Genomic DNA, 283,947 nt, shown 5'->3' with positions numbered 1-283,947 from the left:
CCTTATATTCTTAACAGTTCAATTTTAAGACCTTCTTCATCTTATTACAAGTGACTTTTAAAAGTTCTACTAATGTCAAAATCTATACACAAAGCTTAAAAAAAATTGCATTAAACATTTCCCTTTTTTAAAAATAAATAAATTAGAGTCCTCTTTCTTTCTTGGGTTAACCGATTATCTAATTTGTCCTGCATAGTTAGCTAATTTGTTTTGCCAATTTTCTTTATCTTCTATGGTGGTGGCTTTTTCCTTCTGTAGGTGTGGGCTGGTCTCTGTGGGAATGTTCAGGGAGGCAGGAGAGGATATATTGTTGAATTATATCCTTCCCAACTCGTGTTAACAAGTTCTACAATTTAGCAAAGTAACATTCCCTTTTTCAAACTTGTACAGCAGATAGGTTTGCCAGGCTTGTTTAAGCCTCTAAAATAAGTCTTCTGGTAATTTCCCCTTTAGTCCCTCATAAAAAGATAGACATGACACACTCTTGTATAAAAGTATATAAAATAGTTTACTCACATTCTGTTCACAAATGGATCCCAGAAGGCAGACTTAAGTTACAAAGTATATACACCTGGAATCCATCCCATAAGGAGATAGTTCAAAGAGAGATAGTCAAAGAGAGATATGGCTGCCTCCTCTGTGCTATTTTGTTACCTGCACAGGTGAGGCCATGCCCACCTCTGGTCACATGCAAAGGAAGTCTGTCCCAGCCCAGGAGGAAATAGGAAGTTACGACTGGCTGGTCCAGACACCCCCTTTTTATGTCCACTCTAGGAATGTTGTAATTTGACTGCTCTGTGTTTCACACCCCACAGTCTTGACCTGGCATCCCTTCTCAAATACAGGGACAAAGTCTTTCTCTCTATAAGAGCAGGCAACATTCTGAACTGTCAGCTGCTGATTCAGAGTGAGCCAGAGACTTTCTGGAGAAAGTGTGTGTGTGTGTATGTTTGCTTGTGTGTGTGCAAGAAACTCAAACCTGTCACTCAAGAGAGAGGAGCATACCTCCCTGTGTGAAATGCTCTCTCAAGAACCGTTAAGTCCCAGAGTCCTGCTGATATTTCCTGTGAACAGGCAGAAAGAACCAGCAAGGTATGGCAACAGGTGGAGGCAACACAAGCACCCCAAGAACCAAGGACTGTGCAACTTAACAGCTGGTACCTCTGATAGGTTACACAAGCCTGTGAATATATGAGTGTAGCCGCTGATATCCCGAGTACCAAATAATTTACTGTAGGGACAGTGTCTAATGGACATTTGTCATTTGTGTACAGTTAAAATGCAGCCAGGCCACACTGGCCTATCAACATAAATCAATCGACCAGAAACACAAGGAGGTTAAGCAAAGGGAGAAGAAGGAAGCTAAAGGATGCTAGTCCATCCTCCAGCTTTCAAAACATCCAAGGAAGGCTCAGGGTAATGATACCAGGGCACTGCTTTGGGGATGTGTTTTCAAGGAGGCATGGGCTAGAGACCTTGGAAAGAGAGAATGGGGTTTCACAGCTAAAAGGGAGGCATGGAAGCCAGGGCTTTCCCTCTTTCTCTGGAAGGCAGGTCAAACATGGCAGGAGCAGCCCAAGAGATTTGGGTGCCTGGCGTGCCTCACCCAAATGAGTAGAGTGTGACTACATAACTTTATGACCACTGCTCCATAGCAAATGTTGTTATACAATTCCATTCACCATATAGATGGGTTTATGAAGCATTTCTGTATCCTTCTGCTGTGCTGCTGAAGAATTCTACGAAACAGTGGGTATATCCGGAATCACTGTTCACAACGTCTATTTGTGAACTACTTCGGCAGCGTTGGACGTCATAAACAAAGCTTTACAGCCTGTTTTCACCAGATAAGAATCTGATACATTGCTTCTTTCAGAGACTTGCATAGTCTTCAAAGACTTCCAGAGACTTATAAGACTTATGTTCATTTGGTTTTATGTTTTCAAGATAATCCATTAAGAGTGCATATTTTGTGACTTTCAGAGATTCATAAGTTTTCTGTTTATGTGATTTTCTGTTTATGTGATATATTTCATATTATATAAAGAGTGTATATTGATATCGTATCATTGCATTTGGTCATCGTGTTGCCTTGGATATTACTGACTATTGTTTGCAACACAGGGGTTAAATTGTTTGGTTACCTGCCCTCTACCTGCCCCATCCCCAGTGCTGAAGTAACATTGACCTGAGAGTCCAGTCAAATTCTGGATGGAATGAAGGGGAATCATCTTGTTCTTTACCTCAGGCATGGGATAGCTTCAGTTGGTGGAGCATGACTCTCAGGTTCGTGGGTTTGAACCCCATGCTGGGCAAAAGATTCCTGTGTTACAGGTGGTTGTGCTAGATGACTCTTGGGGTTCTTCCAACTCTACAATTCTATGATTCTATAAAAATATCTGGGGCAAACCTTGATCCAAATGGTACGCTCCTCATGGCTGAAAAGTGTAATAATGAAACAACAGCATCCCAAATAACCACCTGAGATGTCAGCCTCTTTTTGCCTTTTCTAAGGGCCGACAATGGAATTATGTGGGTTAAAATAAAAATCTGCCATTTTCTTCCCCATTTGGGTGACAGGTTTCCTTCCCAGCCACCGTATAAAATCATTCTTTAAAGTGCTCGAAAAAAAGCACACCGGGACACTCCCTGTGTTGCAAAATCCTCTGCTGCTGAACCAGGCAACAAACAAATCAAAACAAAATCCATTAACTAAGTGGAGAAAGTAGCTTTACTTGAGGACATGATCACGTTTTGTACTGACCAGAAGGGGCAAAGGGAAGAAGATCAGAAAAAGGAGGGAGGAGCATCTCAGTCTCTTGTTTAGAAGGGAAAACTCAACCTCCTCAAAGTGGTGCATTTTAAAGCAATGTAACCACAGAGCCTAGGGCTTGCCGATTGGAAAGTCAGCGGTTCGAATCCCCGCAACGGGGTGAGCTCCCGTTGTTTGGTCCCAGCTCCTGCCCACCTAGCAGTTCGAAAGCACGTCAAGTGCAAGTAGATAAATAGGTACCGCTCCGGCGGGAAGGTAAACGGCATTTCCATGCGCTGCTCTGGTTCGCCAGAAGCAGCTTAGTCATGCTGGCCACATGACCCAGAAGCTGTCTGCGGACAAACACCAGCTCTCTCGGCCTATAGAGCGAGATGAGTGCTGCAACCCCAGAGTCGTTCGAGACTGGACCTAACGTTCAGGGGTACCTTTAACTTTACCTAACACAACATCCTATGGCACTCATGTTGATTCCTGGGTCTTTCCCAGGAAAGACAGTGCAGGTGCTACCGGTCAGTTTGCTGGCAGGTAAGTCATCTTCAAATCTCCACTAACCTGCTAGAGAACCCTGGAGTTCCTTAGTTGCTTATCAGAGTACCTAGATGAGAAAACCACTAATGGCTAGCTGTGTGCCCACTGCTACCAATCTCCATGCCAATGTGTGCCTGCAGTTTCAGGTGTACCCCCAATACATATGCAGTGATGGCAGCCCTGGTGTCAGAGGTCAGCACCACTGGGCTGGTTGCCCAGGCCTACGAGAGGGCCCACAATCCCATCTTCTCCACAGGGTCTCCTTTTCTGTTATCAGGAAGCAGGAGTGCACCAGCCGCCACCAAAAGACTCACTGTAGACACATCAGAACACAGTGCATTTGAGGCCTCAGAGGCAATGCAGGGAATTGCTGGCTAAGGAGACCTTCTGTTGCTGCTGCCGCCAGGGCAAACTACCTTCATGGTAAGGGGATTCATGGTGTGCAGAGCTAGTGCTTGCCAGGAAAGGGGGTTTCGTGCTTCCACTGTCCAGGAAGGAGAGCAGAGTCATTGCCACTGTCCAGGAAGACACAAGCCAAGAGGAGCCCATGGAATCGTGGAGTCGGAAGGGATCACGAGGGCAGTCTAGTCCAACTCTTTGCAATGCAAGAACCTTTTGCCCAATGTGGGGATTGAACCCACAACCTTGAGATTAAGAGGCTCTTGCCAAACTGGATCTTGGCACATCGGGCACCAGCCTGAGTGTTTGTGTGGCCTAACCAGCTTAGCCAAGTGCTCACATGAACTGTGTGCATTCTAGAACAAGGCTGGTCAACATGTTGCTGGCTTGGAGTGCTGGGAGTTGCAGTCCAAAAAGTCTGGAGAGCACCAGGTTGGCTATCACTGCACATGGTCCAGAACCCTCTGCAATGTGCAGGTATTGTTCGGCATTCCTCATCAGGCAAGATAATGTGAACAAAATGTGATATTTAACTAAGTTGTTTTGTGCATAGAACGAGGTCCCAACACACAACAGGACTTCTCCTCCCCCCCCCAAATCCTGCTCTGGAGGGTTTGGATGATGAGGTGACCGTAATAGGTTTGGCAGGCATATGGGTTAGCAGGAGAGAAGAGTCTTGTTGTGCAAGTAGACTTTGTTCCTTGCACACATAACCCCACTAAGCACAACATTGAACCAACAGCGTTTGCTGAAATCTGAATGTTTGGGAATCACTCCTCTAGGGAAGGCAGGAATTTAGGATCAAATATTAATTGTAATGTTGGGGGCACACAAATACCACAATTCTACTTCCAGACTTACCATTTACATCCGGAGAGCATGTGGATAATACATCCATCAGTCTCACACTGCCTCAGTTTCCCTCCACTTTAATGGGGAGATAATCATATTTCCCAGCCTCATTAATGCTGGCGGGAATCACCTTAACATCGTTCCATGGAAGAAGCTGGAGGATTAGTCTTATAGTGGAATTCTCCCTCCTTGCTCTCTGCATAGTCATAATCCTGTATGACATCCCGGTGGGTTATGGCGGGAAATGGCTGTGATGGGACGCAGGATTATGTCTGGTGAACCCACAAAGGAAGCCGGCACTGGGAGGAGATGGCGTGTCAGGGGAAATCGTCTTAGTGACAGAAACAAACCTCTGAGAAGGGGAAGTGTGGGAAGCGATTGCCACAAACATGGAATCTATGCTGATTTGTATACAGCACGGCATGTTGAATACGTGGTCCCCGCACCCCAAGCAGCACTCTGTACGAAGCACACACACCACGGTGGTCCATGTAGCCAGTCAGACTTATATCCCCTCATTCCATTTATGACACTGAGCTCACACAGATGACAGGCTTTATCACACATTTCACCACAACTGAGGTATGGACAGGTAAAATCCTCTACAGCAGGATGATAGCAGCAACCTAGCTGTGCTGGGCCCAGGGGTAAACCCAAACAATGTGGTCCAGGTCCAGTCCCGCATCCAAGGGTTCTGCAAAGAGTCATTCTGGCAGGGTTAAGGCAGTGGCGTAGCGTGGGTTGTCAGCACCCGGGGCAAGGCAAGTAATTTGCGCCCCCTAACCCGTGGATTTGCGCCCCCTAACCCATGGATTTGCCCTAACCCCAGATGTTGCGCCCGGTGCAGCCCGCCCCCCCCTGCACCCCCCACGCTACGCCACTGGGTTAAGGCAGGAAACCAGGCTATGTCAGGCACCGGGTCACAGGCAGGTTCTAGCAAACAGCAATGTTGCTCCCGCAACCTGGGGCAGGGTCCAGCAGCCTTTTATCTCTATCGGGGTAATGGCCAGTCCTGATCCCCCAGTGACTCACCTCCCTGTCTCACCCGAAGGCGAACACTCCTGCGAGTACTCAGGTCTCTCCTTCTCTCAGACCTTAGTCTCTGCAGCTCGGGAGATGTCGGTGGGTTACTAGACCCAGAGGCCACCTCAGCCTCTCCTGACCCAACTGGTAGTGGAGCAGCTGTGATTGCCCAGCTGGAGGCAACAAGGTAATCCCCGCATCTGGAGCCAGGGCAGGCTCAGGCCTCTGACTCAGCCCAGTTGGTGCTTGTTGCAGGGGAACCTGTGCAGACTGGGGCTCTTCAGAATCAGGCCCTAGACTTGGTTCTGATGCCACCTGAGGCAGAGGATCTGGTGCGGACTGAGACTCCTCTGGTTCCGAGTCCGAGCCCGAGTCCCAGGCCATCACACTAGCCCACCCTAAGGGGAGGGAGCTCATCCTGGAATGAATGGCTGGATGGTCTGTTTGGTCTGGCTCATTATTCTCTAATCCTAGATATACACCCTCCATCACTTTTGGCTCCTGTCAGGTTGGAAGGCAAGGAGCAGCAGTTTTCGCTTGACTGGTGACCTGCTCTCCATGTAGTTTCATCTTTGGCGAAGGGTAACACTCAAGCTTGATTGATGCTTTTGAATTATGGTGCTGGAGGAGACTCTTGAGAGTCCCATGGACTGCAAGAAGATCAAACCTATCCATTCTGAAGGAAATCAGCCCTGAATGCTCACTGGAAGGACAGATCCTGAAGCTGAGGCTCCAATACTTTGGCCACCTCATGAGAAGAGAAGACTCCCTGGAAAAGATCCTGATGTTGGGAAAGATGGAGGGCACAAGGAGAAGGGGACGACAGAGGACGAGATGGTGGGACAGTGTTCTCGAAGCTACAAACATGAGTCTGACCAAACTGCGGGAGGCAGTGGAAGACAGAAGTGCCTGGCGTGCTCTGGTCCATGGGGTCACGAAGAGTCAGACACAACTAAATGACTAAACAACAACAACACACAAGCTGCATCCCCAGTCCTAAGTTCAGGTAAAAGGTAAAGGTAAGGGACCCCGGATGGTTAAGCACAGTCAAAGGTGACTGTGGGGTTGAAGCACGCATCTTGCTTTCAGGCTGAGTCACCTTTCATCCACAGACAGCTTTCCGGGTCACGTGGCCAGCAGGACTAAATCGCTTCTGGTGCAACGAGACACTGTGACGGAAAACGGAGCGCATAGAAATGCTGTTTATCTTCCTGCTGCAGTGGTACCTATTTATCTACTTGCACTGGCGTGCTTTCAAAACGCTAGGTTGGCAGGAGCTGGGACAGAGCAACAGGAGCTCGCTCCAGCGCTGGGATTTGAACCACCGACCTTTTGACCGGCAAGCCCAAGAGGCTCAGTGGTTTAGACCACAGCGCCACCCGTGTCCCTTTCTAGGTTCAGGACCTGCTGCAAATCACCCGTTGCTGGGAACCACAGAAGAGAGAGTGATGTTGCGCTCAGGTCCTGCTAGCAGGCTCCATGGAGGTTTCTGGAAGGCCAGCTGGGAGAACAGGATGCAGCAGGTCTGATCCAGCAGGACTCTTCTTAATTCAAGTCCTAACAGCCTTGCGGCACTGAACCACAGACCTTGTTAAAGCAGTAGGCCTTGTTGAACAATAGGCTTGTTTGCCCAGTGAGAGCCAGTGTGGAACAATGGTTAGAGTATCCGACCAGGAGACCAGGGTTCAAATCCCTACTCAGGCACACAGCTCGCTGGAGAAAAAGTGGGATAAAATGCAATCCACAAATAAACCCGTATCTCCCTGAGCAAGACTAAGAGAGCAGCCTACTGAGAGAGGCTGTCCTCACCGTCACGATCGATTCAAGCCAAAATGGCTGCCTAAGCTGGCCTTTGTCACTTGTGTCTCCTCACATCAGCCTGACAGGCCCTTCCAAGCACTTCGTACCTCAGTTAATACATCTGTCCCAAGAGAGCAAAGAGATGAAGTCCGTTCACAGAGAACGGAAGGTAAAACAGATATTTTTGCAGCTTTTAGCCGAATATTTGTTTTTTTGGTTTTTAATAAGGAATAATGGATGCTGCAATTAGGCCTGTGATTGGGATGTGTCTGTGTGGATAATGTCCCCTCCTCTCCCACACAACCCCATCAAGTCTAATTCCAGGCTCTCTCTTTTTAATCCAGCCCGTCCGCCCCCCCCCCAGCCCTTGTATCAGTAAGCGAGACAGCTGTCTCTTCCCCTGCTAATACAGCCAAATCCCTTCCCAAACTGCACGGCTGCTGGCAAAGCCAAGCTCGCAAGCCTGGTCGCAGCAAATATTAATTATGTCGAGCTGGGTAAACAGTTGGCCTTTTATTGTAATTAAGCGGGATGATTTAATTGGGAAAAAAGGTGAAAGGAGGGAAGAGAAGAAGCTTCGGACAGGCGAGGGTGACCCAAGGTCTCCTGAGGGCCTTGCCATCAGTACAAAGGTGGGCGGTGGGATATCAAAATCAACACAGCCCTATGAAATCTGCTTCATTCATTTGCTTAAGAATGCATTCATTCCTCCATACACCTCCACACACCCTGATGTTCTTATTCTGGAATCAACCACGAGGCAGTTCAACATACCCCTGTCTACCTTTATTATTATAAGACCCTCTTTGGACACAGTAGCTGAAGGAAAATGTTCAGAAACCCCTTTTTTGTGAGAGGGGTGGCATCTCTGTCACACAGGGGATTCTAGCCACTCCTTCCTTGGTGGCATTCACAGTGTTGTGTACTGCGCTCAACCAAAAAAATTACGGACATGGAGATTTAGCTTAGCAGAGAAAGTGCTGAATGTTCAAAGCTGCCTCATGAAGCGTCAGTCTCATGTTCTATCTTAGGGTTGCCATACATGTGGATTTCCCCAGACATTACTGGGTACAGGGATTTCAATGGCGGAAGTGACATCCTAAATGGTGGAAGTGACGTTCCTAAAATCGTGGGTTTTTTGCATTTTTTCCAACCCCCCCCCCCCGAAAAAGGTCAACAATTCGTTTGTGTCCAGATTTTCACTTCTTGAAAAAGGGAAAGCCTGGTCTATCTAGTCCAGTACTGTCTGCTCGGACTGGCAGCAGCAGTCCATGATCTCCTGATGTGGCCTTTTATATCACCTGCTACCCAGGATTCTTTTAACCACAAATGCCAGGGACTGAATTCGAGAATTTCTGCTTGCACAGCTGGTGCTCTGCCTCCCAAGCACTGATGGTTCCCTGATTGGTAAATATCCCGTCTGATGTCATAAGGGCCCTACTTGATAAAAGGAAAAGAAGACTGAACTGGCCTAGAAAGCTTTGCAGCAGTTGGGATTGGCATTCTTGGCACAATGACACCTTTGAGGTCTTCTCCTGGCAGAGAAGGAGGAGGAGGGGGAGGAGGAGGAGGAGGAGGTTTTTATATCCTGGCCAGGCAGCAAACAAGCAAAATAATAATACAGTGGTACCTCGGGTTAAGTACTTAATTCGTTCTGGAGGTCCGTTCTTAACCTGAAACTGTTCTTAATCTGAAGCACCACTTTAGCTAATGGGGCCTCCCGCTGCCACCGCACCGCCGGAGCACGATTTCTGTTCTCTCTTTTTTTTTTTTATAAATAATATTTATTACTTTTAAAACTTACAAGAAAAAAAGAGAAGAAAAAAGACGAAAAGAAGAAACAAAAGAGAGAAAAAAACAATACAATACAATATATAAACAATACAAAGCACAACCTTAACACATTAAACTAAACAAAACAAAACAACAACAATTTAAAAACATACATCATACGATTTCAATACTCTATCTTTCATTCCCTTGTTTCATCGACCTCCTCTCACCTCCCTTTTTGTATTCCACTTCTGTTAATTGTTTCAGCAATTCCTTTCCATCTTTCTCTATTTTTTGTCATATAGATATCTTAACATATTTTTAACCTTATTTTCCCTTAATGCTAAAGTACTTATTTATGCTTAACTCCTTATAACATTTCTACTAAAGCCGTAAAATTTCATTCCAACATTTTTCTAACACTCATTAATTTTACAGTATTTCTATATATAAACTTCCAATCTTCTTCCACCATCTCTTCTCCCTGGTCTCGGATTCTGCCAGTCATTTCCGTCCATTCCCTATAGTTCATCAACCTGGTGATCTTCTGTCCGAAGCTCTTAACTCTTTTCCAAGTCCCTTCTGCAGGTCTTCTTCATATTCTTTGATGCTGAAGAGCAGATCTCGGGGAGACTCCAACCTAACAATGCTTTTATTCCTTCTCGACAGGTCAGCCAACTTTCCATAGTTAAAACTAAGGTCCATATAATATTTCAGGACGTGTTTCAAAATTCCTCCAAATCCAAAGGCCCCCACAACTCCAATCACCTCCTGACCCAACTCCAGGTCCCAACGGTCAGTAAATCCCTGCATGAAGGGATCTATCCAACTTTCCTTCTCCAGTCCAAGCAGGGCTCTGATCCTCAAAATCTGACTTTTTCTATATTCAATCATAAAAGGCCTCAACTTATAATCCTCAATTTGCCTCTGTAAGGCTGGGGCTCCCACTTGTATTACTTTAGGTTCAACAACAACAACTTTCTCCTTCGTCTTCTCCCCAATTTGTCCTGTCGGAGTAGATTCCTGTGTCAAATCCTGAATAATTTCTGTATTGATGTTCACTTTTTGTCCCAAGTTAATCGCTTTTTGTCCCAAGTTGTCAATTTTAGTAGTCATAACATCCGTCTTCTTGTGGAGCTGTTCCAGCGAATAGCTTATCTTACATAGTACAGTCACTAAGGCTTCTTCTGTCAACATTCTTAAATGGTCCAAGGTCAATCTCTGATTCTCACAGTTTCTTATCTTGCAGCTGGAGATTCCCCAGCTCCACTCTTGTAACAGTTTCAAAAGCTCCCTCTAGAGGGAAACAGTCTCCACTTGTATCAATCCTTTCAAGCACAGTTTAAGCAGTAAAATTAGTTTCAATTTTCAGTTACTTTTCCTCCTTTTTAAAACGCAGAAGAGGACAATGGAAACAATATTTTTCTCTCATTTAGCTAGCTGTCAACATACGTTCTGCTCACAGTCAATGAACTCTCCCAAGACGTCAGTCTTACTGGCAGCCCGTTTCCAGGTTCAGAGCGGTGGTAATTTGATTTTCATCACTCTCTCCTGCAGGCTTACTAGGTCCAAAATTTCCCCCCTCTTCCCCTGCTTCCAAGGGGGGTTTATTGATTTTAACCGATGCAAATTTAATCCTTTACGGAAGACTTTCCAAGGCTTTAGCTTGCAGCGTCTTTGCTTCAATCTATTTACAAAAGAGGAAGGCGGACTTCCTGTTTGAAACCTTCCCGTTTCGGTGCCAAATTAAAATGTTTAAAGATCCAATTTTCCGTTCTACTCACGGGTAGTTGTTTAAAGTCCAATTGTCCACAGGAAAAAGTCAGCGCTCTCCGGCAACAGCAATGCGGCTTCACTCCGTGAAAGAAGCAGTCGATTCAAAGCACCGCACCACTCACCCCACGTCGCTCTGGATCCCCGAAAACTGGGTTTCCCCGCGAGTAGGGGAGGCGCAAAAGGTGCCAGCCAAATCCCACGTCCACAGGCTTCTCCCGCCTGTGGTTTTTAGTGGGTCTCCGCCTTCGCCATGGCGGCCGGACCCTGATTTCCACGGAGCGGATTCCTCCCAATCAGAGGAATTCCGCCATTGCCGGAGGCGCTAACCCGGAAGTCCCCACGATTTCTGTTCTCATCCTGAAGCAAAGTTCTTAACCCGAGGTACTATTTCTGGGTTAGTGGAGTCTGTAACCTGAAGCGTATGTAACCTGAGGTACCACTGTAATTAAAGCATCTTAAAAACAATTCCATTACAGATGCAGACTACATAAGATCTCCACTTGAAAGAGAAAGGTCCTCAGCAGGCACTGGTAAGAGCACAGAGTTGGTGCCTGTCTAATGGGAAGGAATTCCAGGGGACCCGATTCCCATATTGTGAGGAGCAGATCTCCTGATAAGATGGTGGCTGCAGGAGGCCCTCTCCTAAAGAGCACTGTGATCCGTTGGGTATCTAGGGGGATTTAATGGAAGTGGTCCATAACGGCAACGGAGCAATGTGACACTTTGGATTATATTCATTTCTACTCATACCGTGTGCATTCCATATGCATCTGAAACTGTACAATCCACCTGCAAGAGGGAGAGAGCAGCAGGCTCAGGGGAAACTCCGAGATTTGCAGAAGTCCAAAAAGCATTAGAGGGAAGGAAAATCCTAAGAGGGGACAACCCCCAATCCCCACCCCATGCAAGCAGCTCAGTGAGGACTGAACACACTCAGCGAACCCTGATTGCTAACTGGTTGTTGCAGGAGGGGGAGATGGAATGGAATGGAGCACCCTAAAGCAGGCTGGCTGAGGATGGAATGGTGTATCCCAGAAGAGGCTGGCTGGAGCCCTGAGCAGAGGTACAAGGCTCTGCAGTACGTTTTGCTGCAGGTCCCACCTGTCTGCAGTCCTGTGCACACACCCTTGAGAGCAAGACCCATTCAAAGCAGTAGGATATTGCTTCCGAGTAAACTTTGAGAGGAGTGGTCTGCATGTACATCATACAATAATAATAGGCAAGGAAGGAGATATAAATGGATGAATAGATAGTGGTGTGTGTGTGTGTGTGTGTGTGTGTGTGTGTGTGTGTGTGTGTCAGGCAGATTCCAGCTCTGGAACAGATCTCTTTCAGACCCTGTTTTTAGTGATGAATTAATGCAATTGCTTCTCCCTCATCCCTCCCTCCATGAGTGAAATGGCATCAGAAACAGTTGGCATTTGTGCCGAGTAATTCATAAATTGCGAGAGGAGAGCAGCTGAGCTGGGGCAGTAAAACCTCATCCAGCAGCATGGAGAAATGCTGTACCAAGCTCTGAAAAAGAAGAGCCACCCCTGCTCATCTAGATCATGTCTCTGTGGTTTTATTAAGGTTGAACCTGATCCTTCCCACAATCCGCCTGCTGGTGCCCCAGAACAGCCTCCTTGTGCTTCCCTTTCAGACTTTCCCCTTCCTTCCTTCCTTCCTTCCTTCCTTCCTTCCTTCCTTCCTTCCTTCCTTTCCTCCCCATTAGATCCCTGCCCTGCATGACCCCTGGCCTTTCCACCCATGGCCTGCGATCCCGTGCCACAGTGGGGCTTAAAAAGGTAAAGGTAGGTCCATTAGGTCCAGTCATGGCCGACTCTGGGGTTGCGGCGCTCATCTCGCTTTATTGGTCGAGGGAGCCGGCATACAGCTTCCGGGTCATGTGGCCAGCATGACTAAGCCGCTTCTGGCGAACCAGAGCAGCGCATGGAAACACCGTTCACCTTCCCGCCGGAGCGGTACCTATTTATCTACTTGCACTTTGACGTGCTTTCGAACTGCTAAGTTGGCAGGAGCAGGGACCGAGCAATGGGAGCTCACCCCATTGCGGGGATTCGAACCACCGACCTTCTGATCGGCAAGTCCTAGGCTCTGTGGGTTAACCCACAGCGCCACCCGCATCCAAGTAAACATGCAGCAAGAGCAGCAAGCATGCAGAACCTGGTGCCCTCTAGATACTGCAGGACTACAACTCCCAGAATCCTTGGCCATTGGCTATGCTGGCTCAGAGGCTGATGGGAGTTGGAGTCCATCAACATCTGGAGGAAGACACCCTGATGTACAGGATTGTTCTGACAGCTACCCTCAGATCTGCTATAATTCTTCCTGCCCATTATTTATTGGACTCCTTCACAGGACATCTGTGGAGCCTTTAAGTGCAGTTCCCAAATTCCCCCCAATAAACCACTGTTGTTTAGGGTCTTGGCAGACCACTTAATGATTTTTCTGCTTGTTGTGGCAATTGTAATTCACGCTGCCAAGCGTGCTCTATGAGTTCATCGGAATTCAAACTGCAATGCAATAAAATACAATATAAGAAAGAAAAGAAGCCATAAAAATACAAATAAAAATCAGTATGAATGGGTGATGGGTGTACTGACTCCTGTCTTCACCTACAAAGCCACAGACACACCAAGGACCACCTGAATGAAACTCATGGTCCACAGTCTGGAAATGCCGCTTGAAATCCCTCCACAGCTTCTGCCTTTGGAAAGACCCTTAACCCAAGACTGCCCTTCACCAACTGAAAGAGCTGAGCAAAAGATGGCCTCCCAAAATTATCCACCTTATTTGTGAGCACTGATATTGGAGGAGCCATTTTGCTGAATTGTTTTTGGTGTGGATGGGTTCCCCAACAATGCAGAGAAGAGTTGTTCCCCCAAAAATAAAATTATGGGGAAATTCTCTTCTTCTGATTTCCCCCCAGCCCTGTTAATACTTGATAGAACTAGCTTGTGGGTTAATACAGGTGGATAAAGGAAGCAAAGGGCAAGAAGAGGAAGACAAGAAGGAGTAGGCACCAAAACCTTCCTTCAATGATGGGTAGGAAAGCCTTCTTGGCCCAAGGCCACTTTCCTTTCTGGGACTGCATGGTGAGGATGGGAGAGGCTACAGGGAAAAATGAGCTGGGCAACAAATGTAAATTTTACCTTTGTACGTATCCCTCTCTTGCCTCTCAAGGGAGAAAGTGCAAAGCAGGGCAGGTGTGAAGAGTTTATCTCAGGAGGGTGTGTCTCTTAGGGGAAGTCCCAAGAGTCGAACAGAGGCCCAGGGGTGGGGTGGGATGCATCTGGACCTCAGTTCCTGTTCTACGATATTAAAATATATTGAGTGGCATCTGTAATCCACAGATTTAGTCTGCATACACATTGTACATTTAAAGCACATTCAACACACATTTCCCACTCTCCAAAAAATGGTTGGAATTGCAGTTCACCTCTCACAGAGCTACAATTCTCAGCACCCTTAACAAAGCACAGTCCCCAGGACTCTTTCCAGGGAGGTGTGCTTTAAATTGTACGACGTGTCCCAAGTGCCCAAAGCTGTACCCTAAATTGGGGAGAAGTTGGGGACAGGGCATTTCATCCAATAGTGTGTGTGTGTGTGTGTGTGTGTGTGCCTGTGTGCTTTCAGACTCTCCAACCATTTGCAAGGGCTTGAAATGCTGATAAATTTCAGCCCAGTTCTTCAGAAGCCATTGTTGTGGTATTCATCCCCTCCACCTCCTGTCTCTTCCTTTCCGCACTGCCTCCCCACATTGTTCCTCCTACATCGCCACACTGCACATGACAACAGACACATTGCTGCAACTTCCACAGATTCCTCTTTTTCACTCAAACTATCTGGCACAGGGAGACCTCGTCAGCATCGGGTCTGCAGTGATTTATTCCCCTGCTCTGATCTCAAATAATATCTCCTCTGAAGCAATGATCCAGGCCTCAACCAGGATCATCTTTGACTCTTTAAAGCAGGGGAGAAGAGCCTCAGGTCTGGAAGACAAATGAAGCAGTCCCAGGTGTCTCTATCCACCCCTCTGGTCTCTTCCCAAGCCATGCTCCTCACTCACCTTGCTCTGTGCCCTCCTTGAGGGCTTTTTATCAAGCTGCAATGTCTCCTTGTTGTAGTTGTTTAGTCGTGTCCAACTCTTCGTGACCCCATGGACCAGAGCACACCAGGCACTCCTGTCTTCCACTGCCTCCTGCAGTTTGGTCAAACTCATGTTAGTAGCTTCGAGAACACTGTCCAACCATCTCGTCCTCTGTCATCCCCTTCTCCTTGTGCCCTCCATCTTTCCCAACATCAGGGTCCTTTCCAGGGAGTCTTCTCTTCTCATGAGGTGGCCAAAGTATTGGAGCCTCAGCTTCAGGATCTGTCCTTCCAGTGAGCACTCAGGGCTGATTTCCTTAAGAATGGATAGGTTTGATCTTCTTGCAGTCCATGGCACTCTCAAGAGTCTCCTCCAGCACCAGAATTCAAACGTCTCTTAGAACTGGACTAATGCCTTTTGGATGCCTGGATGAAGAGATGTGTCATGGGGTTGGGTTGTGTCTGGCTGGAATATAACCTACCTACACACAAAGAATTGCACCTGCGGATCCATCCACTTTGACCTCTGGCCCTGCACACGTTGGCGTGCTGCGCCAGAAAGTTGTCTAGTGAGGGAATGCAGCTTTAAAGCATCATTTACATCAGGGGGAAAGTAATTCAGCCCAATCTTAAGAGAGCTTTCAGGTGCTGCTTGCTTGCAGTCAGCCCAGAGATAAATGTGGGCGGAGCACCAGGTGTGTCTCTTACCTTTGTAAGGTAGGCTGCAGTAAAAGTGTCACCTGCTGAATTCTGGACATCAGTGGTGGAGACACAAGTCAAGCCAATTTCCCCACCTTCCTGCAAGATGAAGCGGACCAGTTCAGGACCAGTTTGACCCCTATTTATGTTTCTCCCACTCCCGTTCATACCGATGGTGGATCCCTGTCACCTTTCCTGTTTCTCCTTTCATAAAAACAGGCCAGCCTGTTGGTCTCCAACAGGCAACCTTCGTCATCTCACAGCAGAGAGCAAAACTCAAAGGCCGCGGGCCAGAGAGTGAGAAAGCAAGTGAGCCAAAGAACAGTTTCTAAAGCTATCAGCCGCATCCATCCTTAATCATCTCTCCCTTGCCCAGGGCAGCTCAAGTGAGAGCACTCAGGAGCAGAGAGAGAAAAAGGCAAGGGGAAGAGAAATGGACCAAAACAGTAATCAGAGGCTCAGAGGAACAGGGGCTGGGCAGGCACAGTCTGGAAAGCACAAGAGCCAAGGAGCAATCTCTCTCTCGTCCACCACTTCACATTTCAGCGTTGGATAGGTGAACCTGACCATTTCAGCTTCTCTCAGTTGTCTCATTTTTCAAATCTTAAGTTCAGTTCTCCCCATTTCTATATCAGTTTTTGGATTTCTTTTTCATGCCTTCATGAAAATTCAGCAGCATTTCTCCTAAATATGCACATCATTGTTTGCATTTTTCTCCTGGAAAGCTGCACTGCAAAATTTGGAGAAGCGCATATTTGTTTTGAGAAATCTGTAAAACGGGTGGGTTTTTCTTTAAATGTGAACTCAGTTGATTCCCACCCACCCCCATCCTTAATGTTTGAGTAAACAACTTATTCCATTTACCTTTCATGCCTTCCAAGGATGTCTTATTCTTATCTAGCAGAATTAAGAAAGTATTTTCAGCTGCACCGCAGGATTCCTTGCAAATGTCACAGAAAATGTATTGCGAGGAACACCAGGCTAGACCTCACAGGCTCTGCAACGCTTCATAAGTTCCTCCCCACGACCATCACTCCCAAAGATTAGCATCCCATTTTAAGAGTTAGTCTCGTGTCTCCTTCTCCTGCATCTCATGTCCCCCAGTCTGAGGTCCAGGATGTGGCCCACTCTCCCTGCCATATCACAGGTGCGGCCAAGTGGTCCCAAAAGTCCTTTTGGGGAAGGGGCCAGAGCTGAGTGGATAGATCTTTTCATGCATATGGTTCCAGGTTTAATCCCTGACATCATTTCAGCTCAAGAGTAGCTCAAGTAGCAGGCAGCCAGTCAGAAGGCACAGAACTGACTTGGTTTATGGAAACATCAGCAGCCAAAGTGGAGGGGGATGTCCTTCCATTACCTTTCAGGCAGATGTAATGTCTGGGGTCACATCCATACCATACATTTGAAACACTCTCACACCACTTTAACAGTCATGGCTTCCTGGGAATTGTGCAAAGTTGTGTCACATGATGAGCCGGAGCCCTGAGCCTTTAAACAAGCTTGTCAATCAGAAGGAAAGCAATTGCCATTTCTATTTATTGATTTAATGTTTATGGTGGTTTTCAGTCCTTCTCTCTTTTAATCTTCATTTCACCACCTGTGAGGAAGGCTATGGTATTCTCAGCTTAGATAGAGAAGCTGTGGCTGGCAAAAAAATGTACTTAGTCAAGGTCACTCAGGGAGTCCCAGTGGGGAAGTGATGGTCAGCAATCCTAGATTTCTTTCACCTGGAAGGGGCTGGCGCAAGACATTTTGCTGCCTGAGGCAAAGGGCAAGATTGTGCCTACCCACCTCCATCCCAGGGTACAGAAGCTGACAGAACTGGCAGATGAATCTCATTTCAGCACTGGAGATGGGACAGCATTTTCCACTGCAGTGCCCTTCAGACTTGGGTCCCCCAATGTTGTTGGACTACAGCTCCCATCATCCCCATCCAGTATGATGGGAATTGTAGTTCAGCAACATAGAATAATAGAATTAAAGAACATCTGGAGATCACACATTGAACAACACGCCTGTAGTGAACCTGAAGCCAGCATGCTAGTTGAATGTGTGATGGGCCCATGTCACACACAGATCTTATCTCAAACATGGGGGGGGGGACTTGCAAGATATGACAGTGCCCTCCCCCCAGCATATGCCACCTGAGAAGAATGGCTCACTCTGCCTAATGGTAGAGCCAGTCCTGTCACGGGACTCCACTGGGTCAGGCAGAGATCTCTTCAAATATTGCTGCCCCTGGGAGGATTATGGGATGAAGGCATTCCTGAAGGCATCATTTACCTGGAGCATTTGGCCAATGGAGCAAGTTCACTTCATTTCCTGCCCCGGCTTTTTGTGGTGTAACAAGACAGCCCAGGGAATGATTTTCCAGGAGCCCAGCAGGAGACAGAATGCTATGCCTGACTTCAGTAGCGGTAAAAATAGCTTCAGAACATGGCAGAGATGAGAGAGGAGAGAGGCAAAGTAGACAAGAGGGATTCGTGGGCAGATTTAGATCTTGGTTCAACCACGTCCTAGTTCTCCTGAATTTGGTATGCTGCAGAGCCAGAGCTAACATCAGCCAGAATGACCTGCCAGCCTCAGGCACTTGATTTTGGGGTGTCGTGAAAGGATAGCCAATTGTTATTTATTTACTTTATGATTATTGAAATTTTGCTCCGAAGGAGAGGCACTTGTGGGATTTTCTGCCTAATGTTCCGAAACAAATTGACTGGGTCTAAGCTGGTGTTGAGAGGCCAGGAAAGAGATCCTGGGGTCATGATGGAGAACTTGATGAAGATGTTGGAAGGTTTGGGGGGGGAAAGCAAATTCCAGGGGTGTTTAGGAAAGGGGCTGGAAATTGGCACTGCCAATATTGTAATGCCTTCTTAACAGTTGAGGTTTCCTAGTTTCAAGAAAATGGTTTCAAAAATAGGGGGACGGTCAGAGGTTAATAAAACAGTGCAGGGTGGATAAAGCGGATAGGGAGCTTTTTCGCCCTCCGTCATCATAATGCTAGAACTCAGAGTCATCCAATGAAGATGATTGGTGGAAGATTCAGGACAGAAAAAATAATAAGTTCTGCTTCACACCACACATTGTGGACTTTGCTTCCACATGATGTGGTGAAGATAGCCATCAACTTAGGACATTTCTAGACTATTGTTATTTTTCGGTGGGCTTCCATGGCACCCTGGCAGACAGTGGCGTAGCGTGGGGGGTGCAGGGGGGGCGGGCCGCACCGGGCGCAACATCTGGGGTTAGGGCAAATCCATGGGTTAGGGGGCGCAAATCCACGGGTTAGGGGGCGCAAATGCACGGGTTAGGGGGCGCAAATTACTTGCCTTGCCCCGGGTGCTGACAACCCACGCTACGCCACTGCTGGCAGATTCAGATTTTGGGCAATTGAAAGTTATTTTGGCACTGTTGTGCAACTCACCCACTTCCTTCCCCCAAAAGCAGACAAGGGGATGGGAAAATGTGTCAGATAACATGGGACAACGCTTGCTTGATGCACCGTAGTATAACCTGGCTGCCAACAAATTGGAAGGAATGCTTAGTACGCAGCTGCCGCTGTCTAACCTCCCCACAAACTGAATGTAACCAATCAGGATGAATGCTCAATATGCATGTTGTCTCAAAATGACCTTAGGTGGCTCTAAAAAGTCTACTCTTGGGGTGGGGGGCAGAGGAAGAGGACTACTGCCCCCATGTCCTGCTTGCAGATTTCCTAGAGGCAGCTCTGGTTGACCACTGTCCAGAACAATGCTCCTGCTTCAAAACTGTCATGCAAAACCTGTGTTGGCAGCTGCTGTCCAGCACGCTCTTCTCTGGTTTTCACCTAGGTCCTGCCAGCCGTATTCAGTAGCCAGATGCGCTCTGCTGTGTAAGGCTGCAAGGCACAAGGCACAAAGGGTGTTGCTCTGCCTGGCCTGCTGCCCACACTGAGCCTCCGAGCAAGCTACTTTCTAGATTCCAGTCAAGCGTCTTGAAATTGTTGTTGTTTAGTCGTTTAGTCGTGTCCGTCTCTTCGTGACCCCATGGAACAGAGCACACCAGGCACTTCTGTCTTCCACTGCCTCCCGCAGTTTGGTCAAACTCATGCTGGTAGCTTCGAGAACACTGTCCAACCATCTCGTCCTCTGCCGTCCCCTTCTCCTTGTGCCCTCCTCTTTCCCAACATCAGGGTCTTTTCCAGGGAGTCTTCTCATGAGGTGGCCAAAGTCTTGGAGCCTCAGCTTCAGGATCTGTCCTTCCAGTGAGCACTCAGGGCTGATTTCCTCCAGAATGAAGAGGTTTGATCTTCTTGCAGTCCATGGGACTCTCAAGAGTCTCCTCCAACACCAGTCTTGAAATTACCCTTCCTTATTATGTACTGGAGGGACGCGGATGGCGCTGTGGGTTAAACCACAGAACCTAGGACTCGCCAATCAGAAGGTCGGCGGTTCGAATCCCCGCGACGGGGTGAGCTCCCGTTGTTCGGTCCCTGCTCCTGCCCACCTAGCAATTCGAAAGCACGTCAAAGTGCAAGTAGATAAATAGGTACCACTCCGGCGGGAAGGTAAACGGCGTTTCCGTGCACTGCTCTGGTTCGCCAGAAGCAGCTTAGTCATGCTGTCTGCGGACAAACGCCAGCTACCTCGGCCTATAGAGCAAGATGAGCGTGCAACCCCAGAGTCGGTCACGACTGGACCTAGTAGTCAGGGGTCCCTTTACCTTTATTATGTACTGGAGGCAGTTGGGGAAGAGCCGGGGATGCGCGCTGGCGCACCTGTCTCCCGCACTCCTGCCTACCTGAGAGCATCCCTTGCGCAGCAAAAAGGAAGGCAGGAAAAGCGGGAGAGGCGATGCAGAAAGGCAGAAAGACACCAGGAAAGGGGTGTGCGACGAGAAAGAGAGGGGTGGGGACTCGGAAAGGCTAGAATGGAAGGAACGGAGCCGATCTCTCCCTCTCCCTCTCATACTTAATGCATGGGGAGCGCGGGGGGGGGGGAGGCGGAATTCGCCGTCCTGGGTTCCCCCCTCCCATTTGCACTCCAATCCTCTCCAAAGCCGGGTGCATTAAAGCGCGAGGATTTTCCGAGCGGATTTCCCTGCCCGCCGCTTCGCTGCCATCTCTAATTCCAGCGGGCGCCCAGCGGCTGGGCAGACGGGGCGTCAAGGCGCCACCCGCCGCCGCCTGGGGACGCAGGCGAGCCCGGGGGAGCCCGAGATGCCGCGCGGAGACGGCGGCGAGAGCCAGGGACCCCGAGGACAGGCGACACCGGCGGGGGACCCCGGGGTCAGGTAGGAGGAAGAGGGCGGCGGGGGCGCAGAGGAGCGGGGGGGGGCGCTTCAGCTCCGGGGACCCCCAGTGCAAAAGAAGGGGCGCGATCAATAGAAAGGCAGTGCCTCTGAGCGTGTGCAGAAGGCTTTCCTCTCGCCGCTGCCTTCTGCGGGATGCATCCAATGTTAGCCCGGATCAGAATGGACCCGTCGCGATCAAGGGACGTGACTCCCTCAGGTCCGTTGGTGTCAATGGGTCTACTCTCAGCGCAACATAATGGTATATATACAGCAATAATAATAATGTAAAGCCGGTTCCCACCAGATGCAAAAGAGGACTCCAAGCCTGTTTAATTTCTACATGACAAAGAGGCGCGGCGGGTTCAGATGCGATTGGAATTGCTGCCCTCTCTGATCTGAAACCCCCCGTTGAATCACTTCGGGATGAAGGAAATGCACTCTGTACCTGCTCAGAGGCACTTTCGTTTGTTTAATTTTCTAAACTGGACTGTGGGCTGGGGCTGAGCCCTCGGAACAAGTCAACGCCGCCTCCCTCCAGGACAAGGCTCCTTTCCTTAAACAATTGCAATGAGAGGTGAGGTTTGTTTGGGGTGAGGGGTTGTAGAAACAGCTTGGGGCGGGGGAGAGAGAAGAAACTGCCGTGGCTGTTGGGAGTTCCTTCTTCTACACAACTGTTGTTCTTAGTGCAAGGCAACAAATTACAAAGAAATGAGATTCCGACTAAACATCGGGGGGGGGGGACTTTCTGACAGTAAGAGCTGCTTGACAGTCTCCCTTTGGAGGTTGTGAAGTCTCCTTCCTTGGAGATTTTTAAGCAGAGGTTGGATGGCCATCTGTCATGAATGCTTTAGCTGAGCTTCCTGCATTGCAGGGGGTTGGACTAGATGACCCTTGGGGTCCCTTCCAATTCTACAATTCTGTGATTCTATACCTTCTATGAACATAGAATATATGAAACAGACCCCCCCCCCAAAAAAAGCATGAACCAAAAAACCAACAACAACACCCCACCCTCCCTTCAACTAACCACAACCCCATTTTACAATTAATTACCCTGTTAAAGAGGCACAGAGATGGCAGGAAAATGGGTCTTTGCTTTTGCTAACTTGGACAACAAAACCTGCAGGATTATTATTCTTGGGCCTTACAGGTCAGGGCAGAAGTGGCTTTTCCAAAGGACGAGGTGAGGATTGGGGGAAAGCATTAAAGACCACAGCAGTGGCATGTGGTGCGATTTTTCATAGGGGAACAGTTAGGGCCAGAGATGCGCGTGAGCATCGTGCCTCCCTCCCTAAGCTGGGCAGAAGCTTCCCGGGCTTTGGGAAGGAGGCACCAGGCTGTAATACTTTAATACTCTAATTTACCAGGAACATTTCAGCACACTCTCGCTAAGGGAAGCAACCTGCAGGGTCTCTTGCGATGACACAGAAAACACACAGAAGTTGCCTTATACGGAGTCAGACCATTGGTCCACCCAACTCAAAACCGGCCCATCAGAAGCTCTCCAGGGTTCCAGGCAGTGAAAAGTCCCAGCCTTTACCTGGAGCTGTCAGGAATCGAACCCGGAATGTTTGCATGCCAAAACAGAATTCTACGCCTGGAGGGCTGCAGCCCTTCCTCTTAAAGGTTTCTGATCATGTCCAAACTGTGCATGATCTCCCAACTTTTGAAATTCTTAAGGGATCCTCTGGGTCAAATCTCTGGCATCCATTGTTTCATTCTGTTCTTATAGGAAGAGTCGTGAGATACTCCTATAAACACATGATCAGTCAATCGCTGCTGCCGCTGCTGTGGTGCAAGAGAGCACACTCAGAGTGGGTGACTTTGCTAGAGTGAAGTCTACAGGCCTGCCGTTCAAGGATTAAAAACTGGGTGAGTTTTGCAGGGCAGCTGTGCACCCAGGGATCTGAGCTAGCAGCTCTATGAGGTGAAGCAAAAATGAGAAGGTAGAACGTGCTAAAAGAAGTCAAAGATTCCTCTTCGTTGCCCAACTGTGCCAGCCCTGTTGGCTGTCATGTGGAGAAGACCAAGGGAGGCTCTTTGGAAGTATAGATAGAAGGGCATGTTTGGGTAGTGGCGCCATCCCCTGACCATCAGAGACATCGAATCATAGAACTGTAGAGTTGGACGGGACCCCATGGGGCATCTAGTCCAACCCTCTGCAATGCAATGCTTTTAAAGCAAGGGTGGGGACCCGTGGCCCTCCAGATAGTGTGGGGCTCCAGTTTCCCCACAGATAGTGTGGGGCTTAGTCAGCAGAGCCAATGGCCAGGGAGGGTGGGAGCTCTGGAGGGACACGTGCTCCCCAGCTCTGCCCTAAAGCAGCTGGTCCTTGCTCTGGACTGGATCTCTTCCTTCCGACACCAGGGCCTAGTTCTCAGGCTAGTATACTTACATTCCGCCTTTCCTCCAAAGAGCTCAAGGTGGCACACAGGGTTCTCCCACCTCCCATTTTATCTTCACAACAATCCTGTAAGGTAGGGTTGAGTGATTGGCCAAGGATAACCCTCTACAGTTCTAGGGTTTTAGGATTGCCTGGTGAGTTTCATGGCTGGAGTGGAGATTTGAACCCAGCTCTCCCAGGCCTTAGTCTGCCACTTGAACCATCACACCGCAATGGTTCTCTGAAGCTTTAGGGTTTCGGCCTCCTTTCCAGGACCTATAGGGGAAGAAGGAAAATCTCAGGGTGACAGCTCAGAGCCAAAGGGGCCAGGTGTATCCTGTGAAGCTTGAACACTTTTGTTAGTCACTCTACCTTGTTTAACCTAACAGCCCTGTCCCTTACTTGCTAGTCACAGTCAGGCTCTGTCCTCAACCTGCCAAGCGATGTTCTTTGCCCCCTACACTTCTGTTAGCCTCTCCTGCTGCTGCTCTAGCAGATGTCATCCTTAAGTTGGTCAGATTCTGCCCCTTCTTAGGAGCTGAACCTGAGGAGAACTGGCAACACGGCCTCATCCAGGGGTGAGGAGGCCTCAGACCCAGGAAACGAATGCCTGGCTTTAGGAAGTCTCCCGAGGCCTCATCCTATACCAGTCCTGATTCACACACTCCTTGAGGGTTTTTGCCTGGCTGGAAAGTGTCCAATTTTATCTTCATCTGCCTCTGCCAGACAATCATCTGACATCTTGATGATGTCAGGTGACGGACAGGTGGGACGGACAGGTGGGCGGTCCTGCCCAGCTGTCAAAGTTGACCTGCAGGGGGTGGGTTGGGGGTGTCTGCTTTGCCAAGGTGCTCCCCACAGGGGAAGCAGCACCCAGCAGGATTGAACCCCAGTCCTGCAAGCCCATCAGCTGAAGCCACCCAGTGACATCAGTTGATTGATGGGCGGGTGTGGTTTGGGGGACATGGCCAAGCTGGACCCTTCTGGCAGAACCAGATTGACCCATGAGGCAGAGGTTTCCCACCCCATGTTACAGGCTGCCTCAAAGTTCTGCCTGCACTGGCTGAACAGCAGGTCTGTTGGCCTCTCTCCTGGCTTGTTGCCCCAGCCTCAGTCCTGGACATATCCGTGCAATGCCATGCAAGGCGGCAGTTGCAGTCGATCCAGGTGATCCAAGGCGGCCATCTCTGGACCAAACGGGGCAGGCATTGAGCCAATGCAAATCAGTTGCTCTGAATCAGCCCAATAGAAGGGGCCCAGAAAGGAGAGGTTCAGTGGAAGAGTCCATGCTTGGCTTGCAAACGGTTCAGCCCTTGGCATCCACAGATAGGACTCGGAAAGACTCTTGTCCAAACCTCGGGAGAGTCACTGCCAATCACTGTAGACCAGGAGAGGGGAAGCTGGATCCAGCCAGATTGACAGTGGCGGCCAATCCACTGTGAGTCCACTTTCCAGCTGGGCAAAGAAAACCACTTGTCAATCACCTAACATCATATGGCGTCCAGTAATTGTAACGTCAAGCTGCAGCTGCCAAGGAGGAGTTGGGAGCACACACTGTCAATGTGGACCATACAGAGTTTGATGGTCCAACTTGGATGGCGTGAGGCCTGCTTCCTGTATCCCAAAGTAGGCAAGGCTAGGCAGACAGTTGCTCTTGCCCAGGCTAGGAGTGTGGGAGGTTGGGGTTGGAAGAGACCATTGATCCAACGCAAAAGGCAAGGGGAAAGGTTTGCTGTGGTTTTTGGGGAGGTGCTTGTGCATGAGAGCAGGTCCCCAAATCCTGCTTCCCTCTTCCCATCTGCCCCCTAACGTGCTTGCCCTGGGGCAAGCTCTCCCCCACCCACCCCTTGCCTGGCCAGTCGTCCTCTTTCCTTTTTAATCCTATTTGGAAAGAAGAGACCCTCCATTTTCATCCCCTGGCCCCAGCCTGATCTCCGCAGATGCATTCCCTTCTCTCTGCCTAATGTACTGTGCTATTATCCCAGCCGTCCAGGCTTTGGCACCAATCCCCTTTCCCCGGAGAGAGGGAGAGAGAGAGAGAGACCACTTTCAGCTTTAATCGGCTGCATTTCAGTCACAGAGGGAAGTAAATAAATAACACACACAAACAGCGCTCAGAAATCGCAATTCCATATTGAGGGTCTTTAGCCCTGGGTGGCTACCGGTGTCTTTCCTCCCATGCAAAGCCACCTCCACCCTCCTCAGTTCTCAGCCTCTACCAATTCCCCCCCTCCTCTTCAGACAGATTCCAGTCCTTGTTTCTGGATTCAGATCTGATCTGACTTGTTCATTTGGGGGGTTTTCATAGCGGTGGTGGTGGTAGTAGAAGTAGTAAATAATAATGCTTGTAGTCCTTAAGACTTCAGAGAAATCGCAAAATTATATAAGTAGATCCTGATGGCCGCTGGGCTCAGCCAGACTTTGGATGAGACTCAGCACTTTGCCCAGCTTTTTGCCATTCCACCTTCCTTTCCCCTGTCCCTGCATCCCCTTCCCCAATTCCTATTTCCCCAATTCTCAGTCCTTCTCATACTATTCCGAATTCTTGGGAAACCTGACTCTTCTACACAAATCAAAAACAATGTTTTTTAAGTATGTAGTTCTGCTCAATGTGTGCACTATATTCAGAATGGTGAAGTTTCTTTTGAAGCACTGGGGGCGGGGAGGAACTGAACAGCCAGGATCCAGCCCTCTTCTATTCTGTGCTCAATTGGTAAGAGCATGAAACTCTTAAAGCTCAGATTTGTGGGTTCGAGCCCCACATTGGGCAAAAAGATTCCCGCTTGCGGGGGTTGGACTAGATGACCCGATGGGGTCCTTTTCAACTCCACAATCATTCTATAATTCTATTCCAGCCTTGGATTCTCTGGCACTGACTGCCTCTTCTCTCTTTGGTAAACACACAAGATGTAACCGGCTGTACGTTTGAAAAATTAATATATACTATTCATTATATTGAATTGTAGATTTCGATGAAAGTAGCTCATAAAGTTCAAGGAACAAAGTAGAAGACTCAGTGGATCAGTTCATTCTCTAACCAGTTTATGCATAAGGTCCATATATGTGAAAGTGTCTATTCCACTTGTCTCTTCATAGAGTCCAACAGTCTACACGAAAGGTTGTTGCAGTTCCGCAGAATCCTTTCACAGAGTCTAAGACAAGGATTTTTGGAATATTAGCCTTGTTTCGCCGTCTTGGGCTTCATCAGTGGTACAAACGCATATATGATATCACAGGACAGTGGATCTTATAGCATAGTAGTAGCTGCTGACTTTTGTTGAAATCTACAATTCAATACAATGAATAGTGTATATTATTTTTTTCAAACGTACAGCCGGTTATGTCTTATGTGTTTACAGAATAGGTTTCACGTAACCAGAGGTTTGTTGTTGTTTTGCGCATCTCTCTTTGGGGCAGGAGAAAGCATTCCTAACCCAACCATCACTGAGAGCAGTTGCAAGCGGAGAGTCAGGCAGATTTCTGGGGGAGAGTCATATTGTGTCCAAGGACACTCAAGCCCCAGACATGCCTTCTGTAGGAACCACCAATAACCAGGCCGTCCAACCTCTCAGGCCAAGTGGGCCGCAATAATACTTAGACACAGGGGCCACACGCTGAATTAAATTCCTGCAGCAATAATTTAAAGTGTTTGCAATAGAGTTAATACAAGACAATTTGTTGTTTGTTGTTGTTGTTTAGTCATTTAGTCATGTCCGACTCTTCGTGACCCCCTGGACCAGAGCACGCCAGGCACTCCTGTCTTCCACTGCCTCCCACAGTTTGGTCAAACTCATGCTGGTAGCTTCAAGAACACTGTCCAACCATCTTGTCCTCTGTCATCCCCTTCTCCTTGTGCCCTCAATCTTTCCCAACATCAGGGTCTTTTCCAGGGAGTCTTCTCTTCTCATGAGGTGGCCAAAGTATTGGAGCCTCAGCTTCAGGAGCCTCAGCTTCCAGTGAGCACTCAGGGCTGATTTCCTTCAGAATGGAGAGGTTTGATCTTCTTGCAGTCCATGGCACTCTCAAGAGTCTCCTCCAGCACCATAATTCAAAAGCATCAATTCTTCGGCGATCAGCCTTCTTTATGGTCCAGCCCAGCCTTTCACATGATGAATTCTGCATATAAGTTAAATAAGCAGGGAGACAATATACAGCCTTGTCGTACTCCTTTCCCAATTTTGAACCAATCAGTTGTTCCATATCCAGTTATAACTGAACCTTCTTGTCCCACATAGAGATTTCTCAGGAGACAGATGAGGTGATCAGGCACTCCCATTTCTTTAAGAACTTGCCATAGTTTGCTGTGGTTGACACAGTCAAAGGCTTTTGCATAGTCAATGAAGCAGAAGTACGGTAGATGTCTTTCTGGAACTCTCTAGCTTTCTCCATAATCCAGCGCATGTTTGCAATTTGGTCTCTGGTTCCTCTGCCCCTTCGAAATCCAGCTTGCACTTCAAGACAATATTCACAATTAATCCATATAATCAAGCACACAAGTAATAGAATTGATATATTTATTTTTTAAACAGACCAGAGGCTGCCACGTGTGATGGGGGTTGCTGGATGCAGGCAGGACTCTGGTCAGGAAAGAAGGGGGAGGGAGAAAGCAAGAAAGCTCTTGCTAGCTCACGGGGCGGGGCGGGGGGAGGCAAAATTTATAGTAAAATTATAAGCTGTAACCAAGATGCTTACAGTGATGGCAAGGTGGACCAGCAAACGTACACCCCATACATGTAAAGCCCACTTAAAGCACATGGCTTCCTCCAAATATTCACAGGAATTGTAGTTTACCCCTCACAGAGCCACAATTTCCAGCACCCTTAAGAAACTATAGTTCCCAGTAATCTTGGGGGGAAGTTGTGTGCTTTAAATGTTTGGTGTTTCTGCATATTCCTAACTGATTCTTCCCCATGTGAATGAGTGGAAATCCCCATTGGGATTTTCCATCCCAGGCAATCAAATGTCTTGGCCTCACCCTTGGCGTGATTCTCCCATGAGTGATTTTTCAATGCCATCTGAGTGCAACATCCCATTCATGTGTAACAGATGGAGAAGGTGTTTTCATTTCCACTAGGAACAACAGCCTTGCTGTGGGGTACATGTAAACAATCATGTTGCTGTCAAGCACTTTGCAAAAAAAATAACAGCAGCTAAATGAGTATTCATGAGCATGGGTTTTACTGGAGAGGAATGCAGAAAGTTCAGATGATCATGATGATGACGATAATTATTATTATTATTATTTATTTATTTATTTATTTATTTGTTTGTTTGTTTATACCCTGCCCATCTGGCTGGGCTTCCCCAGCCACTCTAGGTGGCTTCCAACAAAATATTAAAATACAGTAATGCATCAAACATTAAAAGGTTCCCTAAACAGGGCTGCCTGTTTAGAATAAGGCAGAAATGAAAGAATGTTGTTGTTGATGATGTTGTTGTTGTTTTAAAAATGAGATTGGATGTGGGGACAGCAAGACAAAAGCATCTGATGGATGCACCTATGAAAATAACCTGGCTGTAGCCAATGCTAGTCCTACTCAGAGTAAACCCATTGGAATTAATGGACACAAGTAAGTTAGGATTATTAATTTCAGCAGGTGTACGTTGAGTAGGGCTAGCATTGGAGACAACCCCCTGGAACTGTCCTAGCAATGAATGGGCTGTTTGTGAAAGAAGCTTTGCATTTCCCCTGCAAGCAGAACAGAATGAATGCACGACAAATAGCCATCATTGTTTAACCTCCCTGCAAGCTTTGTGCAAACAAATCAGGATGGATGCACAATAAACAGGGTCTCTGGAAGCAGCCACAGTCCACAGGGAAACCGCAGAATAAAAGCAGCAGAACCAACAGCTGAAACCTATTTAAAAGAGACTAAATATCATTAAGGAACACAGGTGGTGCTGTGGGTTAAACCACAGAGCCTAGGGCTTGTCAATCAGAAGGTCGGCGGTTCAAATCCCCGCAATGGGGTGAGCTCCTGTTGCTCGGTCCCTGCTGCTGCCAACCTAGCAGTTCGAAAGCACTAAGCACAAGTAGATAAATAGGTACTGCTCCAGCGGGAAGGTAAACGCTGCTCTGGTTCACCAGAAGCGGCTTAGTCATGCTGGCCAGAAGCTGTACGCCGGCTCCCTCGGCCAATAAAGCAAGATGAGCACCGCAACCCCAGAATCGTCTGCAACTGGACCTAACGGTCAGGGGTCCCTTTACCTTTTAAATATCATTAAAAGTGTGTAATAACTTTCCACTTTCCCCAAGAGAACTTACAGTTAATTCATTACCCTTCCTACATGTCCAGTCCAAGGGATCTGTCCACCCTCCAAAGTCACTTTTCACTTCCCAAAACTTGTACCCTGAGTATTCTTGTATTGCAAGGAACAGAAACCTGTATCCTTCCAGATGTTGCTGAACTTCCATCAGTCCCAGCCAGCATAGTCAAGGATCAGGAATACGGGAGCTGTAGCCCAACCACATCTGCAGGGCCAGAGATTCACCCTCTGCCCCCCACTACCTTACTGAATACTTCTCATGTGGAATCCTTGATCTGGGCAAGCAACCACACTCATCCCCTGCTGGTGCACAGGGCTGTCGACAGGAATGGTGGCACAGTCTGTGTGGCAACAAAGACCAAACACCTCACTCAGAAGCTGGGCCAGCCAAGACATTTTGGCACAAAATGGCAACACCCTCCCTGCCAGGGCAGAAGGGCCGAATGAACATTCCCTCACTGCAAGAAGTGAAGTTACAGGGAACCAGGCAGAGGGCATTTTTGGTAGTGGCTCCCTCCCTGTGGAACGCCCTCCCATCAGATGTCAAGGAAATGAGCAACTACAGTATCTGACTTTTAGACAACAACCCTGTATTGGGAGGTTTCTAATGTTTGAGGTCAGGGGTGCCATCTCACCCTCAGGATTGTGGGTGCCCGCTACGGACGTGCGATGTCACACACACTACATGCAGGTGTGTGCATGTGACGTCGCACATCTGTGTTGCAGCAGCTGGCGGCATCACCTCCTCTTCTCCGCAGCCAGCGAGGCACCCTTTTCGGTGGCAAGGGGTTCGTACTCAGAGTCTGCCTTCACGTCCGAGCCACACACACACACACCCCCGGTCGGGAAAGGGTACTTTGCTTGCTTGCTGCAGAGGACGGAGGTGAACAATTACAGTGGTACCTCAGGTTACATATGCTTCAGGTTACAGAAGCTTCAGGTTACAGACTCCGCTAACCCAGAAATAGTACCTTGGGTTAAGAACTTTGCTTCAGGATGAGAACAGAAATTGTGCTCCGGCAGCGCGGCAGCAGCAGGAGGCCCCATTAGCTAAAGTGGTGCTTCAGGTTAAGAACAGTTTCAGCTTAAGAACGGACCTCCAGAACGAATTAAGTTCTTAACCCGAGGTACCACTATGTAGTCATACCTCGGGTTGAAGTAGCTTCAAGTTAGGTATTTACGGGTTGCGTTCCGTGGCGACCCAGAAGTAACAGAGCGTGTTACTTCCGGGTTAACCGCTTGCACATGCGCAGACGCTCAAAATGATGTGAAACGCGACCCGCGCACACGCAGACGCGTGTTACATTTACTTCAGGATGCGAACAGGGCTCCAGAACGGATCCCGTTCGTATCCAGAGGTACCACTGTATATTATTATGGGTGCCCAAGCACCCATGACCCCCTGGAGTTGGTTCCTATGTTTGAGGTTTTACTATGTTTAGAGTTGCTGGGGAAACCCAGCCAGATGGGTAAAGTATAAATATTGTTATTATTATTAGCAGGAACAAGGGGGAGGGAGAAAGATGAACATCAGGGTCTGCTGCCCCTGTGGATCCTGCTGCCTGAAGCAGTCGGCTCAGCTTGCCTCATGGGTGGGTCGGCCCCGCTCCAAAGAGTACCTTTTTCTGATTGCTCCACTGCTGCTCATGTGCACCGAAACAGAACTATGGGAAGTGCACATAAGGAGACAATAACTGGCAGGGCTGAAGAAGGCATGTTTAGCACTTTAGGGCTGCCTTGGTCTCCTGCGGTGCAGAAGCTTAGACTCAGTGGTGGAGCCAAAATGCAAGGGGCAGTGCTGTAAGATAGACAGTAGCAGCTTTTGCCTTCTTTTAAATTCTCCTTTCAACCCCAGCGCAGAATTACCCACTGCAGAATCAGAACCCTCTTTCCTTTGTGCTTTCAGAAAGGTTTGTTACTTGCAGTCATACAATGGGGGAACAGCTATAGCTTCGTGGCAGAGCGTCTGCTTTGCGTGCAGAAGGGCGCAGGTTCAATCCCTGGCTTCTCCTGGGAATTGTATGACTGTAAGTACCGGTAACAAGCCTGCTTTTTAAAACACAGTAAGAGAGAGATACTGTATTGGCCCTAATATAAGCCGCATCCAAATATAAGCCGCACCTTTAAAATTGGAGGGACAGAAAGAAAAAATACCCAAATATAAGCCGTTCCGTTCCTCGCTGCTCCTGGCTGCATACTGGAAACTGAATATAAGCCACACTTTAACTTTTCACGGTCAGAATTTTGGGGGAAAGTGAAGCTTATATTCAGGCCAATACGGTAAGTGTCTCTAATGGCCTTCTTTAAGATGGTCAAAAGCTTCCTTTTTAGGGTCATAAATGGTTCCTCCTTTTCAAAGTGGTTTTAATTGCTGCCATTATATTATTTTTGATGGTGGTTGCGTTTTTAAATAAATATTTTTCTTGTACCTTAGTGTTGTATGACTCCCTTGCTATATTTATTGCTGTGGTCAAATTGTTTAAAAAATGGTTGCACTGCTGTTAAAAGTCTTTTGTGAGCCACTCTGGGCTCTTTGGCATAAGTGTTTCAGGCAGCAATCTTACGTGGGGCTTACTCTGCAGCAAACGACACCATCGAGTGTTCCCCCTCCAATTTCCATGGACTGAAGCCGGCCAGCCAGCCAGCTAAATTTAGTCCCGGCACTGGCAATGGGATGGCATTCTCCACCATGGCTTTCCTTCACCCCTGAGGCCTCAGGTGTTGTTGGACTACAACGCCCATCTTCCTCAGCCATCTCACCCAGTGGTCAGGGATGGGAGTTGTTGTCCAACCCCCCCAAAAAAGAATATTTGGAATAGTAGTTTAAGGGTGCTGGGAATTGTAGCTTTGTGAGAAGCAAGCTATAGTTCCCATAATTCTTCAGGTGGAAGCCGTCCATGAATAATAATAGCTTAAAGGTCCCGGGCCCTAAAGCAGCCAGACTACCCTCCACCAGGGCCAGGGCTTTTTCAGTGACGGCTCCAACCTGGTGGAATGCTCTGTCCCACAAGACCAGGGCCCTGCATCTCCTTCCGCAAAGCCTGTAAGACAGAGCTATTCCGCCTGGCCTTCAGTTTGAATTAGCCTGATCCTCTGTTCCCTTTTCCCTTTCCCTTTCTATGAAGAAACCCTTCTGGGACCCCACATTTAAACTCTTCCCTGGTCTCCTCACTGGCCCTAGTAGGACCACCTTGGCCAGTTAGCCCTGGTGATCATTTGATGTTTACTGATTGGGGTTCCCCCCCAAAAGAACCCTGAATTTTTGTATTTTATTGTCACTGATGCTGCATTTATGTTGTATTTTATGCTGTTTTTAAGCCACATTTTTAATCAATGTTTTATATCTGCTGTTAGCTGCCCTGAGCCCGGTTTTTAAACCAGGAAGGGTGGGGTATAAATAAAAATTATTATTATTATTATTATTATTATTATTATTATTATTATTATTACTATTAAATGTATGCTGTGTGTGCAGTCAATGGGACAGGGGTTTTCCAAGAACGCTGTGCCACCCCACCAGAGGGCAGCAAACTAGTTTAAGGGGCCAACCCCTCACTGCCGCTCCTCCTGCACCCCAGCACCGGTCACCTGAGGCAGCTGCCTTACTCTGCCCCAGGGTAGGGCCAGCCCCGCCTCCCACAGGAAGAGGGGAGGGGAGATGGGTAGGCAAACAGAGGCAGATTTGTCTGGGATTGCTAGAAAACAGAGAGCCCCTCCCTCCCCAGTGGCCTCATTTCATCCCAAAGCGGAGCTGTATCTCTTGTTTCAGAGCTGAAGCAGCTGAGAAAGAGTGCCCTTGTGTGTCTTGGGTCAGGTACTAGGAAAAGCTTTTAGAGAGCCGTTCCTTGCAGCTTTCCCTCTCTGCCTTTTCCTCGCTCCCTCCTTTCCCTCCCCTCCCTTTTAAGCGTCTTCCTTTCTCACTGGTTTTCTTAGCTTTGGCTGCAAGTCGGGTAGGGACAACTCTTTCAGGCTGCGGGGGCCACATTGCCTTCCAAGCAGCCTTCCAGGGGCCACCAAAGAGTGATGGCAGGTGGGACAAGAAGAAGTGCGCAGAGCAAGGAATAGAAACTTTTGCCATATGTGGTGGGGGTGTAAGATGGTAGGACAATTTTGGAACGAGCTCAACATCTCTGCCCCAACCCCAAAAGCTTGTGTCCGGATTTTTTACTTTTTGAAATTGGCAACCCTAGCAGAGTGGGGCTGGTGATGAATTGCCTGAGGAGAAGGGCTGTGGCTGCGGAGGAGGAGGAAGAGGTGAGCCTGGGAATAATCTTGAGGGTCAGAGAGAGGGAAAGGCCTGGAGGGATACATTTGGCCCTGGGGGGTGAGCTTCCCCACCCCTGTGTTACTGCAGTGAAGGCGAAATGTGAACTCAACCAAGGGATTTTATTTTTTAAAAATAATCTTTATTAATTTAAATTACACACTTATACAAAGAATTTACAATCTCATACTACAAAAAGAAAATTAAAGAAAAAACAATTAAGAAAAAAGAAAAGAAAATACAGAAAAAAGAAAGAAGAAAAAGCAAATTTACGTACATAAAAAAAATCTTCCTATTTAATACTTAATTAAACACTTAAATAAAAAAGACTTCTGACAAAATGAGTCTTCCCATCATTCTCATTGTACTGTTTATACTGTCGTTTCCCCCCCCCCCCACAGTTTTATATTCTTTAATATTGTTCCAGTCTACTCCACAAACAGTATTTGTTGTGTTTACAAGTATCACTCAAGTTCTGCCAATATGGTGTGATTGGTACAATACGATCTTATATAATCCTTAAATATTCTCCATTCTCCAAATATTTTCTGGTTCAATGCTCCTCTAACTCTTCCCGTCAGTTTTGCTAGTTGTAAATATTCTAACACGAGTATCTGCCAATCTGTAATTGTCGATATGGTTTCGTTTTTCCATTTCCTCGCCACAAGAATTCTTGCTGCTGTGGTGGCATACATGAACAGCGGTCTTATGTCTTTTTAAATTTCTAATAGTAAAATGCCTAAAAGAAAGATCTCTGGGGTTTTTTTTAAAGGTAAGTGAATAATTTCTTAAATTCATTATAGATATTATCCCAGAATTTTTTTATTGTTGGGGTAAACATTCAAATGGCACCTTCCCAGTGCTGGCTTCAAGTCTGAGGGTTCCATGGCCAAAAGTGCCCTCTGATGGACTACCCTACCCTGATCCCTCTCCTAACTCTTCTTTCTTCCCAACCCAGACCGTAATCCTCCCAGCATCCCAGCAAGACAACCCAACATGGACCCAGCCGGCTTCCTGCTGCTCTGTCTATGGTCACTGTGGACCTTGAGATGCAGCCAAGCAGCTACGCAAGCAGACTCGATCAAGATAGAAGGGGACATCACGCTGGGAGGGCTGTTCCCCGTCCACTCTCGTGGCCCCGCTGGAGTGCCGTGTGGGGACGTGAAGAAAGAGAAGGGGATCCATCGGATGGAGGCCATGCTGTACGCCCTGGACCAGATCAACAGTGACCCCGACCTGCTTCCCAACATGACGCTGGGCGCTCGCATCCTGGACACCTGCTCCCGCGACACCTACGCCTTGGAGCAGTCGCTGACATTTGTCCAGGCCCTGATCCAGAAGGACACTTCCGGCGTGCGCTGCTCCAACGGGGAGCCACCCATCATCGCCAAGCCCGAGCGTGTGGTGGCTGTCATTGGAGCCTCTGCCAGCTCTGTGTCCATCATGGTGGCCAATGTGCTTCGCCTCTTTGCCGTGAGTAGAGGGGCAGGACTTAAAAATGGCATTTCCCCAGAAAAGGCAGAACAGCTATGGGGTGGGGGGCAGGGTAGGAATGGGGGGAAATCATAGAATTGCAGAGTTGGAATGGACCACAAGGGTCATTAGTCCAACCCCCGCAGTATAGGAATCTTTTGCCCAACATGGAGCCAAACTCACATAATTCACAGCTTCTGAAGCAAAAGAAGAAAGCACCTAATTGTCAACACAACCTACAACCTTTGAGTGGTTGTAATAGTTCTCTGGCTTCAGTATATTGAAATGAGGTCTTCTTAGCCATTGTTGTTGTTGTTTAGTCGTGTCCAACTCTTCGTGACCCATGGACCAGAGCACACCAGACACTCCTGTCTTCCACTGTCTCCCGCAGTTTGGTCAAACTTTCATGCTGGTAGCTTCGAGAACACTGTCCAACCTTCTCATCCTCTGTCGTCCCCTTCTCCTTGTGCCCTCCATCTTTCCCAGCATCAGGGTCTTTTCCAGGGAGTCTTCTCTTCTCATGAGGTGGCCAAAGTCTTGGAGCCTCATCTTCAGGATCTGTCCTTCCAGTGAGCACCCAGGGCTGATTTCCTTCAGAATGGATGCATTTGATCTTCTTGCAGTCCATGGGACTTTCAAGAGTCTCCTCCAGCACCAGAATTCAAAAGCATCAATTCTTCGGCGATCAGCTTAGCTCATACCCTCCAACATTTGTCCAATGAAAATAGGGACGTCCCATTCCATACTGATAATTTTACTGTTTATACCCCACACATCTTACTGGGTTGCCTCAGCCACTCTGGGCAGCTTCCAACATATATAAAACATAACAAAACTTTAAACAGAAAAAAACCTTCCCTTTACAGAATTGTCTTCAGACGGTCAGGGGTCAGATAACTCCATACCCTCTAGCATTTCTCTAATGGAAATAGGGACATTCTAAGGAAAAGCAGGATTAAATCAGAAACCGTGACGGCTTCTCTGAATCAGGGATGTCCCTGGAAAATAGGGACACTTGGAGGGTCTGTTAGGTGATGTGTGTTACTGGGTGTTCAGAAACATTCCAACTGCTCAGAAGTCGGCACACTCAGGTTAAGAACCAGATGGCACTGTTCAGGTCCTAAGAAGGGAGAAACTTCTCTATCAAAGTGACAGTCAAGTGCTACTAGACCAAGAATGGGGAATCTGTGGCCTTTCAGATGTTGTGGAGCACCAACTCCCATTAGCTCCAGCCAGCATGGCCAATGGTCATCATGAATAGTGGAAGTTGAAGTTCAACAACATCTAGAACAAGGCTGAGAGAGCTTTTCTGAATGAAGGAGAAAGAGAGAGAGAGCGTGCACGCTAAAAACTGATGTCTTGTGTACACATATCTGATGCTGCCCGAAATGTGGGTGCCTGAGAATTTTGGCATTCATATTTTTAAAAAGTTCCTAGTCCTCATGTTTGTGGAGATGTGTTTGAATAACAGGACTGAAACTTCTAAATTTATTTGGGAACTTCTCCCTTTCTCATGGCTTCTTCCTTTTTACCCTTACTGCTCTTGCACTTCATAGCCACATAGTTATGGTAGCTAAAGAGGTTTAAAAGTACAGAACTTTTATATTTGCAAATACATCGGAGAGGAGAGTTTGCATAGGTTGGGGACTGAACGTTCATTTTCTCCAGCAAAGATGGGGAGAAAAGCAATGGTACCGAGCATTTGATACCAGACCTTAAAGACTACCATCCCTTTTTAACTCAACTCCTGTGCCTTTAACCCATGAGGCAGAAACCCAGCAGCCAAAGTACTTCCTGGCATGAAATGTGATGATGGGAGAGATTCACCTGTGGAATTTGTGCCTGTCACGCTGCACCTAAAAGCACAGCAGGAGCCCTGCAAGTAGAGAGAAATTGAGGCAAGCCTCCCTGAGCACTTGATCATGGATGAGTAGCCCAGTCACACATAAACACACGCCTGACCTTTTAACTATACTCAGCTGGGAGTCTCTGGGGTGGTGGGGGGTAGCAGGGTCAGTTCAAGCTGTAGGACAGATGGCTTTTCCCTGACATGCCAGATTTGGCAGAGGTGCTTAGCAGCTGCCTAGGGAGGGAAGCTAGAACTGGCAGGGCTGGTAAAAGGGGCAAGGGAGGTGGGCTTGGGCGGAAGGGTGGGCAATAGTTGCAAGGCAGATAAGTGAGTGTGGCAGGGAGCCAGGCACCACCAGAACACCACCTTAAAACCATTACAAACTGCAGGAGTTTGGGGCATCTGCACCACACACATCTCCACACACACCCCTTGTTTCCCTTAACCTCCAGCCCAATGAAGCGTTCTGCGGAACCTGGAAGCTTGCTCATTATTTTGTGGCATTTTGCACAACGTCAAAGGAAGGTGTTGCCCTGTTGCAACTTTGGGATCATGGGGCTCGTAGCCAGACACATGAACGCAATGCGATGGACCTGCATGTTTATCCATGGGGGCCTTTCCCCACACCCCACACCAGGGGTCAGCAAACTTTTTCAGCAGGGGGCCGGTCCACTGTCCCTCAGACCTTGTGGGGGGCCGGACTATATTTTGGGGAAAAAATATGAACGAATTCCTATGCCCCACAAATAACCCAGAGATGCATTTTAAAGAAAAGCACACATTCTATTCATGTAAAAACACGCTATAATAATAATAATTTATTATTTATACCCCGCCCATCTGGCTGAGTATCCCCAGCCACTCTGGACGGCTTCCAATCAAGTGTTAAAAACAATACAGCATTAAATATTAAAAACTTCCCTAAACAGGGCTGCCTTCAGATGTCTTTTAAAAAGAAAATAGCTGCTTATTTGCTTCACATCTGAAGGGAGGGCATTCCACAGGGCAGGTGCCACTACCGAGAAAGCCCTCTGCCTGGTTCCCTGTAACCTCACTTCTTGCAATGAGGGAACCGCCAGAAGGCCCTCGGTGCTGGATCTCAGTGTCCGGGCTGGACGATGGGGGTGGAGACGCTCCTTCAGGTATACAGGACCGAGGCCGTTTAGGGCTTTAAAGGTCAGCACCAACACTTTGAATTGTGCTCGGAAACGTACTGGGAGCCTAGAATGTCCCTATTTCCATTAGAGAAATGCTGGTGGGTATGGAGTTATCTGACCCCTGACCATCTGAAGGCAATCCTGTAAATGGATTTTTTTATGTTTAATGTTTTATTATGTTTTATATATGTTGGAAGCTGCCCAGAGTGGCTGGGGCAGCCCAGTAAGATGTGTGGGGTATAAACAGTAAAATTATCAGTATGGAATGGGACGTCCCTATTTTCATACGCTGATTCCCAGACCGTCCGCAGGCTGGATTTAGAAGGCGATTGGGCCAAATCTGGCCCCCGGGCCTTAGTTTGCCTACCCATGCCCCAACTACATTGGGGCTGCAGGAGGTGGGGAGAGACAGTGCAAAGCTTTCCTGCCTGCTGTGCTCGCCTCATCCTTGTACTTTGGGGTTTTTGGGTTTTTTTAAGCATGCACATTCATTGCCTCCATGCCATTAACACCATATCTTGTTTGATCCTTCAATGGACACAGAGAAATGGAGGCAGACACAGAGAATGAACTTTCAATGGTTAATGGTTGAGCAACCTTTTTTTACTATTAGCCAACACCCCAAGCCTTTCTAGAAACAGCTGATTCATCAGGGCCAGCCCTACCATTAGGTAGATTCCTTAAGTGGCAGGTGGGAGGAAGGGGAGGTAGAGTCATACATGCCACACGGTCTACCCAGTGCCCCCAACGTCTGCTGAAATGGGTGGCGATGGGTGCCATCTTGTTGTTCCCCTCAAGCAGCAGAATGCCTAGGAGCGAGGGTGGGGAAAGTTTTTCAGCCTGGGGCCATACTCCCCCAGAAGCAACCTTCTAGGGGCCGCATGCCAGGGACAGGCAGGGAAAGAGTTGGCCAGGCAACAGATAGTTAGATGGTTAGAGCTAATAACTGATAACTAGTACCAGCCCCAAGGAGCAACCAATTTGTATCAAGTGTTCTTGAGTTTGCAGGAGCTGAGAACCGCAAAGGAGGGCCCAGGGGCTATAGGGACCTGCTGCTCCCTCCATGTGACTTGACAAGACACACCCAAAAATCATGAGCACAAGGGAGTCCTGAAGGATGCTCACAGGGGAAAGAGCCTGAGATGCAAACCTAACAATTAAACCCCTGTGTTGCAAGCAAATATCAGTAATATCCAAAGGCAACACGATGACCAAGTACAACAATGTGATGTCAATATAAACTCTTTATATAATCTATACAGAACATTGAACAATATGAAATACAGGAAATATGCACTCTCTGCAAAACCAAATAAACAGTGCTGCCGAAGTGGTCCTCAAACAGACGTAGTGAACAGTGATTCCAGATATACCCACTGTTTCATGGAATTCTTCTTCAGCACAGCAGAAGGATACAGAAATGCTTCAAAAACTGCAATTGAATTATTGAAATGATGACCTTTGGCAGTGTTGGACGTGATAAAACAAAGCATTACGGCTTGTTTCCTCCAAATAAGAATCTGACCCAGTGCTTCTTTCAGAGACTTGCATAGCCCACAAGGACTTTCAGAGACCTATAAGATTTATGTTTATTTGGTTCTATGTTTTCAAGAGAATCCATCAAGAGTGCATATTCTGTGACTTTCGGAGATTTAGAAGAATTCTGTTTATTTGGTTTTGCAGAGAGTGCATATTTCATGTATTTCATATTGTTCAATGTTCTGTATAGATTATATAAAGAGTTTATATTGACATTGCATTGTTGTACTTGGGCATGTGTTGCCTTTGATTATTACTGAGATGCAGACCTGCCTGCCTTGTCCACATTCTTGCTATGCAGATCTAGGTAAATGTGCTGTTCCGCACATGGGTCCTGCTGAGCAGCCGCAGCCTTGCAAACTCCCCCCCCTCCTTCCCCAGCCTCAGCTGTCCCTGACTGGAGCTGCTGCTGCTCATTTTGCTAAAACCCCTCTAATCCCCATCACTAATCGCTTTAATGGGGCTTCTCACAGACCCAGCGAGGGCGGGAAGCGGAGACATGCTGTGGAAAGGGAAATGGGACAATTTGGTGCAGCTAGGAGAGGAGGGTGGGGGTGGGTGGGGGGCAGGATAATGGAAGCCAGCATTCTCACTGGGAAACTGGATTTTGGTGAGGGGAACCAGGAGTCCTGGGATCCATCTGCCTCAAAGATTGGGAGACGATCCAGGAGACGTGGGTTGGAATTGGGAAAGAGCCAGGATGATCAGCTCAGTTCTGTTGGGTGCCCTCTGCCCTCAGTTTCCTCACACTGCCCCCAAAATCTGGTATAAAACACCACTCTAATCTCTGCCTTCCATTTCCCATTTAGCATTTCTGTAATAATTATCCACAGACAAGCACAACAGCGCTATGATATATGCCAGCTGTCCCCACCCTGGTGCTCTCCAAATGGTTTGGGCTACATCTCGCAGCATCGCTGACCATTAGCCATTGAGCTTCATCATGGACCTGGGTTTTGAACTGCAGCCTCCTGCATCTTCTAAACCCAACACTCAGTTCTCTTCTATCAGGGTAGCTCCGGCAGCTATTTTTCCGCTGCCTGTCCTGGTACACAGCCTCTCAGGTTGCTTCCATGCTACAGGCCCTTTAACTTCTGCAATCAGCTGGAAGAGGGATTGTGCACTATGTCCACATGGCACTATGTTAAATGGCAATCTCCTTCCCCATGGTCAAAATCTTTCTCAAACATTTACTTGCAATTGAGTGATAGCCACCAATGTCCCCTGTAATGTTAATCGGTAGCTTCTTGTTTTCAGGTTCTGCTCATTTTATTCCTTCCTGTTCTACACAGCTGGAGGTTTTGTGATGCACTGCCCCTCAATAAGTCAGTTTCTTTTCACTATTATGCAGAGAGAGCTTTAATCACAGGCTTCCTTTCACTATTATTTTTCTTTTATAGCGAAATAACTATTTTTCTTTAAAAGAAAAGAAACTGGTTTATTAACTGCACCACCACTAGGCAGGAAACAGAAGCTACCTAATTAAGGGTCTCTTAAGGAGCAACTGATCTCTAACCACCTGGCAGCACTGAACAGGAAGTGATAAAAAGCACAGATCCTGCAAAGAGGAGGCTTTTAAACAGAGGCACAGTAGTTAAAAGCCTCAATAGCATTTTGACTGCCTACAGTTGGCAGGCAGGTGCTGCAATTAGGCTTTATTGCAAGCCTGCCCCTGAAAACCCCCTCAAAGTGTGTGTGGGGGGGGGATGCAGAAAACACTGGATTGGAAGAGGGGGATCATGATGTAATCTTCATTCTCTTAAGGCGGGGGGGGGGAGGCAATATGAAAGAAAGGGGCTAATCTGGAAGCTTTCCTGATCTCACCTGCTGGCAGCTAGGGAATGCAATGCATATGAAAAAGAAAGCATATTCCAGAACCTAGAACTGAGCCTCACATACCTCATTGCCCTGTCACAGCATCTTTGGGTTTGAATGGTTTCCTCCACTAGTCTGGAATTGTGTTGACAATACATATTTATAGGCTGGTACTTGGTTTCCTGTTTCAAGTGAATCATCCTTTTCAATTCTATGATAACAAAGCTTGGGTATTAAGTGCGCACACTGGGGCCAGACTAGAAACACTGTGTTTCCCATGTGACATATAGATGCTTCAATCTGCTCTGGAATTTGGCATGGCAATGATAGTACCCCATAGAATTGTTGTTGCTACTCTTACTATTATATAGGTTTCTTACTCACCCTTCATAATGAGGTCCCAGGGTGAGTAGCAACCATTTTAAAATACAGTATTAAAATACTGATTGGCTAACCTTTGGTTAGAGGGACACAGGTGGCGCTGTGGGTTAAACCACAGAGCCTAGGACTTGCTGATCAGAAGGTTGGTGGTTCTAATCCCCGCGACGGGGTAAACTCCCGTTGCTCTGTCTCTGCTCCTGCCAACTTAGCAGTTCAAAAGCACGTCAAAGTGCAAGTAGATAAATAGGTACCGCTCCGGCGGGAAGGTAAACGGCATTTCCGTGCGCTGCTCTGGTTCTCCAGAAGCGGCTTAGTCATGCTGGCCACATAACCCGGAAGCTGTACGCCGGCTCCCTCGGCCAATAAAGCGAGATGAGCACCACAACCCCAGAGTCGGTCACGACTGGACCTAATGGTCAGGGGTCCCTTTACTTTACCTTTACCTTTACCTTAACCTTTGGTTAGCATATTTGTGAAATGCTGCGTTCAGCTCCTGGAAAGTACAGCAGCCCATTATCTGTAAGGGTCAATTCATATGTTATAATTTACATATTTTTATATTTTATTATGTTTATGTTACATGCACTCAGTGCTTTTTTCTAAAAAAAAATGTTTAGGGGTACTCTCATCTTCAAATATCTCAAGGGCTGTCACATGGAAGAGGGAAGAAGCTTGTTTTCTCCTGCTCTTGGGGTTGGGGTAGGACATGAACCAATAAATTTAAGTTACCAGAAGGGAGATTCCAACTAAACATCAGGAATAACTTTCTGACAGTAAGAGCTGTTTGACAGCGAAATATTGGGAGCTTGTGAACCCTCCTTCCTTGGAGGTTTTTAAGCAGAGGTTGGATGGCCACCTGTCCTGGGTGCTTTAGTTGAGATTCCCATATTGCGGGGTTCAGACTAGATGACTCTTAGGGATCCCTTCCAATTCTAATAGAGAAGGGAAGATATTCCAGGCCTAGAGAGGCCTGGGAGCAGGTCTGTAGCATAATTAGGGTAGGACAATGTACCAGCAGCTACCGATTCCCAGTGTGGTGTAGTGGTTCAGAGCGGTGGACTCGTAATCTGGTGAACCGGGTTCGCTTCCCCGCTCCTCCACATGCAGCTGCTGGGTGACCTTGGGCTAGTCACCCTTCTCCGAAGTCTCTCAGCCCCACTCACCTCACAGAGTTTTTGTTGTGGGGGAGGAAGGGAAAGGAGATTGTTAGCCACTTTGAGACTCCTTAAGGATCCCTGACCATTAGGTCCAGTCGTGGCTGACTGTGGGGTTGCGGCGCTCATCTCGCTTTATTGGCTGAGGGAGCCAGTGTACAGCTTCCGGGTCATGTGGCCAGCATGACTAAGCCGCTTCTGGAGAACCAGAGCAGCGCACGGAAACGCCGTTTACCTTCCCGCCGGAGCGGTACCTATTTATCTACTTGTACTTTGACGTGCTTTAGAACTGCTAGGTTGGCAGGAGCAGGGACCGAGCAACGGGAGCTCACCCCATCGTGGGGATTCGAACCGCCGACCTTCTGATCGGCAAGTCCTAGGCTCTGCGGTTTATCCCACAGCGCCACCCACGTCCCACTTTGAGACTCCTTAGGATATTGATAAAACAGGATATCAAATCCAAACTCTTCTTCTTCTCTCCACCCCTCCAGATACCCCAGATCAGCTACGCCTCCACGGCGCCTGAGCTCAGTGACAGCAATCGCTACGATTATTTCTCCCGTGTGGTTCCTCCGGACTCCTACCAGGCCCAGGCCATGCTGGACATTGTCAAAGCAATGGGCTGGAATTACGTCTCCACGCTGGCCTCCGAGGGCAACTACGGCGAAAGCGGTGTCGATGCCTTCATGCAAATCTCCCGCGAGGCTGGTGAGCCAGAGGATACCTGACGGGTGAGGTGGAGGGGGGGCAGCAGAGCCAGGAGGAGGAGAACCCAGAGAGACCTTTCAGCTTGAGCCGCCACTTTCCTCCGGGAGAAACTGCAGTTTGGCGCTGAATCAGAACAAACGGCAATCAGGTTTTCTGCAGCTTGCCGTCTGTTCCGATTGAGCACCAAAGAGGGTTTTCCAGGAGGAAGCAGTGGGGCAAAGGCAAAAGTGCTCAGAAAGCACAGGGCAAGCAGAAGGGACAAGCAGAAACAGCACTTTCAATGAAGGTGTCCAACGGTTGTAAAACGGTCCAGGAAGTGGCAGTGGCAGAGGAGGACAGAGCAGGAGGGGGGGAAGGTGAGGGGGGAGTTAGTAGGTGGGTGGGGAAGCTGTGGCGGTGGCAGCAGGATGGTGGTGATGGGGAAGAGGTGGCAGAGTGGCATCCCAGCGTGTACTGTCACAAGAAAAGCACTGAGCAAAAGTGTTGACGGGCTCTTGGCCAAACCCCCATGAGTGCAGTAACTATGCCTGACATTCTGGAGTGTTTGTGGGGAGAAGACACATGCCAGTCATGGGCATAAAAGCAGGAGTCTAGTTCCCCATACCCACCTGTCTTTATATAGTTAGAGAATATCTATCTAAGAAAAGATGTCATCATGCTGCTGTTTGTGCCCAACGGAAGCTTAGGGACAGAACAGGGTGCAGCACAGGCAGGTGAGATTGCAAATGGGGCAAGCTGCCTAGGATAGCAGCCACAGGGGAGTGCCACCAGGATGGGCCAGGCAGGGGTGTAGGAAGGGGGGTGGGGGGCGGCCCGCCCCGGGTTCCATCATGGAGGGGGGTGTCAAAAAGGAACAACTACTGCCCTACTAGGGTGGTTCATAAAAAACTTTTTTTTTTGAAAATGCCTGCTCCAAAGGTCTTATCTTACTACACCAGGGATTATATAGCTGTATCTGAAATTTCACACATATCAGTTAATATATTGACCCTCCTCCACGAAAATAACTGTTTACTTTGCCGTTTTCATATGTTGTGAAGGCTGAAATTTCAATTCAGTGGAGCCAAAACACAATCCATCCTGTAGATTTAAGTATCTGTCCACAGTCCCCTCCTTGTTATCAGAGGCCCATAATCCACATTCCTTTGCAAGAAAATATGAAAGAACATAAAACTATTTTTGCAGGCAAAAAAAAAAAAATCAATGGGGGGGGGTCACAAGAAATTTTCCGCACCGGGTACCACCTGACCTTCCTACGCCTCTGGGACCAGGGCAGCTCCAGCAACCTCACCCTGATGAGAAAAAAGCACTGGGGAGGGGGACATTTTAAAGAGGGAAATGTGCTGAAGAGAAAGGCTCACGAGTCCTTTCCTCCCACAGTTCCACTTTGCAGGAGTGTCTCTAGCCTGTGGCTCTCCAGCTGCAGAGGTTTAAGTGCTGGACTAGGACCTGGGAGACCAGGGTTCAAATGCCCTCTCAGCCATGAATCCCATTAGGTGACCATGGGCTGGTCTCTCAGCCCAACCTACCTCACAGGGTTGTTGCGAGTATAACAATGGAGAGGGGGGGATGCGGGTCCGAAACCTTGAGCTCCTTGGAGAAAAGGTGGGGTAGAAATTAAATTAAATGAATAATAAACTCCCGTAAGGCCGAGCAAACATGGCCAGTGGTCATGGGAGTTGTAGTCCAGCAATTTCTGGAGGTCCTTGCCTGCTCTGAGCAGTGGCAGCTGCCTAGGAGTCCAAGCAAGGCTCTGTCATATCCCCTGGCACCTCGTCCTTTCTGAAATGGAGGTGCTAAAGACTGAATCTCTAGCACCGTTGGGCTCCTCCCGGTCACTTCCTGAAGCTTTCTTACACCTGTCAGGTGGAGTCTGTATCGCCCAATCCATCAAGATCCCACGAGAACCCAAGCCGGGAGAGTTTGACAAAATGATCAAGAGGCTGATGGAGACCCCCAACGCTCGCGGCATCATCATCTTCGCCAATGAGGACGACATCAAGTGAGTGTGCCGTTAGCGGCAATGCACAACGCGTCCTCCAGGGGGAGCGTTGGGTGAGGTATTACCGTACTTTTCCGTGTACAATACTAGGTTTTTTTTACCTTAAAATTGTGTGGAAAACTGTCTTATACACAGGGCAATCTCCCCCCTATTTTCTTAAATTGGAGTCCTAAAAATAGGGGGCGTCTTATACATGTGGGCGTCTTATACATGGAAAAATATGGTAGTAATAATAATACTATAATAATTTATTATTTATACCCCGCCCATCTGGCTGGGTTTCCCCAGCCACTCTGGGCGGCTTCCAACAAAATATTAAAATACCGTATTACATCAAACATTAAAAGCTTCCCCAAACAGGGCTGCCTTCAGATGTCTTCTAAAAGTCTGGTAGTTGTTCTCTTTGACATCCGGCGGAAGGACGTTCCACAGGGCGGGTGCCACTACTGAGAAGGCCCTCTGCCTGGTTCCCTGAAGCTTTGCTTCTCACAGTAAGGGAACCGCCAGAAAGCCCTCAGAGCTGGACCTCAGTGTCCGGGTAGAACGATGTGGGTGGAGACGCTCCTTCAGATATAACTCTCGCTTCCCCCCATGCGCCCCCTGCAGGCGAGTGCTGGAGGCTGCACGCCGGGCCAACCTGACCGGCCAGTTCCTGTGGGTCGGATCCGACAGCTGGGGCTCCAAGATCTCTCCTATTCTGAAGCAAGAAGAGGTGGCTGAAGGAGCCGTCACCATCCTACCCAAGCGAGCTTCTGTGGAAGGTAGGTGACAAGACGGCATTGGGGCCAATCATAGTGGGAGAGAGGACGACAGGCAGATGTAGACCCCACACCTTTTTGAACGGGATGTTTTGGGACATGGGACCTCAGCTGACCCTCATTCTTCCCATTGCTTTATTTCTCACCCGAACACACTTGGTTTCTAAATTTAATCTGCTCTTAAGCACCACACCATAATTGCCCTGGTTGAGAATACGAGAAGGCGCTAAAGGACATTAAGTGGTAGCTAATCCATTTTAAGGGGATCCCGGGTCTGTGACTTAGCACACTTGCAAACCAGCCATTCATAGCTATGAGGAAAGACTCTCCATTCACTTTTGCTGCCTGCTTGAGGGTTTTAATCTGCGAGTGCCTTTGAGTACGGGGCCATGGCTGGCAGTCATTCTGTATTGATTCCTCTGGAACCAAAATAGAGGAATGGAAAGATCAGGGAGCCTGAACAAATATTTGCTTGGAGGGTAGACTGACTATTTCTGTAGAAATAGGATCTTATGACTTGGGCTGCCATTTTTATTCACTTGACAGCAGCCTATGATGCAGGCAGAAATCAACAGGTGCAACTTTTCCCTATCGCACCAGCTCTAGGCTGAGCAAAGCTGATTGATTTCTGCCTGTTCTGGGCTGGGGAACTGTAGTCCTCCAGATGTTGTTGGACTACAACTCCCATGATCCCTGATCGTTGGCCATTACATCTACAGCTGATTGGATCCAGAGGTCAACAACCTCAGGGACACACACACACACACATTTCCCATCCCTGCCTTAGATAAGATAGAAGGACTTATAACACAGAGGGCCTTATTTCCTGGGAACCTTCACCCCCCTACAGGATCACACAGCATTTTAAAAATAAAGTACTGTAAAGGTGGGACGCGGGTGGCGTTGTGGGTTAAACCACAGAGCCTAGGACTTGCTGATCAGAAGGTCGGCAGTTCGAATCCCTGCAACGGAGTGAGCTCCTGTTGCTCAGTCCCTGCTCCTGCCAACCTAGCAGTTTGAAAGCACGTCAAAGTGCAAGTAGATAAATAGGTACCATTCCGGCGGGAAGGTAAACGGCGTTTCCGTGCGCTGCTCTGGTTCGCCAGAAGCGGCTTAGTCATGCTGGCCACATGACCCGGAAGCTGTACGCCAGCTCCCTCGGCCAATAAAGCAAGATGAGCACCACAACCCCAGAGTCAGCCACAACTGGACCTAATGGTCAGGGGTCCCTTTACCTTTACCTTAATGTCTACAGAGGTCAAGCTCCTATTATACAGAGGCTGGTGAAAAAGTTGACAATGCAGTAGAAGGATGCCTACAAAGGCCATGACCTCCCTGTTTTCTCCCCCAAGGTTTTGACCAGTACTTCACCACACGCTCCTTGGAGAACAATCGGCGCAACATCTGGTTTGCTGAGTACTGGGAGGAAGATTTCCGATGTAAACTGACTCGTCCAGGGTTGCAGCCTGATGAAGGGGCACGGAAATGTACTGGTATGGAGGCTTTGGGAGAGAGCTTAAAACAAGGCGGGGTGGTACCAGGGGTGGGGGAGGAATTCAAGTAAGTTCTCATTTGAAGATGAACCTACCATGGAATCATAGAATCATATAGTTAAGGGACCCTGAGGGTCATCTAGTCCAACCCCCTGCAATTCAGGAATCTCAGCTAAAGCATCTGTGACAGATGACCATCCAACCTCTGCTTAAAAACCGCCAATGAAGGAGAGTCCATTCCACCCTCAAACAGCTCTTCCTGTCACAAAGTTCTTCCTGGTGTTTAGTTGGAATTGCCCTTCTTGTAACTTGACGTCACTGGTTTGAATCCTACCCTCCAGAGCAGTAAAAAACAAACTTGTTCCTTCTTCCATGTGACAGTCCTTGAGATAGTTGATGATGACTATCACACCTCTTCTCAGTTGCCGCTTTTTCAGGCTAAACATGCCCAGCTCCTTCAACCATTCCTCATGTGGTTTGGTTTCCAAATTTGCACTTTCAGAAGCCATATGCGTACCAAAACACGGGCATCCTTCAAAATTTGCAGTGCAGCTGTTCAGCCAAGTCATATGTACAAAATGCATATGCTAGGCAAAAGTCTGCATAAAAATGCATGTATTTGTGAAAACAACATACAAACATGCATTATATTAGGAAATTTTGCTTTGCAAAAATGTGTGTGGTAGGCAAAATTGTGCTTGTTGGGAGAAGTATGCAGTTGAAATGCCAACACATTCTTATGAGGATTTTTCTTTTAAAATCATAAATTGCTGCAGAAATGTGGGGAGTTGAAGTTAGAATGCAGAAATGCGAACAACTTCAGGGTTAGAAAAAGGAGAAAGTGAGAGAACCAAAAGTGACAGATCCATCTGTTCCTTCGAAGATACATAGAACAGCTGTTGCCAAGTGCTCCCCATTCACCTGGTTCACAGCTGTTTCCTCCCAGCCTGGCTGTGCACTAATCCCTATTTTTGAGAGACAGTGGTGTTAGAAAGGGAATATTATCGGGGAGCTGCAGGGCCTGGGTTTATTTCACCACTCTGCAGGGAATGGAGGGGATTAGATTTCCAAGTAGTGCCATCCCAACCCCTTCCCCTCCACAGAATGTCAAAGTACTGGTTTTCCCTGCCTGGAGCCCCCAAATCCAGCCTCCCCTAGCTGAGATAGACTCGGGTTGAATCTGGCTTTTTTCTGAGGGTTCTGTTATTGCCATTATCACAAAGGTTCCCAATTCTTCTCACATTCTCTCCTGAGCTTCTGCCTGGACCCAAACCGCTCCATGTTGCCTGACAAAACTGACAGTGTTTGGGGGTTTGTTTGTTTTCCTTCTCAGCTGACACCCCGCTGTAGCTGAAATTATCAGTATGGTGCTGAATTCTTTGATCAAAGGATGTGCATCGTAAAATAATGAGATGTCTGAGTTATTACAGGAAATAAATTTTTATTATTACAGGAAATAAATTATTACTTGGAAATAAAACTGGCAAAAGTATGTAGCCAACAAAAAAAAATTACTGGTCCACTTGCCCTCCATATACAGTCATACCTCAGGTTGAATATGCTTCATGTTGAGTGTGTTCAAGTTGCGCTCCGCGGCAACCTGGAAGTAACAGAGCGCGTTACTTCTGGGTTTTGCCGCTCGCGCATGCACAGACGCTCAAAATGACATCACGCGCATGCGTGGTGAAAAGCGACGTGCGCGTGCGCAGACGTGCCATCGCTAGTTACGTTTGCTTCTGGATGCGAACAGAGCTCCGGAACAGATCCCGTTCGCATCCCGAGGTACCACTGTACATAAGTTGGCTAATGGGGAACTTTTTCTAAAGTTTCCTTCTTTGCCCACCTGGAGGCAATTCATACCACAAGGGGCAAACAAGAGTCTCCTGCCCCTTTCCCATCTCGCTTATTCAGCTTAATTAAAAGTTGAAAGTACATAATCCTAGTGAGCAATGACTAAAGTGGTTATCCTGGTTTTGTTTCCTGCCTTAAAGTTAATCTTGCTATTTGTCTGTGTGGCAACTATAGTTTCACAGGAGGTGCTGATTAGATTTTACTGGTAACTAGATTACATGTGCTGATCTTTACACAAAGTATTAGGAGCTCAGGATAACTTCCAAGACCCAGACTGCTTCCGAGGTCAAGAAAGATCATAAAGGAGATCTCTGTCATATTAAGTTATGCCAGCATTTCCCCATGCCATAATCCACACTACAGCAATAGACCATGGCAAAAGTTTCAGAGTAACACTCACCTATTCGCAGTTGCGCTCCAGCTCCCACCCTCTTCCTAGGCCGTTGGCTGGTTGGAGCTGATGGAAGCTGGGAGTCCAGAGAGCCACAGCTTCCCTTCCCATTGTCATACTCTAAGTAGACTCATCATTGGCTCTCACCCCTCTGTGCATGGTTCTGATCCACATTTTACCCTTCCCCCGCCACAGGTGAAGAGCGGATTGGAAGAGACGCAACGTACGAACAAGAAGGGAAGGTGCAGTTTGTCATTGACGCCGTCTATGCCATGGCTCATGCCTTGCACAACATGCACCTGGACCTCTGCCCAGGCCACATCGGGGTGTGTGAAAAGATGGACCCCATCCATGGCCAGACTCTGCTGCGCTACATCCTTGCCGTCAACTTCAATGGTGAGATGGGCAGAGTCCCTTTGACTGCAGTAGTGTTGGGTTGCTTCACCTGGCCTCAAATACAAAGGGCCCTTTTAAAGATTTGCATGCATTTAAGACTGAGAATTGTCTAGTGCTGGGCCAACTCAAGAGTAGGTCAACTGAAATGAAGGAACGTAAGTGAGCCAGGTGTGTCAGGTTAGGAGCATCCTAGACCCTAAGATTTCAGGGCCAAAGCTTGAGATCTGGGGACGGCCCCCAGTGATGTCACAGGAGCAGCCCAAATCAAAGACATCCCCACCCACCTGGAGACTCAAGGCCACCATCTGCCAACAGGCAAGGAAACCTGAAGCCTTCAGGTCAGATCTGGAAGTCTGGAAACCCAAGCATTGAGCTAACAACAGAGGCTGGTTTGGCCAATTCAGTAGATCTCTTCTACAGCAAACTCCCATCTTACAGATACTAGATACAGGTTTGGTTGGGACCTGCAGGCCTCATCCAAACCAACCCCCAATCCTATAACAGTCTGAAGAGCCCTGCTGGCATCCATCCCATCTAACTCAGGACCCAGTAACTCACAGTGGACAGTCAGACACCACAATGAAGTCTCCCACTGCTCTTCCCCAGCAACTGGTAATTTAGAACTGTGTTGCCGTGTTGCCCTTGAAGGTATCATAAGCCATTGTGTTGATAGCCCCGCCCTCCTTGAATTTGTCTAACCCCCTTGGAGAACCATCTCCTTCAAGAGAGGCAGTGAGCATCCTGCTTGCAGTAACTCTCCCCTTCCTACAGGCAGCGCTGGGACACCTGTGATGTTCAATGAGAACGGAGATGCGCCCGGCCGCTATGACATCTTCCAGTACCAGCTGACAAACACCACAACCCCCGGGTACAAGGCGATCGGGCAGTGGACAGAATACCTACGTCTGAACGTGAGTGACCCAAGCACAGCACTAGAGGTTGCTGTGGGGCCTGGAACACAGTGGGGATTTGGCCAGGAATCTGTGTTCTCATTGGCAGCCACATCATGTTGCATTCTGACACCATCAGACCAGGATATGTGAGGTGCAGAAAAAGGCCAGAGTGCAACACAGTCCTGCATATGCAGGGCAGAAACGCAGCATGGTCTCTAGGACAAACCACTCTGCCCTCTATATCTCTATGGTGTCTAGATCTATTTGCCTTTCATTGGTTGCCTCACAGGTCATTCAGTCAGTGGTCTGACTTTGCCTTCTCACCTGCTTATCCCCGCCCCTCTTTTTCTGAATGAGGAGAACCCATACTCTTTTCTGCTAAGTTCCCATTCAAAGCCCAGGCCCACAACTCACAACTCACCTTCCAGCCCAGAACCCATCACATTGTTCTCCATGGAAGTTGTCCTTCAAGCTTGTGCTTGAAGGCTGCACAAGTCCTATAGATACTTCTACTTCTTCTTCTTCTTCTTCTTCTTCTTCTTCTTCTTCTTCTTCTTCTTCTTCTTTAAATGCACCACATTGGTTCAGCACTGTTATATGCGGTCCATGACAGCCACGGTTTGCAAGAGCCATATACAGTGGTACTTCAGGTTAAGAACTTAATTCGTTCTGGAGGTCTGTTCTTAACCTGAGGTACCACTTTAGCTAATGGGGCCTCCCGCTGCCACCGCACCGCTGCTGTGCGATTTCTGTTCTTATCCTAGGGCAAAGTTCTTAACCCAAAGTACTATTTCTGGGTTAGCAGAGTCTGTAACCTGAAGCATCTGTAACCTGAAGTGTCTGTAACCCAAGGTACCTTTGTACCTGGAAAGCCCATAACCATGTTTCCAATTTGTTGTACATTTGGGCAGTGTGTTCATGGCAATTTCCTCTGTCAGGCTGGTATTCTTTGCAGATGGTGCACCTTTGTCTCATGGTCATTGAAGAAACATTTTAGTAGAAGAGGCGTTTCCACCTAAAACATAATAAAGATACAAAAAACATACAAATAAAAATACAGCAACAACCCCCAGCCAACAAACCCCCCTAAGCAATACCCCCTATGCTGTTCAGCACCTCATCTTTTGTAGCTGGAGTCAGTGATGGCCCTGCCCTCTCAGGCCAGGTGGGAACAAGCTAGCAGGTTTCCCAGGACTCACAGCCACATGAATAATTTTTCTCTGCAGAGGTGTTTTAAAAGTGTTCTGCTTTTAAGAAATACTTTCCACAATGGCCTTTAGGTGCTCAGGAAGCCCTGAGAGTCTACTATGGAACCCCCTGTTTCTTACAAAGGATTCTGGGGCATGCTCTGTGATACACTTGGTTCACAGGAAGGCCTCCACAGGTTGGGCCTCTCTGGCCTGGATGACATTGTAGAAGATGGCCAGTAAACTCTGTCAGGGAAGCTTCTCCACAATTACTGGTCCTCTCACTGGTTTATCCAGGGATGGGGAACCTTTGACCGTCCAGAGAAGTTGCTGGACTTCCATAATCCCTAGTCACTGGTTGAGCTGGCTGGGGTTGATGGTAGCTGGAGTCCAACATCTGGAGAGCCAACATCTGGAGAGATTAATCCTTGATACGCTTCCTGGAAATGCTCAGGTTCCTTGGAACAGTTTGGAAACCACTGCTCTGTGGCTCCCATCTTGTTTATGTATCTCCCTCTATAGATTGATGAAATGCAGTGGTCAGGAGGCCAGAAGGAGATCCCGTCCTCCGTGTGCAGCCTTCCCTGCAATCCCGGCGAGAGGAAGAAGATGGTGAAGGGCGTGCCCTGCTGCTGGCACTGCGAACTGTGTGACGGCTACCAGTACCAGCTAGACGAGTTCAACTGCGAGATGTGCCCCTTTGACATGCGGCCCAACCGTAACCGCACGGCTTGTCGCCCAACCCCCATCGTCAAGCTGGAGTGGAGCTCCCCCTGGGCCATTCTGCCCATCTTCTTGGCCATGCTGGGCATCCTTGGCACCGTCTTCATCATCATCACCTTCATCCGCTTCAACGACACACCCATCGTCCGAGCCTCCGGCCGTGAGCTGAGCTACGTGCTGCTCACAGGGATCTTTCTGATCTACACCATCACTTTCCTGATGATTGCAGAGCCCGGCATTGGCGTCTGTGCCTTACGGCGCCTCTTCCTGGGCTTGGGCATGGCCATCAGCTACTCTGCTCTGTTGACCAAAACCAACCGCATCTACCGCATCTTTGAGCAAGGCAAGAAGTCGGTGACGCCCCCCAAATTCATCAGTCCCACCTCCCAGCTGGTCATCACCTTCAGCCTCATTTCAGTCCAGATAGTGGCTGTGGTCATCTGGCTGGGGGTCGCACCTCCCCACAGCATCATTGACTATGAAGAGCAGCGCACACCCAACCCGGAGTTTGCCCAGGGGGTGCTCAAATGTGACATGTCAGACTTGTCCATCATCTCCTGCCTCAGCTACAGTATCATCTTGATGGTCACCTGCACAGTCTATGCCATCAAGGCCCGTGGCGTGCCAGAGAACTTCAATGAGGCCAAGCCCATTGGCTTCACCATGTACACGACCTGCATCGTCTGGCTAGCCTTTGTGCCCATCTTCTTTGGCACAGCGCAGTCAGCAGAGAAGGTGGGAACAACCAGGCCAAGAAGTGGGTTGTAGAGGAAAGGAAACCGGGCAGGGGTCAGGTTAAGCAGCGCACAAGGACCAAGCTATTTATTTACTTATTTATTACATCTAGAGGCCACCTTTATCTTCCAATGATCTCAAGGTGGGGTACATAGTTCTCCTCCCCATTTGATCCTCACAACAACCCTGTGAGGTGGGTTAGCCTAGGAGATGGTGAGTGGCCGATGGTCACCCAGTGAGTTTCATGGCTGAGTGGGGATTTGAACCCTGCTCGCCCACATCATAGTCCAACACTCTAACCATTACACCACACTGGCTAGAGGAGAACATGTGAGAAGTTATTGATAACAGCAGCAGAAAGGGAAGGGATGTTTTTCCCTTCTGCCTTTTGTCCAGTCAGAATTGCCCTCTCCAGGCTCCCTTTCCCTCCTCAGGGAAAGGATGCAGGAACCCTCTGTCTTTTCAGTTAAAAGCAAACTCAGAACGCCCAGTTTCAGGAGACTGTTCACACGTCTGCTATATATTGTATGGTTTGGCCCTAGGAGCTCAAACAGGCAGGCAGAAACTCTATGAAATGTTTCTTGCTGGGCTGTACCAATTCAGATTGCAGGTGGGAAGTGGGGTGGGCACTTTGTGAAACAATATGAGAACTGAAACACAAGCACCTTTCAAAATTTGCATTTCTCCGAATTTTGCAATGCAGTTATCTAGCCAAATAATGGTTACAAAAATGCATATAATTAGGGGAAAGTGCACATAAAAGTGCATGTTAGTGAAGACGACATTCTATTAGGCAAAACTGCTTTGCAAAAATCTGTCTATTAGGGGAAATTGCATGCAAAACTGTTCATATTAGGAGAAATATACACTTAAAGTGCTGGTGAATTTTCATGAGGTCTTAAAACTAAGAGAAACCAAAATTGACAGAGTGGCCAATTTCTGGTCAAGACTTTATTACCCACATTTGCATATGTAATACCTACTGGTTTGTCCCTTGTTGAGTTAACCCTGAGCTGGTCACTATTTCTCAGCCTAGCCAACCTTACAGGGTTGTTGTGAGGATATTGGCGGGATAACCCCACATCTGCTGCCCTGAGCTGTCTGGAGAGAGGAATACCATTGCAATAAAGCAAGCAGGACGGGAACTTAGAGCGATGACCCACCCCCAAGCCTTCCTCCAGTTCTGTGCTCCTGGGATTTAAATGTCACAACATTTCCTGAACTATCGAGTCTGTCATTCTCAGAGGGTGTGCAGCGAGAGAGCTGCTAGGGGTGCCATGATAAGTCACATTCATTCAGTAATTAACGGTTGCCTAGGAGCGCAATGTGCCTGCCTGGCGCATCTCTGCACAAGGCGGTCCTCTTGCCTTTTTGCCTCCAACCCAGTTCAGCAACTCATGTCGTGAGTGAGGCAGACTTCGCTCCAGGTGGGTAAATCCTAACTCTGCCCCATTTCCGAAGTGAACCTTCCCTGGTATAAAGGTGAGGCATACCTCTGATTTCAATCCAGGGCAGAGGTGGGGGAACAAGGTTTAGCTCTCGAAAGGTTGGAGTGTGATGGACTTCAGTAGTTCAGGCAGACTCATATGAGCTGACATGGGACACCCAAGACAGCCTGATCCAGTCCTGAGTTATATAATAATAATAATAATTTATTATTTATACCCCGCCCATCTGGCTGGGCTTTCCCAGCCACTCTGGGTGGCTTCCAACAAAATATTAAAATACCATAATACATCAAACATTAAAAACTTCCCTAAACAGGGCTGCCTTCAGATGTCTTTTAAAGATAAGATAGCTGCTTATTTCCTTCACATCTGAAGGGAGGGCGTTCCACAGGGCAGGCGCCACTACCGAGAAGGCCCTCTGTCTGGTTCCCTGTAACCTGACTTCTCGCAATGAGGGAACTGCCAGAAGGCCCTCGGCGCTGGATCTCAGTGTCCGGGCTGAACGATGGGGGTGGAGACGCTCCTTCAGTTGGGTGTCTCTTAGGGCCCCTTCCGGGCAAGGGTGCCAGTTCCTGGGGGCTGAAGCACTATGGGCCTCCAACCCTTTTTAAGGAGGCCAGGGGCCCTCTCCATATTCAGAGGGCCCCATGTGCAATGTCAGGACATTGTGTCAGGCCCCTTCAATCATTTGGAGAAGCTTCCATATCAGGGATGATTTGTGCCTACTGGGGCAGTCAGACACAATCCTGCTTTAAATGCTGTGCCTGCCTGCAAAAGTTTTGGGATTGTTACACAGCTTCATTTCCTATTTGTGCATATCCGGTCACTTCCTGCTAAAATCCTGCAACTTTTCAAACCATTAATGTTTGAGGCTGGGGGTGGGGGGGGGGAGCTTCTGCTACAGCCCCTTCAGACAGCAATAATGTGTTAGCATTGAGAAAGCAGCTAGTTAAGCGGAATAAATCTGCCACTAATACACTATTATTGCATCAAGAAGGTGTTGAAGAATGGGCCCACAATAAAGCACTATTCTGGAAGGGCCTTAAGTCCACTGACATCAACAGTCTTAGGCATGCAAACGCCAATTAAACGCATGCAGGGCACGTTAAAATCCATCACGGTCCACCTGTCTATCGCAAGTTGTTTCCCTGTCTGTGCTCAGGTTGGACAATTGACAGAATCAGGCAGTGAAGCGCTCCTTGGGCTGGCTTGCAGGTTTGAAAAACATCCCAGGTTCTCAACAAATAAGAGATCAGGAGAGAAGGCTGGGTTGAACCCTGCTGTGCTAGTTTTCTGCAGGCAGAGGTTTTGGAAGCTCCAGGAAACACTCAAAACCTGGAATGATACAGGCTGGGATTAGGATTGTCCCCTGCAATTGTATGATGATAATAAGAATCAGAATATATTACTTATACCCTACCCTTCTGGCCGGGCCTCCCCAGCCACTCTGGGCAGCTTCCAACAGAATATTAAAAACATGATAAAACATCAAACATTAAAAACTTCCCTAAACAAGATGGCCTTCAGATGTCTTCTATAAGTCAGATAGTTGTTTATTTCCTTGACATCTGGTGGGAGGGCATTCCACAGGGCGGGCGCCACTACCGAGAAGGCCCTGTGCCTGGTTCCCTGTAACCACACTTCTCGCAGTGAGGGAGCCGCCAGAAGGCCCTCAGACTGGACCTCAGTGTCTGAGCTGAATGAAGTGGCCCCAATCCAGTAGAGGGAGAAAAGATAGCCCTCCTACTTTCTTGGCCAGCCTCCCATTCTTCTCCCTGCCAGATCTACATTCAGACGACGACGCTGACCATCTCGATGAGCCTGAGCGCCTATGTGTCGCTGGGGATGCTCTACGTGCCCAAGGTGTACGTCATCATCTTCCACCCAGAGCAGAACGTGCAGAAGCGGAAGCGCAGCTTCAAGGCAGCAGCCACGGCCGTCAACGCCTCCACGAGGCTCTCACAGAAAGGGGCGCAGAACGGCGAAAGCAAAGACGAGAAGCCGGACAGTAAGTAGCCAGAAAGTAGGTATCGCTGTCTTATTTTCTTTTTCGATGGCCCCTTCCTGCCGTGCCTCAACTGACCTCCGTCTGCCCTGTAAGTACCACCCCCTTCCTTCTGCCACCCCCAAGGTGTTCCCACTCCTCCCAGTACCACCACCGCTGTGCCTTTGGGCCTGACAGAAATGGGGGCTTTCTGCCCCCCGTTGTTTGGAAGAAAGGCCAACTTTGATCTTTCTCTCTCTCTCTCTCTCGTTCCTCATTGCAGTAACACACCAGAACCAAAATAGCCTCGACGTGAAAGGAAGTGTGTTCTTAAACTTCAGCCCCACTGGTTCAAAAAAATTCCATCACTAAAAATGGGCTTTACCAATTAATCAACTGACATTTTCCTTGATTAATCTATCAGTTTAAGTTTTCAGACCTAACAGGAAATCCTGAAGAGCTGGGGAGAGTTTCAGGGCCTTCACCTAATCGCCCTTTGTTTCTCCTGTTGGAAAGGCCTGGTACAATAGTAGGTGATAGGTAGTCAGGGCTACTTGCAAGTTGGGAATTTGCAGCAGAAATGGGGGGGGGCAAGAAAGGATGGGGCGGGCTTTGAGAGCCTCATTCTCTCTCTCAAGCAAGCTGAACCTCACTGTCTTCCTGATGGTTTGTGGGGATCTCAAACCTCCTCGAGAAGTTTACAGTAAGCCTGATGAAGTCCAAACATAATGTGACTTCAACATGCTTGAGTTAATAGTGCTACCCTGGAGTTATTGCCATCATTCTTTGCAAACCTGGAATAGACATGCCACCTTGTCCTTTTCAAAGACCAGGGAAAACCAGGAAGTTGTGTTGCTTCAAATTTTGTTGGACTGCTGTTCCCACTACCCCTCGCCTTTGGCTGTGCTGGCTGACGCTGACAGGAGTTGGAATCCCTTTTATTTAGAATAATTTATGCACTGCTTAATCAAAGGAGCCCTATGCAGTACACGTAAAATGTAAAGCAAGTATAACTTAAAACAATTATCAACATACAAATAAAATCAGCATAAATTAAAGATGAGTACAGTGGTACCTTGCAGGGACGCGGGTGGCGCTGTGGGTTAAACCACAGAGCCTAGGACTTGCCAATCAGAAGGTCGGTGGTTCGAATCCCCGCGACGGGGTGAGCTCCCGTTGCTCGGTCCCTGCTCCTGCCAACCTAGCAGTTCGAAAGCACGTCAAAGTGCAAGTAGATAAATAGGTACCGCTCTGGCGGGAAGGTATATGGCGTTTCCGTGCACTGCTCTGGTTCGCCAGAAGCGGCTTAGTCCTGCTGGCCACATGACCCAGAAGCTGTACGCCGGCTTCCTCGGCCAATAAAGCGAGATGAGCGCCACAACCCCAAAGTCGTCCGCGACTGGACCTAATGGTCAGGGGTCCCTTTACCTTTACCCTTTACCTTGGTTTACGAACTTAATCTGTTCCAGAAGTCCATTCTTAAACCGAAACTATTCTTAAACCGAGGTATTCTTTCCCTAATGAGGCCTCCTACCACCACTGCCCTTCCACCATTCGGATTCCGTTCTTAGACTGAGGTAAAGTTTGCAAACCAGGACACAACTTCCAGTTTTGCAGAGTTCATAAACCGAATCGTTCGTAAACAGGACTGTTCTTAAACCGAGGTACTACTGTACACACAACTTCTTTATGTGCCGGGGCAGACTGCTGCAATGGAATTTATTTTGAGCAGGCATCTGAAACTGCACGACAGCTGGAAACTAGTCATCTTTATTTGCTGCTCTGCCTACGTCTGCCTTTGGCTTAGCCCACCTCTGACATATGGATCCCAGAAGGGGAAACTGGCCCTTGGGCTGGAAAAGTCACCCACCCCCACTTTAACAGGAGAAGGGCAAGGCTTGACCCTGCCCACACATACATCCCAGCATGCATGCACCCCTATGGGTCGCCCATTCAGACAAGCAAGAGGCATGACCAGAGTTCAAGGGCAAATTCCAGCCAGGCAAAAACTCCCAAGAAGAGTGTGAAGCAGGAATAGTGGGTGTGTGGGCTAGGGCCAGGACCCTGGAGCCCAACAGTGAGCCTTTGAGGTCTGCATTTGGCCCATAGGCTCAAAGCTTCCCACCCTTGTGTTCGGAAGTTCAGGCACCAAAGATGAACAGGACCTCACAGAAGCCTGGAAGCTTCCCCAAGGGCTCCTGTGTGGCGTTCCCAAGCGCAAGCGAAGAAGACGGCAGATTCGCTCCTGTCGCATTTTCTGCAGCTGCAAGCAGGCCTGGAGCCCCTTTGCACACTGGCCTTCGAGGGGAAAGCTGGGCGGGGGTGGCTCTGGAATATTAATAGCCACCCTCTGGGTGAGGATGTCCCAGAGCAGATGGCAAGCGCTCACAGCCAAGAGCGCACGCCTGACCAAGCAATGCGCAGAAACAAGGCGAGACGCAGGAACCTTGCCTGTTCACGCTGCCTCTGCCCTCTCACTCTGCCCCAGGAGATGCCACTTTGCCCACGTTCTCAGGATCACATCCTTTACTTAAAGCAACAACAAACCAACAAAACAATAGCTGAATGAACATGAAAGAAAAGCCACCCCCAATTTTGTCTCTGCTCAAGCCAGTGGGGATTCAAATCCCCATTCCGTTCATCTGCATGCATTGAAAGAGGGGCAGGAATCCAACTTTCTGCCATCCCAATTTAATATTCATTGCTCTATATATACCTGGCCCAACTGTAAGAACATGGGGATCCCTTGCTGATTTAGACCAAGGGAAATTTAATCCAGACTCTGCTTCCAAATGCAGCCAGCCCCAAGTGCTTGGCTGCCCATGAGCAGGACATGAGCAGACAGGACACCCCGCCCCCCCCCGGTGTTAGTTCCCACTGCCTGCCATTCAGGGGTATACTACAGTACTGCCTTTGAACATGGAGGTTCTGTTTAGTTGTGATCTTGAGAAACGTGTAGCGATGACTTACCTAATGGCTTTTTTGAAAAGCAAGCCGAGCTTTCACCAATTCCCCTGCCCAAGAACCTCACCCTCTCTACTGTGTTTTAGATCAGGAGTGGGGAAGTTCTGCCCCCACACCAAGACGTGGCTAAACCACAACTCCCATCTGCCCTAGCAAGCATGGCCAAGTGCCAGGGATTATGGGAGTTGTAGTTCAGCAACATCTGGTGAGCCAAAGGGTCCCTGCACTTGTTTTGAGTTATCGTGGCAGCTTGAAAGTGTTGGGAATGTTCAAGGTGGCAGGAGAGGATACATTGTTTATTAATATCCTTCCTAACTTATGCTAGCAAGTTCCTTTATGTAGCAGAGTTACATTCTCCCTTTTATATGCACAGCAGATAGCTGGTTGCAGGCTCGTGTGAGCCTCTCACTATTATACAATTCAATTTGTCTCAGATTGAATTGTACATTCCTGGTAAGTTCCCTTGAATCCCTCTTAAAAGAATAAAGACGCAACCATCTTATTCAAAGTCAATAAAAGAAGTTTACTCACATCAGTCGACAGTTGGATTCCTGAAGGCAGACTTAGTTACAAATATGTACATGTGGATCTGCCCCATATGGGGGAATAATCCCAGTGCTTCTGCTAGCTGAGAGCTAGCAAAGCAGTCCCAGCTAGAAGCTGGTCAAACGAAGAAGGAAGTCAAAAAGAGGGAGGTGTGCTGCGTGATTTGTCCTGTTGTTACCTGGACAAGTTAGGTCATGCCCACCTTCTATCACATGCAAAAGGAAGGATGCTCCAGCCAGGAGGAACAGGAAGTTTCGACTGGCTGGACCAAACATTCCCTCGCATGTCTTCTCTAGCAATACAAGGAATGTTGTACTTGACTGCCTCTCATGGATCACGTCCCACAGAAAGCACGGTGGCAGCAGAGTGTATATGTGCAAGGGCCCATTAGTCTAGAGCAGGGGTCAGCAAGGCTTACCGGGCATGGGCCGGATCACTCCCGTGGAGATCCTCCATGGGCCGGGCCGGCGCAGCGTGACACAGGAAATCACTTCTGCACATCCCCAGACGCCGGAAATCACGCCTGCACAGAAGCAATTTTCAGCATCTGGGCATGCACAGAAGCAATTTCCAGTGCCACAAACATGTGCAGATGCGATTTTCAGTGCCTGAGCATGCACAGAAGCAATTTCTGGTGCCACGGAAGAGAGTCCCCATGCCATGCTGTGCCGGTTCAGCACAGCGCATGGGGACTTGCTGAACAGGCAGCTCAGTTCGGGGGCGGCTTGTGGGCCAGTTAAATGGCCTCCGTGGGCTGCTTTTGGCCCAAGGGCCTTAGGTTGCCTACCCCTGGTCTAGAGCCAGGGTTGACGTAGGTAGGAGAAACTACTGGCCCTTCAGATCTTGTTGGGACTCCACTTCCCATCGGCCCCAGCAAGCACAGCCAATGGTCAGGGATGATGACAGAGGCAGTCCAACATGAGGGAGACTGAAGTGTCTCCATCTCTGATATAAACAGCTGGACTGCAAGTCTGTTGAGGGCTTTTCACGTTCGCCCGGGCGACTGTGTGGAAGCCCCCAGATTATGAACCAGGTTCTTGGCTTAAAGCCCTTCCCCCAGAAACTGAACAGCTCCCCTCCCCCCGCAGGCAGGTTTTCCCATTCGGGGTCCCAGCGTGGCCCATCCCTCCCCGCACCCACCCCTCTCTAACAACTCCCCATTTTGTGTCTTTTGCAGGCCTCCCTAAGGTGATGTACATCAGCTACACAGAACTGACCATGGGGCCCACATGACCGAAGAAAAGGATGGGCACAACCATTGTGGGGAATGGGAGGGGGGAGGGTTTTTTGTGGGGTGAAGCTCAACAGAAGGGGCTGGGGTGGGCATGTGTTGGGGAATAAACCTGTATTTTTACAACACCACTTTGCTTTTTTTCCCCCAGCTGCAGCCTAAGGGCATTCAGAGGGCCCTAACTGAGGCCCAAGTGCAACCGGGCACCCCTTCCCTACTTCTTCTTGGCAGGGGCAGAGAACCCATAGCACTGCAGATGTTGGCTGGGCCACAACTCCCATCATCCATGCCCATTGGCCATGCCAGTTAGGGTGACTGATGGGAGTTGGAGTCCAATGACACCTGGAGGGCAACACAGGCTCTCAAACCCAGCTCTAGAATGGAACTGCCCACGTCAGAAAGGCATTGTATTTTCGGTGTGCAGCCCCTCTCCCAGTCCTCCTGTTACAACAATGAAGGCACCTGGAGGCTCATTGCCTAGTCCAGATCTGGGCTGCAGAAAGTGCCCCCTCTAACCCGAACACCAAGCACTGGCGATTGGGGGGGGGTGTTATTTACAAGGAGCAAAGGAATTCAACTGGAACAGACAACTTGGTCATACTTCTGTAACTGGAGGGATGAGTGAATTCAACTGGGGGTGACTGGCAGGGGGATAATTATGCCCTCAATTATGCGATGTGGTATCTTCTGAAGCAGCCAGTTCCCTCTCCTCTGTCTCCCCCCGCCTTGTGCCAGACATTTTGCTACCTGATGCAGAGCCCAAGTGAGTCCCACCCCCCTGCCAGAGAGACAGCGTTTGATTGGACTGGACACTTGTCATGCTGTGTCCTCCCCACATACTGAATGTGCACATATCCTGGCATTCAGTGATGAAGTCCTAGCAGCTGAGAAACTTGGCTTATTTTTTAAACATATTATTATTATTATTATTATTATTATTATTATTATTATTAATTCAGTTTGTATACCGCTCTTCTTTCAAAGATCTCAGGGCAGTTCAGTGCATAAAAATACAGAATAAAATGACAAAGTACATAATAAAAACAAGAACAGAAACAAAATGATACAAATACAGTGGTACCTCCGGTTATGAACTTAATTTGTTCCGGCGGTTCTTATCCTGAAACTGTTCTTAACATGAGGTGCCATGAGTGAAAGCGTGCCTCCAGCTTGCTATTTCCGCTTGCATCCCGGGGCAAAGTTTGCATCCGGGAGCAACTACTTCCAGGTTAGCGCAGCTCGTAACCCGACACGTGCACAACCAGAAGCGTTCATATCCAGAGGTACCACTGTACACTTAAAAGGACATACAGTGGTACATTGGTTCTCAAACTTAATCCGTTCCGGGAGTCCATTCAACTCCCGAAACCATTCAGAAACCAAGGCGTGGCTTCCGATTAGCTACAGGAGCTTCCTGCACTCAAGCGGAAGCTGCATTGGACATTCGGCTTCCAAAAAACATTCGCAAACCAGAACACTTACTTCGGGAGCCAATTTTTTAGGAGGCCAAGCTGTTCAAGAACCAAGGTACCACTGTAGACTGTTCATCAGCAGAAGGCTTGGCTGAAGAGGAATGTTTTTGCCTGGCACTTCAAGATGTATAATGAAGAATATATGCTAAAGTTTTTTGGTTTTTTTAAAGCTAAAACTCACATTTAAACATTTCATCTGTTAACATTTAATACCCTTTACCAGGGACAGGGAAACTGCAGCCACCCAGATGTTGCTCGATTTCAAGTCCCATCATCCCTGACTATTGTCCTCGATGGCTGGGGATGATGAGATCTGGAGTCCAACAAGACTGGGAGGGCGTCCAGTTGAGGAAGCATGGCTTAAGGGAAAGACCATCACTCAGTGGCAGAGCATTTGCTTTGAACGCAGGAGGTCCCAGGTTCAGTCCCCAGCATTTCCTGGAAGAACTGAGAGAAAAACGCATCTGAAATCCTGGAGAGCCATTGCCAGTTAAGTGTAGCCAAGACTGAACTAAATATACCAACAGTCTGACTCTGTATAAGTCAGCTTCCTGTGTTTTTATGTCCAGAGCCAGCCCATTTTTGCTGCTTGAGGACATTTGAAGGGTATCTAAAGAGGATATCTCAAAGGGACATGGGTGGCACTGTGGGTTAAACCTCAGAGCCTAGGACTTGCCAATCAGAAGGTCGGTGGTTCGAATCCCCGTGACAGGGTGAGCTCCCATTGCTTGGTCCCAGCTCCTGCTAACCTAGCAGTTCGAAAGCATATCAAAGTGCAAGTAGATAAATAGGTACTGCTCTGGCAGGAAAGTAAACGGCGTTTCCGTGCGCTGCTCTGGTTCGCCAGAAGCGGCTTAGTCATGCTGGCCACATGACCCGGAAGCTGTACACCAGCTCCCTTGGCCAGTAAAGTGAGATGAGTGCCATAACCCCAGAGTCGGCCACGACTGGCCTAATGGTCAGGGGTCCCTTTACCTTAAGGAGGATATCTACAGGGCTATGACGTGGAGGATGGAGCAAGCTTGTTTTCTCCTGCTCCGGAGCTGAACCAATGACTTCAAGTTGCAAGAAAGGAGATTCTGACTAAACACCTGGAAGAACTTTCTGGCAGTAAGAGCTCTTCAACAGTGGGACGGACTCCCTCCAGAGGTGGTGGACTCTCCTTCCTTTGAGGTTTTTAAGCAGAGGCTGGGTGACCACCTGTCCTGTATGATCTAGTTGAGCTTCCTGCACTGCAGAGGGTTGGACTAGACGACCCTAATGGTCCATCTAAAATTCACTCCCTCTAAGTGCTCCACTCCAATTTCATGTACAGTACAAGCAACCAGACTTCATTTCAGCACTAGGACAGCACCCTCCACCACAGTTGAAGACAGCAAGCTAGCTGGAGGGGGGGATAGCATTCAGCTCTGTCCTAATACAGTGGACGCTCAGGTTGCGAACGTGATCCGTGCGGGATCCACATTAGCAACCCGCAGTGGTGTGTCTGCGCACGCACGGGTTGCAATTCATCGCTTCTGCGCATGTGCGACCCCCAAAACCCAGAGGTCACCCGTTCCAGTACTTTCGGGTTTCAGCGGGTCCGTAACCCAAAAAAACGCAACCTGAAGTACCTGTAACCCAAGGTATGACTGTACTTTGCCAATACTCCCCCCCCCCATATCCACCATGATATGCTGCCTGATGGCAGGGCTGCCTCTGTGTATAACCACCCATGCTGTAGCACTGAGCAGCAGCCTCCTATGAACAACCACATCCCATCATTTCCCTCCACAAACACACTTCTTTGGCTCCTCCTTTTTGGCTCAGCACTTGCTGTTGATACAGGACAGGCATCCACTTTGGCTGCCCACACTGCTCCCTTTGGCACCATCCCCTGGGAGGGGAAGAGAGCGCAGAAGCTGCTTTGGCAACAGCCCTTTCCCAGAGGCTTCCAAGCGCCGCCATGGCAGCGCTGCCAAGAGCCGCAGCGCATCCGCTGCCTGGAGCTTCGTTTTCCCCCCACACCCCACCCACCCTGACTACTTTGACAGCCACCTCTCTGCCTAGGCTGTTGGCCAGCAAGACCTGGAAGCATGCTTGGTCACCCAAAGCCCAGCACCATCTCTCCTCTCATGTTAAATCTCTCTCTCACACCACCACACAAAAAAACCCCACAAAAACCCACAGGGAACTGACAAAACTGAGCAGGGAAACAAGAACAGATGGCTCTGAATTGGGGCACAATTGGGGTGCCTGAATGGAACAAGAAGAGGGGTGGGAGGCAGAGGGGCATAACCCTCCATATTTTGTTGGATTCCCATCAGCCAGCATGGCCAACTGTCAAGGGTGATGGAGGGTCCCAGGCTCTTCCTCACCTCTGAACTAGAAGCTCGATTCTACCCCCTGCCCACCGCTGACTAGCCAGCTTCTTTGGGTTGCCAGATGACCAGAAAAAGACTAGCCTGTTTTGTGCCTTTTAGCAGCAACTTTATTTTATATATATATATATATATAATTTTATTAATTTTCCAACATATATTAAGACACAATACAACTGACAATACATAAACAAACAAACATATAAACACGTATAATTTCATAACCTCTTTTTCTTAAACCTTATTTCAACGACTTCCCCATACCTCCCTTTTCTGCATCCCTGTTTTAAAATTTTCCAGCAACCCCTAATTTCAATTACTTATAATTCACTTTCTTTAATCCTTTTTCTCTTTCCCAATTATTTGTCACTGCAATTCTGTTTTCCATTACCCATGACATTTTAGCACTCATTAATTTTACAACAGTTCTTAAGATAAACTTTAAATTTCTTCCAATCTTCTTCCACCGTCTCTTTTCCTTGGTCGCGGATTCTGCCAGTCATCTCGGCTAGTCCCATATAGTCTATCACCTTCGTCTGCCTTTAGCAGCAACTTTAGCAGCAGAGGCCAATAGCTGGTTTCCTCTCTTCTGCCCCCCACCAGCAGAAGTAAATTGCAGATCACATCCCAATGTCTTGCAGATCACACTGCACAACTACAGTACAGCTGTTTGAGAAGCTGGCGAGCATGCAACTGCCTGCTTGGTGTTTTCTCCCTGTTGTCTTGGGGTGGGTGGGAAAGGGAGGAGTAAAAGGGCATGCAGATGAAGTGTGGAGCTCTGATGGAGTGGTACTGTCCGCTCCAGCAGCAGAGAACAAGAGCAGCAGGCAGGGTGGGGCTGTGGGGCAGAGCATCTGCTTTGCATGCAGAAGGTCCCAGGTTCTAGTCCTGACATCTCCACTTAGCGCTTGGACTGTCCTGTCCAGGAAGCCCTGGAGAGCCAGTTCCACTTAACGTAGGCAGACGACACAGACCACTCCGTATAAGGCAGCTTCCTATAACCATTTAGACCAGCCTTTCTCAACCTGTGGGTCCCCAGATGTTGTTGAACTATAACTCCCATCACCCCTAGTTAGCAAGGCCAGAGCTCAGGGATGATGGGAGCTGTAGTCCAACAACATCTGGGGACCCACAGGTTGAGAACCACAGATTTAGACTCTACCTGAAGCAGCTGGCCTGTCCTTCAGAAGTCAATAGAAACCATTGCCTTCTATGGGTGGAGGGAGGGGGGCGTGTGGTGTGTTTTTGCAGAATGACTTGTCACCTCCTGTGGGATACTTGCCATGCTTTGGGGTCAATCCAGGTTCCACTCCTTACATCAGATAGGGAAGTTGGGTTTCCTCCAGATGTTGGGGTACTCCACTCCCATCATCCCTGACCAATGGCGCTGCTGCTTGGCACTGATGGGAGCTGAAGTCTAATGGCATATCGGGGTGCCACAAATACCCTATCTATAGGCAATCCAAGCCGTCTCCCACCAACTCATCTTCCTCTTAGTCCTGTCAGCTGGAAGCACTGGAGTTGGGGCCTGCTGACAGTTTTGCATTCACTCATTTGGATATCTGTTGCCTTGCTAGCGCTGACAAGCAGGTCCACCGAATCTTACATTTTGGTTCCAAGTGATCAGCTACATGATGCTGTTGGTCTCCAACTCCCATCTGCCCAAGCTAGCACGGCCAATGCAGGGCATCCCTGTCCAGTGTTGACTACCGCTGCTCTGGGTACTTGACAAGCCTGCCATGAAGCTGATGGTCTTGGCTTGGTGGTTTCCCCCCAGCTGGTATTCAAGGTATACTGCCCCCATCCATGGAGGTTAGCTTTTAATACTGCCACTAAATAAAAAATGCCCAGCAGTACAGGCTTTCCATGTTTAGGGATATGATATACAACTCCTTCAGCTGAATATTTTTATTTTTTAAACAGTTCATATTCAAAACATGCAATGCAACAGAGCAGAAATGTAAGCTATGTTGACGGTTACGAAAGGTATTGTATACACCACCCACCCACCCCCTTTAAAATGTGCTAAAATTAGCTCTAAAATGGACTAGGATGTTCCAACAGAGAGCATTGCCTTGTTGAACAAGTACAAAAGAATGGTTTAAAGAACAGGATGTAGAAAGCCCAAGGACATGGCGTAAGCCTAGAGAAGACTCAAAAATTAATGTCCTGAGCATGTTCCAGAAGGCAGTTAACAGAGTCTTAAAGAAAGAGTTAGTGTACAGAGGCTGCATTTAAGCCCCTTCTGGGCTGAGGAAAGTGTAAAAAAAAATAAAACATCAGAGTAACTCTGGCAAAAAAGTGGACTGCCTCTGTCCAGACAGGAATTCTTACAGCAGGTGTCACCAAGCTTGTGGGTACATTTCAAATTTCGAGAGCGCTGGAGGTGACAGTCACAAAATGGCTGCCACGGATGGGGCATGGCATAAAGCAAAATGGCTGCCATGGGGAGCATGGCTCAACACAAAATTAGAGGGACAACCACCCCCACCAATTTATGCTTACCATATGAAGTAAGCTATGGTTTGCTGGTTCTGAGCATAGCAATCTCTCTCTCAGACACATATAAACAGCATTCCTCAGTACCAGGGGAAATATACAAGGTATTGACAACGCTTGTATTTCAGAGAAATCGGTTAGCAGCCCTTTACTTTCTGGGAGGACCAGAGATCTTTTTTAAAAAAATAAAAGAAAATGAAAGCTCAGAGTTTTTCTAAGGCACTTGGCCCAGAGGCACCACTAGAGGCTTTCGCAGGTGCCATGGTTCCTGTGGGCGCTGGGTTGACAATTCCCTTTATCAAGGAATGGATTTGATGAGGGACCTTACAGTCAACGGATTCAGCTGGTTATTTAAATTCCATGAGATTTCTCACCTGCTTGAGAACCAGGCCTTGCGTATACCCTGTGCTTAAATGAAAGATCGTAAAAATGGCAACATAACACACATTCTGCATCAAGAATTGGGGGGGGGGCATGTTTCAGAATGCATTCATGCAAATCATGCAGGTTCACACTGTACAGTAAGCACTTTCATATCCCGCCTTTTTCCATCATGGAACCAAAAGTGGTACCTTGGGTTACAGTGGTATCTTGGGTTACAGACGCTTCAGGTTACAGACTCCGCTAACCCAGAAATATTACCTTGGGTTAAGAACTTTGCTTCAGGATGAGAACAGAAATCGTGCTCCGGCTGCGCGGCGGCAGCAGAAGGCCCCATTAGCTAAAGTGGCACTTCAGGTTAAGTTTCAGGTTAAGAACGGACCTCTGGAACGAATTAAGTACTTAACCTGAGGTACCACTGTACATGAAAGTTTGCCAGTGGCCTCCCATCCAGAAATGGACCAGACTCAAGACACGCTTCGCTTCAGCCAGGCCAGGTTCTCCTTCTGAGCATCCTTTTCTCCAGAACATCCCTCCCTTCCCACCTCAGCCTGAACTCTCTACTCACACAATATTTCCTTCGCCTTGACCCATTTTTTTGCCTTCCCCATCCCACTCTGTTCCTCCAAACAGTGGCATAGCATGAGACAGCAAGGGGAGCAAAATTCTGACACTGGCTTCCACAGGGATCCCTGCTCCACCTTGGCCAAGGCAGCAGAGTAGTCCATCAGGGGGTTGCCACCGCTGCCACCCAGGCCCATCTTGTGGACCCCATCCCCAGATGCCTGTCCTTTTCTGCCTGCCTGGCACTGAGGGTCTCTGGGCCCCAGAGTGCAGCCTGGCCTCTCTGGCACGTCCCCAGCAGAAGCCAGCAACCATGCACAGCACAGCCAGAGGGCTCAGGGTTAAGGCTGCCATTCAAACAAAGTTTGGAGAGGAGGGTGGAGGGAGATCAAAACACAGCATGAGAACAGGTGTCCTCTGCTCCCTCGTGTTCACGGGTATCCCTCTCTCCCATCTAGGCTGGCTCCTGTTATGTGCCAAAGTGTTTTCATGCATCCAAGACTGCGATATCTCATTCCATGGCTTCCTTCATTGCGCGCCCCATTCTGCCCCATGACCCTGAAGCTGCCAACCTCTTCCCAGCCAACCTTATCCAAGCGCCACTTTTCCGGAACAAATGCTGCCCAGTTCTCAGACATTGTTTAAATATTTCATCGTGCAAGACCAAGCAGAAAACGCTCACTTAAGGCTTTTCCCGACTCCCACTTCAGATGGGTAAATATTTCATGGGCAGCAGCCTCACCAACCCCAGACTGCTTTGCATCCAAGGGCAAAAAATGGAGGTTGGTGCGCAGGCCAGATACAGGGGCAGCTTTCAATCTTGAGCAACAGGTTGATGACCCAGGACCTGCCAAATCATGTGGAAGATCTGCAGGTTTCAATTCTCCCCTCTTAATAAAAAGAAAATAAATGGTGAGGAAGATAGATCTTTAAAGGGGGCTCCTGTTTCTCGAGACACACTTTTCCATTCCCACCTCTGACTAGTGGAAAAGCTCCCTAAACCAGGTCCTAATCCAACCTATCCCAGGAGCTTTGGTAAGTAGCTGCAGGCTGACAAAAAATCTCACATTCTGGGACTGCAATTCTATCTTCTACCTAGGAAGGAGTCCCACTGAACTCAGTGGTACTTACTTCTGAAGAGATATGGATGGAATTGCACTGAAAACAAGCAAGATGACAGCCTGGAAGTGGAAGGGGACACACACAGAATTTAAAGATCACAGCTTAAAAATATTGCAAGGCCCAAAAGCTGGCCCTCCCTTGCTTTGTCCCTAAATCACATTGCTTTGTCCCTAAATCAGCTAGCCAAGAACATTGCACTGGCCCCCATTATCTCCTGGCAGTTTAGCTTTCCACCTCCCAGACCAGGGCCCTGAAACCAGCCATAGACAGCCCCTCAGGGCTCCCTCTATTTACGTCATCCATTATGCCTTGATCCTCTCAGAAAGAAGCCAGGCAGCCACATTTATCCCTTATGCGGCAAGCAAAGCCCCCTCAGCCCCCTCCCCACGACTCTGGCCTCCCTGGAAACCCAGACCCTCTTAACCTAAGCCAAGCTGATCTGCAGCAACATCTCCCCCACCCCCAATATTTTAGGTAGGCAAGGAAGGGAAGGAGGAGCATTTAAGAGCTGCAACAAGAAAGGAGGCAGCGAGCAAAGGCAGATGCCTCAATTCTTGACATCATACACGGTTTCACCCTCAGCAAATGTAAATGAGCATACCTGTGTGCACATACAGTGGTACCTCTGGTTATGAACTTAACTCGTTTCAGAGGTTCGTTCTTAAGCTGAAACTGTTCTTAACCTGAGGTACCACTTTAGCTAATGGAGGGTCTCCTGCTGCCGCCCCGCCGCCACCACACAATTTCTGTTCTCATCCTGAGGTAAAGTTCTTAACATGAGGTACTACTTCCGGCTTAGCGGAATCTGTAACTCGAAGTGTTTGTAAGCCGAGGTGTTTGTAACCCGAGGTACCACCGTATAGGGAGGGAGAGATTGGTCTAAGACAGGGGTCAGCAAACTTACCACGCCTTGGGCCGGTGTCTCCAGGGCTGATCGCACGGCAGGTCGGAGGGAAGGGGAGAGCGTGCCCATATGCTATTTCTGGCACACTTCTGGGTTGGAGGAGCACCAGAAATAGCTTGTGCGCATGTGCATGGGGCTCCTCCGACCCGGATGTGCATTGGAAATAATTGCGCATGCGCACAAGTGGGCAGCAGCGCAGCACCGCTAAGAGCGGGCGGCGGTGGTCGCTGCGGGCCGGATAAACGAGTACCTTGGGCCTTATCTGGCCTGCGGGCCTTAGTTTGAGGACCCCTGGTCTAAGAGTTCTACCCTTGCTTGTAGAACTCCAAAAATGAAGTAGTAGCCATTAGGCTGGTACCCAATGCTCCACTTCAAATTCAGCATTCATGGTGGGAGGGTATAAACCTTGTGTGTGTGACTCAGTACAATTTCTATGGGGGGGGACCACCTGGAGTGTATACACTGGCCTAGAATCAAAAACAAGCGGGGGGGGGGGAGTAATCCCAGGTGAAGGGGGGTCCGAAAGATCACGCTCTAGAGTTGCATCTGTCGTTCCAGGTAAGGCTCTCTCTTCGCAAGAAGCATGGTGAAACAGCAGCACCCAGTGGCAAGATGCAGAACTCCGCCGACCAACAGGTGCCTGCTTTAAGCACATAGAAAGTTGCCAAATGCTGGGTCCGAGCATCGATCCATCTGGCCTAGTACTGTCCACACTGACTGGGACAGGCTCTCCAGGATTTCAGACACAATTCTCTTCCAGCCCAACCTAGAGATGCCCAGGACTGGATGCAAAGCAGCTGCTCTGCCACGGAGCTACAGCTCTTCTGCACACATTGAGTTCTCATCACCAAATTAATAGTATTTTTGGTTCACATAATGCATGGCTACATATTTTTTTTTCCTACCTCTAATGTTTGGAGTTCTGCATTTTTCTGTTTCAATTTACCTTATTACCTTCAGTCTGTTTGTGTTCTTGTTGTAATTCAGTTATAGCTCCAATAGTGAATCCTTCATTCCGCTTCTTTCCTTTTAAAAATGATTATTTGCACTGATTCTTGTATGACAGCCTTCAAAGTGTCTCGTAATAAGGCTTCCGAGTACTGTGATGAATCATTATGTACCGTATTTTTCACTCTGTAAGACGCACCAGACCACAAGACGCACCTAGTTTTTGGAGGAAGAAAACAAGAAAAAAAAATTCTGAATCTCAGAAGCCAGAACAGCAAGAGGGATCGCTGCGCAGTGAAAGCAGCGATCCCTCTTGCTGTTCTGGCTTCTGGGATAGCTGCGCAGCCTGCATTCGCTCCATAAGACGCACACACATTTCCCCTTACTTTTTAGGAGGGAAAAAGTGAGTCTTATAGAGCAAAAAATACGGTATATAGAATTCCTCAATTTTTAATTTGATGCTGGGTTTTATTGAACAGAAAACAGCAAAGTTTCAGACTGTTTAGAAGAAAAGTCAGACACAAACACATGTAAGGACGAGAGGGGCTTGAAATGTACAAGAGAAAGTTCCACTCAAGACAAAGAAATCAAAACTGACCAGGGGTTGAGGAGGGAGGAACTGAAATGGGCCAGCGCAAGAAAGGAGAATGCAGCTGTCCCTAGTAAAGTCTCTTCTCCTTCCCCAGGATAGAGGCAAGGAGAGCAGCTCCTTAGCAAGGTTCTAGTCCCAAACCTTTCTTCACCCTGCATGGGTAGAGGGAGCAGCAGCTGCTCAGGCAAGGAAAGGAGCGTTGAAGTCCACGGCACTGAGATATTCCAGCCAGTCCCGCAGCGAAGGTCTCTCCTGAGGGGGCTGCCAGAAAGAAAGAAGATTAGTGCATCATGGCCAGGACTCAGAAGAAGAAGAAGAAGACGAAGAAGACGAAGAAGAAGAAGAAGAAGAAGAAGAAGAAGAAGAAGAAGAAGAAGAAGAAGTGGTGGTGGCTATAGGACTTGTGCTTGAAGGACAACTTGAAGGATCTGTTGAAGAACTTGAAGAAGAAGAAGAAGAGTTTGGATTTGATATCCCATTTTATCACTACCCTAAGGAGTCTTAAAGCAGCTAACATTCTCCTTTCCCTTCCTCCCCCACAACAAACACTCTGTGAGGTGAGTGGGGCTGAGAGACTTCGGAGAAGTGTGACTAGCCCAAGGTCACCCAGCAGCTGCACGTGGAGGAGCGGGGAAGCGAACCCGGTTCCCCAGATTACGAGTCCACCGCTCTTAACCACTACACCACACTGCCTCAGGAAACCACAAGGAGCTCCTAGGAAATGGACGCCCAAGAATCTGAGCATCTCGTCTAACTGGTGCAAGGCAGGCTACTGAGAGTTTTATGCCACTGCTTAAAACAAAGAGAAGGGCACGGCCCCTCAGATATCTTCCATAAAAGCATCTCGTGCCTCTGTGACCACACCGCAGTGTCCTTTTGAGTCACTTTTAACATGCGATGGAGGGTTACGGCCAGAAAACAGAGAAGGAAGAAAGCAAAAGCCTATAGATGAGGGACCTTTAGCTTTTCACCCAGAAAGAGGCCCCTCTCCCCCCAAAAACCATGATTCCCCTAGGAATTGCATAGGAGCACTCCATTCCTTTGGGACATCAGCAGCCATTTTACAAATCCCACCCTCATTTCTATTTGCATGCCTAACAACCTAGGGAGCAAGTGCAGCTATGCTTAATGGGGCTGGAAGCAAAGGGTCAAGAATGAGCATGGGCAGAAGCACTGACCCCTCTTTACAGCTGCACTTCCATGCACATCCACAGTGTTTGGTGCCCATTTTTCTACCCCAAATAGATTTCTAGCCAGAAGGCAGGAGAACAGAGAAAAGCGGGACAGATGGGCACGAGAGGATCAAAGATTTTAACAGCCTCCTCTCCCCAGAGCCTTAATTCTTGCTGTTTCATTTACCCCCATTCAAGATCACCCCCCACCCAGTGCTAACCTTATAGGAAGTTGCGTCAACTGTGCCATGCTGAACCTTCACTGAGCAGAGGGAGATGCCACCGCTGGCTGGGTATCCTGGCTCCACATAGAGGTTACATGTGGAGCTGGGCTTCAGGTAACTCAGAATCCTTTTCTCTTGCTGCCAATCAATAGCAAAACTGCAGAGGGAAGAGCAGAGGGAGGGTTAAGGCATCAGCAATGGCTGGCATGGAGACAGTCAATGGGGAAGGAAACACAACCTCCCTCCAAAATGGCAGGGCATTCATTCCCTTGAACACAGCAATCCCCACTGCACATAGAGGCCAGGCAGTTCTCCAAGAACAGGGCAGGTCGATGCCTAAGTGACGGCTAGCAAGCACAAGAGAGCCAGGTCTCATTTATGCCAGGGGTTGGCCCCAGCCCCAAGGCTGCCAGCTGCCAATCCCTACTAAGAGCCCACTGGACAGATACCTTGGCATGACTCTATTCTGTACAGTGCCTAAATAAGTATGAAAAGGGATTAAAAGGGAACAGAATCTTCTAGGTTCACGGATGTTTTGGGCAGTGGAGGGCATCTCACAGCCTTCGTTCCATTCTCTTCCAGCCTTGCTTTCATCCAAATGGCTTGAAACACACTCTCTGTGCTCCAAGCGTTCTCAGCTGTCTTTAGAACCAGCCAGAGGAGCAGTGAAAAGGTGAGAGTGTGGCTTGGTTAAGAAGACCATCTGAGTTTCGGACAAAGGTAAGATCCCAATTGGGGTCTGAAGACACATCAAAACAGATATCTCTTAACAGCTGCATCAGTGCAGGCGAACTAATATCAGTGTACTGGAAGAAGCAAAGATCACCAGTGTCGAAGCAATGACCCTTCAACATCAACTTCGTTGGACTGGTTATGCTGTGCGGGTGCCTGATGATTGTCTTCCAAAGCAACTACTCTATTCTGAACTTAAAAATGGAAAGCGTAATGCTGGTGGTCAATAAAAGAGGTTTAAAACTCTCTCAAGGCAAATCTTAAAAACTGTAGTACAGTGGTACTTCGGTTACAGATGCTTCGGGTTACAAACTCCGCTAACCAGGAAGTGGTTGCTCCAGGTTAAGAACTTTGCCCCAGGATAAGAATGGAAATCGTGCGCCAGCGGCGCAGCGGCAGCAAGAGGCCCCATTAGCAAAAGGACGTCTCAGATTAAGAACTGTTTCAGGTTAAGAACAGACCTCTGAAACGAATTAAGTTCTTAACCCGAGGTACCACTGTATAAACACCAACAACTGGGAAACACTGGCCTGCGAATGCTCCAATTAGAGAACAGCCTTTACCAAAGGTGTCGTGGCCTTTGAAGATGCTTGAACTCAGGACAAAAGGGAGAAACGTGCTAAGAGGAAGGCATGCTTGGCAAATCCACACCGTGATCAACTCCCTCCCAGAAACCTATGTCCCCACTGTGGAAGGACGTGTGGATCCAGAACTGGCCTCCACAGTCACTTACGGACTCGCTGTTAAAACCGTGTTCATGGAAGACAATCTTACTCGGCTATGAGCGATTGCCAAAGAAAGAAGAAGCTATCAAGTGATCAGAGGAGTGTCGATTTCACATCACTGTGAAGGGACGTATTCACAAAAAACTGGAAGCTGGCCAAGAAACAGAGCAATGTGCACTTTAGTCTTAGCAACGTCAACCTTTCTCTCTGCAGCACTCATGCTGTTAACTCCCCTCCTGGAAAAGGTTAAGACAGCCCCTCTCTCTCTCAAGCTTCAGGCAGGCAATTAAAACTTTCCTATTTTGCCAACCTTGCAGTGTGGGTGAAAAGTTACATCTCCCTGCTTTTATATTGAATTATATTATCCTGCTATTTTGAGTATTTCAATTTTACTTATTTATGAACTGCTTCCTCTGAAGTATGAGTATCTCAAAGCAATTTCACAATACAGCTCAGTTGCACCCAACTAAATTTTACTCAGAGCAGAGCCGCTGAAATTAGTCATGTCCATTCCTTTCAATGGACCAATTCTGAGTAGGAACCAACATTGGACACAAGCCAGTATTATCATCATATATAAATTTTACAAAGTTCAGTATACCCAAAGATGTACTGCCAACAATAAAGCATAAATCTCTGATTGCAAAACAATAAATTCCTCACTGCACATTATAATATTTTCTATAAAGACACAGAAAGATAAACATCACTATTCCTAGTTACAGGTAGGTAGCCGTGTTGGTCTGCCGTAGTCGAAACAAAATAAAAAATTCCTTCCAGTAGCACCTTAGAGACCAACTAAGACCAACTAAGTTTGTTACTGGCACATGAAAGCTCATACCAATAACAAACTTAGTTGGTCTCTAAGGTGCTACTGGAAGGAATTGTTTTATCACTGTTCCTAGTTCTCATCTTAATAGTTCTTCCTCATAAATTCAGAAACTCAGTCCTAGTATTGACAGCTATTTGGTTATGCTTTTGAATTCAACACGCAAAATTGATTTGAGTGAAGTGAGCTGCTTTTATTGTGTTTTATATGTATTATCTATATTTTTTATAAACTGCTTTGCATTTATTCTTGACAAAAGATGAGGGCATATATTTCTAAACAAAACAAAAAAAATTCAATTTGAGCAGATAAACTAGCAGGCTTGCCAAGGCGGTTTCGGAGCCCCTGTGATCCAACCCCACTTCATTTGGTCTGCTTCATTTGGCAATGGGTCTCTGCACCGCTCCCCTACATGCTCCAAACTGGAGACGCCAGGAAATAAATCAAAGCAAGGTCTCTGGTGCTGAGCTACACCTGCCCCTGCAACTTCCTCTCTGTGTAAAGACAGAAAAACTTCCAACTCAACCGTGAACTCCAGAGGCCCAAAACGGCTCTACAAAAGCTATACAAAAGCAAGGAAGCTCACCAGCTGTGCAGCAACTCAATCTCAGCCAGTAGTTGTGCTTGCTGGAAGTAGCTATTCTGCAACTCCAGGACGATGGCTCTGATGTTGCCGCAAGTGCCTTCGGGAAGCACCAAAGAGGGAGGGAAGAAAGGGCTGTCGCTCTGCACGGGAGAAGGAGATCCAGTCATCGGTTTGAGCACTCTCTGATCCAGGCCAGAACCCGATTCTCGCTCTGACTCACCTGCAGCATGACACTGCCATCATCCCTCCAGTGCAAGTGCAGCTTCAGGGCGTGGGGAGTGGCAGCCCCCGGCTGGGCCGGGGAGATCAGCTCAAACTCCAGGTCACCCTTGGACTCAGAAAGCAGTCTGACCCCTTGCAAAGTCTCCAGAAGGGACCGGAAGTCAGAGATCCTGCAGACAATGAACAAGTCCAGAGCAGGGCAACAAAAAGGAGGAAATCTGGAGGCATATCTCCAACAAGACTCATGGTGGAGCAGTCAGGGTGGTGGCTGGAGTAGTGAAGGGCTGGATTCCTCCCACCCCAACCTTTTAAAGGCAGCCTTAAGACTGAAGATTTTAACCCATGCTATAAAATAAGGCAGTGAGTACTCCAGACAGACAAAATCTGAACTCTGCACCAAGTAACCTGCAGTCTCTTGTGGATTATAGAAATTATCGTATTTTTCGCTCTATAAGACACACTTTTCCCCTCCTAAAAAGTAAGGGGAAATGTGTGCGCCTCTTATGGAGTGAATGCAGGAGGGAGGCTCTGCCCAGCGCTCCCTTTAAAGAGCCACGTGGAGCGTGTGTGCGGCTCTTGGGGGCTTTTCCCCGAGGAGGAAGAAGGGCTGCCCTTCTCCCTCCTCAGGGAAAAGCCCCCAAGAGCCGCACACACGCTCCACGCGCTCTTTAAAGGGAGCGCGGCTCTTGGGGGAGCCTTCCTCCCCCTACCTGGAAGAGGCTGTGCGCGGCTAAGGCAGAAGCCAGGACAGCAAGTGGGATCGCTGCACAGCGATCCCGCTTGCTGTCCTGGCTTATGGCTATCCCAGAAGCCAGATTCCTCTTGCTGTTCTAGCTTCTGGGATTCAGAATATTTTTTTTCTTGTTTTCCTCCTCCAAAAACTAGGTTCGTCTTATGGTCTGGTGCGTCTTATAGAGCGAAAACTATGGTGGCGTGATTCCCTTATTATGCATAGTTTGATTCAACCACCATTAGTTACAGGGAGCTGCACACATCTACAAAGGACACCCCAGAATTTCTCAGCCACCCCTCTGGCTGCCCAGCTGAAAAGAGGCAAGGCCCACACGCTTGCAAGCATGCATCTTTCCCCGCATAAGCAAAACGTTAAGTTTCAATGACGGGGTAGCTGTGCATATCCTGCCCCAACTGCAGATATGGAATCAGGGGTGGCCGTTATTCCTTATTCCAAGTCCCAGGTGCATTCTTGGGCACATTTCAGATTCCATTCCCCGCAGCCGGAACCAGCGCCCTCACCTCTGGACCTCTTCCTGCCAAGCGCAGGCCTGGCGCTCTTCTTCCTCCAGCTCCCTCCGCAGTTGCTGCAGCTCCTCGCGCTGCGCCTGCAGACTGCCTTGCAGCTCCGCCATGCGCTCCTCCAGCTGCTGCTGCTGCTCACACAAGGCGTCCTGCCGGGGTAGAGGCAACCAGGATCAAGCCAAGGGACTCAACCAGCTGCTATCCCCACTCCAGACCAGCTCAGATCTAGTTCACTTGCCCTGTTAGCCCCACCTGCTCCTTCTGCTGCCTCTTCTGAGCGCTCCTCACCTTCTCCTCCACCTCCAGTTTCTACAAGGGAAGCGCAAAGTAAGTAAGTGCAGGAATCCCAAATGGCTGGGTCACAACCTACGCCTTACCAATCTACACTGTTGGCTGGGCTTACAGACACACGTTACCCCTGATGGGACATATAAACAAAGGCAAGGTGTACTCCATCCCACCCTCCATTATAATACTTTGGCTACTAAGGGGCTTCTTGAATTTGAACCCAATGAACACAGCATGTGGTTAAACTACAGAATTTGCCATCAGGTACAGTGGTACCTCGGGTGGTGCTGCGGTCTAAACCACTGAGCCTAGGGCTTGCCGATCGGAACGTCGGTAGTTCAAATCCCTGCGACGGGGTGACCTCCCGTTGTTCAGTCCCAGCTCCTACCAAGCTAGCAGTTCAAAAGCACGTCAAAGTGCAAGTAGATAAATAGGTACCGCTCTGGCGGGAAGGTAAACGGCGTTTCCGTGTGCTGCTCTGGTTTGCCAGAAGCGGCTTAGTCATGCTGGCCACATGACCTGGAAGCTGTCTGCGGACAAATGCCGGCTCCCTTGGCCAATAAAGCGAGATGAGCGCCGCAACCCCAGAGTCGGTCACGACTGAACCTAATGGTCAGGGGTCCCTTTACCTTTACCTTACAGTGGTACCTCTGGTTGCGAACGGGATCCATTCCGGAGCCCCGTTTGCAACCTGAGCAGAACACAACCCGCGTCTGCAGGTCGCGATTCACCGCTTCTGTGCATGTGTGTGACATCATTTTGAGCGTCTGCATATGCGCGAGCAGCAAAACCCGGAAGTAACCCGTTCTGTTACTTCCGGATCACCACGGGACGTATCCTGAAAAGATTTAACCCGAAGCGTCTTTAACCCGAGGTATGACTGTATCGTCAACTTGGATGGCTTTAAAGGAGGACCAGACAAACCCATGGAGGATAAAGGCTATCAATGCTGACTAGCCATGAAGACCATGTTATTTAATTTCTCAGGTTGCAAGAAAGGAAATCCTAACTAAACATCAGGAAGAACTTTCTGACAGTAAGAGTTGTTCAACAGTGGAACCTCAGGAGGTTGTGGACCCTCCTTCCTTGGAGGTTTTTAAGGAGAGACTGGATGGCCATCTATCATGGATGCTTTAGTTGAGATTCTTGCATTGCAGGTGGTTGGACTAGAGCAGGGGTAGGCAACCTAAGGCCCACGGGCCACAAGCGGCCCACGGGGGTCGTTTAACCGACTCACAAGCCGCCCCCGAACTGAGCAGCCTGCTCGGCAAGTCCCCGCGCACTGCGCCAAACCGCCACAGTGTGGCGCAGAGACTTGCTTCTACAGCACCAGAAATCGCATCTCCACAGACGCCGGAAATTGCAGGCATGCGTGCAACGCGGCCCACAAAGGGATCTCTGCTGGAGTGAAGCTTTTCAAAACATTTAGAGCGCCTAAAAACATGTAAGCACAGTCATTCAGCTAATGGGTCCTGCAAATACCTCCCTTGTACCTTCCAAAGGTCATTTAGACTGCGGACACACCATACAAAGTACGTGGCTTCCAAAAAAATCCTGGGAACTGTGGTTGATTCGTTTTTGATATGTTTTATCCACTAACCTCGCAACCTTGTAAGAGAAATCTGGTGCCCTTTTAAATGTGTTGTGGGTTTTAGTATTTCATGCCTCTGCTCCTGCAGATGAGATTGGTGTAACTCACATGCCTGTCTGAGAAGAGTGTGGGAACGGAAGACAGTCTTATCTCTTCCACTGTATGTACTATTTGTACTGTACTTTTGCTTTTACTTGTGACCTGTTCGTCTCTCGGAGCTGGAGAGAGAAGATGCCATGAATCCTTTGTCTGTACATAGTGTGTAAATAAATATGTACATTAGCTCTACGATGTCTTCTTGCTGTGTTATGCTAGAAGATTAGTGTGCATATATCATTTGATACATGTCGCTGTAGCGCACTGGAGAAGAAGGGTAATGCCTTTTCTAGAGCTGCGCATGCCGGAGGACGCTCAGAGTTCAGGGGCTGCAGGGGCACCCCAGGGCGTTTTCCAACAGTGGGAGGGGGGATTATTGGTTTATTTTTGTTCTCATTTATATTATGCACTTTTGGGGGAGCTATATTATACTTTTATGTTGTGAACCACCCTGAGATCCATGGATGAAGGGTGGAATACAAATTTAGAAGAGAAGAAGAGTTTGGATTTGATATCCCGCTTTATCACTACCCTAAGGAGTCTCAAAGCGGCTAACATTCTCCTTGCCCTTCCTCCCCCACAACAAACACTCTGTGAGGTGAGTGGGGCTGAGAGACTTCAAAGAAGTGTGACTGGCCCAAGGTCACCCAGCAGCTGCATGTGGAGGAGCGGAGACGCGAACCCGGTTCACCAGATTATGAGACTACCGCTCTTAACCACCACACCACACTGGCTCTCCTACTAATACTAATAATTACTTTTTAAGCTTCCCTCCACCAAATGTGCTGCCTGAATCTTTGTAAGGGTTTTTGCCTTCCCCTCCTTCAACCTCCAAAATTCTGCTGGGTGAGATGTCTAGGCCACCCTGGCTTTAGCATCTTGTCTATGGGCAGCTTGCTTTAATCCAAGGGCAGGAAATCTCTGGGCCTCTAGGTCCGGTTGCGCTAGAGCTCCCACCATTCCTGAGCCATGGGAGCTGACGCCTGGAAACATCTCAAGAGCCACAGGTTCACCACTCTTGCTATAATCAGAAAATAGAAGGACAACTCCATCCCAGGCTCCCCATCGCCACCCCCAAATCAGCAAAACACCTTGTCTTGGTATCGTTGCAGAGCTTCTTCCAAGAGCTGAGCTCGGTTCCGCGCCTGCTCCAGCTTGAGCAGCAGTTGTGGCACATCCTTCTTGATGCTCTCCACTTGTTGTTGGTACTCAGCTTTGAGCTTCTTCCACTCCTGCTTCGCTTCAGCTACCTCCTGTCCTGCAAGAGAAGGGGGCGGCGGTGGGAAGCCCAAGATCAGCCTTGGAGATAGAAGAGGCGGTACATGTGCCCCCACCCTCAGTTGTTTCACCGAGTTTCTCAAAGTACCAGAAGTAGAAGCAGGAGTTTCCAACCCACACTATGACCAGCCACAATAAAAAAATAAACTCTCCAGGGAACAAGGCTGATGTTCATTAAACCAGCTTGCCCAATACACCCACCAGTCACCGGCTGAAGAAATGTAGCTCCACAGAGCACACTTCAGCACTGCTCAGCTTGGACTCTTGGACTGAAAGCACAGAATGTGTTCTGGGGAGTTTAAAAAAGCCATTTCCTGCTTTCCATTTATTTTTATTTTGTGGGAAATAAATGCAAGGCAGTTTATAAAAATATAGATACAGATTTTAAAAAATAAATTTAAAAATTTAAATTAATAAATGAAATAATAAAAACCCCATTTCCTAATTCAGGGGTGGCCAACGTGGCATGCTCTGGATGCTTTGGACTACAACTCCCATCAGCACCTGCCAGCATGGACTGGTGATAATGATGGGAGTTGTAGTCCAGCAACATCTGGAGGGTCACAGGTAAGTTGCCCCCCTATTTTGGCCCTGGAAACAGTTTAAGGTTGTATATGGCAAGGAGGGAAGCAGTGGTGCAACGCTATGGCACAATTCCATGGGAGTTGATCCAAAAACAGGTTTAACTACACTAAGCAATCCACAATGCAGGGCTATTTTTCAAAATTAATATGCAAACTAGAGATACTTTGATTCACGCTACACCCTCATTAGTTTGGACACATAGAAAACCGTGACTTGTGCAGCACGCATACTCACGAACAGAAGATTTGGAGGCGTTCTCAACGCAAAGTCCAGAATCAAGGAAATCCAGACAGAACTTCAACACTTGCAGCTGCATCAACATAAACTTGTGGGCGTGCCTGGTGCTCTGGAAAACACGCACCAAAAGCAGGGTTCAAGTCAGCACCCTGGGAACTCTCCACCCGTTGAGCCAGCCAGGACTAAAGCCAGCATCCCCTCCAAGGGGAAAAGGGCTACTACTCACCACGGCATGCTCAGCCAAAACTTGAGGTGGTAGGTCAGCCTCCACCCCATATTGGGCTTGGCTCTCAAAGGCAAGTGCGTCCTTCACCCGAGCAAGAAGCCTAAGGAGGACATGAAGAAACCACAACATCAAGAAACTAAAAGAACGCTAAAAGAAGAAAGGAAACTAAAAGAAGAAAGGAAACATTTCAGCTGCCACGGCCACCCTCCATACTGGTGAAAGATTCAAGGTCATATTCTTACCTAGTCCAGGGTGGGCAAATGTGGGCCCTGCAGATGTTGTTGCATTACAAACTCCCATTGTTCCTGACCACTGGCTACACTGAGGCTAATGGGAGTTGTAGTTCAACATCTGGAAGTCACAAGATGCCCACGCCAAGGGCATACATCCAGCTCAGCTGGGATACTTGCCAGGCTAACCAGGGTTCAGAGTTGCTCTATGCAAACAGGGAGCAACACCTTGAGCACACCTAACACCAATTTGGTATAATGGTTAAAGCATTGGACTAGGATCTGGGAGACAAGGGTTCAAATCTTCACAATCATGAAACTCGACCCACCTCAAAGGGTTGTTATGGGGATAAACGGGATGGAGAACCACATACACAGCACTGAGGTCCTTGCAGAAAAAAATGTGGGATATAAAAGCAATTAAATAAATATAGCTGTTCTGGTAGTCAGAAGTGATGGGAAAGTTGTTCTATACAGGGAATCTTACCTGTTCTTTCACTGCCTCACTGAGGAACCAGTCAAGCCTATGCTGCTGTTTAAGATGTTCTTGATTAATGATTATTTTGTACTGGTTTTTAAATGGTGTTTTATGTTTTACTTGTTATATGTATTGTTATGAGCTCTTCTATGAGATGGAGGCATATACTTTTATAAGCAAACAACCCCCTGATGAACCTTCAAGGAACACCCAAGTGCCTGTGGAAAATTAATAGAATCGTAGAGTTGGAAAGGACCTGCAAATCACCTAGTCCAACCCCCTGCAATTAGAATGTTTTCAAGCAAATGCAGCAGCAGAAACTAGGGAAATGCAGAATTATGTTTTTAGCAGGCACTGAAAAGTGTACAGTGAAGGCACCTGCTTGATCTCAATAGGCAGGGAGTTTCAAAGTGTAGGCACTGCCAAACTAAAGGATCGAGTTCAAGTGCATAAAATGGGTATTATGTGGCACCTGCTGCAGTGCCAGTAGCCCCAATTCAGAGTGGCTGAGTGGGCACAGGGAGGGCCAGGTAACCTTGCAAGCAAGCTGGTCCAAAGATACATACATGCGCGTATTTAGATATATATATTGTATATACAAATGAAAACCATTCTTCCTTCAATGCCCAACGAAATAGTTAAGTGCAAAGGGGGGGGGGAGTACCGCAGCTCTCCTAAACGAGTCTGCTTGATGTATAAATTACAGATAGGTAGCCGTGTTGGTCTGCCATAGTCAAAACAAAAAAAAATTTTTCCTTCCAGTAGCACCTTAAAGACCAACTAAGTTAGTTCTTGGTATGAGCTTTCGTGTGCATAAACACTTCTTCAGATACACTGAACACTGTTTTGATGTATAAATGGTGGTTTTAGGCGACCTCGTAGGTAAACCGGTCCCGAGCTGTTAACCTTCTCGAGATTATATGGATTTTTAAAATTTAGTGCGTTAACGAGACAAAGAAGCAAAGTCCTGTCGCTCCCAGAAGCCCTTTAACCACTGGAAGCCAAATACATCCGTCGCCCGGTGAACTAGCACAAGAGCATTTTCCCCCATCTTGTTTTAATGCATTAATTTGTTTAATAAAATGGATACACCGCTTCGTTGTTCCAAAAATAAAAAAGTCCCTGAGCTGTTCACAAAAAGGCAAGACTATAACACCAGGAAAAGTTTGCCACATATATATGTTACGCGTGCAATAAACTAAAACAAGACTAAAATACCCTAAGATTTATACCAGCTGAACAGAAACCAGAGCATGTATACATATGTATTTTTAAAAATATATATCCCTATTTCTTGGGAATAAGTGGCAAATAAACAGCACTCACTCCGCAGCCTCCGAGGCCGACATAGCCGCTCAATATCGCTGCGCTCCTCGCGCCTTTTCATTTGAGTCCACATCGCTCCACTTCCGCCCGCCAAGCGCACCAATCGATGCTCGGAGACCAAGCAATGCCCCGCCCAGTGGCTTGGATTCCGCAGCGCCATTGGACGGAAGAGGGGTGGAGGCGGGAAGATGGGCGGCGACCGAAATGAACGTTCGCCTCCATTTTGAGAAAGGCGTCTGGCAGGGATTGTGGGGAGGAGCAAAGCGGCGCTGAGGAGCTGGAGGGGATCGGGGCGCCACAACAACAACAATAATAAAACAATAACAGCAGACGCTCAATGCCTAAAAGAGACAAATTGGCCGTTTCCGAGGCTGGGGGAGGGGTCCATCTCAAAAGAATGCGATTAAATAGAAAATGGGCATGTTTCACACACCCCCAGCCCCACTTCCTCGTCTGCATTTGAACACGTTGCTGAAGTTGGTTCCCAGTTGATTATTTGCTCGAGATTTCGAAAGTACTGTACGCAGTTCCCTCAACATGAAAAGCAAAGTTTATATGGCCCTCAGCCCCAGAAGTAAAGCTTGGGTTAACTCATGCTATGTATCTGCGTGGTCATGGGACTCCCCTCCTCAAGCACAGCAATAAGTTTATTCATTCCGAAGTCGACTGCTTGTAAAATGTTCCTAAATGCGTGATGACCCCCATAAACATCATAAATGGGTAACGGAGGGGATCCCCATCTCAAAAACTGCTTTGGGCCAGGGTGAAGAATAACAGCCAAGCAGATGGCAGAGCATCCTCTGCGATGTGGTGTATCCTGCCTTCCCACCGGTGTATGGAATGGTCAAGGGCATCCTTGAACAGCATAAATAGCCAAAATATTTAGAAATAATTGGGGTTTCCCCCTCCCCACCCCCCGCCAAGATGTGCTTCTGGCCAGAACAAATAATACACTCAAGCAAATGGACAGTGCCCTCCACAAGATGTTGATGCATTCTGCCTGGCCCAGAGCATCCTTTGGGTGCTTGTCACAATTAAGGACATAAAAAAATAGGTAACGTGTGTCTACTCCATCCCTCCATCCATTCCTTTTATTTGCACGCCGTTTTCTCACCCCCCAAAAAATCATGCTCAAAGCGGCTTACAACAAAGAAAACAATAATGCATTTTAAACAAACACTACAAAAACAATTTCATGATAACATATCAAAACAATATGAAATATAATAATGTTTTTAAAAGACATTTCAGTTTTATAAATATAACAAGATTACTTAAACAACATGCAGCGTCCGACAGCAAAAATAACAAGAGAGCTTCACAGTTTCACCTTAGTCCTAGAAAGACCCTGCTTTCCCTGTTATTGCTCACAGTCCCTTCCCTGGATGTCAATGACAGCAGGATACCACCCACAGTGAGTATGCCCAATATGCCCACTACTCCATTGCCCCGCACCTCTCCAGCAACAGCTTCCTATAAGGCTTCCAAAAGTATGCTCTGGGCCACCATGAATCATGCACCCACTTCTTCTTCTTCTTCTTCTTCTTCTTCTTCTTCTTCTTCTTCTTCTTCTTCTTCTTCTTTCAACTTCTACACTGCCCTATACCTGGAGGTGTCAGGGTGGTTCACAAGAGATGATGGTGTGATATTGAATGATATGGAATACCACTTCTCCCAGAGGGTCCTCCTGGCGCAGGGCACCATCAAGGAACATCTAAGCACACCAGCTTTAGTGAAGTGTTTGTTTGTTTTTTTTAACTTAAAGTAACTTTGGGAGATGTTTTGGTGTCATTAATTGGAAAGAAATTAGACAGCAATACTGACAGGCATTTGTACAGCATGAGCCTAGGCATGTTTATTCAAAAGTAGGTTTCACAGCACGAAGAGTCGGACACGACTAAACGACTAAATAACAACAAGGTTTCATAGAGTTGAATAAGGCCTGTTCCCAGGTGAACGTGCATTGTATTGTTGCATTATCATAGCTGTCAACTTTTCCCTTTTATTGCGAGGAATCCTATTCGGAATAAGGGAATATCCCTTTAAAAAAGGGAAACGCTGACAGCTATGCGTATTATGTATATTTTTAAGTTACTCTGGATGGTATAGTCACAATGAAGCTGTAGCAAGAAACTAAAGAATTTGGCAGATTTTTTCTTCTGTGCCTCTCACCCAGCATTCCTCAGTAAGAGCTTAGGATAAAATCCAGGGTTGTGGTTCATTTGTGCATAGGCATAATTGTGAGACATTTGTCTTTCAGCTTCTTTATGAATAAGCCTAGTTCTTTCCTGCATTTTATTCTGGTCCTACAAACTTCTGCTTTATATTCAACTTACAGCTCCCATGGATGTTTAGTCAGAAAGAAGTCCCACAGAGCTTAGGGAGTCTTACTTCTATGTAATATTGCATCAGGGTACTGTCTTTTAAGACTGCCACTTTTTCTTCTAACTTCTCCTGTAGTTAAGCTTCTTATTCCCACATTTCTCCGTGTTAGGAAAATCATCTTGCTTTACTTCTGTGAGTCTGGCTAGTTAAAACACCTTCTGTTCTTGCCTTACTTCTCTAGTAAATAAATTATGTTTGGGGCTATAAATACATTGTAAACTTAGCTGTAGCTTTGTATGAAGGCTGCAGTTCTTGTAAGCGCTTAGTGGAGCATCTCACTGGAAGCAGCGGGGCTGTACTTGTGAGAAAATGAACATAAAGCTCAGGCTGTAATTGTAAAATCTCATAGTCCACTCTAGGTGGCCTATAGATGCCTCTCTGAGGCACCTAGGCTTATACCAGGCTCTCCAGGAATTTGAACTACTTACTTTTTTTTACTTACGTGCACACGCGCGCGCACACACACACACACACACACACACAGATAGAACTGGCCTTCCTTATCACCAGTTCCTTTCCCAAGCAGCCCCACCCTCTCTACAAAGGCCCAGATTGCAGCCTAGCAGGTGCATCTGGCTTCCCTGGGAAAGCCATGGAGTGGTATCCGGAGAGGAGGAAAAGAAGCTCCGTGAGTGGCAGCAGCTGGGGCAACTCCAGCTGGATGAGATTCCAGTAAGTTTCCTTGCTTTGTTTTCCCTTGAGCTTCCTGGTGTGGCCTCTGGCTGGGTGGCTTGCAAAACTTTGTACAGACATTTTACAGGAAATGCAATGCTGGCATACTGTTCAACTCCTGCTTGAACTCCCCAGCTTCTTTCCTTGATATTTAACTAGTCCATCCTTTTTTGCTCTCCTTGCTCTGGATCGCTTTGGTACCGTAAACAAGAGATTCTGCAAGGGCTGCAGAGCTCTTCATTCAGTAGAATGGCACGAGAGTGGTTTGTAAAATGACGAGCGCAGAGGCAGGCAGGGTTAACAGGCGCAACTTGCTATACAAGGGTTTGGCATCGCCCAAATTCCTTCCACCCTGTTCTCTTGAATTGGAGACTGGTATTTCTCGGTTGCCTTTGCACCTCCCTCCCTCTGGTCTCTTCCTCCCCACTCCCTAGCCGTAATGAAGACTGCAAGCCCTTCTAGGCACGAACCTCTTAGGATGAGATGCAAGGGTACTCAGTGCTATATAGTTAATATTATTATGCAACTTATTGTACTGTACTATGTTTTTATACGTGTTGTAAGCTGCCCAGATGGGCATTATTATTATTATTATTATTATTACTACTACTACTACTGTTACTATTATTATTAACTATATTGGAGCCTGGAGTTTAAGGGTTAAGACCTCCAACTACCCCTTCAGACCTCCAACTACCCCTCCTCCGTCCAGTTCTACGAGTCACTTTTGCGCAACGCAGTTTCAGCAAAAGCTTCCCCAAGTATATGCAAAACAACAAAATGCCCCCCCTCTCCAAACATATATTGGGACTTTGTGATGACTACGGACAGGGGTGCCAACTTGAATAAAACATTGGGGGTGGGGCAAGATGAGCCCCGCCCCACATAATCGATCCCACGCACACTATCTGAATGGCAATGCCCATCAACTTGGGGGCGTCTCCCTCCCTCCAATATTTTAATGGAGGTGGGGGGAGGGACCTGGGTCCCTAGGAGTTGGCTCCTATGACAGCGGAAGTGGCTTCGACGTCGAGGCTAGATTAAGCCCCTTTTGATGAACTTTGCAAGGAGCAGAGACGGGGGGAGCAGTGGAGAAAGGAGAAGCGGCGCGGGGGAGGGGAGTGGAGTAGTTCTTGGTTATTGTTTTACAAACGCGCCCGCTTTGAAAATCTCACCAGTTACCCGCCCCCGCCCCGCCCCCGAAGCTCCTCATCCCCGATGGGGAGATTGCACTCTGCACGTGCTCTGGAGCGCGCGCGCCGCAGCAGCTGAGCAGCCAGGCCGGCGAGCAACTTCTGGGCGGCTGACAGCGGCCTGCCACTCGCGTCCCCTAAGCGGCGCCCGGCCACCTCCGCCTCGGAAGGGCCGGGCGCCGCCGGGCCCGCATGCGCCGCCGCCGCCGCGCCTTGTGGGCTGGAGGCGCCTGTGCTCCTCCTCCCGCCTTCCTCGTCGTCTCCGCCCTTTTATTCCGCTGCTCTTGCTGCTGCCGCTGCCGGCCATCGCCGCGGCTGAGGACCCGGGAGCCGCTGCTGCAGGTACCGCCCGCGTCCCCAGCGCCCCTTCCACCCGCGGGACCCCGATCCGACCCTCCGGCCGGCTGCCCTCGCAGGATGAGCCCCCCCCCTCTCCCGGGTCCGGTTGCCGTGGAAACGAGCCCGCCCCTTGCAAGGTTGGCCTCGCCTGCCTCTCCCGGCGAGGTGGTCGCCATGGAGACCCCGTGGTCTCCCTGCCTTCGGGGCATCCCGCCGACACAGGCCCTTTCTCAGCGCATCCCTCTGCCTTCCTTCATCCCCCCCCCCTTCTCATCACCATAGTAACGAACCCATGCCATCACCCCCAAAACGTAGCTTCTCCCTTCGCATCTCTCCCCACCCCCCACGTAATAGGGAATTAATTCTCTTCCCATCAAAAATGCTTACGGGATTATTCCACTCCTCCAGCAAATCAGGCTGGCATTGCTTCTCATCCCCGTGATATCATACCGCATCCTGAGCCCGTTCTTCCCTTTTTCGTCACCCCCTCCCCCAAATCAGAAATTAGGCCCCTTTTGAGGAAAGTGCCAGCAAAAATTGTCCACTGCAAAGTCCAGTTGTCGCAGATGATGCTGGTGCATACCCCCCTCTGACCTTCCTCTTTTCGGGGGAGCGTGTGGTGGGATATTAGAGACCAGATGGCACCGTGCAAAAGGCTGGATTTGGCTTAGGGTTCACTCATATCTATCTTGTATGGATGCTCTAATGCAGGCACGGCCAATTTCTTAAGCTATGGGGACTGGGCCCCTTTTGCAAAGCCGCTGTAGGGGAGGGGCACTCCTCCCTGGGAAGAACAGCCAAGAATTATTAAGGTAATAATCTGCAGAGGGGGCAGATGAGAGTCATGCTGCAGGTCTCCTGACTGGACGGTTTGCAATCCCTGCTCTAGTACCTTTTGCAATCCTGTGGCTCATATCCATTCCCTGTATTAGTGCTGTCTGTTATGTGGAGGGAACATCAGTGTCAAACCGAAACCTTTCTTTCCTCCCAGTAAAGCAAGTCAGCAGACTACACAGTGGCTCCCGTATGTGGGACGCACAATTCATGCTCTCCCTTATGCTGCAGGAAACAAAATACTACCACCACACCCATTGGTGACTGAGTCCCATCATCTGCTTCAATTGGCTCTTCCTTAGCATGTCAGAAGCACTGTCACAGAGCTGTTTTTCCTGTGGGAGGGGAGTGTGCCTTCCCTGTCCATTGCCTATGGCCAGTTTCACAGCTAAGGCTTCTTTTGTCATAGCCATCTGTGCGCCTCTTGGCCTGGAAGTTGCATGCTAATGGATGGGCCATCACGTTGCGCAAGCCTTTAATCCCTCTCTGCGCCCATCTCTGAAGCTGATTTCTCTGTGACCTCTCAATTGCAGACGCCCACTTACAAGCTCCCCTGAGCGGCCAGTGGCAGTGTGGGGCATGGCAGCAGTGTGGCAGCAAGTGTTGGCTGTAGACGCACGGTAAGTGTAAAGGAGTAGGGCCAGCAGGGGTCTTGGGCAGTGCTTTGTGCTGCTGGGGTCTACCTGTGCTGGCGGAAGTAGTATGCTTCTGCATATCAATTGCTGGGAATCACAAATGAGGAGAGTGCTACTGCTCCCAGGTCCTGCTAGTGGACTTCCCACAGCCATCTGGCTGGCCGTTGTAAGAAAAGGATGCTGGGCCTTTGGTCTGATCCTGCAGGGTTCCCCATGTTATTATGGGAAGAGCAAGTCCAGAGAAGGAGCTAAATCAGTCTTGTCTAATTGTTCAGGGAGATGGGTGTCTTGTGTGAGAATTCTAGATCCATGTTTGGTGGGAACATCAACAATAGTTATGAATATGCTTTCACAATTACCCTTGGTAGTTTCTCCAGGTGAGTCAATCATTTTTGATGCTGTACTTCCACTTAGTGCAGGAATTACCGTATTGGTCTGAATATAGGCTGCATTCCGCTCTTCCCCAAACCAGGCCTGTATAAAGTCATGCTCTTATAGGTAGAAAAGCTGTGATTTAAAAAATCTCATTTTAGGGGTGCTTTCTATATTGGGGGAGGCTTGTATCCAGACCAATAGGATCAAACCTCCACTAAAGACATGTCCTGAGAAAGGGTCAGTTTCTTGTGTCTTTGGACAACTAAGTTTTAGAAGCAAAATATCAATATTTTAGAGGTAGATGGCGGGTGGGTGGGTTCTTCAAATTTGACATTCTGCCAAAGGGATTTTATTTCCAGTTGTTGAATGTTTTTCATTTGGTGGCCTCAAATATATTGTATAATGCCATTATAGTGTTATCAGCTGGAATACTGACCACAGCGTGGCAATGCAAGATACTGTGCTGCAGGGGAATCTTGAAGGAGATTCTCTCCGTTCAGTTGGTGCTAACCCCAGCACAATTGCTAAAGAGCAAGAGAGAGCAGGGTGAGCTGAATTAGAATGCGGCAGGCTCAGGCTTCCAGCAGCTGATGCACCAACCCCTATTTCAGGTACAACGCATACCGCACCCCAACCTTCCCGCAATTCCGCACACAGTACATCCGCCGGCGCAGCCAGCTGCTGCGGGACAACGCCAAGGCCGGCTACGACCCCTCGCTCCGCAAGCAGTACCTGCGGCTGCGCAGTCAGCTCCTGGCCCAGCGCTACGGCCCCCTCTCAGAGCAGAGCAGCTTCCGTGCCTACAGCAACAGCATTGTCCGAAGCAGTCGTACCACACTTGACCGCATGGAGGTAACCAAGGGCAGCCGGGGGGACGACAAGAGTAACACCAGCCCTGTGCATTTGGCCTGGGACATCATGTATTTAAATGAAGCCTATTCCATTGGTGGGAAGAGGGCTGTAGGTGTTTTGCCGAGGTCAGCACTTGCTCAGAGGAGAGAATGATTCCTTGCAACACAGGAGCATTTGAGCTCCCACTCCGTGCAGCACAGTATTCTTGTCCAGTAGGATCAGGGCTGTGTGTAATCTGTCCCCCAGGGAAGCCAAAGCTAAACTATGCATGTGCCATGGGCATAGCCGGGGGGGCAAGGAGAAGCAGCTCCCCCCTCCAGATCAAGTAAAACAATAGAAATACTTAACTGACCAACCACATTGGTTCTGCTCCCCCTAACAAAAAACTTGGCTACGCCCATGGCATGTGCAGTAGACATACGCAGAGTAAGTTTATTTGTTTAGAGCCGCTCACGTAATTCCAATCCCAATATTCAGATTTTAAGAAAATTTGGCAGATTTGGGAAAACAGACAAGAAAAATGGGAATGTAGAGAGCAGAACAAGGTAAGGGCACAGTTAAAGAGGTATTCCTCCCTCCGCAAAGGTTCCAGAGCCTTCATTAAAAGCCTCCTGACACATTTTTAGTCGTCAGGATTAGAAAATAGACAAACAAAACAGAGGGAACAGAAGCACAGGTTAGAAATCAGTCTTTTATAAAGACACTCTGCAACTTAAGTGCTGGCGTCCGTTTCCTCATCTTCTCATTGCTTCCTCTCTGGAATCCCTGACCTTGCAGATACGCCTGCCTCTGCTTCCTTCAGTAATGCACCCAGCATAGCATGTCATCTAGCTCCAATGTAACTATTTTATGCATTGTGCCACAGGATTTTGATGACGACCCAAGGGCACTGGGTGCCCGAGGCCACCGCCGCTCTGTCAGCCGAGGGTCCTACCAGCTTCAGGCACAAATGAACCGAGCTGTCTACGATGAGAGGTATAAGGCTGACAGATCTAATCTGGGGCTAAAAGCGGGCATGGCATTCATCTGCTCACTTGGCGCATGCCAATTCTTTGACTTCCAAGTTTTTGTCAGAACCCTGGATGCTGTTCTGACTCCAGTACAGGTGAAGCAGCCAGGACAAAAGCTCTCTGCTCCCATACTGGTCTCCCCACCCCACCCCAGCACCCATTCCATTGGAAACAAAGTTCGAGGTGTGTGCTTATTTCATAACAATGCCTTGTGTCTTCCTTTAGACCCCCTGGCAGTGTTGTCCCCACTTCGGTGGCAGAGGCCAGCCGTGCAATGGCCGGGGATACCACCCTAAGTGAGAACTACGCCTTTGCTGGCATGTACCATATATTTGACCAGCACGTGGATGAGGCTGGTGAGTAGAGCGGTAGCTAAGGTGTCATGGGGTAACTACTAACTGTCTCCATGTTGTCTTTTGATGTCACATTGGTCATATGAACCAGGGTGACAATGAAGATTGCGTTTTGGAGAGAACTATATAGATGTGACACACCACACACCCTTGCAAAAAAACCAAAACAGATGGCTCCAGAACAAGTAGTGAGATTATTATTCCTGCCTTCTTGAGGTGGAAGCAAGCAAGGGAAAGTGGAGGGTTGGGAAAGCCTTTACAGGCTGGTGTTGCTTCTTTTGCTGATAAGCGTGCTTAAGTGCAGCTGTTAACTATTAAGTAGCCTAACACAAAGCCTCCCTTCCCCCACAGCCTTCCTCAAAGGCTCCTTAGAGAGCTCTGTAATTGTGTTGATGCAAGAAGGGAATCATGTTCTGAGTGGTATCTGGCAGAGAGATATTTGTAGCTGGAGTGCATGGAAATAATTAAGAATCCCTTAAAACTGTCAGCCTCTTAGAGGGTGGGTGCTGGTGCTGCTCTTGCCTTTGCTGTCAACATCCGGCTAGCAACCATTTCCCCTTTTCTTCCCCAGTGCCCAAGGTTCAGTTTGCCAATGATGACAAACACCTATTAGCCTGCTGTTCTCTGGACGGTACCATTTCTGTGTGCCAGCTAGTGCCAACTCCCCCTGTGGTGCTGCGGGTGCTGAAGGGACATAGCCGTGGCGTGTCGGATTTTGCCTGGTCCCTCTCCAACGACATCATTGTTTCCACTTCACTTGACGCCACTATGCGCATATGGGCTACAGAGGATGGCAAGTGCATCCGGGAAATTCCAGATCCAGATGCCTCTGAGCTGCTCTGCTGCACTTTCCAGCCCATGAACAATAATCTCACAGTGGTGAGTGAAGGCCTAGGATATAGTGCCCCTGCCCACTTCCACCTGAGCTAATAAACAAAGCCCTGGGCCTTTCCCCTACAAGGGACATGTGCTTGCATATTCTTCCTTTCTCCCCACCCCCCCAAATGATGTAAGTACGGAATAAGTGGGCTGAATCAAAAGAAATGGGGACTGGAATCAGTACTGCTGGGGGTGAAGCAAAGGAGGTCTGGTCACAAGTCAAAGGGACTTGGCACAGATAAAAACAAAAACTTTCTCCTCTAGGTGTTTCAGGTCCATAATTAACCAAGATGGTGGCAAGGGGAGAGTCTCTTGGGGGGTAAGAGGAAAGGAAGAGTGTGTGCCTGTTGCTCATTCTTCTGCTCTGTATGAAACTGACATCTTTGTTTGTCCATAAGGTGGGGAATGGAAAGCACAACCTCCATGTGGTGAACATCTCGACAGGGAAAAAAGTGAAGGGTGGCTCAAGCAAGCTAACTGGCCGAGTGCTGTCTCTCTCCTTTGATTCCCCGGGCCGTATCCTCTGGGCAGGAGATGACAAAGGCAGCATATTTTCTTTCCTCTTTGATATGGCAACAGGTGAGTGGAGTGGGATGGGGAGCATAGTAAGGACAAGGAATAGCACAGATTGGCTTCAAGCCCTCTGCTTCCTTCTTCCCCCCTGCAGGAAAACTGACCAAGGCAAAACGGCTGGTAGTTAACGAGGGCAGTTCTATCACCAGTATCTCGGCCCGCTCTTGGATCAGCAGAGAAGCACGGGACCCCTCCCTCCTCATCAACGCATGTATTAACAAGCTGCTGCTATATAGGTGAGGGGCTTTCCATGGCATTGCCGTGCTAGAAGACAGACACTTGCTCTACTCATATGTGCAGAGTGCCAATGAGCCCCATATTAGAGGATAGAATATGTGATATATGTTTGTGTAATGCAGGCACCGAGAAGCAGTTTGCTATGATTAAGCTATTTATCCATTGTCTGTTCTTGGCTACTTTTTCCTGACAGGGTAGTGGACAACGAAGGGACACTCCAGCTTAAGAGAAGTTTCCAGATACAGCAGAGCTCGCATCCTGTCCGCAGCATCTTCTGCCCCCTCATGTCCTTCCGCCAGGGAGCTTGCATTGGTATGATGCCCATGAGAGTTCACTCTCATTGTAAAGGGGATGCTGGACAAGACATTCTCACTTGGAATTTCTTGCAGGTTGCCACTTCCTTGCCTGCAACTCTGCTCCTGCATGCAGCTAATCTGTATGACACATAATTATTGCAGAGCCTAGTCCCCTCACCCCACAAAAAACAAACAAACAGGGAAGCTTTTGTCCCCTCTAATTACTTCTCTTTGTGCATTTCAGTGACCGGCAGTGAGGATATGTGTGTCTACTTCTTTGACGTGGAGCGAGCTACCAAGGCTATAGTCAACAAACTACAAGGTCATAGTGCTGCTGTGCTGGATGTCAGCTTTAACTGTGATGAGAGCCTGTTGGCGTCCAGTGATGCCAAAGGCATGGTTATTGTCTGGAAAAGAGAACAGAAGTAGCATTTCTTCCCTGATGAGTGGAAAGAAGTACACTCACTCAGCATTGTTGAAGGAGACAGCCTGGGTGAAAGTCAGGAACCCTAAACACCATTTGTGCTCCTCTTGCTGGTAGTTTTATTTATATCTTCTGCAGCTGTGAAAGTACTGAGAACATCTTTACAGTGAACCAGCATCCATTTCTTCCCAGGTTTTCAATTAGTGGGATTTTGTATAGCAGACAAAGGATGCAGGTTATCCTGTGAGAAGTTTGGCTTACTTCTGTTGTGGTTTATGTGTTAGATGTCCAGGTTGCTGTTGGCTGTAATCAACAGGACACAATGTATGCCAAAAGGGAAGGTGGTAAACAATGCTGCAGAGCCTCTCTGCCAACTGGCAGCATAGGATTTGGGACTACATGGATTCTTTGGCTTACGAGCATGAAATTTAGCGGTCCTAGCTCCCATTTAGTAGTAGCTTTCTCCTTGCTGCTGCATAACTACTTTGCTGTTGCAATGGTCCATTCCTTCCTGGAAATACCAAGGACATCAAACTCCAGAAAGCTGCATCTTCTCTTTGCCTCCTTCAAGTGCCAGACTGAGCCATCAACTTGGAAGGATCAGCCTGCTTTATTAGTGTGCCTGTTGGACATGTGAACTTCTGCAGCTACAACTTTGTGGACAGATTCCCCTCCAACATGAAAAATCTTGCAGCTCATGTCTACATTGGGCTCTTAGTTCTGGCATGTGTTTCAGGAGCAGCTACCAGTGATGAAATGTTTTCCGATTACCGGAAAGAGGAAACTGCAGGTGCTGAATAGATTTGCTTGCACACCAACACAGCTTGCTTGAAATATTACTAGGAATGTATTTGGAATATCAAGAAACTCAATCTGGAACATTCCTGACAACTGTATTCAAAAGCAGGTGGTGGAGTAGAGTCTGCTAAATTGAACTTTGCAGCTACTTAATGCAGTTGCTTTTTGCCACTTATCTTCCACAGCATGTGTGGCATTGTAACAGGGAAGGGGGTTAGTTGTATTGAAACTCTTCTGTATTGTGGCTGTGATAGTTGCTTTTTCCTCAAATTTGTTCTTTCTGTGGACTAGGAGAAAAGATTTCTAAATTCACTTTTACTTGAAAAAAATAAGTGGTAGGATTTTCAGGCAGGTATGTGGAAGGTAAGAGCTGATGGGATGGTGCTTCAAATTTCCTCATAGGTACCACATCAGTCACCTTATGAAGAACATGAGTTGAGCTAAGGGGACCCTGTACATGGGGTGGCAAGCCAGCCACATCTTTGCATCAAACAGATTGCACAGCCTATTGCAGGGTTGAGAGAATTGTGACACTCAGAACTGGACACAGCATTCCAGGTGTGATTTGACTAAGACAGTATAGAGCAGTAGTATAACTTCCCTTGGTCTGAACACTATACTTCTGTTGATGCAGCCTAGAATAGCATTCATTTTTTGACCTGCCAAATGCCTTTGGAAAACCCACAAGCAAGACAGGAGAAGAATAGCCTTGTTGCTAAAGATCAATAATAGATTCAGAGACATACTTCCTCCAATCTTGAGGTAATAGTGCTTTCAAAACTAGTAGCCCAATAGCCTTGTCCTCTATGAATCTGGCAAATCCCCTTTCAAAGACATTTAAGCTTGTGACCATCATTACAACTTGTGGTAGCAAACTTTTAAAGAAAAAGTGCTGTTTGAAGAACCTCCTTTTGTCATTCCAAAATATCCTGCCAAACAACTTTATTGAATGACTGGGTTCCAGTGTAATGAGGATGAAAATTTGTATTTCTACCCACTTTTACCACACTACGCAATTTTATAAGTTCCTGTCATACCCTCATACTTGCTTTCCCACCCTAACTTAAAAGCCCCAAGCACCATAGCCTTTTCCTTATTATAAGAAGTATTCTAAACCTCAGTTTATTTAGTTCAGCCTTTCTGCATCCTCTCAAACTAAACCACCTTTTTGAGATGTGGCAACCAGCAGTGTACACAGCACTCCAAGTGTAGTCACTACACTACATGTTTATAACGGCATTGGAATCTCTTGGGCACATGAACGGCGATACAAAAAATATAACACACTGGCAACCTGGACAACAACGCAATAAACTAAACAATGGCCCAGTTTGGTCTCACTATGCTTTAGTGAGAAGGAGCAAGCTTTGCTCCTCCCCTGGCCTTGCTGTTTTCAGACTACCCAGAGCTCACCATTTGTCTTCCCCAAAGAAACTACCAGTGGCAAACCAATAACAAACGTCAGTTGTAACTCACGGTTCATTAGGAATAAATGAACAACACTATTAATCTTAAATATGTGCACAGACCTATCTCCTTTGCATTGGGCCAATGATGGAGTGCCCTTTTCTTCTGGCAAGAATTGCATGGCACCTGAGCTTGGATGCTACCAGCATTCTCCTTTTTTGAGAGAGGTGGAAGTGGACTGCTTTTCCACACCACATTGTAATAGTTGCATGACATACAGAAATTCAGCTCGTGGAAATGAAAATGATGGGGAAAAGATCACCTATTACATATTTGCCTGGCATGCAACTATTAAAAACAGATAACCTCAGTCAGCAAAAAAGCATAGCATCGTACTAAGCAGCTCCTTGAGTTTCTACACTGTGAAAGTTCAAATACGTTGCATTTCACTAAAATGAAAGCAGGATTGATGGCGCTAAAAGCTTTTTTCAGTTTTAAGCAATGAAGAATGAACAAGTGTGTGAATAGACTTCTGATATTTCTTATAGAGATTTACAAGGATGTAGGGCCAGGGACTCTCCCCTGAAATGGACAGAGCAAAGCAGGATCAAGCTCCACCTTGCACACTGAATGAAAATGCAGAAACACTTAACTTCCTCTCCACACATGACATGCTAGTTTCTTTTTCATTTAACATGGCATCCAAACCTAGTATCCTTATTCTTCGTGAACTCTCAGTTTAGAGGGGCTGCCCCTAGAGATGTTCCATTTAATTATCTACAGAAGTAGGATAGAGGGGCCTGGCCCCTAGACTCGAGGTTCCCTACCACAGATTTATACAGCTGATTACTTGTGTGAATGATGGCTACATGGAAAATGGATGCTAAATAAAATTACCTGAAATTAGTAAAGCCTCAGTTCTGTATTCCAAACCTTAGTGTATACCCCCTTTTGTAGTTCTTAGGGCTGATGCAGGTAGCACAAAACAAGTGAATGAGCTGAAGAACTGGAATGACTTTCTGGAATATGTTAGGCTAACACTGGTTTCTAGTTCCCACTTGCCACACACACTGAAGTTATCTGAGTTTTTGCTTCAAAGAAAGAAATACAAAATGATATGTCACAAGCAAAATAAGGAACCCAACCATCTAATTCATTTCGTCAGTCATAATTAAAAAGCTTCATCACAGCTTCCAGTGGTTTCCAGAAGCTAGATTCTTTGCCCCAACCCATTTCCAATATATATATATATATATTTAAAAACATACTCTCTTCAAAACAAATGCATTAGTTACAAGAGGCAACATTGTGGCTTTTCACTTTGCATAGGGCTTTATGATGGTTATTAAGTGCGACTTCAAGTACAAATTACATGGGCCTCTCCCATCCTCAATGAAAGCAAGTTCTATGGATGTGGAAAGGTAGGGAACAGTCATACGGCACACTGAGGTAATACAGAGTCTTTGTGCAGATAAACCCATTTTTTAAATGGCTTGTGTTTTACCACTTACTCATAAATGTGGCTAGAAAGCAGTTCTGCTGTAAAACCAAGACTTGTATCCCTTAGAAAACCACACTGAAGATAAGAAACTTGTCAAGTGTTCTCTGCCACGTTGCACTCACAATCAAGCCTTCAAAATAGTAAAAAGCTATAACAGGTTCTAATAAGACATCCAGAGACTTATGAGATACTATGCTGTGTTTTTCCAACCAGTACATCAACAGCAAGTTTGACAAGTCGAACCAATCTCCTGCCTGCTGAATAATCTCTCAGCTGCTGTAAGAATATTTCAGTCTGGCAGTAAGAAGCAGCCAGTCATGGCTGGGTAGCATAAGAAATGTCAGTTATTGCTCTCTCTGCAATTCAAAGTACTGGGTGTTTTTTGTTTTAAGCAGGTAAGTTCCTGACTCTTACCCTCTGCCTTCAAACTTTCAGCAACTGCCACTTCTGTATTGAATTCTAGTCCAAGTCTATCCAGACAACTGTAAAGCAAAACTGGCAAGGAACTAGAAGAGGTATTTCCGGCAAGACTCTGTGCCACATTTACACTCAATGCGCATCCGCTTCTTTGGAGAGCCAGCCAGGCCTCCAACTAGGCCAAAATTAGAGTCCATCCTTGTGCTTTCTGCATTTACTGGGTCCACTGTGGGAGAGATAGGGAAGGTGGGAAATCAGCACTGGAACCAGAATATCTTCCATCATAGCAGACCTGACATTGAATTTTATCTAGCGAATGCACCCTATCCACAACAAGGCTATATACTGGCCAAAAGACTGAACTCATAAATGTTCCCTGTTCCTTTAAGCTCCTACCTATCACACTATTAAAAAGAAAAGATAGCAGAATTATCTTAGAATACTGTTGCTATGCTTTATTTGAAATTCGAGGAAATCTAACCAGAATTTTTTAATGGTTCAAAGCATGATCTTCATTCTTAATCCCTGCCTCCCAAAATGAACAGGTCTCAATGCCCACCTAAATTTCTCAAGCACTCCCCTTCTTACCTTGCATGTTGTAGTCAAAGGTGAGTTCCTCACCAACACGAATAGGTCGAGTAGCAAAGAAGGCAATGCGTGGCAGCCGCTCATCCAAATTTTCAATGAAGACATTGTAAACCTGTAGGTTAGGGTTACACTGGAAGCAGAAAACAGGAGTAAGAGGGAAGTAAGACAAGCTCTACATTAAAAGTTATGTTAAAGATATGGCTCCCTCCCCACTGTGATCTACCCCACTCACACTGTGGTTGACAAAATGTGAAATGTTGCCATAGTATGCGGCATCCACTGTGTATACATCTTCTACGTAATCAAGGTCAAAGAGGTATGTGGCACCCTGTCGATCATAGATCTGACCCCGTCGTTCAGCCTCCTCTGATGTGATTATCTGGGAGAGATGCAAAAAACAGTAAGCACTGCAAAAATGGGGCTACTGCATCTTTCTTAGCAATCTATTGAAAATATTCATCCAGATCTCATTTGTTCCCTAATTTCTGCTATCTCTATGATGGGTAACCTTTCTACACATGCTTCTACACAGGCTTTTGGTTATGAGTTTAAATCAAAGTTCTAAATTCTCAGAGAAGATACGATCATGGATAGAAAACCTTCTAAAGTCATTCCCATCATGGTACATTAATTTGCCAAAATGTTTTTCTTCCATGAATCTTTGATGTTCAAGATTACAGTACTGAAAGTTGACTGCCTAATTATTTCAGTAAGGACCTAAAATCTTGACCATCCTTTATGGTAACTTCACCCATCTAAGCCTCTCTGTGACACAGGTATCCAGTAGGTGGCTCCAAAATGCCTCACTTCTGCAGCAAAACTCATTCTACAGGTTCTACTACCCACATGTTTAAGAGTATCAGGTAGGAATCATACAATTATGGCCTTCTTGCTATTCAGCTGCATTCAGTGCTGTTTGTGTGCAAGTAGAATAGACTTCCACTCATGCAACAAGGCTCCCACTGGCCTCACAATCCTCAAAATCTGCTCCTGAGAGTTCCTCAGTCCTCTGGAGCATATTTGAGGGCATGCAGGGCAGAGAAGAGAAGATCATAGAAGTCTGGTCACACAATATCAGACATTTTATAAATAAACACTGGGCAGAATCTATTTCCCAGTTTGATCAAATAAACCTTGAGGGGACTTATATGTAATTGCAATGATATACACACATGCATATTCACAAACCCAATATAGCAGCCCATAGTCCCCTGGTTGATGAATCACTAAATCTGTGGTGTCAATATGTCATAGGATGATTTACTGAGCAAAATAATGTTGATGTTCTTAGCTTTTGGCACTATTCCCCAAAACTATTTAAATTGTATAAAAGATCTCTCACTTTAAAATGAGATACAGTGGTACCTTGGGTTAAGTACTTAATTTGTTCTGGAGGTCTGTTCTTAACCTGAAACTGTTCTTAACCTGAAGCACCACTTAAGCTAATGGGGCCTCCTGCTGCCGCTGTGCCGCCAGAGCACGATTTCTGTTCTCATCCTGAAGCAAAGTTCTTAACCCGAGGTACTATTTCTGGGTTAGCAGAGTCTGTAACCTGAAGCGTATGTAACCCGAGGTACCACTGTACAGTTTATGACAAGGGCAGGGCTAGCAGGGACACAACTAAGATTTTAAGAAAATTTACTGGTTACATCAGATGAATGTTCAAGTTTGAGTGTCAACCACAATATCTATACAGTAAATGTTCCTTTCTTCCTGAATTTGTCCATCTACTTGTCCCACTTGAATTAGCAAGACCTACAGAAACCACCCACAGCCTTCCAGAGGCCAGTAATGTAGAGATGGACATTGCACAACTTTCCCAGAGCCCAGGGATCTTCCTGATTTCATGCAAAGTTGCCTTTTGTGAGCGGACCTCAGGAATGTAACTCCTGTGTAAGTTTTGGGCCTACTGCATTTAAACTCCACAACTTTCATGTTTGAGAACCCCTCAGAATTCAGGGGTCAGCAAACTTTTTCATCAGGGGGCTGGTCCACTGTCCCTCAGACCTTGTGGTGGGCCAGACTATATTTGGGGGGGGGGGGATGAACGAATTCCTATGCCCCACAAACAACTCAGAGGTGCATTTTAAATAAAAGGACACGTTCTACTCATGTAAAAACACGCTGATTCCCAAACCGTCCGCAGGCCGGATTTAGAAGGCAATTGGGCCAGATCCGGCCCCCGGGCCTTAGTTTGCCTACCCATGCCTCAGATGGATCAGTCACAAAGAGCCTCACTATCCTTGTAATGTAACTGATACCCCCCTGTTCCCTGATCAAAGCAAATCTTGTGAACTGACCATATAAAGATAAATTTTATCACTTTGGAAAGTAAGTGCAAATATAACCCCTCCATCTTAGACTGGAGCCCATGCAGTATAGCCATCTATTTAATAATGCCCGGTTTGACTGGAATATTTCAAGTTCCTATCCTTGTCGTGTGTAAATATGCATAATACCTAGCCCTTTTAGAATTTTGGTGAAGAGTTGCTTCTGACTGACTGGAGCATTTCAGAAAATCAGAAAACATTACAGGCAGTTAAAATAAGTGATACCAGAGCAGAAAGAGAAAGAAAGAGAGAAAGAGAGAAGTAAGAGATATTTCCATTCTTTATAGTTTCAGGGTTTTTTGTTTGGTGTTAGCAACAAGTGATATGGATTATATTTTGATAAAATGAAATGTTTGTTGTTTATTCCCAATATACTGTTATGTTTTATGTGTATTGTTTTTAATGTATTAACTGATTTATTATTATTATTATTATTAGACACTAGTAAATCTGACTGAGTTTAATAGGGTTTACTCCTAGGTAAGTGGTTACCTTACGCTTCGGGAACATATCCTTTTCTCCTCTAAAAACTACGGTAGGTGCGTTTTTAAAAGCTCGGGCTTCCCCCGCGGCTGGGGAGGGGGAATAAAAAATGTTTTCTTTATTTCCCCCCCCCCCCAAAAAAAATTAGGTGCGTCCTATGGGCCGGTGTGTCCTATAGGGTGAAAAATACGGTAAATATTTCTACCTGAAGCTCACTGCTGGAGCATGTCACGTACAAACATGGTGTTACTGCTTCACATGTTAAAGAATGGAACAGGCCAACCCAGCTTCAATTTTTCTTTCCTCCTGTACCCTGGATAACAACTAAACTTCTGGTCCATGCCTGCTCATCCTACCTCTCCTACATACTCCATGACAAAGCTGTTCTTGCGGATCTTCTCCAGTGTGCGCACACCCCAGCCACGTCCATTATCTGTCCGGAAAATGCAAAGATCGTAACGAATGCCTTTCTGCACCACACGGTTAGAGCAGTCAATCCCACAGCTGCAGCGAGAATTGCACTCATAGATGGGCATGCCAGCCTTGATCTTCACTTGGCCAAACTCATTATACGCAAATTTATGGTGTGAAGCACCAGGACAACAACCTCCTGCTGCTTCTGAAAAACAGTCCAAGCACTCACAACCCACAGCCACCTGGTTGAGAGTGATGCCCTCCCCAACCTTGTACTCATTAATGTAGACAAAGTCCCGGGGAGGCCCTTCCAAGTCCACCTCATTCTCTACCACAATGCATCCCTTGTGGTTGCGCTTGGCATTGAGTTCATATTCCCAATGCTGCAAAGCCCGCCGCTGTTTGGCCTTCTGCACTAGGTAGTTGGAGATGCCTTGGTCAAGCAAGCGTGTATTCTTTCTGAGCTTGCTTCCTCGTCGAATCAATGCCTGCTCTAGGTCCCGGTGGAACTGTTTGAGTATACTGATACAGCGCAGGTTCTTTCTGGGCTCCCAAGTGTTCTGTGACTCAGGGTAGCCCCGCCACTTCACCAGGTAGTATTCCTCATCCTGAGTAAAAGGTAACCATGCACAGTGTCAGCTTAAAACATGACAATTCTCTTCCCAGAACTGAAAACAAACCCCAGAAAATAATCTCTCCCAATAACCCCTTCTCCTCTAACCTACTAAAACCCAGAGTAAAGGACAAAACCCAGGTATCTCATGCAAAATTAAGCAACTCTGCAACATTCTCTCTTAACAGCTTCAGTCCTGTAAACTATGGGCCACCAATCAAAGGAAAGGGAGATTTTCTGGATCAGTAATGCCTGGCTAAAAGTATAAAGAGCAGAAAGAGGGGTGAAGGAGTGCCAACTAACACCAAATCTCAATGTACAAACACTTAACTGAGAGCTAGGGAAAACAGAGGCAAGGTTGAATAAAAGGTGTTGCTAAAGTTGCAAGAGGGCCCAAGTAACTCACCCGAGCTTTCTTGTAGTCACAGAGATATTCTACTTCAAAATCACAGAGGTTTTTTCGGGTAATACCCAAACCAGGGCAGCAAACTTTCTGCAAACGGCAGAGATCCTGGAGGTGGGACCAGGTTGATTTGCAACAAACAGTGCAGGCTATGGGAGATAAGGCAGATATACATTAGAATAACTGTATATTTTCCTTTAACAAAAAGTGGTAATATACTTTTCTGGCTAGCTCTATCATTGTTTTTAGGATCATAAGGAAAAGGGAAATCTCAGAATGTTAAGTCTTACACACATTTCTGATGTTTGCTGCCACAGAGGGCAAGAACTCTAAAATTTGTGCAATGCATCCTAGAAGGTACAGATTTAATTTCCCACCTCTGTTCCCATTCCAGTACTAAACATACCACATCCCAACCATAATTCCTTGCCTGTGTTTCACTTTCACATCTGAGGTTTGCTTGTTCTTTTGCAAACCTATTTGCATATAGTGATGAATCTTAAAACAGGTCGAAAGTTATCACATCATGTGACTACTCAATGTATTTAATTCAACTAAATGCCCTGAATACCAACCCACAGCAAAACGTGGCAATGTAGCACAAGATTTGTGCTGCAAGGCCTCATACATTTTTGTGATAGCTCTGTCATAATTCTTGCTCTCATCCCTATTTTCTAACAACCCCTGAACAGACCTGTATCCTAGTTGCTTATCCTTAGATAGCTAAGCAACATACTTACATAAAACTATGTCAAATGTTATGACCCAAGCAAAACATTTTCTGTTTGGCAGCATTTCTAACCAGTTCAGGTCCCACAGAGTAGGATTACTTCCCTATTTTACACAGAGGACTAAACATACAGCTTTTCTAGGGAAATTACTAAAACACTTCACTGTTCTAAGAGTTAAAAACCTTCTTCTAGTCTCCAGCTTCTATTTGTTGATGGTCCATTTGCTGTCATTATTATTATAATTTATAAAGCACCAAAATTGCTAGGTGCTGTACAGAAATTAGAAATAACACAGCCCTTGCCTTCAAACTTACAATCTATTAATAAACTTGACACACTGGAGGTGGGGGAATTATTTTTTTCTAATGAACAGTGGCATACCTGATTCTCCTCTACCTCCTCATTTAATCCCTACAACCCTGTGAAGTAGGTTAGGCTGACAGACAGTGACTGGCCCAGGGTCACCAAGTGAACTTCAGGGCCAAGTGAGGATTCAAACTCTGGTCTCCCAGAGTCCTACTCTGACACTTTAGCCATTACACCACACTGACTCTGAAAGGAGAATCAAGCCAAGGTGAATAGGTATTAAAACATGCAAATGAGAGTTTTCAACCCACTTTCCCATGCAGTGTCTAGCTGATGGAAGAGTTCAAGAAGGTAGTAAAGTCAGAGAACCTTTTCCATGCAAAACAGATGCTCTACCATTAAACTACAGCCCTTCCCTCAAGTCCTCATTGTTTCTCTCTTCTTATTAGACCCAAGGTATCTTTAAATGGTGTTTCCATGCGCTGCTCTGGTTCGCCAGAAGCGGCTTAGTCATGCTGGCCACATGACCCGGAAGCTGTACGCCGGCTCCCTTGGCCAATAAAGCGAGATGAGCGCCGCAACCCCAGAGTCAGCCACGACTGGACCTAATGGTCAGGGGTCCCTTTATCTTTACTATCTTTAACATAAATAAGCAATTCTCCCTTCTGTTCAAAATATGTTAACAAACTCCTGGAAGGCACCATAGCTCAATGGCACAGCACCAGCTTTACATGCAGAAGATTCCATATTCAGTCCTTGCCTGGCATTTCCAGGTACAGCTGAACAAGTTCTCTGTGTGAGACCCTGAAGAGCTACTGTCAATCTATATATAGATAACACTAAGTTAGGGTAACCAGTGGCTGAATTCATAAGGCATCTTTGTATATTCACACAATCATTTCGGTGGATTTTCTTGGGGGCATTTGAGTATAAATTCCCCATTCTGGGGCTTTGATCAACAAAATCCTAAGTGAACAGAAATTAAGATGCTTTGTAAAGTCTCTAGGAAACTAGTTTGTTCAAACAGCTTGCCTTTCACCTGCAGGATCCTTGTTCTTTTCAAGCCTATAAAGCTGATAGCACTAGATGCAAGGTGAACACCAAATGGGTCAAAGATCCGGAGTCTTGTGATTAGCACACTGTCATCAGCCTTAAACCTTTGGCATCAGACAGACTATAAAATATGGTGCAACAAAAATAGATTGCAAGGACAATCACAGTTGCATGTTGAAGAGCTAATTGGTAGGTGGAGGTTATCATAAACTTGCCATAAAATCCATTTATTTATTATACGATCTTAGAGTGGTTCACAGGATAAAAACATGTAAAAAACTAAAACAAAACAGCAAAACAATTACCCCCCTTCCCTACTGTACTCTGAAGGCAAGATTAACATAAGCATACTGAAGTGGAAGCGCCATGAAGATCATTTCTTTCAGTAATCTCTCATTATGATGAGAGATCCCCACTCACTATTCTGAACAACTAAAAAAAAAATGCAAGAGTGCACTGCACTAAGAACACATGTACAGTTTTACATAAACAGGTTACAGGGATTGCCAAATCAGAATTGTACTGTCATCTTAAATTTATGAGGAAGACCTACTTAGGGAACTAAAGTTCTTGTGAGCGTTTTAATCAAAGTGGGTTTTTACTTTTCCACCAAAAAGTGGGAGTATATAAATACAATCATTGCTGCAAATATTAAGAAAACTAGAATAACCAATGCCTTTTCTCTGGCTTCTGGCCCATGTAAACTCTCTGAAGTTTCTCCACCAGGTATCAAGCTCACTGCCTCCTCCTGCTCCATGACAGGAAGGTATCGGGATTTGAAGGGGGGGCTTCAAAACTGCACGCCCAGGGTAATGTCCCCCCGAGACAGGGCCGGTCACTCTTAGCCCAGGGGTTTCACAGCTGCTTCCCCGTCTCCACCTGCTGCCAATCTCCCGACTTCCGCACACAAAGTTCGTCTAAGTGGCTGTCTCTCTCAGGAGTCTGACAGGCCAAGGGTCCGAAAGCAAGGCAGCCTTTTGTCAGGAGCCCAACCTTGTGCCATTTCCCACCCCAAAACCGAGAGGCCTAAAGGAAACCTAAGCCTAAATGTTTAAAGGCGTTCAAAGGCGGCAAGAGTTTTTCAGGGGCGGCAGAAGGAAGGAAGCACATGGCGAAAACACAAGGCGGGGAGCGGGACACCGACACCCACAGAGACACCCACATATAGGGGGAGGACGGTTGGCAGAAACAAATGACGGGGGGACGGACGACCACAACGGGGGCAAAGCTCCTTCGCCCAAGAAAGAGAAGTCGGAAGGGCAGGCCGGCGTTTCGGTCCTGGGGGGCGGGGAGAGGGGCGCTTCTGCCTCTCAGCAAGCGAGACCCCCCACATTCCCCTCACGGCTCCCGTTCTTTCTCTCCCCGCGCGCGCCGCCGCCGCCGCCTCCTTCCTCCTCCTTTCCCGCCCTCAGCGCGAGGCGGCCGCCCTACGGCCCCCGAGCCGCTTACGCCGCCTCTCGCGCGCTCTCCCGGCCCCCGTAACGGTCGCCCGCCGCCGCCTCAGAGGGGTGGGGGGGGGGTGTGCCGGGGGCTCCCGTCCTCGCGCCGCCCCCTCGCCCCCCACCTCCGCGACCGAACGCCCGGCTGCCGAGCGCCGCTTCTGCCCGCGCGGTTCTCTCCATCGCCGGCGCCGCCTCACGCGCCCAGCCCGAAGGCGCGCCTCCTCCTATCTCGCTCGCTCTCGCCCGTTTTCCCTCTCACCTTTTAAATTTTCCGCCATCTTGCGCTTTTTCTTTTTTTTCCCCCTTCCAACTCCGCTCCAGCCACTGAGGCCGCCGGAAACTTTTTTCGTCTCTCGCGGGGAGCGCGAGAGGGTCGGAGCGGCGGAGGCGGCGCCAGAGAGTCGCAGGAGGCTCCTCGGAGCCATCCGCGCGCGGCCCAATGGCGAGCCCCGCTCAGCGCTGCGGGTCCCGCCCGGCGCCGCCCGCGACCAATGGCCGCTCGCCTCTCCGGCAGCCTCAGTCGGCCTCGGAGTTAGTGGCCGCCTTGAGCCCCGTCAGGGAAAAGGCGGCGCGTCAGTAGGTACCGTCACTTGGGAAGACAGGCGGACCGATGCCCGTGTAAGCAAAGGTCACCAGTGTCGAAGCAATGATTCTTCAACATCAACTTCGTTGGACTGGTCATGTTGTCTAATTGTCTTCCAAAACAACTACTCTATTCCGAACTTAAAAATGGAAAGTGTAATGCTGGTGGTCAACAAAATAAGTTTAAAGACTTTCTCAAGCATAGCTGTCAACTTTCAGATTTGAAAATAAGGGATCAGCAGCCTCGAAAATAAGGGATCAGCAGCATAGCTGTCAACTTTTGGATTTGAAAATAAGGGATCAGCAGCCTCACCTGTCCCTGAGACAGTCTACGGGGTATCTAACAATCTAACAATCCGGGATAGCAGCGGGAAACGGCGCTGGAATAAGCGAATTTCCCGCCAAAAAAAGGGAAGCTTGACAGCTATGGTCTCAAGGCAAATCTAAAAAAATGTTGTATAAACACCAACAATTCGGAAACACTGTGAGCGCTCCAATTGGAGAACAGCCTTTACTAAAGGTGTCATGGGCATTGAAGACACTCGAACTCAGGACGCAAGGGAGAAATGTGCTAAGAGGAAGGCACGCTTGGCAAATCCACACCGTGATCAACTCCCGCCCAGAAACCAATGTCCCCACTGTGGAAGGATGTGTGGATCCAGAATTGGCCTCCACAGTCACTTACGGACTCATTGTTAAAACTGTGTTTATGGAAGACAATCTTACTCAGCTAAGAGTGATCGCCAAAGAAGAAGAAGAAGACAGAATGACCACTTAGGAATTAGTACCATGTTCTTCCTCCTCACCTCCCTGAACAGAGCACAACAACACACACCACACACACCTGCTCATCTAACTAAGGTCTTATTTTATGTAAACATAAAAAAAACGTTTCTGCAACATCCCAATCAAACTGACTTCTATGGAATTCCTGCATCTTCTCCACCACAGGTAAAATACAGAGGGTAAAATGTGCCTCATTTCTGCCCTTGCCTAACAACCAGACACAAGATTTTCTCTGGGGCAGAGAAAGTGGGAAAGGGCAGCGTTATTTATTTCTCGGCACCTAGCAACTTGCGCATTTTAATCCACACTCCCAATACATATATTTTTTATATATAAATGAATCCGGGTCATATGGTGCCGAGTCCAGGCAATGGCCATGCTCCTAAGTAATCCAACAATGCTCTTATTTACTTACTTAACACACATAACTGGCTTTTTGTTGGAATACTACTGCCTCTTCACAAACGAAGGACGAAGCTATTTCCTATAGAGAACACTGTTCTACCTAAAAACAGGATTTATAGAAACCATGGTTATTGATTCCCTCGGCAGCTTTAGGTCAGGAGATGTTGGCAGGATCTCATAGGTACATTACAGCTAAGAATCTAGAGAATCCAGTCCTTGGCCATTTGGGGTGTGGGAAGAAGCCACAGTTGCTCAACTATCTGTAATGCAATCCCATGCAGGTTTCCTCACATCTAAGTGCCACTGTGTTCAGTGAGTGTTTATGCCTAGTACCTGTATTGCAACCACAAGAGGCTTGCGAAACATTGCAGTTTGATTTCACAATTCTTTCCCATCTCTTCGGGCATTTCTAAAAATCTGAGTTCTCCCGTCTCGGTCTCATGATTGCCCAGGGCCTGTATATAAATGCCTGGCAGTGAACCATTCTGCCATTAAACTTTTTGCTCTTGAACTGCTGTCAGTACTCTTCAGGGCCATACTGTCCTCTTTGCCCTAATTTTCCAGTGCCTACCTTTATCTGCTCTCTGTTCTGCCCCTACTGGCTGCTATCTGCAATATTGTGTGGCTATCTTTAGTATTCAGTCTGAGAGCTGCACATTCTCCTATCCTGAACTGCATGAGTGTGTACTTAATGCTCACCAGGGTTTATCTAGATCAAGGGTGGCCAACTCCCAACATACTGCGATCTACTCACAAAGTTAAAAACTGGCAGTGATCTACTCCCTTTTAGGGAGGGGGAAAGCCATGTTTTTGGGGAGTGCAAGGCAAAGATGTTGAGCTTTTTTTAGGGGAGCCAAACTTGTTGAGCTTCTTTTGGAGGAGCCAGTGATCTACCACAGACGTCCAGTAATCTACCAGTAACTCACAATATACCTGTTGGACGTGCCTGATCTAGATTCTAGAATCTAGAACCTGCCACCAGATAGACCAAAATGGAAGTCTTGTAGTAAATTAGCCTTCTATAAGACTGAGGCAAGCATCTTCAAAAGATTCTAATATAACGACCTTAAAAGATAATTGTGCTTGACAATCTGAAATGCACAACCTATGTCTTCAAAAATAGTGCAAAGGAAAAACCAGTGATAGTGAAAACAAGGGCTACATTTGTACATTTGTCACAATGCAGTAATATGTTTTGAATGCGTTATAAACATGCAACACCAGATGGCGCCAGAGAGCAAAAAGGAATTTTTATTGATTTTTACATAGGCTATTCGTTGTTGTTATGATTTAATTCCTGACTTATTTATAGCGTTTTTGACCTGTGTCTAGATCCACCCCAGCTCAGAGTCCGGCAACCATTTGGTTTCTTTAACAGGCTTGTTGCTGCAGAAGATACAGTTGCGTCTTCTGCAAAAGATCTGCTTTTCCCTGCTGTGGTATAATTAGGGTATGTTTTTTTAGCCGGAACTCAGTTCCAGTATCTCTCAGGTGGGTGCCATTGCCATTATAAGAGAACAAGAGAGGTGTTCGTGGTGAGTTCTAGCACCTATTTTTCTAGAAAAATAGCACTGGGAATAATAATAATAATAATAATAATAATAATAATAATAATAATGGTGTCCTGCTTGCATCCAGGAAGGTGCTGCTGTTGCACCCTCAGTAATGTAGTAAGATTCAGGATGTCAAGATTCTTGGCCACATGGCGTTCAACAATTATCCCCTCTCCCTGTGCAAATAGGATTGTGGATTCCACATACTTGGGGGATATCCTGGGTTGTATCCAGTAATCCACAAACAGAACTCCACTTGCACAGCAGGGCTTCCTCTTCCTTCCCTCCGTGTGCCCCCAAAATCTGTTCCAGACGGCTCTCCAAGTCTCTGGAGCTGATTTTGTGAATGCACAGGAGGCTGCAGGGGAGAAGAAGAGAAAGTCTAGTGGAAAATGAACAGTACTTACTACCCCAGGGAATACAGAAGTAACTAAGTTTCTGAAATGAAATAAAATTACATTTAAAAAACTTTAATGGAAACCTTTGACTTTACTTAGTTACTCTGTTCATAGCTGTTGAGCCTGTAGAAAGAAAAAAGGATCTAAAGAAACAAGAAAGACTGTGGGCCAAACTAGACATAACACAATGTGCCACTTTAAAATATGTTACAGTTTTTAAATATATATATATATTATAGGCACATAGGTGGGTGTCAGTTTTAATAGGAACTGCAGCTCGGGGAGTGGAAGGAGATTTAACCCTTCTTTCGCTAGTTATAATCCTGACCAAATTTCCTCTTCATGATGCTATTAGCCCTAAAAGAATAAAGCTCACGTTGGCACCAAATTTATAATGTTCATATACTACCAGACAGCATTTTCCCACCCTGTTGCCACCACAGCACAATGTACTACTTTTATGTTTCACTAGCAACCCTCTAAATATGAGAATAATGAATCAGGAATAGAAAAAAAGTGTGTCCGACCTCAGAAGGTGAAAAGTACAGGAGGCTGAGAAGGCTCAGTGCCCCTTCAGACAACCTGTTTATTGAACATTTATCTGTATTTACTTGCATAAAGCTTGATTATATCCTATCATTATTGAGCATTCATCTGGATTCATTTACAGAAAGTTTATACATCTGCCCATTAGTCATATGTTCATCCCACATGTTTCTATGCATTTCACTATCACTTTCTGAACCACAAAAAGACTGATTCCCCCCCCCCCAGTGGATTTGTTGGACTATGGTGACAGAGCTGTTTAATCCACTTTAATTATGCAAACTCAAAGTTCTGGTATGTGCTTGAATCCGTGGCCTCCGGAAGGCACCCTCAAAGGAAAGGATCCTGTGTCCAAGCTGCCCAGTTTCTTCTGCACAATGTCAAAACACCAAAGGTGAAGCTAAGATTTCCTGTGTAGAGCTACTCACTTGAAAAGTCTCTAGTTACTACAATATTAATTCCATTCAAAGGTAAGTGGCATAAGCTATTTATCTGTGGTCTTCCAGACATTTTTTTGTTTTCGTTTTGTTCTGTCCAACAGGCACATTAAGATCCAAGCCAATTTTCCTTCCCTGGAATAGAACAGAGTTCATGGAACTGGACTTTCCCACCTCCCCTTTCTTTCACAACCTTCTGCGTCCAGTGGGGGACCACTGGGAATGGTGTAAGATATGATGTGGGGCGTTGCAGACCATTTGGCAGAAATCACGCCCCCCCCTTGTGCGGAGAGAAGACCAAATTAGGATCCAAGCCACTGAAAATACTTTAGTTTCCAGTATATATCTATAATACCGTAAATAAAATAATAAGGATTCATTGAAGTCAAATCTGGATTTGTGTCCCCTCTATCACACTGCAATCAAAACAACCAAATTTGAAAGTAAATAGGTACAGTATACCTGTCTTAAAGTTTGGAGACTGCATCCCGGCCACCCCTACCCAAAGGTAAAACTAAAGCAAGGGAAAACATTCCTCCGAAAGGCGTGCAAATAATTCAGTCAACTAGGATTTTTATGTGTGTATAAAATAACACTGGTTATTTTATAAGACAGAGGTTTTGCTTACATTCCTGTAATCTTCATACCTGCACATTGGCCTCAAAGGGGGAACCACTTCTTAAAGACACACAAGATTATACATCGAGGAGAAAGAAAGGAGGATGAAGGGGCTGGATGAAAGATAATATGGCTCTTAGAAAGTTAGAGGAGATTAGAAGTTGTATTGTCAAGACTGAGGGTTTGAAAGAGGGAGGATTACAGCCGAACTTTCTAAGACTGTCAAAGGCTTGCAGGTGCACAGAATGGGAATTATTCTTTAGCCTAAGTGATGCTGGAGAGGAGGAATGGGAAAACAATGACCTGTCACTGCAGGGACTAAAGCGGAGCTGCCCTTGCACCTACTGGATTTCTGCACAGATTGTGAGGGGGACCATAACAGAGGAGCAGTCTGATTAAATGCCCACAGCAATTCAGACAGCAACAGATTGTCAGAAGGATCAGGCTTTGCGTCCTTCTGGACTCAGTCATCCCACTCGTCATCTTCTTCATCATCACCATTGTCTTCATCGTCATCTGTGGGTACAATAGAACAAAGCAACAATGTGAGAGGAGGCTTTCCCGAATAGCACTTCTAAAGTGCACCTACACCTCTTTTTCCATACAGGAATGAATGGTCATCCCATTCATTCACCCAAACCACCTCCCCATACTTACAAGTTATTCCAGCCTACCCTTCTCCCTTGGAGTTGTATTCAGTGCTAGTCCTACTCAGAGTAGACCCATTTTTTAAAATAATAAATGAGTGGACTAAAGTTAGCAGTCTCTATTGATTTCAATGGTTCTCCTCTGAGTAACAGTGGCATTGGACAGAACCCTTTGCATTTACAGTCATACCTCATGTTGCGTTTGCTTCAGGTTGAGCTTTTTCAGGTTGTGTCCCGCAGCGACCCGGAAGTACTGGAAAGGGTTACTTCCAGGTTTCGCCGCATGCGTGGGTGCTCAAAATGACATCACGCGCATGCGCAGAAGCAGCGATTGCGGCACGCGCAGATGCGGGTTGCGTTCTGCTCATGTTGCGAACAGGGCTCCAGAACGGATCCCGTTCACAACCAAAGGTACCACTGTTACCTGTTTAATACTAGATACAATACCAGTGCAGGAATCAAGATTTCACCCCTTGCAAAATAATAATAATAATAATAATAAATTTTATTTATATCCCGCCCTCCCCAGCCGAAGCCGGGCTCAGGGCGGCTAACAACAATCAAATAATCAAACAATCAAATAATCCAACATTCTAAAAATATTTCATTATAAAAATTAATTAAAATCAAGTTGATGGCAACCATTAAGCAAAATTCTGTGCGGGTTGCCAGAGGAGGGAGTCAGGCTGCGCCCTGACCAAAGGCCTGGTGGAACAACTCTGTCTTGCAGGCCCTGCGGAAAGATGTCAGGTCCCGCAGGGCCCTAGTCTCTTGTGACAGAGCGTTCCACCAGATTGGAGCCGCAGCCGAGAAGGCCCTGGCTCTAGTTGAGGCCAGCCTAACCTCTCTGAGGCCTGGGACCTTCAGGATGTTTTTATTTGCAGACCGTAGGTTTCTCTGTGGGGCATACCAGGAGAGGCGGTCCCGTAGGTACGAGGGTCCTAGGCCGTATAGGGCTTTAAAGGTTAAAACCAGCACCTTAAACCTGATCCTGTACTCCACCGGGAGCCAGTGCAGCTGGTATAGTACCGGGTGATTGTGGTCTCGCAGCGAAGACCCCATAAGGAGTCTCGCCGCGGCATTCTGCACCCGCTGGAGTTTCTGGGTCAGTCTCAAGGGCAGCCCCACGTAGAGCGAGTTACAATAATCCAGTCTGGAGGTGACCGTCGCATGGATCACAGTGGCTAGGTCAGGGCGAGAGAGATAAGGGGCCAACTGCTTAGCTTGGCGGAGATGAAAAAATGCCGCCTTTGTTATAGCTGTAATCTGCGCCTCCATAGAGAGGGAGGTATCGAAAATGCCACTGGCTCTGCCTCAGATCTTAGCTTTGTCCTTTCCAGTCAAGCACAAAACTTTAGACAGTTTGTTAAGTTGTTGTTTGTAAGCACGCAGTTCAAAGGATGAGATGTATCAGATGCAACAAAATTCACCTGAGGAATGAATGACCTTGCTCCTCTTCTGCATCACATGCATAAGAGCTCCTACCAGGCCTTCAGAGCTCTGTGCAGGTGATGGCGGTTCCAGCACATCAGGGGTCTAAAAGGTAAAAGGATTGCAGGTGGTGTCATTAAGGCTTCGAATGTTGACGGCCCTTAGAACCCACACGAACCTTTCAACCACACAAAGCTGTCTTTGTTCACGCTGCTCTTCCTCAAAACAGATACAACTGTCACAATCCAGTGGACAGTGGTAGCAGGCAAATATTTAAGACTAGTTTGCACAAACGCAATTGACCATGTCCGGGCTATACCACTTTGAATTACAGGGGGGTTTATACCACTGAATGTTCTTCTAGAGATAACGCTTCCTTCCACATAAAATCCTAAGTAATAGAGAGAAGGGTTCTGGCCTAGTTTTCTCCCTGTCACACTAGTAGGAAATATTTATTTTTAGTTTTATTTGCCTTAAATTTTCTATTGAGATGTTTAAAAGGGGAAAGCAAAGCAAAAACAAAAGCAAAGAGAGAGAGAGAGTATAATGCCGTCACAATATTACATATATGTGTACATAAGCATAAAAACAATTAAGGCAAATTGTCAGTAAGTGAAAAATAGGTGCCTAGCAAAATGAAAACACATTGTCTCAGAATTTAGCACAGCAGCACTTCTTAAAAATACATATATTAGTCCATTTCTCTTTTCCCTCCTTTTAGGTGCATAAAAATATCAAAAAGTAGCAAAAAATATAATGTCCAAAAGGAAACATTTGATGATGGCAGTTGGCAACCGTGTTCTACTACACTAGCAAAGTTAATTGTTTCAAAAGGGCCCTTCTATTTCTGGCCAGGGGCAACCCTAAACTTTTCTAAACTTTTTTTTTCTAAACTTCTAATTTTTTCTAAAGCAGCCGTCTGCTATACTCTCTAATTGTTGTTGTTGTTGTTTAGTCGTTTAGTCGTGTCTGACTCTTCTTGACCCCATGGACCAGAGCACGCCAGGCACTCCTGTCTTCATACTCTCTAATACCACAGGTCAAATATCACTCCATTAAAATCCCTAGTTGCAAGCTATGATGGTCCTTGCTGCTTCCAGTAAATGACCCAGCAATCCTTTGTGTTTCAATTCTAAATCTAAACCTATATATAGGTTTAACAGTGATAACTGCAAGGCAGGTTGAGCCCACTGTTCAATGTTGGAGTTAATTTCCTTAAACATCACCCCACCCAGAATGTTGATGCACAAAGACATTCCCACCACATGTGTACATATGTACCAACAAGTTGGAACCCTCTCTAATATATAGATGTCCCCCCCTCCCAATTGGGGAGTATTCCATCATGTGATTCCCCACCTGCAGTCTAAAGTGGCAGAGAACTGGAGAACTAGGCCTTAATGTAATGAGAACAGTTAAGTCTGACATCATATTTCTTTCCTCCATTATCACACATTGCCATAACTTTGCTATCCTCCTGCCACATCTGGTTCTTAAGTAATTCTCTAGCCCAGGGGTGGCCAACTCCCAAGAGACTGTGATCTACTCACAGAGTTAAAAACTGGCAGTGATCTACCTCCATTTTGGGGGTGCAGGGCAAAGATGTTGAGTTTTTTTTGGAAGGAAAGTCCTGTTTTGGGGGGTTCAGGTCAAAGTTGTTGAGCTTCTTCGGGGATCTACTGGTGATCTACCACAGACGTCCAGTGATCTACCAGTGGATCATGAGCTACCTGTTGGACATGCCTGCTCTAGCCAATCCAACCAGGGAAATCATATATGAGAAATCATACTTAACACACTAAGCACGAACCACCCTTTGATGCTCTCCACCGTGTCTTACCTTATTGAGTTGTATTCCTTGGCGTATCTGATCCAGTAATGCACCACGTCCGGTGGAGGCAACAGCAGGTGAGCTAAGCCCTCCAGAGGGGGGAGGGGGAGGGGGACATGGAGAAGAACTTGGGAATGCAGGAGGGGGTGGCGGGGGTGGTGGCGGTGGGGGTGGCGGTGGGGCTGACCCAGCTGGGGGTGGTGGGGGACGAGCTGCTCCCGGCCGAGAGACTGGTGGAGGAGGTCCCCACTGAGGGCTGGGCTGTCCTCGAGAGGGCTGTGGAGGCAAAGGGACAGCTCCCCTGTTTGATACAGGCGGGATGGGTGGTAGAGGACCACTTCGGCTATGTCCAGGGCCAGAACGATTTGGGGGTGGGGGTGGAGGGTGACTTGGACCTGAAATGAGACAAATATCAACACTAAAATCCCAGTGGGCAGCTTTAGTAGAGAACTATCCATGTATTCTAGAACGAGCAAAAATACTTTGATAGATGGCTTATTGTGCAGATCACAATTAGATCAGTAAGAACAGTAAGGATTATTGTCTCTCTCTGAATACCAGTTGCTGGGAGGTTACCGGAGCATAGCTCTAGTAGAGCATAGCCTACGGAAGCTAGGTTACCCCTGGCAAATAGTGGTATACTCGTAGAAAGCACTCCATGTGACTGTGGCCCTCACATGACAGAAAAAGATCCAGGAGAATCACAAAACTACAGACTTCTTCCTTCAGAGAGACTGCAGCCCCATCAAGAACATGCAGTCATCCAGTCAGAAGAGCCGCCCACTAACAATAGCTCCATCTTGTCTGGATTGAGTTTCCCTTTATTGGCCTTCATTCAGTCCATAATTGCACCCAGGCTCTGATTCAGAACATGCACCACCCCACCTGCTGAAGATGAAAAGGAGAGATAGATGTGAAGGTCATCAGCATACCGATGAACACACAGACCAAAATTCCACCGCTCAATGGTGAAAGATAAATGTATACGCATGGACACACCCCTGCATGCCAATGCCAATTGTGGATTACAATCCACACATCTCGTAAGTGGACTCTAAAAGGTAAAGGTAAAGGGACCCCTGACTGTTAGGTCCAGTCGCGGATGATTCTGGGGTTGCGGCACTCATCTCATTTTACTGGCTGAGGGAGCCGACATACAGCTTCCGGGTCATGTGGCCAGCATGACGAAGCCGCTTCTGGCGAACCAGAGCAGTGCACGGAAGCGTCGTTTACCTTCCTGCTGGAGCGGTACCTATTTATCTACTTGCTCTTTGACGTGCTTTCAGACTGCTAGGTTGAACTAAGCAAGGGGAGCTCACCCCATCGCGGGGATTCGAACCGCCGACCTTCTGATCGGCAAGCCCACAGCGCCACCCGCTACTACTCCACAAAAATTTATGCTGTCATAAATCGGTAACCATTTGAGGTGACACAAGGATCTTTGTTGTTCTTACTGCAACAGACTAACATGGCTACTGCTCCAGAAGTTATTACTCCGATCAGTACATCCAAGCTCAAACAAAGTGTTCAGCATGGATAGGCCTTCTAATAGTTGGTGTAGTATTAGTTAGAGACCAGGATCTGGAGCCATTCACTGGTCCAGTCTCAGAGAGGCTGCCAATGACACCTGAGGTCTGAGACCCTCCCATTCCAGCAGCTCACCCTGTCGTCTCAGCTCTTCCTTCACAGCCTCCAGCCCCCCTTGGCCTTCAATGAAGTCATAGATAATCTTTGAAGTCTCAACATCAGTCAGTTGAGCCTCACTGATTCCCGCCTGGGAGAAGAATGTCTTCAAATCGGGATCTAAATTATTCACCTGAAATAAAAACATAGACAAGTGTGTGTGTGTGTGAGAGAGAGAGAGAGAGAGAGAGAAAGAGAGAGAGAGAGAGAAAGAGAGAGAGAGAGAGAGAGAGAAAGAAAGAAAGAAAGAAAGAAAGAAAGAAAGAAAGAAAGAAAGAGAAAGAGAAAGAATGTGTTGCCATGTCTGTTCAGTGCCCATCTTCTTGAGCCAATGCTCAAGTCACGATGGTCATCGGGTTACAACTGATAGGACCTGACTTCCAGCATAGAATGAGGTAGCTGGTGTGGTTAAAACGATTATACAGTCCTAACCTCTGCCTAACCTACCATCACCTTAAACCTTCTTCATAGTCAAATCAATCTTAAAACTTCAACTATCTTTAAGCATTACAGTGGTACCTCTAGTTACAAACTTAATTCGTTCTGGAGGTGCGTTCTTAACCTGAAACTGTTCTTAACTAGAGGCGTTCTCATCCTGGGGCAAACTTCTCAACTTGAGGTAACTCTTCCAGATTAGCAGAGTTTGCAACCTGAAGCGTTTGTAATCTGAGGCGTTTGTAACTCGAGGTACCACTGTAATTCTGACCACTGGCCCTGCGGGATAGGGCTGAAGGGAGTTAGAGTCCAGCAACAACTGGAGGGTCCCCCATCCTTCTTGTAGCTATTTAGGCTGTGCCTTATCACCCAGCTCCAGCCAAATGCAGGAAGAAGACTAGCCGTACCAGCTGAGAGGCGAGAGCAGGCCAGGTGATATCCCTACAGAAGCTTCTGAATCAAAGCTGTTCAATGAAAAGAGTAACTAGGAGACCACCAGTCTAAACTTTTTGGCACAGCAACTAGCTCTGACAACACCTTATAATTGGAATATACAAGCAAACCTTGAGAGAAAGGGTCTCATGTTTTCAGTCAGGTATGATGTAAATAAGCAGGTCATGCATTGCAGAGTCCCTTCCAACGCTACAATTCTATGATTCTATGTATAAACACAGAGTTTGCTGGACTTCAGTAACTCCAAAGTCTCATCTCATACGCATGTGAGACCTCAGGATAATTTCCCCCCACTGAGACTCTCTCTTTCAAGTCTATTGATGAATCACCGTGGCTACGTACGTCAAATCCACTGCTGGGATCCCATCCAATGTGCTGGATATGCCTGGAAAGGAATCAGAGAAGACATTCAATGAGTGAAGGCCTTGAATCACAATGCATCCACATGAAGGCTTCCAGACCTCTTTGACTTCCCCTCTCCTCCTTTCATCTGCAGCATATTGTGACTTGCTTACATCCTAGTTATGTTTCCACCACATTTCCGTATGAGGCAGCACCTGCGCATGTGCAAAGCACAGCATGGCAGTCCTCTGCTGTGGGTTAGGGTTACACACACTATGCTACGGAAGTAGTTCTCAAGTAGTTCTCAAGCTGTGTTTCATAGAAAATTTCCATATGCAAGTAAAGAAACAAGAGTTTCAAGGGCAAAACAAAAAAAGCCTGATATGAAAACTTCAGAAAAAGAAACTGAAGTCAAGGAATCCTTTCTGTTATGTCGTTTGAAATTTGAAGATTTCCTACTTTCCCCAAATCCCAGTCTTTGAGAGGTCTGCATAACTTCCACAAGCACTCACTTGAAACCACTTGGAGCGCCAATGTCAGCCTTTGAAATCTTTTTCTTCCCCTTCTTTTTCTCCACTGCAGTAGGAACAGGAAGTCCACGGTAGCGGGAAAATGTGATGTCTGGATTCTGGATGTCAACAGTTGCCAGAGGCAGAGATGCTGGAGGAGAGTTTGGCTGCATGCCACGTCCTTTGGGGAATGTAAGATGGGGTGAGGAAGCAAAAACCTATCAATCAGACCTCCCTCTACAACACTCCCTGTGTTGCCTGCCATCTCATACACTGTTTTCCTTTCTATGTTTCATCTCTTTATTCACTAGCATTGTTTGACTGTATGTGTGTGTTTATTTTACCCAAGTCACTGGGAACTTTTTCAGCTAAAGAGCTGGATAAATATTGCCCTGCTGTGAGTGCTGAAGACTGCTCCCTGCAAGACCCTTCCCACCTGGCCAGGGGGACAGGGCCCAGACTCACCCTGCTCAGCGTAAGAGACTCCTGGGAGGCTGGAGGGACATTGCCCTGCTGTGAGTGCTGGAGCCCAAACTCACGGGAACAAAGTCTGGGGTTGGGGCAACTGTTGAAAATGCTTTTAAATGTTTTAAAATAGTTTTTAATCTATGGCATTTTAAATTTTGGTTCTTGTTGGGTCTGTTTGTTTTTTGCTCTGTTGGGGGTGGGATAAATGTTTAGTTGGGTCTGGGGATTAGTTTAATTTTAGTATAACTGCATTTTTTTATTATTAGTTTCTACTGTTTTATTGGTTTATTGTATAGTTTGTATAACACATCCCAGGACTACCTGGGAGTGGGTCCCAGTCAACAGAATGGCTGTGGCAGGTTCCAAGGGCACTGGGACACCTGATCTCAGTGATCACGGGTACGAGGAGGAGTTATGGGACCAGACTATGTCATTACCGAGGAGGCAGGCTTAGTCGTTGTTTGAAGACTATCCCTGCCTCCAGGTTTGGTCTTGACCAGAAGGATGCTGGAATCAACAAGGGAGACCCACGTGACCTTAATGTGCTGCTGTGCAATGCCAGGTCAATGATTCACAAGACCTCTGTCATCCACAACTTGATTGTGGATGAAGGACTAAACCTGGCATGTGTAACAAAGACTTGGTTGGATGAAGCAGATAGGCCTGTTCTTGGCTCTGCTTGTCCACCAGGTTTCTCTTAAGCACAGCAACCCAGGTCATATGGGGGGGGGGTTGCAGTGATTTTTAGGAAATCATTAGTTTGCACCAGACATCCTTTTTGGAAGACCCAGTTTTCTGAGTGCAGATTTGGAAAGAGGTAGACCCCACCACGGGAGCAGGGCTGGGGCAGAAGAGTGCTAGAGTCCTGTCTAGTCGAGTTGCATGGGATCAATTCCAATCTGTTACCTCCGAGGATGTGGACAGGCTGCTTGGATGAGTGAAACTGACCACCTGTCTCCTTGATCCTTCCCACCCTGGCTCATAAAAGTGAGCCAGGAAGGGCTGGGCAATGGGCTCCGCGGGGTGGTGAATGCTTCCCTCTGTGGGGGAGCCTTTCCAGACCCACTGAAAGATATGGTTCTTAAACCACTTCTTAAAAAAAATCATTGGACCCGGCCAATATGGCCAAATGTCACCCAGTCTCAAATCTTCCATTCTTGGGCAAGGTGGTTGAGCAGGTGGTCACTGAACAACTCCAGGCACGCCTAGAGGATGCAGACTATTTGGATCTCTTCCAATTGGGATTCAGACCTCACCATGGGACTGAAACTGCCTTGGTTACGCTGAGGGCAACCCTGTATCAGGAAATTTTTAATGTCTAATGTTTTGCAATTTTTTATGTGTTGTAAGCCACCCAGAGTGGCTGGGGAAACTCATCCAGATGGGCACGGTATAAATAATAATATTATTATTATAAATATACTTTAAACAAATAGATAAGGCGGGCTGCCCCTATTTTGCTTGTGCAAAAGCACACATCTTCCCCTTTAAAGAAAACTGACCAAGCCCATCCTCTCCTCCCCAGACCAACATAATGTCAGTATATGGAGTTGCTGGTACTGGAACAAGCAGCTAAAGAAGAAAATTCTACCTTATTTTATCTTGGTCACCTTGAAAAGTATAGTGGGTGGGCTCCCATAAGCCCAAGGATGTGATGGAGAGATGTACTCTTCAGCAAGTGGTACAGCACCATGGACAGGGGTGTCCAGTAAGGATGCTCTGATTTGGCAATGATAGGTGACCTTTTAGTTTTAAATCCAATGCACTACTGCCACCTGCAACCCTACAACTGGTTAATAATAATAATAATACCCATAGTTTTATTATTTATACCCCACCCATCCGGCTGGGTTTCCCCAGCTACTCTGGGCAGCTTACAGCATATATAAAAAATTGTAAAACATCAGACATTTAAAAACTTTCTGATACAGGGCTGCCTTCAGATGTCTTCTAAAAGTCAGATAGTTGTTTATTTCCTTCACATCTGATGGTTGCAGTGAGTAGTGAAACTTCAAGTGGCCCAGCAGAGGATGTTGCCTCTATTATAAAAGATCATTTTAGTGATCTTGTATATCTTTTGGAATTTTTTAAAAAGGATTGAAATTATTTTTTATGGCTCTTGTACTGAGAGCTCTTTTGCCGTGGTTCATTTTGGATGCTTCTTTTACTGAAAGTTTCTGATTTTATTGCTGTATTCTCTGTTTTCATGTTGCATTTGTTAGCTGACCTGTGAACTTGTAGTTGTGGATATGGGTACACATTAAATAAATGAACAAATAGCACACAAACAGAGTTTCTGCAAGCTGCTTACCATTTGAGTCAATCCCAGAAGATGGCGGCTGGGGGAGAGCTGGTCTTCTGTCTAACAGATGCAAAAAAAGTAGTGATCAGGATGTAAAGAGGCAGCAATTTCCACCCTGTCCTGTGTTTGTCACAATCAACACTGTTTCTATTCTGCTGCAGTTCAGCTTGTGATAGAACCTACATTGTTGGTCTTGCTATCGGCTATGGACAAAACTGATGGAATTATATAATTACCTGATTATTTAAATGAAAAGGAAACATCAAAACAATGCAGAAAATACTGTAATTATTTAGGCAGCATTTGAAGATTTCCTTTCCTCACCTCAGACAAGCATGTGGATTTTGGCAATTTTCACTCCCGCTTGTGTTTCCAATGGATTTCTCTGACATCCCTAGTGATAGCTCACCATCAGCAGCTGCAGGAGAATTCCCTGTGGAAGCTGCTGATAACTTCTTGAAGACAGCACTGCTATCCACAGGCTCTAAAGCAGGATTGCCATATGTCCAGAATGCCATAAGTGGGATATGGCAGTCGGTAACCATGTCCAGGCAGAAATGCAAATGTCTAGATGCAAAACTTTAAAAAGCTTTTCTGTCCGGATTTTCACTTTTTGAAATATGGCAATGCAACTCTAAAGCAACTGGGGTGAGCCCTCAACCAGCACAGTTTACTGACAAATTATGATTATCTATCTATATCTATATATCTAGCTATATCTATCTATCATCTATCTATCTATCTATCTATCATCTATCTATCTATCTAATCTATCTATCTATCTATCTATCATCTATCTATAATTTTTTTAACATATACGTTCCAACCATCATTTAACATAACTTCTTATCTTATACAGTATTTTAGACTTCCGTCAACAACCTCTAAAGATTTTCCGTTCTTTATCACTTGTTCTGCATTTCTTAATTTCTCTATTGCTTTTAATTGTCCTTAACTAATAATTCTTTTCAAAGTCTTCCTTGCAATATTTCACAAAGTCCTCCTTACAGAACTTCTTGCAGTCCTACTAGCGTAATCTGTTTATCACAATTGCTTTTCAAATAATTCAAATAATTACTCCAGTCCTCTAAGAATCTCTGATCCCGCAGGTTTTGAATCCTTCCTGACAAATTATGATTATCAAGGGCTTTCCCACTGCACTTAATAGTTCAGCTCAGGTGCGAGTAACTTGTGGCCCCCAGTCTTATTTTAAAAGCTCCCTGTAAGTGTTAAGTGAGGCTTCTGGTAAGAGCAATCTACCCGTCCTCTGGCAAACCTACAGGGCAGGGAAAAATAGGGGGAAGAGAGAAAAGGAGGTATGATAAAGAGAGGGAGAAAAGTGTGTGGTAGAAAGAGATAAAGAATGAGAAAGGGGGTGGGCGTGTCTGCTTCTGGCTCTGGTTTTGGACCCAACCCACAGCTGGCATGCGCCCACTGACAGATTATTCTGAAAGGAATGTAATCCTTGGCAGAAAAAGCACCATCGCCCCTGCTCCGACCATACACAAAATAGCATAGGGATATGTGAGCAGGGCAGATACATACCTTCATTGACTGCAGGTGGAGGTGGCGGCGGCTGTCTATCTATAAAACAGGAAGAGATTTATGAAGAGGAGACAAGGGTTTCTGCCATGCTTCAGTGGAAGAATCTGGCCCCTCTTAGATGGAGTCTTGGTCAGCAGAGGGGTTCATTGTGCTGTAGGAACCACTCACTCATATCAGTATATATATACACAGTGGTATGATGCGGGTGGCGCTGTGGGTTAAACCACAGAGCCTAGGACTTGCCGATCAGAAGGTCGGCGGTTCGAATCCCCGCAACGGAGTGAGCTCCCGTTGCTCAGTCCCTGCTCCTGCCAACCTAGCAGTTCGAAAGCACATCAAAGTACAAGTAGATAAATAGGTACCGCTCCGGCGGGAAGGTAAATGGTGTTTCTGTGCGCTGCTCTGGTTCGCCAGAAGCGGCTTCATCATGCTTGCCACATGACCCGGAAGCTGTATGCCGGCTCCCTCGGCCAGTAAAGCGAGATGAGTGCCGCAACCCCAGAGTTGGCCACAATTGGACCTAATGGTCAGGGGTCCCTTTACCTTTAAAGGTAAAGGTAAAGGTACCCCTGCCCATACGGGCCAGTCTTGACAGACTCTAGGGTTGTGCGCCCATCTCACTCTATAGGCCGGGGGCCAGCGCTGTCCGGAGACACTTCCGGGTCACATGGCCAGCGTGACAAGCTGCATCTGGCGAGCCAGCGCAGCACACGGAACGCCGTTTACCTTCCCGCTAGTAAGCGGTCCCTATTTATCTACTTGCACTTTGACGTGCTTTCGAACTGCTAGGTTGGCAGGCGCTGGGACTGAGCAGTGGGAGCGCACCCCGCTGCGGGGATTCGAACCGCCGACCTTCTGATCGGCAAGTCCTAGGCGCTGAGGCTTTAACCCACAGCGCGACCCGCGTCCCTTTACTTTTACCTCGGTTTAAAAACAGTCCGGTTTAAGAACAATTTGGTTTACAAACTCTGCAAAACCAGAAATAGTGTCCTGGTTTGAGAACTTTACCTTGGCCTAAGAACAGAATCTGAACAGTGGAAGGGCACTGGTGGCAGGAGGCCTCATTAGGGAAAGCGCACCTCGGTTTAAGAATGGTTTCAGTTTCAGAATGAACTTCCGGAACAGATTAAGTTTGTAAACCGAGGTACCACTGTAGAGAGAGAGTTGCTCACTCTTCAGCTCCACGTGGGTGGAATTTGTTACTTTGTGAAAATGTTGAATTATTGATAAATTAATTGAGTTTCTATTCCTAGCCCTCATGGTTGGGGAAACAAGTTTGCATTCCATGTCTAGACTAGAGTTCAGGGGATGAAACGCCTAAACGCTGCATGCTAGCATGTCTCTTATTCATGTCCCCCACCTGTTTAGCTCAGTCGTACACCAGCCTGAAGAAGAGTTTAGATTTGATATCCCGCTTTATCACTCCCCTTAAGGAGTCTCAAAGCGGCTAACATTCTCCTTTCCCTTCCTCCCCCACAACAAACACTCTGTGAGGTGAGTGGGGCTGAGAGACTTCAGAGAAGTGTGACTAGCCCAAGGTCACCCAGCAGCCGCATGTGGGGGAGCGGAGACACGAACCCAGTTCACCAGATTACGAGACTACCGCTCTTAACCACTACACCACACTGGCTCTCAATGCATTCTCTCTTCTTCACCCATGACCCCGCGGCTCCTGCCAACAAATCCCAAATCCTATAAAAAGTTGGCATCCCTCTTGGTATATACACACTGACACAACTTTGTTAACATATTCAGAAACATTTATCTGAATGTTTATTGTTGTTTTACATGTAATTTTATGGGGGATTTGGTGTCAATTTAGCATGGGAAAATGGCTGGCAGGGAAAGGGTTAAGCCACTACTTTTTTTGCTCAAAGAAGCGCCCTTCCCCAAACTGCTTCGCATCAGAAAAAGCAGCCAGTTTTTCTCCATTTGTTTGTAGTGTATGATTTGTCCCTGAGTTGCAAACCCTGCAGACATATTTTCTTACAGCCGCCATTTTGAAAGAGGCATGACACCTACCCATTCTCTGGTTCCTCTTCTGAATCTTCTCTTCCACCATTTGCTGAAAATTGTATGCCTCATTCTCATCGGCAAAGTTGAGCCCCACGTTGCACTCCTGAAAGCAATCCCAAGTCAAAACCTCCGGGGTGTGGGACCATGGCCGTTCCCATGGCAACAACCCTAGATGACTCCAGCTCCTTCAACAAAACTGTCACACAGCTCAAATGCACATCCGAAAAAGGGAGCTGGAGTTTCCCCAAGTTTACATTTATTTATCTATTGAAATATAATTGAATAACTTTTATATTTTGAAGGCTTAGTTAAAAAACAACAACAATAGATGTACATTTGAAATTATATTGTGACTTTAATGAAAAGCAACAAAGCGGAAAATGCTTTCATCTCCACATGCTAACTTTTCTTGCATACAACACAGTAGAATGTGTGAATAAAAATGCTTGCTTTATTTTTTCTGATGTGCTTGTGCTTCTTCTCTGCAGCCTTTGGCCTTTCCCTCCAACAGAGTCACACAACATTTTAGGAATCCTACACACAGTGCTTTTTTACTGGGGGTACGCATACCCAAATCATTTTGTGAATCTTTGTACTTTTGTCCATTTACTGTATTTATTTTCCCCGATTTGAACTATAGATTGGGGATTTCCTTGAGTCAAAATGAGAGTACCCCTAAACATTTTTGAAGAAAAAAAGGACTGTCTACACATATATGCACATATTCACATACCCACATTTTCAACAATCTAAAGAGCTCTCACATGCTTTCTCCTGCTCTGGAGGTTAGGACCTGAGCCAATGGCCTCAAGAAAGGAGATTCTGACTAAACATCAGGAAGAACTTTCTGACAGCAAGAGCTGTTGGATGGTGGAACAGACTCACACGAGAAGAGGGTGGTCTCTCCTTCCTTGGAGGCTTTTAAACAGAGATTGGATGGTCACCTGTCATATATGATCTAGTTGAGATTCCTGTGTTGCAGGGGGTTGGACTGGATGACCCTCAGGGTCCCTTCCGACTCTACAATTCTATGATTCTATGAGTCAGTACTCACATCTCCCGAAAAGGTGTGGAAATAAGAGGTGGGAGCCAAGTAGACCAGCTGGCTGCACAATTCCTGCTCCCAGGTCATCTTCCTATCCTGAAACAAAGGAGGGACAGAGAAAGCAATTCCCCTTAATATGATGCATTTTTGTACATTATTTCCACCAATATATGCATTTTTATGCCTCCTTGACCCCAGTATGTGCATTTTTGTATACATTACCGGGCTGGAGAACTGCATTGACAAATTCAAATAAGTGTGAATTTGGAAGGCTAGCTATAGTTTGTTTGGCGTCTTGTTCCAGAAGGTGTGAATTAGGTACAGTAGGTTGGCCTTTAAATAAAAACTGAATCAAATGTGTCCCCTGGTCTTCTTTCACTCCTGTGCTGGTGCCATTCAGACCTGGGCTTGTGGCTAAACCTTCTCTCCTCACTAGCATTTGTTGTGAGTTGAGGCCCCGCCCCCGCTTGGAGATAAAATAAGACACATGGACACAAGTATTTTAGGTTAATAGGCTAAAAAAAGGCCATAACTTTATTAATTACAGGATGTGAGTGGTATTGGCTTAGTCATTGGATCGAACAGACTATACTTGACTCCTGCACATTCTGCAAGGAGTCACACAAGGGTTAACAACCTGTAGGGGGAGCTTGTTGACTGGAGGGTCATGCCATGGCCCTAGCCACCACCTGGGCATCAGACAGGAACCATGACCACTGGATTCCTTTAACAGAATACCCTTCAAGGGGAGGGGTAGGTGATGGCCACAACCTCCCCTCCGACACACAACACATTTTCCAATGCCTAACAAAGTTGTGACGATTTGCTACGAGGTAGGCGAAGAACCAAGTGGTTGGTGCCAATCTCCCAAGTGGAAAAAAATTCCTTCCCAAAACACAGACGTGCCTTCACATTGGCCAGATTGGATGTGATGCCCTCTGCCATGCTTGAGGGCAGATACCAAAAGATTCCAACTGAGAAACGACTCTGCCCCTGTGGAGATGGCAATCTGGAAACAGTGGCTCATGTTCTCCTGTCCTGTCCCCTTTATAAAGATCTGAGGAATGAGATCATCACCCCACTTTTACTTACCATCCCATGCCACCCATCTGAGGCCACATTGTTCTTTCTTTTATCAGATCAAAATGATCAGCCAACAGCAAAGGTTGATAGGTTTATTGAGGGTGCAATGAGATTAAGGGCCACTATCTGAACAATAATCTTGGTCATCTGATTGTTGTTTTTACCCATTGTTGTCTTTTTAATTGTATATATTGCTTGTTTTATGTTGCTATGCTCATTGGCTAATACAAATAAAGTTTATCTATCTATCTATCTATCTATCTATCATCTATCTATCTATCTATCTATCTATCTATCTATCTATCTCTATCATCTATCTATCTATCTATCATCTATCTATCCTACCAGGCCCCTTGGACAACCAAGGCGACCAACCAAAGTCCATAGCAAGGTCAAGAAACCAAGCAAAAACCTAAAGGGAGGAAGGGCGGGTGATCCGAGGAAGCCAGGAACAAGAAGGGAGTCTGTGTGCCCGCAGTCATTCAAATACAGCTAAACCATGCCCCCACCCAGCCATATTGGCTGGGTGGTGGGCATGATGCGGGCACAGGACTCAGTGATGCAGGGGGCTTGATTACATCCCCTGTGAATGCGGGCAGCGGTTCCCGCTCACGACACCTCCCCTCCAGGAAGAGGAGAGGCTCTGCGGACTTGACATCATTTTATTCTCATGAATGAGCTCACACCTGGAAGGGTGACAGGATGAAAGGCAAGGTCACAATGGAGCCAGGGAATTGGTACCTTCAAATCATAGAAGCGCATGAAATAGGAACGTCTGGGGTTATCCTTCACGAAGCACAGGACCCCACAGCCTTGCTTGGACCAGCTTCTGCTGCCTTGAGGCAAGGCCAGGAGGAGTTGGGCCACAGTTGTGACCATGGTCTAGCGGGAAAGAGTAAACGCATGTTAATGATCTACCTGTGCCAAGGATGCCATGCCCAGCCACTGTCAGAATCTCACGCCTCTTGCAATTTCCTACAAACCACACCAAATCCCTAACCCAAAGATGGAGAACCATAGACCAGGGGGTAAAACCAGGAGCAGATTTAGGGCACTATGAGCAGCGCAGTTACAGGGCTTTGAAAAGGAGTGGGACAACAAACTGTCATTCCGGTAACTTATTAAAATTAACTTCTCCCAGGATCCAAGTCGTGTTTTGTGGAAGTATTCTATTTTGGAATCAAGGAGGCCAGGACCCCCGTTTCAATATAAGGGCAGGTCTCAGCTGGATTCAAACCACGGAGGAGCCATGAAATGGGGGTCTGTGAACAGAGGCAGAGCCAGGATTTTTTTGGGGGGGGGGGGTAAACATTGTTTAGCTTTTTTTTTTTTTTTTTGTGAGATCATGAGTAGAAATCCCCCCAAAAAAGAGGATGTTACAGGGGGAAGACTTGTGGAGGGGGCAGGGCAGAACCTCAGTGAATTGAATATTTTTAATGCTTTTCAAAGATTTTTTTAGGATTCAGGGGGAGGCAGCTGCCCCCACTTGCCCACGCCCATGCCTGTGAAACTTTCCTTGGGACTCTACTTCCCATCGGCCTCATCCAGGGACGTACCTTGAAGGTTGTTCCCTGCCAAGGGTGCAGGCCCAAGGAGGAGCAAAAATCACGCCTCTCCCCGCCCCCCAGCTTGGAGTGGCTAGGAGGAGCGTGTTGTATGATGCATATCTCAAATTAAGTGATATTTTATCTTGTCATTACAGGCCATGAAATATACTCAGAGTCGAGAGTGGATTTCATGCTCTTTATTTAGCTCATAGTGGTGAGGAGGAATGGAAGTTCCCCCAGAGTGTCTGCTTTATATACATGATTTACACAATGGGCCCCACATGACTGGCTAATTCCGGGATTCTCCTGTAAGCCAATCAGGTCGCGGATTCACTTCTACCTGGAGCTGGATTGGGTAGCTCCTGTGAACCAATCAGACTGCTGCATTCTGAATCCTATTGTTCTAGGACCAATCAGACTGCTGCCTTTTGGATCCTATTCAACTCAGTACATAACAGGCCACATATCTGTTTGTGGATAAGGATATTCCCCTTCATATTTTGGTCCAGAATTTTTGAACCAGGTGAAAGGGTCTATTCTGAAGGCGTGTTTGACTGCACGATGGGGCTTTCTGGATGTCATCACTGCCCAAACCACCACACTGGGCCTCTTGAGGAAGTGGTTTTCTTCCCCCATTTCCTGCAGACAAGGCAGCCTACAAACTACGACCTGCAGCATTCTCACTTTACAAATCAAGCGATTGCTTCATAGCAATACCTCCAGTCTCTTCTACACGGAAGGTGAGAGAGATTCAAGATGCCGTGAGAAATCAGGTTTTTGTTGAGCATCCCAAGCCTAGAGCATTGCCATCTGCTGGTTTCAAACCACCCCGACCGGGGCATCTTCTTATTTCCCAAACAATGCTAGTCAGTTACCAATTTAAGTCTGCATCAAGAGGCAGGAAGTTCCGAAGTGTAGGTGCTGCCACACTAAAATATTTATTTCTTACAAAATTAGAATGAGTATTACGTGGCACCTGTAACAGAACCGGTTCCAGAGACTGAAACTCTGAAGTGGGCATTTGTGGGATGATGGGGTCTCCCCCCCCCCAAGGTACTACCCCTCCCCTAACTCCCTCACCACTTCCTGACTGCTCTCTTACTGTTTGCCATAATTTTCTAGCATTTACTCATTTATCCTCAAGCCAGTGCAGAAAGGGAAGTCAAGCTGAGCGGGACTGGCCCCAGTCCGCCTGCTCCCAACCAAACTCAGGGGTCCTCTGCATTGTACCACTTTAATCCCCCCCCCCAATGTGGCTGTTAAATCCCAGCACACAACCATCTGCCATCCTTGTGGCAGCCTCCTCCCTCCCCTCGACTCTCAGGAAGTTCTGGCTTCTGCTTCCAAGGCCCTTCCGCCCCTGTGAAATGATAACAGAATTACCGTGCACTTTCTGCCCAACAGTTCAAAGACCTGCTGGTTCTCGTGGTCCTCAAGGAGGGAGGAGGACACGTTCTCCTGCTGCGTCCGGGCTGCTGGCTTGGACCTCCGGCTCATCCTGGCCCTGTCAAGATGCCTCGGGGGCTCTGCGCTCTCCGATCTCACTCAGAGCGAACTTCCGCGTTGCAAGGGCTTTTCAACAGGAAGCTCAGAAACCACCGGGTCACACGCATGCACACACACTGAGCTGGGTTCCCCATCTGGCTGACAAGGCCCAGCCACAGAAGAGGGCCCCGGAAGCCCAGATACGTGGGCAAAATGTGACAAAACGATTTCACCTGAGAGCTGCGCATTAGTGCATTGGCCCAGCAAAAGACTAGAGAAGCATTTAAAGGTAAAGGTAAAGGTACTCCTGCCCGTACGGGCCAGTTGTGTCCGACTCTAGGGTTGCGCGCTCATCTCGCTTAAGAGGCCGGGAGCCAGCGCTGTCCGAAGACGCTTCCGGGTCACGTGGCCAGCATGACGAAGCTGCAGCTGGCGAGCCAGCACCAGCGCCGCACACAGAAACGCCGTTTACCTTCCCGCTATAAAGCGGTACCTATTTATCTACTTGCACTTAGGGGTGCTTTCGAACTGCTAGGTGGGCAGGAGCAGGGACCGAACGACGGGAGCTCACCTCACCGCGGGGATTCGAACCGCCGACCTTACGATCGGCAAGTCCTAGGCACTGAGGTTTTACCCACAGGACCACCCGCGTCCCAGAGAAGCATTTACTCAATGATAATTTTAAAAAATCAAATGATTTCCTTCTCTCTCTTTTTCGGTGCCTTGTTTTCCTGTTCCCTTTTTTATTATCATTATGGCTAGGGCAAGTCAAGTAACCTTTATTGGCATCACATAAGAACATTCAGAATACATTCAGAATAGATAGGCCAGTGCGATCTTGATGCCACCCCAACGGCACAGTCACCCGCCAAAGGGCAGAAGAGGCGAGCAATCCGCCTCATCTCTGAGGGTTTTCAACAAGGGCAGGATTCTGTAGCATACTTCGGTGACAGAAAATCAAATAGAGGAACTTAGCTACTGTCTTGGTGAGCTCCTGGTCTCTCCCCTGTAATAAGAAGCGCATAACCTCTGTCTCTGGTTTCCATGTTGGAATACATAGATGGTCTAGAAATTGTTGGCAGAGATCATCATACATTTTTTATGGCTAGGGCCCTCAAGAGCTGGAGGTGGCCTGGGTCTCCCTTAACCTCTTGAGAAGGCCTGCCCAAAGCTACCCAGCAAGATTGAGGCACAAATAAAGAAGCCAAGCCCAGTCTCAAGTCTTCCATTCTTGGGCAAGGTGATTGATTGATTGATTGATTGATTGATTGATTGATTGATTGGTGCTTGCTGAACAACTCCAAGCATACCTGGAGGATGCAGACCATTTGGATCCCTTCCAATCAGGATTCAGGCCTCACCATGGGACTGAAACTGCCTTGGTCGTGCTGGTTGAAGATCTCCAGTGGGCTAGGGCCAAAGGTGAGAGCTGCTTCCTAGTTCTGCTGGATCTCTCACTGGCTTTTGATACCATCGGCCATAACATCCTTCTGGACCATCTAGAGGGGCTGGGAGCACTGTTATACAGTGGTACCTCGAGTTAAGTACTTAATTCGTTCCGGAGGTCTGTTCTTAACTTGAAACTGTTCTTAACCTGAAGCTAATGGGGCCTCCTGCTGCTGCTGTGCCGCCAGAGCACAATTTCTGTCCTCATCCTGAAGCAAAGTTCTTAACCCGAGGTACTATTTCAGGGTGTGTAACCTGAAGGATATGTAACCTGAAGCATATGTAACCCGAGGTACCACTGTACAGTGGTTCTGCTCCTTCCTCCTGGGCTGTGTCCAGAAAGTGGTGGTGGGGGATGAGTGTTCAGACCCCTGGGCCCTCACTTGTGGGGTTCCTCAGGGTTCCGTCCTCTCCCCCATGCTTTTTAACATCTATATGAAGCCGCTGGGAGAGATCATCAGGGGGTTTGGGCTGGGTGTTCATCAGTATGCAGATGATACCCAGCTCTACCTCTCTTTTAAATCAGAACCAGTGAAGGTGGTGAATGTCCTGTGTGAGTGCCTGGAGGCGGTTGGAGGATGGATGGCGGCTAACAGATTGAGGTTGAATCTTGACAAGACAGAGGTACTGTTTTGGGGGGACAGGAGGCAGGCAGGTGTGGAGGACTCCCTGGTCCTGAATGGGGTAACTGTGCCCTTGAAGGACCAGATGCGCAGCCTGGGAGTCATTTTGGACTCACAACTGTCCATGGAGGCGCAGGTCAATTCTGTATCCAGGGCAGCTGTCTACCAACTCCACCTGGCTGAGACCCTACCTGCCCGTGGACTGTCTCGCCAGAGTGGTGCATGCTCTAGTTATCTCCCGCTTGGACTACTGCAATGCGCTCTACGTGGGGGTACCTTTGAAGGTGACTCGGAAACTACAACTAATCCACAATGCGGCAGCTAGACTGGTGACTGGGGGTGGCCGCCGAGACCACATAACACCGGTCTTGAAAGACCTACATTGGCTCCCAGTACGTTTCCGAGCACAATTCAAAGTGCTGGTGTTGACCTTTAAAGCTCTAAACGGCCTTAGCCCAGTATACCTGAAGGAGCGTCTCCACCCCCATCGTTCAGCCTGGACACTGAGGTCCAGCGCCGATGGCCTTCTGGCGGTTCCCTCATTGCGAGAAGTGAGGTTACAGGGAACCAGACAGAGGGCCTTCTCGGTAGTGGCGCCCGCCCTGTGGAACGCCTTCCCATCAGATGTGAAGGAAATAAGCAGCTATCCTATTTTTAAAAGACATCTGAAGGCAGCCCTGTTTAGGAAAGTTTAAAATATTTAATGCTGTATTGTTTTTAACACTCGATTGGGAGCCGCCAGAGTGGCTGGGGAAACTCAGCCAGATTGGCAGGGTATTAATAATAATACTACTACTACCAATAATAATAATAATAATTGGTAAAGATGAAGGCTGTGACCCAGACTGTGTTCATTTATAGCACACACACACACCCATTCGGACAAACCGTTAGGAGTGGGAACAGAGGCACTCACACCTGACCTTCATCCAGGCAACTGAGAAGCATGATCTAGAGTTCAACACCACATCTGCAGGCAGGGAGAAACACTCAAGGATCATATGAACCCGGGCTTATCACGGATGTGGCCTGGGAAGTCTCACGGGGCACTTTTGACCCCTGAGCACCTGAGATGCTCCACCCCTACACCGTTCTATTTAGATGGCTGGTCTTAACCTCTGAAGCCCTCAATGGTTCGAGCTACTTATGTGCCCACCTGCATATTTGCACCTGTACCATGCTGTCCTCTTCGGATGGCCATCCCCTTAGACCCATAAGCTGGGTGACCATGGGGGGGGATCTTCTCCATGGTGGCCACACAGACTTCTTGGAACTCCTTCGCAGTAGAACTGTGGCCGAGGGCTACACATCAGGGTCAGAAGGCCTTAAAAGACTTGTTTTGGTTGGCCTTCCCCGAGTCATTTTTGTTCCTTTTGCTAAATAGAGGCTGGGTAGGTCTTATTCCATAAGTTTTCTGTAATGGTGGGTGTACACACTAATAATAATAATAATAATAATAATAATAATAATAATAATAATAATTGCAGTTTTGACTGAGGTAAACCACTTTGGATGGGCATTTGCCTAGAAAAGCAGTGCAGAAATATTTAAAAATGAAATAAATAAAACAAATTCCCTGATATTAAAATATGGCACAAAAACAATGTACTCTTTTCCCCTGCCTCCTTTGTTGATTCACAATGGATGTATGAGCGAATACGCTTGTTTGCATGTATAAATTACATGTGCACACATGTACAAAAGTTTGAAACAACTATTTTGGAAGGTCATGTACCTAAAAGGCAGTATGTAAACATTAAATATAAAATAAAAAAACACATACGTAAAAGCATTCAGACTGCCTCAATGGAAAGTCAGTCCTTCTTTATTGAATTCCAAAATTATACAAATACTGTGTCCTTACATCCATTTCACATTTTGAATTTGTGTTCCCTCCTCCCTTAAATCCATATCCCTCCCCTACCCCCAAGCAGAAACAGAGCCCTTGAGTCTACGTAAAAAACTTCCAGAGATTTTCAGACACGGGGAGAAGGGAAGGACAGAAAGTTAAGAGGTCACCTGGACGCGAGTGGGGAAGGTGCGTTTGTAGTGAGATATACGTATGAAGCTGGGAGAAAAATAAAGGCGGGGATCTGAACAGGTAAAGTGTGTGAGAGAGGCCTATCCCATCAATGGTACAAATGGATCCTCCATCCGGGTGATTGGCTCAGTGGAGGTGGATGCTCTCAGCCAGGTGCCCTGCCTAGCATTCTCCTTGCTTCTGGTCCCAGTCTAACTAGACCTGGAAGAAGGCAGCAACTACTATCTAGGCCAGAGGTTTTCAACCTTCTTGTGTCCGCGGCTCCCTTGACCAACTACAGTGGTACCTCAGATTAAGAACTTAATTCGTTCTGCAGGTGTTCTTAACCTGAAACTGTTCTTAACCTGAGGTACCACTTTAGCTAATGGGGCCTCCCACTGTCGCCGCACCGCAATTTCTGTTCTCATCCTGAAGCAAAGTTCTTAACCCGAGGTACTAGTTCTGGGTTAGCGGAGTCTGTAACCTGAAGCACCTGTAACCCAAGGTACCACTGTACGTTCTTTCTGTGGCACCCCTGTGAGGTTCAGGAGCCCAGATAGGTCACCCCTTCCTTGCAGAGCTGGCAGCCTCTCACCCTTTTTCAAATACCCTCCCTTGTGGAGGGTTCCCTCAGCCTCCTCTCCTCTCCACTCTCCTTGGAAGACCTCTGGGCAGCCACTGCCACCGCCCTTGGTCTCTGAGCTGCCTCATCTGCCCCAAAGAGAGATGCCTCCTCACACTGCCCCACAGGGGCCTAGGAAGAGGATGTCCCTTGCCTTAGTGGCTCAACAGAGACTGGCCAAAGGTGAACATGAGGCCAGCATCTTACCTGGGGAGGCAGCAGTGGGTGCTGCCAGGCCTGCAAGGTGGAAAGGCTCCCTTCAGCACCAGGCATTCAGCCTCCCATGCAGGCCTTTCACACAGCAAGCACAAGAAAGGCCAGTGCAGCCACTGCCTGCCAGGCCTCCCATTTCTCTGCCCATTCCCAACAGCAAGGGCTGGTGGACTGGCTGAATGGGCTCCCTCGCCCGCTTGCTTGCTTACTCCGAGGCTGCCTCAGCTCCTGGCAACCAGCGCCCCCTGGCCAGCTCCAGAGGCACCATTTGCCTGGGGAGCTTGCAGCCAGGACTGCTGCAACAAACAGCTGTGCAAGCCTTTGGGAGGCAGAGAAACAAGAGTAAGGTTACCAGATTTTTTCAATGAATCCAAGGACACTTTTCAACTTCAATGGATTTTGTATGGGGACTGATTTGTAAATCCAGGGACTGTCCCTGGGAAACAGGGACATCTGGCAACCTTAAACAAGAGGGCATCAGAAGAGGGAGGGGAGGAAAGAGGGATGGAGGCCAGTGTTGCCCATGGCACCCCTGACCACCATTCAAGGCACCCCGAGGTGCCACGGCACGCTGGTTGAAAACCACTGGTCTAGACAACTGTGATAGGCGTCTTCTCTCCTCTGGTGTTTCAAAATGACCATCTGGTGGACTCAGCAATGGGATGGCAAACACCTCAAGGGCAAAATATACAGCACTCCTTGGGTGAAAAGAGACATAGGTTTCGGGAGGCCTCTAGGTCACCACTGGGCACCTAGAAGTAGCAGTGGCATGGCTTTTGAAGCGATGCAGGGCATGTTCCGCAATATATGTCAGATGAAATCAGGTAGACTATGTTGTGTGGACAAGTAGCTCCCCCTTGAGTGGGATGGACAGCAAGCAGCCATGGTTACCACTGGTTTCAGGAGAGGACACCACTTGTATGGAAATCTTCACTTCAAAGTGTGCATTTCCAAAGCTCCCAAACACTGTACAGTTTCAGGATTTCAAAGCCCAGTATACATACTAGCAAACATGTGTGTAGTAGATCAAGTACTGTAACAAGTTTCCGTTAAACAGGTCCACATGTTGAGGTCATCTGATAGGAACAGTACATACAACTTAATCCAGCCCAAGGCATCCGTTTTACTGTGCATTCATGATTATTTGTGGTTGTACAGAATCAATACTGTGTGTGCCTGCAAAAATTTTGGGGTGGTCACGCTGCTTCATTTCCAATCAGTGAGTATCCTGTAACTTCCTGCTGAAATCCCACAACTGTTTATACCACAACTGATGTGTTATAGGTTATTTGTGGCAAAAATGTGGTTGCGCTGGGCAAGCATCACGCAAGAAACTAAAGCAGGAAAAATCCACCGTTAATACATTACTGTGTCAAGGGACGCTTTGCAGGTGGATCACAGAGTTGTGGGCTCTTTCAGATCTGGAAAGTACCGTATTTTTTGCCCTATAGGGCGCACCGGCCCATAGGGCACACCTAGTTTTTTTTGGGGGGGGGATAAAGAAAAAAAAATTATTTCCCCCCAGGCCCGAGCTTCCCCCGACCCCAGCCCCCAGAACAGGCTGCTATCCACAAGCCTTGGGAACCCGGCGGGAAGTCCCGCCGGGCTCCCAAGGCTTGCGGATAGCTTCCTGAAGCCTGGAGAGCGAGAGGGTTTGGTGCGCACTGACCCCTCTCGCTCTCCAGGCTTCAGCGAAAGGACGCACACACATTTCCCCTTCATATTTGGAGGGGGGAAAGTGCGTCCTATAGGGCGAAAAATACGGTAGTTTATGTGCAATCCTATGCAACCATACTTAGTAGTAAGTCCCTTGGAACTAAATGAAGCCTACTTCACATGCACAAGACTACCCTGTTAACCTGGGAATGGCCAGTCTTTCATCATTAGAGTTCTTGTACAGTGGTACCTCTAGTTAAGAACGTAATTCGTTCTGGAGGTCCGTTTTTAACCTGAAAGTGCTCTTAACCCAAGGTACCACTTTAGCTAATGGGGCCACACAATTTCTGTTCTCTGTTCTGTTCTCATCCTGAAGTAAATTTCTTAACCCGAGGTACTACTTCCAGGTTAGTGGAGTCTGTAACCTGAAGTGTTTGTAACCTGAAGCACCACTGTACTTTTAAAAAGTTGTGTAGGTATTTTGGCAAATATAGCTGTCCCGGCTTTTATAACATCTGAGTATGCAAGAAACCTCTGATAAAAACCCCTCCTTCTGCAAGGTGTAGGAACCCTAATATTGCTAGCTTAACCATTTCCGATTTAATCTAAATCTTGTATTTGTAAGCTTTTTGTAGCAGGGACCTATTTTATTATTATTATTATTGCTTAAGTTACGCCAAGTACATTGATGGTGCCATGTGAATAGTAAGTAACAGCTTGGGCATACATGTTATGCTCACAGGGATAGGACGAAGACCGAAGTCCTAAAGAGCAGGACTAGATATCGGGGCTTAAGTTACAGGAGGGTAGATTTTGGATTAACATTAGGAGAAACCTCTTGGAAGCAAAAATACTTTGACAATGAAACCAATGGGGCAGGCTCTCTGCCTGAACACCTTCAAGCAAAGACAGTCATCTCTGGATTTCCTACACTGAGCAGAAGATTAAATGAGGTCCTCTGCAACTCTTATGATTCTTAAAAAGTCCCCCCTCCCCAAATTAGGTAATATAGCAGCAGGAATTACATGGCACGTCATGGTATCTGTTAAGAGAATGCACAACTCTAATGAAATTGAGTCAAGACTATTGAGAAATGATATATAATGAGATTAAAAAGATGTTCAAGTTGATCGTTTCCCAAGAAATCCGAAGCTGTTCTTTTAGGAATTATAAATAACGATGTATCAAAAGAATTGGCTAACTTATTTATGTATACAACAACAGGAGCACGAATATTGTATGCCCAAAGACCAAAGATAGAAAGAAGGTGAGGTTCCAACAAAGGAAGATTGGCTTTTGAAAACAATGGAGTATGCAGAACTGGCAAGATTAACAGCAAAGATTAGAGACCAAATGATGGAAAATTCCTTGAGGACTGGAGACCTTTTGTTGAGCATTTAAAGAACTATTATAGCAAAATGAAAACGCGAGCAGGACTTGAAATACGAGCGTCAGCGTTAATTATTGAGCTAAATAGGTTAAAATGTATGCATTGAATAGGATATGCGAAATATGCCACATCTAAAGGTAAATATTGAAAGCATGGAAGGAGAGGATGGGAAATCAATGGATATTGTGTGTTGCTTTTTTCTTGCTTTTTGTGTGTGCAAAATCAATAAATAAGATTTACCAAAAGAAGAAAGTAAGTCAAGACCATTAAACTAAGCCACCAAGGATCTCAGTTCCCAATCTGTCCAATTAAAAGAAGAAGAAAAGCTAGAAAGAAATAGAAAATAGAAAATACTGAGCTCCCAAGATTGCCATTAATGGAGGCAGGTAAAAGAAGCAGATATAGTTTAATGCATCTAAAACATTGGTTTTAGATATGTTACTGATGGCTTATTATTGATGATAGAGGAAAATTGGTCAAGGGGAGATTTATCATCATGTACTATTTTCAAATCAAGCCTGGGAACATGTGGTGGTAGGCTTGGGATGGGGGTATCTGTCCCCAACTCCCACCTACTCCAGCCAGTAAGGGCAACCATCGGAGTGATGGGAGTTGCAGTCCAGCCATGTCTGGTTTGCCATCCCTGAGATATGGTGACCACCATCTCCACAGTACAGTGGTACCTTGGGTTGAGAACTTAATTCGTTCCAGAGGTCCATTCTCAACCTGAAATGGTTCTTAACCTGAAGCGTGCTTTTGCTAATGGGGCCTCCCGCTGCCGCTGGCATGCAATTTCTGTTCTTATCCTGGGGTAAAGTTCTTAACCTGGAACAACTACTTCCTGGTTAGCGGAGTTTGTAACCCGAAGCGTCTGTAACCCGAGGTACCACTGTACATAGAAGGCGATCTGCTAGCCACCTTCAAGTATTTGGAAGGCATGAATTAGTTCTATCATCCATAGATGATGGAACTAATTTGTTGCCTGTCACTCCAGAAGGTAGGATCAAAACCAGAGAGTTCAAAAACAAAAAAGAGGATTTTTGACGAAACGTTAAGAACTTCCTGACTGTACAAGCTGTCCCCACACTGCCCTGAAAGATAGTGGACTCTCCTTTCTTAAGAGGTTTGAAAGGAGATGCAGGACAGTCACTTATCAGAGGTGCCACAGCAGTGGATTTCCTGCATCACACTGAACTAGATTATCTTTTGAGATCCCTTTCAGGTCCATGATTCTAAGTGGTTACCAGTTGTGGCTGACCAGCCATCACAGGTTGCCACCCACCAGCAATAGCAAGGCACGGCCACAACTAGTTCAACACTCGCACAACACCACTCAAAGGAACATTAATACATGGAGAAATAAAGGAAGCGTTGTCACCATGGTAACGGCAGCGTCCTTGGGTACTGACACGGAGGCCAGGATGATTTCTGATATCTGTGTAAAAAAGGGGTGGACAAATGAGGAGGAAAGGACAAAATAACTGGAGACGGAAGAAGAGACAGGACACTGAAGTGGAGAACGGTCCAGATCTAGAAAATTGCCCTGGCACAGTTCTCTGCCAGATGGGCAAAGGGAATTCGACAGAAGAGGATAGTACCCCCGTTTCCATTTCACTGCTTCATTTCGCCTTCATGCTAAACGTCCAGTGTGTAATACAGTCCACTGCATTTTGGTACTGGGGGCAGAAAACCCAAAGGGCGCGATGCCCTTTCCCCTCTGGCACAGCGGCAGAAATGAAGGCTATAGTGGATAATTTGCTGCCTTTAAAACAGCACTACCTGAGAATGGCCATGCCACCCTGTAGGGACTGCTCTGACCCAACTGGCAAAATACATCGGGGCTCTAGCAGGCTGTAGTTCAGCTCTCTGCTGTTGTTTTGCAACAGGGTTCAAAGAGAAAATGAAGAAAGGATTCCAGGCTGGGGGAAGGGGTGCAGGAAGAGGAGGAAATGGCATGGAATGGGGAAGGATCATAAGGTACTTACAGGCTGGTGGCTCCCAACACTGACCAAGCACTTCTGCTATAAGCTCCATGCAGAACTGCAAGGGGCTTCCCATGCTTTGGAGGGGGAGGAAATTGCAATTTCTGCCCATGCACAGGCAACAATGTTCTGTTTACACCTAACACAACCATACAAAAAAGGGAGCAACAATTCACCCGAGAATAGCATCTTACAGCAATTGCCTCCAACTGATTTTTGAATCATTTTTGTAAAAGGTACGGGCTAAAGTGCTTTGTAAAAATTCAGTGTCATTGCAAGATCACTTCAGTGTTATAAAGTAAGAAAAAAACTAAATTAAAAACAACACCAAAGAAATCAAATGGCACTGAATACGAAAAGGAGAATGGCAGTGTGTGGCATCTGGTTTTGTTTTTAAAAAACCAACAACACTAAAGTACCTTTTTCATTTAAGTGCTTTTGCGTAACTATTTAAATTTTTTAAAAAAAGTATAGGCAGAAGGAGCAAATTAGAAGATTGACAGCTGGCTAAAATGTCACAGACCAGAAAGGTCACAGTGACATCTTTATAGCAGGTGGAAAAATAGTGCTTAAGGTGATCCGCAAGTGTAAAGACTGCCCTACAATCCTGTTTTAATTTTTTTTTTTTAAAATCTGTAGTCTGAAAGAAGACAGAAGGAAGTTGCATAGGTAAAAATTGCAGAAGGAAGACAATTTGATGATGCCATCATGTAGATTTGCCATTAAAAGCTCGTAAACAAAGGTCCATACTAAGGTCCTAATACGGAAGTACCCGTAGCGTAAACATTTCTCCTTGGTTTGCTTGAATTGTCCATCAGCCGGACCTTTTCATGCTCACTGTAATTAGTGTCAATTGTAATGCATTGTGCTGCGGAAAAGCTGCCTCAGGAGCCCTGAAAAGGGCAAATGAGAGAAGCCCCAACCTAATGTTAGGATAGTCAATAGTGTAGCCCAGGGAGTTTTCCAAAGGGAATCAACCTGGCAGCATTTCAGTATTAAGAAGAATTAATCTTTCCTGGGTGGCCTTAGGAGAAATCCAACATTGCTCTGCAACATGACAGCACAAGGACCTTCTCCTAAGCAACGAGATGAGGGGACTCCACCAAGCCAATTCCCTCCTGCTACCTTCAACACCTTGTTTCCAAACCTCCTGCTGTAACACCACATCCACCTAACAGCTGGGAAGAGGGTGCCCAGGAGTCCAGTCTGCCCACCCTCCCTCGTTTCAACACCCCAGACCTCGGCCCTATCAGGAAAAAAACAGAAACCCTGACACCAAGTATGACGACACCAGGGTGGTTATCTTTGTAATCTTTGGTCTGGTAGCCAGGTCCAAATTAGGTCCAAATTAGGTCCAAGTTAGGTCCAGGGACCCCTGACCATTAGGTCCAGTCGTGGCCGACTCTGGGATTGCGGCGCTCATCTCGCTTTATTGGCTGAGGGAGCCAGCGTACAGCTTCCGGGTCATGTGGCCAGCATGACTAAGCCGCTTCTGGCGAACCAGAGCAGCGCACGGAAACGCCATTTACCTTCCCGCCGGAGCAGTACCTATTTATCTACTTGCACTTTGAAGTGCTTTCGAACTGCTAGGTTGGCAGCAGCAGGGACCGAACAACGGGAGCTCACCCCGTCGTGGGGATTCGAACAGCCGACCTTCCGATCGGCAAGTCCTAGGCTCTGTGGTTTAACCCACAGCGCCACCCGCGTCCCTAGGTCCAAATTAAATATGAGCAAATAAATTAGATTGTCCACTAGGGGCACTGTTGGCTTTTGGCACTCCAACTTGGGGCCACAACCCCCCAGGCACAGCGGGCATAGTTGGTACCAGGCAGAGGAACAGAGAAGTGAGGTGGAGGCTCTGCCCCCATGGCAGCAAAAAGAGCAGGAGCCCGTTTGCATGCTTGGCAACAAAACACAGGAGACAGCCGGGCACCACTGCTGCAACGACAAAAGAGGGACGCCCAGAGTATCCTCCCGTAATGGCACCGATGACGAAATGCTGAGACAGACAGAGAGCGTGCGAGAGAGCGTTATTATCCTGGACCCACCCCCGTGCCCCACAAAAAAGTGTAAACCCAAAACTCCATGCAGTTTTGTTGTGTCAAGCAATGGCTGGCCACGGCCTGACTGCCAAAGAGGAAAAGAAGGCCAGGAGCTCTGTGCTCCTACCATAGGAGCTGAAAGCATGTAACGGTCACTTGTGTTGTCATAGCACCAAAACTGACCAACGAGGAGAGCTTATGCTAGCTCCGTGGCAACGGGCAGCCTCTTTCTGATCACCTGTTTCGTGGCCCCGGAGCCCAGAAGGGCCAAAGAGAAGCTCCCCGCCCATGCCGTTCCAGGTTACTTTGTCATGATCACGAAGGGTTCCTTCCGTCACTTCCCCACAGCGATGGACAGGAGGTGTCGTTCCAGGATGAGCGAGGGTGAACAGGAGGGGGCGATGGCACGTCTCTGTCAGTAAATGGTCCTCCCTGGTAAGAACCACTGTGTCTTTGGGGGGGCGGAGGGGGTTAGTGCCCCACTCCGCTGCTCTTCCCTGTCGTTACCCAGTCGACAATGATGAAACTCAGGCTCATCACCATGAAAACGAAGCCAAGGGCAGCAAAGCAGGCAGCCTGTGAAGGACAAAGAGGAAGGCATGATACCCGCCGTCCAGTTCCAATTACCTTGCAAGCTTCAGTGGGGAGAGAGGGAGGGGTTGCATGGTCCAAGTGGGGAGGGAAAGAGGGGGCTGTCCCCCTACTTGAAAACAGAATATCCCACTTGCCATGTTAGTTCTTGGATTCAGCCTCATTCTACCTTTTATATAGGGACGCGGGTGGCGCTGTGGGTTAAACCACAGAGCCTAGGGTTTGCCGATTGGAAGGTTGGGGGTTTGAATCCCCGTGACAGGGTGAGCTCCCATTGCTCAGTCCCTGCTCCTGCCAACCTAGCAGTTCGAAAGCACGTCCAAGTAGATACCTTCTCTGGCGGGAAGGTAAACGGTGTTTCCATGCACTGCTCTGGTTCGCCAGAAGCGGCTTAGTCATGCCGGCCACATGACCCGGAAGCTGTACGCCGGCTCCCTTGGCCAATAAAGTGAGATGAGCGCTGCAATCCCAGAGTCGGCCATGACTGGACCTAATGGTCAGGGGGTCCCTTTACCTTTTATATATACCTTTTACATGCCTTACTACGGAGTCTAAGGAGTCTCAGAAAGACCTGAAAACCAGCTGTGATTTTGTTGACAATTGCTGAAATGATTTTTTATGGGTAGCTAGAAGGTGTGGCAGACCAACTGCATGTCTGCAACATACTAGGCTTGGAAGTTTCATGGGTGAACAGGTGTCTCCCACAGCCTAGAACACCCAAGCCCTTCTCTTGCCACCTCAGCTCAATCTTTGCTTGAATCTCCTCCCTCTTTACCTATTCCCTTCCCTTGTATATCTTTGCAAACTCATCAACAAGGCCTCTCTCTCTCTCTTTTAATGGAGGTGAACGGTCTGAAACGCAGGATAAAAATAAATGCATTTTCAGCCAAGAAAAGCTTGGAACAGCTAAATGGCCTTGGTCCTGTATAACTGAAGGAGCGTCTCCACCCCCATCGTTCAGCCCGGACACTGAGGTCCAGCTCCAAGGGCCTTTTGGTGGTTCCCTCATTGCGAGAAGTGAGGTTACAGAGAACCAGAGAGAGGCCCTTCTCAGTAGTGGCGCCCGCCCTGTGGAACGCCCTCCACAGGAAAGGAAATAAGTAGCTATCTTATTTTTAAAAGACATCTGAAGGCAGCCCTGTTTAGGGAAGTTTTTAATATTTAATACTTTATTGTTTTTAACACTCGATTGGGAGCCACCCAGAGTGGCTGGGGAAACTCAGCCAGATGGGTGGGGTATAAATAATAATAATAATAATAATAATAATAATAATAATAATAATAATTACACTTTCACCTGGCCTCCCATGGGCTCATCTCATCCTTGACTGAGCTCCCGCCCCCATTTCCTTTTTCCTCTGGTCTACCGCGTTGAACCACTTTCCCTTCCCTCTCACATTCCCACCCACCGGCCAGGATCTGGTACCTGTATTTTGGATCTGGATCTCAGGGGCTCTTTCTCGTTGGGGATAATGCGGATGTAGAAGATGCTTGGGAGGATGAAGATGAGGCTGGGGGCCGACGTGGCTCCTGAGGGGGGAGGGGGGAAGAGTCAGAAAAGGGAACATATTCTTGGGTATCCTAGGTTAACATCTCTGCCATACATTAAAAGCAGCATCACATCCTGACTCTGAGCCTGATGTTGGTGATCAAAGGATCCCTGAATCAGAGGCTGGCAGACAGCAGCCCCTGAAACCAGGTTCTGCAGCACCAGGGCTCTCAAAGGCACATCCCCCGCCCCCTGCCAAGGAACCAAAGGCTTCCGATGTCTCCTTGCCAGTCCAACAGCTCAGGGAGCAGACCACACCAAGGAGCAAAGAATGAGTTCCAGTCTCCAGGTAGAAGGTCGATCCTTTAAGAGACTCTCCAAAACAGAACACTCTTCCCTCCCCGGCACGATCTCAAGAAAATCGCCCACCCCACCCGCTCCAACAATCCACACACACTTATTGGCACAAAATTGGAAGCAAGAAGAATTATCGACGAAAGAAGAATGGCGGGTGAAATTAATGGACTATGCAGAATTAGATAAATTAACAGGAAGGATTCGAAACCTGCGGGACCAGAGGTTCTTGGAAGACTGGAGTAAATATATGAACTATTTGAAAAGCAATTGTAATGAACAGATTACGCTAGTAGGACTGCAATAAGTTCTGTAAGGAGGACTATTTGAAATATTGCAAGAAAGATTATGAGGAGAATTATTAGTTAACGATAATTAAGAGTAATAGAGAAATTAAGAAATGCAGAGTAAGTGATAAAGAACGGAAAATCATCAGAGGTTTTTGACGGAAGTCTAAAATGTTGTATAAGATAAAAAGTTATGTTAAATGATTGCTGGAAATGACATATATATATATATATATATATATATATGAATGAAAGAAAACAATCCACACACATAGCGGATTAGACACAAATGCAAGGTTCCCTGTCCACGAACCCTAAAACTCACTGCCGCATGCTAAACCCTGCTCATCTCCAGGCACCCAATATCCAGTTTTAAAAAACAGTTTGTGAGGTTGCTGATCACGTCATGAATGTTAAGGTGAAGCCCAGCCCTGAGTCCCTCTGCTACACCTTCCTAACACAGGTCATACATACCAATGACTCCAAAAATGTCCTTGATGTTTGGCACGAAGATGACAAGAAGGTTGACAATAACGAGGAGGCAGCAGGCAATGATGACATGGCGGACCCAGCTGAAATCCTTTTTGTGAAACAGCAGCTGCTGGATGGCCCTGCGGATCTGTGGCAGGTGGTGGGAATGAGAGTGTGAGCTATACTGGGCAAAGAGGCACTAAGGGATACGCAAGAGATCTCTGTCAATCGCTGTTCAAATGCAAGTCTCCAAGGTTTTTAGCTTTATCTCTCTGCCATAGCAAAAACAGCCAATAGCCTGTTATGGTGCCTTATCCCAGGATCAATGTCAGCCTTTATGGGGCACTGGGTTGTCAATGGAAAGAGGCTTTAATAGCTGCTCACATTTATTTTTATGCGCAAAGAAATCCCTATACTGTCAATGCCTAGATACACATCATGATATCAAACAACAACAATTAAATTACATTGATAAAACAAATACAGAAAGCATCAATCGAGCAACAGATCAGATCAGCAGATCGACATAGCTGGATCACCTCTCAGGGAAAGCCTGGTTTAAGCCAGTGCCTAAATCAGATGTTTGAAATCTTCTGGCTTCCCGGATGTTGCTGAACGACAAGTCCCATCAGCGCTGACCAGCTGGAGTTGGTGGGACTTGTAGTTCAGCAACATCTGGAGGGCCAAAAGTTGCCTCATCCCTAACCTCAGAATGCGGGTCCTGCTTCTGAAACTGAATTGGGATGGCACCGAGAGAAGAAGGGAGGCAGATTGGAGAAACTAACTGCAGGTGCTTTGGGGAGGAAAGCCATTTTTATTTTTATTTTTTACCAACCACCAAAACACAAACAGTGAAACCCCCCCAGGCGGCTGATACATTGGACATACAATATTCAATAATATACATATTCAATAATGTACATATTCAATAATAACATACTCAAAATAACCATATGTTCACTTCTATATACCTTAACACTCCTCCTTCCACAGGTTTATTTAAGTTTTAACATTTTAATTGTCCCAAATTGTTCAAACCTACCCAATTAATTCATTATCTTCTCAAACCAATCCTCCTCTTTCTCACTGACCTTAAACCCTTTTATTCTATGTATCTTCACAGTTAGGGTATTCTAAAATTATAATATTATTCAGTTTTTTCCTCCATTGGTTCACCCCTAGCTCTTCTGCATTTTTCCATTTACTCGCTATAACCTGTCTGGCTGCAGGGAGGAAAGCCATTTGACGCTGCAACAGGGGATGAAAAAGGCAATCTCTTACCGGGAACAGAACCACAGGAACCGTGAGTGTCACAGCCATCAGCACAGCCAACCGCACAGAGAGGATGAGCTTGTCCATGGCGTCAACTTTGATATAAGTGTGCAGCATCTCTGCTTCAACACTCCCTGCCAGAAAGGAGAAGAGATATACTCATCAGTCTGAGAGGTGGAGGACATGAAACGACAGGGTCTGGGGCCAGATGGGAGGGCTTTTGACTGGGACTTCTGAAAGGTCCTTAAAAGGGTACTTTAGGATGCCATTACTTCTCAAGCTGGCAAAAGATCTTGAGCTGGAGACAGGAGTGACATCGGGGTGTGGATTCAGGCTTTGTGCCAGCATCAATCTTTGGCCACGAAAGGAAGAGATGTAGCGCGGCGAGAGAGATGGCATGTGCTTTTTATGCACAAAGTCCCAGGTTCAATCCACATCAACTTTAGGTGGGTTTGGGAAAGACTTGTCTGAAACTCTGCCAAACTGTTGCCAATAAGGGGAGACCAGAGATTTCCAACATGGTGCCCACGGTTGCCAATGTGCCCACCAGCATCTCCCATGGAACCTACAACAGGTCTCCATAAATATCCCCTCAAAAATCCACTGTGAATGACAGTTCATGCTTCCCGTTCAGCCTCTCCAACGCTGAAGCCTTTATGTCTCACCCATGGCAGCCATTTTGTGTCATGCACACCCCACAGCAGCCATTTTGTGATATACACACACACACACACACACACACACACACACACACACACAGTGTCCTCATGGCAGCCATTTTGTGACTGATGACACTTTGTGACTGATGACTCATGACACTTTCTCAAAATTCCAAGTCTGTTCCCTGGCATAAAAAGGTTGGCCACCCTTGATGTAAACGATGCTGAACCAGATAGACCAATGGTCAGACTCAGTATGAGCCAGTCCGGCCAGGAAGCATCTTATGGGGGGGCGGGGCAGAGTGCATCATGTGATACTCCTAGACCAATGAAAGGTTTTCATGTCAGTCTTGTTCTGAACCAATAAAAGACTCTACTTTTTGTGCTACCTAAAGATCGCTTCCCATCTGCCTTGCCTCCAGCATGACAGGAGCTGAACCAAACAGGATATGCACACATTCCCTTAGGAATTTTTTTTAAGACAGTTGCCTGCATGCTCAAAAAAAGAACATGTACACCTTTTCTTTCAACTTGGTTTGCACAAAAAAACATGCAAGTGCAGGAAGACCAACCAGTTGTGCAACTCATTTTTTATTTTGTATCCGATATAATGTTCTAGAAGTGCATTCTATCATGACTGTACCGTTGAGTGGGGAAGTTATTCTGCGTACACTATACAGTGGTACCTTGGTTTACAAACTTAATCCATTCCAGAAGTCTGTTCTTAAACTGAAACCATTCTTAAACCGAGGCGCACTTTCCCTAATGAGGCCTCCTGCTGTCGGTGCCCTTCCACTGTTCGGATTCCGTTTTTAGACCATTTTTTAGACTGTTTTTAGACTGAGACAGGAGTGCCTGGTGTGCTCTGGTCCATGGGGTCACGAAGAGTCGGACACGACTAAACAATAACAACAAAAGTTCACAAACCGGGACACTACTTCCGGTTTTGCGGAGTTTGTAAACTGAATCGTTCATAAACAGGACTGTTCTTAAACCGAGGTACCACAGTACAGCAATAGTAAATTAAACACAGGCCCCATCCCCATTCCGTACTCGTTCAGGTCCAAAAGGAGCTGTGCATCAGCGATTACACATCAGCAATTGCACATCAATTGAATGTCCCTGAAATTGTCACCACATGCAACTAACAAAGTGTTGCTGTTTCATGACCCTTGAAGTCTGATGCTACTGCATCATTCTACCTCATAGGAGGGACGGCTCTGTTCACTTCTCTGTTCCTGTGCATGAAAGATAATTAAATTGTTTGTCCCCCATTATTACCTACTGAGGGAGGTTGTTCCTTACCGTAGAAAGTGAGGTAGCCAAAAATGGCGGTCAGCAGGTACATGACAAACATGGCGAGGATGGAGACATTTGCTACATTCTGCATCCGACGTTTGGAGGCCCTAGGCAAGGCAGAGAGAGTTCACGTCTACTGTTTATAACCTATACTTAGCCCCAATCCCTTTTCAGAGTGGTGTGGGGTAACAGAACCTAGGATTTCTGGCTCCCAAGCCCTTGCCAGACAATGGAGATTTGAGGTCTATCCCATTCAAGATGGAAACCCTGTCAGTGCTGATCCCCAAGCACCAATCAAAATGCAGCACGCAAACACAAAAGGTTCCCCCTCCAAGGCCTGAGAGGGTATCCCAGAAGCCTCTGGGGCAACCCCTCATTTCCCAAAGAGAAGGGCGCCTACCACTTATTTGACCTGGGGACGATGACTGGCTGGATTCCAAGTGGGTGTGGTGATGTTTTATGATGGCTGGGTGGGAATTCAACCCCCAGGCAGTATCCCGGATTCAAGAAGGCTGTCCTTGCTCCCCTGTGATGTGCTCCTCCTATTCCAGCCCCCCGCTTTCCCCCAGTTAGAAGAGACCCCTGTAGTTTGGGGAAACTTATTGCAGAAAACAAGTGGGGAGAGTGCTGTTGGGCTCATGCCGTGTTTGTGGGCTTGTTCACAGTATTTGGCTGGCCACAGGATACTGGACTATCCCACTGGCATGATCCAGCAGCCACATTCTTCTTACATTTGGAGAGTTTCTGTCCAATGTTTCTTTTTCTTTGGGGGGGAAAGGAATCTTTTGTACTTTCTCCTACCCTCCCTCCTTCCTCACCCCCTTTTAAAGAGTTGAAAAAGAACAGGCTTCCCCTCTTTTAACCGTCTATCATGCCTGCAGTTTACGTACCTGCGCAGCTCAGTGTAAATGGGCAGAACCTCTGGATGGCAGACAAAGGCAAATGCCAGGATGGGGATGGCGTAGGCCGTCTGTGAAAGGAGAGGGAGTATAAATCAATTCTCTGCTCCACTTGCCACATCTGAAACCCAGAACTTCCAGCATATCCTTTCCGGGTTGTTTTTTAGGGAGGGCAGAACGCATCTTGCTCCAATAGCCGTTTCAATGCACAGTGCTTGGTGCTACCGGAGCTACAAAGACTCTTGCACTGCAGTTTCCAAGCACCCAACAACTAGCTGGCTCTCAAGCACTTTGTTAAGCTCTGTGCATTGGACTTTGGCTCACCCATTCACACTCACCCATTTACCTCCATACAGTGCAGTGCAAATGGGGCTCCCTTTCTCACATGCAATGTGGAAATGGCAGCTGATTAAGTCCAGTCTAAGGCAACTATGGGGTTGCGGCGCTCATCTCACTTTCAGGCTGAGGGAGCCGGCATTTGCCCACAGACAGCTTTTCCGGGTCATGCAGCCAGCATGACTAAACAGCTTCTGGCGCAATGGGACACCATAACAGAAACCAGAGCACACAGCAACACTGTTTACCTTCCTGGCACAGTGGTACCTATTTATCTGCTTGCACTGGCATGCTTTCGAACTGCTAGGTTGGCAGGAGCTGGGACAGGGCAAAGGGAGCTCACCCCATCGTGGGGATTCAAACCGCCGACCTTCTGATCAGCAAGCCCAAGAGCAGAGGTCAGCACTCTAAGGTCTGTGGGCCAGTTCCGGCCCCAATGGGTTCTGCATCCGGCCCGCAGACGGCCCAGAAATCGTCACATGGTTCTGATTCATATCGTTTGGAAATTGCTTCTGCTCATGCCAATGCCGAAAATCACTTCTGTGCAGGCGCGATTTTCGGCGTCTGGGCATGAGCAGAAGCGATTTCCAGTGCCGTGGACATGCGCAGACGTGATTTCCGGCACCCATGGGAGTGATCCGGCCCATGGCCTGTATGCCTTGCCGACCTCTGCCCAAGAGGCTCAGTAGTTTAGACCACAGCGCCATCCGCGTCCCTACTTCAGACCCACGTCTGAAGTATGCGCGCGCGCGCACACACACACACACACACACACACACAGATCTCCCATAAAATTCTACAAGTTCACTTCTGAGCTCTGCATTTGATGCAGTTTCTCTACGCCTTGCAGCCACTTTTAAGCCCCTACACGTCCCCCAGAATCCTTTTCAGGATTCTTCCTACTAACCTGGGAGTTGACAGTGAAGACTTCAGGAGCACAGACATCATCATCATCATCATCAGACCCCAAAGTGCCATTGTTCCCATTATAGTAGACGGGGGGCTTTTCAGAGTGCGTCCCATTGAGGGGGCAGGGAATCTCAAATTTCTTGTAGATCACCTTTATGGCGGGAATGAAAACTGATGTTGAATACCAAGCTTGGAAAAGGAGCAGGGAGTGGAGGGAGAAGCTGCCCCAAAATTCACTTCTGCATTAAGTACTGGGAGCCCTGCTGGATACCCATTTCCTATTACACCTGGCAGCTTATAAAGGAAACACAATTCTCCAGGTGGGAGAAGACTGCACTTCTGAAAATTCCCATCAACTCACCGAGATGAGGAAGAAACACATACAGGTGAGGGAGAGCCCACTGGTATAACCAAGATAACCTGTGAGGAGAAGGAGGGAGGGAGAGAGAAAGAGAGAGCACATCAAGCTTTCACATAGAGTAAATGATAAAAAGGATTAGAACAGGTCCCCTGTTCAGTTCTCTTCAACCTGCTTGTAAACAACGCCATTTCTTGCTCACCATGTTTTCTCCATGCCATGGGTAGGCAAACTAAGGCCCGGGGCCCAGATGTGGCCCAATCGCCTTCTAAAGCCGGCCCGCAGATGGTCTGGGAATCAGCGTGTTTTTACATGAGTAGAATGTGTGCTTTTATTTAAAATGCATCTCTGGGTTATTTGTGGGGCCTGCCTGGTGTTTTTACATGAGCAGAATGTGTGCTTTTATTTAAAATGCATCTCTGGGTTATTTGTGGGGCATAGGAATTCATTCATATTTTTTTTCAAAATACAGTCTGGCCCACCACATGGTCTGAGGGACGGTGGACCGGCTCACAGCTGAAAAAGGTTGCTGACCCCTGCTCCATGCCAACAAAAACAGCACCTGTTGGACCTCTCTGCCTATTATTCTGCTAAAAGGCACAAGAGCCCTGATCACAAACAAACAAACAAACAAACAAACAAACAAACAAACAAACAAACAGGGTTAGGGCTGGGGGGAATACTTGAAATTAAAATTTCTGCAGTTTTGCTGGACTAGGAAGCACATTTAGGCCGCCCTATAGAGGGGAAGTTGGGGGGATAGGGTGAACATATTTACTGGGTGCTTCCAAAACACCACTATTTTGTGACGGGGTTCAATCGTGTACCAACAAATTCAGGTTGCACAACTGAAGGTCAATAGGCACTGTTACAAAGCAAACCCGCTTCCCCTAAAAGAATCGATACTTTTTTTGCAATAAGGAAAAGTGACAGGAAAATGCATTGGATAGTGTGAGATAACGCTTGCCCGACATCCCCTCGGGTAACTTCCAAACAAACAAATAAGAATCAAGTGTTACATGAAAAGCTAATGCTGTCTAACCTCTCTGCAAACTTTGTGCCAACAAACCAGAATGAATGCTCCATAAATAGGTTGGCTGGAAGGGACTGCCGTGATTCACATGGGCAAAGGTCTGCTTGCAGTGGAGACAGTGGCTTCCTTAAAAAATATTAATTACTTGATCAGGAAAGGGTGTGTGTGTGTTGTCTGTGAAAGGACCCTCTTAATGGTGGCCACGGACCACCCTATCTTCATTCCAGGAACATTCTGGGAGCACAGAGGTAAGTGGCAACCTACTCTAGAAGTAAACTTTGACACCTATTTATTTACTTAAAATAAATTTCTTAAGACTGGCCCAACCCCCTGCAATAGGACATACAGGTTCTTCTTCACCTGCAACATTTCCCATGGGCATGCAAGCTGACAGGGAAAAGTAATTCCCCAGAGGAAGTAGCAGGTTTGACGGGACAGTGTGAGAACATGATGCTACTCATATGATGTCAAAGCTGATTCCCTCCAGCAGAGGGCGGGAGAGACACAAACAACATTGCCTTCAACTCTCAGGGAAGAAGGAAGGAAATGTTCACTGCAGTGACACACACACACACAGGGCCGTCTTTAGCATATGCACCACCGGGGTGCAAAGATCTGCCCAGCGCCCCCAAATTAAACATTAGTATGACTCACCTGCCGGAGCGCCGCTTGCAATCACGCGTGCTGCCATTGCTGCCTAGCGTCTGCCCGATCAGCGGAAGCAGCCACCTGTCACTCATGACTGACGCAGCGGCAGTCAATACACAGCGGACATTGCCGCAGTCACCAATCGCCCACCAGGTAGATAGTTTAGAGCTTAGGCAGCTTCAGTGACAGGTGCCTGCTGCCCCCCAGAATTCGGCGCCCAGGTGCCCCGCACCCCTGGGTAAAGACGGCCCTGCAGACACACACACACATACCGTGGCTGGGCCATTGCTTATCCAAGTGTACCCAAGCAAAACACCAGGGACAGATGCTCTCCACCACTTACCCAAATGTTTCATCATAGCCAGGGGCAGGATGACACCAACGCTGACAACGATGATCAAGACATTCCCGTTCATGTACCACTCGCTGAAAACAAACAATATCAAGGTCACAACAGCCAATGGATGCTACGTTTCCCCCCTCAGGTGAACAGAGGCAAAAGTAAGCAGGGCTCCTGTCCTTTAACCATTGCATCCAAGAGGGAATTTGGACAGCTTTTCTCGCCTTTGTGCAATGAGCTTGAATTCCCCCTTCTGCACAATGGCTGGGAAGCACAGGGTCCCGGTTCTCCTTGGCACTTGCTCACTCAATCCCGTCCCCTCCGTTAAGTCTATATGGATATTAATGAGCAAGAACAACCAGCAGAATACTTCCGAGACAGGAAGCCATGTTACAAAAAGCAACAAACACACATGGCACCCTCAAGGTCTAGCAGCTTTTATAAACTTTTGGAAAGCTGGTGTCCATGTCATCAGAAAGCTTGTGCACATGGCAAATGCCTTTTAAAGTTATTTCTGCTGCAACAGACTCAGGTTTGCCATTCCCTGCTACTGTAATGTGCTCTGCATGGGGCTTCCCTTGGGATGGATCTAGTAGCAGATAATGCAGAATTTTGCAGCCGGACGGCTGAGAGGAGCCGCTGGGCATGCACACCTTACACCAGTGCTGAGGATGTGCACTGGTTGTCAGTCAGCTACCGGGTCACGTTGAAGGTCTTGTTGACACACAAAGCTCTGAAAAACTCAGGTCCAGGTTCCCTGAAAGATCACCTGTCTTGTAAGCCTTTGCGGCATCACACCCTACAGAATATCATAGGGCGGTGGCCCAAAACAGGCACTTTGTTATTGCCCCTGGACTGTGGAATGTGCTTCCCTTTGCCATACAGGTGGCTTCATATGTCTTGGAAAGAATTATCTTCTGCCCAGGCTTTCCCTGACCCATAAGATCAGACCCTGTTTTCCATCCTCTGGATTTCTGTTTCATTGATTTTTTGCATGTTTTTATGTGTTTCTATATTGTAGTTTTGGGACACGGGTGGCGCTGTGGGTTAAACCACAGAGCCTAGGACTTGCCGATCAGAAGGTCGGCAGTTCGAATCCCCACGACGGGGTGAGCTCCCATTGCTCGGTCCCTGCTCCTGCCAACCTAGCAGTTTGAAAGCACGTCAAAGTGCAAGTAGATAAATAGGTACCGCTCTGGCGGGAAGGTAAACGGCGTTTCCGTGCGCTGCTCTGGTTTGCCACATGCTAGCCACATGACCCGGAAGCTGTACACCGGCTCCCTCGGCCAATAAAACGAGATGAGCGCTGCAACCCCAGAGTCGGCCACAACTGGACCTAATGGTTAGGGGTCCCTTTACCTTTATATTGTGGTTTTAACTGTTTTAATACGTATTTCTATTTTATTTTTTAATGATATACTGTTTGCTTTTAGACAGCACTTCTTAACTAGGCAGTTTATAAGATATCTTGGGTACCAAATGCTAGGAAAAGCCCTCTGCCAGAAACCTGGGAGATCCAGCAGCTCTCAAGACGAGATGGAACAGCGCTGGATGAACCAGACTGTATAAGGGAGCCTCAACAGAATATTGATAGCTTTAATTTTTAGTTTTCAAAAACAAACTTTCCTAACCCCAGTGACTCTAAGTGGAGGCATGAGAATAAAAAACCACAAAGCATCTTCTAGACCAGGGATGGCATTTTGCGGGAAGTGAATTTAACTGCACACAGTGACCACCCCCATCCCCTTTTAGTCACTCCACATAATCAGCCAAAATACAGTCATACCTCGCGTTGAAGTAGCTTCAAGTTAAGTATTTTTGGATTGCACTCCACAGCAACCCGGAAGTAATGGAGCTCGCCATTTCCGGGTTTCACCGCTCGCGCATGCGCAGATGCTCAAAATGACATCACGCGCATGCACAGAAGTAGCGAAATACGACCCATGCACGCACAGACACGCAGATGCGTCTTACGTTTACTTCAGGATGCGAACAGGGCTCCGGAACAGATCCCATTCGTATCCAGAGGTACCACTATACAGTGGTACCTCGGGTTACAGACACTTCAGTTTACAGACGCTTCAGGTTACAGACTCCGCTAACCCAGAAATAGTACTTCAGGTTAAGAACTTTGCTTCAGGGTGAGAACAGAAATTGTGCTCCGGCGGCGCGGTGGCAGCAGGAGGCCCCATTAGCTAAAGTGGTGCTTCAGGTTAAGAACAGTTTCAGGTTAAGAACGGAACTCTGGAACGAATTAAGTTCTTAACCCGAGGTACCACTGTATAGGTGTAGCTTTTCTTTTCCTTATGAGTGAAATGGAAGGCAAGTTTTCTTCTACCATGCTCCGTAAAGCCCACCAAGGACCCTCCCAGCTTCCAGGGCTACATTCATGTCTGTGCGTGCATGGGTCGTATTTCGCTACTTCTGTGCATGCGCGTGATGTCATTTTGAGCATCTGCGCATGCGCGAGCGGTGAAACCCAGAAATAGCAAGCTCCAGAACTCTGTAACTTGGCATCATCTTTTCTTTATCTATCTTTTCAATAGCCAGTGTGGCAAAATGGTTAAAGTGTTGGACTAGGAGCTGGGAGAGACCAGGGTTCGAATCCCCACTCAGCTGTGAAGTTCAATGGATGACTTTGGGCAAGTCACAATCTCGCAGCCTAACCTACCTCACAGGGTTGTTGTTAGGATAAAATTGGGGGTGGGGGGGAGAAGAACCATGTACACCACCTTGAGACTGTTAGAAGAAAAAGGTGGCCTATAAATATATAATAAGTATATAATATTTATTCAACTCACGGGCCCACTTTCTCCAACAGTAGCAGCCCTGGGCCTCAAGGCTGACTGAGCGAGATTCTCCCTCACCCCAGAAACTTAGCATTTTGATTTACTGTTTTTAACAGCTGGGAGTGAGAGGTTCAAACAACATGTTACACAACACAGCTATGTGAAACATTAGCCAGAGGTTACTTTGCTACGAGGCAGCCTTGGGGACGGGATGGGGGGCTGATTTTTGGTGCAGTAGCAGCAGGGAACGGAGGGGCGCTTAACCTTCTTTCTGGTCACTTTCCTCTGCAAAAACTCCTTCTTTTCCAGCCACTTTTTCTCCTTCCCTTTATCTAACTCTGGACTGGATAATGTTACAAGACAGCTGTGTTTCGATGTGGTAGTTTGGCCCCAGGTTCAAAGCGAACATCAAGTACAGCTGTCAGGGGGCAGGTTGTAATTCACTGGGGGGGGGGGAGTGCCCTACGCGTTTCTGTTGGAGGGGGGTCAGGTCCTCCAATTCAGGACACTGCTGAGGAACGGCTGGGGGCAGCTACGCCCCAGAAGCTCTCCTGCTCAGGGAAGGCATGTGAAGAGGGCAGAAAGCCCCACGCTGGGAGCCATTTATAGAAGGGAAATGGAGCCAAAAAAGGGCAGCTGCTTCCCTCCATAAAACGGCTCCGAAGGCCTCACAGCAGACCTAGCTTGAAGGGAAGGGCCAAGATGGGGTGGGGGGAGAGAAGGGGAAAAATCCTGATCCACTTTCATCGCAGGTCACAGTGGTTCTACGATGGCTCCAGAGGGAAGGTCAGTGCAGGTTCAGATCCTTAAAATAACCACGGATGTGATTGGGTGCTGCCCCCAAGTTGACTCTGAGGTGAAACTAGTGGGTGTTTTCACTGGCTGGAAAACGGATTTTAATTTAAAAATCTGTTGGCCATCGTTAAATAAAATAAAAACAACTGTTATTAAGTTGAAATCACAAAAAAAACTGTGGAATAAGCCAAAGAATGTGTCCAGGCAGGGCCAGGGAACCCTGGAGTGACCTTCCAGGACTCCAACTCCCATCAGCCCCCACAAGCAGAACCAGTGGCCAGGGATGCTGGGAATTCTAGTCCAACTAATATCTGTAGGGCTGCAGGTTCCCTATGTCCACACTATGGGATGTGGAAATGGGCGTTAATTGCTTTAGTAGTACTTCGGGGTCAAGTCTGGTTGTCCTCAACATGGTGCCTATAGCAGTAATGATGCTTGGGAAGGGAGGGAGGGAGGGAGGGAGGGAGGGAAGGAAGGAAGGAAGGAAGGAAGGAAGGAAGGAAGGAAGGAACTGAAGGCCGTGTGTGTGTGTGTGTGTGTGTGTTTTCCTCTTCCTCTGGGAGTTTGAGCTATTGTTGTTGTTTATTCCCCTCTCTTTCTTGACAACAGCAGGGTGGGGGGAGTGTCAGTGTTTGGTCCCCCTCCTTGCAAGGGTTCTTCGGTATATACCTGAAGAAGTGAGAAGCGAAGTTACAGGGAACCAGGCAGAGGGCCTTCTCGGTGGTGGCGCCCGCCCTGTGGAACGCCCTCCCATCAGATGTCAAAGAAATAAACAACTATCTGACTTTTAGAAGACATCTGAAGGCAGCCCTGCTTAGGGAAGTTTTTAATGTTTGAAGTTTTATTCTGTTTTTAATGCTCTGTTGAAAGCCGCCCAGAGTGGCTGGGGAATAAATAAATCATCATCATCATCATTTGTGGTTGTTTTCCCCTCCACTCTGGATGTTTGTGCAGGGGCGGACTTTGGCAATCTTTCACAAAATGGCGCCCTGAGCAAAGCCAAAATTTGGCACCCTCAAATGGATCTCCTCAATAGTGGATCTCCTCAATTTGGTGTCCCTCAGCCTGGCACTCCCGTGTGGGGCAACCACCCACACCACCCTAAACCCAGAACTGGTTTGTGTTTGCTGCTGCCCTTCCTCTGCTCTGGGCCTCAGATGCTTCCCACCCAAACACCCAAGTTTTGTTTCTTGGTGTGCCATCCCATTTCCCCCTGCCAGCCATACTTCTTTCTGGGGTCTGTTTGCTTGCTTTCCAACCTCCTTCTCTCTGGGTGACCGATGTTTTTGTCGCGTTCCCACCCCTCTCCACACACACACACACTGCCTTGGAAAGATATGGACTCTGTGCCTTTTCCCTTTTTCCTGCTCCCAGCCAGGCTGCCTCCCTCTCAGCATCTACAAAACACACACCCCACATTGTGAACAAGCAGGGGAGCAGACAGCAAATCATAGCAGAACACACTTCCACAGGCCACCACAGGCATTTTGTCGCCTGCCGTGGCAACCATTTTGTTGCGGTGCTCACAGTTCTTTTTGAAAATGCCAAAGCGCTCAGAAAGGTTGCAGGTGATCTGGGTTAAGCAAGAGCAAGTTAGGCCCTACTAAGTCACCTTCTATTTCTTTTTGGATCAAATTTGTGCCCTGAGTGTGGTCACTGGCCCTTCCTAATTTTTATTTAAAAAGAAAACAGAAACAACAGAGGGGGAAAGGTCAGTGCAGGACTGAGAACTGAACTGGAGGTTGTTTTGCTTACCCGTTGTCCCCTGACAGCCCTAAGAAAGTTTGGATCACAAGTGGCAGCTCAGATTTAACGATAAACAGGTAGCTGGACATTGCTGTGAAAAGAAAAAGCTGTCAGGAGGATTTCCCTTCTTGACCCGGCAGGAGGAGAGCAATCAGCAGGGCCACAGAACAGAATTTTTCCACCATTTCGCAAATGAGCCAAATCAGGTAGCAGGCATGATGTGGAATTCATGAGAAAAAGCCAGAGTTTCGGCACCCTATACAGTTCTTTGCCCACACATTCTCTCCTGCTAGCAGTAATACAGGATAAATTTGGCACTGACAAATGGACTAAACGTCCATGGCAGTATCCAGGTAACATGCCCTGTAAGCGCGAGGATTTCCACTTGCACAAGGAGACTTTCTCCTCCTCTAATCACCCTGTGCAAGCCCCACACTCTCCCAAATCTTCTTCGAAGGGTTGGGGGAACCCCTGGAGCAGTTGGGGGTGCATGGAGGGGGGGAGAGCAGGAGGAAGTTATACTGCACATACAAAAATGAATGGATAGGAGGCTTCTTGCCATTATGTTGGGAGACAATCAATAATGCCTACAGGTTGTGGAGCCCCAGACTTGTGGCAGGGGGTCGGGTGGGCTTTGTGTTACTGTGACAGATTGTTTCTTAGCCTCACAGAACATCTATGGGTCAGAACAAGCCCTTACCTCCTATGTTGTGTATTGAGATTATCACAGCTGCAACCACTTTGCCCCCATGGCCAAAAGCCCGGAGTCCCAGCTGTTCGTAGGCTCTAATTCCTAGATGAAAAAGAGAGGTCAGATTGTTGTTGTTATTGGTTTTTTACAAATGGCTAGGAAATCACCTTACTTGTTACCCATGGCTCCCAGTTAGTGTCACCGCTCCTCCAGTTCAGCCACCTCCCCTCTATTTACCAGTGAGGCTTCTCCCCCCTTGAACGTCACCACTCCCCACTCCAGCTCTCACGGGACATTCCCTATCCTGCCTCGTCAGGAAAGTGTGTGATTCTACGTGAAGGCAGTGAAAGGAGGCCCAAACATGATCTTCAGGCATAGCTTGCCTGGTCCCAGCTGACACAAAACACTACAGAGATCTAACTCAATTGCAAATGCCAACTCACCTCATGCCTCAATCATTTTAAAAACCAGGAATCTGGGCACTTTGGAAGCTGCAGGTGGCAGAAGTTGTGCAAGAGAGGCTGAGGAGAACGTTTAAAGCATGGGTTTCTCTGCCATGGCTTGTCAGATTTGGCAAGTGTTGGTACTGTTCCAAAAGCCTTCAAAGCCTCTTCAGCCAGAGGCAGAACTAGGCCTTGGTGAAGACTTGACGTTTTTATCCCCCCAAAAGTTTTTGATTGAGTTTCCACTGAAATGAGGTTGCATTTTAATGTTGTATTTTATTGTTTTTTAAGCTCTATTTCAATCAATTTTTTTTATTTGGTGTTAGCCACCCTGAGCCCGGTCTTGGCTGGGGAGGGCGGGGTATAAATAAAATTTATTATTATGAAAAATAAAGATCTGTGGAGTCACACATACAGCGTGTCAGCGAAACCCTTCTTGAACCACTTCCAATTCTCTTCTAAAGACACTGTCTGACTCCAGACAGAGGAATGAAGTTTCCTGCTCCCCACGGCCAGAACACCTTTGATTTGTGCCTCTTGGGACAAGTATAAATGGCATCCGAGGAGCAGCGAGGGGCTTCTACCGCTGCCCACAACTCACCCACAACGCCAGCGCATTTCAGCAGCAGGTGGATGGAGTAGGACGACAGCAAAGCAATGCAGATCAGAAGCACCCTAGTGAAGAGATGGACAAAAGCAAGCATCAGCCACACACTGTGGTCCCAGGGGCAGGGCCTGCCAACTCCCCAAGCTTCAAATCAAAACCTAACTCCCTCCCTTCCTGCAGCCAGGCACAGAATCCCAGAGGCCACAGAGTCCTATCAAACCTCAGACAAGGGCAGTCCAACTTTTCATACCAAGTGGGCTACAAGTGTAGTTTGATGTGAAACTTGTGAGCTGCACACTTGTCTGGTTGGGAAGACGGGGAGCAAGGCCGACATTTGTCCTAGAGCCCCCCACCTTTTCCCCAAAGCTGCGAAAGCGCTAAGTAGGCTAGAGGTTCTAGGACCCTGGCAAAGCTTCATGTCTCCTTCCCAACGCCTCACTGGCCCAGATGTGGGAAGCCAGGGCGAGGGCTGGGGAAGAGGGAGAAGCAAATGTTGGCGAGGGCAGCCAAAAAAGACACTGAGGGCCGAATGCGGCCCGAGGGCCATGTGGTGGACCGCCCTGCTCTAGGCAGCACATCTGCTTTGCATGCCGAAGGTCCTGGGTTCCATCGCTGGCATCTCAGGTGCCTGAAAGCCTGGACAGCCGCTGGCAGTTCCTGCAAATGCTACCAAGCTAGATGATCTGGCTCTGTGTTGGGCAGTTCCCTCTGCTCCTACGAGCCCCCGTTTGGGAATTTGCTGCTCTGCTGCTGCTCAGCTATGCTCCCCAGCTCTGTGCGTGCTGCCCTGCCAATGGCCTGTGCCCTTGGGTGGGGTGAGTGGGGCGCGTTCCCACCCGCTTCCTTCTCCCCAGGGCTTTGAAACCTCCCTGGCCGGTGTGCCAGGCAGGGGCACTCACACAAAAAGGACGATCCCCGTGTTCCTCATGGCGTAGGCCAGGCCCAGGATGCCGCTGCCCATGATGGCGTTGCTCAGGTTGAAGACCGACATCCCAAAGGACGTCTTTCCCTCAAACTGCAAGTCAGAGGGGGAAGGAAGAGTCAAAAATCAGGTCAGGGGAAAATGGTGGGGCACACGCAACACAAGCAAAGGGTTTCGCTTCTGTGGAGGGGGAGAGACCGTGTTGTGGATAATGCATTGTTAACAACAACAACAAAGCACAGCAGGGAAAGGGAGCCATACGACTTCCTGGACTACAGCTCCCATCATCCTTGACTGTTGGTTATGGTGGCTGGGGCTGATGGGAGTTGGGAGTCCAGCAATATCTGCAGGGCCGCAGGTTCCCCACTCCTGACGTAAAGGGACTGGCGCCTATGACAGAGTCTAGGAGCCAGGAAGAAAAAGGAACTTGGAGAACATGATGTTCATGCTGGTAGTTGGGTCAGGGGTGGGGGTCTTGGCTAGTAGGAGCAATGTGGGAGGCAAGAAGAAGAAAAAGAAGAGTTTGGATTTGATATCCCGCTTTATCACTACCCGAAGGAGTCTCAAAGCGGCTAACATTCTCCTTTCCCTTCCTCCCCCACAACAAACAAACAGTGGGGTGAATGGGGCTGAGAGACTTCAGAGAAGTGTGACTAGCCCAAGGTCACCCAGAAGCTGCATGTGGAGGAGCGGAGACGCGAACCCGGTTCACCAAATTACGAGTCTACCGCTCTTAACTACTATACCGCACAGGTGTAGTGCAAACATTTAGACCAGCCTTCCTCAACCTGATGCCTTTCCGCTGTTGAAGGACTACAGAGCCCATCATCCATAATCGCTGGCCAGAATAACGGGCAGGTGGGGGTTGGAGACTAGGGGAAAACCTGGAGGGTTGCCGACTGGGAAGCTCCTCAATTCAGACTGTGGAGCTGGGAGATGCAGGGGCTTCTCTGCTCAGGCCTCGGAGCATCTGGAGCAGATTGGGCTAGTAAAAGTTTCTTGAAAGGCAGAATAAGGAAGGGGGGGCAGGAGGGGGCTTTAAACTGGCAGGACGGTTTTGAAGCGCAAAGTATGAGAAGGAGAGACAACAGTAGGACTGGCAGTCAGCTTCTAGGAGAAGAATGGCCAGAGTTCAGAACAGACAGGTCTAACTCTTTGACATGGAAAGTCAACTTTAGCATCCAACAGATACTGAACCAACCATTGTAGTCAGATTCAGAGGGACTGGCATCCTTCAGTGAAAAATTATGGCTGTGGGGTCTGGTTATCTGCTGGGTGCATAGTTTGGCCCTCTGGGTTTGATGCCTCTTTTCTTAAAGAAATTATAATTATAATAATACTCTAAAGAGACTTTTTAAAAGGGGACAAAATGGCACAGACATCACCGGGGCCTGCCCACCCATGAGGCAAGCTGAGGGGGCTGCCTCAGGCAGCAGCATCCATACGAGCAGCATTTCCGACCTCCAAGAAAGGCATGGTGGCATCAATGGCTGAAGTAAACATGTTGGAGAGCGGATCCGCTGCCTCCTTGGCAGCCCTCCCCCCCAATGTGGGCTCTTGGCAAATAGGAGGCACCGCTGGTCTCCTCCCACTCCCAGGGAGGAAAGTGGGGGGGGCTGCCCTCTGGGGTCTCCTGGGTTCTGTACTCACCCAGTGTGATTCAGAGCAAGCCCCTTCCCACACACACCACTGCCTTTGATTCCCACTTCAACCACCTGGGAAGGTTGGTTTGATCCCCCCTTTTGTGTCCAATGTAAATCTTCACTCCCCCTTTGCTCCCGGGTTGGGGGTGCACCATTTTGTGGCCTCAGGTGTCAAACCGTCTTGGGCCAGCCCTGCGCATTACAGCAGGGACCAGTGTGCTGCCATTTACATCACAGATGAAATTCAACAGGAGCCCCCCATCACTGCTGCCTGCCACCACCTACTATGCCTACAATAGATGCTCTGAGCTACTGGAGGGGGGGCACAGAGGCAGAATGGCATTTCCCCATGTGCAAAATAAAGTAGACTCTGCATGGGAAATTGTACAATCCTGCTCCAGATGCACAAGCTGCATGGTATTTGTCTGCTGCTTGAAATTTTATTTTTTGGGGTGAAAAAAATATGATATTGAGATGTACAGGACTTGATGAACTGTTTGAGCGAAAGGCTCTGTTCCGATATGCGAGACTGGATGCCAGGCCAAGACCAAGCAGCCCCTATGGAAGGAAAACGCTTCGGCCAAAGAAGATCAAGAAGAAGATCGGCAAAATAAATTACTGAACTATGCAGGACTATTTATTACAAAAAATGGCAATTGTTCAATGCATATTTTTTAAGCTTTGTGTACAGATTTTTACATTAGTATAACTTTTAAAAGTCACTTGTAATAAGATGAAGAAGGTTTTAAAATTGGATGGTTAAGTATATAAGGTTCTATGGACGTGCATAAAAAGGTACCGTATTTTTTGCTCTATAAGACTCACTTTTTCCCTCCTAAAATGTAAGGGGAAATGTGTGTGCGTCTTATGGAGCGAATGCAGGCTGTGCAGCTATCCCAGAAGCCAGAACAGCAAGAGGGATTGCTGCTTTCACTGCGCAGCAACCCCTCTTGCTGTTCTGGCTTCTGAGATTCAGAATTTTTTTTTTTCTAGTTTTCCTCCTCCAAAAACTAGGTGCGTCTTGTGGTCTGGTGTGTCTTGTAGAGTGAAAAATATGGCACATTATAATGGAACCAAGAGGGGGAGTGGAGGGAAGTCGACTAAAAATTTATGGTTTAATTTGGTTATGAATTTTTTCTTTTCTGTTTTTTTTTGTATTGTAACTTTTGGAAAACCTATAAATTGTTATAAAAAAATAAAAATAAATTATTTTTGAATAGGTTCCTGTTGGTCATGAGCCTGGAGCCTGGAATCCAATGTAATGGATATAAATATGCATATGTGCCCACAGTAAGCATCATTAATGGGCCACACAGAATCAGCAGAAATTAAAAAGAAAAGGGGCAAGCAAGTGAATGAAGGGAGAAACTGCGGACAATGATAAAGACGGAATCTCCAAGGAGGAACTGGTTGCCTTGTTTGGGTGCAGCTCTTGCTACTGGGCTGTGCCACTGGAGATCGACTGGAGGGGTGCAATCACAATGCTTGAATGCTTCCCTAATATAATAAAATCCTTCCACATATAATGCTAGCATGTTGGAGAGAACAGCTCTTGTGGCTAGTCTCTTCTATGCCATGCTGGTTTTCTGTTAGCATGAACTGGTTTAAATGGGAGATCCTTCAATGCAGCCTCGCCACCTGCCGTCTGAACGGAATAGCACCATCCAGGAAAAGCGATGGCATGCGATTCTCCTGGTGGCGTGCTTCAGCTCTGAAGTGGCCAAAAGGTGCATCTGGCAGAAATGAGGGCAGGAGGAAAGATGAGGAAAGCAAAGGTTGCAACATCCGTTGGCCATGCACAGAGCCCCTTGCCAACCCCATAAATTCTGAGTACGGAGGATCGTCCTATATATGGTTAGGGAAAGGGCATGTGGACTGTTAGACACTGGAGTTCAAAGAAAGCAGATATCCTGTACATTGGGACCTCTTAAGAATGGATGTCAATAGTCTCAGTTTCTACCCAGGGTGAGATGAGAATATCTGGGCTCTACGGCCACCTACGTCAGTGAACTGGTTCAGTTTCTTGCTAGCAATGTGGGGCAGGAACTCCTCTTCCTCAGTCAAAGCACGCTCTTCTTCCTCATAGCTGGAAGGGAAAGAAACACAGAATCAAGGCAATGGATGCAGCCCCAGAATTGGGCATCAGCAAGAACCCCAGGTGCCAAGCCTGCGAAATGGCTCTGTCCAAAACAAATGCACTCACGTTTTGTATCCCCACCCCACCGGATGCTCTGTTCTGACAGCTCAGCAAGCCAGTCAATTCCCCCCATCAAATATTGCCACCAGTCGATTTCCTGATGTTTGGCTGCAGTGAAGGAGAATCTAACATCCCAGCGAGGAAGGGTCGTAGCTCAGCGGTAGAGCAGCTGCTCCACAGGGAGAAGGGTCCGGGTTCAATCCCAGGTAGGGCTGAGAAAGAGACCCCTTCCTCAACCTCTGCCAGTCAGTGTAGACCATACTGGGCTATATGAGGCAATCTCACTTGCTGGATCATCACCTTGCCATGGTGAGTGGGCTTGATTGTTCCTATGGCCCTTGTGAGCGAAGCCATCGGGAGTCTTGTACTCCCAGCAGGGTCACCCAAGGCGGTAAGGTCAAGGGGAAGGAGCTAGACAAAGAATGATCCCAGAAGTCCTCAATGACAGAACAGGCAGATGATAACAAGTAGTATGTTACAACGGCTGTGAAGGCGGATGAAGGCTGCAGCACATAAGAATCTACCAGTCATCGTGATACTCATGCCATTGGAATAGAGCATGAGTAGGCAAACTAAGGCCCGGGGGCTGGATCCGGCCCAATCACCTTCTCAATCCGGCCCGTGGACGGTCCGGGAATCGGCGCGTTTTTACATGAGTAGAATGTTGTCTTTCTTATTTAAAATGCATCTCTGGGTTATTTGTGGAGCCTGCTTGGTGTTTCTACATGAATAGAATGTGTGCTTTTATTTAAAATGCAACTCTGGGTTATTTGTGGGGCATAGGAATTTGTTCATTCCCCCCCCCAAAAAAAATATAGTCCGTCCCCCCACAATGTCTGAGGGACAGTGGACCGGCCCCCTGCTGAAAAAGTTTGCTGACCCCTGGAATAGAGCCTTACTGCAAACACTTTGTGTTGGTCAGCGTGCACTGATCTACACACATAAAACAAATTCACGCACAGGCGTCTTCCTAAAACCCATTTTATGGAAGACAATCTTACTCAGCTACGAGTGGTCACCAAAGAAGAAGATATGAGGCAATGGTCTGGCTCAGAGTAAGGCTGTTTCCTGTGTTCCTATTCTGCTTGAAGAACCAATCTGCTGCCTACGGAGCACACCTTGCCTTTAAAAACTGGCCTTTGTTTCTTAATAGTCTCCATTTCTTTGCTTCGTTTTGTTTCTTTTCTTTAATTGTGTAACTGCAGACCAGCCCTGGTGCTCCAGGATAAAAGCTGAAGAGAAAAATTGTTGAGTGAATCATCCACGTTCACACAAACCTCACCTGGCGTAATTAAAATGCGTCCGTTTTTCTTTAATGTGATTAATTACTACAAAAGCTATTTTCATTCTTTCACAACAACAGTTAATTAACTGCACAGTGTCAACTCAGAAGCAAGAACCAACCATTTCAGTGGGGCTTACTCTCAGGTTAAGCAAAGGATGGCAGCTTAATTTATTACTGTCATCAGCCTAATTACCAAACCTGTTAATGATTAGGCTATCTTGCTTGTTACTGTTGCTCCAGCAGTGGAGAAGGCTTTAAAAATGTGACCATCATTTGACAGCCTTGACACACCTGCAGAATTTTGACACATCAGTATGGAGGCTCTGAAAGAACGCATTAGTGACTAATGCATTATTTGCACAGCCCAAGTTTACATGAAGGGCAAATAATAGCTGGGATCTGAAGCTGCTCATGAAAGAGGGGGAAATCTGTCACTTCCCAATCTGCAGTGCCCCCCTCTTGGTGTTTTGTTGCTTAAATTAAAGGATAAGATGTATTTTCCCCCTCATTCCATGCACAGAAGTCCAGGAGTTATATCTTACTTCAGAGGTGGTGATGGGACAGCATTTTCCACCACACCAGAGGGCTAACTGAGCTCAGGGGACACAGGGCAGGCCTTAAGGGACTCCCCAGAATCTGCCGCCTGAGGCAGACCCCTTCACTTGGTCTAGTGGTAGGGCTGGCCTGGCCCTCTGCCCCATCTCCCACACAAAGGGCACTCCAACCCCCAGAATCATTTTTTTCAGGAAACAGGAGGAACACAAGCCCCATTCTGTGCAACACTGTTCCATCCACAGAGGGGAAGCCAAGAGCCAAGTCTTGGAAACTGCCACAATCCACACAAAATCAGGATATGATCCCAGTGCATCGATGGGACTTCAAACCTAAACCATCTGCTTCCCATTATCCAACCTAAGAGTGTAAGAACAGCAATCACATGAAAGGTATGGACAATCCAGTCCCCTACCAGTGCTCTCCAGATATTTTGGACAGTATTGGCTGGGGCTTCTGGGACTTGTAGTCCAAAACATCTGGAGGGCACCAGATTGGGGAAGGCTGTGGTGCTCTTTCTCCAACCAGCCAGATGCTTTTGGAAAGCTTAAGCAGGACAAGAAAGCAACCACCCTCTCTTATCATTCACCCCCAACATCTTGTCTTGAGACGCATAACACCTCTTGACACAGCTGCTCTCCCTACCCACCCCAGTCCCCCCTCTTATTTACTCTGATGTATTACAGTACACAGGGCTGCATCCAGCACTGCTGTCCTGCTCACCCAACACATTTCTTCTTGTGTAACAGGTTTTTCCCCTCCACTCCTTGGCACTGCAGCCAGAGTTCAAAATTTGCCCCTGACATCTCCACCATCTGGAGGTGCATGCCTGGGCATCCTTGGGTCTGGACTGTTTCCATGCACAATACCCCATCCAGTAGAATTTCATCCGTTCTATTTTATCTGTACAATCGGAACGAACTTCAGGAACCAAAAAGTTGTCTTGAAAAATGTGGCGTTCCAGCTGCCCGGCCCCAAAATGGCAAACAGACATTCTGTTTTGGCAATTGTAACCCTGGTTACAAGGAGGCATTTGGCTCCTAGCTTATATATCTAACACTGCCTGAAGCCCCTCCACAAGCACCCGCCCCCAAATCTGTTCTCCAAACAGTTGGAGGACCCTCTGGAGCCAATTTGAGGAGGGGAAGTGCATAACACCCCCCTCTAGACTCACCCATCTTCCAGGACAGCAGCTTTGTCACTATCAGGCAAGGTCCCATTGAGCTTTTCGGTGCTTGCATCCTCTCCCATATTCTGTAGCTCCATCCTGGTGATCCTCTGTCAGGTGTGTGTGTGTGTGAAACTATCTGGGGTAAATCGCCAAGTAGGGCAGCAGCAGTAGCAGCAGCAGCAGCAGCAGCAGCAGAGCACACCTTGATCAGCAGCACACCTGGGGACATGGAGAAGTAAAGAATTCAGCAAGCAATGCACTGTAAGGTTTACAAAGGGCCGCAGGGTTTGGAAGAGGGTGGCTCCTGGAATCAAGATACCTAAATTCTCTTCTTCCCAGCTGCAAAGTAGGTGTGGAGGGAAGAGTTGTGAGGCGCTGCCAGGAAAGGCATTGCCACTGCCTTTTCATGGGGTTTACTGAATGCCAAAGAACAGGCAGTGATTCCAACCCCTTGCCTAGAGGGAAGTCTGTCCCGACAGGAGGTGGGTGAGGAGGAAGGATGTTACCCAGTTCCCCTCCCTCCCTCCCTCCCTCCCCTTCAGGCGCAAGCTGGCAGGCTGCCCTGTCTGGCATTTCCACACATCCTCTTGCCACCCTGGGAAGGACAGCATTCCCCAGGCATAAACCCCACAGAAGCTTCCCTCTCCTAATATCACACCGAGGGGAGGTAAATACTGCACTCAGAAGACACTGTGCAAAAATAAATCACACTCGCTTTTCATACTCCATTCTGTTTCCAAAAAGCTATGGCTGCCACTGTGGCTTTTTTTCAGCCGGAACTCATGGAAACCCTGTTCCAGCACCTCTCAGGTGGGCGCCATTGCTATTATAAGAGGACAAGGAAGGCATTCAGGGTGAGTTCCAGCACCTCTTTTTCTAGAAAAACAGCACGGGCTACCACAAAAATTATTGTTGTCATTTACTCTTATTATTTCAATGCATCAGATATTAAATGCGTAATAACATTCTAGCTGCCTGTGAAATACATACAATAAATCTGTATTTCACTGGCTTTAAGAGGGTAGGTTTTGTAGCTGATACTTTGTGCAAGGACCTGGATGACACAAGGGGCAAAAAGGGATGGGATGGAAAAGAAGGGCAGAGATTTCCCTAATAGTGCAACGTCAGACGTGTGCCTGTGCTGTGAACAAGCCAGATGTCATGCCTGGGAAAATCAAGTGGCCTTTTTATGGCACAGAAAGTGTTGAGTCCTAGGATTTGAGGGAGCTGCCGCCATCCTGCAGGTGCTTCCATCCTGAGTGCTGCTATTTTGGGGTGGGATTCGGTTCCATATTGGCAAATTCAGACTCCACGGTTAAAATTTATTGGGAGGTCTTGTGCAACAAACCCACACGCCCCACAAAAAAAGAGATGGGCCTTTTGTGATAAGGAAAGTAAGGGGGAAATGCAGTGTGCTCATTAAATAGCTAATGCCCTTTAATCTTCTTTCATGAAGGGTGGCATACAAATTTAGTTAACAACAACAATCAGGATGAACGCTGAATATTAACAGGTCATTTGGAAGTGCCCTCAGTCAGAAGTAATGCAGGAAACAAAACAAAGACCCCCGACCCCTGTAAGACCCATTTAGTTTCAGTGAAGTAATACACTTTCCCATTTAAGGAGCCCCCACCCATTAAGTCCAGACTCTAAAGTTACAATACTGCACCACTGAGTCTCATGTCCAGCTTTGGGGGGAAAGTTAACCCACAGCACAACGTGGACCGTCATGTCTACTCAGACGTCTTACTGAATTTGGTGTGGTCAGGACTGCAGCCACAGTCTGTTAGGGCAAAAAAAGAGGAAAGGGGAACCAGGAATCCTGTCCAGGGATGGCAGCATTAGTTAGCTGGGAGAAGGGAGCTGCCTGGATCTCTTAAGCCTGGATCTCCTCGGCCTCTTCTGATTTATGGCGTTGCTTGCTTCTCTGATACACTTCGGATGACCCAAGTGCAAAAAAGGCCTGGGCTTGGCAGCGTCAGCGGCAAGGAGTGGCATTCTGTTTAACTCCTGGAATGAGATCTGCAGGCCCTGTCCAGGCTAGCAAACTTTCTAGACTCGGTATGACTTCATTCCTGGGGAGCTCAAAACATTTAACTCTGGTGGTGAGGATTGTGAACTGACATGGGGTAAGAGAGGACAGGCTGCATATGTACATCAGATTTTGCTGAAGGGTCCTGCAAGACTAGGGTTTTTGTTTGTTTCTTTCGATCTGCAACAGGCATTGATGCAGCAATAGTGCATAAATGGTGAACTTATCCTGGGCTGTCCACACAGTCATTCTGCTTATTTATTTCCCAACTTTCCTCCCCAAAGCAGCCTAGCAGTTCTGTGATGCTCAAAGCTATGATTCTTCATCATAAACTTCATTGGACTGGTTATGTTGTGCGGATGCCTGATGATTGTCTTCCAAAGCAACTACTCTATTCCGAACTTAAAAATGGACAGCATAATGCTGGTGGTCAACAAAAGAGGTTTAAAGACTGTCTCAAGGCAAATCTAAAAAAAATATAGTATAAACACTGACAACTGGGAAACACTGGCCTGCAAGCGCTCCAGTTGGAGAACAGCCTTTACCAAAAGTGTCATGGGCTTTGAAGACACTCAAACTCAGGACGCAAGGAAGAAACACGCTAAGAGGAAGGCATGCTTGGCAAATCCACACCGTGATCAACCCCCACCCGGAAACCAATGTCCCCACTGTGGAAGGACGTGTGGATCCAGAATTGGCCTCCACAGTCATCTACGGACTCATTGTTAAAACCGTGTTTATGGAAGACAATCTTACTCGGCTACGAGTGATCGCCAAAGAAGAAGAAGGAGAAGGAGAAGAAGAAGAAGAAAGCTTTCTCTACGTCACCACATTCATCGTTACCTGGAGGGGCACTTTTGCTCTATAGCACAACAAAAGTGAGATCGCACGCATGCACACGCACAATCCAAAACATTTGTGGTGTGAAATGTTACAAGATTTCAGCAGGAAGCTATGGGACGTGTGGAGATTGGGAATGAAGCCGTATGTCTGATCTTGATACCTCAGAAGGCAGGAACAGTGTTGAAAGAGGGATCATGTATGTACACCATCGTAAGCGCAGGTCATTGTGAATGCACAATGCAACGGGGCGTCTAGAAGGGCCCCAAGGCTGCCAACAGGGATGGGAGATAAATCAGTTCCATTCACATTTCAATGGAAGCAGGCCAAATTCACACGTCCCAAACCAATATGGGAATTGATAAGCGGGTCTAAATTTGCACTTCTAAGAATTTTGTGGTGCAGTTCCCTAACAAACAAACAAACAAACAAACACTGCACACAAGAATAAATGTATTAGGGAAAAGTGCATGCAAAAATGCATATGGTAGTGGAAATAACATACAAAAATGTGTTATATTAGGGGATACAGCTTTCCAATAAGTAAATGTACGGTGGGCAAGACTGCACACAAAACCTATTAAGGAAAACATTAATTAATGTGAAGGCTTAAAAAAAATAAATCACCGACATACTGCGGAAACAGGGCCAAACTAAACTTAACAGTAGAAATGTGAAACTGAGGGAAGTAGAAAAGGACAGGTTCATCCATCCCTAGCTGCCGGCCTTTCAGTTGGCCACTGAAGCTGTGTCTTTAACAGCCTTTCCTAGGAAATAACCATCACGGCCACACAATAACGGCTGCCATCCTAACCACTCTGCACCTGGGAGTAAGTAAGGCCCACTGGACTTGGCAGGACTTGCTTTTGAGTAGACACAGTGGAAAATGTTTTCCATTCGTTAATTCCTTTTAGCGGTTCTCAACCTGTGGGTCCCCAGATGTTGTTGGACTACAGCTCCCATCATCCCTGAGCTCTGGCCTTGCTAGCTAGGGGTGATGGGAGTTGTAGTCCAACAACATCTGGGGACCCACAGGTTGAGAAAGGCTGCTGTAGATCAAGCTGCTATGAAAGGCACCAAAGCAGGTGGTGGGGTTGGTCTTTACCCCAGTCAGCTGGCAAAGCCGTATCTGAGGCCCTCTGTAACTGAGGCCACTGTCTCAGGCAGCGCAAAAGGGCAGGTGAGGCCAGGCATGCTTTCCCGCTCTTAGGCTTCCCCCCATTTTCCCCAAACCAACCACACCCTACAGAGTATTGCATTAATGCTGACAAGTCATACCACTCCCTTATATTGGCACCGGTTCCCCGATGCTGGTGGTACGGGGGCGAGACACAAGATGGGTGCATGTTTTGGCAGAACAGATGGGGATCAAAGGCAGTGTCATCCCAAAGCGAAGCCGTTAGGGCCTTGGCGCCACCTCCCACCTTCGCAATTTCACCTTGAGGCCGCCCCCGCCCCGCTGGTGGGAATGTTGCCCTGGTGGGAATGTGGCTCCCTAGGCTGGTAAAAGATCCTTGCCCCTGCGAGAAAATACAATCACCTTTCTGCACAGCCAGAGTCCCCGGAACCAAGAAAGGGAAGGGTTAACGCTGTTGCCCGCACCTGGGAAAGTGCTCTGGAGGCTGGGTGGGGCAGAAGCGGCAATGGAGATGTCTGGCTGCTGCCTTGATCTCCAACCGCATCCTTAGCTCAATGCTACGTTCCCACAGAAAGATGCAGAACACCTGGATTTTTACCCTGGCTCAGGTAAGGGAATGGGGCCACTAGGATAGGGGAAGGTGGCCGGAAGCCAAGTTCGGTGTCGAGTACCCACAGGCCTTTAAATGCAGGGAAATTAGAAAGCCATAACTTCTGGAGTCCTGGGGGAGAAAATTGATTCAGTCCACATCTGAAGGTGAATCTTATCAAATCTGCACTTTTCAAAACTGTCTGTGGACCGGAACGCACGGAAATGACCTGAATTTTGCAATGCAGCTCTTTGGCCAAGTAATGCGCACAGAAATATATTGGTTTAAAAGAGCTCATAAAAATGTATTAGTGGAAATAACGCACAAAAGGCATTGCATGAGGAGAAAAGGCTTGTAAAAATGTGCTTATTAGTCAAAGCTGCGCACAAACATGTTTAGTAGGGAAAATCTGCACTCAAATACTGAAGGATTTAGAAATGTGGAGAACTGGATTTATGATTGGAAATGGTGTATGAGAAACTGGGAGAACCCTAAGGCACAGATCCTTCCTTCCCCAGTCCTGGGTTATTTCCCCTCCAAAACAAAGGGCTGCTGCCCCTTTTTCCTGGCATGTCATATTATTATTATTATTATATTATTATTATTATTAATTATCATCATCATCATTATTATTATTACAGTGGTACCTCGGGTTAAGAACTTAATTTGTTCCGGAGGTGTGTTCTTAACCTGAAACTGTTCTTAACCTGAAGCACCACTTTAGCTAATGGGGCCTCCTGCTGCTGCACTGCATGATTTCTGTTCTCATCCTGAAGCAAAGTTCTTAACCCAAGGTACTATTTCTGGGTTAGCAGAGTCTGTAACCTGAAGCGTATGTAACCTGAAGCATATGTAACCCAAGGTACCACTGTACACCTCCACTTAAGCCTGCATTTCCATTCGACATTTGAAGCCTCTTAGTAGGCTAAAAAACATGTCCAGAAATCTGATGCGAGTAGGGTTGCCACCTTTGGTCAGGCAAAATACAGTGGTACCTCGGGTTAAGTACTTAATTTGTTCCGGAGGTCCGTTCTTAACCTGAAGCACCACTTTAGCTAATGGGGCCTCCTGCTGCTGCTGCACTGCCAGAGCACAATTTCTGTTCTCATCCTGAAGCAAAGTTCTTAACCCGAGGTAATATTTCTGGGTTAGCGGAGTCTGTAACCTGAAGCATCTATAACCTGAAATGTCTGTAACCCGAGGTACCACTCTATTATTGTTGTTGTTTATTATAATAATAATAATAATAACAATAATAATAATAATAATAATAATAATAATAATAATAATAATAATTACCATTAGCATGCTCTTCCATTTTGGCTGCTCTTCCAGAAACACACCTGGATGGGCGTTATCCTCCCCAGGGTGTGTAACCAGAAGCCGCAGTCTGGGGAAAGGTGAGCTGGCCTGCTGCCGTGGTTGGCCTGGGAAGCTTCACCCAGCCCACAGGAAGCCTGTTCCCAGGGCACTCCTCAAGTATGATGACTGGGAAGAAAGTTGAACTTCTAGCTCCCCTCACCTCCCCAGCAGTTATGCTTCTACTGCAGCCCTGGCCCTGCAATAGCGCCTCCTTTCCACAAGGAGAGGGTGTCGCAGGATCACACAGGCCTGGGAACACCTGCAGTTGTCACATTCCCCATGCCATAACCCCACGGCATGGGATCCCCATGCAAAGTCCTGAAGGTCTGTGCTGGAACGCACGGCCACGTCACACTGCCGTGCCTGAATATTTGCTTTGCGTGTTTGCACAACCTTGCCGGGCAGGTCTACTAACTTCACGCCTCTCCAGTCCAAGCAACCTGCACTGGAGATGGCGATCAAAGCCAGGAAGGGGTGGGAAAGGAACAATTCCTGCGTTTGAGGCCCTTAGCCAGGCACCACCGGTGTCCCCCGGAACCAGAAGTCACAAGGGCACGGCCAACAGGCTCGCAGTGATGTGGCCAAGTTGTCTTGGTTTTCTCCGCCTCCTCCTCCCTTGCAATGATGCTGTGGACATTGCAGTTTTACAAAGGCTTAAAAAAAAAAAGGTAAAGGACCCCGGCAGTTAAGTCCAGTCGCGAACGACTCTGGGGTTGCGGCACTCATCTTGCTCTATAGGCCAAGGGAGCAGACGTTTGTCCGCAGACAGTTTTTCCAAGTCATGTGGCCAGCATGACCAAGCCGCTTCTGGCGAAACCAGAGCAGTGCACAGAAACGCAGTTTACCTTCCTGCTGGAGCGGTACCTATTTATCTACTTGCAATTTTTGGCGTGCTTTCTTTTTTTTTTTTTTTTTTTACTAATCTTTTTATTGATATTTTGGAAACGACATCAAAAAATACAAAAAAGAAAAAAGACTGAAAAGAAAAAAAAGCAAACAAACAAACAAACAACAACAACAAACAACGCCTATAAACATAAAACAGACAAACCAACATAACATCACTCAATTGGCTTCCTTCCATCTCGGTTTAGGCAAAATAAACTCATCGCTTATCTGCAGATTGTATTATATCAGCTCTTTACATCGCAGGTTTTAGATTCCGCCCACTGTGATTTTGGTAATACCTAAATTGATTTCAATGTAACTTAGAAATTTATTCCAGTCGTTCGTAAACTTAACGATTTTTTGATGCCTAATTTTTTGTGACATTCTAGCTAATTCTATATACTCATATAATTTCATTTGCCATTCTCTAATGGTGGGGATATTGGAAGTTTTCCAGTTTTGCGCTAACAAAATCCTGGCGGCCACCATTGCATATTGAAAGAATGTTTGGTCTTCATTTTTGATCTCCTCTCCGATCATACCTAAAAGGAACGCTTCAGGTTTTTTGGGGAAGGTGTATTTCAGTATTCTTTTTAATTCATCGTAAATTTGTCCCCAAAATCTTTTCACTTCGTCACAGGTCCACCACATGTGAAAGAAATTACCCTCTTTAGTTTTACATTTCCAGCATGTGCTGTCTCCGGTCTTATACATCTTCCCCAGTTTTGCCGGGGTGATGTACCAACGATACATCATTTTCTCCATGTTTTCTCGGAGAGCAGCACATGCTGTGAACTTCATACCTTTCTTCCAAAGTTTTACCCATCTGTCAAACTCCAGATTATATCCAAGGTCTCTGGCCCATTTGACCATGACTCCTTTCACCTCTTCATCTTTAGTATCCCAGTCTAACAGTTGGTTATACATTTTGGATAAAAGTTTAGTATTACTTTCTAAGATTTCCACCTGGTACCTGGACTTTTTTTCACTCATTCCTATTTTTTTATGATCGTACCATAACGCATTAATTTGGTGAAATTGTATCCATCCAGTTAATTTATCCTTTAGCTCTTCGTACGGTCTAATTTTCCACCCTCTTTCTGATTTAACTAGGAGATCTTCGTATGTCCATCTTTCACATTCCAGATTTAACTTTTTTATTGTTAAGATATCAATTGGTGAAAGCCACCAAGGGGTGTCTCTTTCAATCAGCTTTTTGTTTCTGTTCCAAACTTCTAATAACGAGCCTCTAATGATATGATTAGAGAAGCCTCTATGGATCTTTCCTTTATCATGCCACAAATAAGCATGCCAGCCGAATCTAATGTCAAATCCCTCTAGATCCAACAAATCCGTGTTTTTTAAAATGGCCCATTCTTTTATCCAACAAAGACAAGCGGCCTCATAATAAAGTTTTAAGTTCGGAACTGCAAAACCCCCTCTTTCTCTTAGATCCGTGAGGAGTTTGAATTTAATTCTTGCCCTTTTCCCTTGCCATATAAATTTAGCTAAAGTTCTTTGCCAATTCTTAAAACATGCCGTACCTCTAATTACCGGGATATTCTGGAATAAAAACAGTAGTCTCGGAAGAATGCTCATCTTAATCGCGGCCATCCTTCCTGTCCAGGACAATTTTAACCTATTCCAAGTATCTAAGTCTTTCTTAATTTCTCTCCAGACCTTAGTGTAGTTATCCTCCACTAAATTTATATTTTTCGGGGAGATCCATATTCCCAGGTATTTTACCTTTTTCACCACTTTAATACCTGTTTTTAGTTCTAGCTGGTTTTTTACATCTTCGGCCAAATTTTTTGTTAAGATCTTAGTTTTTATTTTATTTAACTTAAACCCAGACAATTTACCGAATTCCTCTAATAACTCCAGGGCATTACTGGCACTTTCTATTGGGTCCTCTAAAGACAATACCAAATCATCGGCGTAAGCCTTTAATTTATATTCTTTTTCTCCAATTCTTATACCTCTTATTTTTGGTGTTTTCCTTATTTTATTTGCGATTATTTCCAAAACCATAATAAATAGAAGGGGAGACAACGGGCACCCCTGTCTCGTGCCCTTTGCAATTGTAAAAGAATTAGTGAGATTATTGTTAATTATCAGTTTGGCCCTTTGGCTTGAGTATATTGCTTTAATACCTTCCAAAAATGGTCCTTCTATTCCTACTGTTTTCATACATTGTATTAAAAACCTCCAAGAAACATTATCGAAAGCCTTTTCGGCATCAATAAAAATCATCGCCGCAGGAATGTCGGTCCTAAGATCCAAATACTCAATAATGTCCAGTATATGCCGAACATTATCTTTTAATTGCCTGTTAGGGAGGAATCCCGCTTGATCTTTATGAATAGATTTTGTTAAGTATTTCCTGAGTCTGTTCGCCAAAATATCTGCGAAGATTTTGTAATCGCAGTTAAGTAACGATATCGGCCTGTAGTTACTTACGTCCATCTTTTCAGCATCCGCTTTTGGTATTAATGTGATGTGTGCCTCCCTCCATGAATCTGGAATCTTCCCTCCTTGTAGAACATCATTAATCACTTCACTAAGCACCGGAGCAAGATATTCCCTTAAAACCTTATAATACTTTGCTGACAGTCCATCCGGTCCGGGTGCTTTTCCGGGTTTCATCTTAATAGCCTCGTTAATCTCTTCCATTGTAATCTTCTTGTTTAATTGAGCTCTTTCTTCATCAGTTAAATATTCCCCTCTATACTCTTCCAAGTATTTTCCTATTTCTACATTATCTTCCTCTCCTTTTTCATACAACTTTTCATAGAATTGGAGAAACTTTTTTTTTATTTCATCTGGATCTTCTATTATCATATCTCCCGATTTTATTCTATTAATCACATTTTGCTTTTTCCTTTTTCTTAATTGCCACGCCAGTAATCTCCCCGTTTTATTTGCTGATTCAAAGTATTTTTGCTTCATGGATTTAATTCTCCATTCTACTTCTTGGTTTAGTAATGCTGAATATTGTGATTATAGCACTTTAACTATTTGTTTAGTCCTTTCATCTCCCGAGTTTATTGTTAATTTTTTCTCACAGTCTCTCAGTTGGGTAATAATTTCTTCTTTCTTTTGTTCTCTAAGTTTCCTTCTGTAATTGTTTTGTTGTATTAAAAAACCCCTTAACACCTTATATTTTGATAAATAAAAGGTTGGGGGTGGAATTTATTAACTCAGACGTAAATAAAAAAAGAGGAGTAGTTGTTTACGTTAAGGAAAAATGGGACCCTGTATTAACTTGTAAAGACGATGAGGGAAGAATACTGGGAATACAACTTAATCATCAAGGGGAAAAAATCAATGTGGTAACAGTTTATGCCCCAAATACAAACAAAGCAGAGTTTTTTGAAAAATTGGAACAAATATTACTAGATTTGGAAAATTACAAATTAATTCTACTTGGAGACATGAACGGTGTACCTATACCAGAACTTGACAGAAGTGGAAAAAAGGGGAAATCGAATCAAGGGAAGCTCCCAAGATCATTTAGTAACCTTGAGGAAAATTTAGATTTAATAGATATATGGAGGCATAAAAACCCAATAACGAAGCAGTTCACACATTTTTCAGAACCCCACCAGAGTTGGGGTAGAATTGATCAGATTTGGGTGTCACGTGCATTATCGACAAGAATAACAAAATGTGAGATCCAGCCTAGAACCCTTTCTGATCATTGTCCAATAGTCATGGAAATAAAACGTGAAATATCGGGAGTGTACAGGTGGAGAATGAATGAATATCTATTCGAAATTGACGAGGTGAACGAAAAGGCTAAAAGTACTCTGAAAAATTATTTTGACTTAAATCTGAATAAAGAAACCCCAATTAATATAGTTTGGGATGCGAGTAAGGCAGTGTTAAGGGATTTTTGGCGTGCTTTCAAACTTCTAGGTTGGCAGGAGCTGGGACCGAGCAACGGGAGCTCACACCGTCGTGAGGATTCGAACCGCCGACCTTCCAATCGGCAAGCCCTAGGCTATGTGGTTTAACCCACAGCGCCACCCGCGTCCCTACAAAGGCTTAGCACCTCACTAAACTCAAAAGTGCCTCACCTTTGCTCACCTGGGTTCTTGCTGTCACAACTGCTTCTCTACCTGACCCGGTTCTCTCCCTATCCTCTTTCCTTTGCAAAGAAACCGTGGATACCAAAACCCTGCAAACTTATTAATATGGTACTCAGCACCAAAGTGTCTTGTCTTAGTTTAGTAGGGGGTCTCTGCTGCCACCATTTCTAGCGTGGCTTCACATCACAGAATGGAATAAAATGAAGAAATATGAAGTAGGCTAGGGCCTGGGAGACCAGTGTTAAAATCACCACTCAGCCATGAAGCTCACCACATGACTGTGGGCCTGTTACTATCCCTCAACCTAGGGACTCATGAATGCCATCTTAAGTTCCTTGGAGGCAAAATGGCATGGGTGGAAGCATGATACTGAAAAAATAAATACAGTGGTACTTAATTCGTTCCAGAGGTCCGTTCTTAACCTGAAACTGTTCTTAACCTGAAGTACCACTTTAGCTAATGGGGCCTCCCGCTGCCACCGCTGCGCGATTTCTGTTCTCATCCTGAAGCAATGTTCTTAACCTGAGGTACTATTTCTGGGTTAGCGGAGTCTGTAACCTGAAGCGTATGTAACCCGAGGTACCACTGTAATAGCAAAATAAAAAAGTCTCTCTTCAGTATGCCTGTCCCAGATTTTCAATTAGGGAAAAGGGGCAGGTCTGGAATTATGATTTTTTTAAAACCTACCTAAAATTTTTTTAAAAAAAGAATCTTGAACACAACCAGGATGTTTAGGCATACCAGGATTGGACTTTTACATGAGGGTCCTGGTCAAATCCAGTGTGGGCTGTCTGCTGAGACAAGCTTGCCTGGGTGGGGCTGTGGAGGCAGTGTGCAATCCATGCTCCCAGAGTACATATAGTCTCCACACACCGAGTTTTGCACACACACACAATCCTACACCTCAGCTAATCTGTGCAGTTCAGCTCAGGAAGGGAGGTTATCCCCCCCCACTCAATAAATGATCAATTTGATAACTGGAATAGAGGGGATCTGCATCCCCTTCAAGGCACTAGGTTCCACACTACCCCATCATGTATCTACTTTTAAAGAAATGGTTTTTGTCACCACTGCCAAAATCGGCAGTGACGTGGGGAGTGAGAAAAAGTCTGCCAACTGTGGGGTTAGCCACCTCGAGGCAAGATGTAGTTTGTTGTTGCTGATAGCATTGCAAGACACCACTGCACCCTATAAACTATCTCCTACGTGTTTTGAATTGTCCCCTTCCCCACCAAAAAGCAAACATGAGAACTAGAAACTTGCGTTGCTTTAAAGCGGAAGACAACACTGTCAAAATCCAGCTCCCTGTTTCAAAAGCCAGATTTTAACTGACATGCTGCATTCTTGTTTGCAAATACATTCTGCATCCAGGCATAGTACTGTATAGGTGAACTGTCAGGTGTGCTGAATGTGAGCCCACAGCATCAGGAGGAGAAACAGAGCAGCTGTGCAGAAATGCATCCAGATTCCCAGGAATAGAGACAGAAGTGTGAGGCAACCTTTGCGTTGAACATGCAGTCAATGGAAATTCTTCAAGGTACTTAAGCTTTTGGCATATAGATGGAAAAATAACACACTTCATTTTTGAAGCATGTTACAGAACACTTAATTGATGCCTGGTTTATCTAAGGCGAAACAAAGCCAGAAAAGTCCTACTCCTTCCAATGCCAAAAATAGGGTAATTTTGTGTGTGTGCTGCACAAAAACTAATGCACAAAAACAAGCAAGGTGAGCCCTGTGTTTAAGCCACTCAACCTGACTCCCCCTTTCACTACGAGGAATGGTCCAGGTCTTTCAAAACAGGACAGCAAAGTACTTCCTAAGATCTTTCCATTTGGCGTCACTAACCAACATTTGCATTTTGCTAAAGACTACATAGGTGTTTTTGGAAAAGTTATTGACAGTCTTTGTCAGGAGGAAGGCGCTGAGGGACCACCTTCAAAATAAAAAAGTATTGCTCAACTCACACCAGAAGCTAAAGGGGGGGAAAGAAAAAAGGAACACACAGTTTAAGTTATGCAATCTTATGAACACTTGCTTCCTAGTAAGCCACACTTTGTTTGAGGGGGCTTACTTCCAGGAAAAGCGTGCACAGATTTGCAGCCTTAAAGCTTTTATTTAGTAGGTTAATCTACCCAGGAATGTGTGCAGCCCAACTCCAAAACTGTGTCATATTGAAATCAACAACACAAACCAAAAACCCCGGCCAGAGAGGCAGGTGGGCGGGCATCAGCCTTAAGGGAACAGGAGCCGATTTACACCAAGTCACCCCAGAGGCCTGCTAGCATCCAAACTCCTCTCTCGACGGACCCTCCCATGCTACGGGGTGGGTGGGTGGACCGGGGACATCAAGTCTGGGACAGGTACCCATGTGGCTGCGAAGGAATAACTGGGACCAGCCGCTCCTTTGCTGGAACAAGGTGCCCTCCCATCCCCCTTGCAATAGCATGAAGTGATTTTCATTTAAATTTCTGCTAAAAAGGAAGGAATTATGGTGAATTTGAATTATGGTGCTGGAGGAGACTCTTGAGAGTCCCATGGACTGCAAGAAGATCAAAGCTATCCATTCTGAAGGAAATCAGCCCTGAGTGTTCACTGGAAGGACAGATCCTGAAGCTGAGGCTCCAAGACTTTGGCCACCTCATGAGAAGAGAAGACTCCCTGGGAAAGACCCTGATGTTGGGAAAGATGGAGGGCACGAGGAGAAGGGGACGGCAGAGGACGAGATGGTGGGACAGTGTTCTCGAAGCTACCAGCATGAGTTTGACCAAACTGCGGGAGGCAGTGGAAGACAGGAGTGCCTGGCGTGCTCTGGTCCAGGGGGTCACGAAGAGTCGGACACGACTAAACGACAACAACAACAACAAAAAGGAAGGAAGGAAGCTCTGTTTCAAGAGCAGTTTCAATTAAAGTTCTGGCAGGTGGGTGGGACAACCTGCCTGTCAATCACCTGACATCGTGATGGCATCAGTTACCGTAATTGATATGAGGCTGTCCTGTCCTCCCTTATCAAAGGTGGCCCAGATAACGATCCGGCCCCTGGGCCAAAAGGTTTCCTCACCTCTGGAGTAGCAAAACAAAACAGATTCCCAGAAACCTGAAGTCTGCCTGCCGGCGGATACAATGACTGTCACTGGAATCAAGTTGTTCTCTCCTCAGATATGGTTGTTTTACCGGGTTTGCGTACTGTTATTTGATTGTATTCAGTGCTTTAAAGTTGATACAGTAAGTGCCACACTTTTAACACTGGGGGGTGCCGGTACTGCGAACCCTTGAGCACCCCCAGGAAAAAAAGCACTGATTGTCTTGTATTGTTTTGAAACTGTTTTAACTGTCTTGTATTGTTTTAAAACTGGTCACCTCGCTAACTTAGACCAGCCTGCCCCCAACCTGCTGCCCTCGAAGGGCCGATGGGCAGTGCGGTCAAAACACCTAGAGGCAACTAATGAATATAATGAGCAAACAGGCAAGCAATTTTTTTTTACTTTTTTAAAAAAATATATATGCAGATTTGCACAACACAGTTCTGCATCCAGAACATGATTTCCTTGGTGTGGAACTTAGGGATGTTATTTGTATTATTACAGTGGTACCTCGCAAGACGAACGCTTCGCAAGACGAAAAACGCGCAAGACGAAAGGGTTTTCCGTTTTTTGCGTTGCTTCGCAAGACAATTTTCCCTATGGGCTTGCTTCGCAAGACAAAAAAGTCTTGCGAGTTTGCTTCCTTTTTCTTAAAGCCGTTAATACCCAGCGAATCCGCGCTCCGCAAGACGAAAAAATCGCTAGACGACACAACTCGCGGAACGAATTAATTTCGTCTTGCGAGGCACCACTGTATTGGTTAAACTTGCATACTGCCCTTAATCCAAAGATCACAACATAAAAATACAAAAGTACATAATACGAACAAGAACAAGAGCAAAAACAAACACACAACCACCACCACCCCGACACATTTAAAAGACCATAGAATGTTTCATCAGCCAAAGGCCTGGCTGAAGAGGAACTTTTTTTTGCAGGGCATAAAGATATGTAAGGCAGGTGCCAGGCAAGCCTCCGTGGGGAGTGCATGCCACAAGTGGGGAGCCACCACAGAAAAGGCCCGTTCTTGTGTTGCCACCCTACGGACATCTCGTAGAGGCATGTTTTGTGTACAGTCATACCTTGGGTTACAGACGCTTCAGGTTGCGTTTTTTAGGGTTACAGACCTGCCAAAACCCGGAAGTACCGGAACGGGTTACTTCTGGGTTTCGGGGGTCGCGCATGTGCAGAAGCGCTAAATCACGCCTTGCACATGCGCAAAGCGCCGAATCACAACCCGCACATGCGCAGACGCGCCGCTGCGGGTTGTGAACGTGCATCCCGCACGGATCATATTCGCAACCCGAGCGTTCACTGTATTAATGTGCATAGTCCAATTAATAGAGAGACACACATGACACATACAGCCATCCTCTCCCCCCCTCAGCCTATGATCAACACGTGGCAAAGCACCAAGGGGTGGGAGCGAGGGGTAATGGAGGAGGAAGAGGAAGCCAAGAGCTGTCTGTGGCAACAGCAAAGTGAAGTTCAAGAGGGGAGGACATGTTTAAAAAGCACCTCTGCCAAACCAAGCACAAGCCCTGAAACATGTGCAAATTTCACACCCTCCCACATCCATATGCTATCTTATGCACAGAGCACTCAACAACGGGCAGCAGCTGTCTGGGACCCAATACCAGCATCTATGCCAGCCCTGCTGCTGCCTGAACCAGTTCCCACATGTCTTGTTTCCCAGCCAAGCCCTTCACAAAGGAAGCCACAGCTATTCTGGTTACCATCCGGATGGGGTGTTGGGAAACGCCGAAATTGCTTCCAGCTGCCTCCGGCCCCCTTCCTCCTTCCGTTTCCCCCATGCAATTGTGGGCACATGCGCTCGGCCAGAAGGACTTGCGCCACTCAGGGCCGAACCCGGGAGAAGATGACATGCGCTCTCCTTCTCTGACGCAGCGGGGAACAGGAGACATTAAGACCAGCTGTGCGGAAAAGCTCCCCTTCCATTGGCACCCTCCCTAGTAGGGACTGCAGGCCCAGTTCTCTGTCCCAGGAGAAGACACGCAAAACCTTCGTGCCTAGAGATAAAAACAGGGTGATCTGCGTGGGCTCCAAGCCTGGGGAAAGATTGCAAATGGGAAAAGGGCACGGACTTGTGGGCACTGATATATGAGCAATCCTGCCAGGATTCGGGGGTGGGGGAGATGGGACTGAGACACACAGAGTTTGGTCCCTTTCCAGGTGCTTCCAAAATGATCCTGGCTGGCTCAGGAGGCAGGGAATGGTATCCATGGCCTCTAGGGGCGAATGGTCCTAATCCACACACAGACTGACAACCTTGCAAGGCTGTTTTCCACTGAGCCCAGGCTGCAACTTGCAGGAATCGGGGGGAAATGCTACTCTGAGGCACGTCACAGCTGTTCTACCCATTGCGTGCTCATCGTTTGACGATAGCACCAGTGCCATGCAGGGCTGCCAAAGATCTGACACCAGAGTTACAATGCCCACATCGCCTCACGCCCAACCCTTTTCAGTGGAGTCTGCTCCATCACAGCACTCAGGTGCCAGCCAAGGGCTGGTTCACACATGCGCACTCAGGGCTGCACAATCTAGGGTTGTCTTGCACCGAGTGCATGAGCCATCACACTGGAAGCCACAGGCAGAACTCTTAGCTTCCCCTCACATCTTTTCAGACACAAGGATGTCTCCGATGGGAGTCAGTTCACACATTCAGTAGCCAGTCACCAAGGGTGGAGATGTGTGTAGATATATTACAGGTGCATGTGTGAACCGGCAGTTCCTCCAGGCAATACTTGAACTGCGGCGGTTCTCATTTCAGAATGAGGAAAGGGGTTGATAAGCCTCCAGATTTAAAAATAAATATCATCCTAAATCAGAGATGGAAGCAGAGCAGGAGAGAAAGAGAAGGAAGTCTGCGGCAGCCCAAAATATTTGGTACTTGCAGCAGAAAATACAGAATGTAATTAATTTTTAAAAATGACATTTTGCTGCCTTTTCATCCTCCCCAGAAGTCTGCCATTTTAGCCTGTCTAAGAGACTGGGAAAATGTCACCCTCTACCCATAATTATGCTCTGAATAGCTGCAGAAACAACCCCTTTTACTGATCATATGACAAAATGCTTGAAGGATATTAAGGGTTAATTAATCCATGCCAAGTAGAGCAATCCTAATGTTTAAGAGGCCAAACACCTGCCCTCTCAATCTTCACTCAACTTGGTAGCTTAAAGGGGGGGGGGGTGGACTGGGTGGATCCAAGGAATGTTTCATTGGAGTAATGGGAGCCGCCACCCAGTGGCAAATATCCTCTTTTTGGGGCAAGGTATTCAAAGCAGTAAGGGACGTGGGTGGCGCTGTGGGTTAAACCACAGAGCCTAGGACTTGCTGATCAGGTCGGCGGTTTGAATCCCCGCGACGGGGTGAGCTCCTGTTGCTCGGTCCCTGCTCCTGCCAACATAGCAGTTCAAAAGCACGTCAAAGTACAAGTAGATAAATAGGTACCGCTCTGGCAGGAAGGTAAACGGCGTTTCCGTGCGCTGCTCTGGTTTGCCAGAAGCAGCTTAGTCAAGCTGGCCACATGACCCGGAAGCTGTACACTGGCTCCCTCAGCCAATAAAGCGAGATGAGCACCGCAACCCCAGAGTCGGTCATGACTGAACCTAATGGTCAGGGGTCCCTTTACCTTATTCAAAGCAGTGGTTGTAGTCCAGCTTCAGGTACGCTCAGACCCATTTCAGGCTGGTTTCGCTGAAAATACCTTGTTCATTCTGCTTGGTGGCATTTGCAGAGAGAGATGGGGAAGTGTGACCACAAGATCCTTCTACAAAGTGGGTGTTGTGGGTGTTACACTGCAGTTCCACTCCTACCTTCAAAGCCCTTTTCAGAAAACAATTATGGGGGAGGAGAGGAGGCAAGGTGTTCTGCACCTTGGAAATCGCCCTATGGCACTCCAAAGGCTCCATCTCGTCCCCCATGCTATTTAACATCTGCCCGAAGCCACTGGGACCTGACATCAGATTTGGGATGAGGTGCCATCAGGAGGCAGTTGGCACCCAGCTCCATCCCTCTGTTCCATCTGAATGGGAAGTGGTTCAGTGGCTGGAGGAGGTGACCAGATGGATTTGGGACATGTGCTGCAAGTTCTTGTGTCCAAGAATTAAGGAAATGGCACCCCCCCGGAGATAGTAGGTCTAAACTACAGAGCCTAGGGCTTGCCAATCGGAAGGTCGGTGGTTCGAATCCCCGCGATGGGGTGAGCTCCCGTTGTTTGGTCCCAGCTCCTGCCAACCTAGCAGTTCAAAAGCACGTCAAAGTGCAAGTAGATAAATAGGTACCGCTCCAGCGGGAAGGTAAATGGTGTTTCCGTGCGCTGCTCTGGGACAAACACCGACTCCTTCAGTCAGTAAAGCGAGATGAGCACCGTAACCCCAGAGTCGTCCGCAACTGGACCTGACGATCAGGGGTACCTTTACCTTTACCTAGCTTGGAGGTACTCCTGGATCCAATGTTGTCCCTGGAGACATGGGTGCCCTCAGGTGTGCATATTGCCAGCTCCAGTTTGTCCACCTGCTGCAGCCCCTTTTGGACAGAGATGACTTGGCCACGGTGCTCCATGCTTTGCTACCTTCCAGGTTGGATTACTGCAATGCGCTCTATGTGGGGCTGCCCTTGGAGATGCCTTGAAAGTGTCAAGAGGTCTAGAATGCAGCAGCCAGATGAGTGGCTGGGGTCCGGTTTACTCGCATAACCCCCGTTGCGAAACAGCTGCACGCCGCTTGCCAGTGCACTCCCAAGCCCAACTCAAAAGTGCTGGACATTAGTGTCTTAAGCCCTTAACAACACAGACCCCAAACCCCTCTCATCCCCTTTGGATATAGAAGGCATGTCCAAAGTCTGTTTTGGGGGCCTAATTCAGCCCCCGTGGCAGTATATGTCCTGGGATAAAATTGGCCCTCACGCATGTTCACTTCATCAAATCTGGCCCCTGTGGTATAGTGTTCCGACATTTGTTGAAGATGCATCTCTTTGCCCTGGCCTTTCACAGATGAGTTTTATTTTTTAGGCCCCATCCTATTCTTCAGATGCAAATTGTTTAAACTGTTTACTAATCTGTTGCAAATTGATTTTAATATTGTATTATTATATTGTCGCAAATCATTTCTGAGACCTCATGGTGGAGGGTGGATAAGAAATCTGATCTGTAAATAAATAAGACACCCGTTGAACAGGTGAAAGGCTTCCCCAGATCCTTTGGAATTGCTCTTCTCAGCTTCCACAACAAGATCCCCCCTCCATTGAGGGAGATCCCAAACAGCTCAGGGCCACTTCATGAGGACTAGCTACCCTTACAGCAAAATCCTAACAAAGCAGGACTACTCAGAAGCAAAAACAGCTCCAACGCCCTAAAAAGAGTGTTGCATTGCAGTTTAGGATCTTTAAACATGGGGTCACACTGTACGGAAGTAATAATTACAGGGCATGATCCAGCAAAAAATTAGCCACTTTTGCATTGCAACAGGACTTTATTAATGTTGGTCGATTGTACCCCAATTTTTTAGCCTTTCAGATCCATACATAAAGCGGGAATTCTAATCCATTTTGCAGGAGGATGTACAACCAGGAGTTTGCAACTGAGGAGAATTAAGTGTGATGCTGTGGTTTTAAAACCGCATTGACGTTTGGTTTTTTACACTCAAGAGAAGTGAATATTAAACAGATATATGTGCTGCTGCCCAGGAACAGTCGTTCTTGCCCGCTGACCCACACACTACTCCTAGTCCCCTCCACGCCCCTTTCTTCAAACTGTTCAGGATTTGAATCCAGGACACCTGGCTTTTAACACACACAAATGGGTACTCCGCATTACTTTTTTCTGCTGTTGCTGCTGCCGCCTCGTTTCTGCATGGATTATTATTATCCCCCCCCCCTTTTTTTTAAAACTCTGACGAGATCCGATCGCAGGCCCGGAGACACCTCCCGGGGCCCGTCCGCCTGCATCGCCTTTGGGAGCCCACGTGGCAACGGCCCACGCGCCTCTGGGCACCACAACAAGCCCCTTTCACACGCGTCTGGAGCGACACGCGAGCAGAGCCTGACGAGCTGGTCTCCCCCCTCCTCCTTGCGAGCCGCCGCTTCCCAGCAGAGGCCTCCAAAGGGGGGGGGGTTCCTCTCGGTTTAACCCCTGCGCTGCCAGCCAAGCCCACCGACGAGGACCCGGCCTGCCCACGATGCGCGCCGCCACCCACCACGATCCGCCTCCTCTCAACTAACCCCCTTCGGGCCACATCTTGATCCTCGCCCGCCGACCCACCCCAAACTTGGGAGTTTTGTTCCAAGGGCGATTTCCTTCCCTCCCGTCGCAACTCGGGCAATGCCCGACGGCTCGGGCTCTTGCGCCCATCGGGGCCTCTCCAAGGAGGCGCCACGGGAACGGGGGATCGGAGGGAGGGAACGGGGCGAGGGTCTCGGCCTGGCCCGCTTTCCTCGCAGCATGCTGGCGTCCCGCTCGGCGCGTCTGATGCAACAGTCTGCTGGAGTTGCAGGAGGGCGAGACGCGCGCCGGGCTCCCCGGCGGCCCTTTCCCGCTCTCCAGACCCACGACTTCCCCGCCAAGGCGCGGTTTCCGCACTCACCGCCGGTGGATCTCGAGCACGAGCCCAAGTTGCGCGGGTTCCGCAGCCCCAGCGGCGCAACGTCGGCAGCAGGAGCGCGCAGTTCGGCAGCGGGGCTCTTCTCGCGGCGCGCGGGACGCCCAGGGAGGCGCACTCGCACACAGCGCAGCTCAGCCAATCACACCAGCGCAAGATCAGGCTCGCGGGGTGGGGGGAAAGTTTGCAAAACTTTGCGAAGAAGACGGGTCAACCCTCCAAAGCCCGCGCGCACCGGACTGGGAGCAGGTGGATCCCAGAACCAGGTTGCTGGGGTTTTCCCTTCTTCTCCTTCTAGTCCGCAGTGGCTTTGCGTTGCTCGCTCCTCAGCTACGCCAGCTCGGAAGATCCACGTGTGCGGTTCAGTCCGTTGTTTTCTTTTTGCAAAGCGTCGTTCACACGTGGGCTCTGCAGCTGGACCAGGTTGGCACCCGAATGGGGAAGCAGAAGGATGGCGCTTGAGAACGGCTCAGACGCGCGTGGCTGGTGGTGATGTGGAGGACCTAGCTGCGAAGTTTGAGATGGGCAAGTCGCCACCTGACGTTGCACAGGTGGTGGGCATGCACGTGTGAACCAGCATGTGGTGGTGTCTCTTTCATCGCGTGCGAAGATCGTGGGAGAAAGCTGCGCTCGGTGTGGTTTCAAATGGAAGGGAGTCCACGTGTTAAGATTCCTGCATTGCTAGATGATCCTCAGAGATCCCTTCCAGCACTATGGTTCTGTGGTTTTATGATTCTATTCGCTGCATACATGCAACATGCGTTAGGAAGAGGTCGTTGGGAAAAGGTTTCACAGGCACATGGAGTAGCAGGCATGGTCAAATAATGTGTGCGCACAACAGCATACTCACAAGTGATTAAAAAGACAAAACAGGAAGTTGTTGCTCAAAGAACTGAAACCACAGAAGACAAAAAAAAACACCTACAAAGGTGCTGGTGGGATTTAAGTATTCAAATAAGATACAAAAATATCTAAAATATGTATAAAACAGTATACAAGGACCTAATGCACAGGCTTGTTATGAATAGCAAGTGGGAACTGCAACAAAATGCTGCAGTTCAGACCTCAACGCAACCACTCTTTTTCCTCTTGCGCAACACTCCGCCAGCACTCCATGGCCACTAAACATGCTCAGTGTTCATGTGGCTGTTTCGAAGATCTACTAGCTAGGGCCCACCTCACAGCATTTGCCTCCTTTTAATTTCTGCAAAGGGACGCGGGTGGCACTGTAGGTTAAACCACAGAGCCTAAGACTTGCTGATCAGAAGGTCGGCGGTTCGAATCCCCTCGACGGGGTGAGCGCCCGTTGCTTGGTCCCTGCTCCTGCCAACCTAGCAGTTCGAAAGCACGTCAAAGTGCAAGTAGATAAATAGGTACCGCCCCGGCGGGAAGGTAAATGGCGTTTCCGTGCGCTGCTCTGGTTCGCCAGAAGCGGCTTCGTCATGCTGGCCACATGACCCAGAAGCTGTACGCTGGATCCCTCGGCCAATAAAGCGAGATGAGCGCTGCAACCCCAGAGTCGGTCAAGACTGGACCTAATGGTCAGGGGTCCCTTTACCTTTACTAATTTCTGCAAACCTTGAGTTTTCCCCAGCCTGCTGCTGGTTCTTTCTTCTGACACATAGGTGGCGGCATTTTGGCTACATAATCAACAGCACTTGCCACCTGAACATCAGATATAGAGGAAATGATTGTAGCACAAAGTCACAAGATGTCTGTATGGCGGAAAAACCTTCTTACTTTGATCCCTGATCTGGAATTTATCTGCTGAATTTGGTGAAGCTGAATGATGGCTGGTGGGTAGCCCATCACCGAACCCATTTACAGTTTTCCACAAAATCTCAGCCAAGTTATGAGTGAACCTCCACATTTTATGTTAGTCCACCATACTTCGTGATTTACAAAAAAGCCCAAATTCATTAACAATTGTGCTAACAAGCCTCGTTTCTCAGTGTAGATAATGGTATTGAGCTTCCATTTCAAGGTAGCTAATATCTAACATTCAATAACTCCTATAAACAGCAGCCCAAAATGTAAGGCTTCTGTGTGGAGTATTTGTTGTGGGAAAGTTTCTCACACAGCTGTGAATGTCAGCGGACAAAGTTCTTCGAGATAGCAAGGTTTTTTGTGCGTTACTGAAGGGACGGTACGGTGATCTTCAGTTTGTGAAAAGTTTTTATACTACGGACTATGGGTTTTTCTGAACTATTTGTGTCTTCTGATTTTATTTATTGAAATGGTTTTTCAATCCTGCTCCTCAGGAAAACAGCAACAACTCGCTACAGAGCAGCTTACAAATCAGTAAAGAGAGAGAGAAAACAGACCCTGCCCTCAGACTTACGATCACAATGACATTACCCAAAAGGAAAATGGATTGGCGAGGAGGAGGAAATAAGTAAATTCGGATTCAAGCTTTTAGTAATGTGTTGTTCTACTGGCCAGCTGGGTGGAGATAAAGTTGCTGGTCTCCTTGTTGCGTCTGTTAAGTTGCCCTTCTCTTCCCTCCTCCTCTGATGGAGCCTGATATGGTGGCTGTTGCCGAGTGACAGCTGATCGAGGGGGCATCCTATATATATTATTTGCATATCTCAGTCAATAAAACCTATAAATGGAACACAACAGGAATCTTATCTAGGAACATGCTTATGTTCCACCTCCTCCATACAACCCTGCCTAGCAACTGTACTCCTCAAATGGGACATGGCTGAGTATACAGTGCTCCAGAAACTGGGCTTTTAGTGTTGCAGCTGCTGCCCTCTGGAATAGAGCATCAGAAGGTACCCACTGCCATGATGCCTCCTGATGACATTTTTGTTTAATAAGGCTTCCCATGAGGCATCACCCACTCATTTGTTAAATATTAATCGTACATTTGTTGGAACAGTTTTAGTGCTTTTAGAGATTGTAGAAAGGCTTTCGGTTTCTTTAGGAATTTGCATTCTTTGCATTTCATTTTTATTGTGTTGTACACCACTTGGGAGGCCCCAGGCTACGGAGCAGTTTATAAATTTGTAAAATAAATACAATTAAAAATGGCTCTGTCTCAGGAGAGGACCAGCTTCCCCATATATTCTCTCACTGGGCCCTAATATAAGCAAACGTTCCAAATGACCCAGTCCAAAAATATTACATCAAACTTGGATGAGTTCCCAAAGGCATTCTCAATAGATAACTTTTCTGGAGCTAAATCTGGAAACAGGATCTCTCTCTCTCCCTATAAACATTTCTGGAGAATCTCCACAGTCTTCTGGATTTGTGGGAGGCACAGATATAGAGAACAGCTGTATGATTGGAGGCATTCATATCAACTGCCATGGTGCATTAATCGCCCCTTACATATTAGGCAGAGTGAGTCCATGTTGGTGACTCCCAGCCTGCTAGAACAAAAGACCTCTAAGCAGTATACATGTCTAAAATGTCCATTAAAAATACTGGTTAAAAGCAAATGTTAAAAACAAGTTACGTGTACATAAAAATGTGTTTGGATACACGTACACACCAGTCATATTTATGTGATCTCTATCTAGCTAACTAAATTGGCAGCAGTGACACTTTTTGGAAAAACAGGGCTGCAGTTTTTGCCTTATTGATTTCAGTGCCAACTAAACTCTTCTTTGTTCCAGCAAGGCTATCCAGCCATGAAATTTTGTTAAGCGGGTTTAGCAGGCATAAGTGTGTTACCTACTAAAATCATGTGTCAAAATAAAACGCCTGGGTAGGCTTGTTGGGACAAAAAAAAAGGGTTTTAAACGAGCACTGAAAATAATATGGCAAAGGAGTCTGCTTGATATCAGTGGGCAGGGAGTTCCAGTGTGTAAATGCTGCCAGTTTAGAGAGAGAGAGAGTAAATGCATGGCAATTTACAGAGCATAAGGAAAGGATTGGGCCCTGTCCTGAGTTTACAATCTAACTTTAGACTGGAGTAGCAATGTGAGGCAAGGGGGGGGGGGGAGAAGGAAGACACAGTAGGAGGGAAATAGACAGTCAAAACTAGGATAATGAACATCAGCAAAGACAGTTGCATATCCGATTTTGTTTCAGCAAGACACTAAGGGGTTAAGCCAAATGGAGGAGGATATTTTTGAGCTGAGCTTTTAGCAGGGGAGGGAGAAGCAGGGAGAGAGAAAGAGAGGTAGCTCCTTATGGATATTCTGGGAGCGGTTTATTTACTTACTATATTTATATAAAGCTGTCCAATGGCATTGTTCTCCAGAGTTATAGCATGAAGTGATCAATTGCAATTAAAAACACAACAAACTGAAATAACAACCTGGGGCACCAAACAGATGAATGAAAACAGGTAAGAAAGATATAGCCCATGAACAGCAATTACTAAATGAAAAGGTATATTTACGTCATAGGTTTGAAGTTTTATTTATTGCTGTTCAGTTCTAAAAATCACCGAGAAGGCTGTATCAGTTCAGAATTTGGGGTGTGTTTGTGCACACACGTGCGCCTGTGCACAGACAAAACGGCCTTGCCTGTTTGCTCCTGGCCAGTGTGCCCTCAGCCTCATCATCCCTATAAGGAGGCAGTGTTGTGGAGTGGTTAGACAGTGTTGGAGTAATTATTTATTTATTTATTTAGTTATTTAGTTATTTATTTATTTATTCCCTGCCCATCTGGCTGGGATTCCCCAGCCACTCTGGGCGGCTTCCAACAAAATATTAAAATACTGTAATGCATCAAACCCTAACCCTAAACAGGGCTGCCTTCAGATGTCTTCTAAAAGTCTGGTAGTTGTTGTTCTCTTTGTCATCTGGTGGGAGGGCGTTCCACAGGGCGGGCGCCACTACCGAGAAGGCCCTCTACCTGGTTCTCTGTAACTTGGCTTCTCGCAGTGAGGGAACTGCCAGAACGCCCTCAGCGCTGGACCTCAGTGTCTGGGCAGAACGATGGGGGGTGGAGACGCTCCTTCAGGACCTGGGAGACCAGGGTTCAAGTCCTCACTCAGGCATGAAGTTCATTGGTCGATCCTGAGCCGGTCTCTCAGCCCAGCCTACCTCGCAGGGGTGTTGTGAGGGTGAAATGGAGAGAAGGAGAACCTAGCATGCCACCTTGAGCTCCTTGGACAGAAGAGGGGACGACGACGACGACAACGAAAGCAATACACAGGGGAAACCCATCCCATGGAGCCTCACAGAAGCAGTGGCTGGTTTTCTAAGTTCTTTTCTAAGTTCCTGAATGGTCTAGATTTGGAAAAGAGGCAGGGCTGGACTTAGGTTTGATGAGGCCCTAAGCTACTGAAGGTAATGGTGCCCTTAATAATAATAATAATAATAATAATAATAATAATAATAATAATAATTTTTTATTATTATTCCCGGTTCAGGAAACTGGGCTCAGGGTGGCTAACAACAAATTTAAAACACTTAATTGATGCTACAAAAAAAAGCATAAAGTATGGTATAAAGCGTAAATAGCAATAAAATCAAAAATCAATTTAGGGGGAAAATCCATCCAATAAACATTAGATGATCACCAGGGCTAGCTGGCTAAATTAGTCCCACTTGGGCATATGTCCAGCTGTCCTTTGTCAACAACAAATTGTGGCTGGTTTTTGTGTTGAATATATGCTATATGGTAATTTATGGACCTAATAGGTATCTAAAGCCATTTGCATATGTTGCCATGCAACCCGTCCATGCAGAATGAAGGCACCCTATATTATAGAAATGAGCAAACCAGTGATATTTTAAGGAGCAGATGGGGCCCATGACTTACATCATAGGAGCCTATACAACACAAAACGCTGTTGATGTATGTAGGTTTTATTTTATTTGTTTTTTATCTTATGTTTTTGAAATGTACATCCAGGTTGTTTTTTTCCTTTAATTTTTTGGGGGCCCCAAGAGAGTGGGGCCCTAAGCTGTAGCTTGTTTAGCTTATACTTACGGTAAATACAGCCTCGGTCCTGTATACCTGAAGGAGCGTCTCCACCCCCATCGTTCAGCCCGGACACTGAGATCCAGTGCCGATGGCCTTCTGGCGGTTCCCTCATTGCGAGAAGTGAGGTTACAGGGAACCAGACAGAGGGCCTTCTCGGTAGTGGCCCCCACCCTGTGGAACACCCTCCCTTCAGATGTGAAGGAAATAAGCAGCTATCCTATCTTTAAAAGACATCTGAAGGCAGCCCTGTTCAGGGAAGTTTTTAATATTTAACGCTGTACTGTTTTTAACACTTGATTCGGAGCCGCCCAGAGTGGCTGGGGAAACTCAGCCAGATGGGCGGGGTATAAATAATAAATTATTATTATTATTATTATTATTATTATTATTATTATTATTATACGGCACTGAAAAGAGGCTAGCTATGAGGGAACACTGCTACCTAAGCGCTCAGGAGGGTTGCTAGACAGGGAAACTTCAGTTCAGCTGTTCTCTGTCCTGTTTACCATATGTGTGTGTGTATCCAGAACTTCCGGGTCTATATAAGGGCCTGTTTCCCAGCTCAGCTGCAGCCAAGTCTCCAAGCAGTCCTTCCCTTCCATTTCCATATTCCTCCCAGCGCTTGCCTTTAAACAGGCTTGTGCCTGACAATGGCTATAATTATGCCCCCTTGCTAATTAGGTGTAATTATAAACTGTTCCTCCAAAGCAGCTTGGGATTCCAAAGGCCTGGGGATTGTTAGCGTAACGCGTGGAGCAAGCCAACGGTAACTGGGGGATGCCAGGAGCTCCCAGGGAATCCATGGGGCCAGCTCTGACCATTGGGCACTGCTGCCTCTCTGGGCCACAAAGTTTAATGTGAGGGAGCTCTGGCGTATTCCTTCAAGTGCTAGGAGCTCAGGGAAGGGGAGGCGTGATAATGGCAGGCTTTTTCAGCTACCGTTCCGTCTAGTTATAGCCAAAACTGTGCAAAGAGTGCCCTTCCAAAGACAAAATCCTGTCACCAAGAAAATGCAAGCTCGGCGATCGATAGTAGATTTAGGAATATTATGTCTGTCTGTTCACTATGTATTTCAACAGCTCTTAAGAGATACCTACGGGACCACCTCTCCCGGTATGCCCCACGGAGCACCTTAAGGTCCATAAATAGCAACACCCTAGAGGTCCCAGACCCTCAGAAAGTCAGATTAGCCTCAACCAGAGCCAGGGCCTTTTCCACACTGGCTCCAGCCTGGTGGAACGCTCTGCCTCATGAGACCAGGGCCCTGCAGGATCTGATTTCTTTCCGCAGGGCCTGTAAGACAGAGTTGTTCTGCCTGGCCTTTGGCTTGGAATCAATTTGATCCCCTTCCCCTCTTTCTTTTTTCCTTTCTCCTTCTGTGATGGAACTCCTATTTGGGGACTTCCCTGGCTTTTTTCTGGCCCACATAGGACCAGTCTGAATAGCTGGCCTTGGTGAAGATTTGACGTTTTCATCCCCAAAAAGTTTTTGATTTGAGTTTCTATTGAAATGAGGCTGCATTTTAATGTTTTAATGTTGTATTTTAATCTTGTTTTTAAGTTGTATCTTAATCAATTGTTTTATATCTGGTGTTAGCCGCCCTGAGCCCAGTCTTGGCTAGGGAGGGCGGGGTATAAATAATAATAATAATAATAATAATAATAATAATAATAATATTGTATCCAAACTTTGCACAATTAGATACCCTTCTGAATCAAGTTGGTGGATTAAACTTTTAAAAACTGCATTGCTTTTTTTGGTGTCTTCAAATTCCTGAGCAACGGCAGTTACAAGGCTGCCAGCAGACTTATAAATTATGCCAATTTGCTTTTATTTTTTAAAAAGGTGATTTTAGCTATTTTGCTTAATATACTTGAGTTTAGAAACCATTCCGATAGGCCCAGGGCGATGGTGAACACTGAAGCCTTGCCCCTGGTGGCTTGAAATCTACCTGCTCTGCTCTCCTGGTTTCTGAGATATTAGCAGGTACAGGATTACTCATTTGCTTCCAATATGTTTGCAGCTGTAGGTGTTAGAAACTTAATTTAGAGTGCTTAACTGTGACAGCATCATGCCCTTTGGGCCTGCCCTTCTGTTAGCAGTGGCCTCAGGTGGCAGATGGGAGGGTGGGGCGGTGGCAGCAGCACCCTCCCCCAGCCCTTTCAGTTGCCCCCCCCCCCCCCGCGGCCTAGGACCCACGTACCTACGGGACCGCCTCTCCTGGTATGCCCCGCGGAAGACCTTAAGGTCCACAAATGACAACATTTTGGAGGTCCCAGCTCACAAGGTGGTTAGACTGGTCTCAACTAGGGTCAGGGCCTTTTCAGTACTGGCCTCAACTTGGTGGAGCACTCTATCACAAGAGACTAGGGCCCTGCGGGACTTGACATCTTTCCGCAGAGCCACCTTATGGTTTTGATCTATGGGCTACTTTTAAAATGAGGCTGCACCTCCCACTTTTAAAATGTCCCTGCACCTCCCGTCTCATCTCTCAAGCCTCTAGCATTGCCTGGCAAGGGATGGCTACCTAGGACAGGGTTTTCACAGGACCAGTTGCTACAGGCTGCGGGCAGTGAAAAAAGAGCACCCTGGTCCTCTGCATAATGGAAAAGGGGGCACACAAAAGCCAAAGCCCCACAAAGCCCAATGCAGCCATCACAATAATATCAAAACATGCTCCAGCTCAACTCCCACTCCAGCTTTGCAGAACCACTTTACAATCAACTGCCCCGGGGGAAAGGTCCTAGTGTTTATTGCATGTATCCATTTTTTTTAACATAGAGTGGTACCTTGGTTCTCAAATGCCTTGGTACTTGAACAACTTGGAACCCAAACACTGCAAACCCAGAAGTGTTCCAGTTTGCGAACTCTTTTTGGAAGCCAAACGTGCTCCGTTTTGAGTGTTATGCTTCCGTTTTGAGTGTTGCACTGAGGTCTGTCTGTTTTTGCTATTTATTTTGCATTTTTATTTCTGCGGCTCTTTTTTGTGTGACTGTGTGGAACCTAGTTCAGCTACTGACTGATTGATTGTGTGACTGCAGTACATTGTTTATTGCTTTCATTTTATGGATCAATGGTCTCGTTAGATAGTAAAATTCATGTTAAATTTAACAATTCATGTTAAATTGTTTTAGGGGTTGTTTTTAAAAGTCTGGAACAGATTAATCCATTTTGCATTACTTTCTATGGGAAAGCGCACCTTGGTTTTGGAACGCTTTGGTTTTGGAACGGACTTCTGGAAGGGATTAAGTTTGAGAACCAAGGTACCACCGTACTGTAGTTTAATGTTTCTTCTGAGCTGCCTTGCAAGGATCTGTATCCTGAAATCATTGTAATAAACAAGCAACAGCAATACCATGCAATTGATTCGGGTGAGGTCCTTTCCCAAGTTCTATCTGTAGGAAAGTTGTGTCGTGCACTGAGAAAGACAGGACCTTCTCGATGTTGGTGGCCCATCTTTGGAACGCTTTCCCAATTGAGGTAAGACTGGTGCTGCTATTGTACACCTTTTTGGAGGCAGGTTAAGACGGGTTTCTTTTTGCCCAGGCTCTTAAAATGTAGTATTGTTTCATCTGATTGAATCATTTTTGGTTTATTACTTTTCAGGTTTTTATTAGGTTGCTTTGATTTTTATACAAGGTGTGACCAGAAAGTAGGGTGAATAATGAGAAATGCTGGATTCGTGAAGACACATGTCCGTATCTCAGTTAATATACCTGCACGTCTCGGCATTTGTTGACAGGCCTACATTCATGCGGTAGCGTTTAGTAGCTGTTAATAGTGCAGTGGTTTTCCCAGTAGTGATGTATGGAAGTGAGAGCTGGACCATAAAGAAGACTGATCGCCGAAGAATTGATGCTTTTGGATTATGGTGCTGGAGGAGACTCTGGAGAGTCCCATGGACTGCAAGAAGATCAAACCTATCCATTCTGAGGGAAACCAGCCCTGAGTGCTCACTGGAAGGACAGATCCTGAGGCTGAGGCTCCAATACTTTGGCCACCTCATGAGAAGAGAAGACTCCCTGGAAAAGACCCTGATGTTGGGAAAGATGGAGGGCACAAGGAGAAGGGGACGACAGAGGATGAGATGGTTGGACAGTGTTCTCGAAGCTACCAGCAAGAGTTTGACCAAACTGCGGGAGGCAGTGGAAGACAGGAGTCCCTGGTGTGCTCTGGTCCATGGGGTCACGAAGAGTCGGACAAGACTAATCGACTAAACAACAACAACAAATAGTGCAGTGCGTCGTGATTGAAAATGGAGCGGAAAGTCAGTACGAAATTCTGTTTCAAATTGGGTAAATAGGCATCAGAAATCCATGAAATGCTCACAATTGTGTACAGAGATGAAGCTGTAACTTGAAAGACAGTGTATGAGTGGTTTAAGATCACAAACCATCGAAGATTACCCTCTGTCTGGCAGACCATCGACGAGCAGAACAGCAGCAAATGTTGACAGAGTTCGTGGGTTATTGATGCGGGATCGGCGTTTGTCTGTCCGAATGATGGCGGAAGAATTGCATATTCTGCGTGAAATCGTTACTGAGATTACTGAGTTGTCCCGCCCTCCATATTCTCCTGATCTGGCCTCACCGGATTTCTTTCTTTTTCCAAACCTGAAATCTGCACTGAAAGGGCACAGATTTTCCAACATTTCACACATCCAAGGTGCTGTGATGAGGGAATTGAAAGCAGTACAAAAAGAAGAACTTTCCAACAGTTCTATGAACATTGTCAATGGTGCATTGTATCAGAGGGGGCCTACTTTCAAGGTCTGTAAGGTATGTATGTTCAAATATTTCTCGCTGTCCGATTTCTGTGACCATTCACCGAACTTTCCAGTCACACCTTGTAGTTTGTTTTAAGATTGCATTGCCATATGGATTTTTAGGTACACTGCCCTGGAATCCATGTTGGGATAAAGACATGGTTTGTAAAATGTCAAAATAAATGAAATGCATTGACTATTGAGAGTCCTGAATCCTTGTGTTACCTTTTAACCAGCACTGGAACACATCCGTCCAGTGTCCATTTGTCTGTGCTTTAAAAATTTCTCCATTTGTTCCAACAGAAAACTCAAATGAGTTGCCTCCCTGTTTTTTGTTTTCTAACAGGGCAATCGAGTATATCTGCACTCAGAAGTGAGGCCCATTGAGTTCAATGGGGCTTACTCTCCAAAATATAGGGACACTCTTGCATGCCTGAAAATGTTCTTCCTGCTGCCCCCTATCCCACTCACAAACCCCTCTTTTCTTCTGGAAACCCCAAAGAAACCAGCTCCTCCCACTTTTACCCTGAAATTGACCCTGAAATTCTATCCTGGATTTACCCTGAAATTGTGAACTCTCCTCCTTTGACGTGCTTCTGACAGAGCAGAAAGGAAGCATATGTAGGTTGCCATAGGTCCTCTTTTTCCAGGACACGCCCTCTTTTTCATGGGTAGAGTCATCCATAGTGTTAAAAGCTGGCAAATGTGTCCTCTTTTTTGCTCTTCAAAATATGGCAACCCTACATTTGGACAAGCAGAGACCTGCCTCAGTTCCCAGCAGGTCTCTAGTTTTGCATTTCATTCTGTCCATTCCATCTTTCTTTTCTCACATACATCCCCCGCCCTCTACACAGTGGTTATAATCCTTTTGATATGATAGGTAAAGGTAAAGGGACCCCTGACCATTAGGTCCAGTTGTGGCCGACTCTGGGGTTGCGGCGCTCATCTCGCTTTATTGGCCGAGGGAGCCGGCGTACAGCTTCCGGGTCATGTGGCCAGCATGACTAAGCCGCTTCTGGCGAACCAGAGTAGCTCACGGAAACGCCGTTTACCTTCCTGCCGGAGCGGTACCTATTTATCTACTTGCACTTTGACATGTTTTTGAACTGCTAGGTTGGCACTATATTCTGTCTGACACTGATATGTCGTTTTAGGTTATACAGCAAATTTGTTCTCTTCTTGTTCTCTTCCATGCTAATATATGCCCACAACCTCATCTTATCTTTCTGACCCTCCATGCTTAGGGCGGCGTACGTTTTTGTCTTTACAGTAACTCCTTGGGAGTGGTTAAGCTTCAAGGCTAAAGGAGGACTGAATCTAGATCTCCCAAAGTCCAACACCAGATCGACTGCACCACCAGGGCTCTTACACCTTTTGAACACAGGGGACGCAATGCATTTTTGCTGATAAGCAGATCTCACCGAGTGTTTGTCTTATTTCCAAGTGTGCGAGACACGAGGGTTGACAGCTGGCCAGCACTTGGTTACCTGCTCCTATTTCGGCCACACCTCTTCCAAGCAACAACACAAAGCCCCATCTGTCCCTGGTGCAGCTGACATTTCCTTCAAAACCTTCTGAACCATTGGAATATTTATAAATATTCCATTGCACCTCAGCAGACAAGCCAATGGCTAGGAAGGCCTCCTTCCAAATGACGAAATCTAGCAGAGCTCTCGCCGTCAATCACTGCAGATACGGAACCGCACCCCAGGTAGCAAAAGGGGCTGCTGTCCAAATGGTTGTCGGAGCCTCCCACTTTCCGCTTCCAACCCATTCACGTATGGGAGAAAAGGAGGTGAATCTTACCCAGTGCTTGAATTTATCTTTCTGCTCCACAACATTACCCAATCCTGCATGAAAGATACATAAAAGGTAAAGGTAAAGGGACCCCTGACCATTAGGTCCAGTTGTGACCGACTCTGGGGTTGCGGTGCTCATCTCGCTTTATTGGCCAAGGGATCCGGGTCATGTGGCCAGCATGACTAAGCCGCTTCTGGTGAACCAGAGCAGCGTACGGAAATACCATTTACCTTCCTGCCGAAGCGGTACCTATTTATCTACTTGCACTTTGATGTGATTTCAAATTGCTAGGTTGGCAGGAGCAGGGACTGAGCAACGGGAGCTCACCCCGTCGTGGGGATTCGAACCGCGACCTTCTGATCGGCAACCCCTAGGCTCTGTGGTTTAACCACAGCGCCACCCACGTCCCTGAAAGATACATAGGGGATAGGAAAATGTCATTATATCTAGCCTCAGGTGCATGGTGGGTGAGCATGGCAAGGCTGTGGCAAGAGGGTAAGAAGATTGGTGGTCATGGGGGGTGGTAAAAGCTTTCTGGGAAATGATATATAATGAGTTAAAGAAAACGCTCCAGAAAACTTTTGTTAAAAAACCAGAGGCTTTTTTTGGTTAGGTATGATAGGTGAGGAACTACCAAAATCAAATAAAAGACTGTTTATGTATGCAACGATGGCAGCAAGAATGCTTCTGGCCCAGAAAGATTGAAAGAAGGAGAATGTCAGACCAAGCTGATGGAGTACGCAGAAATGGCAAGACTGATGGGAAAGATCAGAAACCAGGAAGACCAAGTATTTTTAAAAGACTGGAATAACTTTTTAATATATCTGAAAGACCACTGTAGACAGTTGAAATCATTGGCAGGAAAACAATGACACTTGTAAAGTTGAATGAACTTTGGTTACTATGATTATATAATAGATGGATCACAGTAAAAAATGCAGGGGGGGGAATTCAGAAATGGAACCCATGGAGGGAGGGAAGGAGGTCTGAAGGTTCAAAAGAACCTCTTATTTATTTATTTTTGGAATGGTTATGTTTATTGTGTATAACCTAATAAAACTAATAAAATAAACTAATAAAAAAATTATTTTTTTATTAATAAACGAGGGTCGGAAGAATGCCGTGCAGAGTCTGGGACGCTCCCCTCTCTCCTGCTCACACATTTCGAGGCTGAGGCCTCATTATAAGTCACATTCTGGGGCTGAACCTGGTAAACCCAAACTCCAATTAAGCCCTGCCTGTAAGGCAGTTAATATTTGGCAAGCCAAGGCTCCTTTCCCTTTGCAGCTGCTGCCCAGGGGGCCTTTCCCAAGAAGCAGAGCAAGGAGATAACAAAATCAGCCAACCACAGGCGTGTCCCAACCCTGCGGGGAGCTGCACTCTCACTTCCTCTGCTGCACACAGAACAATCTCCTCATTCAAAATTCCAGGTTCCTTCCAAATTGTCAAGCCCAGGGCAGCCGCTTCCTCACTGATTAGTTTGCAATGAACAGCGGGGCGCCTGAAGATGTAATGCTACTGCCTCCACCTCTGCAATGGCCTGGTGTGACCTTGCATAGACCCAGTGGCGTAGCGTGGGGGGTGCAGGGGGGGCGGGCCGCACCGGGTGCAACATCTGGGGTTAGGGCAAATCCATGGGTTAGGGGGCGCAAATCCACGGGTTAGGGGGCGCAAATCCACGGGTTAGGGGGCGCAAATTACTTGCCTTGCCCCGGGTGCTGACAACCCACGCTACGCCACTGCATAGACCCAAAAGAATCATTACTGGAAACCCTGGCTCTGTCAGACACCGGGGGAGATAGTTGCTCAGGGAAATTATCCCCACAAACAGATCCGAGTGCTCTCACCCCAAAGCAGTATAAAGTGGTACCTCGGGTTGCATACGCTTCAGGTTACAGACGCTTCAGGTTACAGACTCCGCTAACCCAGAAATACAGTGGTACCTTGGGTTAAGTACTTAATTTGTTCTGGAGGTCTGTTCTTAACCTGAAACTGTTCTTAACCTGAAGCACCACTTTAGCTAATGGGGCCTCCTCCTGCTGCTGCGCCGCCGGAGCCCGATTTCTGTTCTCATCCTGAAGCAAAGTTCTTAACCCGAGGTACTATTTCTGGGTTAGCAGAGTCTATAACCTGAAGCGTATGTAACCTGAAGCGTATGTAACCCGAGGTACCACTGTACCCTGGAAAAGACCCTGATGTTGGGGAAGATGGAGGGCCCAAGGAGAAGGGGACGACAGAGGATGAGATGGTTGGACAGTGTTCTCGAAGCTACCAGCATGAGTCTGACCAAACTGCGGGAGGCAGTGGAAGACAGAAGTGCCTGGCGTGCTCTGGTCCAGGGGGTCACAAAGAGTCGGACACGACTAAACGACTAAACAACAACACAACAACAATTTGGAGAGTAAGATGCTTCTCTCTCTGAATAGCCACATAAAAAATATTCCGGTTGGTGCTGGTTAAATGTTTAGTTGGGGTTGGTAGTTATTTTAATTTGCGTATAACTGTCTGTTGTTGTTGATTTCTGTTGATTTATTGGTATCTGAAGAAGTGTGCATGCACACGAAAGCTCATACCAAGAACTAACTTAGTTGGTCTTTAAGGTGCTACTGGAAGGAAAAAAAAAATTTTGTGTTGATTTATTGGTTTGTTTGTTGCTTGTATAGGATTTTTTTAAAAAGTTTGATGTTTTGTTGTGTTTTTATATACTGTATGTTGTCAGCTGCCCAGAGTGGCTGGGAGGAATAATAATAATAATAATAATAATAATAATAATAATAATAATAATAATTTCCTTACAATATCTGTGTCATAAACACCATGTTATGACTGTCTGGGCATCACCACTATGAACATTCCTAAAGTTACAACCACTGATCCCTAGGAAAGAATTACTCCATACAACACATTTCTACAATTCATGCTTATGAAAGAGGCACTTATACTGGAGATGAGGAGACCTCACAACCACATGCCAGGAGTAGAAATATAATTGAAATGGGGGTTGGGGGAATTCACATACATTCCTCAAATTGCCATATGAGAATGTTCTCTCCCAGCATTCATTTCAGCACAAGTATAAGTGACATTCCCAGAGCATAGATTGTTGCAAGTCATCCCAAACCTAGGCCTTTTTGTTGTTGTTAGAGCAGAGTTTAAAAAACTACAAGCTGCGTGTGCACACTCTGAACGGCATGCCTTCCTCTGACAGTCATCACAACACAAATATATTCATGCGTCTGACAAAGTGGACTCTGGTCCACAAAACCTTATGCCATCATAACTCCCCCCCCCCCTTTAAAGTGCTGCAAGACTCTCTTTGGGTATCACAAAGGCTGGAATCCAAAAGAGGTTTGTGGATTGTGCCCAATAGAGCTCTTTTACTTAAGCTGCCTTTGTTTGTAAAAATGTCCATATTTGCATCTAATCAAATGGTGCGTCCAAAGATGTCTATACAGTGGTACCTCGGGTTACATACGCTTCAGGTTACAGACTCCGCTAACCCAGAAATAGTACCTTGGGTTAAGAACTTTGCTTCAGGATGAGAACAGAAATCGTGCTCCGGCGGCGTGGCGGCAGCAGGAGGCCCCATTAGCTAAAGTGGTGCTTCAGGTTAAGAACAGTTTCAGGTTAAGTACGGACCTCCGGAACGAATTAAGTATTTAACCCAAGGTACCACTGTACAGTATTAGGGGAAATCGCTTGCAAAAGTCTGTTAATTGCATTAAAATATGTATTTTATGAGAAATTTCCACAAAATTGCTGGCAAATTCTCATAACCAGCAGGGGACTTTGTGTGGATGGAGTTCCAGTCCAGCTCTTTGTTTTTGTACATTAACTCCTTTTCTTGTTATAAAAGAAAAAAAATCCTATTAGAAAACAACTATATTGTGGGGTTTAAAAAAAAATTCCAGTGAATATTAAACATTAAAAAAGAAACAATTATTTAATTCTAAGTGTATGTTTTTTGCATATGGCTCCAGTTGGTGGGTGTTGGCTTCTAGTATAAAACAAAGATTCTACATGCCTAAAGTTTGCACATTCCTGTACTTGAATACAAGGAATAATCAGTAAATTGTGTGGTGGCACCTTAAAAAAACTAATAAATGTATTATGGTAGTGGTTCTCAGCTGGTCATCTGCGGACCTCAGGGGGTCTGTGGCACCATTCAGATAAGAAAAAATACCATAGAGATTTCAAAATGTTCAAGTCCATGGCATGGCTTTTGAAAAACAGGGGCTTTGCAGTACTTAGTTAATTGGGAACCACTGTATTATTGCATAAGCATCTTGTCAGTCTTTCAAATGCCACAAGACTTTTTTTCCTGAAATAAGCTGAAAATGTCTACCCCTCTAGAAATTGGAAGGTAAGAATTGTGCCTGGGAAACAGGGATTGTTTAGAACATAAAAGGTAAAGGGACCCCTGACCATTAGGTCCAGTCGTGACCAACTCTGGGGTTGCGGCACTCATCTCGCTTTATTGGCTGAGGGAGCCGGCGTTTGTCCGCAGACTGTTTTTCCGGGTCATGTGGCCAGCATGACTAAGCCACTTCTGGCGAACCAGGGCAGCGCACGGAAACGCCGTTTACCTTCCTGCCGGAGCGGTACCTATTTATCTACTTGCACTTTGACGTGCTTTCGAACTGCTAGGTTGGCAGGAGCAGGGACCGAGAAACGGGAGCTCACCCCGTCGCGGGGATTCGAACCGCCAACCTTCTGATTGGCAAGTCCTAGGCTCTGTGGTTTAACCCACAGCGTCACCTGCGTCCCTTATTAGAACATACAGCCCCCTTAAGACCACCTCAAGCCACTTAGGGACCCAGTGCTGGTCTTCATTTGCCCAAATGGTGGATCATGTTGTGAGATGCTGGCCCAACTGTTCTCCGTTCTCTCTGCTTTTGCATTCTTTGCCATGAACACGGACAACTTTTCCACCAAGAGTCAGCAGCAGCATTGCTACTCGCAGTTCCTCTGGCAGGAGGGGCAGTTCTGCTATTCCTCTGCAGCAAAGTCAAGCTTTGCTGTGAACTGGAAAGTCCCAAGGGAAAGTATTTTGACAGCTTGCACACATCTGATCGTAAGCTTCTGTGCAAGCTTTTGAAGCCAGAAAAGGCAGCGGAAGGAGGATCCCTGAGCTGCTCTGTCCTCAGATCTGAGGAGGGTGTAGCTTCAGATCTCAGCGGACAGAGAAAGAGAGAATCAAGGGAACAAATTCCCCTAGATTCTTTCTTGGAACAGGTGTACTATTAGGAGGGAGGGGAAGTTGAAAGGGGTGAATGTGGACTCTGTTTGCATCTCCAGCAAAGCATTTAAAACAGCAGGCAATTTCCAGAAAGTGAAATCCTAAAGTCTGCTCAGAAGCTGATCTCTGGGCCTGGGAGAACAGGGTTCAAATCCTCACTCAGCTGTGAAGTTAACTGGGTGACTGTGGTGCCCAGTTATGAACTCTCAGACCAACCTACCTTACAGGGTTGTTATGAGGATAAAACAAGAAGGGCTAGAGCTCTTGGTTTGGAGCTCTCGGACAGGAAGAGGAGTGTCCTAGATGGGGCTGGAGACATTGTGGGGAGTGCATGCCTTGGAAAATTCAAGGGAGGAGCCTAGAATATTACTGTATCCCAGTTCTTGGGAGGCAAATAGGATCTCGTCAGGGCTTGTTCTCTGTGGTGAGAAGAGACAGGGATTCAGGCAGAAAGTAAACTGGCCTCCCTAGATTCCTTCTCTCAGAGTCAGGCCTCTTGTTCCAGAACAAATAAGCCTCAGGAACAAACTGAGATTCCATGTTTCTCGCCCACCAATCCTGTGTGAAATTCTTTCGTAGAGATTCGCAACTGGGACGAATACAGCTCCGCCACAAGTACGGACTGGCTCCACAGGTGTGAATTCGGAGGTTTGCAGAGGGAGCTGTTGCTGTAACCTTGGCTTTCTCAGAGACCACTCAGGGGCAGCTAGGGGGCTGGCTGCCCCACCTCCTTCCCTTTCTGCCTCCTCAATAAGAATTCCCCCCACCAGAAAAAGCTGCCAGTCATTTTGTATTCCATGTGGCTGGGCAAACACATTTAAGTAAAAATGGCCTCCTTCATCAACAAAAATGGCTCCATTTAAGCAAGGGTTCTAGTTTTCTCCAAAACGAAAGCAGTGAAACTTTCCACTGCAGATGTGCATGGCAGGGTATAATTCGAACATTTAATCATAGAATCATAGAGTTGGAAAAGATCACAAGGGCCATCGAGTCCAACCCCCTGCCAAGCAGGAAACACCATCAGAGCACTCCTGACATATGGTTGTCAAGCCTCTGCTTAAAGACCTCCAAAGAAGGAGACTCCACCACACTCCTTGGCAGCAAATTCCACTGTCGAACAGCTCTTACTGTCAGGAAGTTCTTCCTAATGTTTAGGTGGAATCTTCTTTCTTGTAGTTTGGATCCATTGCTCCGTGTCCGCTTCTCTGGAGCAGCAGAAAACAACCTTTCTCCCTCCTCTATGTGACATCCTTTAATATATTTGAACATGGCTATCATATCACCCCTTAACCTCCTCTTCTCCAGGCTAAACATGCCCAGCTCCCTTAGCCGTTCCTCATAAGGCATCGTTTCCAGGCCTTTGACCATTTTGGTTGCCCTCCTCTGGACACGTTCCAGTTTGTCAGTGTCCTTCTTGAACTGTGGTGCCCAGAACTGGACACAGTACTCCAGGTGAGGTCTGACCAGAGCAGAATCCCTTTTGCACTGATAGAGAGAGGAGGCGCTAAAAGGGGGAAAGTGTGTGTGACCATTACCCTGAGCCCATTAATAGAATCAATTCCACTCACCTTGCTGGGTCTAGAGCCCAAGAGTCCTGGTTCCCAAGGATTCCCCAGAGTTATGGTTTGACAGCAGAGCTGAGCACACCAGGAAATTGAAGCAATAGGCAGCCTTGTCTCATGCATGTCATGAGGTCTGACCCAGCTGGGAAAAGAAACATCACACCCATGCCATTAGAACTAATTCCCTGCCTACTGACAGTCATGTCGTTCCACTTAGAACTGCTGCCCAGACCCTTGACATGAAGACAGTAAATATTATCATCAGTGCCGGCTCCAGGATTGCGGTAGTCTTGAGGCAAGGCACCTCCCATAGGACTTAATATTTTGGATGACATATAGAGTATGCACCAAGATCTCTCTCTCTCCCTGCCGCTCAGCTTCTGTGCCAAGTGAGGAGGGCAGCGATCACAGTGCAGTGGGTCTCTTGCCAGTCTTGGCAAACACCCAGCCCTCCAGTTCCCAGGGACCCCCATCCTCCCCCAGTAATGGAAGTGTGTCATAAAAGGAAAAGAGAAACACGAGAAACGACTCTGAGGAACTCATAGATGGTAAATAATGGAGGAAAACTTCACCTGTTGCATTTCTGCATGTTTTCCTCTCTGGGGATCTGAGCAGGGGTGCTTGTTTGCTTTCACTGTTCCACCTGCATAGCTGTAAACAAAGCCCTATACGGCCTCGGACCCTATACGGCCGGGACCACCTCTCCTGGTATGTCCCACGGAGGACCTTATGGTCTTCAAACAAAAACATCTTGGAGGTCCCGGGCCACAGGGAGGTTAGGCTGGCCTCAACCAGAGCCAGGGCTTTGTCGGCCGTGGCCCCGATTTGGTGGAACGCTCTGTCAGAAGAGACTAGGGCCCTGCGGGACTTGACATCTTTCCACAGGGCCTGCAAGACGGAGCTGTTCCACCAAGCCTTTGGCCAAGGCACAATCTGACCCCCTCCTTTGGTAATCCTCACATGACTCTAGCGCAATGGTTGCCATTAATTTGACTCTGAACTGATTTTAGAATGAATTGATTTTAGAATGCATTACAATTAATTGATTGTGATTTTATGTAAACCGTGTTTACTGTGGTTAGCCGCTCTGAGCCCGGCTTCGGCTGGGAAGGGCAGGATATAAATAAATAATCATCATAATCATCATCATAAATGTTGCAAATCGCCAATGCTTTCCCACCCAAAGGAACTCCAGTAAGTGCCACCCGTGGCGGCTTCTCAACACTTGGGTAAAAGGGGAGCATGTAGCAATACCAGATTTTGAGCAGTCCGAGGTGGACACAGGATCCTACCCCAGACACGTGGGCTGAAATGGTAACCTATGAAATGCATGAGAGCCTTGCCTTCCTGGGTGCAATTTTGTGACATCCTAGAGACCCGTTTACTCTGGCATGAGATTTTATGCAGGTTCCAGCATTTGGAGGAATCCCCTCACTTCACGCAGGTCACTCAGAAATGAGAAGAGGCCCAGGCTGGTTCCAAAGTTATGTGGCGGGTGCCTCATGCAAACCTAAACTGTGGCACTCTCAGTTCAATTGCCCTTACAGCCATTGAGGCCTTGGCAAGTGCCCCTGCCCCCCATTTACTAGCACTATCCACAGTGGCAACCCAGGCCTGGCCCTAAATTAGGCCAAAATAAGGCAGTCACCTCAGGTGGCCGAAGAGAGGGAAGCAGTAACTGTTTCTGCTCTGGCTTTTCCTTCTAAGCCCTCCCCTCAGCTGCTTCCCAGCCTGCCATACCTTCCCTAAACTAGCCTGCTCTCAGGTCCAATGGAGGACAAGGTCCCATTGCCTGGGCTGACGTAATATTTTACTGCCAGAATTAGAGACGGGGCTGTTTTTGGCGGCAAAAAGCCACATCCAGCTCCGCCTTCAAGGTGTGGGTATGCATAGAGACAGGCAAGTTGACAGGGCGACACCTAAAAATAGAAGGAATGAAGCATGGGGCATCCTGATAGCTGATATGATATACATGTATGCAATATGTAATTCCACATGGGCACCATGCATTGAAAGAACACCTCCTAAAAAAAAAAAAAGTAATGCTGGGATCTCTAGTTTGTTCAGGGTACAGTGGTACCTCAGGTTACAGACGCTTCAGGTTACAGACTCCGCTAACCCAGAAATAGTACCTTGGGTTAAGAACTATGCTTCAGGATGAGAACAGAAATTGTGAGGCGGCAGCAGGAGGCCCCAGTAGCTAAAGTGGTACCTCAGGTTAAGAACAGTTTCAGATTAAGAACGGACCTCCAGAACGAATTTTTAACCTGAGGTGCCACTGTACTGGGAAATGTAGCTCTGTGTGGTGTAAACTACAATCCCAGCATTCCTTGCAGGGGTGGATGTGCTTTAAATGTATGTTGTATATATGGAATTATTTACATATTGCATACATGTATATCACCTGGGCTGTTCTTTTAAATAAGGTGTGCACATGGCCCTGAGGGGCAGATGGGGCTTGTCAACCTGGGAAGGGGGAAAGAAAACTCTGATCCTAACCCTCCGCTGCCTTGCAGGATATCTTCAGGAGAAGAAAAAGCTACACAAATCTGGAGTGGAGTCCCTAAGGTGGTTGGATGGCGCCTTGTATGCCTCCTTCCAGCAACTCCTGCAGCCAAGCTGGTGCCAGACATATTGCTCTGCTTTCTTCTGGACCTCATCAGTGAGGCTGAGGGAGGGGTCCTGTTGTCTGGGCAGCCCAGGACCTCCATGAACGCTGCCCAGGCTTGTGCCCCAGGGACGTCACTTAGGTACTACTCATGCAGTGGCTGGACTTCACCCCCGGAGGAGCACTCCATTGTCTCGAGACAGATGGATGCCAACAATATAGTCCTAATCATTTGCTGCAGCAGCAAATGACAAATCCTGGACAATTCCTACTCCCTTGAGTTGTTTGTGATTAGAGACCTACCACAAGTCCTTACGCAAACCCTGAGAAACTGTCATTGGGATTTGGCTGTGCCAACTACTGTTTCTAAAGTGTTTTGTGTACAATGCTATGATGAATACAACGGTAAGACAAAAAATAGAAAAGAGCTGTCATCCAGTTTGATGACGGAAATTTCAGTTCCGCAGCTTCTCATAACAACCGATCATTGAAGGCTTTTGTTTGCTTTAGTATATCACCAACCTTAAGCTCCGATGTGGAAGAGGTTCATGCCCTTTACTATTTGCCAGCTCTCATGTTGCTTCTTCCTATTATCAACAGCCAGTTACAGAGAGGGAGGTGCCAGGCCAGGGCTGAAATCTTTCTGGAAGGGACACCCTCTTTGGCTGCCAAAGCTCTGCCTGGAGCTTCAGTGTGTAGCCAATTACCTGTTTCTCAGGAGTAGCAGAAAGGCAACTTTTCACAGACACTGCTTCGCATGGTGTTCTAGGACTGACCCCGCAGTTCATAAAAGGGGTGAACCCCAGTTCACAATACAGCTTGCTCTTTATATTTGACATTTGATTATTTATTATTTATTTCTATACTGCCTTTCATCCGAGGATCACAGGCCAGTTTTACAATATAAAAACACAAAAATACATAACGTAGTAAGAGACAAAAACTATCACCCCACCCCACGTTAAAAAGCCATGAATTGTTTAATTAGCCAAAGGCCTGGTAAAAGAGAACCATTTCTGCCTGGTGCCTAAAGATGTATAATGAAGGCACCAGCCGAACCTCCCTGGGGTGGGCATTCCACAAATGTGGAGCCACTGCAGAAAAGGCCCGTTCTCATGTTGCCACCCTCCTGACCTCTCATGGAATAGGCACACAAAGAAGGGTCTCAGATGATGAACTGTTTATATGGGGAGAGGTGGTCTTTGAGATATTGTGGTCCAGAACAGTTCAGGGCTTTATAAGTCAAAACCAGCACTTTGAATTGGGCCCAGAAACTAGTTGGCAGCCAGTGCAGTTGAGCCAGGATGGATGTAATATGCTCAAACCATCTTACTCCAGTGAGCAACCTGGCTGCCAAATTCTGCACCAGCTGAACTTTCTGAACTGTCTTCAGAGGCAATCCCACATATAACGCGTTGTAGTCTGACCTAGAGAGGTTAGTGAATTGGGACAAATGCTGGAGCTGGAAATTGGGTGTCCAGACTTCATTAGGACCACTGTCAGAGGAGCCAATATCACCATGATGCCAGCAACTCTGCGACTTGCAGCCTGTCTTATCCTTGCAATTTTACATAATGCCTACCTTCTGCCCGACTGGCTCCATCTTGCAGTCAGCATGAAAGTAACTACAGTCAAACCTTGGCTGTCGAACATGAATCCATTCCAGAAGACCGCTCAACTTCCAAAACGTTTGACAACTGAGGCATGGCTTTTAATTGGTTGCAAGAGCTTCTTGCACTCAAGCAGAAGCCGCGCCAGATGTTGAGGTTCCAAAAAACATTCAAAAACCGGAGCATTTACTTCCAGTTTTTTGGCGTTCGGGAGCCAAAACATTCGAAAATGGAGCTGTTCGAGAACCGAGGTTTGATCGTATTGGAAAATTCGGTTCTATCAAACAGCTGTGGCCCAGGCGAAGTGAGCCAAGGTTCCCTAGAAGCACAATCTTCTGAACTCAAGGGAAGGGACCCTAGAGCTCATCTACCCCAACCCCCTGCAATACAGAAAGTTGTAGCTGTCCTATACGGAGATTGAACATGTAACCTTGGCATTATCAGCACCATGCTCTAACCAACTGTCCTGTTTACTCTTTCCATAAGTAAATCAAAGATGTAGCTATGACAAGATATAGGCTCTTGCTTGCACTTTCTTTCCGCTCTGTATATGATGGGTTGGAGTTTAGATGTGACACATTTTGGAATCACAGCTCCATAGAGAAAGAGTGTGACCTGGGAATGACTCAAGATCTGAGGCAATATTCTAGCTACGCATTATATGCACTACATCGTGTTGCACTTCCGGAGGCGGCGCCATCGGTAATGGCGGATTCCCTCCAGCTGTGGACTGTTTCAAGAAGTGGCAGAGAGATATTTCTAGATTTGTCTGGCAGGGCAAGAAGCCCAGAATAAAATTTAAAATACTAACTGATGCAAAGGAAAGAGGCGGATTTGCCCTGCCAGACCTTAAACTTTACTATGAATCAGCAGCATTCTGCTGGTTGAAAGACTGGCTGCTTCTTGAGAACACGGACATTTTGGACTTAGAAGGTTTTAACAACGTTTTTGGGTGGCATGCATATTTGTGGTACGACAAAGTCAAAGCACATAAAGCATTTAAAAACCATATTGTCAGGAAAGCATTGTTCAATGTCTGGATAAGATACAAAGACTTATTGGAAAATAAAACCCCAAGGTGGTTGTCACCAATGGAAGCGAAGGCTCAGAAAAAGCTCAATATGGAGGCCAAATGGCCAAAATATTGGGAAATTTTGGAACAAGAAGGAGATAAACTGAAATTGCAGAGTTTTGAGAAATTAAAAGATAAAGTGCGAGACTGGCTTCATTATTATCAAATAAGAGAGGCCTATAATTTGGACAAAAAAATTGGCTTCCAGGTGGAAAAATCAAAATTGGAAACAGAATTGTTAGATCCCAAAACTAAGATACTTTCAAGAATGTATAACTTGCTGTTGAAATGGAATACGCAGGATGAAACGGTTAAATCTGCTATGATTAAATGGGCACAAGATATTGGTCATAACATTATGTTTGCGGACTGGGAACAGTTGTGGACCACTGGTATGAAATTTACGGCATGTAATGCCTTAAGAGAGAATATTATGAAAATGATATACAGGTGGTACATGACACCAGTCAAGCTTGCAAAAATATATCATTTGCCCGATAACAAATGCTGGAAATGTAAAGAAAATGAAGGTACATTCTTTCACCTTTGGTGGACGTGCCCAAAGATTAAGGCTTTCTGGGAGATGATCTATAATGAAATGAAAAAGGTATTTAAATATACCTTCCTGAAGAAACCAGAGGCCTTTCTCCTGGGCATAGTCGGCCAATTGGTGCCAAAGAAGGATAGAACTTCCTTCATGTATGCAACAACAGCAGCAAGAATACTCATTGCAAAGTATTGGAAGGCACAAGATTTACCCACCCTGGAAGAGTGGCAGATGAAGGTGATGGACTATATGGAATTAGCGGAAATGACTGGCAGAATCCGAGACCTGGGAGAAGAGTTGGTGGAAGAAGACTGGAAGAAATTTAAAGACTATCTTCAGAAACACTGTAAAATTAATTAATGTTAAAAATGATGTTGGATTGAAAATAAGTGGCATTAGCAACAAAGTTATGAGAATATGCAAAAACGAATTGATAAAGGATGAAAATATAGAGGTACAATATGTTAAGATATAGAGTTAAGAAAAAGGAAAGAGGGTAAGGATTTGCTGACTTGATTACTTAAATGGGAATACAAAAAGGGGAGGTGTGAGGAGGTCAAGGAAACAAGCTAACGAATTTAAAGTTATAAAAAATGGATTTGTTTTTAATTCTTTTTTATCTATCTGTTTTTGTTTTTGTTTTGTATCTTGTATTTTTATTTTTATTTTTTATGAATTTTTGTATGTTTTTTGTTTTTTTATCTTTTTCTTTTACTATGTTTCTCTTTGTATTTTCTAAACTTATGTTTTTGTAAAATCTCAATAAATATTTTTTTTTAAAAAAAGGAAACCTGTGCTCCTTTCAGGTATTGTTAAGACTCCAACTCCCAAGAGCACCAGACAACACGGCCAGGAAGGATGGGAGTTGTAGTTCAACACCAGGAGGGTACCACACTGGCCACCCCTGGGTTACATGCCCCCCACCCTTGATTTACACCATCACTGTTATGGAATGAAGTTATCCTGAATCAGATTCGACACAGTTCTTGGTGGCTTACCACCAGAAGTTCATTTAAGAACTGTACAATGACCTTTTTGAGGTTAAGTGTCCTTGTTCCACTGTTCCAAGTAAAGCCCATGTCTTTTGCAGATACATAGCCTGTGTTTCCCATTGCCTAACACTTCCTCCTAACACTCTCATCCCCACAGCAATCTCTATTTAGCTACCCTTCCATGTTTACTCTCGTTGCAGTTGGCACTCTAAGCAGGTTTTGCCTAGTAATACATGGAGTACTATTGTTTCCCTAAGCAAATTCACCAATAAACTGTAGGTGTTCAGTTAACTATGATAGATTCTATGCAAGTATAACAACACTGGCCTTTTGTTCCTTATGGTTGCAATCCAGTCCAGTATCAACCATAGTCAAATTATTCTCCCGCAACCCACAGAATCTAGCAAAGTATTCGCCATCTACAAAATATAGTTTCACTGCTGGCACCTCAACTCTCCAGTTACCAAGCTTGTATGGATATACATCAAATATTGAATCCTTCCTGGATAGGGTTGCCATGTTTGTCACTGCCGAAAGATCTGCAGCTTCAGTGTTGCCTATGTTATTTCTGCTGCCTGAAGCAGGCGGCCGAAAGGTGCCCTCCAACACACCATGGCCAATATTTTAAAGTCTGGTTGCACCATTCAGACACCAGTTCCTGCCTTCATCCATCCATCCGACAGATAAGATTCTTTCCACTTCCTGTACCACTTCAGGCAGGTCACTTCACCCTGTTGGAAGGAAAAGCTGGCTCTGGTACTTTTAAACAACTGCACGACAGGAAGAAATCCAACAAGTAACCTAAAGTGCAATTATATAAATTACTTGGAAGAAGTTTATTCCATGTAAACAGATTCAGCTTTTCTTGGTACAGATTTTTATTTTAAAAAAGAATTTCCCCATTTTGACTTTTAACACAGGTCCACATTTTCTAGCTGTGCTGTTTTAGTGTGTATCAACTTATAATATGTTGTCTACCAACTGTTCACTCCTTCGTCTCATCACATCTCTGCCTGTGAGCCTCTAGGGCTGGAAACCTGCTGGTTTCTTTCCAACACCATTATTTCTGTCTGGGCAGACCAGGCACACCAAAGCAGCTCTGAATGAAATCAGCAAGCAGCACTGCTTTATTTAGATTTCCATTCCTTTATCACATCAGCTTTAAAACAAAGAGAGACAAAAGTGCCTGAGGCCTTGAAGAAAAAGGGCCATTTGAGCTGAATGATTACACATTAAGAGGGGATCAAAAGTGGAAAGAAGTTGCATACATATATGAGACAGAAATGTTTTAAATAAGACGGACCCGTTCAAGCACATAGCACTATGAATGCCACATCTCATGAGAGGGAGGGAGATTGTGGGATGGGGGAGAGATTGAACTCCAAAGGCGACGGCCTCGCTTCTTGCCACCCAATCTACTTGCTGTTCCTTTTCAGTTCATTTGTAAATTGGGTTGGCTGGAGGGGACTCCCTGACCCCACTGGACCCCATTTGGAGTCAGCAAAGCTATGAAGAAGAATGAAGCAAACTTGTCCCAGAGGCATAAACATAGGCTGGACTCTGAACGTAGGCTGGACATTGTTAAAGGCTTCAAGATCTACAAAAGAGAGGCTGGGTTAACAAGAAAGCAGCTCGTATGCTTCCATTCTCTCAGCAGGTGAACACAAATTTAAGCTTCCAATTTAAGCTTTGAAAATATACAGGATAAACAAAACATTTTGGTGTTGCTGGGAGAAAATCAAAATGGCACTCTACCTCCTATTTGTTGAAAGGGGAACACAATCCACTGAGATTTTTTCATATGAAAGCCACACAGAAGTCCAGTTCAATACCCCATCTCTTGTAATCCCAAATCTTCTGCCTATGAACATTATTGGACACCCTTATATCTTGAATTTTCACTCAAATAATTTTGAACAAGGCGTTTCTTCGGCTGAAGCTCTTTGAATAACTTTGTTCAGGGCTGGTGGGAAGCCTATATAAATTATCCCACAAAAAATAAAAACCAGGCCAAACATGTGTAGTGGGATTCTGGCACAAACAGTCCTCAAAGCCAGACAGCCCTCCCTCAACACCTTTGCGTTTGTGCACACATCCCAGCCCAAAACTAAAATAACCCCCGCCAAAAAGCTTGCAAAATAAATAAGCAGCACACAACTAATATGAAGGCAGAGCAAAAGCACACACTTATAAATATAACACAGAGCAACAAGTTTGGATAAGGTAGAAGTCTTGTTCCAATGGAATCTGACCATCAGCACCAAGTGCAGCAAGAAGGCTCCAAAGGTGGAATAACGGAAAACAGAGTTTACGTCACAGCCTGTGAAACTTCTGCTTGGCTTCCAATGCCAGGAAGAGGCAAGGTACAATGAAAGCAGAAATTAGGGGAGTGAGAGATGGAGCTTAGTAACATACCGTACCCCTGTGATAAGCAAGACTGCCCCCTGGTGGATTCTCAGAAGCAGAGATACAGCCATACATGCTGTATATCATCGCTACCCTTTATTAATGAAGGAACTTCTCCTGTGCAGACTTCATGGATGCTAACAGGAGCTGCACACAAAAAAGAGATCCTGGTTATTTTAGTTAGGAAAGCTTCCCAGTGGACTACAACCCATGGGTCAGGTCTTTCTTCCACGGGGCAGCTGCCTCATGGCAAAATTCCTTCGCTAGAGGCACACAGAGGGAACAGGAGGGTTGCGTGGTGGTGGCAGAAGTAGGGGAGGAGGGAGAGAAGAGCGAGGAGGAACAGGGGCTCAGACAAGTGTGGCAAGGGGTCATCTCCCAATTCCCAAAGCAAATAATATCCAGGCATACCTTAAAGCTACAAGTAATGCTAATTAAGCAACTCCTCCTTCCCCAACAACCCCCCTGTTAATAAACCAATCACGTTTCCAATGTCAGTTAAAGCCATTGTATTATTCAGATAGTTGATTCAGTTCCTCATGGTGCAGTATTTGGGGGGGGGGGGAGTGAGGCAGGCAGAGGAAGACAATCAGCCTAAAACCACCAGACTTTGAGGACTACAATCCTGAAAGGAAGTTTTCTGAGCATGGCCAAAAGGTTGGGAGCTGATGTGCATCCTGTCCGCAATGCAAAGGGGAACTATGCATCTTGATTATAATGTAGGGACATCCTGCAAGTTAAATAACCAAGGAGACCTGGTTCAGACATAGTGACTCCAACAGCATCCTGTAGGAAGCCTATTGGGGTGTGTGTGTATGAGCCACCTTTTGCAAGCCAAGCTAGACACTCTGCATTCATCCAGAATCACCTTCTTTTTTAAAAAATAGGACAATATGGGACCTATGTAATGGATGTAGCTCCAAAACTGGTTAGTCTACATTTCCTTGACCTCTGTTCTCAAAAGGACTTATGGCTACTGATTAATTGTTCTTCACCTCTACTGCCATCTGCCATCAGTATCAATACGGAAGGGATTGGTGAAAGGGTGTAGAGAGCTGTACCGACCTCCTTCAATGTAGCTTCATTGTTTTAAACTAAGCTACAGCTCCTTCTGGTGGACATTTCATTAAAAGAATGAGCTCATGCCTTTTAAAAAATACAGATAGATAGGACTTGCAGTTCTGCATCCTGCCCCCCAAATGAAGTACAGATGCCTCTGTGGCACTAAGTTATCTGAAGTCCCTTTTAATTAGCCCTGCTTTGATTCTCTCTTATTGACTTTGATGGTTCTCAGGTTGTTAAAATTCACCTAACTCCAACCAATCAAGAAAGGAAGCTGCTTAAGACCTCACTACTGATGGCAAGCCTCCTTTGTGGCCCCTGCCGATTTCTGCTCTTGGCCTGCAGAGATTTAAAAGCCCATGTTAGTGCAAAGGCTGCTCTGGCTAGAAAAAATGTGATGGCCTGAAAAGCTTTACCTCATTCCCACCTTCCAGTATATCCTTTTTCTAAGCTTCTCCCCAAATATTTCTAGTCTGGAGCAGGAATTTAATGTAGTGTTATGGCAATCATTCAGTTTGTTGGACAGAATGACCCCTCTCTTCTACCCTCCCGCATGCTGTTCTGGGGATTCTCCTGACCCCTCAGAGCAAATTTCAGGGGGTGTGAAGGAGGGAATGGGCAGCCCTGTTGTGCAGGCAGATGTCCTTACGCAGGTTTCCACAGCAGAACTAGTTAGTTGAAACCCACCCTGGGGATTTAAGCCACAGCTAGCTGTGAATTAAGGCAGGCAAATGAACACATGGAGGAATTGGGGGGGCAGAACAGGGCACACTGTGGCACCCCCAACATTAAGAGAGAGGGGGGAGGGGGGAGTCTCAAAATAATTTGCCACTGAATCTAGGAATTGCACATCTAAAATGGAAACTGAACCCTAACACTGGAGTTAAAACAAATGAATGTTTCCAGTGGCCTTTAGGGACACGGTTGAGCCCATTTTGCTCATCTGAAGCAGAGTGAGCCAACAACAATGTACCTTTTGGCCGGAAAAGTGGTGCTACTGACTGAACAGTATTCAACACAGTCTACTTTTTGTCCTACCTACGGCATCTCCCACCCAGTCTGTTCCAAGGCAGAAAGGTAGCAGCACAGCCTATTCAGGTATCAACCCTCAATAATCAAACAGTTTTAACACAGGGTCACAAGTGATTTGGTTTCCAGTTTAACCTAGAAACAGCAAGAATGGAGATTCAAGAATCAAAACACTTTTTCTCTATCAAGAGGCAAACACTACTACCATTTGCTACTATTTGACTTCAGATTAATGCATTAAGATTAGAAGCAGCTTGAGTTCTCTCTGTCTAATGATACAGAATCTGTTGCTACATGTTCCAGCGCAATCCTGCCCTGCAAGCTAAAGATGCATAGAGAAACAATTGTTAAGAATTTGGCAACCTGCGTTTAAATAAGAAAGCCAGTTAAAGAGACTGGAAACGAAACCCACCTGACCAGGCAATGGCTGTTTTTACAGCAAGCAAATCTTGGATGATACATCAGCTGAGAAGAACGCTAGTTAAGAGAAAGTGTGTGAGCCAGACACAAGGTATTACTTACCCAAGAGCAAGATCTATAAGAGCACTGTGGCATCAAGACTCCATTCAACTCTCCCAATCCACTCTTTTACTAGACTCTTGACTCCCTGTGAGTATTTAATTCACAAAAGACCACTGAGATGGCCCAATTTAAAAAAGGACAACCTGTTCGGATTAAAAACCGGCCAGTAAGGGCAATGGGGTGTTACAAGTCCACTTTTAAACACACCAAGCATATTTTTTCCAAGGCTGCAAGTTCAGTTCTTAAAAAGCGCTTTCAAGCTAAAACAGAAAGGCAATACTAGAGGAATGAACAAAATTATAGAGAAAATAAAGTGCTTTTAAAAAACCCAAATGGGCAAAAACATTTGAATAACTCAGCATAAAAGGCAAGTTTTTGCAGAGAGGCGTATGTGCAGGGAAATTAAGGTCACATCAAGATTCAGCATTTAAAAATGCCTTTGGCAAACCTGCCCAGAACGGAAGAGACCAGGTTACAGAAGGGTCAGAAATCAATCTTGATTGCTTAGTGACCAACATTCTAAGGAGGACATTAGTAAGTGGGTAGATAAGAGGGGAAAATGCATGTCAAGTATTGACTAGGAGGAGGGAAAGGGGCTAACAGAGTGTAAAACCTGGCTGCTCCAGGGTAGATCTTCCTAGGAAGATAATTAGCACTTGGAAGGGTAGGAGGCACAGGAGATAGATGGAACATCTCTGCCAAGATATTTGCACAAAGAGATAGATAAAAACAGAGTACATTTGACACAGAAGGTGTATTGAGTAGGACAATCCAACTTAGCCGCTCCAGGCCACCTCCCATGAAGATTACTGTAGAGCTGAGACCAAGCCGGATTACTCATTGTTCACCCTTCCACATCAGTGCTTGCACCATAATGGCAGCAGGGAACCAGTCCCCACATGTCAAGAGAAGAAAAGGGGTGGGGGGTGGGGTCACAACGCGGCAGGAGATTCAGCCGCTGCCTCATCACCCTCTTCAGAGTCCCAGACTTCAGACTGCAGGTAGTTGGCAAAGAGGGCCTTGGCGCGATGAAGGATCTTGTTCAGGTTGTGACGACGGACCAAGCGGTCAAAATGCATGGCCAGCTCATTGTAGTCCATGTTGTTCTTGATGATATGGTCTCGGTGCTCCAGGAGGATGGCGAGGCACAGGAAGAGCACAAAGGGGTTGCCTCTGCCAAACTCCTGCGGGGGTGGCAGGCTGACTGCAGCAACAGGAGAAGGGGCAGCAGTTCCACGGGAGGGAGAGGAAGGGGTGTGAACCACAGAGTCCCCCTTCTCCTCATCCGACTGGCTTTCCTCATTGCCGTTGGTTGAGGAGGAGGCTGAGTCTCGAGAGGGTGGAGTCAAGGCCCGAAGGGATGGAGCAGAAAAGGACTTGGCCACGTTAGTTGTCTGGATCAATGGATCCTGCTCATTGCTACAGTCCTCGTCCTCTTCTACTGAGCGCTGAAATCTGGGCGATGGGTCATCCTCTGAACTGTCCTCATTATGAGTGCTGTAATACTTGAACTCCCCAAAGCTAGACTGTTTCACTAGTGTCTTTTCATCAGAAACTGCCCCTTGGCAGGGTTGGTCCCCAGCTGCCTCAAAACTGCAAGCTGGACGCAACATGTGTCTCCTTCGAACAGGCTGGCTGCTGTCTCCGGGCCTGGCCGGCGGGCCCACCAACTCCACTTCCTTCTCAGGAGGGTCAGGAGGAAAGGAGCTCCAGGTGACCTCCAGCATGCGCAAGGCATCCTCAAAGGCAAACTCACGCTTGAGTTCCAGCAGCAGCCAGCGATAGCAGAAGAAGAGGTCATCAGCGCCCCGGGAGAGGAGGTAGGAGTAGAACTCTGGGTCTGAATGGCGGAGGAGAAGCTTGAGGTGGGAGAACTTCACCGACATGACTTCACCATCCACCTGGAAATTGCCCTCCAGGCGTTTCATGATGCCACAGAAGCAGATGAAGGCATGAGCTTCGTTGTCCATGACAGCCAGAATGGGGGAGGCGATGTCACTCATGCCCTGGCAATAGGAGATTTGTGGGTGGGTGACGGCATAGGTGGTCAAGAGGTCGTGCAGGGCTGTCAGGTGGGGGTTGTCATCTGAGCCTGCATAGTAGGGATGGGTGCGATCTGTTCGCAGAACGTCCTTCAGCACGTTGCTGCGAATGAAGTCCAGGTCCTCGGGGCTGGCACGAGCTTCCCACTCCCCCTTCAGCTGCTCGTACTCCCGAGTCTTCCGCTTCATGTAATCCATGCGCTCCTGACCCGTCAACCCATCAGGATAGACATTTAGCAAGTATCGCCAAACCACCTGTGGGAAACAGGGAGGATGACTCAACACCAGAACAGCTTTTCCCATCAATGGCAACAAGCTGAAGGATCAGTTACAGGAAGACACCCGCCCTCAGAACAGCAGACATGCATCCACGCCAAGGTCAAGACAAATGGCCTCAGAGTGGGAGCAAAGGGAAAGAAGCCTTGCCCTGGCCCCCTTAACCACATGCCTGTCTCTCGAGGCAGAAAACTGACCTCCAGAATCCCCATCCCCACCTTGCGTAGAGAGGGCTCAACTCCACCGTGGAAAATTCGGAGACGCAGCTCTGCAGGTCTTGTCAGCTGCCCTTCATGGTTCAGGTACGTGTGGAACTCGGAGTCGCTCAGTGGGGGCTTGAAAGGTTTGACGTCCTCGCCATAGGACCAGCTGAGTGCTTGTTGGACCTTAGACAGTGTCCTGCCCACCTGCCAGTTGACAAAAGTAAAGCTGAGGTCAGAAAGTAACCTGTACACAACCATGCTCAAAAGAAAGAACTTGTAAGTTCTACAGCACGAGCTCAGTAACTTAGAACACAAAGGTAAGAGAACGGGCAACCTGCCTCAGACATTGTATATATGTATGTAGTTACATCTTGGCTTTAGGGTCACCTCTGTAGCTTAGGAGAGGGAGTTAATCTTCTGAGCCAAAAAAGCTGGTATGGAGACAAACTGGATCTTTTGTGGTTCCAGCTAGGCTGGAAGATAATGGAAGTTAGAACTGCTTTCTCTCCTCTGCCTCTTTCCATCCAAGGAGTTAAGAAGTACCTCCTGGATATTTGTTTGTGGAACATCACATTGTGAAGTCTAAGTCAAAAGAATCATCCTCTTACGGCTTACCTGGGAGATGATGGACTGAGTGAAGGGCAGGGCGGCTGCTGCCAGAGACCGCTTCTCCACCAGCAGCAGGTCGGTACTGATCACATCCTTGGGGCTGATGATGTCCCAGTCTTCTAGCAGAGGGCCTAAGAGAATATGGCAATGACATGAGCCAACTCCCCAAGCCCAGTATCTGCCATTCCCTCACCACCACCCAGCATAATTTCACAGGATCAAATCTCACTGCATGTTGAGAAGTGCTACAGAAAGGACACAAACAAAATAATCATGCTGTGCATACCTCACTTTAAAAAGAAAAAAGAGCATAAAGCAAAGTAGAGTTCCATGATCTGTATAAATGATGAAAACAAAGTATTAACATTTACACATTCTTGCTTATTTTACATAATACTGCTTCTGCCGTGAAGGGTCAATTCTTCTGCTGGATAATAATCCAGCATAATCACATGCTTGAAAACAATAATATGTATCAAAAAGCCCTAGAAAATTGCTTTGAAAAGAAGGATGGGTTACAGGGGACTGGATTCTACAGTCAGTACCAAATTCTGCACTCGCGTGTTGCAAACACAGAATCCACAAAGTCTGAAAAAAAGGTTTGGGCTGCTTTGCATGCCACCCATAAACGGGAGTGATCAAACTGCACTCTATAAAAAGGCAACAAGGAGTTCTAAAGTAAACTGAGCAATATACAGTAGCCAGAGTTGGAAAGGTATGGGGGGAGGGGGAAACACATAGTCAATCCCCCCTCTTCAGCCCTAAGATTTTTTCTCCTCAAGAGTCTCCAGTAAATTGATGCTTCATTTTGTACCTAAATCAACATCAAGTGATTCAAATCATTCCTTTCTTTACAGCAGCAATCAGATAACATTTCTACAAGAGTAAACAACACTGGCAGAGAAGACAAAAGAACTGAATTCCTTGGACATGTCCATAGCATAAGGAGCCAAGTGAGGACTTGAGATGGGACCAAGGGGTGCAAGGACTGGAACCAGGGCTCCCAGCTCTCTTGTTCAGTGTGTGTGATTGTGTGTGTGTTACTTACTATCCTCTGAGGGCTTGATGTCTATCTTGAGCTGCAAGTAAGGCTTGGAGGCTCCAGCAAAGGCCATGCCCAGATCCCAATCTGACATCAATGACAAATACGATTCTTGGCCTTGCTTATCTCGGCCCAGATAGCTGATGGCAAAATTCTTCTTCCTAAGGTGAGTAAAGACAGACATGTTCGTATTCTTTCCCCGCATTTAAAACAAGACACCTCTTTTGTTTAATGGAACCTACATGGCTGTTGTTAGAAAACAACAATATGCAGTCACAGTTGCTGAATATGTTTAGTTCACTGCAGGTAGACACGGTACATACATGCAGTGGAGCAAATATATGCGCCTTCATCATTCACAACTGTACAAGAAGCATGCATGCTGCGTCCCACACCAAAACAAGATCTATTACATGTAAAGTGGCTCTCAGGACAAAGTTTCCTACTGTCTGTGTAGCAGACAGGCTGTCCAGCTTTACATACATGTGATGAAATCAGGTCTGGCTTACTCAGGACATAACAGCTAAATCCCATCCAGACTTAGCACCTTGTTGTGCTAATATCTGGGGGTTTTCTGCAAGGGAACCTATCTCAGTCTTTGCATGAGGTAATTGTTTAGTTCTCGCAAGCAAAGAGGATGTAGTAAAATGATTTATTGGATATTACCATGTGCTTTTTTAATTATGATTTTACTGTAACTCTAATTCACTACTGAAAAGAAGCTGTTAAGAATAATGAAGGTAAAGATTGTTCATGTTTATTTGAAATGACAGAAGACTGGTGATCCAAAGTTTAACCACTCTCCCTCTCCTTACTTATGAGGACATCCCTTGGTATGAGAGGCTCTCCTTTGAACATGGGATCAAATCCGTAGCTTTCAGAAGATTTGATGTCAGAACCGGGAAAGGAATGCAAGACTTCCTGTTCTCATGTCACTTTTACTCATGTCCCTTCAAACCTCATTCCCCTCCTAGATACGAAAACAGAAGCTCCATCTCTCAGCTCCACCTTCACTGACCCCATTTTCATTTAGTGGGAAAGTAGCAAGGGAGCTAAGAGTCGGGACTACCCAGTTCCATATTTTCTATCCTCTTCCCAGACTCACCCATTTAGGTCAAATGCCCTGATGAGGATGTGCTGCAATACATCCAGTGAGGTGATCTGTGGATCCACGGCGAAGGTACGGAACTCAGGTTGCAAGAAGCCTTCACATTTCTGAAAGGATTACAAAAAGTAAGCAGGAGCAAAGAACCAACCCTATAACTTGGAGGAAGCAGAGATCCAGTGAATGAGAGGTTGGGGAAAACAAGTTCAGAATGCCACCCAACTATAATCTCTTAATTTCCCTATTGACAAAAATAAATAGTTTGTCTCCAAATCTCCACACCACCAGCAACACACTTTGCTTTTCTACCACAATGATACTAAGTTCTAAGGGGTCGTTCTTCCCACAGTGAAAACAGCCCTTTAAATGCTAACTATATATATCAAACACATAAGCCTGATATTTTACAGACCAAAGAACAGATCCTTCCAAAAGGATAACCCTAACGAGAGAGGAACAACAAATGGTTCTATTGTTAGTGTATTAATACACAAAGGGGATAGTTCACTGACCATGAACTGATGCCTTAAACATTTACATCATTTACATCATTTACATCATTTACAAATTTACAAACATTTACATGCATTAAACATGTTCCATTAAACATTTACATCAATGGAGTTACACCAAGCTAAGTGCTTGACAATTTCTCTCACAAAAGTAGGCCTTCTGAAGTATATTGGTCAGTGCAACTTGCTCCTTATCAACCAAGACTTCATCAAGGGGCAAATTCAGCTCTTTTACATCAGATTTACCACTGGAAATATTACTAGTGGGAAAGGTAGATCTCATACACAGGTGTGTTTCTCAATATTTTGTAACCAGGAATACTGGGGGCCAAACATGTGACCTGAAACTTTAAAAATATTTGAGCTATCACTCAGCTATTGCAGTATCTACATAGCTACAAGGTTGGCAATAATCCTTCAACATCGCACAAAAGCAAAAGGGTCCAAAATGGCTTTTGGCTACTTCCATATACAATGTCATCTCTTCACGCTAACAGAAACAATGGAGTGAGCAGATCTTAACACAGTCTGGAGTATGGTCCAGATTATATTATTTACAGAAGGTTTACAGCCACAGAGACATAGTCCTACCCATGTCTGATGGGTGGTGTACAAATAATAAATTTATTATTATTATTATTAGCAAAACAGTGGCTTCCAATTAAAAAACTAACTGCACAACCCTAAGTATATTACTTTGATAATCCCACTGAATCAATCAACATACTTCCAAGGTGAGTAAACAAGCTTTACCAGGAAACAAGCCAGTGAACTCAGTTGAACCTATCCCCAAGCATACTTACATCAGTCTGCCAAAATAACACTTTTGACTAGCATAAAACCAAATACGGTGGTCCTTCGGTTCTCAAACGAAATCCGTTCCAAAAGCCCATTTGGCTTCAGAAACGTTTGAAAACCGAGGTGCAGCTTCCCATTGGTTGCAAGAGTTTCTTGCACTCAGTGGAAGCCGCATCACACGTTCGAGTTCTAAAAAACATCCAAAAACGGAAACATTTATTTCTGGGTTTTTGGCGTTTGAGAACCAAAACGTATGACGATGGAGGCGTTTGGGAACCAAGGTTCCACTGCACTAATTACATTCCTGGCAGAAAAATTTGAGAGGAGAAATATTTGCCCAAAATGTAATCTAAATATCTATTACTGTCAAAGTAACAGGTGCTAGAAACCTGACAAGAGAAGCAGGTGCAGCTACTGCAAACTGGACAATCTGAGTATAAAATATGTGTTTTATAGATCAGTGTGTTATAGATTATCTGTATCTGAAGAAGTGTGCATCACACAAAAGCTCATACCTAAAACTACTACCGTATTTTTCGCTCTATAGGACGCACTTTTCCCCCTCCAAAAATGAAGGGGAAATGTGTGTGCGTCCTATAGGGCGAATGCAGGCTTTCGCTGAAGCCTGCAGAGTGAGAGGGGAGACCCCGCCGCCAGCCCCGCAAGCTCCGGGGACAGTGGGGAGGCGCAGCGCGTCTCCCCGCTGTCCCCGGACCTGATCTGAAGGCGGGCGGCGGGGAGAAGAGCGCTTCTCCCCGCTGCCTGCCCCGCAAGCTCCGGGGACAGCTGGGAGGCGCAGCGCGTCTTCCTGCTGTCCCCGGACCTGATCTCAAGGCGGGCGGCGGGGAGAAGAGCGCTTCTCCCCGCTGCCGGCACCACAAGCGCCTGGGGGGGAAATAAACTTTTTTTCCTTTATTTCCCCCCCAAAAAACTTGATGCGTCCTATGGGCTGGTGCGTCCTATGGAGCGAAAAATACGGTAAGTTGGTCTCTAAGGTGCTACATTACAATTTTTAAACTCTTTTGGAAGGATTCTTTTAAAGACTTCCTTTGATCATATAACTTTTTTGAAGACTTGATTCTTTTAAGGGAGTTTTCAGGTTTAACTTTTTAACTATCTTCTAAAAGAATTGCTTTAATTTATTTTGACTACAGCAGACCAACATGGCTACCTACTTGAATATAGATTAGTACAACCATTAGGGACAGAATCATAGAATCGTAGAGTTGGGAGAAACCCAAGAGTTATCAAGTTGTCCTTGTTTTGGAAAGTTAAAGTGTGTAACTGAAGGCATTCTTCTTGTGAAGAAGAAATCATCTCCAAACCTGTAAGCGGTTGTGTATAGTGAATCAACAACTGTGAACTCATTCTCTTTCTTCTTCTACGAAATGAAATACAGTTCCTTTACAACATTATTTTACACTCATAGATTGTCTGCAGCTACTATTAAATTTAGTAAAGTTTCTTAGAGTAATAAAGCACTAAGAAGTGTGAATTCCCATTGCCCGCTGAGAGCGAGTTAATCTCTTTCTCCACATCTAAGTTCCTAAACTGTCACTAATAACTGTGTAAAGGAGTCAACACACTACTTGTTATTTGTATCCACCAAGGAGGCCACTCACAATTTGACAGCAATGAGAGGTATATCAAGTTGAAAGAAACTGGCTACTATAAACAACTGTTTGGTGTGATGTCTGCATTGAAGCAACGACTTGTGCAAGACAGTAAGTTCAAAGGCTGAGCAGGAATTTGCCCCTGCTCAGCTCTAACCCAGGAGTGGGAAACGTGTGGCCCTTTAGCAATGCCATGGTCCAGCATGGCCAGTGGCCATGGGTGATGGGGGTCGTAGTTCAGCAGCATACCTGAAAGACCACTTTCTTCCCTTAGAGATCCTCCTAGGCATTAAGATCGGCCGAGGGAAGTCTTTGGGTAGTTCCACTGCATAGTTGTCAACCTTTCCTTTTTTTGCAGGAAATTCCCTTATTCCAGCACTGTTTCCCACTGCTATCCCGGATTGTTAGATATCCCGTAGACTGTCCCCGGGGAACAGGTGAGGCTGCTGATCCCTTATTTTCGAGGCTGCTGATCCCTTATTTTCAAATCTTAAAGTTGACAGCTATGTTCCACTGCCCTCAGAGGTTCAGCAGGTAGGTGGCCCAGGAGTTTTTTCTCTGCGGCAGCCCCGAAGTGGTGCAATTCCCTCCCTGCAGAGGTGCACCTGGCACCTTTATTTTGGAGTTTTTGTGAAATGCTGAAGGCACACACATATACCGTATTTTTTGCTCTATAAGACTCACTTTTTCCCTCCTAAAATGTAAGGGGAAATGTGTGTGCGTCTTATGGAGTGAATGCAGGCTGCACAGCTATCCCAGAAGCCAGAACAGCAAGAGGGATCGCTGCTTTCACTGCGCAGCGATCCCTCTTTCTGTTCTGGCTTCTGAGATTCAGAATATTTTTTTTCTTGTTTTCCTCCTCCAAAAACTAGGTGCGTCTTGTGGTCTGGTGCGTCTTATAGAGCGAAAAATACGGTATTTAGGAACCTCACTATGCTCTGTCTTACCCTCTGCTTTTGCCATTCCATCTTTAAATCTCCGCAGCCCACCCTAGGACCAGGTGGCTGAAAGGGAAAGCGAGGAACCGAATTGTAAACCAAATCCCAGCCGTCAGAAGGCCGTAGGTTTCCCACGCTGCTCTAACCGCTACGTGGCACTGCCTGCCGTATCCCTCCTGAAACAAAGGGTCTCCGTCCCACAACCCGCCTCAATACGAAACACGGTTCCCTCCGCCGGCGCCTGTGACATCAGCCGCCCTTCCCGCCGCCCCCGAGTCCCCTCAGGCCGCTCACCTTGACCCGCACGCGGACCACCTCGTGCTCCTCCTCCTCGGGCGCCCCGGCCCCGCCCCCTCCGGGCGCCCCCGCCGCCGCCGCCATCCCGGCGGCCCCTCCACCTTCTGGCGTGTGAGGGCGGGGGGAGGAGGCGCCTCGCGCCGGGGCCGTTGCAGCCCCCTCCCCCTCCACGTCACGCGCCCGGCGGGGGGGGGAGGAGGGGGAAGAGGGCCCCGCGCCGTCAGCCGCCTCGCTCCGCCGGGACTCCCGCGTCAGGCAGGCGGGGGGCAGGCGGACGGAGAGGCGCCGCTTCCATCACGTGACCTCCTCCCCGCGCCGGCTACTTCCGCCCGTGCGGCGCTGACGTCACCACCCCGGCCTTAAAGGCGCGGAGCGCGAAGCTTGCTCAGGTGTTTTATTTAAGCGCGTGTCCGCGAGGAAGGAGGAGGCGGCGGCTGAACTCCTTCGGCTCTGCGGGGTTTTTGCGCGGGTGTCCCGCTCTTTCTGTGCTTTAACCGCCTGAGGAACTGAAATGCGCAAGGGTGGCAAGGGAAGGGTTAAGAGGAAGCGGCTCTCGCGGACGGAACAAAAGGGGGGGGGAAATGAGAGGACCAACCAATCAGGAAAGGGGCCGTGAGGAGCAACATCCGGGTCAAATGGAAACTAGTGCACGGCAATATCCTTGTGTGAAGGGTAACAACATCCGGGGCACCCCGGAGTCCACGTTCCATTGGATGCACCAGTTGCATCCGGGTCGAATAGGGACGCGCGTCCGAGCCATAGATACAAAAAAAGGAGAGAGCTGCCTACGTAGGGCCCCTCACTCCGATTCCGTATGCTGAAGCATCTTGCGCCACGAGGCTGGCCAAACACGTAGGGGGGGCGTGCCGTTTTGTTCATTGAAGCCAATGGGAAAGGGGGCCGTACCGGTGACGTCACAATAGCGCGCTTGGGATAACGGACGGACCTTTATTGCGCCAGGATTGGTCTGTGATTATAGAATCTTAAAGAGTTGGAAGGGACCCCGAGGGGCATTTAGTCCAACCCCCTTTAAGGAATCTCAGCTAAAGCATCATGACAGGTAGCCATCCAATCTCTGCTTAAAAACCTCCAAGGAAGAAGAGTCTACAACCTTCGGAGGATGTAACAACACAATTGTTGATATATTTATTTAGGAAAATATGTATATACTACCGCATCCTAAAGATACATCGCAACAATTTACAACAACGTAAAAACAAGCAACGAATGAATAAAAAAATAGGATATATTAGAAGCAAGCCAGTAGGGTTGTGTGGGTTGTAATCTTAATTGCCTACAGAGGCCTGGCAGAACAAAGGTTTTTAGCAGGCGTTTAAAAGGTGGCACAAAAAAATGTTTTTTACCCCACCTTTGGTGAGGGACGCAAGGCAGCTTACAAATAAAATAAGAGCATTAATAGAATTAAAACTCTCTCTATTCTGTTATGCAAGATAACATCATGACAAGCAAGAGACCATGACTGCATCTGCTTTCCACTGGGAGGCTTTCAGCAGCTGCGACTCAGAGCTGGCTCTTATCATGAGCTACTGGGGCAGCTGCAGGTCACGTGCCAACACTCCTGAGCCTTGCAAAGGGAGTAGGCAAACAATGATAAATGCTCTTGAGAAGCATAGCTACTATGTCACTTGAAAACAAGCTATACTTCACTCTATATTTTTAATACCCCTACCAGGGTACACCGGGATGCAGGTGGCGCTGTGGTCTAAACCACAGAGCCTAGGGCTTTCCAATTGGAAGGTCGGCAGTTCGAATCCCCATAACGGGGTGAGCTCCCGTTGCTCGGTCCTACTGCCAACCTAGCAGTTCGAAAGCATGTTGAAGTGCAAGTAATTAAAAAGGTACCTCTCCGATAGGAAGGTATACGGTGTTTGCGTGCGCTGCTCTGGTTTGCCAGAAGCAGCTTAGTCATGTTGGCTATCTGTGGACAAACACCGGCTCCCTCGGCCTATGGAGCGAGATGAACGCGCAACCCCAGAGTCATTTGCGACTGGACCTAATGGGCAGGGGTACCTTTACCAGGGTTCACCAAGGTTCACCTACTGCACAAGTGTGCACGTGCTATTTACATCAGCCTATCTCCACCTCACGCCTTCCACAATGCCAATCTTCTTTCATCGCTGGCCATGCTGGCTTTTAAAGCAGGGTGTGTTAGCATACTGACTACAGCAGGTTTGCTTTTGGAAAACTCAAAGAAGTGTAATGAACTGCTTTATTTCGCAAAAGATCTGGATGTACTTATTGTAGAAACGCTCCAACTCAAACCATATTCATTAGCATTAATACTCTGGATAGGGAGTTAAGAGGGGAAGGAGGAACAGCATGTAAACACATGCACATACTAACTACTTATCAAAGGCATCCCAAAAGAGAAACAGAAAGAGTGTTGCACCAGAGACTGTTATAAAATATAAATGGAACATAGGCGGTAAAATGCAGCTCTAAGATATGCAGGTGACTGCCTCTCTGCCAAAACTATTTCACAAAGTTACTGTGAGGATAATATCAATTAAACCTGCACTCATAACTCTTCCTCTACCTTTAAAGTAAGTGGAGAAAAGTTACAAGTTACCCCTCAGACAGATCAAAGCAAGAATTTAAGTAACAGAACTAAAAAAAGAGCTTCATTACATTTTTCAGTTGGTTTCACCACCTAACCATTTAAGGCAGTGATGGTGAACCTTTTAGAGACCACGTGCCGAAACTGCAACCCAAAACCCACTTATTTATTGTAAAGTGCCAACACGACAATTTAACATGTACCCGGTATATCTCATTTTTTCTGTGTTTCACGTTTCCTCTTTATGACTGCTGTTGGAATAAATAATCCTTCATAAAAGTTATTGCATTACATTCTTCATTAAATTATCTTTACACTGATATATAATCTTATGGTATAACTCAGTGTTTTTTTCCGAAAAAAATGTTTAGGGGTACTTTCATTTTGACTCAAGAAAATCACCACCGGGGGGGGGGGGTGCGGAATAAATACAGTTTAAATTGGGAAAAAGAAATACAGTTCAAATTGGGGAACCTGAACACCTGAACCTGGAAATGAGTGTTCCAGTTTTGGAACTTTTTTCGGAAGCTGAGGAGGGCCTGGCTGCCTTCAGGTGGTGCAGGGGGTCTCAGATGCAGCTCCGGGCTGCTTGCACCTTCCCCAACCCCAGCAACTATTCAGCCTGGCTGCCTTCACGGGGTTGGAGGGATCTGATGTGGAGGGGGGGCTCCTTTAAACTTCTTCCTTGATGGGAGTGCAGCCGCGAACCCCTCAACAGAAATTGTGACGGAGCCTGCACGTCCCCAGCTGAGCAACCCTGATCCAGCTCCTGTTCCCGTGCAAGCAGCAACGCTGCCTAGCGGAGCAGCCCGATTCCACTCCTACTTGCCTGACCCTAACCCTTACTCTAATCCTTACCCTAACCCTAACCCTAACCCAGCCCTCCTCTCCTCCACACACTTCCTCTACTCCCGGCACAGAAGCTATTGCCCTGCTGGGGCGACAGCATGTGTGCCCTCAGAGAGGGCTCTGAGTGTCCTCTCTGGCATGTGTGCCATTGGTCCACCACCACTGGCCTAGACTGTAAGTCCAAGCACATTTTGGAAATGTCAGAAAACACAACTTCATTCTTTATATATGTGTTTGCATTTCCCACAAGAAATGCAGGCCTGTATATGTGCATTTCTCAGGAGAGTTCTTAAAAAGGAGGTACAGCAGCTAACATCTTGCACACAGGCCATGTTTCACATTCATTGCAACACAACGGCTACTGAAGAAAAAGTGTCCACAGTGCACCGTTCTCATAGCCTGGAGGGCTGAAATTCTTCTTCAAGGAGCTCCTCTACTGTCACATTCTCATAAGCCGGAGGAGGTGTGAGGGGTTCCAGGCATTCCGCCTGCTCTTCAACACCTTTGACTTCATGGGTACCTGACACAAATCACTGCAGTTTGGGCAGTATGAGCAACCTGAGGCGGAACCTGGACTGTAGATCTGCCTCCGAGGCAGCCGTGTGCCTGATGCCACCGAAACACTGAACGCCTCGACCACAGTCTCTCCGTGGGCAGGAGGCTCAGTGACCACGCTGTACGGAGGGGGCTCCGCTGGTGTTGTTCCTGGACTGGATGTGATGGTCCAGGTGGTGGGTCCCAATAAGTAGCCAGTAGTCACCACCTCCTCATATGCTGGTGCCTCATAGGCCTCATTGTCTATGCTGGTAAAAGAGAGGGGAAGTAGTTAAAAACATTAATCCCCATAACAGCTCCATACTTCCACAAAGGAGGATGATCTGTGCTATCAACAAACAAGGCATAATAACTACCATATTCAAGCAATGGGATCATCAGGTGCATTCTGCTATCTGGCCCCCACAACCGCAGGCCTCATCTGCACCATGCATTTAAAACACTATGATACCAGATGTGTGTGGTGTAAATAATAAAATTTATATGACTATTAAACAGTGAGGGCTTGCCCCAAAAGATTTCTGGGAACTGTAACTTGCCAAAAGAGCTCTTACGGGACTCCTACTCCTTTCACCAGAGCTACAGTTCCCAAAGTTCGCTGTGGAGAAGGAGTGACCATTAAAGCTACTGTAGAATCTGAGAGACTTTAAGGGTGCTTCCAGATAGAATCCCACCCCAAAATATTGGAAAATTCAAGCTGCACAATTGTAGTCGATTGGTAGGTCTTGCGCAACAACCTTCTTCTCCAAAAGATTGGATTTTCGGCGATAAGTGAAGGGATGGTATAATGCAGTGCTTTTTTTTTTCTTTAAAAATGTTTAGGGGTACTCTCATTTTGACTCAAGAAAATCACCATTTTATAGTTCAAATCAGGAAAAATAAATACAGTAAATTAACAAATTTACTGAGGACCAGATGGTTGGACAGTGTTCTCAAAGCCACAAACATGAGTCTGACCAAACTGTGGGAGGCAGTGGAAGACAGGAGTGCCTGGCGTGCTCTGGTCCATGGAGTCACGAACAGTCGGACACGACTAAACGACTAAACAACAAACAACAAATTAACAAAAGTACAATGATTCACAAAAGGTTAAGAGGTATGAATACCCCTGCGTCCCACCAGAAAAAAAGCACCGGGATAATGCATTGGAAAGTGTGGTACAAATGCCATCTAACCTCTCTGCAAATATTGTCAGTATCTTTTAACTCAGTTGATGGGGATTCCTTCGCTCTTCCCCCTGGCTTTCTTGAAGTTGGTTCAGATGCAATGCCAACCCATGGTTTACATTGCTTTTAACAACCAGCCACAAGCAGTTTTGTTAATGTGATCCTGCAGTTCTCCACTGGGAATATTTCACATAATGCATGATTTTATTCACTGACCCAGGAGGAGGTGGTAACTAAGTCAACGGAGAACGGATAAATTACAAGCTATTTGCCACTGCAGTGGTACCTCGGGTTATGTACTTAATTTGTTCCAGAGGTCCGTTCTTAACCTGAAACTGTTCTTAACCTGAAGCACCACTTTAGCTAATGGGGCCTCCTGCAGCTGCCACGCCGCCGGAGCATGATTTCTGTTCTCATTCTGAAGCAAAGTTCTTAACCTGAGGTAATATTTCTGGGTTAGCGGAGGCTGTAACCTGAAGCGTATGTAACCCGAGGTACCACTGTACAGTTAAATAGAATCTCCAGCCATTGTAGCTAAACAGCTAAGAGGTAACATGGTGTATACATATAAATAATAAAATTAGTATTCTTATTATTATTGAATAGGGTGTCCCTCTTTTCATCAGAGAAATCTTGGATGGTATATTCTTATGATAGTGTACACAATAAGAAGTGATCCTCTTTCAAACTGCTTCCAGCTCACCAAAAAAAAAAAAAAGACTTGTTATTTCTCTCAGATATTATGTCAGTGGTTAGTTACAGTTTTCGGAAATTCTTCAAGAACCACAAGACTGGAAGTGGGCAGATGTTGGAGCAATACTACTCAAACGATTGACCAGGACTGCTGTGAACATTTTTGGATACTGATTCCGAATATTAAGAAGGCAAAAGGAATATATATATATATATATATATATATATATATATATATATATATCTGTGTATGGGAATAAATCTAATACATGCTGCCACTTTCAATGACAACTGGGTAGAAATTATTATAGGGAAAGGGAAGAGTATAGATCCCCGCAAGCCCCCAAAAACTAGCTATGGGAAGAGCAGGAGAACCTCCAGAAAAGCACACTGTGGAGGAGAGTTTCCTGGCTCCCACTCAATGAAGAATTCAAACTCAGGCTGCAATGTCTACCAAAATCTTTAATGCTCAGATCAGTGTGATACATGGGCAAAATGCCGTTCAAAGGCACAGCAGGTGCTACACATAGCCAAGCAAGCAAAGACATTGATCCAGGAATGACACATACCCCGGCTTAGGAGCTAATTCTTCTTAAGCCCCCCCCCAAAAAAATATTTGAGGGGGCCAGGCACCCCCCCCAGTAGATGGGCATTGCCATTTAAATGGTGTGTGGTGTGTCATGTGACTATGTAGGACAGGGCTTACCGCCCCCCCATATTTTATTCAAGTTGGCACCCCAGCAACCCTATTATTAGGAAGTGGGGCCAGCACTAATTTCTCACGCATGCGCAATGACCCCATGATGAAAACAAACACATTTGTATCCACTGTATTACTGCGCCAAGGGACTATTTTATGTGTCCTTATGACTGACAGGTGGTGGAAGGAGCAAGCCAGAGTCTAGTGAGTGAGACTGTCCCTGGCTATAATACTGGTTTTAACCCTCTCACTGGTCAGAGCTGAAGTTGTTATTTACAACTTTAAAAAGAGATACAACAGATGTTCACTTGTGATCTCCCTAGTTGGCAAGTTTAAATATTGCTGATAGATAGATAAATAGATAGACAGACAGACAGATAGATAGAAATCTTAATTCAGTAACTCCCTAAAATTGTTAGGAGGGGCAATACACTTTAAATTAAAGAGAAACTGAAAGTTAATAGAAGACCAACAAAGAATTAATCCTAATAAAACAGGGACAGATGATGGACTTTGAGAAAGCCCCCAAAAGAAAGCTTAGCCAAGCAAAATTTAAACTGAAAACTCATAGAAATACCAAAATGAAGATTTTAAAGAGAATCAAGAAAAGCAGATACACCTGATGACTAGAAAAGACAAATGAAAGAATGTGAGGGGCGAAATCAAGTTTATTTAACTTTCGACCAACTAGTTTTTGGATGTAAAAAGGAACAGAGGAAAGGGTGGGTGGATATGAAGTCTGCTTCAAGCAGAGTGAAGAATAATTGCAGAAAATAGAAGGCTTTTCTTTTAAAAGGCAACTGGAGAAGCTATTTCATTATAAGAAGGCTGGCGTTTCTCTTGCCAAAGTTATTATTATTATTATCATCATCATTATTTATTTAATTTAAATACCGCCCTATACCCGAAGGTCTGAGGGCGGTTCCCATAAAATATCCAATACACAAAATCAAAACAAAATCAACAACCCAGTAACGGGTTACCAGAGCATAGACAACAGTAGTTAGGTATCCCTGTCCAGATAGGGGCATAGCTGGGTCACCAGCCCAAGCTGATGGAAGGCACTCCGGGTCACTGAGCGCCTTCCCTTGTGTCTCGACAGAGCTGCAGGGCGACCAAGGCAGTCTCCGTGCCAAAAGCAGGCCTAAACCCTGATTGAAAAGAATCTACAAAACCAGCTTCTTCCAAGAGCACCTGGATCTGGTCTGCGACCACTCGCTCCAGCTTCACTCCAGAAGTAAGAAAAACCAAGATTGGGAAGATTTTAACACAGGTAAGACTTAGAAGTGAGAAGGGTAGGGGGATCCAGGGGGAAAGAGAGCTGTGCATATGTGATAAAGAGCAAAGCAGAAGGGGAGAATACAACATAGTCTTCCGGGGACTGTGTGAGATGGAATCGAAATAAACCCAGTCTTTAAAGAGTAGTCATGGCAGGTTCTTCACTCGTGTCTGAATTGCAGATTCCTACTGGCTTTGCAATTCATCAGATAGAAGTACCTTCTTTTGGCACATTGAATGCTGTATCCTCCTTTTTAAAATACAGATCTATATTAATTTAAACATTCATGCTTTGCCTTTAAAATAAATATATAATGGAAGTGTTTAGAATAGAAGCAAAAGTGCCCTGAGGATGGAATAAGATGCCCTCATCCACAGCAGGTTTGGGGTGCAAACTAGCAGAACTGCCTCTCCCTGCCCCAGAGAACAACCCCAGAGCAATAATTGAGATGCCCCTATTTCCCCTTTGAAGGAGTCTTAATAAATTTTGTTAAACCTTCATATTAGCACCTGGAAGATGAGGCGGATCTTAAGAGGTTTAATCTCTAGGGTGGAACAGAAGCTTCTTGGCTACATTGTGGATCTATGTAGATCAAATCACACAAACCGTCTGGGGTTCATTCTGAACTGTCAAGTATGATAACCTAGTAATGGGCTGTAATAAACAAAAATCTGCCCTTATTCCCTTATGGAGGACACAAGAGCCCTTATGGAGTCCTTTGTAGGTTCTCCATCGGTAGGAGAAAATAACAGAGGCCACCCAGAGAATATTGAGAAGCAAAGCAGCTCCTAAGCCTGATCTTTATTGAACTGTTGCAACAGGGTGCTCCCCTCACAGGCAGGAGGACGGAGGAGGACCCCGAACCAAGGTGTGCCTGCCCTTATATAGACATTTTAAATTCCCTGCCCTGGAGCTCAAGACCACCCCTCCATACATCATACAGACATCACAGAAGGGGTGTAACCCAAGACCACCCCCAACAAACATCATACCTACATCACAGAAAAGGTGGTCTACAACAGAAATTTGAATGTTGTTGTTTTTCCTGTCTGCCAGGTTATCTGATAATGCCTTATCTGATTGCCTTTCCTGGTAGTCTGGCCATTCCTTTGAGATGAGTATCCCTGTTAGGTAACCCTGTCCAGATAGGGGCATAGCTGGGTCACCAGCCAAAGCTGATGGAAGGCACTCCGGGTCTCAACAGAGGTGCAGGGCGACCAAGGCCCTTTCCATGCCAAAAGCAGGCCTAAACCCTGATGGAAGTGGGCCCAGAAAATCAGCAGCTTCTTCCAAGAGCACCTGGATCTGGTCTGTGACCACTCGCTCCAGCCTCACTCCAGAAGTAAGAAAAACCAAGATTGGGAAGATTTTAACACAGGTAAGACTTAGAAGTGAGAAGGGTAGGGGGATCCAGGGGGAAAGAAAGCTGTGCATGTGAGAAAGAGCAAAGCAGAGGGGGAGAACACAACACAGTTCCACTTAATTTCAGGTTAGCTCAGGTTGCCATGTTGACAAAAATTCATTGCATTGCATTTGTGATAGCTTCCTGGGGGCTAAAGAAAAGTTCCTTTGCTAATGGGCAGAACTTCATTTATTTATAACGTGGCTTCCAATGAGTAGAATAACAAACCCTCTTGAGCAGCTCGGTTAAAAGTGGTGGCATTTGACATATGAAGCTAGGAAGAGGCATTATTATGATTGTGACTTTGATTGCATTTTAATAATACCCCACCCTTCCTGATTGGAATCAAGGCAAGAGAAAAGCATTCAGGGAGCCACTTCAGAGTGGTGAATTTAAAAAATAATGAAAGCGAAATAACTATTGATCAAGGAATGGTATGGAAGCCACTAGGATCAAGAATTGTTTCTGGGAGGAGAAAAAAGGGGGGAAATAACTGAGAAAGCCACAAGGAGAAGCATAGCTGTCAACTTTTCCCTTTTCTTGCAAGGAATCCTATTCGGAATAAGGGAATTTCCCTTTAAAAAAGGGAAACATTGACAGCTATGAGGTGAAGCAGTGAAAAGCAAGCAACCAAGGGTGAGAGTATTATACCTAATTGTAGTTACTGGGCAACTGCAGAAGAGGGTCACCAAAATATTGTTCAGTTTTTGTTCCTTCAGATGTGTATAAATCCATACTACTGTTCCTAATGTAGAATTTAGAACACCCATTTTAAGATCTTATGCATCAAACTGCTTCCTTTGTAACAGTTGCCTGGCTGTTTTAAGTGTGAAAAAGCAAATAAGGCATTTTGAGGGTGAATCTACTGATGGCAATGGGAGAGGCGGCCTGGTAGAGGCCTTGGAGTGAGTAGAGGTTTTCACCATTTGGTTGGCCATTTCTAAGCAAAAAAAGTCCAGCAAATGTTTAAGCACATACATATTAGTGATTAGGAAGGGTGAGCCTTGACCATTTTTTCCTGTACATAAAGGGCAGAAGATTTTGTCTGCTAATGGTAAGGCTGAAATGACTGAGAAAATATTGGAAATCTTATGAATCCTGACTCTCTGGCCATTTTGACTCGTAGATAAGGGGGTGGCTGATTGTTCCACTAATGACCAGAGTGTGGCCACACAAAATCATAATAACAACCCACATTTGTGAAACATTATCTAAGAGAGGTCTGTACCCCTCAATCCTGTAGATAAAGGAGGCATGTAGCTCCCCATTTTCTTTGCCTGGGGTACCGGTATTTCTCTTGAATGCAGGAAAGATGATCCATATATGCTGAGACTTGATTCAAAATTTAATTTGACCCAAATTCTATGACAGGCTTTTTGGTGAAAACCTGCTGGGTTTCCGACAAATACTAAAATTTGGGTCCTCACCAGTACTTCTGTTCCTAAGGTAATTTATTTAAAAACCTGGTGTAGGAAACTGCTTCCTTTGCCTGTAACCTCTCACTTGTTTACCTTCAACTACAATCCAACCTTCTAGTAAAAAAACTTTTGAATTATCAGAGGTGGTGAGAGTCAAGTAGGTGAGTATCTTGTGCTTGGCTGAGGAGAAAATCCCTGTTGTGTTCTGCCTGCAACTCTTTGTACAAAGATTCTTTCAGGTCGCAGTGAGGGGGAGCATTCAAGCACCCTGAGCCTGTTGGAGAAAAGGTAGGCTCTAAATGGAATAATACCCAAATATGCAAACTAAATATTCCAAAAAGCTTGTATTGAGCAATGTTGATTATTCAATCAGTTTTTCAGAAGAGTTGCCAATTCAAAAGCCTGATGCAATCGCTCTCCGTGCTTCTACCTGGAGGGACTTCTCTTGTCGGGACACCACTGCAGGGGAGGCCCTTTCCTGTGCCATCACCACACAATAAGGTACATCTTTGGGTGGGACAGCCAGCCTTGTTTTGTTCCAGCTCTTATTTTTACCCACCTCACAGAGCTACCTGTGCCAGAAGCAGATCTGCTCCATTGACAAAAGGCAATGTCAGAGTTCTTGATACATCAAGTGAACATCTGCAGTGTAGGATTGAGAGACACCTGCGTCTTGACTGTGCTGCTTTAGGTAACCTGCTGTTTTTGCTCCTGTGTCGGGAGGGGAGGGCTGCTGAAGACCCTAGTCTCTTCCAGGTGCATCTCAGTGACACAATAAGTAGAATTTTGCAACCCTTCAGGAAACTTAATGGCAAGTGAACTTCACACTCCGCAATTCAGTGGTCTTTTTCAGTCCAATCCTTTTGTGCTGGCTTCTCCATTTCCCCCCGCTTGATCTCTTCACAGTTCTGTCCAAGAGCCCACCACACTCAGGAGAAGCCAGCTCTTCCTGCAGAAGTCAGGTCAGTCAGAACAGCTGTGTTCCAAAACCATTTGTCTGGAATTGGCGGGAAGGGCCGGGGGCAAAGTAATGAGTCCAGATTGCTTTTCACAGACCAGCAGAAGGAACTTCCAGGCCCATGAATTCACACTTTGGAGGAACAGACAAAAAGGTGAGCATAAAGGCAGAGTTTGAAGACTGGAACTAGTCTCTCTGTTCTGCCCTGCAAATGAATGGCAGTCAACATGGCACTCTGTGACTTCAACACATCTAGGTGAGTATCGCTTGCTAATGGTAAGGGATAAAACCTTGATTGTGTTCTGTCTGCAACTTCATAATTCTTAAGGGTTTTCTTTTTTCCTGAGAGAACATTCTGTATTCAGAGTGTTCTCTCAGGTTTTGCTTTTCACCTTGTTGCATTGGCCAAAAAAAAGCAAAAGATGCTGGTGGTTGGCGCTCCTGGTTTCCAGGACGGGGTTCAAGCCCCTGTGGTGTCCTTGCTTACTTCCAATGCAACCTCTCTCTCTCTCTCTCTCTCTCTCCGCCTTAAGAACTAAATGAAGCAAGTTGCATTTCTAGAGCTGCTGCGAAATCAAGGTAGTGGGTTGCTAGGGTTTCACCAGCAAAGTATTATGGGCACTTTGTAGCTTTGTGAGGGGTAAGCTACGGTGCCCAGGATTCTTTGTGAGCAGTGAAATGGGGATAAGTTGCCCTTTAATGCTTTTTGACCACTAACAACTGCAATTATGACAGAATGGTGACTGAGTGGGGTGAAGGGAAAGAGGTAGGAAGGCCTTGAATGAAATCCACGTGCCCTGGGCCCCCTCCTGTTCTAGTTATAGCATATCTTCCCCTGCTTCCCTGATGCAAAACCCCTCTAAAAATACAAGGAAAAGAGATCAGCACAAAAATGGCCCCCTCTGCCCTCCACCCTGCAATTTGAACATTGGTCTTGAGTTTCTCCATCCACAGTCATGGATAAGCAGAGACTCTAATCCACATCAGAGCCCCTCAGTCAAAAACCAGGGACTAGAAGCTCTCCCAGAAATATTAAACACAGAATACAATGGTGACCTTGAATAGAGAGAGTATCTCTTGTTGGAAAGGTAGGCAGTGTGCTCGTGTTTGTGTGTGTAATTTTATTGTACGTTTTATGCTCCTTATTGCTACCCCCAACATCTGTGAGCTGAGGATCCTTTTCCCATCATCATCATTGGCCCAGATTGCGCTGGGCTCCCTGGACCCGAAACCTGAGAAGGAATCGGCAAGGAACTGGATGTGACGGAGGACATCTTGCATGTGTGAGTATTGGCCAGGCGCCCCCTACTCCAAGAGGCAAGATGTGGCAGCAGTCAGGGCACATTGTGGGCTCTGAGTCCTGGGTGCAGCCTGCTGGAAGGTCTCCTGCACAAGCTGCAGGAGGATGAGAGACAAGGTGGCACCGTAATGGATGTCATGTTGGACTTGAACCAGGGTTTAAACAACAACAACAACAACTTTATTATTTGTACCTCCTCAACCTCTAGACGTCTTCTGTTCCCTGAAACATCTCTGCCTTTTCCTCCCTGGTGCCCCATATGCCCGGTACCACCTATCAGAACCCCTCTGTGCATCCTCCTCGCTTATTTCCTTCAAGCCTTCCCACTCACCTTCCCATTAAGCCCTTGGAGCAGGGACACCACAGCAGCCAGGCCTCTAACTAAACCAGAGCACTTGTTAGTCAAATCATCGCCTCCTTCGCTGCCCCCACGTCCCTCTTCTTCCTCTGTTGTGCCAAATTTTAAGTGTAAGCCTGTCAGGGCAGAGATCTATCCCCTCGTATTTTCTGTAAAGTGCTATACCAGCTGATGATACTATATAGAGAATAATGATTCCTCCCTTCCTCTCTGTTGAGTCCTTTGCATTCAGGTGCTGCCATGATAAGAATAAATTGGAATAGAATGAGGGACTGGAATAGAATGAGGATATTGGAATAGAATGAGGATATTGGACTGTTAAGTGTGGTGCAAGTGTTGACGTTTTATGTTTCGGTCTATACAATATATATATATTTTATTTTTTTGCAGTCGATGGAGAGCAGATGAAGCCCGGATTCTGCGTGTGTCCATCAGCTCCTTCCTGAAGCATCTCACCTTGGTGGTGGAAACTATGGACCTCTTTGGGCCTCCTGTGGCTTGACAGATGGTTGCAACAGGAAGCTTCCCCATAGTCTTGGCTGGACTCTGGACTTGCCCATGGGCTACTGCTGTCAGAAGAGGCCCTGAACATGCCATCCTTAGAGCCAAGATGTTGCTTTGTGTTTTGGAGCCAGCGGGGAACTCTTTGCTCTTGGATACCCTTGGACATTGATAGATTTTGGGTGCTGAGAAGCAGGCAAGCCTGGGACTGCCTTGATAGAAGACAAAGTACCGTAGATAGAATCTGGTGCTCTAATAAATTATCCAGTGTACTTTACTTTATAGTCTGTGTGTGTTAACTGATTAAATATATTTGAGCCGGCTCACCATATAGATTAATCAATTATACAGTGCATGGCCGAGGGTCAGGGATAATGGGAGTTGTAGTTCTTGCAGTGCCTGGAGAGACCCAGGTTCCCCGTCCCCATTGCTGCAGCTCTTTGTCTCTCTTGCCACCAGGGAGAAAGCAGCTAATAGCTGGCAGTGAGGAAGAGGAGGGGGGCCAAGCGACAGAGGAGCCAAAACGGATGGTGTGGCCATGAAGTCCTATTTATATAGGAAGATTTGCCTTTTTTCTTTCTTTCTGGCAGGGCTCCAACTTTTAAACAGCAAGCAAAACTTCCCCACCTCTGTTGCCACTTTGGCATTCTAGTGAAAGCTTCACCTGTTGAATTTCTGTTTGACATTTGCCGTTAGTTACACTTGCAGCTCCCTCTTGAAGGCACGCATGCTGAAACCTGGATTTGTGCTTGTGTAAAAAGACCCAAGAACGCTTCTCGCCAGCCATTGCTGATCCTGAACTAGGATAGTCTTGCCCCTGTTATCCATGGTCAGGTAACCCCCAGAGTGGGATTACTGCCATGCACTGTAAGGAGGGTGATGTTTGAATAAATTACTAGTGCAGAAACAAGTATTTAGTTCTGTAGTTTGCTATCAGCGCTGGTAGAGACCGAGTGCCCAAACTGCAACCCAAAACCCACTTATTTATTGTAAAGTGTCAACACGGCAATTTAACCTGTATATCTCATTTTCTCTGTGTTTCACGTTTCTTCTTTATGACTGCTGTTTGTAATAAATAATCCTTCATAAAGGTTTTTGCATTGATATATAATTTTATGGTGTAACTCAGTGCTTTTTTTCCAAAAAAATGTTTAGGGGTACTCTCATTTTGACTCAAGAAAATCACCACCGGGGAAAAAATAAATACAGTTCAAATTGGAGGAAATAAATACAGTGGTACCTCAGTTTTCGAAAAGCTTTGTTCTCAAACTACTTGGAACTGAACACTTCAAACCTGGAAATGAGTGCTCCAGTTTTGGAACTTTTTTCAGAAGCTGAGGGGCGCCTGGCTGCCTTCAGGTGGTGCAGGGGCTCTCAGATGCAGCTGCCGGGCTGCTTCCACCTTCCCCAGCCCTAGTAACTATTCAGTCTGACTGCCTTCACAGGGTTGGAGGGAATCTGATGTGGAGGGGGGGGCTCCTTTAAACTTCTTCCTTGAGGGGAGTGCAGCCGCGAACCCCTCAACAGAAAGTGTGACGGAGCCTGCACCTCCCCAGCTGAGCAGCCCCGATCCAGCTCCTGTTCCCGTGCAAGCAGCAACGCTGCCTAGCGGAGCAGCCCGATCCTGCAAGCAAGCAGGAGTGGAGGCAGGGATCTCTCAGAAGTGGAGCCCTGGCCCAGTTTTCCCTCACTTAGCGCCAGGGCTGCATTCAAAGTAAAAACAAACTTTTCAGAAAACCACAAAGCCAACAAACTTGCAACCTGTGAAAAAGCAGCAACACAACAAATCGAAAAAGGCAAACCAACCGCAAATCACAAGAAAACATAAAACAACACTAACACTGACCCTGACTCTAACCCCTAATTCTAATCCTTTAAGGTAAAGGTACCCCTGACCGTTAGGTCCAGTCGCGGAAGACTCTGGGGTTTAATGCTCATCTTGCTCTATAGGCTGAGGGAGCCAGTGTTTATCCTCAGACAAATTCTGGGTCATGTGGCCAGCATGACTAAGCCGCTTCTGGCGAACCAGAGCAGCGCATGGAAACGCCGTTTACCTTCCCACCGGAGCGGTACCTATTTATCTACTTGCACTTGACGTGTTTTTGAACTGCTAGGTGGGCAGGAACTGAGACCGAGCAACGGGAGCTCACCCCCGTTGTGGGGATTCGAACTGCTGACCTTCCGATCGGCAAGCCCTAGGCTCTGTAGTTTAGACCACAGCGCCACCCGTGTCCCAATTCTAATCCTTACCCTTACCCTAACCCAGCCCTCCTCTCCTCCTCACTCCTTCCCTGCCCCCAGCATGGAAGCTATGGTACCAGGGCTGCAGGCTTTGGGTGCTCGTGCGCCTAGCATGGAAGCTGGGGCGACGGTGTGCATGGCCATAGAGAAAGATGTGAGTGCCCTCTCTGGCACGCGTGCCATAGGTTTGCCACCACTGATTTAAGGCAACTCTTAAACATAAGTAGAAGCACATCGCATAGAATTTTGCATGAAGATTTCCACCAAGCAGAGCTTCTTCTTGGCCTCCTTACACACTTCCCCACCTGCCATGCACACAGTTTCAACAGACAAGGAAACAGGTGGATCATCATTTATTTAAAAAACAATTGTATCTCATTTTACAAAACCAGTGAGTTCAGCAGCATATGCGAGGTACTAAAGGTGTTCCTTTGAAAATGTACTGCAATGCTTAGTAGCATAGTTTACAGAAAAGAAACTTGTTTCAAAAGCAGGAGAAAGGTCCCCTCTTAAGAAGAGATCTAGATGTGAAATCAGCATAATATTATTAATGGTGGATTTTGTGCTACCTTCACAACTAGATACACAAGCATCCCAAACAGAAATTAAAACAACTGGATGCTTCTACTCTGCAGCCTCATTTAGCTTGAGATATAAGCCTAACCCCAGGGTCTAGCAGTCACACAGAGCCCTCTATAAAGTCTTCATAGCACTGCTCTGCTTAGTCTAATACAGAATTGCATGATGGAGGCTATCCATAATGGGACCTGCAACCCATTTGCTCAGAAGTAAAACCTACCAAATGCAATAGGGCTTCCCCTCAACACACTCTCCCTGCCTTGCCCCAGCTCTCAGTTCCAGGGGTCTTTGATAGAAGTCTCTTCTGGAAGGAGCTGCAGGACAGAGCATATTCCAGCAGCTGTAAAATAGATACAGAAGGCCATTCCACTTAATCCCAAGGAGGGGTAATTGGTGGATACTTGGAGAATGTCCCTAGTTGATGGGGGCAGTGGACGAAATAAACCTAGACAAGGCACCAGAAAGTAGCCAACCAATCCCTGAATTATTCCAGCGCTTCTCCAATGGCATATGTGTTCATGATGATCCACTATGCAAGAGGTCAGTGCTTCTTGAATTTGCCAGCATCCGTTATCTTCTGGCAAGCGCTGAGGTGCTTCCAAGCATCCAGGATGAGGATGGAAGGAATGATGATCCACAAAGCGTTCATGAAGACAAAATAAAACCAGAAGTATATCGGGTGCCCTATCTCACTGTGACTGAAGCCCTCGAGATACTCGGTAGAAAAGTACAGAACATCTCCATAGAGTTGGCCTGCAGTGAATGGTAGAGACAAGACAACCAATTAGAGCAGGGGGTAAGGAACCCTTTTCAGCCCAAGGGGCCACATCCCTTCATGGGCAACCATCTGGGGGCCACTTACCAGCAATGGGTGTGGCTAGAGTGGAGGAATAACTTCAACTCCTAATTTTATCCCATAGGCTACATTCAAGTCATGAACACTTCAGAAGTTTTCACACACATCTCTCCAGCCAGGTAAGTGAAAAGCATGACCACAGTTCCAGAGACACAAAAGCACACAAGGAAGCGAGTTGAGCAAGGCCAGTGAAGGGTCTGGCACAGGAGTGGGCAGGGCCTGGGAGAGAACCCTGAGGGCCAGACGCAAGAGATCTGGACAGCCACATTTGGCTGCTGGGCCCAAGGTTCCCCACGTCTGGATTAGAACCAGACAAAAAAGATACACAGCCCAAATTTCCTAGTTCCATGAGTTTCCTAGGTTTTCCAGTGGTTGTAATTGAGTGTGAGAGAGATAACTTGGATTTTTTTAAATTGTTTGGGGTGGGGAGACAAGGGTGAGGGGTTATGGATGCCAGGAACACAAGGAGCAAGGAGCATGCAGCAACCTTTTCAGGCATTCTTCCAGTGCAGAACATGTGGTGAAAAGGAACAGGGGATTGGGATGCAGTTGAGCTCGGCCATCACTATATTTAGAAATCTGTCCTTGTGTGTGCCTCATATACCTACCCAGCGACACAATCAGCTGCAGCACAAACCGATGGGGCTGGTCTGAAAGAAATGCTAACACAGTCCAGATGGAGAGGGGCCCCCAGGCGAAGGCTGTGATGGTCTCCACACAAACTGTGAAATTGTCTGATCTGTAGGGACAAAGTGAAATAGAAATCACTTGGGGGTCAAGAAGTATCCAAACTGTTTTTTGCACTGCATTTGTCTCTGGTCTCACTCTTCACATTTCCACCTCCCCAGCTCCAATATCAGATGCATTGAAGCATTATTAAGAAACAGACTTGAGTCCACAAATGCTTATGCTGGGGGGGGGGGAGCTTTTTCGGCCCAAGGGTTGCACTACCCTGTAGAAAGCTTTCTGGGGGCCACATTCCACTGGTGGGCGGGGCCAGAAAGAAAAGCAAGCAGAGCTTTTCTGGATGTGACTTTGTACAACAGGCTGCATTGCAACTGCACAGAAGTCAGAGATTCCCCTTCATCTAGGCATGCAAGAGTCCAGGGACACATTCCAGCCAGGCAGAACAACTCAAGGGGTGTGTTTTGGGGAGCAGACGGGTTGCCTGGGGAAGAGTCCTGAGAACCAGGCAGAGAGGCCTCGAGGGCTGCATTTGATACCCCAGCCCCAAGTTTCTCCAAGCCTAGCTTAGGCTACAACAAATGTCTTCTTCTTTAAGGCACAAAGAGGCAAATTTTCTTGTTTTTTGCTGCAACGGACTAACATGGCTACCCCAGAAGCTTTTAGCACACACCCAACAGTTGCTAACTAACAACTAGCCTTCACCCTGCAGGCGGTAAGCAAAATGTTAACCATCTAATGCCAACAACAGTGGCTTCTCAGGTAAAGTATTATTCGCCCCAAATGCAAGCTCTGCTGAGGAAACGCAAGAGAAATGACTCAGGGTAATCCCATGCAAGGCTGTCCCACTTTACCTCCTTATGGGCCGCCATGTTATAAGATGTAGCTTAAAATATGCATCTATAGCCTTTTAAAGCTGTTAGTGCACCCCCACACCAATCTTTCTGTTTCGAATGATTCAGTGCTGGATCTTTGCATGACTGAATCCTTTTCCTCCATTACGATATAGACAAACAGCTATCCCACCGCCTCAAAGCAGACACTCACATGACGTATCTGCTGTCACCTTTGGCGTATTCCTTCCCTATAGCATAGTGAGGAGAGAAAATAAGGCACAACATTGGTTATAATAAGCTGAGAAGCACAAAATTTCACATGAATTGAAAAGCTTGTGTATTTCACTAACTAGCAATTAGGTAAAGAGAACTGTTCAGACTTTCGAATTCAGCACCAATTTCCAAGTGGAAACAAAGCCAATTTAAGCATATTACATCTCTGCAAAAAATTAATAATAATGCTACTTTGTTCTATTTGCTGGTTTTGGGAGAAAGGGTGGGATAGATACTGAATAAATAAAATAAAATGTTAATGATAGAGTCTATATAATGCTCCCCTTATTTAACTGCTACGACATACTTTCCCCAGAACTGGTAGAAGAACTCTGGTGTTTTGCATACATGCCCTTCATCCCCCCACCATCAAGTCAGTCTTACAGAGCTGTGAAAGAAAAGACTGATCCCCTGCGATTTCCTTGTGGTACAGGCTGAACCAGCCTTCAATGACACCATGAATAAAGCCACAGACAGCAAACCAGCAGATAGCCAAGGAGCGCCAGGTTCCAAATGGTGCAGCTGTCCTGTTCTGCCATCTTGCTATGAGCCAAGTTACTATCAGCAGGAGCCCAGAGACAGAGAAGAGGAAAGTCAATATCTGCCACATGGGGCGGTCATTGGGGATGTAGTGCTGGAGCTCCAAGTTTCGAGGCCAGTAAGGGTGGGGAACAGCAAGGTGCTTCGCTTCTAACCCCATGGCGCTCGAGGAAAACAAAACCAAGTTGCTGAAACCGGTGAATGCTCTTTCGCTCTGCAATAAAGAAACAGAGTTAGTAATGTTAATTCACTAGAAAGCACATGTGAAATGAATACAGATTCTGGGCTAATGAGTTACCATTGTCACAACTATGGGAAATGTTTGAACTATTACTTAGAAGTACACAGAACAATGTAATTTGAGGTCATGGGGTGTCCAGAAAACTAGAACTGTAGCCCATATCAAAAGGGGTGGAAAGACTACATATACAAATAAATCAATGTGTTATCTAGCCAACAGATTTACATATAGGTCCCCATTGTTTAGTAATCCATAATATATTTCCTTTAAGAATCTTTTGTTTCCAAACCTCCATTAGATAAGGTGACTCCAGAAGTAGTAGATCACTTAGAGGAAGCAGGAAACCACCTCCAGATGAAGATTTCTCTATGCTGCCTTCCTAACACGCAGCAGCCTGGTCATCACAATATTTTTACACCTTCCACATAAAACTATGTAGAGCATGGATGGAGAACCTCTGGTCAAACTGGGCCCACCAGAGGCCCCAATTGGGCCCATGAGACTGTTTTCCCCAAACCACACTGCACCTGCTGTGCAGCAGGTACTTCTTTCTTCTTTGGCAATCACTTGTAGTCAAGTTAGATTGTCTTCCATGAATATGGTCTTAACAGTGTGTCCATAAGTGACTATGGAGGCCAACTCTGGATCTGTGCATCCTTCCACAGTGGGTACATAGGTTTCTGGGCGGAAGTTGATCACAGTGAAGATCTTCCAAAACATACCTTTCTCTTAGCTTATTTCTCCTTTTCTTTTCTTCTTTTTTAAATAATATTTATTACTTTTGAAGATTACAGAAAAAGAAGAAAAAAGAAAAAAAAAAGACCAGAAAGGAAGAGAAAAGAAACAAAAAAGTGAAAAAACACCACAATACAATACAGTATACAAATATTATAAAACCCACCCCAAACCCATTAGATTAAACACATGACTTAAAACAAAAACCGTTTAAAATACATCTCTCCTTTTCCATATTCTATCCTTCATTTCCTTGTTTCCTCGACTTCCTCACACCTCCCTTTTTGTATTCCAGTTCTTCTAATTGTTTCAGCAAATCCTTTCCATCTTTCTCTGTTTTTTATCATCTTGTAAATAACATATTTTAACCTTATTTCCCTTTAAGACTAGATTACTTATCTATACTTAACTTCTTCTAACATTTCACTAAATCCCTATAATATCATTCCACGGTTTTTCTAACAGTCATTAATTTTACAAAATTTCTAAATATGAACTTTAACTTCCCAGTCTTCTTCTACCCTCTCTTTTCCCTGGTTTCGGATTCTGCCAGTCCTTTCCGTCAGATCCATGTAGTCCCTCAACCTGGAGATCTTATATCCGAGGCTCTTAATTCTTTTCCAAGTCCCTTCTGCGGATCTTCTTCGTATTCTTTAATGCTCAGAAGCAAATCTCGGGGAAACTCCAGCCAAACAACTTTTCTTCCTTCTGAACAGCTCAGCCAAGTTTCCATAATTGAAACTAAAGTCCATAGGGTATTTCAGGACGTATTTCAGGACTCCTCCAAATCCATAGGCCCCCAAAGCTTCAAGTTCCTCCAGGCCCAAACCCATGTCCCAAAAGTCAGTTGGTCCCTGAATAAAGGGATCTTTCCAACTTTCGTTCTTCAGTCCAAGCCAGGGTCCAATCCTCAAAATCTGGCTTTTGCTAGAATCAATCATGCAAGGCCTCAATTTATAATCCTCAATTTGCTTCTGTAGTTCTACATGATCTACCTTAGGTTTCGCAACGGCATCCTTCTCCTTTTCCTCCACCATTTGTCCTACCAAGGTATATTCCTGTTCCAAGTCCTGAATTAGTTCGCCTGTCTTCCCAGGTGATATGTAAAAAATTTCCAGAGATACCATTGATGGAATCTTTCCAGGAGTCAGAGATGGCATTCATAAGAGGAGACTCCAGTGGACTTTAGGGATGCCAAAATTATCAATCTCTTTTAAAAAAGGTGACAGAACGGATTGTGGAAACTATCAAGGCATTTATTAGCTGCGGCCAGCAAAATTATTGTAAAGATATTAGCAAAGCGTCTCTTAACAATAGCCGAAGCGAACCTTCCTGAATCCCAAAATGGTTTTAGACCTTCTAGGGGGAGTGAACATGATTTTCACTGCTTGGCAGCTTCAAGAAAAATGCAGAGAGCAAAATCAACCCCTATATATGGCGTTTATTGACCTGACTAAGGCCTTCAACACTGTAAATTGTAATGCCCTGTGGACTGTCCTTCTGAAAATTGGCTGTTCGGATAAATTTGTGAACATCATTTGGCTCCTCCATGATAATAGGACAACAACAATCACAGATAACAATGGTTCTCAAAGTGAGATCAGGTGTTCACAGTGAGATCAGTATGATTCACAGTGAGATCAGGTGTTCAACAGGGTTGTGTTATTGCCCGAATTCTATTCATTATTTTCACTGCCATGATACTACACTTTATTATTTATACACTTTATTATTTATTATTTATACCCCGCCCATCTGGCTGGGTTTCCCCAACCACTTTGGGAGGCTCCCAACAGAATATTAAAAACATGATAAAACATCAAACATTAAAAACTTCCCTAAACAGGGCTGCCTTCAGATGTCTTCTAAAAGTCAGATAGTTATTTCCTTGACATCTGATGGGAGGGCAGGCATCACTACCGAGAAGGCCCTTTGCCTGGTTCCCTGTAACTTCGCTTCTCACAATGGAGGAACCAGCAGAAGACCCTCGGAGGAGGACCTCAGTGTCTGGGCTGAACAATGGGGGTGGAGATGCTCCTTCTCTGAGGCAATTTAGGGCTGTAAAGGTCGGCACCAATACTTTGAATTGTGCTCAGAAATGTACTGGGAGCCAATGTAGGTCTTTCAGGACCAGTGTTATGTGGTCTTGGTGGCCACTCCCAGTCACCAGTCTAGCTGCCGCATTCTGGATTAGTTGTAGTTTCCGGGTCACCTTCAAAGGTAGCCTCACATAGAGCGCGTGGCAGTTGTCCAAGCGGGAGATAACTAGAGCATGCACCACTCTGGCGAGGGCAGGTGAAGTAGGGTCTCAGCCTGCATACCAGATGGAGCTGGTAGACAGCTGCCCTGGACACAGAATTGACCTGTGCCTCCATGCACAGCTGTGAGTCCAAAATGACAACCTAGTGTGCACACATTCAGAGGATGACCTCCAAACTATCTTAAATATCCTCGCAAAAGCTGTGAGTCCAAAATGACAACGTAGTGTGCACACAGTCAGAGGATGACCTCCAAACCATCTTAAATATCCTCGCAAAAGCTTACTAAAAGCTTGGCTTATCGCTCAACATCCAAAAAACCAAAGTGCTGCACCAACAAGCACAAAAGAACCCCTCTGCAGCGCCACAAATCCAACTCAATGGAGTAATGTTGCAAAACGCCGATTACTTCTCCTACCTGGCAGTTAGCTTTACACAAGGGCCGACACTGATGTCGAAATCCAGCATTGCCTGAGCTTCGCGAGTGCAGCTTTCTCCCAATTGAAGTGCAGAGTGTTTGAGGGCCAGGACATTCGCAGGGAAACAAAAATGCTTGTTTACAAAGCTGTTGTACAGGTACTACCAACCTTACTGTATGCTTGTGAAACATGGAGCACATATAACCGCCATCTCCAGATCCTCAGAAGATTCCATCAACGGTGTCTCCGGAAATTTTTTACATATCACCTGGGAAGACAGGCGAACTAATGCCAGTGTACTGGAAGAAGCAAAGGTCACCAGTGTCGCCATGATTCTTCAACATCAACTTCGTTGGACTGGTCATGTTGTTCAGATGCCTGATTATCATCTTCCAAAGCAACTACTCTATTCCAAACTTAAAAATGGAAATTGTAATGCTGGTGGTCAACAAAAGAAGTTCAAAAACTTTCTCAAGGCAAATCTAAAAAAATGTAGTATAAACACCGACAACTGGGAATCTTGCCTGCGAGCGCTCCAGGTGGAGAACAGCCTTTACCAATGGTGTCATGGGCTTTGAAGACACTCGAACTCAGGTGCGCAAGGGAGAAACGTGCTAAGAGGAAGTAACGCTTGGCAAACCCTCATTGTGATCAACACCCTCCCAGAAACCAATGTCCCCACTGTGGAAGGACGTGTGGATCCAGAACTCCTTGTTAAAACCGTGTTTATGGAAGACAATCTGACTCCGCTAAGAGTGATCGCCAAAAAATAATACAGTTCTCCCGATTCGCATTCATCAGAGACGAACTCGCATTGCCCCTGGCCATGCACAGAGTGCTTTCCCCACTACCACCCACAAGCCGAGGTTAGGAAGAGAGATGAGAATGCATTGCACCGCTGCACGCCTTCCCCACCAACAGCAATATAGGCACTTCCGAGCCCTTACTTACCAGCGCTGCCCTCCGTCCACAAAGGCGCCTGCAGAATAAATGAACCTGCAGCTCAGCAGCTGCTTCCCTCGCCGATATCGCCCTATTACCTCCACAGCCAATAGGGTTTCCCTTCGGTGTTGATTGGCGAGCACTTCACCCAATCATCCTGCAGCGAGTCGGAGGCGGGCGACCACCTAGGCTTCCAACGGGAGCGTAAATATCGACGTCACGGGCAGCTCGGCATAATGATTGGTTGCGGAGCGGCTGAGGCGATGTGAGTTCATGTTCTAGACCTGTCGGTTGTTCCTTCCGTAGACCTAGTTTGCCTACCTGAGACCCGAGGATTTTGCCCGGCCCTCAGCTCTTGCGCCACTTTCGCCGCTTCACTTCCAGGGTGGCTGGGAATGCTGCATAGTAGAGTGCTGAAAAGTAGACCCCTGTCCTCTGCCCCCTTCATTTGCCCAGAGGCACTCTGGCAAAATAAGAGTGCGGGAGGATAGCAGATTTTCAGGCACTCTGGGCAACTTCCAGCACTTCATCTTTTATAAATTTTTATTAGATTTTCCACAATGATAACAAAAACCACAAAGCAGAATGATGCACAAAAACAGAAAAAGGGGGAAAAAAGGAACAATAAACAGATGAACAATAACAAGAAACTTCATTCTTTACAAATCCAACCTTTTAAATATCTTGGTTGACTTCCTCAAGTCCCTCGCTTCTGAGTTTCTTTGTAGTTAGAAATAACAGCTTTCCAATATCATTATTAAACTAAAACAATTTCCAATTATAGTCCATCTTATTCACTTTTCTTAACATTCTAAATCCCATTTATTTAATTATAACTTAGTTTAATCCTAGGCCTATTCGTTTCTTTCAAGTAATTTCTAATTTTTTATATTACTTCCAGCACTTCATAGTATTGTTGTGAGGAGGATAAAACGGGCACAGGAGGACATATAAATGCTGCCCTGAACTCCTTGAGCAGGGGCAGGCAACCTAAGGCCCGGGGGCCGGATCCAGCCCAATCACCTTCTCAATCCGGCCCGCGGATGATCCAGGAATCAGCGTGTTTTTACATGAGTAGAATGTGTCCTTTGATTTAAAATGCATCTCTGGGTTATTTGTGGGGCATAGGAATTTGTTCATTATTATTTCCCCAAAAAATACATTCTGGCCCACCACAAGGTCTGAGGGACGGAGGACCATCCCACGGCTGAAAAAGGTTGCTGACCCCTGTCCTTGAGGAATGGGCAGGATGAAAATGGCAGTGTGCGCACATTTAAGTTTAAGGGTGCTTGGAATTGTAGTTTTTTTTAGAGGTAAACTACAGTTCCCAAGGGGACGCGGGTGGCGCTGTGGGTTAAACCACAGAGCCTAGGACTTCCCCATCAGAAGGTTGGGGGTTCGAATCCCCGCGATGGGGTGAGCTCCCATTGCTCAGTCCCTTCTTCTACCCACCTAGCAGTTCAAAAACACGTCAAGTGCAAGTAGATAAATAGGTACCACTCCGGCGGGAAGGTAAACGGCGTTTCCGTGCGCTGCTCTGGTTCGCCAGAAGCAGCTTAGTCATGCTGGCCACATGACCCGGAAGCTGTACGCCTGCTCCCTCGGCCAATAAAGCGAGATGAGCACCACAACCCCAGAGTCGGCCACGACTGGACCTAATGGTCAGGTGTCCCTTTACCTTTACAGTTCCCAAGATTCTTGGTGTGTGTATGTGCTTAAAATGTGTTTTAAATATATGATATGCAGGTATATGGGAAGTATACAAGCATTTTCCTGTTACTGGTATTGACTACACAGAGAAGTCTGTGTTACATCCTGTGTACACGCTACTGGCTTAAAATACAGCAAGGTCATTCTTTTTCTCAATTCAGATTGAAGCTGTTTGGTGGGGGAGCACATCAAAATACAGTATTTAATAAGAAACAACAGGATAGAGATGGATTGTATCTGATGCTGTGTGTTGGTGACTAAACCTCTGCATCCTTGGGAAAGCACATCATGCACAGTAAACGGGTCTGCAAACATAGCCATAATCTAACAGGTGGGGCAGAGGAATTATAACTCTCAAATGTAGTACTATCTTTCCATCTCTAAAACTGGCAGATGTTTTCTGGGAAGTCTAATTTCTTGATGCTATAATGTAGATCATGTGCTTGGAGATTTCTTGGAATATACAGTTTACAAATAGAATAGAATAGAATAGAATAGATCAATAAACTGTGCTTGGTTTAACTGCCTTGGGTTATCTGCACTGCACACAGCACATTTTCCTGCTTTCCAGTTGTGGCACAGATTATGCTGTTCTGATGTGGCTGGATACTATGGGTGGGATTCACCTAATGAACTCTGTCAGCAAAAGCCCTGCCGTAAGTGTTTTGTCTACACTAGAAATTGCTAGGTCACACCTGCAAGGAGTTTGATTGACAAAAGATTACGAGAGGATTATATAAAACTCACTCCCTTAGGAAACCCAGAGCTGAAGATAAATTGCAAAAGGAACACTGATGCTTTGTAAAATTAATAGTTGTACTAATTAGCCCAAATAGCCTCAGGTTTCTCTTGTCCTTTTATTGTTCTTGTTGGAGGAGTTAAATTTCCATACATTGTGTGCTTAATATCCAGGTCCTGTGAAATATTTTCCATGTCGTAAGTACTTGGAAACGGTTGAAGCAGTTGGCTACATTTAGCCTGGTAAAGAGGAGACCAAGGAGATATGATAGCCATCTTCCAATATTAAAAGGGCTGTTGCATGGAAGAGGGAGTAAGCTTGTTTTATCCTACTCCAGAGGCTAGGACTGGAACCAATGGCTTCAAGTTACAAGAATGGAGAGTCTGACTAAATATCAGGAATAACTTTCTGACAGTAAAAGCAGTTCGTCAATTTAAAGGTCCCCCTCAAAAGGTGATGGACTGGGAATTTTTAAGCAGGTGTTGGATGGTCATCTGGCATGGATGCTTGAGTTGAGATTCCTGCATTGCAAGGGGTTGTACTAGATGACCCCGTGGGGTCCCTTCCAACTCTACAATTCTATGATTCTATCATTCTCCTCCAAATGTTACCATCTAGTTACCCCCAGGCTCCTCCTATTCACTCCTGTCCATATTTGCACCGCAAACTTCCATTAATTCTATGCTGGTTGTAACTGCCAAGGCTTCCCTAAAAGATTCACGGGTGTGTAGCTTGGTGAGAACGCTGCCGGGCAGTTTTGCCCCTTGTCCCACCGCGTGCGTGTGGACGCGGATGCGCGCTCGCACCGCGGATTGCTCCCCAGTCGTTTGAAGGACTCGCCGGAGCGCAAACGCGAGTCGAACCCGGGAATACCAAGCTATTTTATTGTATTTTTCATTTTAGTTTCCCTGCACCTCTTCCGCATTGGCTGCCCACCTGCACCCTCCCCCATCCCTCCCCTCGGATTGGCCACTCCGGAGATCCAACTGTTCCTTTCCGGCATTCCCATTGGCCTCCCGACTCGATCCGCCTCCAATTTTAAAAGGGATTATTGCTCCTCTTTCCCAGCGCCGACCTCCCCTTCCTTTCCCAGTTTCCAGCTGGGGGGGTGGGGGTGGGGGTAAGGGAGAAAACCCGACACGCATCGTCCCCGGAGAGCTGGAAAAGGAGGGTGGTGGCAGGAGGCGCATCGGTGAGTTCGCCGCGACCCAGGGGCTGCCTCTTTAAGAAGCGCAGCTGGAGCTGCAGGGAACATCTGGCCGGAAAGGAGAGAGGGCGCACGCTGGGGGAGGGGGGGCCAGGGCCTCTTCCCGGGTCTCCCGCATTGCAGCTAGGGAAAGGGCATCTGAATCCGCCTAGGATTTGCCCCCTCCTAGATGGGAATCCCTCGAGGGCACGTCGAGATCCACGGAGTCAGGGCATCTTTTAAGGGGATCCCCCCCCAGATAGAATCTGTCTCCCCCAGGGAAACGGGCCGGTGTGTCCTGGGGAGAGCCAGGAAGGGGAAAGGGCTTCCCCCAGAGTTGCATGCCGGAAGGGGGAAAGGAAAGCGATTTCCGCGCAGGAGGATCCCGATCTGATTTTCTCTCGAATCCCGACGACCAGTTTTCCTTTGTCTGGGCCATGCGTTTCCCCAGGCAGCGTTTCCTTCCTGCACCTAGGAAATCCCCGGCCTGCAAAACCGCTCCCTGGATCTTCCAGCCGGCGGGCTGCCGAATAGGCCGCAGCCTCCCTTTATGTACCCGTGATCACTCCATATGCAACTTTTCAGCCGTTCAGCTCATTTATTCATCCATCACATATTTCTCACCGGCCATCTCTCCTGCACCATAGATTCATCTGGCTATTCCCTCCCCCCCTTTCTTGTCCATCATCCGTGGTCACAGGAGCCCCCAATATTTTATTCAAATTGGCACCCCTGGCCTTGGTCCATATTTTGGTGGAGATGGAGATGCTGTTCAGTAAAGAGCTTCCTAGGATGCGGGTGGTGCCGTGGTCTAAACCACAGAGCCTAGGGCTTGCTGATCAGAAGGTTGGCGGTTTGAATCCCCACGACGGGGTGAGCTCCCGTTGTTCGGTCCCTGCCCCTGCCAACCTAGCAGTTCGAGAGCACGTCAAAGTGCAAGTAGATAAATAGGTACCACTCTGGCAGGAAGGTAAAACGGCATTTCCGTGCGTTGCTCTGGTTCGCCAGAAGTGGCTTAGTCATGCTGGCCACATGACCCGGAAGCTGTATGCTGGTCCCTTGGCCAGTAAAGTGAGATGAGCGCCACAATCCCAGAGTCTGTCACAACTGGACCTAATGGTCAGGGGTCCCTTTACCTTAAAGAGCTTCCTGCCTCCCTTTCCCTGCCCTTAAAGGAAGCTTTTTGGAGCTTTGGGAATAACATATGCTGGTAGTCTTACTCTTATTTTTACCAGGCCTGCATACAGCCACTCAGCTATCTGCCCTGTGACCCGTGAAGAATTGCTTCCAGGTGATCAAGCGGAGGAAGCTTAATCTTAAATCACAAGCAAGCTTTTGTATTTGCCCTTTTCAAGCAAGTAACAGATTTTAGTGAAACTTGCCACCATTGCAAGCATGTTAAGGGCTGCTACCAAGAGAATGCCTAAACGGGGGACTTCCCCTGCTCCTTTAATGCTAATGCAGAACAGAGGACCTGCAAAAAATGTAGTACAGTACAGCTTTGTGGGTGGGTTGTTCACCATTGCTACATGTGCAATGTGCCCATCACTGCTGTGCCTGTTGCTTGGCTTAAGAAGGATCACCATGATGAGATGATTCCAGGATCTAGGCAGATTCAGCATGCCTACCTGAGCTTTAGGGACGCGGGTGGTGCTGTGGGTAAAACCTCAGTGCCTAGGACTTGCTGATCGTATGGTCGGCGGTTTGAATCCCCGCGGCGGGGTGAGCTCCCGTCGTTCGGTCCCTGCTCCTGCCCACCTAGCAGTTCGAAAGCACCCCTAAGTTTTACAAAACTTTTCTTTTGTAAAACTCTAATAAAAATTTATTTAAAAAAAAAAAAGAAAGCACCCCTAAGTGCAAGTAGATAAATAGGTACCGCTTTATAACGGGAAGGTAAATGGCGTTTCCTTGTGCTGCGCTGGTGCTGGCTCGCCAGCTGCAGCTTCGTCACGCTGGCCACGTAACCCGGAAGTGTCTTCGGACGGCGCCGGCTCACGGCCTCTAGAGCGAGATGAGCACACAACCCTAGAGTCGGACACGACTGGCCCGTACGGGCAGGGGTACCTTTACCTTTACCTGAGCTTTTGTGGAAGTAAGCATGTGCTGAAACTAATCCTTAGCTTGCTCTGTGTTCAGAGGGAGTGGTGGAGGCTTAAAGTAAAATGCAGGTATGCATGTTCTGCAACTCTATACCACCTGAGTACCCAAATCAGCGCATGCTGGCATGGATCTCAGCAGCTTGGAAATCCCACCTGGCCTTGCCTCTGGAGACGGGCACATGTGCTAGAGCTTGCACACTAGCTATGGGGAGGGGATTTCTCAGCTACCTACCCGTCTTGACATCCCTTTGTCTCCTTCTTCCAGGCTGCGGCCATGGCCACATTCACCCGGGAAGAGTTCTACCAGCAGCTCCTGAGCGGCTGCGTGTTGCCTACCGCTCAGCAAGGCTTTGAGCAGGTCTGGACTCTTCTGCTCTTGTGCCTCGTGTGCCGTCTCCTCTGGAGATTGGGTAAGTGCAGACAATCTTAGGCACGCAGTCCTCCAGGGCATTTATCAGACCCATAAGGAAGTCTGCATTACAACCCCATATTGCTTTCACTCATGATCTGCATCTAAATCCACCTTCCCACAGCTCTCTTGCTTTGTGCAATTGCATCACAGTGGAAAGAAGACTGTTCAGAAGTTTTTCCCACAATGAAGCTGCATTTCCCACAATGCTTTGGGGGAAGCCATGACTGTTGAAGTGCTATGATACTGCTTTAAATGTATAGTACAGATGGGGCCATGGGCAGCTTCATGTCCCCTGACCATCTCTCCACTCGACCTCCATTTTCCTTTCTGGCCTTCTCCTCGCAGCTCTGCCATCCTACATCAAGCACCTGAGCACAGTCGCCAGCGGCTTCTATGCCCTCTACCACTTCTTCCAGCTGCAGATGGTCTGGGTCGTCCTCCTCAGCCTCCTGTGCTACCTGGTGCTGTTCCTGTGTCGCCACTCAACCCAGCGCGGCGTCCTCCTCTCCATCACCATCCTCATCTACTTGCTCATGGGGTGAGTGCGGGTGAGGAGCAGGGAGGGAGGGCTGCTCACAGGTTGCTATAGTCATAAGTGGGTGGCTGGATGAAGAGAGTAGTTAATGGGAAGCAGAGTGCAGCAAAAGTTAAGAATATCTAGACAACTGTGGAGCAAAGCTGGCAGCTTGGCGATAGGAGGAACCATCACTTAATATATATATTAAAAGAATTGGAAGGGACGCCTCAGGGTCATCTAGTCCATGGGTGGCAAACTAAGGCCCGGGGGCCGGATCCGGCTCAATCGCCTTTTAAATCCGGCCTGCAGACGGTCCGGGAATCAGTGTGTTTTTACATGAGTAGAATCTCTCCTTTTATTTAAAATGCATCTCTGGGTTATTTGTGGGGCCTGCCTGGTGTTTTTACATGAGTAGAATGTGTGCTTTTATTTAAAATGCATCTCTGGGAAATTTGTGGGGCATCGGAATTAGTTCATATTTTTTTCCAAAATATAGTCCGGCCCCCCACAAGGTCTGAGGGACGGTGGACCGGCTCCCTGCTGAAAAAGTTTGCTGACCCCTGATCTAGTCCAACCCCCTACAATGCAGGAATCCAGCCCACAGCCGTCCCTGGGTGGGCTCGAACCACCAGCCTTCTGGTTCACAGCCAGACATACTGACCCATTGTGCCACCTGAGGGGTCATAACCATTTCCCATCTTTGATCTTCTCCCCTTCTTCCCCCGCCCTTCCTTTTTGCAGGGAGATGCACATGGTGGACACCGTGAGCTGGCATAAGATGAGAGGTGAGTGTTTTGTGGATCTTCTCTTTCTAGGCCCTGATCAAGCCTTGGGGTATCGTGGGATAAGATGTTGGAGCTTGCTGGGGCTAGTCAGTGTGTGTGTGTGTGTGTTTGTGGAATGTGCTTCCTTTCCAAAAACTTAAAGGTTGCTCCAAGTGCAGCGTTCGTACTTATCACTCTGCAAAGAACAGGTAATAGGGACCTCTGAGCAAGGAGGACACCCAGATTCTGTGCCTGGTTTTGGGAAGTGGGAATGGAACCGATGGGACTGTGAGGCAGCCAGGGCTTCTGGGATTTGGCCCTAACTGGGTCTCAAAGGGAAACCGGTTCTTTTTCGTAGGTTAGATTGGGGGGGGGGGATAAGCCAGGTGTTTCCTCCAGGCAGAGCATCTCATCTCCCCATGTGTTCCATTTATCTTTTCTACCTGTCACTACATTCTGTGGCTAACACAACATGCTTGGTTCTCATTGGGTTCGGGTTTTGTTTTTTTTTTTTTTGCAGGGAGGTGGGTTCTCTTTCGGGTTTTGAAATATATAGTACTTCTTCGACGCTTGAGTTTGGCTCCTTGTTTCTCAGTGGCTCTGTTTTGTCTACAATCCTCTTGGCACTCAGCACCTGAATTTTCCATTAAAAGGAATTATATTCCCCTCTATTTGGCGGTCCCATTCAGCCACCATGGACTTGGGAATATCTTCTCTCCATTTGCCTGATACTTTTTCAAAGGTCATGTCACATCTGAAGCACTGAATCTGTATTGCATGTCTATGTCTGCTCCCTCCCACCAGGTGCCCAGATGATTGTGGCAATGAAGGCCGTGTCGTTGGGCTTTGATCTGGACCGGGGCGAGGTGCCAGCCATCCCCTCCCCAGTAGAGTTCATGGGATATATCTACTTCATTGGGACTGTCATCTTTGGACCCTGGTTCCGCTTCCGCACCTACCTGCAGGCCGTGGAAAGCAGGAGAATGGTGAGCTCCCCATTGTGTATTTATTCCTGGCACAGCATGGGGAACAGGGCCTGGTTAGTTGGGGGTTCAGTAAAAGGGCACCATATTTGAATATTGGAAACCCACATCCATCCTACCCAAGCATTCTATTCCATCATTATTATTATTATTATTATTATTATTATTATTATTCCCTGCCCATCTGACTGGGTTGCCCCAGCCGCTCTAGGTGGCTTCCAACATAAATAAAGGTAACGGTAAAGGGACCCCTGACCATTAGGTCCAGTCGTGGCCGACTCTGGGGTTGCGGCGCTCATCTTGCTTTATTGGCCGAGGGAGCCGGCGTACAGTTTCCGGGTCATGTGGCCAGCATGACTAAGCCACTTCTGGCGAACCAGAGCAGTGCACAGAAATGCCATTTACCTTCCCGCCAGAGAGGTACCTATATATCTACTTGCACTTTGACGTGATTTCAAACTGCTAGGTTGGCAGGAGCAGGGACCGAGCAATGGGAGCTCACCCCGTCGCGGGGATTCGAACCGCCGACCTTCTGATCGGCAAGCCCTAGGCTCTGTGGTTTAACCCACAGCGCCACCCACGTCCCTCCTCCAACATAAAGGTAAAGGTAACCCTGCCGGTACGGGCCAGTCGTGTCCGACTCTAGGGTTGTGCGCCTATCTCACTTAAGAGGCCGGGGGCCAGCGCTGTCCGCAGACACTTCGGGGTCACGTGGCCAGCGTGACAAGCTGCATCTGGCGAGCCAGCGCAGCACACGGAAACACTGTTTACCTTCCCGCTAGTAAGCGGTCCCTATTTATCTACTTGCACCCGGGGGTGCTTTTGAACTGCTAGGTTGGCAGGCGCTGGGACCGAGCAACGGGAGCGCACCCCGCCGCGGGGATTCGAACCTCCAACATAAATAAAAACATTTTTAAAAAAATTAAACATTAAAAAGACTTCCCTATACAGGGCTGCCTTCAGATGGCTTGGGGGTTGGATAACTCCATACCCTCCAACATTTCTCTGGTGAAAATAAGGATGTACTAAGGAAAATCAGGACATTCTGGGATCAAATCAGAATCTGGGATGGCTTTTGTAAATCTGTGACTGTTCCTGGAAAATAGGAACACTTGGAGGGTCTGCATCGCTTGATCAAACACATTTTGATTTTGTTCTGTGATCGCCTTGAGTTCTCTGGGTATAGGGCAGTATATTAACAACAACAACCACAACAACAAACACCAGCCTTATATCTGATGAGTTGACATGAAAAGGGTCTCTCATTTCTATTCATACTAAGATGTGAAAACAGTGTGAAAGTCACACGCCTGTGATGGTATTTTGTCTTTCTCTCTCTTTCCTCTCCTGCAGAGCTTCTCTTGGCTCCAGAAGGTCTGCCTGAGCTTCTTCCTCTGCCTTGTGTGCCTCATCATGTCCACTTGTGTGGCCCCCTATCTCTTCTCTTACTTGATACCCCTCTACAGCTACAAGCTACTCAGGAAGTAAGTTGGTTGCTCCAAAGAGATGCTCTGACCTCATCCCCAGGTTCCCTACAGCTGGCCCACTGGGTTTGTTAGGGAATCCAGCCAGTGAGCTAATGGAGATTTTGGTCCCCTCACAGGCCAGATTATCCCTGACGGGAAGTGTGCTGTAGAACAGGCCTCCCATAAAATGGCAGGCCCTAATATATTTTTTAATTACTGGGTGTTTTTAAAGGCAAGTGCACATTATTGCCCAAGTTGCTCTCTTCCTCTATGCCTCTGAATTGTTCAGAGAGATGTATTGCACTTACTTTAAGCTCTTAAAAAACCCAAAAAGCTCTCCTGCGAATACTGGAGGGGGGAGGAGGAAGGTGAAATAGGGTATATGGGATATGGTCCTTGACCATATATATCAGGTCATTTAATGCAGGTTAGCTGCCCCTTAACACTCTTTTGCCACCTTGTGACTGGAATCAGAGTGGCAAAACATAAGGAACAGGCTGACTGTTCTACCCCTTTCTGTGGGTGTTTGTGGATGAAGCTATTCTGGATTCGTTGACCCAGGGTTAGGTTAATTAACATGGGGACTAATTAATATGTTTCCTGCTGTGGAGGCTTCTCAAAATATAAGTTCTCATGATGTAACAGTATTTCATCCCCTGTTCTAAAACTTCAGCTTCTAGCTCAGGCCTGCCCAACGTTATGATTTTTGGGCCTGGTGGGCCAAAATATGGCATTTATCTTCCATCTGTGATGCTGTTTTGCACCTAGGGGACAGAGAGGGGTATGTTTTGTACAGGGTGAGCTACTCTAAACTCTGACCAATAGCCATTCTGCTGCTGGCTATACAGTTCAGAAGGGCTTCCAGCCTCCTCCTTTAAGGCCCTGAGAGAATTGCTTTCACATCCACAAGCCATTTGGCAACTAGGACAGAAGTAACGAACCTGTGGCCCTCTAGCTTAGAGCTTTCCAAACTGTGAGTCACGACACATTATTGTGTCTGCTGAAGTGTGTAAGTGTGTCACACGAACACTCCGCACGCTCCTACCAGGGCTGGAAAAACATTAGTTTAATCTCCGGTTTGCTAGTAAAACCAAATTACTGTGTCGCAAAATGATGCATGTCTCAAAAATGTGTCACCAACATGAAAAGCTTGGAAAGTTTTGGTCTAGTTGTTGGACGGCATCAGCTCCCAGGAGGCCAGTGGTTGAGGATGATTGAAGTTGTGTTTCACAACCTCTGGAGAGCCACACAGATTCCCCATGCTGGGGCTCTGATAAGTGCCTGGTATCTTCACCTTGGGATAGTTATTGGGCCTTGGAATAACCGTAACAGATAAGGGTGCTGTGGCCTTTGGCTGTGGGTGTGAGGAACCTGTGGCCCTCCCGATATTGCTGCAGGATCCTGTTTTAAGACTGACGCTGCAGAAACAGTACCGTACTTTTCCGTGTATAAGACTATGTTTTTTCTCTTTTAAAATCATGCTAAAAAGTGGGGGTCATCATAGGGTGGATGTTTGATTGGTTGCTGCTGCAGCTGTCAGCAGCTATTGTGCATGTTATTGGTTGCTGTGTCAATGGGTGGTGTTGATTGGCTGATGCTCTGACAGTTGGGTGGGCGATTGGCAGCTTCTGCCAGTGATGGCACAGACGGGAGGCAGATTTGGCGTCGTGTGCGGGTGAGCGATTTTCGGCAATCCCCGCTTAAAAAGCTCAACAACCCTCATTTTCTTAAATCTGAGTCCCTTAAAATAGGGGGCGTCTTATAACAGAAAAGTACGGTACTTCTTCACACAAGGCACAATCAACTATGGAGTTTCTCTGCCATGAAATGCGGTGGGCCAAAAGTGGTTTGAACAAATCTGTGAAGGAAGAGCCTATCAAAAGTGGCTGCCAGTTAGTTACTGGGCTAAGTGGTTGGTTTTTGGTGTGCGGGGTTTTTGAAAGTGAAGCCCTGTTGTGGAGCCTCTCGTTCCAGTTACCCTTTCCAGTTCTTCTGTGTTAAAATTTTGCATTGGTACAGTGAACGAAGAGAGGATCCCAGGAATATTGAGGCATTTAACAACTGCACTTGCTTGAATTCAGTGGATGCTGGGCCAGGGAGAAGAATTTCAGCAGTTGTGGCCTTTTCCATCCATACTGGGAGAAGCAGCTCTTTATCAAACCTTTTCCTGCCACATAGTTAAACAGTGTAAGAGCATTCAAGGGCAGGTATTTTAAATATTATTTGGAATGTCCGAAAGCCTGATGAGCTCATTTTATTCCTCTTTCTCTTCTGCGGTTCTTTTGCTTCCTTTCCTCTACCCTCTTCCTCCCGGTCCTCTCTCTGTTGGGATCGTGCTACTTGCCACAGGAAGCGCAGAAGCAGGTAACACCCCCCCAGCGCATCTCTCTGGCTGCCAGGCTGCATCATCTCACTCATTGCACAGCTGCATTCTTAACCTTCACGTGTCTTTTGTGGCTTCCATCAGTGGCAACCCATTTGTTCTGTCTCTTGACGGGAGGCACCGTGGGGTCATGGCTCCCTCAGTCTGTTCGCCATGTTCCAGACACGGTTTGTTTTTTCTCTGTGAGGCCCAGCAACCGACGTATCCTCATTGACTCGCTTTCATTGTGCTCACTGTGTCTTGGCCTGTGTCCGGTGTGTCTGCTGTCCTTGTCTAGTCAGTGCCACTTGTGGCTGCTTTGCTTGACATTTCTGTGGTCTTCACCAATTCGCCCTGCTTAGGTCTGTGTCACCTGGTGGCTTTGAAGTAAGGCTTGGCTTTCTTTCCCCAAGTCTTGTGTAGTGTGATTTATTCCATGCCTTGAGCACTCCACTTCTTTCTGTGCAGTGAGGCCTAGTCTGCACTCGTGCCAGAACCTTAATCACAACCTACAAAGGCACTTAGCTCAATGGAAGACCTCCGTCTGTAAAGGCAGTCTGCCTTTAAAGTACCAAATGCTGGCCTCAAACAACAGCGTGTGGCCACTAGATTTATGCAGCAGTGTTGTGTGACTTCATGGTGCCCGGGGCAGGCATGAACCCAGTGCCCCCCATGCCAGTGCCCCCAGTGAGGCCCAGCCCAGTGCTCCTCTCCCTGAGGGTTGGTTCCTCCGCCACTGAGAGAAGAGCGCCCCGCTGCACTGGGGGCACCTGCTTCCCGTGCCCTCAAAAATCCACGCCCAGGGCTATAGCCCCTCTGGCACACCCCTGCCTTTATGCTGTTCTTTGTGAGCTCCTAAGAAGTGTCTAGGAGGCCACAATGAGAAATAGGAAGCTTATTCTGATCCAGTGAGGCAAGTACAGTGGTACCTCTGGTTATGTACTTAATTCGTTCCGGAGGTCCGTTCTTAACCTGAAACTGTTCTTAACCTGAAGCACCACGTTAGCTAATGGGGCCTCCCGCTGCTGCTGCCACACTGCTGTGCGATTTCTGTTCTCATTCTGAAGCAATGTTCTTAACCCGAGGTACTATTTCTGGGTTAGCGGAGTCTGTAACCTGAAGCGTATGTAACCCGAAGTACCACTGTATTATGTTTTTAAGCCAGGGCTCCTGCCTTTTCCTGGCACAGAGGAAGAAAGCGCCTTCTGTTTGACAAGTTTGTCATGCAGATGTTAATGAAAGAGCTGTTAATGAAATTTCTGCACTTGCACACTATCATATAATACAATACCCACAGGCTTGGCTTTGTTCAATGCAAACCAACGCTGTCCAAAATACAACTGAAATCTTCAGCATATAGGCACTGCCAGCCATGGCTCTCTGTGGCTTTTTTAATGGTTCTGTGGTTCAGTCTATATGGAACACCTCAATGCCCCAATATCTACTGATATCTTCATTCTTCCCTCTCTGTTTCTCGCTCCTGCCATGTTCTTTCCCTCCTTGCTTCTGCCAGGAGCACCATGGTGAGGTGAGTCTTCATGGGGGCATCTGTTTCTTCTCTGACCCATCGTGTGGGTTTTGCAGAGGTTCACTGGCTTCTAAGGCAGGCAAGCAAAATAATCAAGGGGTTGGAGCAGCTCCTGTAGGGAGGGGAGATTACAACATTTGGGAGGGGTTATTTTGTTTAGAGGAAAGGTGAGTAAGTCAGCAGGACAGGGTAGAAGTGTAGAACTTCAGGCACAGTGGGGAGAAAGTGGACCGGGAGAAGTTTTGCTTCCTCTCCCATAATATGGGAGCTCCGAGCCAGGGAAGCTGAATGTTGGAAGTTTCAGGATTGATGTGGCGTGTCTTCATACCAAGCAAGATGGTTGTCTAGCTCTTTTACGCCCTGCCCTTGAGAGCTCCTTTAACGCATCAAGTAGCAGTTATTCCAAACTAGTATTATTCCAGGATGGTTGGCTCATAGAGGGAATGCAATTGGCATTGAGCCGACAAAGGCTTCAAATCCCCATTTTGCAGAGTTAACCCCATCAGAGGGATCAGAACTGTGATGCTAAGAGTTATCTGCTGACCTGCATGTAGCTCTTGTCTCTACTAACCAGAAATTCTCTGTGAATCAAGAATGATTGTTTGGGATTACTAAAACTGCTAGGGAGATTTTTGGCATGAACACCTGTCACCTAAGAAAAATGGAGAAACGAAAAATTGTGACTTAAGATTTGCAGTTACGTCTGGGGGAGCAGTAGTACATAGGGTACAGATCCCAGGATCAGATCCCAGAATCTTCTCGGGGGCAGGGGTAGACCTGTGTCTTTGGCTCACTGACTTGAAATTACCAGTCGAAGTGACTTCTCTAGACATTGAACAGGTTTATCAGGCTGGGGGGCTCACAGAGCAGCCAAACACAGGACTTAGTGCTATGATTCTAAAGTTAAAGGAGCGGTACTTGAAGGTGTGCATAAATGTTCACATGATGAAATATGGAGAGAGCACAATTCTGATTTTTCAAGATTAAAGTTAAGGGGATAACGGGGTTTAGACCCATTACTGCTGCAAAATGGGGGGGAGTGTTAAGTGGTAGGGGGCTTCCCTTTCAAACTGGCTTCCTGGCATAAAGATAAGTTCTATACTGCACCAACTCTAAGAGATGCAGGTGTGCTACTATCCAAAGTACGCCTGGAAGGTCCCAGAAGGGCTGCAAGAATCCGATCCCAGCTGACAACAGCTAGGATAAAGAACACAATAAAACATGTTTGTGCATGTCTGTTTTCCTTGCCCTGGGAACAGCAGAAGGAGCGCTCTAAAAGCAAGAACCTTTGGACTGCAACAGCCCCCACCCCCGGAGCTAAGAAAGAGAGCAGAGCCACCGAGTGATATCCATCAAGGCCCTCTCTTTATATTCTTGTAATGTCCTGGTTTATGTTTACCCTGGTGGGGGTTTTTCATTTTCGTTTCATATATAGTTTAACTGTCCCCATTTTTTACTGCCACCTCACACTGCATTACTGCCCTTTATTATGAAACATTTCTTATGATCTGGCCCTTGGGGGGGCATCTATACCGCCAATCTTATGTCGTCAACCCCCATTGCTCGCCCTCGATTATATAAGGAGTGGATATACACCTGATCTTCAAGGGTGGCATAGCTGATCCATCAGCTCCCTTTCTGAAGCTCACCCTGGAGAGGCTGCAATTGATAGAAAATCCATTTAACGGAACAACATTCAAAATCTGGAGGGGCTCCGTCAAAGTCTCTTCTTACTCCATTTGGAGAACAGCCTCATTTTCAACCTATTTTTGAGAGTGGTCACTTTGGTCATTGGACAATCAAGAGTTTCTTCCATGTTTTGGATCTGTTAGAGGGCAACGAATGGGCAGCTGTGCCTGAAGCTCATTGGCACTCCGGTGAGCGGTTTTCAAATGGTGCAAATTCAATCTTTTAGTGCACTTGTCCTTAGAACGCAAGGCCCGCTCAGAATGCTCACCTTTTATGAGCACATTTGTATGGGCTTGTCTGGAAACTTGAAAGGGGTGGTTTCTATTGGTAAAACCTATTGGTGTTTCGCAACTTTCAGATTAGTTGCAGGACCTTAGCCAGACCTAGCAGAGTACACGCAGAATCCACGGAAGCAATTGGCAACTTGGCTGCAGACAGGATAGACGAAGCAGGAGCCAGGAACTTGTAGTTAGGTGTTTATTATATACAGTGGACTATTTACAGGAACAGAACACGGATCTTTTGCTAGGTCTCTCTGACACGACTCACAACTCCTACACTGACACACCTACTGAACTAACACATTCCAGTTAGTAGGCCATTAATTATCACTCCCTTGAGAGAGCTTGACCAATCAGGGAGCTACCTCCATGTCTCTGTTATCACCAGGCAGACTTACTCCTTCACATGACCTTCTGGCTGTCTGCCAAACCTTAATTGACTCTGTGTGAGTAGCTGTACGTACACAGATTCCCAACAGTTTCTTTATTGTAAAGTACAAAGGATTTCTGTCGGAAGAGGGAGGGACAGCATCTAGTCTGAGAGAGGGAGGCTGATCTGGGCAGAAATATTGATGAAGGAGAGTTGAGAGTCCAGTGAGGCAAACTCCGCTCAGTTTCAGCCAGAGTTAAAGAACTGGTGCATCAGGTGGGGCTCTGATGATACAGTGCACCTGTTACAATGGGAAGAGTAAACCGAAATCTGCCCATGCAGTGCTAGTGGGGTTGCTGCATATTGGGCATGGACTACCACAGATGGTAGTTGTGCCTAGTAGTGGCAGCTTTTTGGACCTGCGTTTTTCAGGAAATCTTGGTGATTGTTTCTGCAGCTTATTCTCTCAGACCCAGCTCTGCCTCTGTTGTCTGCCTTTTCATCAAGTATGAAACAGGTGATCTATGAAGAACTTAGCCTTTTTTCTTTTTTAAAGTGGCTATTAAGCTAGAAATCCTTGGAGTTCTCATTCTCCCTTTGCTTTGGAGGGTTGCTGGGCAAAGTGTGTCAGATTTGCTGGTGTGAGGGTCTTGCTAAGGGTTCTTGAGTCAAAGGTACCTGGTGGCCTCTTCTGCTGTTTATTGGTTGTAAGGATAGCTAAGTCGGACCTCCTCTCTCAAAACCCAGCTTTGAGAGGCATTTTATTTGGGACTGTGACCATCTACAAAGACAAGTACAGTCAAACCTTGGTTGTCGAATGGAATCCGTTCCAGAAGCCCAGTCAGCTTCCAAAATGTTCGACAACCGAGGCACGGCTTCCAGTTGGTTGCAAGAGCTTCCTGCACTTGGCGGAAGCCACATCAGACGTTCAGCTTCCAAAAAATGTTCGAAAACCGGAGCATTTACTTCCACGTTTTCAGCATTTGGGAGCCAAAACATTCCAAAACAGAGCCGTTCGGGAATTGAGGTTTGACTGTATACCCTATACATACCGTATTTTTCACTCCATAAGACGCACTTTTTTCCTCCTAAAAAGTAAGGGGAAGTGTCTGTGCGTCTTATGGAGCGAATGTGTGGTCGATCGGTGGCTCACTTTCCGGCCCCGCCCCCTTGCCCAGGCCTCCATTGTTGAATGTTCTGCAGACGGAGGCTGTTAGTTTCCCCAGTGACAAGTGACTGGCTGATAGTCAGATTATCTGTCTGGAAACTGTAGCAATGGCTCCCTTTCCTTTCCTAAAGAAGCTGCAGAACTGAGTTGAACCCCATAAAAACAGGATTTTTCCCCTTTGTAAAAGAAGCTGCACAACTTTGAGCTGATCCTCAAAAAACTGGGGCTTTCCCCCTTTCCTCCTCTAAAAACTAGGTGCGTCTTATGGAGCGAAAAATACGGCGACGTGTTCTTTGCAGCCCTGCAGTGCTGTTCCATAGTATCCAGGATGCTAATTGTAGTTCCATTGTGTTGTTTTTTCTATTACCTGGTTTTTACTTCTTGGTGTTTTAATTGTTCTGCCTATCTAAATAAAATAAAGAGAGCACTTCTTCATACAGCACCATGGAATTAGATGGCTTTAGAAAAGGATTAAACCAATTCATGGGGGAATAAGGCTGTGTTCCGCTGTCAGAGGCAGTTTGCATGTGAACACCTGTTTCTGGGAATCACCTGCTTGGAGGCTTCTCACAGGCATCTGGTTGGCCACTGTGAGGACAGAGAGGCCTTTGTCCTGATCCAGCGGGACTGTTCTTACATCCTTGTGTCTTGCTGTTGCAACGTAGCTGGCTTCGGGCTTACGAGAGCGCTAGCTCCTTCCACTTCAGCAACTATTTTGTGGGCTTCCTGTCCGAAACAACGGCCACGTTGGCAGGGTCTGGCTTCACGGAGGAGAAAGACAACCTGAAATGGTGAGTGTTGTTGCAAGGGGGGGGAGAGGTGGGGGGGTGGGTGCCTAGGGTACTGTACCTAAAAATGTAACCACCTTAAATCCCACAAACAGGTAAATCAGAAAACAGGTGTTAAAGTAACTTTTATGCATAGCCCAGTCTGCTGGAATAGTTTTTGCAAATGTGTTAAATGTGGGCAGGTGGGTAGCTATTAATAATAATGGCTTTGATTCAGACTCAGTTGAATTTAGTCTGCAATCTGAACTGTACTTACCTGGGAGTTAAGCTCCGTTGAATTCAGTGGGACTTACTTCTGGCTAGACATGATTCGGATTATCGCCTCCTGTTGCCAGGTCAGTGGAGACTTTCCATGAATCCAAAGATTCCCCCCTTCCTGATTTCTTTTTCTTTTTAAATAAAATATATATATATATTTAATTTTTATTGAAGAATTTCAACATAACAAATTGTCAAGCCATTTAAGCAATTACATTATTTCCCCCCCTTTCCCCCCCATCCCTCCCTGTCACTCCCACCGAAGACTTCCCTCAGCTCCCCTCTCTGATTTCTTTGCACATATCGCTCTCTGCATATTATAAAATTGTACATACATTGGTACCTCTAGATACGAACAGGATCCGTTCCGGAGCCCCGTTCGCTTCTAGAGGTAAACGTATCTAGCAACGGCACGTCTGCGCACGCGCGCATCGCTTTTCACCACTTCTGCGCATGATGTCATTTTGAACGTCTGTGCATGCGCAAGCGGCAAAACCCGGAAGTAACGCGCTCTGTTACTTCCGGGTTGCCACGGAGTGCAACTCAAACGCACTCAACTCGAAGCGTATTTAACCCGAGGTATGACTGTATCTTTATTATGTCTATCATATGTTCACCTAATAAATTTGCAGGTGTTTATTCAAAACCTGCCAAGGAGTCCAGTTCATTTTGTTGTCTTTTTAGATAATTTGTGAAAAGCTCCCATTCTTCCTTAAAGTCAGTTGTCGTTGTCCCACAATTTGTATGTCAATTTAGCCAGCTCTGCATAGTTCATCAGTTTTTCTTTCCATTGTTCTTTCGTTGGGATTTCCTCATTCTTCCATCCTTCTGCAATCAAGACTCTTGCCGCTGTTATAGCATACATAAATAAATTCTTTGTTTTTCTTGGCAAATCCCTATCAAAAAATGCTTCCTGATTTCTGGCCTTCATAATGATTTTATTCCCTCCTCCTTCCAGGGATCTGACAGTGTCTCGCCCATTGAATGTGGAGCTGCCCCGTTCCATGGTGGAGGTTGTCACCAGCTGGAACCTGCCCATGTCCCGTTGGCTGAACTCCTGTAAGGATGTGTACACCTGCTGTGTTAGTTATGTGGAGCCTTAGAAACAGGCTGCATGAGGACCCTCAACCTTGGGCATCTGTGTCTGACTCGCCCCTGACAATGGCTCCCTGAGGAAGGGAGGTCAGTGACCCCTTACGGCAGGGATGGGGAACCTGTGGCCCCCCCCAGAAGATGTTTGCCAGCATAGTTAGGTTCCTGGGTCTCCCGTTGTGTTCACCCCCCTCTTACGACTGGGGAGGGGGGTGTAGAATACCCAGAACTCCTCTCTCTATTGCTCTAAGTATTTACAAATCCTGGGGGTAGACTTGAGATAATATAGTAGGGTTAATCCACACGTGCAGATTGGGGAGTGGGGGGCAGATTTCAGATCTGTGAGCCCTGAAATGGACTAAGTTATCTTCCTGTCCGATGCTGGGCATTTCACAGATCCAAATCTCTTTGCCTCTCACTAGTCAAGAAGTACAGGAGCCCCTTTTAAGTAGGTTCTGGGCTGACAAGAAAGGAAGTACTTCTTCACACAGGGTGTGATTAACCTGTGGAGTTTCTCTACCATGAAATGTGATGGATTTAAAATAGTCCGAACGGATTTGTGGAGGATGAGCCCATCCAAAGCTGCTTGGCAGAATGGCTAAATGGAGCTTCCATGTTACGAGGCAGTCTACCTATGATTTCCATATGATATGGTTAAATGACAAAGGGAAGGCTACTGTAAGCTTCCCAGAAGTGTCCGGGTGGCCAATATTGAGAACAGAAAGCTGAACAAGATACATAGCGAACATGTGACTCTCCACATATTGTTGGACTCCAAATCCCATCAGCCTCGGCCAGCATGACTAGTGGTCAGGGGTGATAGGAGTTGGAGTCCAGCAAGATCTGGAAGAGCCACATTTTCCTTTCCCCCAAAATTAATCTCGAACAGCAAGGCTGTTCAGATTCTTAAGTCTATGGAAGCGTCATGCCCTAGAACTGGCCAGGTATGAGAGATTCCCACCAATCCAGTGCTATGTGGGAAGAAGAGGAGTGACAGCTTCCAGAAAATACTTTGAAACTCAGTGGCCAAGTGTCTGGAACAGATAAAAGTAGTAGCTTGAAGTACAGTGGACCCTCGGGTTGTGAACGTGATCCGTGCGCGAGGCACGTTCGCAACCCGCAACGGCATGTCTGCACACAGACGGGTTGCAATTCAGCACTCATGCGCAAAGCGCAATTTAGCCCTTCTGCGCATGTGCGACCGCCAAAACCCAGAAGTAACCCTTTCTGGTACTTCCGGGTTTTGGCGGGTCTGTAACCCGAAAAAATGCAACGTGAAGCATCTGTAATCCAAGGTATGACTGTAAATGCCTTTTACTGCATCTCAGTTGAGGTGGGGAAAAGCTGGCCAGGGCATCCAGTAGGAAGCAGAACATTCTGTCCCATCACTAACTTTCTCCACCTGTTTCCAGATGTCTTCAAGAACTCCCTGAAACTGGGCACCTTCTCAGCAATCATTGTAACCTATGCAGCTAGTGCCCTCCTACATGTGAGTATCCCTTTACAGAAGCTGCTATCTCCTGTTCCTTGGTCACACCCTGTCATGATGAAACATGTACTGATTTGTTTATCTCAAACATTTGTGCCCCATCTTTCTACCTGTAAGGTAGCTCACAATCACATGGACTAGTCCCCAGGCATTTTGGCAGTGTTTCACCCCGCCTCTGGTTGCTTTGCCCTGCTGCAAGGCAGGGCTGGCCTGACAATCCCTCCCTTTCACTAATGGCTGCTCAGGACAAACCTATTGGCCTTCATCTGTTTCTTTCCCAATATGCACCAAATGGCTGCCAGGCAGAGGTGGAAATGGCAGCAGGTAACAGCTCCAGGGTGCTCTAAGTGCTATATATGGAAAAGTGGCACTGTGATCCCCTGCCAAGCCCTAAGGAAGACGCAGATGTCTATGAGATACAGGCTGATCCACTCAGAGAGGAACCTTGAGGGCCTTCTGTGGCCTCCCATTGTAAGGACAGGGCCTGTTTATCTTCCTTGAGCTCAGAGGATGAATCCCTGGTCATCTCCAGCCCCATGTAGAAGCCAGCGGTTGTAGAAGCAGAAAAAGTCATTTTCTAGAGCTCAGACAACTCCTTCAAGAAGTCGAGGCTAACTGCAGTACAGTGGTACCTCGGGTTAAGAACTTGATTCGTTTCGGAGGTCCGTTCTTAACTTGAAACTGTTCTTAACCTGAAGCACCACTTTAGCTAATGGGATCTCCTGCTGACGCTGCGCAATTTCTGTTCTCATCCTGAAGCAAAGTTCTCAACCCGAGGTACTATTTCTGGGTTAGCGAAGTCTAACCTGAAGCGTCTGTAACCTGAAGCGTATGTAACCCAAGGTACCACTGTATAGGTCTTGCCAGCTGCCTTAAGGCCTCAGCTCTTTGCTGAAGCAACATCACTCTGTAGCTGCAACAGGAGGGAGAGCTGCAGATCGGAGGTCCACTGGCAGCTGCCCATGGTCCTGAATTCCCTGATCTCTGCTGAAAGAGACTCTGCATGACTTTGCCTGCCCAGAAGAGATTTGCTCTTCCCTTGTAAAGGTAAAGAAACACCTGACCATTAGGTCCAGTCGTGGCCGCCTCTGGGGTTGTGGTGCTCATCTCGCTTTATTGGCCAAGGGAGCCGGCGTACAGCTTCCGGGTCATGTGGCCAGCATGACTAACCCGCTTCTGGCAAACCAGAGCAGCGCACGGAAACGCCGTTTACCTTCCCGCTGGAGCCGTACCTATTTATCTACTTGCACTTTTGGAGTGCTTTCGAACTGCTAGGTGGGCAGGAGCAGGGACCGAACAATGGGAGTTCACCCCGTTGCGGGGATTCGAACTGCCGAGCTTCTGATCAGCAAGCCCTAGGCTCTGTAGTTTAACCCACAGCACCACCCGTGTTCCATCTTCCCTTCTGAGACCCCCCAAAAAGAGCTTCTTGCAATCAGCAAGACTTCAGGGGAGTGGGCACTATTGCATTGGGGTCCAGAACTGCCATTTGTCTTTGCTTCATTAAGCCTCTTCTTGGGAGGGGGAGACCCTTAAAAAGCAGTTAGTTTTCTTCAAGAATGCAAGCAGGATGCAACCCCTGTCCTGAGATTGCTGTTCCATTAAAGAACTGTCTCTTTTCCTCTTCCTTCCCAGGGGCTGAGCTTCCACCTGGCGGCTGTGCTGCTCTCCCTGGGGTTTATCACTTACATTGAACACGGTGAGTTCCTTCTTTCCTTTGGTTGGGGACCAAATTCGGGTGGTTCTTTACCTCCATCTAGCCTTGGCCCAGAAATTGGCCCAATTCAGACATAAAGACAGTCATGGTTTGTTACATGCTTGCCCCCTCCTCCCCTTGGTTCCTCCTTTGCACTCTCGGGGATGGTATTCAAAGCTTTCGTTTGTTGTATGTAACAACAGGAAACTGTGCTTTGAATAAACCACAATCAGTTAACAAGCCATGATCCTAAAACCAGTATTTAGGCTTTAAGCAGCAAATACAGCTCTTGAGCACAGCCTCTCACATGCAACCACTTCTTTCTTTCTTTCTTTCAATAATTTTTATTGGTTTTACAAAATAAATCACGATTAACATTTTTCAATAAAATCTAAAATAAAGCAAGATTCTTCCAAATCTTAGGACATCTCTCCTCGCCTCCGTGGGTCCTTTAAGTATCTTAATCAACTGCATATTATAGTTCATCCGAATTACAGTTCTCCAATATATCCAAAGTTGATGTAACATTGCAAGTCATTCAAAGCCTGCCAAAGAGTTCAAGTGTTTACACTGTTCTTTTAAGTACAATCTATATTTGTCCTATTGTCTATTGAAGTTTTGATCTTCCTGATTTCTGATTTTCCCTGTCAGTCTTGCCATCTCTGCATAGTCAAGTAATTTCATCCTCTATTCCGACTTTGTCAGTATCTTGTCTTCTTTCCATCACTGGGCAATCAACATCCTTGCAGCTGTAGTCTCGTACATGAACAGTCTTCTGAAATTCTTCGGAATATCTGCACCTAAAATTCCTGGTCTTTCAAAAAAAGTTATTTTTTAAACATTTTAACAATTCATTATATATCATTTCCCAGAATTCCTTTGTCTTTTTACAATTTCACCACGTATGGTAAAAGGTGCCTCTTTTTCCTTACATTTCCAACAGAGATTTGAGTTAGTTCTATACATTTTCGCTAACTTACTGGGACCACCGCTTTCTTTCTGCCTAGTTCTCCGGAAGAGGCTCGCTGTCATCTTTGATGCCTGCATACTCTCCAAGAGGTGCCCGCCAGGATGTTCACATCGCCACAACACGGTGAGATGGGCCTTGGGTTCTGAGGATCTACGGGCGCCCCTTTATGCCATCACACCAATGGTCTGGCAGCTCAATATATACAGTGGATGCTCGGGTTGCGAACGTGATCCATTCGGGAAGCACGTTCGCAACCCGCAGCGCCGCGTCTGCGCACGCGTGGGTCACAATTCGGTACTTCTGCGCATGCGCAATTTAGCACTTCTGCGCATGCGCAAGCGCCAAAACCCAGAAGTAACCCGCTCAGGTACTTCCGGGTGCGGTGCAGTGCGCAACCTGAAGCATCTGTAACCCAAGGTATGACTGTACGGTCTTCCTGGTGTCTCGGGCGGATGTCTTTTCCGGCTCTGCCTCCTGCGTTCCTTTTTAGGATGGGGGTGGGTGCAGCTGAACATGCCAAGTGTGCTCCTTACTCCTCGCTTGGTTCCATCCCTGCCGGTTATAGCAGAGTGATTCCTGGCTGGGTGCACCTGGACTGAGCCTCCACTTCTTCTCCTTCTCCTGCAGAGTCTTTGGGTTTACCTCCTCAACCTGCTCTTTGGAGCGCTCGCCATTTTCCACTTGTCCTACCTCGGCTCGTTATTTGACATGGATGCAGACGACTCCGTGGAAGAGCAGGTAAAAGGGGCAAAGCCCAGACTCATTGGGCAGTTGTGGTGGCCATACTTTAGGACAACAACAACAAACCTACGGTTATGTGAAACATACTCAATAAACACACAAGACGTAACCAGCTGTACTTTTGAATTAATAAGGGATACTATTCATTATATCAAATTGTAGATTCCAACAGAAGTCTCATAAAGTTCAACAAAAAAAGCAGAAGACCCAGTGGATCAGTTCATTCTCTAGTCAGTTCATGAACTTTATGAGACTTTGGTTGGAATCTATAATTTGATATAATGAATAGTATAGCTTATTTATTCAAAAGTACAGCCGGTTATGCGGGACGCGGGTGGCGCTGTGGGTTAAACCACAGAGACTAGGACTTGCTGATCAGAAGGTTGGCGGTTCGAATCCCCGCGACGGGGTGAGCTCCTGTTGCTCGTTCCCTGCTCCTGCCCACCTAGCAGTTTGAAAGCACGTCAAAGTGCAAGTAGATAAATAGGTGTTTCTCCTTCTCCGGCGGGAAGGTAAACAGTGTTTCTGTGCGCTGCTCTGGTTTGCCAGAAGCGGCTTAGTCCTGCTGGCCACATGACCCAGAAGCTGTACGCCGGCTCCCTCGGCCAATAAAGTGAGATGATCGCCGCAACCCCAGAATCGGCCACGAGTGGACCTAATGGTCAGGGGTCCCTTTACCTTTACTACAGCCAGTTACATAGTGTGTTTATTGAGCATACTTTAGGACAGGCACATCCAGCTCCCAAGAAACTGCGATCTACTCACAGTATAAAAAGACCGGCTGTGATCTACTTACAAATTATGCTATTATTTGAAAAAGAAAATAAAATGCCGTTCTGTGGCATAGGCTGGGCCCACTGATTGCTGCAGAAAGATTGTGATGCATTGGGGGGGGGCAGCTAAACCTGCCTGCCTGGATTCTCCCTCCCTTTCAGCACCTCCTTCTTTGTCTGTGTTAAGCTTACATTTGTAATAACTTTCTCTCCTTACCCTGCAGGGCTACGGGATGTCCTACACCATGCACAAATGGTCTGAGCTGAGCTGGGCCAGCCACTGGGCAACCTTTGCCTCCTGGGTCTTCTACCGCCTCATCAGCTGAGCTAAGACCTCGGTGCCAACTTGAGGAGACGGGGCAGAAGTCCAGGAAGGAGAGGCGGAACCAGCAGACCTCGTCTCCTTCAAGGAAGTCGGATGCCGTCCCGGGCTTGTGCACCCCTGGACACGCTGGCTGGCCCCTTTCCCCCCTCTTGGGACACTTACGGAGGGAAGGGGCCTCTGGGCAGGCCATACTGTGTTCTGCCACGCCGTGGCAGGCCCTGACCCAATGCCCTCACAAAAGGAAGAAAATCAGGTCCCATGTGGAAAGGGGCTGCTGAGAAAGGTGGCCCAAACACACAGAGGTGGTCTTGCTTTTGGTTTTAGACTTCCTTCCCTCCTTCTGCCCCCATTTCATGATGGTTTGGGGACACGACATCCCCCGCCCCCCTGGGAAATTGTCTGCCCATCTTGGGGCTCCCTTTAATGACCAGTTGTGGAAGTTGCAGCACCGTTTCTCCTCCTTGTATGATTTAAAATGTGATTGTTTTATGTTAGAGCCGTTGCCCCACATTCTCCCCATGCATGCTCTCTTATTAGCTCCTTTTGCTCCCTTGCGGCTGATTGTCAGAACTGCACCGGCTGCTGTCATGGCATCCCTGGTTTTTGTTGGGATTATGGGCTCTTTCTTCAGTAAAGTCTGATGATTGGTTGATTGTAATCACCGTCTCTTTTAAACTGTATGTGGGTTTCTGTCGTCTCCCCTTCGCTGTCTCTGAGGGAAGGGCAGGGGATGCAGATTAAGGAGGTTATGGTACCTGTGTTTCCAAGTAGGGCCGGCCCACCCATGAGGCAAGGTGAGGCGGCTGCCTCAGGTGGCAGGATCCACAGGGACAACAGAACCAACCTCCAAGGAATACAGTCATACCTCATGTTACGTTTGCTTCAGGCTGATTTGCGCATGAGCAGATGTGCAAAATGACATCGCGTGCATGCGCAGAAGTGGCGAATCGCAACCCGCAGATGCGGGTTGCGTTCTGCTCATGTTGCGAACGGGCCTCCGGAACGGATCCTGTTCGCAACCAGAGGTACCACTGTACATCGCCTGCTGTTGCTGATGTAGGTCTTCACTCGCCCGTTCTTCCCTGGCAGGTGGCAAGCGCACAATTTTGTGGTTTGCCTCAGGTGCCAAAATGTCTTGGGCTGGCCCTGTTTCCAAGATCTCACTTTTCAAAGGCTTAGGGATTTTTGCAGAAAGAATAAAAGGACAGGGAGCGGAGGGCTGGATGGCTGAGGGGCAGGAAACTATAGACATGCAGAGTGATCAATGGGAGCCGTGCAGTGAACTGAAGCTTTGCCTATTCAAGACCAGTGGAATTCCTGTTTATTCCTCTGCAACCATATGGACTAGAAACTTGTTCCATTGCCCCACCCCCGAAAACTCAGATGCTCAAGTTACTAACTCCATGCCAGATTATATGTAGATGCTCAGAATACATACCATAAAAGCTATATTTCAGAATTTTATAAAATGGAATAATTATACTCCCGGGTTCCATGCTTATTACTGTTGGTTAGAGTCACGGCTACACCTAAAAATTTGCATTAAAGGCAAGGGGAGAGAAGGAACATTGCACCTTCCCTTGATTGTGAATAGATCAAAAGGCCCCTTGAGTAGGTTAAGGGTAAAGGGACCCCTGACAGTTAAGTCCAGTCACGGATGACTCTGGGGTTGCGGCGCTCATCTCGCTTTACTGGCCAAGGGAGCCGGTGTTTGTCCGCAGACAGTTTTTCCGGGTCATGTGGCCAGCACAACTAAGCCGCTTCTGGCGAAACCAGAGCAACACACGGAAATGCTGTTTACCTTCCCACTGGAGCGGTACCTATTTATCTACAGTGGTACCTCGGGTTACATACGCTTCAGGTTACAAACTCCACTAACCCAGAAATAGTACCTCGGGTTAAGAACTTTGCTTCAGGATGAGAACAGAAATCGTGCTCCAGCGGCACGGCGGCAGCGGGAGGCCCCATTAGCTAAAGTGGTGCTTCAGGTTAAGAACAGTTTCAGGTTAGACCTCTGGAACAAATTAAGTTC

General features: G+C 46.9%; 10 protein-coding genes and 1 long non-coding RNA gene across 21 annotated transcripts; 5 read left to right on the top strand and 6 right to left on the bottom strand.

Moving 5' to 3' along the window:
- The first annotated feature begins 20,881 nt into the window (after positions 1 to 20,881).
- Positions 20,882 to 62,602, top strand: LOC310752540 (metabotropic glutamate receptor 6-like). Its single transcript, XM_083593097.1, has 11 exons — positions 20,882 to 20,983; positions 34,856 to 35,370; positions 43,757 to 43,973; positions 45,840 to 45,975; positions 46,582 to 46,736; positions 48,086 to 48,226; positions 50,664 to 50,864; positions 51,636 to 51,775; positions 53,467 to 54,402; positions 57,633 to 57,858; positions 62,522 to 62,602. Exons 2-11 carry the CDS (start codon positions 34,894 to 34,896, stop codon positions 62,575 to 62,577), a joined length of 2,685 nt encoding a protein of 894 aa, XP_083449223.1. The 5' UTR covers positions 20,882 to 20,983; positions 34,856 to 34,893; the 3' UTR covers positions 62,578 to 62,602.
- Positions 62,603 to 73,272: 10,670 nt separating this feature from the next.
- On the bottom strand, positions 73,273 to 90,557 carry LOC310752751 (outer kinetochore KNL1 complex subunit ZWINT-like). 3 transcript variants are annotated; one of them, XM_083593709.1, is made up of 10 exons: positions 90,476 to 90,557; positions 83,466 to 83,565; positions 83,237 to 83,348; positions 82,231 to 82,397; positions 79,417 to 79,473; positions 79,162 to 79,313; positions 77,906 to 78,077; positions 77,686 to 77,825; positions 74,811 to 74,970; positions 73,273 to 73,678 (listed from the first exon to the last, which is right to left on the bottom strand). In XM_083593709.1, exons 1-10 carry the CDS (start codon positions 90,541 to 90,543, stop codon positions 73,598 to 73,600), a joined length of 1,209 nt encoding a protein of 402 aa, XP_083449835.1. In that variant the 5' UTR covers positions 90,544 to 90,557; the 3' UTR covers positions 73,273 to 73,597. The 3 variants fall into 3 exon arrangements, with proteins under 3 accessions (XP_083449835.1, XP_083449836.1, XP_083449837.1); XM_083593710.1 differs by lacking the exon at positions 90,476 to 90,557 and adding an exon at positions 85,500 to 85,607; XM_083593711.1 differs by lacking the exon at positions 90,476 to 90,557 and adding an exon at positions 83,708 to 83,901.
- Positions 88,146 to 99,672, top strand: WDR13 (WD repeat domain 13). Of its 3 annotated transcripts, none has more exons than XM_083593543.1 (10): positions 88,146 to 88,556; positions 91,456 to 91,542; positions 92,544 to 92,784; positions 93,650 to 93,759; positions 94,020 to 94,150; positions 94,719 to 95,026; positions 95,425 to 95,605; positions 95,694 to 95,835; positions 96,030 to 96,148; positions 96,377 to 99,672. In XM_083593543.1, exons 1-10 carry the CDS (start codon positions 88,477 to 88,479, stop codon positions 96,559 to 96,561), a joined length of 1,584 nt encoding a protein of 527 aa, XP_083449669.1. In that variant the 5' UTR covers positions 88,146 to 88,476; the 3' UTR covers positions 96,562 to 99,672. The 3 variants fall into 3 exon arrangements, with proteins under 3 accessions (XP_083449669.1, XP_083449671.1, XP_083449670.1); XM_083593545.1 differs by lacking the exon at positions 88,146 to 88,556 and adding an exon at positions 89,545 to 90,091; XM_083593544.1 differs by lacking the exon at positions 88,146 to 88,556 and adding an exon at positions 90,780 to 90,900.
- A 402-nt stretch (positions 99,673 to 100,074) lies between these two features.
- Positions 100,075 to 109,456, bottom strand: SUV39H1 (SUV39H1 histone lysine methyltransferase). Its single transcript, XM_083593627.1, has 6 exons — positions 109,302 to 109,456; positions 105,514 to 105,659; positions 104,437 to 105,102; positions 101,500 to 101,646; positions 101,268 to 101,397; positions 100,075 to 100,905 (listed from the first exon to the last, which is right to left on the bottom strand). Exons 1-6 carry the CDS (start codon positions 109,318 to 109,320, stop codon positions 100,769 to 100,771), a joined length of 1,245 nt encoding a protein of 414 aa, XP_083449753.1. The 5' UTR covers positions 109,321 to 109,456; the 3' UTR covers positions 100,075 to 100,768.
- Positions 109,457 to 114,305: 4,849 nt separating this feature from the next.
- WAS (WASP actin nucleation promoting factor) lies at positions 114,306 to 133,333 on the bottom strand. Of its 3 annotated transcripts, none has more exons than XM_083593615.1 (12): positions 133,088 to 133,333; positions 130,899 to 131,039; positions 129,084 to 129,170; positions 128,036 to 128,132; positions 126,010 to 126,052; positions 124,478 to 124,521; positions 121,702 to 121,879; positions 121,190 to 121,232; positions 119,939 to 120,092; positions 118,286 to 118,671; positions 116,445 to 116,550; positions 114,306 to 114,883 (listed from the first exon to the last, which is right to left on the bottom strand). In XM_083593615.1, the coding sequence occupies exons 1-12, from the start codon at positions 133,199 to 133,201 to the stop codon at positions 114,831 to 114,833; spliced, it is 1,446 nt and encodes a 481-aa protein (XP_083449741.1). In that variant the 5' UTR covers positions 133,202 to 133,333; the 3' UTR covers positions 114,306 to 114,830. The 3 variants fall into 3 exon arrangements, with proteins under 3 accessions (XP_083449741.1, XP_083449740.1, XP_083449742.1); XM_083593614.1 differs by having other exon boundaries at positions 124,478 to 124,528; positions 126,014 to 126,052; positions 133,088 to 133,332; XM_083593616.1 differs by lacking the exon at positions 126,010 to 126,052 and having other exon boundaries at positions 124,478 to 124,528; positions 133,088 to 133,331.
- Positions 133,334 to 144,267: 10,934 nt separating this feature from the next.
- SLC38A5 (solute carrier family 38 member 5) lies at positions 144,268 to 211,003 on the bottom strand. 3 transcript variants are annotated; one of them, XM_083593590.1, is made up of 16 exons: positions 210,872 to 211,003; positions 170,973 to 171,188; positions 167,766 to 167,850; positions 164,099 to 164,214; positions 163,194 to 163,267; positions 162,159 to 162,251; positions 161,468 to 161,549; positions 156,132 to 156,214; positions 154,111 to 154,169; positions 153,748 to 153,900; positions 152,496 to 152,575; positions 151,612 to 151,712; positions 149,657 to 149,781; positions 148,379 to 148,523; positions 147,201 to 147,304; positions 144,268 to 145,759 (listed from the first exon to the last, which is right to left on the bottom strand). In XM_083593590.1, exons 2-16 carry the CDS (start codon positions 171,062 to 171,064, stop codon positions 145,655 to 145,657), a joined length of 1,497 nt encoding a protein of 498 aa, XP_083449716.1. In that variant the 5' UTR covers positions 171,065 to 171,188; positions 210,872 to 211,003; the 3' UTR covers positions 144,268 to 145,654. The 3 variants fall into 3 exon arrangements, with proteins under 3 accessions (XP_083449716.1, XP_083449714.1, XP_083449715.1); XM_083593588.1 differs by lacking the exon at positions 210,872 to 211,003 and adding an exon at positions 191,596 to 192,464; XM_083593589.1 differs by lacking the exon at positions 210,872 to 211,003 and adding an exon at positions 171,289 to 171,443.
- Positions 173,805 to 190,696, top strand: LOC310753171. The gene is made up of 2 exons (XR_014543254.1): positions 173,805 to 175,587; positions 190,522 to 190,696. It is a non-coding gene; the product is annotated as an uncharacterized lncRNA (long non-coding RNA).
- A 7,583-nt stretch (positions 211,004 to 218,586) lies between the features above and the next one.
- TBC1D25 (TBC1 domain family member 25) lies at positions 218,587 to 262,643 on the bottom strand. The gene is made up of 7 exons (XM_083593519.1): positions 262,509 to 262,643; positions 232,146 to 232,286; positions 227,991 to 228,100; positions 226,892 to 227,046; positions 225,850 to 225,974; positions 225,250 to 225,438; positions 218,587 to 225,010 (listed from the first exon to the last, which is right to left on the bottom strand). Exons 2-7 carry the CDS (start codon positions 232,230 to 232,232, stop codon positions 223,646 to 223,648), a joined length of 2,031 nt encoding a protein of 676 aa, XP_083449645.1. The 5' UTR covers positions 232,233 to 232,286; positions 262,509 to 262,643; the 3' UTR covers positions 218,587 to 223,645.
- Positions 238,337 to 246,182, top strand: LOC310752967 (uncharacterized protein). Its single transcript, XM_083594163.1, has 8 exons — positions 238,337 to 239,411; positions 239,794 to 239,962; positions 241,173 to 241,346; positions 243,170 to 243,289; positions 243,695 to 243,750; positions 243,843 to 243,900; positions 244,951 to 245,029; positions 245,795 to 246,182. The coding sequence occupies exons 3-7, from the start codon at positions 241,200 to 241,202 to the stop codon at positions 245,008 to 245,010; spliced, it is 441 nt and encodes a 146-aa protein (XP_083450289.1). The 5' UTR covers positions 238,337 to 239,411; positions 239,794 to 239,962; positions 241,173 to 241,199; the 3' UTR covers positions 245,011 to 245,029; positions 245,795 to 246,182.
- EBP (EBP cholestenol delta-isomerase) lies at positions 248,485 to 256,640 on the bottom strand. 2 transcript variants are annotated; one of them, XM_083594075.1, is made up of 5 exons: positions 256,519 to 256,640; positions 251,759 to 252,128; positions 251,313 to 251,349; positions 250,190 to 250,320; positions 248,485 to 249,478 (listed from the first exon to the last, which is right to left on the bottom strand). In XM_083594075.1, exons 2-5 carry the CDS (start codon positions 252,072 to 252,074, stop codon positions 249,267 to 249,269), a joined length of 696 nt encoding a protein of 231 aa, XP_083450201.1. In that variant the 5' UTR covers positions 252,075 to 252,128; positions 256,519 to 256,640; the 3' UTR covers positions 248,485 to 249,266. The 2 variants fall into 2 exon arrangements, with proteins under 2 accessions (XP_083450201.1, XP_083450202.1); XM_083594076.1 differs by lacking the exon at positions 256,519 to 256,640 and adding an exon at positions 255,736 to 255,836.
- Positions 262,518 to 282,573, top strand: PORCN (porcupine O-acyltransferase; the record flags this gene model as incomplete). Of its 2 annotated transcripts, XM_083593628.1 has the most annotated exons (14): positions 262,518 to 262,653; positions 263,001 to 263,193; positions 263,914 to 263,957; positions 264,741 to 264,922; positions 266,273 to 266,403; positions 268,735 to 268,749; positions 270,261 to 270,275; positions 274,449 to 274,574; positions 275,788 to 275,888; positions 277,334 to 277,410; positions 279,046 to 279,109; positions 280,114 to 280,199; positions 280,704 to 280,814; positions 281,815 to 282,573. In XM_083593628.1, the coding sequence occupies 14 exons, from the start codon at positions 262,518 to 262,520 to the stop codon at positions 281,914 to 281,916; spliced, it is 1,383 nt and encodes a 460-aa protein (XP_083449754.1). In that variant the 3' UTR covers positions 281,917 to 282,573. The 2 variants fall into 2 exon arrangements, with proteins under 2 accessions (XP_083449754.1, XP_083449755.1); XM_083593629.1 differs by lacking the exons at positions 268,735 to 268,749; positions 270,261 to 270,275.
- Positions 282,574 to 283,947: the final 1,374 nt, after the last annotated feature.

This window comes from Podarcis filfolensis (assembly GCF_964270895.1).
Source record: "Podarcis filfolensis genome assembly, chromosome: 17".
Classification (NCBI taxonomy): Eukaryota; Metazoa; Chordata; class Lepidosauria; order Squamata; family Lacertidae; genus Podarcis; species Podarcis filfolensis.
The sequence above is the reverse complement of the archived record's forward strand: the minus strand, read 5'-3'. Positions and strand labels throughout refer to the sequence as shown.

Bases quoted from the DNA above. Each gene is read 5' to 3' on its own strand.
- LOC310752540 (XM_083593097.1), top strand. From the start codon at position 34,894: ATGGACCCAGCCGGCTTCCTGCTGCTCTGTCTATGGTCACTGTGGACC. The intron at 48,227-50,663 runs GTATGGAGGCTT...CCCCCGCCACAG, and splicing joins AGGGGCACGGAAATGTACTG to GTGAAGAGCGGATTGGAAGA. The intron at 54,403-57,632 runs GTGGGAACAACC...TCTCCCTGCCAG, and splicing joins CAGCGCAGTCAGCAGAGAAG to ATCTACATTCAGACGACGAC.
- WDR13 (XM_083593543.1), top strand. From the start codon at position 88,477: ATGGAGTGGTATCCGGAGAGGAGGAAAAGAAGCTCCGTGAGTGGCAGC. The intron at 91,543-92,543 runs GTAAGTGTAAAG...CCCCTATTTCAG, and splicing joins GTGTTGGCTGTAGACGCACG to GTACAACGCATACCGCACCC. The intron at 94,151-94,718 runs GTGAGTAGAGCG...TTTCTTCCCCAG, and splicing joins CCAGCACGTGGATGAGGCTG to TGCCCAAGGTTCAGTTTGCC.
- LOC310752751 (XM_083593709.1), bottom strand. From the start codon at position 90,543: ATGCGGTATGATATCACGGGGATGAGAAGCAATGCCAGCCTGATTTGC. The intron at 83,349-83,465 runs GTGAGTAGTAGC...CGTGTTTTCCAG, and splicing joins TTTTGGCTGAGCATGCCGTG to AGCACCAGGCACGCCCACAA. The intron at 73,679-74,810 runs GTTAGCACTGGG...TCTTTCTGGCAG, and splicing joins TTGACGCAACTTCCTATAAG to CCCCCTCAGGAGAGACCTTC.
- SUV39H1 (XM_083593627.1), bottom strand. The intron at 105,103-105,513 runs GTGAGTTACTTG...CCTTTTACTCAG, and splicing joins GTGACTACAAGAAAGCTCGG to GATGAGGAATACTACCTGGT. The intron at 101,398-101,499 runs GTGAGTGGGGTA...TTCTGCTTCCAG, and splicing joins CACATTTTGTCAACCACAGT to TGTAACCCTAACCTACAGGT.
- WAS (XM_083593614.1), bottom strand. From the start codon at position 133,201: ATGAGCCGGAGGTCCAAGCCAGCAGCCCGGACGCAGCAGGAGAACGTG. The intron at 116,551-118,285 runs GTAAGACACGGT...TTTACCTTTTAG, and splicing joins AAGGAATACAACTCAATAAG to ACCCCTGATGTGCTGGAACC. The intron at 114,884-116,444 runs GTGAATTTTGTT...TTGTACCCACAG, and splicing joins CAAGGTCATTCATTCCTCAG to ATGACGATGAAGACAATGGT.
- SLC38A5 (XM_083593590.1), bottom strand. From the start codon at position 171,064: ATGGAGCTACAGAATATGGGAGAGGATGCAAGCACCGAAAAGCTCAAT. The intron at 161,550-162,158 runs GTAAGGGCTTGT...TTCTTTTCACAG, and splicing joins CTCAATACACAACATAGGAG to CAATGTCCAGCTACCTGTTT. The intron at 153,901-154,110 runs GTGAGTTGATGG...CCCGCCATAAAG, and splicing joins TGTGTTTCTTCCTCATCTCG to GTGATCTACAAGAAATTTGA.
- TBC1D25 (XM_083593519.1), bottom strand. From the start codon at position 232,232: ATGGCGGCGGCGGCGGGGGCGCCCGGAGGGGGCGGGGCCGGGGCGCCC. The intron at 227,047-227,990 runs GTGAGTCTGGGA...TACTCACCTTAG, and splicing joins AGGGCATTTGACCTAAATGG to GAAGAAGAATTTTGCCATCA. The intron at 225,975-226,891 runs GTAAGTAACACA...ATATTCTCTTAG, and splicing joins CATCAAGCCCTCAGAGGATA to GCCCTCTGCTAGAAGACTGG.
- LOC310752967 (XM_083594163.1), top strand. From the start codon at position 241,200: ATGCCAAAAGCAGGCCTAAACCCTGATGGAAGTGGGCCCAGAAAATCA. The intron at 241,347-243,169 runs GTAAGACTTAGA...TCAGTTTTTCAG, and splicing joins TTGGGAAGATTTTAACACAG to AAGAGTTGCCAATTCAAAAG. The intron at 243,901-244,950 runs GTGAGCATAAAG...TCATTGGCCCAG, and splicing joins TTGGAGGAACAGACAAAAAG to ATTGCGCTGGGCTCCCTGGA.
- EBP (XM_083594075.1), bottom strand. From the start codon at position 252,074: ATGGGGTTAGAAGCGAAGCACCTTGCTGTTCCCCACCCTTACTGGCCT. The intron at 250,321-251,312 runs GTGAGTGTCTGC...TTGTCCCTACAG, and splicing joins GGTGACAGCAGATACGTCAT to ATCAGACAATTTCACAGTTT. The intron at 249,479-250,189 runs GTAGGTATATGA...CATTCACTGCAG, and splicing joins GCAGCTGATTGTGTCGCTGG to GCCAACTCTATGGAGATGTT.